The 244,282-nt window shown below is 45.7% G+C and overlaps 1 protein-coding gene across 2 annotated transcripts; it reads left to right on the top strand.

Moving 5' to 3' along the window:
• Nucleotides 1-716: 716 nt before the first annotated feature.
• On the top strand, nucleotides 717-161,871 carry TRPM4 (transient receptor potential cation channel subfamily M member 4). Of its 2 annotated transcripts, none has more exons than XM_068241123.1 (25): nucleotides 717-868; nucleotides 67,371-67,429; nucleotides 74,074-74,251; nucleotides 82,134-82,314; nucleotides 90,140-90,306; nucleotides 92,088-92,265; nucleotides 93,345-93,409; nucleotides 95,151-95,333; nucleotides 97,831-97,930; nucleotides 105,892-106,010; nucleotides 112,835-113,209; nucleotides 117,182-117,310; nucleotides 120,004-120,133; nucleotides 123,495-123,640; nucleotides 127,500-127,612; nucleotides 128,934-129,032; nucleotides 130,194-130,625; nucleotides 136,297-136,429; nucleotides 137,391-137,565; nucleotides 138,362-138,530; nucleotides 141,244-141,425; nucleotides 142,861-142,993; nucleotides 147,771-147,843; nucleotides 155,982-156,078; nucleotides 159,115-161,871. In XM_068241123.1, exons 1-24 carry the CDS (start codon nucleotides 770-772, stop codon nucleotides 156,075-156,077), a joined length of 3,714 nt encoding a protein of 1,237 aa, XP_068097224.1. In that variant the 5' UTR covers nucleotides 717-769; the 3' UTR covers nucleotide 156,078; nucleotides 159,115-161,871. The 2 variants fall into 2 exon arrangements, with proteins under 2 accessions (XP_068097224.1, XP_068097225.1); XM_068241124.1 differs by lacking the exon at nucleotides 717-868 and adding an exon at nucleotides 24,192-24,288.
• Nucleotides 161,872-244,282: the final 82,411 nt, after the last annotated feature.

Here is a 244,282-nt window from a genome sequence, read left to right as displayed (position 1 = left end):
CTTGGCATTCTACTGATGAGATCTGCCTTCAGTCAGGTGCACCCAATACTGGGGAGAACCTTTGGCTACCTAATACTAACGAGCACCTGTAGTTACTTATGATGGGCAAGGGAAGTAAGCTAGGAGCGACAGCTGTGCCAGGCAGCACACTTGCTTAGCGGTTCGGCAGGGTTTGTGTGTGTGTGTGGAGGGTGCAGTCTAGGGTGCCAGGACATCTGTGCCTATAGGCTCCTGTTAGGTAAATCCGGGCCTGGTTGTATGGTTTGCACGTTGTACAGTGCTATGGAATATGTTTTCTCTCTATAAATAAAAATAATAATATTAAGTGACATATGCAATTTTTTAATGAAAGCTGAATTACACTGTCAAAAAATAAGATTTTAAATCACAGTTATGCATCAACATGTGTATATTCTATCTCACTGTAAGACATGGTGTAATCTTATTATTGCCTCAAAATTATCATCATATTACATGTCAGCAATGTAATACTCCTCATAATACTCTGCCAATTATGTGAACAATTTTTCTCGTCAATTAATCTCATGTGAAGAAAGTGATTTACTACCTTACATGAGTCTTTACGCAAGAATAAATACAGGGTTCTGCCTATTGACTGAAAGGGCAAGCCCAATCCCTGATTGGCTCAAAGTTATTAGCACCTGACTTCCTTGTGGGAGCAGCTAAGATAACTAGAACAATAGTCTCCAGAATTCCTACACTGGCATGTTTAGTGCACTAATGCACGTTGGCTGGTGACAGCATAACAATGCAGCCAGAGCTCAGATGGAAGCAAAGCAAGAACCTGCTGTTATTACAGAAGAATGTGGCCACAGAATGGATGGGGAGAAGTAACTCAGTGACTCCGGTAAGAAGTGACAGAAAGTCTGCTAAACTTCGTAAGACTTGTATCTGATGTTTGACACCTGTGTGTTGTATGTAGAGGTATTTACTCTCCCACGGTTCTGTGTAATCTTACCACTTGTTATAAATGATAGTTGCAGATTGTGAGCCCCGACTGTCTTCTTATGTGTTGCCAACTTGCCAAGCATCAACAAAAAGGCTGATTTATTCTTATGGATGATTAATATAGCATCATCCTATTCTGTGGCGCTGTACTGAGTAGGAATTTATTGAGACTTGGTGCAGGTGCTCAGCACAACTAATCAGGATTCAGCTGCTAAAGAGGAACTGTAACCAAGGATTGAACTCCATTCCAATCAGCAGCTGATACCCTCTTTCCCAAGAGAAGTCTTTACCTTTTCTCGAATAGATCATCAGGAGGTGTCTGTATGGCTTATATTATGGTGAAACTCCTCCCACATTGTGATGTCAGGACCATGGTCTTCACCGATTGCTGTCTGTGAACCTCACTGCATTGTGCGAAATAATGTCTGTTTCCAACTGCCAAGCAAGCAGCATCTCCCTCTGTGCATAGACCTCTCAGTAAAGAACATTCCGTACAGATCACCTGGCAGAACTAAAGATGTCACCACCAGCGATACATTTCACAATGTAAATCAGGGAGAGGAAAGATTTTACAATGGGCAAACACTGACTAAATAATCTATAAAATAATATTGTAAAATATAAGCTATTTTATTCATTATGTTATATTCACTACAGTTCAAACAAGTATTCTCGCTGTCACATGGAGAGGGGAAAGGGGAAGAGAGGAAAGAGCAGCACCCTGGGATAAAGCAATCATCCAAATAATTCCACTATGGTTGAGTGTTTGTCCCTTGTGTTTTCATGAGTGCAGAAGACATGGGGTGCCTGTATACTACCAGTATCAAAGTGATAACCAAAACAATCAAGATAGATCATGTCTGTTGTTAACTGCTCCACACTGAAGGTGACAGTTGGTCTGAGTCTTAAAGGGAACCTGAAGCGAGTAAAATTATTTAAAATAAACACATGACGTAGCTGCAAATGAATATTACATACTAAGCTCTCCGTCAGTTCCTCGCAGAATCTGACAATTTTCTTCTTACAGCGATCCCTTCCAGTTCTGACAATATTTTGTCAGAACTGAAATATACCAGTTGCTGTCAGTTATTTATCAGCAACTGTCAGTTAAAACTGAATGTGCATGTGCTATGGCTCAAGTGGGAGATATCACAGTTTAACAGTGTGCTGACCAGGAAGCTGTTATGGGGTAAAGGCCGTTTTTAAAATGGAGGACAGAGAATTCCATTGATCACAGTGGACAAATGGGACGCAGGAGAGGAGAAAGAGATTGAGGAGTAGACTACACAGGAGGTAAGTATGACCTGTGTATGGTTATTTTGACTTTTTATTTTCAGTTCAGGTTCTCTTTAAGGCTCTTTCACACCAGAGGCTAGTTTCGGCGTTTTACAGCCAAGACCATAGTTGGCGTTTTCCAAGGTAAAATAAAAGTACATAGACTTTTACCTTTCACACCTAAAGCAGCTTTTTTGGGCGTTGCGCTTTGAAGCTCCCCGGAGCTTTTTCAAAGCTGTTTACAGCCGAAGTTGGCTTTTCACGTTTCAATGATAGTCAATGGAAACCGCCAACTTTCAAAGCGTTTTACAGCTGACTTGTTGACTTATTTTTAAAGGGAAAAAAAGGACGTTTTCATATGAGCTGTAAAACGCTTTGAAAACGCTATGTATTGGCGTTAAGCAAAAGGCAGAGTTTCAGCCTTTTCTACTGCAGCCTCTAGTGTGAAAGAGCCCCAATTATAGACTCTCTTGTAGTGATACATAATGCTGCATTTTATGACAATGCAGTGCTCATGACAAGAAGCAGTATTGATTCAGCATCAGTGTTTTCTCTACTCAGAAGTATGCACCGCCTCTGACTAGCCGTTGTCAATGTAAACAGAAATAGCGATTGGCCAGAGGTTCCATAGTGTCCAATCGGATGCATTGCTTGGCTCTGATTTGCGAAAGGTAGTAGAGCAGTGGAGAACCTGTGTGATCCACCAAATCTGGGTTGGAAATCTTTAAAACAAATTCTATTAGGTTGTAAACTTTGCAACCCTCACCTGTCTCATATCAGATCACATAGAGCAGGGTTCTCAAACTCTGTGTACCTCGAGCACCTCCCAGGGGTGCCTTGACATGCATACCCATTCTTTGTGATGTGCCATCAGGTAATGCAACTGCAAATTGATAAACAATTCAGCGGTGTTACCTACCAGTTAACATTTATTCCCGGCAGCCATGGTTGAAGTTGGACATCAGAGAAATCAGGGTGGAGTGACGGATCAATGCGGCTTGGCCTGGATAGGTTAGGAATTGTTTGTCCAGCTAATGGGGGTCACTTACAATCTGGAGTGGGTGTTGAGGTGATGTTGCATAATTAGTTGGGCTGTTACTAACTGTAGTACTCATGTGGTGAAATGTCTATGTGAGAGCTACAAGACTGACTCTTTATCCTTGTCATTTTCCTTATTTGGGGGGGCTGCACAATGGAGGGAATGTTGCCTCACTGACTAAAGGCTGCCATACACTGGTCTGATCAGAGAGGGATCTATTGGCTGCCCATACACTGCACACATACAGTATTTTGAACCGATTTCAGCATGAAATCAATTCACAACCTGTGGAACTGCCGCTGCCACCCTGCTCTCCCGGCCAGCCGCAATACATCACCTGACCACCGGCGCGAGTCCCCGGGTCCATGCTGTCCCTTCTTCTAGCGTCCTCCTCCGTCTCCTCTTCACTTCCTGACCCGTTCTGTGACAAGCGGAAGTTTTTCTACTGTTTGAACTTCGGGACCCAGGGACTCGCGCCGGCGGAAAGTTAATGTATTGCTGCATCGGTCGTCGCTGTGTCAAACTCCGCTAATGACATGCTCCAGACCCACCAGCAATTTTTTCCGCCTGGACAGATTAACTGAATTGATCGATTTCGGGTGGAAATCGGTCAACATTTGCGTTAAAGTTTTCACAGCAGATACGATCACAGTGATCGAACCTGCTGTATTTCAACGGAAAATCATCGTAGTGTATGGGTAACCTAACTGGAGAGGAGTACCTAATGGGGGAAGTCACTGATTATTTGGAGGGGGATGCTGCCTTAGGCTCCCTGACAAAATATGTAATGGGGAGCGCAGTGACCAATAATGTGTCTGTAACACCCCACAATATACTGTATGGGGGAGCCACCTTGGGAAGGCTACGCACTGTCTACAAAAGGATTGAACCCCAAAGTGTCTTCTTAGAAACAGACAAGGCTTTATTGAAATTCTATAAATACAACCATGATGATCAACCCTTGTCCCCCCCAAAAAAGGGAAAAACGGCCGTATAAAAATAACATCAGCTGATGTGGCACTCAGATACACTGACACAACCAACACACACAGGTGGCCACCACTAAGGATGCACTACTATTAAACACTGGCTATAATCCAGACTATCCAGTTCTTAGATGTTTCATCCCCAGTGTAGCAGTGTCCATCAATTGCAGGATTGGTCATCAAACTGCACGTACAGTGGAGGAAATAATTATTTGACCCCTCACTGATTTTGTAAGTTTGTCCAATGACAAAGAAATGAAAAGTCTCAGAACAGTATCATTTCAATGGTAGGTTTATTTTAACAGTGGCAGATAGCACATCAAAAGGAAAATCGAAAAAAATAACCTTAAATAAAAGATAGCAACTGATTTGCATTTCATTGAGTGAAATAAGTTTTTGAACCCTCTAACAATAAAAGACTTAATACTTAGTGGAAAAACCCTTGTTTGCAAGCACAGAGGTCAAACATTTCTTGTAATTGATGACCAAGTTTGCACACATTTTAGGAGGAATGTTGGTCCACTCCTCTTTGCAGATCATCTCTAAATCCCTAAGGTTTCGAGGCTGTCTCTGTGCAACTCTGAGCTTGAGCTCCCTCCATAGGTTTTCTATTGGATTAAGGTCCGAAGACTGACTAGGCCACTCCATGACCTTAATGTGCTTCTTCTTGAGCCACTCCTTTGTTGCCTTTGCTGTATGTTTTGGGTCATTGTCGTGCTGGAACACCCATCCACGACCCATTTTCAGTTTCCTGGCAGAGGGAAGGAGGTTGTCGTTCAGGATTTCACGATACATGGCTCTATTTTCCCGTTAATGCGATTAAGTTGTCCTGTGCCCTTAGCAGAAAAACACCCCCAAAGCAAAATGTTTCCACCCCCATGCTTGACGGTGGGGACGGTGTTTTGGGGGTCATAGGCAGCATTTTTCTTCCTCCAAACACAGCGAGTTGAGTTAATGCCAAAGAGCTCTATTTTGGTCTCATCAGACCACAGCACCTTCTCCCAGTCACTCACAGAATCATTCAGGAGTTCATTGGCAAACTTCAGACGGGCCTGCACATGTGCCTTCTTGAGCAGGGGGACCTTGCGAGCCCTGCAGGATTTTAATCCATTGCGGTGTAATGTGTTTCCAATGGTTTTCTTGGTGACTGTGGTCCCTGCTAATTTGAGGTCATTCACTAACTCCTCCCGTGTAGTTCTAGGATGCTTTTTCACCTTTCTCAGAACCATTGACACATCACGAGGTGAGATCTTGCGTGGAGCCCCAGAGCAAGGTCGATTGATGGTCATTTTGTGGTCCTTCCATTTTCGAACAATCGCACCAACAGTTGTCACCTTCTCTCCCAGCTTCTTGCTAATGGTTTTGTAGCCCATTCCAGCCTTGTGCAGGTCTACAATTTTGTCTCTGACATCCTTGGACAGCTCTTTGGTCTTTCCCATGTTGGAGAGTTTGGAGTCTGCTTGATTGATTGATTCTGTGGACAGGTGTCTTTTATACAGGTGACTAGTTAAGACAGGTGTCCTTAATGAGGGTGACTAATTGAGTAGAAGTGTCTAACCACTCTGTGGGAGCCAGAACTCTTAATGGTTGGTAGGAGTTCAAAAACTTATTTCACTCAATGAAATGCAAATCAGTTGCTATCTTTTATTTAAGGTTATTTTTTCGATTTTCCTTTTGATGTGCTATCTGCCACTGTTAAAATAAACCTACCATTGAAATGATACTGTTCTGAGACTTTTCATTTCTTTGTCATTGGACAAACTTACAAAATCAGTGAGGGGTCAAATAATTATTTCCTCCACTGTAAGGCTGTTATGTGTGAGGATCAAGGTGGCTACAAGTAACTCTCCACAGAGCAGTGCCGGGCCGAGGCAGAGGAGAGAGAGGCTCCAGCCTCAGGGCGCAGTGTAGGAGGGGGCGCACAGCTCACTCAGCTATCATTACTCTATTGTGTTTGAAGCAGAGAGAAATAAGAAAAGGCATACATGGATACATGGCAGTGACTGCAAGCCAGATAACGAGAGATTAAGGTGTTGGGGGCCCTGGGGCACCTCTTAGTCTAGTAGCAATCAGTGTGTGGCGGCTGGGGGGAGGGATGAGGGGCACACTTTGGTGTCTCAGCCTTGGGTGCTGGAGGACCTTGTCCCGGCTCTGCCACAGAGAAAACACTATTTTCAGGCAGCTTTCTATTTGGGCTGTGTGCATATAACCATATGCTGATGCAGATCATAGAGTCCTATCTTATAGCTGTGCAATGCTGCAACAATCAAACAACTTCAAGATGCCCCACCGGGGGTCTCACCACCTTCTGGCTTGCATCCACCGAGTCTTGCAGAATACAGGGTTCTTTCCACGATAGTATCACCCATAGATACACTCCATAATCCATCTCCCGTCCGGTTGTGAGATGTCTCAATTACTATGTGTCGCCGACAGCACACGCCAAGACGCTGACATCGCGTGTAGCCACCTCGATGCCGATCTCCTCAGCCTACGTCATAGGCCGTGAGCCTTAGGCTCCCTGCACACTGCAAATCCGATTTGCGATTCCGATTTTCCCTGAATGCTATCAACAGAAAAATGCAGAAAATACGCAGCATGCAGTAACGATTAAAAATCGGAATCGCATGTAGTGTGCAGGGGGCCTAATAAGCATTACTAGATACTTGAAAGGGTGGGTGGTACCTAATAAGGGTCATAACAGCATTTCAGTAGAAGTTTTTGCCGAGTCGTACCTTGAAAAAAATTCAAAACCATCAAGGACGCCTTCACTCAAAAAAGTTTGAGAACCACTGACAGTGGCGTAGCTAAGAAGCCGTGGGCCCCAGTGCAAGTTCAGCATTGGGGCCCCCCAAGAATGCTATAGATAATAATTGATACAACACACAAAAACAATCAAGGACAACCACAGTATCCGAGGTGCAAGAAGGGGTTGGGGACAGTTTGTTAATGATTACTACTAATCAAATCAACTATAGAAGTGAATATTATCAGCACAGGACCAATAAAGAGCTAATTCTGTGTTTGAGTGGTGGGCCACTTTAGCCCAAGGGCCCCGATGTGGTCGCTACCTCTGCACCCCTTATTGCTAAGCCACTGACCACTGACATAGAGGATTAGTGCCGAAAGGTTAGCGAAAGACAGGATACGGTCAAGCTAATGGCCCTGACATCACACTGAATGAGGGGTTTCACCACAATATCAACCATACAGATGTCCCTGATGGTCTTTTTGAGAAAAGGTAAACATTTCTCATGGGAAAGGGGTATCGGATACTGATTGGGAAGTTCAATCTTTGTTAAAGTTCCACTTTAAAGTACTAAGATTATGGATGTAAAACTCCATTCTCACCGGAAGATGGATCGAGGAACCCACGGTGACGCGACCCCACGAACAAGCGTTCCCTGATCCATCTTCCTACCACAGGAACACGCGACAGCACACGACGGGTGCGAACAAGGGTTTAAACGATCGTGGCACTTTGATGGGAGACGTTCGTAATCGCTGTGTGTCGCAACACATTGTTTGTTTAATCTTACTCACATACCATGTCATGAAATCACATAAACGATCGTTCGTCACGCAAAGAATCGAGTTTGCGGGAAAAATCTCGCTAAAAGTTGCGTCGTGGGTATGTGCTTTAAAGGAAGTCGTTGAAAACAAAATTGGAACTCACCTGGGGCTTTCTACAGCACATGATTTAGGTTGGGAAGTCCCCTGAGGTCCTTTTGGCTCCTCTCCTGTTCCCTCCGCAGAAATCACGACTGGCGACACCAGGGCCGAGTGTCGGGCTGACACTTCCTGCACGATGACGCTCGTTGTCATCACGGCGGCCTCTATGCGTCATCACGGTGGCCGGCGTGACAGTACTGCGCAAGCGCGGTTTACAGTTAGAAGACCGCGCATGTTCAGTACTGTCGCAGAAGGTGGCAGTGATGTGATTTTTTTCCCTTTTGTATATAAAAAAAAATGTGTAAACCATTTTATGGGCAGTTGCTCCCAGGGTCACACTTTGCTTGGTAATTAGGTAGAGGTTAGGATCCCTTCCAGGGGATGGCTTCATTGCAGTGGAAAGGTCCAGTACGGAACACTGTACATGCAAACTGTTGTGGAAGCTAACATCTTCCAATATTGTTAATTTGGTGCACCTGCTTTGAATGCAAGATATCTATTCTGCCTATAAGTAGGCTCTACACATCTATGCTGTTAGGCCACATACAGACATCAGACCATAGTCTTTGGAAAATGAAAGATCACAGGCCAATCTTACCACCCTTCCTGTAGTATAAGAGCCATACTCTACACAGTCTTTTCTATGGAGCTGAACTCCACATCAGAAAAAAATCTTTGCAAGATGCTGCACACACAGATGCTGTACAGACACAAAAGATCAGTATCTGCAAAAGATCTGTTCCTGCCAAAAATCAATTCCTGCAAATTGCAATGATAGTCTATGAGATCTGCAGATCATCATACTACACACATGATTTAACTGACATTCATCTGCAGATCTGCAGATCTGAAAATCCATCCTGGTGGATCTGATCTGCAGATGAATGTCAGTTAAATCATGTGTGTATGATGATCTGCAGATCTCATAGACTATCATTGCAATTTGCAGGAATGGATTTTTGGCAGGAACAGATCTTTTGCAGATACTGATCTTTTGTGTCTGTACAGCATCTGTGTGTACAGCATCTTGCAAAGATTTTTTTCTGATGTGGAGTTCAGCTCCATAGAAAAGACTGTGTAGAGTATGGCTCTTATACTACAGGAAGGGTGGTAAGATTGGTCTGTGATCTTTCATTTTCCAAAGACTATGGTCTGATGTCTGTATGTGGCCTTAGTCATTCAGATGCAGCCTGTCTTGGGAAGCGCCGACACTTTTTCCTGCTGTCCCAAAAAAATGCAATGTGGGGGCAGAGCCAGAAGAAAGGAATGGCCACAGGAGCTTAGTCACCGGTTAACTACTGCAATATGAACTGAGCTATTTGGTTAAATGTATTCTTTTTTTTATAGGGTCACTTGGTGAGCAGCAGTAACACTGACTGAATGCCCCTTTTAATTGTGCCCACACATGGGTCCTAACTATATTTTTCTTTTCTATCTCTATGACTAAAGCTTCATGTTACAAAGTAAAATTCCTTATGGGTGTGATCACTCTATATAATTACTTGCTTTTCTTGGGAACAAAAGCCTACTGACAGAATTGCAAGAGCATTAAACTCAACATTAAACCCTCCTCCTTTGCAGTTTATGGTAGAAAGTCCCAAGCAGGACCTCTGTTGATATTGTTTTCTTTACCATAAAACATGGGACTGCACAGCCGCCCCCCCCCCATACATCTAAAGGCCTGTACCAACGAGGCGATTTTTATGGTGATTTTTCATGACATTGTTGAACAAAGCCTAGTTAAACGGTTGCACAATGCAGCCATCCATGGCGATTGCTCGATTTTAAATGACCATCACAGTAGATCTGATTGCGAACGATCGTTCAAATCGCCATAGACTTCTGCGCAAAATAATCGCAATTGCTTTGCACCCGTTGTGTGCTGCCGTCTGTACCCACTGCAGAAAATAGATCAGCGAACAAGTGTTCGTCGGATCGCGGAATGATGGAAGTTCTCTGATCCATCCTCTGCAGTCTTCACGTGGGTACCTAGCTTAAAGAGAACCCGAGGTGGGTTTGAGGAATGCCATTAAGACACAGAGGCTGGTTCTGCATACTATCACCAGCCTCTGTATCTGTACTGTGCCCCCCCCCCCCCTGCGCTCTGCTGTCCGCCAGAAAAAAACAACGCTGTGCTAGTGACATGCACCTTGTCGCTAGCTGGCTGTTTACCTTAATGCTGCCTGTCACCGCCGCTACCCCGCCTCCTCTATATCGCCGCTCCCCGCCTGCATCCCTTCCCGCCTCCGTAAGCTGATTGGAGGAAAGGGACGCAGGCGGGGAGTGGCGCTATAGAGGAGGCGGGGAGCTGTGGTGACTGGCAGCATTACAGTAAACAGCCAGCTAGCGACAAGGTGCATGTTGCTAACCTGCCGGTTTTTATTATGAGGGACAGCAGAGCGCAGGGGGGCCCTGGGGGGGGGGGGGGGCACAGTACAGACACAGAGGCTGGTGATAGTATGCAGAACCAGCCTCTGTGTCCTAATAGCATTCTTCAAACCCACCTCGGGTTCTCTTTAAAGGGAAGGTCCAAGCAAAAAAAAAAAAATGAGTTTAACTTACCTGGGGCTTCTACCAGCCCCATGTAGCCATCCTGTGCCCTCATAGTCACTCACTGCTGCTCCAGTCCCCCGCTGGCAGCTTTCTGACCTCGGAGGTCAGGGCCGCATTGTGTACATTTTTACGCATTCCCGCTAGTGCAGGAACATTAACATATACATTTTTACGCGTTAGTGGTGCAACGCATACATTTTTGTTCCTGCACTAGCTGGAATGCGTAAAAATGTATGCAATGCGGCCCTGACCTCCGAGGTCAGAAAGCTGCCAGCGGGGGACCGGAGCAGCAGTGAGTGACTACGAGGGCACAGGATGGCTACATGGGGCTGGTAGAAGCCCCAGGTAAGTGAAACTCATTTTTTTTTTTTGCTTGGACCTTCCCTTTAACATACTTAGGTCTTGATTCACTAAGACAAATAGCATGCCTTATCAGAGTTAAAGGAATTGTCAGGCAAAAAAAAAAAAGATTTGTTTCACTTACCTGGAGCTTCTACCAGCCCCATGCAGCCATCCTGTGCCCTCGTAGTCACTCACTGCTGCTCCAGTCCCCTGCAGCCAGCTATTTTAGTTTTTGCCGATCTCAGGGTCCGCGGGCTGCATCGCGTCCATTTTTACGCATTCCTGCGTAAAAAATTACGCGTTGCACCACTAACGCGTAAAAATGTATGTGTTAATGTTCCTGCACCAGCAGGAGTGCGTAAAAATGGACGCAATGCGGTCAGCCGACCCCAAGGTCGGCAAAAACAAAACTAGCTGTCGGCAGGGGACTGGAGCAGCAGTGAGTGACTACAAGGGCACAGGATGGCTGCATGGGGCTGGTAGAAGCCCCAGGTAAGTGAAACCTTATTTTTTGCCTGACAATTCCTTTAAGGTGCCTTATCAGAGTTAAGGTGCCTTATCAGAGTAGCATAGCGAGTGCTACGAACTTATGCCTGCTAATTGGCAATGACAAGCAGGGATGAGTTCACGAGTGCTCACGAGTAGTGAGCTACTCTAATTCGTCATTAAAATGAGGCTCGATTGCCTCAGGTGTGTGGCTGGGAGATGAGGGGCTACTTTCCTACAATGCTGCCGGCTTCTATGCATATCGCGTCTTGCACGTGGCCTATTGGACGCGTTGCAAGACTCAATAGCTCGCACTTCCTCCTTCCGGCTTGAAGGAGGTAGTGCGCGCTAGTGAGTAGCTAGCATAGAAGCCGACGGCATTGTGGGAAAGTAGCCCCTTGTCTCCCAGCCGCACACCTGAGGCCATCAAGCCTCATTTTAATGATGAATTCGAGTAGCTCACTACTCGTGAGCACTCGTGAGCTCATCCCTGATGACGAGAGCTCCATTAGTCCTGCCCTGAGCCCCTGCGGATCCAATCACTTTAAAGGACATTATCCCTGCATTTTGATTGGCCCAATAGGCTGCCTGTCACTTGACATGCACAAACAACCTCAAGAATCAGAGTTCCCACTCTGAAGTCATAATTGACGAAACATTTGCATTAGGCTGAGATTAAAGGGGAAGCATTTTTGTACTGTATTTACTCTAACAGCATGCAGTCAGAGTAGGAGGGGAAGCACTACTGTGTTGAGATGCAGCATGTCATGTAAGAAAATTAAAAGAAGCCAGCAAATTGTTGGGTGCCGTGCGATCTTTCCAAATTTCAGGGGGGGGGGGGGGTGCATCCTCTCAAGTTTGCCTCAGGCAGCAAAAAGTCTAGAACTGGCCCTGTGGGTAATAGAGAACAGCCTGTCTAATTCTCCCTTCTCAGCAAGTAGTCAGCTAGTGTAATTTGAGCTGTCAGCTCTCTGCCGACAGAGCTAATATTCAAACACAGGAGGTTAACACTTTCTGTGCTCCCAGCAAATCAGGAAGTAATCGCACTTCAGCATCTCTGTAGCAGCTCTATAAGCTGTAACAAGGAAATATTTTTCTTTAAAAGTTAGTATGCTGTTGCTTATCTTCTAGAGCAAAGAGGAATGCCTGAGTTCAGGTCTGCTTTAACTGGGTGCCATGTGTAGCATTCTGATCCAAAATTCATTCTCCTTTGAAGACTCCATATTCTCTGATGACTGCATCTGGGATTAGTTGTGGGCACTTATGACAAGGGAGGTAACTGTTTTTGTGAAAAAGCAGAAGAGTGCAGGATTAATGACACAATGCAAAACACCTTGCAGCCCGAGGCACTGTAGGCAAATGTAGAGAGCTTGTAGAAGCAGGCTAGGTGGGTATCATAAAGCCACCTGAGTGAGTCATCATGGGAACTGGTGGGCTTGGGTGTGTCTCACTGAAGGCCAGCTTCTAAATGTGAAGGGAAGGAAAGACAGCCCATACTCACTACTAAACTTCACAGCATTTTCTCTGAAACTGAATATTTTGAGGGAAAGTATGTTGTTGTTGTTTTTTTAAGATAAACTTTTATTTTTCCAGGAATTTATCTAAATCCTCACACAAACTTTTTGTTGTTGGCTGTAGTGACTGTACATGATACTGTCAGGTAGCAGTTTCATGTCAATACAGGTGTCCACCCTCCCCCTTACCTTTGTTCTGTGTTACTGGCCACATTGTATATTTTTAGGATTGCTATTGTATTCACTATTAGTAAGACTCCTGCTCCTCCCCTTCCCATAGACCAATACATACATACACTGTATGAATAGCAAATGATCTGGTAAATGATCCACATCTACTGAATTCTCAGTCTGTTTAGCTAGCCATACATCTAGTGATGATGGGCAGATTCGACCAAGAGACAAATCTCTCACTGATTGAATCTGATGGTTCCCGTTGCGTTGCGCACCCGATCGAGCAAGTCGGCCCAACATCTTGCAGCATGCGCTATCGACTTATGAGACCAATTTTGTTCTGAAATAGGTCGCATTGTGGGTTGGGTATGCACTTGGTGGCACAGATTTTCATCCAATTTGATTATAGTAATGGAATTGGATGGTCGATCAGCTTCTAACTCGACTATGTATGGCCACCTTTACTTTGCACCAGTAATATTACGTAAGATTCAGCAGAAGTCATGTCTAAGGCCTCATACACACGGTACAATTTTCCATCAGATCGACCAATGATCTGATAAGACGTTGCAAAATTGTTCCCAATCGATAAAGCGATTGATTTTGCATTGATAATAAACCAAAATTGATTGCAAAATTGATTGGGATCCGCTTGGACTGGTCGGAAATTATCTGGACGACTTGCGGACGATCGACCATCCGATTCGAATATTATAATTGAATCAGATGAAAATCGATGCCGCCAAGTGCATGCCTGACCGACCATGCAACCAATTTCAGGACAAAATTGGTCACATAAGATGATAGCGCATGCTGCAAGATTTTGCCGCTGTACCCCCTAATGCTTAGAATCTGCATCACCATCAGTACAGGAAATGACCTAGTTTTTAATAGATATTTATTTTAGTTGATGTCTATTAAAACTAGCAGACCCAAGCCCGTTTAAAATTGGGCTCTAGGGTCTGTGTTTTTCACCGCCGCCCACCGCATGTACTGCGCACGCACGTGCACCCGCCGCACACCCGGCCGCCCGCTCACACACCCGCCTGGCTCCTTGGCCCCGTCCCTGTCCTTCTGTCTGTGTGAGGCTGGGTCCGTGCTGCGCACATGCGCAGTAGCAAAAAGCACGGACCCACAGAGACAACTGTCCCTGCTGTATGCAGGGACAGTTGCCTATTATTATATAGAGTAACCAAGCAGCTCAGGGTGACCCAAACTACTAGGAATGTATAGGGGGATAAAAGGAACCAAAAAGCCCTCCTACTAAAAAAGCAAAGCTTGGTGTAATTTGCCTTAGGGATAATTTGCATATTCAGTAGAGCATTGTGGGTAACCACATATGTTCACTTATAACTGAATTATTGCAAATTTCCTTCTGTTTTAAGAAGGCAAATTACACCAAGCTATTATTATATAGGATTCCTGATCTATTGGCCACCTAATTTTTTTGATAAAGAAAGAAGCTTTATTGAATATAACGCCAGCCACACACGGTATTTATTAACAAGTGGTGAGCCAAAAGGCAGATCTATGATACCGTTTTATTATATAACATGACTTTACAGTAGAGGCTTAGGAACAATAGAGCACAAATGCTAGAAACATAATTATAGCCATATGATCAGGGAGGGAGCATTAACCAGGGAAATGGCATTCATTCTCCTACAAGAGCTAGTGAATGCTGGGATTCAAGGTTCAACTAGTGATGATGGGCAGATCGACCAAGAAACAGATCTCTCTCTGATCGAATCTGTTCAGAGAGAGATCTGTCAGCTGCCCATACACCGCAGACCCATTCCAGATTGATTTCAGCATGACATCTTGCCGGATTCAGCCTAGTGAGGCCGCCTCGTCACCTCCAGCGCTATCCCCCCAGTGTAAAATGTGCCGCCCGGTGTCCGTGCATAAATAGTTGCCCGGGCATGAATACTTTACCTGTTGGTGTCCGCCACTGGCTCCGTATTCTTCCTCACATACACGCGCCACACGCCGGCATAACATGGGTACGTGTGTGACATCACACATGGCAACCACATTGGGCGCATGGTGCAGAGACAAAGCCAGCGGCAGACACCAACAGGTAAAGTATTCATGCCCGGGCACTGGACGGGCACATTTTACACACTAGCGGGTAGTGCCGGGGGGTTCCGTTGCGTTTGTCCACTCCATTACTGCCATGCACCCAGCCGAGCATGTGGGCCTGACATCTTGCAGCATGTCTGATTGATACAAGTGACCAATTTTGGCTTGAAATTGGTCACGTCGTGGATTGGGCATACTTTTGGCAGCACCGATTTTCATTGATTATAATCAGCAGATCCAATAGTTTATCGGACACCTAATGTATGGCCCCCTTCAAGGTCCCGTCACTGGGAATTCATTGCCTTTATGGCAAAGGGCACTAACAATGGTCAACTGAGACAGGAATGGGATTCATGGACTCTGGGGCTGTTATGCCTGGTTCACCCCATGCAATTTTCCAATCACTTGTATACAAAATTAAACGGAAGATGGATTGGAAATGAGATCGGACCTGTTGGAAATGATCGATTCGGTGTGTACCAGGCATAAGGGCTGGAACCCACAGGAGCGCTTTTGGCAGCGTTTTGGCAGCGCTGCGATACGCTAGCACTTTGCCAAAACGCTGGGCTAATGTTAATGTTAATGTTAATGGATGGGGCAACTTCCACAGGAGCGTTTGCGTTTCCCAGAAACGCAAACGCAGGACCTGCAGCATTTTGGGAGCGTTAGCGCTTCAATGTAAAGTATTGAAACGCTAGCGGAAACGCTCAGCAAAACCTAAACTGAACTGTTTTGCTAGCGTTTTGCGGTTCAGCACACTGTAACAAAATGAAAAATAATTCACAGGACCAATCAGGATAAAAACGCGAAACGCGAAACGCAAAACGCTACGCAACCGCTGAGCAAAAAAATACAATGTTGCAAAACGAGACCGAAAACGCGCATTAATCCGCTTGCAAACTGCTCAGACAAAACGCTAGCGGTAGCGTTTCGGGTTTGCTGATTTCAGTGGGTTCCAGGCCTAACAGTGCAGGGAAAGGACAGTGGTTAATATATGCACACTGGTAGTAGAAGTAGGTCAGGGGCTGAAACAGAGAATGCTTAACCTGATAGTAATCTGAGCTCCCCTGAATTCTGGAAGTCAGACCAGGCTGTGCAGGTGATCTGGGCTCTTTGTGTTGTTATTTTCAGAGCCCATAAATAGTTACCTTTAACTTTATTATCTTACTTATAGTTTGAATGCACTTCTTTGCTTTTTGTATTATATTAAATTCAGGTATATGGTACCATTTCACAAATGTAATGCTACAGAGGTGTGAAAACAATACTTGCCCCTTCATGATTTCCTCTACTTTTTTCTAAATAATATTCAGAACACGTACCAGTATCTTTTTTTTTTTTGATCTTGAAACAAATGTGTTTGTATACAAAAGTCAAGCTAAGTAAATCCAAAACACAATTTGGAATGCTAAAACCCATAACACCTGTGCGGAAAAGTAATTACCTCTTTGCTGCTCCATTAACCGATAATCAAACTTAAAATAAAATGGCTAGAATTAGACTTGACACTGCTCTAGATTGATTGCTGCTAGGACTGCTGATTCTAAGGGCTCATTTCCACTATCGCAAATTCGCATAGCAATACAAGTGAATGGGACTATTTCCACTTGTCAGGATTCCTTTGCGTTTTTCTGTGCAGAAAAAAATTCGCATACCGCAGACCGCTATGCGAATCGCATACAATGTATTTAATAGGAAATTCGCATGAGGTTTGGTTATGCGAATTCTCATGCGAATTTTCATGCAAATTCGCATAGAAACAATGGAAAAGCACACCAGCACTGCCATGGTTAAATTTGCATGCATCGTCATCCATGCGAATTCGCGTGCGAATTTTCATGAAAATTCGCATGAACCCGCATACGAATTTTGCATCCGCATGCGAATTTTTACCGCGGCGATTCGCACCGCACAAGTGGAAATGCAGCCTGAGGCTGGATAACAATGTATGCGAATTTAACCATGGGCAGTGCTGGTGTGCTTTTCCATTGTTTCTATGAGAATTCGCATGAGAATTCGCATGAAAATTCGCATACCCAAACCTCATGCGAATTTCCTATTAAATACATTGTATGCGATTCGCATAGCGGTATGCGATATGCGAATTCTGATGGCTCTGCCATGCAAATTTTTTCTGCACAGAAAAACGCAAAGGAATCCTGACAAGTGAAAACAGTCCCATTCACTTGTATTGCTATGCGAATTTGCAATAGTGGAAATGGGCCCTGAACCTCATTTAAATGTGACTTTTTCAAAAATGGGAAATTGCTTAAAAATCTTGGCAGCAAACAGTACCCCAAGCCTTAATTTAAAAAGAAATCCCGGAAGATCCAAGAACGTTGCTGAAATGGATCAGTCAGGATTGAGTTAGGCCCTGTTTACACTGGACGGATCAAAAGTTGATTTGTGTAAAAACTTATCTGTGAAACAGATCCATTTTTAATAGGCATCAGTTTTTGATCTTCGGAACTCCATTAGCGCACAGTCAATGTGACGTTCACACAGTGCAGCTGGAGGAGTGGGATGTGTAGCCACAAAATGCACGCGTTAACACTGACAGTGAAGCATAGTTTTCATTGAGGCCCCTTTTACACTAGCAGGGTAATCCTGCTTAGCGTTACCCTATTTAACTGTAAGGGGCCACAAAAGCAATGAATGGAGACTTTCACACTTATTGCAGTCCTTTGTGGTGCACTGGACATTTCCAACCCGACACAAGTGCAAAAGCACATTACTGCAAGCACCAGAAGACATTGACAGCGCATCCAAACAGAGGCTGCACCCGAATTAACTACCTGCAATAGATGTGCAAAGCTCCTCAATATGGACAAAATTACACAACTTGCATTCAAAACAGGTAAATAACAATAAATACATAATTTTTTCCCAGTGCTGCTAATCATAAAATGGTATACACATTTCTTCAAACAGACATCAAACAAATGACAGCGCTCATAGGCTGCAACTGAAATGAAGACCAACAGAAGCATGCAGAGCCCCATTATGTTTTTATCGTTAGACTACCGGTAGGTCTTCCCCGTGAGGGCCTGTCATCGCCGTGGGGAAGTCTAGTAGGGAATAATTTGTGCACATATTATTTATACTGAAGCTAACGCCCTCCTTTGCTGTACCTGTTTTGAATGTAAGTTGTGTCATTTTGTCCATATTGTGGAGCTCTGCACATCTATTGCAGGTAGTTAATTTGGGTGCAGCCTCTGTTTTGAAGCGCTGCCAATGTCTCCTGCTGTACAAAACTCATGCAAGTATACTTATGGCTAGCTGCATTCTTGTGCTTCTATTTGCATTCAAATTTTAGATTAGGGACTAGTACATACAATAATTTGCATTCAAGGCGTGTATTTAGCCCCTGTGGGACTCTGCTTGCCTCTGTTGGTCTTCATTTCAGTTGCAGCCTATTAGCGCTGTCATTTGTTTGATGACAGAAGACAGAATGATTGGTCCCAAGAAACAAACAATCACATAAAAGTGTAAATTCACACAAATAATAATCCTGTGATGTCACAGGTATCTCACTGTGCAAATAACGGTTGCATATCAGAAACAATCTTGCAGACCAAAAAGAGGACATCGATCCAGCAAATCCATATGTGATGATTGGAGTGCCACTTTACGATAGGAGTCTGGACAATATGGAAGCAATAGCCACATGACAAAGGCCAGGCTGTAGCACAGCAATTACAGTCTCTGGATTAAGACAAAGCAAGTACAGATGCTTCACTGGTTTTTCAGACATCAGCAAAATTGTTCTAATAGTGGATTGTTTGCATCAGCAGCCTGAGATTTGTGTGCGCAATTTCATGCACATGGCTATTCTCCCAGGCTATAGATATACAGTAGCTGGCTGCACTGAGTTACTTCAATACTTGTGATAGCTATGACGCTGTGGGATTGTTAGCGTGATGTTACACTGTTTTTACGTATGTGTCGGTTTGCACCTTGGGACCAACCATTAAGTGTTCTGAAATTTTGACTTGATAAACAAGCAACATCTTGATATACTTTGATATACTGTATAAGCAGCTGTGATGATGTGACGCGCGTATATGTTCTGTATACACGTATCAAGTCATCACAACTGAGCCAATAGTTCTTTACCTTTTGAGGCTGCCGGCAGGGCCAGCACTACCTGTTAGGCAAAGGATGCAATTCCCCCAGGGCCCCCGAGCAATGCCAGGCCCTCCATTTCTTTCTGAGCTCCCTGCTTTTCTACCCCACCCATAAGTCACCTTTTTCTGGGCCCCTTGTGGCATTCCATATGCCCAGATTGTTTTCTCCTCCTGCCCCGTCATATAATTCTCCAGTACCCTGAATTGGCCACCACTGCTGCTGCATAGGACAACTGATGTATTTAAATAACTTATGTCAGGGTACTCATACAATGCGTGATTTTCAGCATTAACCCTCCTGGCGGTTTGCAAAAAATCCGCCAGGGGGCAGCAAACTCTTTTTTTTTAAAAAAAAAATTTTTCTTTTCATGTAGCGAGACAAAGTCTCGCTACATGATAGCCGCAGCTCAGCGGCATCCCCCCAGCCCCTCCGATCGCCGCCAGCGATCGGAGATCAGGAGATCCCGTTCAGAGAACGGGATCTCCTGGAGGGCTTCCCCCGTCGCCATGGCGACGGGCGGCATGACGTCACCGACGTCATCGACGTCGTGACGTCATTGGGAGTCCCGGCCTACCTCTTAGCGCTGCCTGGCACTGATTGGCCAGGCAGCGCACGGGGTCTGGGGGGGGGGGGCCGGCGCGGCGAGCGGAGGCACCTAATCGGTGCGGAGCGGCGGCGATCAGACTGCACACGCAGCTAGCAAAGTGCTAGCTGCGTGTTGCAAAACAAAAAGTGTACAAATCGGCCCAGCAGGGCCTGAGAAATCCCCCTGCGCGGCATAGCCCGTGCTCAGCACGGGCTTACCGCCAGGGAGGTTAATATCTGGCCAATACAATCATAATGATCGAATCTGGCAGATATCGATGCCGCAACATGACCACCCAATCATTTGTTGCAATCGATTTCCATCTTTACTTGGTCAAAAAGATCAATCTCAGTATGCTGGAACAGTGCAGAGGGGTAAAGACGTTTGATTTCCCAGTGCCCAACGCTCTCTCCCCAAGTGTAGGTGTACCCCCGTGGGTCCATGAGCATGTTAATATCTCAGCATCCTAAGGGCTCTTTCACATCAGAGCTTGCGTTGGAGAACGCTCAAAGCATACGTTTTGTTGTATGCGTTTTAATGGGTTTTGATATGCGTTGCACTGCAGTGAGTGTGCGTTTTTAATCCGTTTTCAATGCGTTACTGCACATAGAAAACGCAGGTGATTTTTTTCTTTTAGTTTTCAACTTTCTACATTGTTCCTCTGTTGCATTCTGGGACTGATTGCCTGCGTTAACGGATTAAAAACGTATTAGTGTGCGTTTTACATTGACTAACATTGTAACGCATAAAGCTAGCGTCGGCCGAAAAACTGCGCCTGGGTGCAGTGTAACGCAACGCACAAAAAGGCTGCGTTATATGTGAAAGCTAAAATGAAAGTCTATGGACTTTCATTTCACCTTGGGTAACGCAAACTTTACCCTTTGCGTTGAAACGCAGAAAATCTGCCCTAATGTGAAAGAATGAATCATTTTATCCAAACACACTTACTACACTGGAGTATCTGCAGTGTCCTGCCAGGAGCTTGCAATCCGGGTATATAAATATTACATATACCAATATGGTTGAAATCATTATAAACGCTGGATCAATCCACTTTAGAAAATTGCTTTAGTAGCCTCTAAATATCATCACAGTCAACACAGTCCATTTGTCTATATGTCTCTATGCAGCTACAAAGGGATTGCAGGTCAACACACAATGTTAAATGCAAAATGACTGAGATAAGAAAACTATTTCAACAATGTACTGTATATCATGTTTTCTTCATTGTATTCCTAATCCTAAAGGTGTCATTCCATGTGCCACTCCATCACCTCTGTTCACCCATGATGGGCAACACCTTTATAAATACAATGAAGACTCACCATATCCATTGTTGAAATAGTACTTTTTATCTCTGTCTTTCTGCTTCAAAGCTGACCTGAACTCAGAACGTCCTCTCTGCTCTGATACACAACAGCATAATAACCTATAAACAAAAAACATGTTTTTGTTACAGCTGAAAAAAATCCGGCAATAAATCTGCACAGTTTCTACTTCCTGATTCTTGGAAGCAGACATATTGTTAACTTCCTGTGCTTTCAAATGGGCTTATCTGCCATAGGCAGTCATGTGACACAGGGAGAGATCAAATTACAACTTGTGATTATGCACAGATGACGGGGAATAATGCTGGGTACACACGGTGCGTTCCCGCACTCGATTCCCGTCGATTCGTGTATTTCCGACATGTCCGATTCGCGTTTTGATGGATCGTTAGGTCGATTTGCCATACTTTACATGCCATTCGACCTAAAAATCATCAAAATGCGCTCGGAAATGCTCGGAAATAATCAAATCGTCGGGAATCGAGTGCCGCATTTGATGCGGGAACGCACCGTGTGTACCCAGCATTAGACAGACTAAACCAGGCATGGGCAAACTTGGCCCTCCAGCTGTCACGGAACTACAAGTCCCACAATGCATTTGCCTTTATGAGTTATGACTGTGGCTGTCAGACTCCTGCAATGCATTGTGGGACAGCTGGAGGGCCAAGTTTGCCCATGCCTGCGTAATATGTTGGCGCTTTATAAATACAATAAATAATAATAATAATAATGCCTGAGCTAAACCCTCTAAAAACATGCACGGTGCATTTCTCTATTTTTCCTTCTGTCCTGTGCAAGTGTTCAGGTCCACTTTAACAAATGCTTGTGACCTATCCTGTCCAACTTAACCGATTAATCACCTTGAAGCCTCATACACGCGCCTGACTTAAGTTGGCTGAGGTGGCCGATAACGACTGCGTCAGACAATAATCAGGGTGTGCGGCACCCGACGATCCCCGGCCGACAAATATCCGCCGGACGGATTTACCCAAACCCCGGTGAAGCCAATCCCCCCGCTGATTCCATTGGTCGTGCCGCTCCCCGTGTAACGTCGCCCATAGACCGCTTGTAGCCCCCGCGTAGCAACACAGCGTGCCGTCAGCTACACAGCTGACACACGTGCATGCAGGCTGGCCCAGCGGTGTCGCACAGACTCCTGATTCCTGACGGGCGACATCAGCAGGATCCCTTAGATTGAGTTTAAGCTACATACATGCGCTGAGTCAAACAGCGTGTATACAGCAACCGCAACGTGTCGCATCACGTGAACTGTGCAGTTCTCAATAGACTTGCATGGCCCTTGTGGCAGGGAAGCGGCAGAGAAGAGTACCGCGGTGTGACGCAGTACACAAGGGGTCTCAAGTAAACCTGAAGCCTGAAAACACTCCTGACACTGACCTCCCCCCTCTGTAGGGACTCGCTGAACCCCTTTCCTCACACACCTGCCACTATGTGAGTAGCCAAACTCATTACTGATGCTTGTGCCTTTCCCTGCCGATGTAGCCAAACTCCAAACCAATCAGTGCGCACAGCTGTATATGCCTGCACTTTGCCATGCCCAGAGATATCCATGGGTAAGACAGATGGCAAGTTACTGTTTATGTGTATATACCATAATGCACCCTAATTTGCTGCTATACCCGTCTCTCCACACTTTGAGAAAACAAAGAGGGACACTTTAAAGGGCTTCTCTTCCCCCTGTAGCTGTCATGTCCCGCGCCATCCTCCTCCGATCACCTGTTTCCCGCCGCTGGCACCAGGCAATTATTCGTCTAACAAGACAAATAATGCGCGCTCCCGTTCTCGTCATCGGGAGCTTACTGCACAGAGGCAGTACGAAGTTTTCTTGTACTGCGTCTGCGCAGTAAGCTTCCGATGACGCGCGCGGGAGCAAGCAAGCCGCAGTCGGCTGAGATGCCGCGTTAGACCAGGGCCGGCAGCGGGGAACGGTGGATGACGGCGTGGGACATTACTGCTACAGGGGGCCCAGGTAAGTGTTTGTTTTTATTTTCAACCCCCCCCCCCCAGAGAACCACTTTAACCATGCCCCTGCCACAAGTCACGCCCCCACTACACCCCTAGTAAGGCAGTCATACCTCCCCCCTGACACACCTCTGGCCACAACCTAGCCACAGAAAAATAGAATTCAAACCACACTGGCTCTTTCTAACATCATTACTTTTTCTTCACATTAACATTTGAAATTAAGGAATAGATCAATTTAAAGGATGGGGATAACGTTTGGAGCCAATTAAACACATTTTTCAGTAGAAAAATACATACATTTCTGTATCTGTACATCAGTCCTGAAAGAGGGACACATGAGGAAAAAGGAGGGACAGAGGGATTTGGTTCCCAAAGAGGGACTGTCCCTCCGAAAAAGGGACCGTTGGGACTTGGGAGCTATGGGCATACCATAAAGAATCCATAAACAAAAGATGTAATTTTATAATTCAACCCACACTGGTCCTCTTTATCATCCCTACTTTCCTTCATGTTAACATTTGAAAATAATAATTATATCAATTTAAACAACAAGAATAATGTCAATTAGATACATTTTTCAGCAGAAAAATACAGTGCATATATTTATATTGATCCAGTCCTTGTGGAGGGCCAAATGAGGAAGAAAGAGGGACTGGGTTCCAAAAGCGGGACAGTTGGCAGCTCTGCCTATACCTCTAAAATAAATTACAAACTTTTTACAGAAGTTAAATTACAAACTTTCTAGCAGAGTTTTACAGAGATAAAAGAGAGACAACATACTGGTTAAAAATGTTCTGAACCACTGGCATTTTTTATGACCTCACTATAAAGCACTGCCCTTCCTCCTCTCAGTAACGTCCCCAAACTTTGTAGCTGTGCGGAGGGGCAGGATGACGTCACCGCCCCGTTCTCTCGCATCCGATCACCCCTTGTATAATAATCCGGACAGACAGGTTTTGTTTTGTACAGGTGTGCGTTTTACACCCGGGGAAGAGGGTGGAGGAGGCTGTTCTGCCGCTGCTGTAGGTGTGGCATAGTGTAAGGGAACACCATCCCTCACAGTCTGGGACTTCCAGCCGGTGTAGCAGCAGTCTATGCACCGCCACAGCAGCAGCAGAGGAGCGGAGAGGCACGCACAGCCATGGCGAGCCCCATTGCCAAAGATCAGGTATGGGGAACAGGGGGAACTGACCTGTGCGGAGGGTGCAGAGTCTATACCGGGTCACGTGTGGACTTGTTTGGAGATGAGCACATATTATAATCCAACTTGCTGGCACTAGCAGCACTCAGTGGGAAGAGGCTGCCTTACATGACACTTTTTTAAACTTTATAGCAGCCTTAGGCGATGTGTGATGCTGTATTCTGTCTCCACTTTATAGTTATTTTATTTATAACTCTCCCACGTTTTCAATTCCTTAGCAAATTTTTGGGGAAAATGGAAATCTCTTTTATGGGTTTCTGCTATTCCCCTGAATGCCCTCATTTCCCTCTACTTATTTCTTTTTGTTTTTTTTTCTTAATTGTATACAAATACTGTATCCCTCCCTATTGCTAACCTTGACGTTTTTATTAAAGCACCTATTAGGGCTCGTTTCCACTAGTGCGGCGTGCGTCTCGTAGACGCACGCCGGCACTGAGCGGGTGGGCGGGATCGCAGGCGATTCCCATCAGCCGTGCCATGCACGGCTATGGGAATCGCAGCCTCCGCCGCGAATTCTGTGGGGGTTTCCGGCCGAATCGCTACTGCAAGCGATTCGGCCGGCGGCGCCGTTGTCCCCTATGGCAGAGTTTCCCCGCGCGATTTGCCTGCGGGGAAACTCTGCGGATTCGCGGCCGTTTCCGCGAGAGTGGAAACGGGCCCTTACAGTCTCGGTTATCTGGAACTCAACTAACCGATGGACGTATGTCTTTTTTCAACCAAAATAACTATGTAACTAACCAGCAGTTCAAACCAACCGGCACAAATCGCCGGCAGTAAGATGGCCATGCATCTAGCGATTTGGTGGCAGATCGAGCATCTCATTCGATAATTATTATTAAATCGGATTCAAATTGGTGATGACACAAGCACAATTTCATCCCGAAAATGGTCGAATTTATCGATCCGACATGTTGTGAAATTTTGGGAAATCCAAGTGCACAGCGATAACAGTGTGCAATTTAGGGGAAAGGAACGAATGCAACAGAAGCCCCCGGCAGTGTTTCCCATAAATGTGCCCTCCTGCTCGTGCATTTATACGTTACCTGTCCGCTGTTGTCTGCCGCTGTGCCTATCCATCTTCCACTTTTGCACTCCACACACTGCCGGCGTATAGCACGTCAAGTCACACACAGGCCCACATTCTATATGCCGATAGCCACGTGGGGCGGCAGTACGGAATATGGATGGACACTGCTGCAGGCAACAGCAGATAGGCAATGACCGAAATAGCGAATGCGGCGTCACAAGGCAGATTTCCTGCTGCAAGTGATTGGGAATAGGCCTGTGGTGTATGGGTAGCCAACAATCAGATTCAATCAGAAAGACATCCGTCTCTTGGTCGATCTGCCCATACACTAGATATATGGCAGCCGGTGCTCACAGTGGTGAAGGCCGACTTTATAGGGCTGGAACCCACTATAGCGCTTTTTTGAGCATTACATCGCTAGCGATTTCCCTAAACGATCTGCCAGTGTAAATAAATGTAGCAAATTCTACAGTAGCGATTAGCAAAATCGCAATTGCAGGACATGCAGCAGTTTGGGAGCGTTTGTGCTTCAATGTGAAGTATTGAAGCGCCGGCAAATCACTCTTGAATCGCTACACATAGCGATTTGTGTGTGTGATTTTAAATTATTGCAAACTGTAAAGCAAATTATAATAGTTTGAAAGGACCAATCAGAATTAAAATCGCAAATTGCTATCCCAATCTCTGGCAAAAAGCTTACATTTTTTTAAATCGCCGGAAAACGCTCATGAAATCGCTTCCATAATGCTACGTAAAAACGCTAGCGATTGCCATAGCACTTTGAGATTTGTAGTGGGTTCCAGGCCCTAGGCTGTTTGTGGGCTCTGCTATGCTTAATGCCAGGGTCACACTTAGCAGAATCGCATGAGTTTTCCAATGTGTTCTATGGGGAAAACTCATGTGAGTCTGCTAAGTGTGACCCTGGCCTAAAGGCTGGGTTTCACGACTCCCTCGGGGCTAATATACTCTCAATTTCTGTATTTTAACATTTCATTTACAGTTCATGGTATGTATATAGAGTGGGGTATAGTACTGTATTAGCTAGGCCTAGAATACAGAGTTTATGGCATGTATATAGAGTGGGGTATAGTACTGTATTAGCTAGGCCTAGAATACAGAGTTTATGGCATGTATATAGAGTGGGGTATAGTACTGTATTAGCTAGGCCTATTTTTACATTGAGTCTCAGGCAACCAGAAAATGCACTTATCCGGGAACTGCCGATCCCCATTGGTGCTGTATAAATAAGACTGTATTGTGGTTTGTATTCCCACCTACAGAAACCTTTGGAGAGGTGTCTGCTTCCACCTGAGTGCCTCGGTCCAGTATCTCTTCTCCTGAAGCTGGTCCAGAGGTTTCCTCATTGGTGTATAGTAAGCTGAACTGGGCATGTGCGGTTCTGTTTCACACATGCTCACTGAAAACAAGTGCTTGTGCATTAGTCATTGCTATGTTTGGCCATGCGCAGTAAAGAGCTCACACATGCCCAAATGAGATGCACTCGTTCCTGTGCACTGGATATATACGGCTCATGAGTTTGCATATGCCCAGTTTACAGCATGCTTTAAACGTCAGTGTACATGTGACCATTGTGGGAGATCATCAACAAGCCGCCACATGCATATTATTGCAGCTTACATGTAAATTTTATGCAAAGTGTATGCAGCCTGGACAGAAAGTTCATTATTTCCTAGTTCTTGCTCCATCCAATTTGAATAAGATTTGAATGCAAGCTGGAATTGACCACTGTATGGGCCCTTTTACACTATCAGAGTTTTGCGTTTCGATTCCGATCATGTGCGCATTGCAAAACGCTACGTACAGTCAAACAATGGGAATCCACAGTGAATCCACACTGAAAGAGCGCATGGAAATGGCATAACAAGTGCAGTTTTATCACGATTTGACTATTATTATTTTAGGGCAGCACGGTGCTGTAGTGGTTAGCACTCTTGCCTTGCAGCGCTGGTTTGAATCCCAGCTAGGGCACTATTTGCATGGAGTTTGTATGTTCTCCCTGTCTCTGTGTGGGTTTCCTCTGGGGCCTTTTGTTTCCTCCCTCACCCCAAAAAACATACAGAAAAGTTAATTCAATTCAAATTAGTTTCCCGCCTTTTTTTTAAAGGGTAGCTGCACACATAACATAACATGAAAGGCTGCATTTAAATCCTGTGAAAAAATTTTTGTATATGCATTTTTGCTGTGTTTTTTGTGCGTTAGCGTTTTTTTACCGCAGATGCATTTTTCAAGCGTTTTGCATGTGTTTGCGGTTTGCATATACAAAACACATGCGTTTTGTATGCGTTTTCCAAGCTTTTTTATATTGCGTTTTATGCAAATCACTAGGAAGACAACAGGAAGTGGAAATACATCACAAGACAATTTTTTTTTTCAAAAAGCATATAAAAATGCATGGAAAACCGCATACCATTGCATTTCCATTGACTTTCTGTATGTGCGTTTTTGCATATTATGCAACAAAACCATGTTTTTTTTTTAAAACGCATGCATAGAAAACGCATATGCGTTTTTTTATATGCGTTTTTCCTGCGGCCCATAGACTTTCATTAGCGGCAAAAATGCAGCGTTTTCCACAAAGCTAGCGTTTCTGCTAAGTGCGCACCCAACCTTAATCTCTCCCGGAAGAATCACCGTTGTGGAAATAGAAAGAAACACAATGGCGTCAGTGGAGGAGGGCCCTATAAGGCTGCATTTCCACTTGTGCGGTGGGAATCGTCGCCGGAAAAATTGGCATGCGGATGCGAATTTCGCATGCGGGTCTATGCGAATTTTCATGCGAATTCGCATTGGATGGCGATGTATGCGAATTTAACCATGGCAATGCTGGTGTGATATTCCATTGTTTCTATGCAAATTCGCATGGAAATTCGCATACCCAAACCGCATGCGAATTTCCTATTAAATACATTGTATGCGATTCGCATAGCGGTATGCGGTATGTGAATTCCGATGGTTCTGCCATGCGAATTTTTTTGCACAGAAAAACGCAAAGGAATCCTGACAAGTGGAAACAGTCCCATTCACTTGTATTGCTATGCGAATTCGCAGGCGAAAAACGCATGTGAATTCGCGATAGTGGAAATGGGCCCTGAGTTGAGCTGCCTTTTGGGGAGGTGTGGCTGAGCTTACACAAGCACCTTCCTATAAAAGTTTGGACAGATGATTCCTTCTTGGAGTTTTCCAAGGAGAGCTTTTACATCATCTGGATGCAACAAGTTGCTGTGGCAATCATGTGACCGTATCTGTTTACAGGGAAATGCAGGGATGTAGGATTTTTTTATATTTATTATTTTTGTTAGTGTAAAGCTAGACGTACACTGTGCAACATTCAGCTCGGCTAAAACATTGACATGAGAAAATATCTATCCAAACCAGGGCTGTGGATTTGGCAGCAATTATTGGGTACCTGGAAGGGGATTCCTTAAGATGCCATATATCAGACTTTGTTTGCAATTCACCACTGTGAGAGGATAGAGAGAGGAGTGTTCGATAGCAGGCGATAATGGAGCGATATGGATGTGAAAACCGTGCGATAAACGGTCGGTAGTTATGCGGTGTTAATGATTTGCATGTGATACTTTGCCGCTCTGGATGCTGGAAGTAAAGGATTGTGGGTAGGAGGAGGAGGTTATTACCAGCACGTGACCGCAGAGGGTTTCCCTCCCTGTTTTTGACCCTCTCCTTCCATTGCAAATCCCTCCCTTTGTTCTGCATATTAAGTATATTAAGCAATATTAAGCATTTACAATATTAAGTGGATGGGTGAAACGGAGGAGGTATTTGGATACATTTTCACACTCACTCCCGATGAAAAATGTATCCAGATTCCTCCTTCATTTCGCCCATCCACTTAATATTGTAAATACTTAATATTGCTTAATATGCTTAATATTGTAAATGAGCTGCTCTCTGGTGCCTGAAATATATACAGTATAGGCTGTTACTGTGTGCTGCTAGTAAACTAGCTGCAGAGTGAGCTGCAGCAGCTGTGAGAAAAACCACATATCTCCAGGTACATTCAGGGGATAAATAGATGAAAAAATAACGAATGGCCACACCCCCTTTTTTCCCTGGTGAATTGTGATTTTGAGAAAAAATAACGACTTACTATCGCCTATTTATCGCACATTTATCACACATTTATCGCATGGATTTCTCTCTGTCGATATTTCACCCTATACTACTGGAGAATTGCTATTTGGAGATATCACAGGAGGTAAATTACCTCCCATGAGATAAATAGGTCGGTAACCACTGGTGAATTGAGGCCAATGTATGGGCAGACCGACCAAGAGACAGATCTCTCTCTGATCGGAGAGAAATCTGTTACCTGCCCATAAACCAGCAGACCGATTCCCAAGAGATTTCAGCCTCTGTCGCTGCCCCTCTATTGTGAATGTGCCCCCTGCTTGTGCATTTAATACTTTACCTGTCTACTACCTCGCTCTGAGGTGCCCATGCATCTTCTGAATTGTGGGCGGGCTTCCGTGTGTGATGTCACGGAACCCCAGCAGCAATCCAGGAATATGGCAACACCTGCGCAGTAGCATGGAACCGTTGTGCAGGCGCGCTTGTACTTGTACTACAGCCGCGCTTGTGCATAAAGTAGAACGTGGTCGCGATCAGAAATCCAACATGCTTTTTGTTGGTTTTCTTTTGTTTGTCCACTTGCAGCAATAGTGGGGGCCAGGAGGACGTGGAAAGCCTCTGCAGGATCCCAGAGGTTTCCCTCTCCTTAGGTAAGTATCTCATTTTTAGCCTTAGGTTCATCTCAGGTAGACTTTAGTTGCTCAGCTCAGCTGTTCTCTGAAAACCCATGAGGCTTTGCAAACCATTTACCATGGCTGTCACAGTTATTACTTTTTTTTTATTTTTAAATGAAGATTAAGAACCACAAAATGCAGTAAAATTAGAAGGTATCTAATTTTAAAATATTTAAGGTGTACCCAAGCCAAAGCTCGGATACAAAATAACATATCTAAGAAGAGGGAAGCTTCTGGATCCTGTGGAGTCATCCCTCAGCATCCTCCGGTCCCGTATTGCAGAGCGCAAACTCTCCAAAGATTACCGACAAAGGCTTATGGAAAATCTGATCAGGGGCCGCACTCTTCAAGCAGGATATTGGCTGTACTGGGCCTGTGCAAGTCCGGCCGTGCTCACATAGCTGCAGAAGAAGAGCACGGCCCTGATATTGAGGAAGGTTCTGGGCAGCGGCAGAGGACAGAGCGGGAGAATCCAGAAGCTTCCCTCTATTTACTTTTTTGGGGCTTTGGGTTCTCTTTATGCCTGGTACACACACCATGCAATGTCCCGTCAGATAGATGGGTCCTATTATTATTATTATTATTATTATTGATTTAAAAAGACCTAACAAATTCTGTGGCACTGTACAAAGTAAAAAACAAACATGGGTTATACAGACAATGGTGTACACCAAAGTACAAAATACAGAAATGGTACAAAAGACAGAATTTGTAACTGTACTGACAAAAACAACATGATGAATAAAATGTATAACAAATTCCAAGACACAAAAGGGTGAGAGCCCTGTCCTTCCGAGCGTACAATCTAAAGGAATAGGTGGGGTGGGTAGTATACAATATTTCCGACAGGTCTGATCTGATTTGTGATCAGTGTTTTATAGAAGTGATCGGAAAATCGATCGGAAATCAGATCAGACCTGTCTGAAATAATCGATTCAACCTGTCTATCTGACGGGAAATTGCATGGTGTGTACCAGGCATAAAAGTCAAGTATTCAGTGTAATAGCATGACCTTCAAAGGATGTGCAGACTTAAGGTAGCCATACATCTAGCGATTTATGGGCAGATTCGACCAAGAGTCAAATCTCTAATTGAATCTGAATGTTAGAGACATCTGTCAGCTGAGCATACACTAGAGGTCAATTTCATGCTAAAATGTATCTGGAATCGGCCTTGTGCGCCACATCTGACGCCCCAACGCTGTTTCTAATGAAAAATGTCCCCCCGTGTCCAGTATAAAGTATACATTACCTGTCCGCGGCCTGCGTTTGTCCCTACGCTGCTCCGGGCGCACTCCTTCCTCCATATATGTACGCCCCACGTGGTTTCCTAGTAAGGGCGCGCGTGTGTGATGTCACACGCGTGCCCTTACTAAGAAACCATGTGGCGCGCATGTATGAGGAAGGAGTGCGCCCGAAGCAGCGGAAGGACAAGCGCAGGCCGTGGACAGGTAATGTATACCTTGCATGGGGCAGCGGGAGGGACATTTTTCATTGGGGGGGGGGAGCACTGGGCATTTTGTCACGTTTGTCGATCGTTGCGCGCCGTTTCTGCCGCGCCCCCAATTGAGCAAGTCGGCCCAACATTTTGCAGCATGCGCAGTCCACAATGCGACCAATTTTCGTCCCAAAATTGGTCGCATTGTCGGTCGGGCATGCACTTGGCTGCACCGATTTTCATCCAATTCGATTATAATAATCGGCCACCTTTAGCTGTTCAGCGCAGCCCATTCCTTAGATTTTTTGGCACAGAAGATATGTTTCTCATACTACAATCGGGGTGTGATTTAAAGGAACTTATACACTGTCTATTAATGAAATTCCATTTAATGTGCTTTTTTTAGCCATTTACGTTCCGTACAGAAGTCACCAGCTGTGTCATTCCTCTTGGCACCTCTCATGCAGTGAATAAGAGTAGAACTTTGGACAGTCCTGTGGTTTCTTATCAGTTGTCATTGAACTAATGTATTTGCTTTGATAACTTTCTGCCACTGACTACTTGCTGCTTGTGTTTGGTTTGTTTTTATAGCCATGTGGCGACAGTAGCAAAGTGAATGGCTTAGGTAACCTGATGCTATGTATAGATATGTGTCCTCCTAGCTCATTTGCATGGCAGATAGATGACGTGGCTGGAAATATAGACAATGCAAATCATGAAGAGATGACTACTGATATTGCGTGCAGTGGGTTTAGGATGAGGTGTAATATAGGATATGGAGAAAGAATGAGTTAAAGGAAACCTAAACTGAAAAAAAAAAGAGTAACTTATCTGGGGCTTCTACTAGCCCCATCAGCCACCCTGTGCCTGCGCTGTCACTAAGTGTTCCTCCAGTTCACCGCAGCAACCCTCTTCTGGCCGGCTGACTGGTGAGTCGACGGGGCACTGGCTATGACCGCGCGCGTCCCTGATCACGCTCCCCTCGCTGGGAGCGTTCTGTGCATGCGCAGTAGAGATTTTTTTGCACTGCCCATGTACGGGCACGGAAGCCCGATCAGGGGCCGCGCATTAAAATAAAACTAGAGAGCTGAGGGGGACCAGAGGATTGTTAAGTGACGGTGTGGGCACAGTGTGGCTGCAGGGGGCTAGTAGAAGCCCTAGGTGAAACAAAACCTACAATAAATCTACAGTGTGTCTACTTCCTGTTTTCATGAAAGCAGATATCGGGTTAACATCCTGTGTTTACCAATTAGCTGCTCTGCCATTGCAGTGGAGATTCCTGTTCTGACACATCTTAGAGATCAAATTACAGTGGTGATTAGACACATATGAGGGGGAATTATGTCTGGTATACACAATCGGAATCGATCCGAAACCAGATCAGACCTGTCGGAGACAATCGATTTGACCATCAATCTGATGGAAAATTGCATTAGACAGGCTAAACTCTCAAAATACTTATAGGGTGTATTTCTCTCTGTTGAGAGGATCCCAGGCAATTGTTTTGGGTGGTACAAATCGTAATGTGTCCCCCCTGCTAATGCTGCTCCCTAGGGCCCTATGCAGAGTATTAGTGCAGCGAAGCGCTCTGACACTCTCCAGCCGCCGCAGTCTCTCTGTGCTGCTGTATGTACACTGCCGCAGGGTCACTATGGGTAGCAGAGATGACAGCACAGAGGGAGCACCACAGCGGCTGGAGAGGTGAGTGTGAGGCAGGGGACACACTTGTCTTTCAGTTTTCTGCGAGCATTTCTCAGCATGCGTTTTCTGCACACCAAGTGTGTTTGCATGCAGAAAAACATGGGCGTTTTTTTTCACAGCAGCTCAAAAAATTGATAAAGATAACTGACATAGGCCTCAATTCACTAAGCTTAACGCCTGTCTTTAATAACTCTTCTGAGCTGTTTTACAGTTATCACAATTATATCACCATGGTGTTAACTGTAAAACACCTCAGAAGAGTTATTAAAGACAGGAGTTAAGCTTAGTGAATTGAGGCCAAAATGTGCAGAATTATCCTGCAGAATGTCAGTTTTTTTTTCTGTGTGTGAAAAACACATTGGGCTTGATTCGCAAAGCCGTGATAACTGTTATAACGGCTGTGAAAAAGTGCTTTGCGCGCGTTAGTGCGTTTTTGCTCGAAAACCGGTTATCGCGCGCAAAAATTCACATTTGTGCGCTAACATGAATTTTTGCACATTACTGTTTGCGCAAATCTATAACGCGGAATGTTAACGTGCAAAAATTTGCGTTATCGTGCTAACACTTTTCACAGCGGGATAAGTTATCACTGCCTTGTGAATCAAGCCCATTGAGTGTGAACTAGCCCATTGATTATCAGGAGTTCTTAGTTTTTCTGTGCAGAAAACGTGCACTAAAACAGTCAGATGTGTCCCCTGCCTGAGAGCGCTGCGCTAATAGTTTTCATGAGACCCCAGGCGGAGTAACGGTTTTGTTGATTTCACGCACTGCAGTGCAATCTGGACAGCAAGTAACTATATAGATCGGCAGCATTTTCCTGCCCCACTCACATGCAGGGAAACTGCAGATTGGGGCTTAGGGCCCGTTTCCACTAGCCGCCGTGCGTCCTGCGAGACACACGGCGGTACTTCCTCCCTGTGCGAGTACGCAGCTGAATCCCGGAAGCCGCGCCATGCATGGCTATGGGATTCGCTGCCTCCTGCACGTAAAAATGCTGCAATGTTGGCCGAATGGCTAAGGCAAGCGATTCGGACTGCGGCAGCGTTATCCGCTATGGCAGAGTTTCCTTACCCGATTTGCTTGCGGGTAAGCTTTGCGGATTTGGCCCGATTTCCGTAGCAGTGGAAATGGGCCCTTAGTTGAAATAGGCCCTAATTGTTTGGGACTGGCTGTGTGTTTTCTCCACCTTCACTCAGTGCTCCTTTCTAGCGGAGTTGCACACGTTTTCCTGAGACATTATTTTCCTTTATGTGCTGATTATGGCTATAGTTAATGATAAGTTATCGCATATCCTTTGTATGAAGCTTCCAACATTCTGATAGGCTGCCACACTCCACATATAAAACACTGATAAGCTTTCCTGCTTTCTATTGTCTGAGTTGTCTGAGTTTTACTTTGTCTTTCTTCTCTTTTCAAGGCTCAGTCCTCTCTGCTGTCTCTTGTCCTCTCCTCCAGTCCATCTCCTCTGTCTCTGCAACTTGTGGAAGAAATTTTCACCTCCCTGCCTGTGACTCTCTGGATATTTATCTCTGCTATTTCCCATGAAACACTCCAACGGCCTGCTTCTTGCCCCAGGCAAGCGTTCGGCCCCAACCCTTCATAAGAATTGTACATTTTATCTTTTAAACAAGATCTGCCTGACATCTGACATTTAGAACGTCACCGAAGGAGTCCTGAAAGTGAATAATCATTTTCCCTAAGAGGAAAAAAACAAAAATCCTTATCAAATCACCTCTGTATATTTCATATGTTCTAACAAGCTGCATCATGACCCTACAGTGAAAGGAATTCAAAAATGGCGTAGACTAAATTGGGCGCAAGGTGAAGTCGAAAGACGGCTCACCCTACTGTAGCCAAACTCCTGCCTGCGCTAACTACTATTCCTACTCACAGGGCTGGTGCTACCATAGAGGCCTGTGGGGGCCCTAAGGTGTCTCCCAACCAACTTAGCGGTTGCTCCGCGGGGCCTCTGCAGAGTCTTTAGCAGAGTAGAGTCTCGCCTGTGCTGGTGAGTGCTCTCCTCTTTGAGGCCTGGAACCCACTACAAAGCGCAATCGCTAGCGTTTTCACTGATGCAGTTGTGTCCGCTTTTCAGTTAAACATCAATGTATGAGATGCTGAAAAGCAGACAGAAGCGGATACATCTGCGCTAGTGGGCTCAGGCCTTTAATGAGCATTTTGTAAGCGGTTTCAAGAGCGGTTTCTGTCGCTTCTGGTAGCGATTTTAAAAAGTGTTAGCGTTTTGCCAGCGATTGTGTAGCAATTTGTGATTAGCGTTTTTAATTCTGATTGGTCCTTTCAATTAATTTAAATTTTTTTACAGTGTGCAGTAATTTAAAAACGTTAGCAAAATCGCTCTGTATAGTGAGTCATGAGCGATTACACCAGCGTTTATATACTTTACATTGCAGAAACGCTAACGCTCAAAAATGCTACATGTCCTGCGTTTGCGATTTTGCTAATCGCAATCGCTGAAGTGGAATTTGGCCCATCCATTAACATTAGCTGAGAGTTTGGAGAAATTGCTAGCGTTTTTTGAATCGCTCCCTAAACGCTCAAAAAAATCGCTCTAGTGGGTTCCAGCCCTCAGATGCTGACTCTGTGCTGTCTTCATCCACTGCTGGCTGCATCTTCTCTGTGACCCACAGCATGTTATTATGTAATAGAGGGGTCACAGAGGTCAGGGAATACATGGAACTACAGACTGATAGCAGCAAACTCTGGGGGAAAATTTGGATGCAACAAAGGACCCTTATTGTAATTTTTTGCTTGGGGGGATGTCTGGGGGTTAATTTTAGGTTAAATCTGTTGACCCTCATACTACATGGAGCTGGTAAAATTAGTCGGTGATTGGTCAATCATAATGGAAAGTGTGTACCAGCCTTTACGGTTTCCAGCATTCTTATCAGCCAGCAAGAATACCTGTCATTCATGTCTTTAACTATAATTAACCACTTCCCCTCCCCCGGGACAAGTAACTACACCCCGGCAAATTGCCATAACTCCATGCAGGGGCGTAGCTACTGCGTACCTCCCTGCTGCGCGTTCCCGTGCCCCCCCACCCTCCGTGCGCTTGTTAATGCCGTTGATTGTTAGCCGCTAGATCAATGAATGGGAACACAGTTCTCATTCATTGATCTAAGTCCCCGCCATTCACAAAGACCGTCCACGCATTGCTTCCTGTTTGCATAGTAATACTACGCATAAGGAAGTCAGCCGTGCTTGTGGCCAAGTAGTAAAATAACATCTACTTTTTTTTTTTTTTTTTAATAAAGGCCTATTTTGCCCTTATTTTACATTCTAAATTAACCCAGACCTCCCACACACCCTAAAAATTACCCCCAATTTTTTTTTTAAAATTACAAATTAAAAAAAAAATAAAAATAGATAAATAGTTACCTTAGGGACTGAACTTTTTTTAATATGCATTTCAAAAGGGTATATTACTTTATATATTATGGGCTTATAATTAGGGATGGACGCAAAAATGCACCTTTATTTCCAAATAAAATATTGGCGCCATACATTGTACTAGGGAAAAATTGTAAATATTGCAATAACAAATGGGCAAACAAAATGTGTGGGTTTTAATTACGGTAGGTTTACATTAAGTAAAATTGTTTTACTTCGAGCAGAGTTCTTCTTTAACCACTGTGTGCATCCACTGATCTGTTTTTAACCATTCTTTGATGAATCGTCCTTTGGTGGAACTGCACTGCATGAAATGGTGGTAATTCTGTCATGTGGTTTGGAGTGGCAGTCATCAATCTAAGGATGTCTTTCATTGCACAGAAACAATACCACATCTATCCCTCTGCATCCTTTAATGTTAGCTTTGCTGTATGAAAGAGCTCAGATCCATCTGTCAGTTTATCCAAGTACTTGTCAGCCTGTGTTCATACGTTCTCTGGCTGCACAAGAGGATGTCCTCTCCGTCCGCAGCTCCAGGGCCATTCACTTGGCATTCGGACCACTCGGCACTTGGGGGGACCCCAAAGGGGCACAAAATGAAGCCATTGAACAACCCAGTCCGCTTGATTTCTATCAAACGTTTGGACCATTATCATTATTCCAAGAGTGGGACTCGCCATGTAAGTAGAAATGATCTTCTGTGAGCTAAGGTCCTCCATAAGCAGACCCCAGGGGCGTAACTAGAGGGGCCCAGAGCTGGGGGGGCTCTAACTACTAACTTTTCCTTCCTCTGATGCAGGCGAATATACTTCAGATCAGGTGTTTTTGTGGCTACACTTGTTATGGGTGTGAAGATCATGATAGCTACACTTGTTTTATGACCCTCATGAGTTGGGCCCAAAGGGGAGGCAAGAAAAGAGGGGCTATCAACGTTTTTCTGGGGGGCACCATGCATTGTAGTTACGCCACTGGCGACCCCTGCCATGCAAGCCTGCCTGTGCTACCACATCCTTGCTTCGGCCTTTTTTACCCCACTAAATAAAGAGACCCATTTAGATCAGGATTGTCAAACCAGTCCTTCGAGGGCCGAGTTCCTCACATATTTTTGACACAGCTCAAATTAATTGATGGGTCTGAATCAGGAAAGGTGTGGTCCATCAGGAAGAACACATTCCTCTTTCTCAGTCCATCCTAAACACTGGCATGGATCTGGCCCTCCAGGCCTGGAGTTCGACACCTGTGACTCTCTGTATTTTGGCCATATGATTCTAGTGTGGTGGGACAAGGCAGGGAGGATCAGAGGGGATCTTTTCTCTATTTCCAGACGTAATGCTCGTTTGTCGAGCAGTTTACCCTCCCACCTACAAGCCACAATCGCCATTCGGCTACATGCAGCTGAATGGCAACGTTGGGTTACACTGCATGTGTCACAACTGACACATTTTGGTATTACCCGGCGGTAAAAAAAAAAGTCTCATGTCACGTCTGCGAATGGCAAGTGCCATGCTCACATGCAACTACATAGGAGGCGCGCCTGTTCACAGATTGTGCCGAATGCTAGCAAGCTCACCGCCTGGTGACAGGCGGTGAATTCACTGCCTTCAGCTGCTGGTTGAAAAGAGACTTTACGGTTTAATTGCTGTGCGAGTATGCAGTGAGTGTACAGCATGGTTACCACAAGCCAAAGGATATGGCTGTACAAACTAGGGGATGGGGGGGGCTGGACATTGAGCATGGCTCTACCAGGAGGAGAAGAACAGCAGACACCTGAAATATCTGTAGATGGGAGGGCGGTTCCGTACATGCACTGTGACTTCATGTAGAGAAACAAAGAGTGAAAATGGTGGGCTAGATTGAGGGGGGCTGTTATGAGCATCAGCAGAGGGGTCTGAGGGGTGTTCCCTGGAGAGACAGGAGTAAAGAGGTCATGGCCATGATAGAGGTCATTCCTTCTAAAGGCCATGAACTTGATTGACTAAAAATGTTTCTGAGTTGAAGAACACTGCAGAATTTAAACATATCTTATTGTGATAAAAGAAAGTTTCCTTTAAAACACACCCTGGCCACACTTGCAGTCACGCCCAAGCCACACTTTATTACACATACCCCTGTGATCTCCTTTCTTCCTCGCCACTTTTCTGTCCCGTAAGTATGTAAAACTGAACAAAGTTGCAAGAAAGATTAGTCATCTACACACATTTTTATGAGAGAAATGCATATGACGACATGCCCCTCCCCGAGTTGCTACGACTTGAAGGGGGAATAGTATTGTACACTGAGGGGAAATTCAGCCGCAGCAGGGCTTCGGAGGAATCACATGTGCTGGGCATCCTGCTTCTGTATAGCGTTTTTTTTTTTTAACGCTATACAGAATCGCTGATGGCTCCTGAAACCTTAGACGCCCCATAGAAAAGCATTGCATGCAATTTGGCATTGCAAAAAAAAAATCTAACATTTTAAAGCATATTTTCATTGACTATAACGCATTGGGCATAACGTTCGGCGCTGCTGTCCTGATCCGTTGTGTTGACAAGGAATGCAATGCAATGGCCACTGGGAACGTGGACGAAACAAGTGTGATCCCTGCCTCAAAAAGAGGAAATGCCCTAGTTCACCCACCAGGATTTTTCACTGTAAGGCCCAGTGCACACCAAAACCGCTAGCAGATCCTCATAACGCTAGAGGTTTGTGGAGCAGATTTCAGAGCAATTCTAGGCATGTTCAGAGACGTTTTCTAATCATGCCGAGCGTTTTTTGGAGCGTTTTTGTGTAGCAGATTACAAATATTGTTACAGTAAAAGCTGTTACTGAACAGCTTCTGTAACAAAAACGCCTGGAAAACAGCTCAGATGTAGCGTTTTCCAGAGCGGTTTGAGCTTTTCCTATACTTTACATTGAGGCAGAAACGCTTCTGCAAACCGCAAAAGTGCTGCAGGACCCACGTTTGTGGTTTCCTAAAAACCTCAAACCGCTGGTGTGCACCATCCTATTGAAAGAAGCGGTTTGGAAAATGCTACAAAAACCGCTCGGTGAGCACCAGGCCTTAGTAAAGATGATTAGGAGACGGTAGCATTCCTCGCATCATTTTCATATTTGATGCTGCTGGTCCATAAAAAGACCTTTTGGAAGGGTCAGTCACGTGAACAATCTTCTTCCTGACTTTCTCTTGTGGGTGATGATGGGTCATGGATGGGGGAGGAGTTTAGACTAAAGCTGGTCAATGCGATAAAAATTCTGTCTTGCATGCAAATTTATTGCAAATTGTATACAACTTAAAGTTGGGCAGGTAGCATATTTAATGATCCCAATTCCAGGCTTTGCATTACATTTGCATGCAAGCCAGAATTATTTGCATCTTATTGACCAGCACTAGTATTTCCCACAGGATCTTTACAGCCGCTAATAAATGGGTCAGTCCGGAATGTGTTACATGCTAATGGGAACTGGTAAAGAAAAATATATTTTAGCACATTTTTTATTTGTTACCCTTCCCTGCTTATAATTAGTACTTCTGTAATAGGTATTTATGGCCGCTTGTCACTAGGGGGCAGTGTGAGAAAATAAGGACTTCTGCTTTCAGTTTCTATATTTTCTTCTAGCAGAGAGACATCAAAGCACTCCAAGAATTTACAGCACAATGAGTTCTGCCGACTGTAGTCAAAAGCAGAGCACTTATCTCAAACGAGATAACTCTATTGAAGCTGCTAATGGGTTAATTTGCATGAATAATTTAGCTTTTCTGTGCTTTTTCCTCAGAGCTGATACGTCACATACTCTGCACTTGTCCATCACAGCAATATCCTGTAATTAAGAAATGGATTATTTGCCAGTTGTAGGCCCGTTTCGCACATACTGCTTTATACCGGGTCACGGTACACTTTTCCACCGCTCCCTCATTGCAGTGGCCATTAGTCTCTATTAGACTGGCCAAACTACCCGCAGTGCAACACTGTGAGGCAGAAGTGGTTAGGATGACGCAGAGGCCACACAGATTCTGCAGCGCGTTGCTGAGCAGTACTGAGCAGAAGGCATTTGCATTGGGGTCTGCGGACCAGTGGCACGCAAGCGCAGATTGGGCTAAAGACTGATGTATTTCCTGTTCAGAAGGTAGCACATCAATGTTTGGGAGGGCGGAGCTATGCATATTGGCCTGTGGGCGCACTCTGCCGTGGGGTAATATGCATGGGGGAATACCTGTAGCGCTGTGCAATTGTCCTGCCTGCACCATTTGTGAAACCAGACTTGGATGTTTGACTTAGTTAACAAAGCTGTTAAAGTCTTTTGGGTGACTGAAGGGACACAGAGAAAAATACACTTAAAAGGGAACTGAAGAGAGAGGTATATGGAGGCTGCCATGTTTATTTCCTTTTAAGCAATACCAGTTGCCTAGCAGCCCTGCTGATCCTCTGCCTCTAATACTATTAACCTTAGCCCCTGAACAAGCATGCAGCAGATCAGGTGTTTCAGATTTTAAAGGATACCACAACTGACATGTGGCATAATGAGATAGACATGGGTATGTACAGTGCCTAGCACACACATAACTAGGCTGTGTTCCTTTTTTTCTTTCTCTGCCTGAAATAGGTAAATATCAGGTATGTAAGTGGCTGACTCAGTCCTGATTTAGACAGGAAGTGACTACAGTGTGACCCTCACTGATAAGAAATTCCCCCTTTTTTATCTCTTTCTTGCTCTCATAAGCCATTTTCTGCTAGGAAAGTGTTTTATAGTTGGAATTTCTTATCAGTGAAGGTCACACTGTAGTCACTTCCTGTCTGAGTCAGGACTGAGTCAGCCACTTACATACCTGATATTTACCTATTTCAGGCAGAGAAAGAAAAAAAGGAACACAGCCTAGTTATTTGTGTGCTAGGCACTGTACATACCCATGTCTATCTCATCAGGTCACATTTCAGTTGTGGTATCCTTTAAAGTCAGATCTGACAAGACTAGCTGCATGCTTGTTTCTGGTGTTATTCAGATACTACTGCAGAGAAATAGACCAGCAGGGCTGCCAGGCAACTGGTATTGATTAAAAGGAAATAAATATGGCAGCCTCCGTATACCTCTTACTTCAGTTCCCCTTTAACAGACCTGGGCCTTCATTTAATTCCTTTTTTCTCCTAGGAGAGAATGTTTCATCTTCTATTTAAAATATCTTTTCAGCAAGCACCAAAAAGTTGGTGTAAGGGCTCGTTTCCACTATTGCGGTGCAGAATCACCTGGATTCCACCGCTGTTGAAATTGCATGAAATAGCATGCGGATGCGAATTTTTGCGCGTTTTGTCGCGAATTCGCATAGGTGAGGGTATATGCGAATTTAACCATGTCACTGCCTGTTTGAAGTTGCATTGGTACCTATGCGAATTCGCCTGAAAATTCGCATACCATAGCCGCATGCGAATTTCCTATTAAATACATTAGCGGCGATTCGCATGCATTCCACTCGCAGGCGAATTCGTTGGCTCTTTTGTGCGTTTTTTTTACCGCTGAAAAAAACGCACCTCAACAACGCTACAGTGGAAACAGGCCCATCCACTTGCATTACATGTGCGAATCCGCATGCGTTGGACGCATGCGGATTCGCGATAGTGGAAACGAGCCCTAAAAGTACTGTCAAAATTTTGAATATCTTCATGGTTGCTGGTGGCTTAAAAGACTCCAGAGGCGAACTAGTATAATCTATCTTTACCCACCTGGGGCTTCTTCCAGCCCCCATCAGCTGTTCCAGTCCTTTGCTGCAGCTCCAGTCCTCCTCGGTGTCCTGCTGGCCACCAGCATAGAACAGTGACCCACCAGTGGGGCTGGCTCTTTGCACCTGTGCAGGCACTCGTGCTGTCCACGTCATCTGGCGCGTACTGTGCCTGCGCAAAGTTGACCACGCCGGTGGGTCGCTGATCTGTTCGGTCCATCAGCAGGACCCCGAGAAGGACTGGGGCTGCGGTGAGGGACTGAAGCGGCTGATAGGGGCTGGAAGAAGCCCCAGGTCAGTAAAGATAGATTATAATAGTTCGCCTCAGGAATCCTTTAAGCCACCAGCAAGCATACACTGGTTCGCCTCTGGAGTCCTTTAAAGGACAACTGTACCCACCTCCCAAAAAGTTAGATGCACGCCAGAGAGAGATACCTAGATACGTTAGCAGCCGCTGGAGAGATACATAGAGGGCGCACTCTTGTGCAGACTGGCCGCGATTGGAGGAAGGTACGGGACCCAGTACCAAAGAGGAAGAAGACTGAGGACAGCGGTGTGCAAGCGATCCATGTGCATGGGGCTGGAGGAAGGCCCAGGTATGTATAAAACTTTTAAATTAATTTAGCTCTGGTACACTTTAAAGGGTAAGCGAGGCAAAAAGTAAATCTAGCTTTACTTACCTGGGGCTTCTTCCAGCCCCTAGAAGTCACTTGTGTCCCTCGCCACAGCTGCGGTCTTCTCCCGGTTCCCGCTGGCAGACTGTAAGGATTGCCAACCCCGATGGGTAGATTTAATTTCTCGCCACGCTTGTCCTTTAAGAACAAAGGGATTTATTTCTGTAAATGGGCAAGGTGACTTTCCAAGAGTCTCATTAGCACAATGTGTCTCCAGAGGACAGAATAACCAGTACAGTGCAAGAGTGATCTGCAGTGTCACTGCTGGCTGCTCAGTGATCCAGCAATCAGTGTTTCAGTCTCTCGAGGAAGATTCCTGAAGCGTGTTCAGTGAAATTCTTTCTCTTTAGTTGTCTGGCCAGGTTTGCATGTTTGGCCTCTCTGTTAGCCGTTGCTTCTTTGTGATCTTACACAGGCACATTCATAGCCCTATGGGTGTTGTTTATCCATCTGGAAGTCTGTGTGACCCTTATACCACATGGAGGTGGTAAAATCAGTCAGTGATTGGGCAATCTCCTTTTTTATTTATTCATAAAGCCTGGTACACACATCCAATTTTGATTGTCCAATGACTGGCCAATTTTACTACATCTGTGAAGTATGAGAGTCAACAGAATTTGAATACTATGGCCAGTAGAAAGCTCTCATATTAAATGAAGGTAGTAAAATTGGCCAATCACACCCAGAATTGGGTGTGTGTACCAGGCATTCGTTTTTCCCAACATCCAGATCTTCTCATTGAATCTTGTCTTCACATTATGCAGTTTTGCCTTTTAAGAATTCTTCCAGTGAGCAATCTGGACGTATTTCTTTAAAAAACACCAAGTGCTAGGGGTGTGTGCTTACAGTCCAGGGGATTCTCCATTTTTTCTAATATCACATTTCAAAAGTATTAATTTTTCAATGTATGTCTTGATACTATGTAAACTCAAGTATAAAACTCAACTTCTTATTTTTGGCCTCTGAACTTAACATGCTTTGTTATACAACACTGGAACTCTGAGGTTGGCCAGCCAGTAAGTCCTGCTTCTGACCAGTGGCCTAATTACAATTCATGGGGTCCTCAGCAAAACTTGTATGGGCCCTCCAAGGTTCACACACCTTCCCTTTCCTCTCCTTACTACCCGTCACAGCCTTGGGTTCCATCTCACAAGGGTCATAAAACAAGTGTGGCCATCATGATTTTCACACCCATAACAAGTGTAGCCACACAAACACCTGACCTAAAGTAAGTCCCCTGTATTGGAGGAAGGGAAGGTGTGTGCCCCCCCCCCCCCCCCCCCCCCCCCCACACACACACACACACACACCCTGCGATCACTGGTACTGCTCCCCTCTGGCTCCTATTTTTCAGTGACTTCATGCCTGAATAGCTGGTCTTGTGACTTGCCCAAGCAACCCCCCCAGGCACATTGTTTTCCAACTCACCCTACTAACCAAACTCTTCTTCCTCGTGCGTTGTGCATCTTCCCCACTCCATAGTTACAGATTCATGACAAACACTAGGCTAGGGACGCATCTATACAGAACTTGGCCTGAACTGCTATCTAAGGACTTGTGTCCCAATCCCAGAAGGCAACAGTAATTTGAGGTGTAGGGCTGAAGTACAGTCACAGGCCTGTGCACAGTTGCTGTGGGTCTGTGCCATTGTATTGTCCCAGGAGAGATCTCTCGCAAGTTGCTTTCGAAGGATGCAGTAATTGTGTGAAACTTGGAAGCAGATATTTTCCTTGGAGGATTAACAGTGAACAGTGAGTCCCTCTGAACAGTGATTAAGCTGGCAGAATGAGCCAACAAACAAGTCTGACAGGTAGTCGAGACCTCTATTCATCTGCGTCTAAAGTCACTTCCCTTGCTTTTCCGGTTCCAGCACTGTAGGTGCCAGACGGCTGGTCATCTCACCTGCAGGTGCCAGGGTGTATTCTGACATGGGTACTGTTTATGGTTGTCACCTCTAATAGAACATGCATGCCAGCATCATGTGACATGGTTTCATATGCCCTGACCTTGTTCAGACTTGACATTAAAGAGGAACTGCAGTGTAATGAAAATAACATAATAAAAAAAGTGTTTCATTTTGTTCAATAATTATTTATAAATGATTTAGTCAGTGTTTGCCCATTGTACAATCTTTCCTCTACCTGATTTACATTCTGAAAAGTATCACATGGCGACATCTTTACTGCTGGCAGGTGATCTCTGTGGAAGGAGATGCTGCTTTTTTGGCAGTTACAGCTGTTATTTCACACAATGCAACAAGGCTCCCCCAGTGTGATGTCAGTACTTAGGTGCTGACATCACACTGCGGGAGGGGTTTCACCACAATATCAGCCACACTGATGATCTATTTGAGAAAAAGTAAAGATTGCTCATGGGAAAGGAGATATTGGCTACTGATTGGGATGCAGTGCAATCCTTGGTTACAGTTATTCCCTAGTGTCTGAGTAAAGGATTTGCTCTCCTGCTCTAATGGGTCCCTGTGAGAGAATGGTGTTGAGGGTTAGATAATTGTTGCCCATGTGACGAGGATCTGCTTTTAATGAAGAGGCTAAAAATAGGACATCGGAGGTGTTGTGCCTGCTCTGCCACTGTCCAGAAATGTGGGCAGTATGGATATGGTGAGATGCCAGGAAGTGCAGAGTAGGGTTTAGCGAGCATGGCTGTGTTTTCATTTCACTGCAGAACAACCGAACGCCTTTCAAGTTAGCAAGAAAAAAATTCTATAGGTCTACCTAAAGGCATTTTGTTTAACAAGTTGTTGTTTTTTTTAAATTAATATCTAAATAAATACTGGTAGTTTTTAATTGTGGTAACATACATCTAAAGGGTCGTACACACGTCCAATAAAGTGTGCGACCAACTCCACAGCATGACCCACCGATTGCATGACTTATATTTTCCACACACCAACCAAGTGAACGACCAGCTCATTTGCATACTGCGTGTACAAGCGGAACTACGGACTGCGTGATATGGCCACATTCAAAACCAGTACAAGTCTTCCTGGCTTGTTACCACGTGGCCAACTGCACGATATCATAATGAGTTGATCCGCTGGATGGATCGAGCAAAACCGCCTGCTCGTCTAGTCATTTGCCTCTCATACACACACTTAACTATCGTCAAACAAAACAAAATCAGATGCCTAGCAGGTGGTTTGGTTAAGCGGGTGTGCAAAACTTGAAGGCTCACACTAATAATACAATCTTAATTGTACAATCTTACTACTTCTATGTAATACGAGGGACTACGTAAAGTATTTATGCAGAGTATATTCACTTAGTTTACCCTTCTACTACATATATTTGATAAAATTGTACAATCAAGATGGTTGTATAATTAGTGGACACCATAAAGGGGCTCGTACACTGGTCGATTTCAACGATCGATCGATTCTATAGAATCAATTCTTTTGATTCTGATCTATCTGACAGGATGGGAAAGCTAGGTATATCTGCTGCTGGCAGCAGATCGGTGGCCCATAGAGTTGCATTGGATCCAATGGTGCAATAATGCATTTAGATAGATTTTCAACAAATTTCCAATAGATTTCATTCTGAAATCTTTTGGAAATCTGTTCCTAGTGTGTGGCACGGATAGAGCCGATAACTCTGGATCTCTCGCTGATTGGTGCTGCCATACACATTCAAGATTCTCGGCAGAGGTGGTGCTGATGGCCCCTCCCTCTGATACATTCAGTGTGTGTACAAAGCTTTAGTCTCTTCAGAGGAGAATTCCACAAAGCTTCTTTGGGTTGGGCTTTGAAAAGACTATCGCATGTAATGTATATATTTCGGAACTGGTTTCCCTTCAAAAGCTGGCAAGATTTCTTTTAACGTCTGTCTCCAGCCTGCCTTCTCTTGACAGATACAAAGATAATACAGGCAGCTAGCAGAAAAATAGAATGGGTATGTTCTGTAGGGGAGAAAATTCTTATCAATGTTAACACAACAGAATCTGTAGCAAGGTCTTGTGGAACTCAGACCAAGACGTACAGCCCTTTACAAGAACAGACCGTTATGCTAGGTACACACAATGTGTTGTTTCAGTCTATTTTCCGTCCGATCGATTCTCCGCTTGATTTTTAGCTTGATTCTCTTATCAATTTCCATTCACTTCTATGAGAAATAACCAGAAAAACGTTCGGAAATAATATCGGACGTGACGGAATTTATCTATCGAGCCATCTATCTGCCGAAAAATGTATAGTTGTACCTAGCATTACAGGTAAAAGTAAATAGATTAAAGTGGACCTGAACTCTTGCACAGGGCAGAAGGAAAACAGAGAAATGCACTCTGTATGTATTTAGAGGGGTTCAGCCTGTCTAATTACCCCTCATCTGTGACTTAGCACAGGTGTAATTTGATCTCTTTCCTGTGTCACCTGACTGCCACGGCAGATAAGCTCATTTGAAAGCACAGACTGTTAACCTTATGTCTGCTTCAATAAAAGCCAGAAGTAGATACACTGCAGATTTATTGCAGGGTTTGTTTCAGCTGTAACAAATAATTTTTTTTCTTTAAAGGTTGTTATGCTGTTGCTTATCTTTTAAAAGCAGAGAGGGAGTTCTGAGTTCAGGTCCACTTTAAGATTGACTTCTTCTAAATGATGCTGCTTGGGGGGCATTGTAAAGTTATTTTTGAGTCTAGGTTATGTCCTGTACTCCTTCTGTGTAGAGAGAAACCAGGACTACTATTATTTAGTATTTATATAGCGCCAACATCTTCCTCAGTGCTGTACAGAGTATATTGTTTTGTCACTGAACTGTCCCTCAGAGGGGCTGACAATCTAATCCCTACCATAGTCATATGTCCATTGTAGTCTAGGGCCAATTTTTGTCGGAAGCTGAATAACTCATCTGTATGTTTTTGGGATGTGGGAGGGAACTGGAGTGCCCGGAGGAAACCTACGCAGAGACAGAGAACATACAAACTCCATGCAGATAGTGCCCTTGTTGCTAGTTTTATTAAAATGTTGATGAAACACATTGGAGGCATGTTTTGATTCCGTTGGGTAATTTTTGACGGTCTATCACCCATTTTCCTGCCACTGGCTGTCCTCTGAGGAATCCACCTCGCTTCCTGGAACCTCTGTGACTTTCTGTGGGTGCCACTATGCTTCTACATCAAACTCACCCAACATGTTTCATCACCAGTGATTCATCAGGGGTGTGGTCTAGACACTTTAGCTTACACCCAAAAAGGGCTGATTACGCTTCTTTCCCTCCACTGCCCATCACTGCCCACCCCTAATGGAATCAGCCAGCTACACGGATCGGTATCCAGCCCTATCACAGTATTCATATTCAAGCTTCCTATTTTATATTTTATATTCAGATTACATATACGCAGACTGAACAACTTTACAAATCATAGACATAGTCCTTTGTACTTTTATATTTTTGTATTGATAGATATGTATCTATCAATACAAAAATATAAAAGTACAAAGGACAACATTGGATTAAGAATTCCTAATCTTATCTGCTGTTATGTTTATTAAAAAGGCCAAAGCTTTTCCACAGGGAGAAATTCCTACATTATACATGTATTAAGGTGCTCATACACTCATCAATTTTCTCATTCAATTTCTTGCAGATTAGATTCCTCTGATGGGAATCGATTCCCCAAAATGTCAGATCGATCGATTTTTGAACGATTTAGACTAAAAATCAATTAAAAAGTGTTGATTAGACAGCATGGAATATTTACAAACAATGCTAGAGTCTGTTGGAAATTGATGTGCAGTGTATGGTAGGAATCGATTTCTTCTAAATCCATTATTTTCGGAATAAATTGTTTTTTAACATTGGGTGGAAATCTATAAAGGGTTGTTCACGCTACAAGAGCTTTTTAAAGGGACTCTGAGCAGTGCAGAAACTATGGAAAGATGCATGTCATTTTAAAGCTCTCTTTCTCCTCTTTCCAATGATATATAAACTGCTGCCCTACGCCTTTTAGTTTTCGCTATTTTCGCGATTGAAATTGCCGCGGCCGCGATTTCAATCGCGGAAATAAAGAAAACTAAAAGGCGTAGGGTGACGATTTAGGTGTCGCAAGAAAGAGGAGAAAGAGAGCTTTAAAATGATATCCATCTTTCCGTAGTTACATTGTATTACACAGGCCGACTTTTTCTGCTGAATGGAGCTGCTGACACTGGGGAAAGTGTCGTCCTGTGTAATACAAGTAACTATGGAAAGATGGATATCATTTTAAAGCTCTCTTTCTCCTCTTTCTGGCGACACCTAAATCGTCGCTCTACGCCTTTTAGTTTTCTTTATTTTCGCGATTGAAATCGCGGCCGCTGCAATTTCAATCGCGAAAATACCGAAAACTAAAAAGCGTAGGGCGGCGGTTTATATATCATTGGAAAGAGGAGAAAGAGAGCTTTAAAATGATATGCATCTTTCCATAGTTTCTGCACTGCTCGGAGTCCCTTTAAGCACCAGTGATTTGAAAAGCTCTTGGTAATGCAATGCTATGGGGGATTTTTACAAAATCACTTTGCTCCAGTGAGAACGCTCACATAGGCTAACATTAGCAAGAGTTTTTTAAAATCACAAAGCGCTTAGAAAAGCCCTTGTAGTGTGAACCAGCCCTTAGTGTATGGCCAGCTTTATGCTAGGTAACACGTTGCAAGAGATTCTCTCACCCGCCAGCCGGAGCCAGGGCCTGGGTTGCTAGATGCTGGTTTCTGTTTTGCTGATGCTGACGTAGGTGGGAAAGTCCCCATATGTATATTGTGTATGTAAAGAATGAGGATTCTTGCATTCACAGCTGTCAGTGGCCGAGGATGGTGAAAACATACAGCAAATCACCTCACAGCTTATCATAACCACAGCCCCACAAGGGGATCCATATCTCCACTCTGAAATGGGTCAAATATCCGAGTCTACCTGTGTGGGATAAATGGTTGTCCTTTTAGTCAATTCCCTTCTCTTTACAGGTGACCCCAGTACCTCAAGCCAGGCACCTAGAAGCCACACTTGTATCTAAAGAAAAAACATAAAGAGCACCATGGCATCTCATTATTTTATAGCAATGAGATTTTTGCAGCGTTTCTCTGCAGGCCTTGTGAGGAAACACATAAAAAAAAGTTACTTTAACTACAGGTCCTATTTAGTTTTATTGCTCTGCAGTCCTTGAGAAACGGTGAGCAGTCTTTTACAGGACTTGTAAATAAAAGACCAGTATTTAAAACGTGGCTATGAATCTACCTATGCTGTCTGTGGGTTTTCCAATGTCTGCTGAGTGCCTTCGACTCTTTGTTTCATTTCATTCTCATGGATATGTAATTGAATACTTGGATTGGTAATTGGATGCTTGGAAAAACCAGCGCTGTGCGTTTATCACCAAACAAGGCATGCAATCCTCCATTTCATTTCATTGTCGGGGATCACAATGCCGGATCCATCTCGCTGAGGTGGCGCTGCGGCCGCTGTGAACAGCACCGTGCTGTGTAAATAGTGTGGGGAGAAGCCCAGGAGTGGCTCTGGGAGGCTCTGTGGTGCACTGAGAAAAGCATTTCTTCTTTTAACATAATAACATAGAAATCTAGTTTTTCTCACAACCTGAAGGTCTGTTTGTCTAGAGGGTGAGGTGCCTGAATATAATGCTCTGACCTGTCACACCTTTTACTCTTTTCAACATATAATGAAGGGCAGGTGGGTTGACCTTTTGAACCAGGATCCGAATAAGCTTCATTTTTGTCATTCTTGTGTCCTTCAGATACTGTAGGTTGAGGCACCTGCCTACAGTAAGTTGATATTTACCAGCAAGGCAGCTGATATGGCTAGAGAATAATAAGGATAAGGGACCTTAGGTCTTTGCAAAGATTAAAGGGTAAGTGTGATATGGAGACTGCCATATTAATTTTCTTTTAAACAATGCACATTGCCTGGCAGTCCTGCAGGATCATCTGTTTGGAATATTTTTAGCCATAGACCCTGAACAAGCATGCAGATCAGGTGCTCCGACTCAAGTCCAACTGGATTAGCCACATGCTTGTTTCAGGGTTGTGACTCAGACACTATTGATGCCAGAAGATCTACAGGACTACCAGGCAAATGGTAGTGTTTAAAAAGAAATAGACAACCGCACATAGTGCATTACTGCATCACAGATTTCAAATCCCCCAAAAGTGCATGCGTGCTCAAAAGTGCTTCACTCGTGATCTCTGCACCCCTTCACATTAGCAGCTCACCAGATTGACACCACCTCACATTCCAGGTGGGTCTAACGCTTAGCCTTAGAGCGGCCAACTCCAATAACAGTTTCCACAATGCTTTTTTCCACAGTCGGATATTCCGCGTTTAATAGTTAGTTCCACATGTAAAAAATAGTATAAAAAGATACATAGCGTAAAACAGTTTTGATAAAAAGTTATGGCCTGCGCAGTTTCACTGCACTCACGTATGTAGGAGGATATCAGGCATCACGGGCATCACAGCCCAACAGTAAGTCTCCTCTGCTAGCGGTACCGGCGTCCCGATTTCCGCTCCTCGTGGCAGCCTCTCTCCTCACCATCCGCGTCTCACCTAAAGCCCAGTGACGTCAGCGCTCCTGGTCACTGTGATAGCGAATACTCGATCCAAGTATCTGCTACTGACTATACCGAATTTGTACTGTGACATTTTCATCTATTGAAGTGCAGCTTTTCCGGGCAGGCGCAGTTTGTATTTATTATAATTATTATAGTGTTTAAAAGGAAATAAATATGGCAACCTCCATATCCCTCTCACCTCAGGTTCACTTTACAGCAAACCTGAACCAGTTTTTCCTCTAGAAAAACAAAAATAAAACCGAGAGCCCAATCTGGTGTAGTATTTTCTAACAATCTGGAAATATAATGGAATTAAGATTATACTCACAAGTCAGGGTCACCACAAAGGCAACCACTGAAACAGCAGGTGCAGAGAATTATCACCTGACCCCACTCAGGTTTAAAAAGTCGCTCTCTATAGACAGGAAGATATGGGGATAAAACCCTCCACCCAGGGTGGACTAAGTAAGGGGATAAACAAAGATAATAGAGGCGCCAAACAAGTATAAAATCAGTTAAAATCCGTCTAAAAGGAGGGAAATGGGTGGATTCACCTCCCCCAAACACACAAATGACCAGGCTAAATTCAGCCGTTAGATATACAACTGTATTTATTCAACACAAATCTCCGATTATCGGAGAATTGTGTTGAATAAATGCAGTCCTTGCGTTTTTGAGTACAAATGGCGCGCACCAGTGGGAAAGGAGGGCCGTGATTGACATGCAAATTGCGCTGCTCTAGGGATTGGCAAAATGGCTGCGATCTGCTTTTTGAAGCAGATCGCCATTAAAGGAAAAGGGCCCTAAGGGCAAATAGCAGAAATAGTCTTACCTAGCTGCAAAACAAGGTGAGCTCCTGGCATTTTATTTATAACTTTGCACTATTGGAGCGCTTCTCTTCTGTTTTGATTGAATGATAGGAATGTAATGAGAGTTTTAAATAACAGATTTGCATAATAATTAGTGTTTGACTGCTCCATTTGTAGTAGCTTGTAGTGGTAGCGTGTAGTTTCTACCTGTGAGATGGGTGTGTTCATATGTAATCTTTCTGGACACACTTTCTCAGGTACTCATTACTCTTCAAGTTCTCTATGCTAGCTTACCACATGTAAGGCTGGACAGGTTATGTCCTCACTCAGTGTCTATGCCCCAATATATTACCATGGCTCTGAGCCCGGCCCACGTCTTCACCTATAGACAAGACCCCGTGTGAACAGGACTTGTTACTTGTCTCCTGACTACGGTTACTCCCAGGTCTTAACATGCAAGGCATACAGACTGATGTAGAGAGGAATAACGTGTTAGAGCCCTAATGAGGCTAGTAACACAGTTCAGCAGTATCACACAGGGGGATAGCAAGTGCAGATTCTCAAGTATCAGGAGAGGGATCAAGCAATCCACAAGCAAGGTTCAGGCAATGAGTAAACCAGGTATGAGACAGTTCAGGCAAGTCTGCATGCAAAGTTATTCAACAGGTAACGGATGTTCCAGGCAATATGTGGTATAGCTTATATGGAACTGCATGCAAGGTGTTCAACTGACTGGCAGGGATAGTTGTAGTATATTTATCGTCCAGTTCAGGTAGCATGCAAGAAGTATCCAGTAACAGGCAATGGTCGGTCCAGGCGTCAGACAAGTATATCCAGTAACTAGCAGAGGTCAGTCCAGTTGGCAAGGCAAGAGTGTCCAGTAAGGGCTGGTGCACACCAAAACCCGCTTGCAGATCCGCAAAATGCTAGCAGATTTTTAAACGCTTTTTTTTATTTTTATGAGGCGTTTTGCTAGCGTTTTGCGGATTGCTGCTGCGGTTTTCAGTATAGTAGATTTCATATATTGTTACAGTAAAGCTGTTACTGAACAGCTTCTGTAACAAAAACGCCTGCAAAACCGCTCTGAAGTGCCGTTTTTCAGAGCGGTTTGCGTTTTTCCTATACTTAACATTGAGGCAGAAACGCATCCGAAATCCAAAAAATGCCTCACCCAGGCATTTTTTGTTTCTGCAAAACGCCTGCCGCTCTGGTGTGCACCACCCCATTGAGATACATTGACCAAGCAGATCCGCAGCCGCAAGCGGATCTGAAAACGCCCAAAAAGCCGCTCGGTGTGCACCAGCCCAAACAGGCAAGGTCGGTCCAGGCAGCAGACAAGGATTTCCAGGAATCAAGCAGAGGTTAATTACAACAGACAAGGATAGTCAAATACACACCAAGGTCAATACCCATTGTATCTTTAAAGGACATCTGAGGTGAAAATAAACTGATGAGAAAAACTATTGTATCTATCCTCCTTCTCCTAAAAGTGACGTTTTAAGATATGTCACAGTTTTATTTTATATTTAAATCTATTTTTGCAGTTTTTACTGTTTCATTGTCACTGCTGCATGACACCTTCATTGAAGTATGCCAGAGCTCAAATCTATGAATTATTGACCCTTTTTTTAGCTGTTTCCAGAAGCCATTTACTAACAGGAAAGTGTTTTATGGCTGTAACTACTTATCAGTGAGGGTTATGCTATAGTCTGACCCAGTCCGACCCGGTCCCAACCCAGGCAGAAACTATCACTTGCATACGTGAGGTTTAATTTTTTTAAGCAGAGAAAGAAAAAAAAGGAACACAGCCTAGTTATTTGTGTGCTTTGCACTGTACATACGCTTGTTTATCTCATCATGTCACGTCAACTCGGTTCTCCTTCAACAAGAGAGTGCGCACCCAGCAACTAGCCAAAGTTATGCTTATCACGGGCGATGACTGGAAGCACTCTGCAGATTTAAATACAATTCATCATCCAATCAGGGGCCAGCCACACTCCGCGCATCCAGTCACAAAGCAAGGCCCTGCCTAGGTGTCAGCTGACTATTGTTTACCTTTGAGGAGGGCGTACTGGGAACGCACCCTCCGTCTATCAGAATGGAAGCCAGTGACAACGTCCTCAGCGGGGAACAAGCGCCGAGACCCGAAAGCTGCGGATTCCACCCGGATCTCGGTGGTATTTTCAACAGACAAAGGCAGGTTCCATAGACCCCACAGGGCTTTGTTTTTGAACCCTTTCACTTCATCATAGGCAACCATGGTTTTGAACAGCTAATAAGCTCAGTTGGATTTAACTTCTGTATAGATATAAACTTGCCTTCTTAAAGCAGAAAGTATTTGCAATTATGCAGCTTTATGTACACAAGAAAGATTTCCCATGATGCACCACTGCTGAATATGCAAATATTTCCTTTATCTTCTTTAAAGGGAAGATCTGAGGTAATAAAAAGTTCTACTTACCCGGGGCTTCGTCCAGCCCCTGACAGCCGATGTTTCCCTCCCGGCAGCTCCGCTCCCAGGCGGTTGCCCGGGGACCTCTCTCCGTTGGAGATGCTGATCTTGCCAGGTCGGCAAATTCTGCGTCTGTTCGAGCGCACATCTGAACCCCTTTAGAACTTTTTTTTTTTTACCTTGGATTTTCCCTTTAAAGCAAAAGGACTCATCCAGATCCACTGGTGTACAGGTATACCTATTGCTAAAGATAGCCATACATCTAGTGATGATGGGCAGATTCGACCAAGAGACAGATCTCTCTCTGATCAAACCTGATTAGAGAGAGATCTGTCCGATGTCCATACACCGCAGGCCAGTTAGTAAACTATTTCAACAAGAATTATCTCGGAAATCGGCTCCGCCGCATCTGCCACCACCCCTCTATAAATGTGCCTCCACTAACAAAAGAGTCGGGGATTCCGAAGATGGATGGGCACCGTGTGGTGGGCGCCACAGGACAGATAATGTATAAATGCGCACACAGGGGGTACATTTATACACTTGGGCGGCAGCATCGGGGCTTTTGTCGTGCTCGTCGCTCGTCCAGATTTCGTTTGGCGTTACCGTAGCACAAACGATCGCCATGACGGCCTGACATCTTGCAGCATGTCCAAGCTGATTTTGCGCCTGATTTTGGTCTGAAATTGTGGCATCTTCGATCGGGCATGTTCTTTGCAGCACCAATTTTCATCTGATTCCATAATTAGCTAATCGATTGGTCAATCAACCTCCAAGTGGATAGATGTATGGGCACCTTAAGTCATCACTTATAGTGCCATATTAGGTCAAGCAGCCATTGCCTAATTACCTGCGGCCCATAAACTCCTGAACACATTTCTCTAAAGAACATTATGTCTCTGCTTCCTGGTTATACAACTGAAGCTGCACGGTCTGTTGATTAGTAACCTTGTACACAAAAGAAAAAAAGCCATTGTTTTACTGATAGGGAGTCATGGCCATTCTAGTGTAAATAGATGGCTTCAAATCCTGCTCATTTCTGATTGTTCAAAGTCATAACTGCAAGCAAATCTGCACACTGGAAATGTGTAAAGGCCAATGACCTGTAGCAGCCAGTTACATCACAGGAAACCAGAAGTGAGAGGTATATGGAGGCTGCCATGCCTGGCAGTCCAGATAATCTATTTGGCTGCAGTAGTATCTGAATCTCACTCCTGAAACAAGCATGTACCCAATCTTGTCAAATTTCTGTCATAAACATCTGATCTGCATGCTTGTTCAGGGTCTATGGCTAAAATTATTAAAGGCAGGACAGCCAGGCAATGTGTCTTGTTTAAAAAGGAAATAAGTATGGCAGCCTCCATATCCCTCTCACTTCATGTGTGCTTTAACCTCCTTAGCGGTAATCCCGAGTCAGACTCAGGGCGGAAATCCGCAGCTCAGAGCGGTAATCCCGTGCCTGGAGTGAGTTATATATGTAGGAGCTGCTACAGATCTCTCTTTGGTATGTTTTTTTTTTCTTCTTGTTTTATAGGGCATAAAAGCTTGTGAAAAAATGCACAGCTTTTAGATCCTAATGCTGGGTACACACGTTGAGATTTCCCGCTTTATTCACGGATCGATTTGATTATTTCAAACATGCTCGATTGGATTTCAATCGTTCCTGCCGTCGATTGTGCATACTTTACAAAAAAAACGATCAAAATTCAATCGAGCATGTTTGAAATAATCGAATCGATCCGTTCAATCCCACGGATCGAGCGGGAAATCTCATTGTGTGTACCCAGCATTAGTCTGGAAATAATCATAACTCCATCGAGGTTAAAGAGGAACTCCAGTGAAAATAATGTAATAAAAAAAGTGCTTCATTTTTACAATAATTATGTATTTAGTCAGTGTTTGCCCATTGTAAAATCTTTGCTCTCCCTGATTTACATTGTGACATTTTATCACATGGTGAAATTTTTTACTGCTGTCAGGTGATGTCAACTGCTTGTTTTTTTGGCAGTTGGAAACAGCTGTAAACAGCTGTTATTTCCCACAATGCAACAAGGCTCACAGACAGGAAACTGTCAGGATCATGGACATCACACTGTGGGAGGGGTTTCACCACAATATCAGCCATATAGAGCCCCCTGATGATCCATTTGTGAAAAGGAATAGATTTCTCCTGGGAAAGGGGGTATCGGCTACTGATTAGGATGAAGTTCAGTTCTTGGTTACAGTTTCTCTTTAAAGAGAACCTGAACTGAAAATAAAAAGTCAAAATAACCATACACAGGTCATACTTGCCTCTCGTGTAGTCTACTTCTCAATCTCTTTCTTCTCTCCCGCGTCCTGTTTGTCCACTGTGATCAATGGAATTCTCCATCCTCCATTTTAAAAATGGCCATTACCCCATAACAGCTTCCTGGTCAGCACACTGTTAAACTGTAATATCACCCAGCTATAGGGAAACATGGACGTTACATTGCACATTTAGTTGTAACTGACAGATGCAGATATATAACTGACAGCAACTGGTATATTTCAGTTCTGACAAAATATTGTCAGAACTGCAAGGGATCACTGTGAGAAGAAAATGGTGAGCTTCTGAGAGGAACTGACGGTGAGGTTAGCAAGTAATATTCATTTGCAGCTACATCATGTGTTTATTTTATATAATTTTACTCACTTCTGGTTTCCTTTAAAGCAAAACTGAACTGAGAGGAAACTTGTGAGATAAATCATTGTATGTGTTGTAGTAATTATGTAAAATCGAATTTATACAGCTCTGGCACAAAGAGATGATGAACTTTTGGAACTCTTCAGCATTAACCTGTTATTAGGAGTGTTTCCTCAACCAGAAACAAGTGTTTTGTCTTCCATTTACTTTCAAGGGAAGCCGCTGCAAATCATCTTCTCTGGCTACATTGATAAATCACTGGTTTATTAAAGCGGACCTGAACTCATAATGTCCTCTCTGCTCAAAGGCTTTGCTTACATCTAAAATAGTAATCGCTGAGGCCTGCGTTTTGCGATTTTTGTGAGTGATTTTTTTCCCCCCTCCCGGCGCTTACCTGCGTGCTTTTATGTTGTATAAAGCGCTTTTCTAAGCCCTTTTGCAGAGCGATTTGTTTGTTCACTTCCTGACACAAGTGTATGTTTTCTTTCTGTCCTCCTGTGCAAGAGTTCAAGTGCATTTTAAAGAGTTCCTAAGCTTAAAATGACAGAGCCTAATGTCTTAATGTGGCCAGATGAGGATGGGGGGGGGGTAATTACGGGTCTAAATACTCGCCTCTTCTGACATCTTCGGGTCATAGGTGACACTTCGCCTTCCTCCTCAGCTGTGCAGTCACGGCCAAATTTCGGACGACTGCCGAAGTTCTTTCAAAACCACAGACTGCGCAGCTGTGGCCCGCCCACAGCTATGCAGCAGCTACCAAGTTGGGGTGGGCTGCGGCAATGCAGGTGGGCATGGATAGAGCCCTAGTGGAATTTTTGAAAAAAAACATTACCCATAGCACATTCTGTGAAAGAGGTTCTGTCAGTTTTAGCTTAGGTACTCCTTAACCTCCTTAGCGGTAACCCCGTGTGTGACACGGGGTAAGCCGCCGGAGGGTGCCGCTCAGGCCCTGCTGGGCCGATTTACTTAATTTTTTTTTTTGCTGGACGCAGCTAGCACTTTGCTAGCTGCGCCAGCACCCCGATCGCCGCTATCTGGTGCGGCGCGCGCCCCCCCCCCCAGACCCCGAGCGCTGCCTGGCCAATCAGTGCCAGGCAGCGCCGAGGGGTGGATCGGGTCTCCCAATGACGTCCTGACGTCGGTGACGTCATCCCGCCCCGTCGCCATGGCGACGGGGGAAGCCCTCCAGGAAATCCCGTTCTTTGAACGGGATTTCCTGATCGGTGATCGCTGAGCAGCGGCTATCATGTAGCGAGCCCTCGGCTCGCTACATGATAAAAAAAAAAAAAAAAAATTTTTTTAAAAACTGCTGCGCTTCCCCCTGGCGGTATTTTTCATACCGCCAAGGGGGTTAAGCCTTGCAGTGGTAAAAAAAATAAAAAGGGGACCCAGACAAGTACTACATGTACCTTCATCACATCACTCACACTCTCAGGCTATTTTGCATTTTTTGCTGCAATGTGGAACTGCATTACATGACTGACAGCCCTTATAATTCGGTGAGCCCATGGACATCTGTTGCATTTTACCATTTGTATTAATATGCCATATTAACAGTTGAAGCTGCATGTAGAAGGATGTGCATCATAGAACGTGTATGTGAATGCAGTCTATAGTGTGAATGAAGCCTATTATATGCAGCAGATCCTTGAAAGGCTTTTGATGACTGATTGGTATTGATATGCTGCACTCTGTACCATGTGGGCTTATTAAATGTACAGAACTGCTTTTTTATTTTAACAGTCATTAAGTGTTAATGGGGTGATAAAAATCGGACACAATAGCCTACAATGCAGTAACTCTCTCTTTTCTGAATACTAAGGCCCTGATCACACTTTGCAATGCAAAAAACGATCGCAATCGCCTAGCGATTATGATTGCAATTTTTCATTGCGGTGTGCCATGATTTTTCAGTGATTACGTTTTTGTACATCGCAATTATTATTCTTATTTATTGGATTTATATAGCGCCGAACATTCAGATATACATGACACGTCCCGTATGATAGAAAAGAGGGGCTCAGTAACAATCTGATGATGCTGCAGGCACAATGAGGGGCTCAGTAACAATCTGCTGATACTGCAGGCACAATGAGGGGCTCAGTAACAATGTGCTGATGCTGCAGGCACAATGAGGGGCTCAGTAACAATGTGCTGATGCTGTAGGCACAATGAGGGGCTCAGTAACAATCTGCTGATGCTGCAGGCACAATGAGGGGCTCAGTAACAATCTGCGGATGCTGCAGGCACAACGAGGGGCTCAGTAACAATGTGCTGATGCTGTAGGCACAATGAGGGGCTCAGTAACAATCTGCTGATGCTGCAGGCACAATGAGGGGCTCAGTAACAATCTGCGGATGCTGCAGGCACAATGAGGGGCTCAGTAACAATCTGCTGGTGCTGCAGGCACAATAAGGGGCTCAGTGACAATATGCTGGTGCTGCAGGCACAATGAGGGGCTCAGTGACAATCTGCTGGTGCTGCAGGCACAATGAGGGGCTCAGTGACAATCTGCTGGTGCTGCAGGCACAATGAGGGGCTCAGTAACAATCTGCTGGTGCTGCAGGCACAATAAGGGGCTCAGTGACAATATGCTGGTGCTGCAGGCACAATGAGGGGCTCAGTGACAATCTGCTGGTGCTGCAGGCACAATGAGGGGCTCAGTGACAATATGCTGGTGCTGCAGGCACAATGAGGGGCTTAGTGACAATCTGCTGGTGCTGCAGGCACAATGAGGGGCTCAGTGACAATCTGCTGGTGCTGCAGGCACAATGAGGGGCTCAGTGACAATATGCTGGTGCTGCAGGCACAATGAGGGGCTTAGTGACAATCTGCTGGTGCTGCAGGCACAATGAGGGGCTCAGTGACAATCTGCTGGTGCTGCAGGCACAATGAGGGGCTCAGTAACAATCTGCTGGTGCTGCAGGTACAATGAGGGGCTCAGTGACAATCTACTGATGCTGCAGGCACAATGAGGGGCTCAGAGACAATCTGCTGATGCTGCAGGCACAACGAGGGGCTCAGTGACAATCTGCTGGTGCTGCAGGCACAACGAGGGGCTCAGTGACAATCTGCTGGTGCTGCAGGCACAACGAGGGGCTCAGTGACAATCTGCTGGTGCTGCAGGCACAACGAGGGGCTCAGTGACAATCTGCTGGTGCTACAGGCACAACGAGGGGCTCAGTGACAATCTGCTGGTGCTGCAGGTACAATGAGGGGCTCAGTAACAATCTGCTGATGCTGCAGGCACAATGAGGGGCTCAGAAACAATCTGCTGATGCTGCAGTGCCCCAGTATAGCTAGTATAGTGCCCCAGTATAGCCAGAATAGTGCCCCAGTATAGCCAGTATAGTGCCCCAGTATAGCCAGTATAGTGCTCCAGTATAGCCAGTATAGTGCTCCAGTATAGCCAGTATAGTGCCCCAGGATAGCCAGTATAGTGCCCCAGGACAGCTAGTATAGTGCCCCAGTATATTGCCCCAGGATAGCTAGTATAGTGCCCCAGGATAGCCAGTATAGTGCCCCAGGATAGCCAGTATAGTGCCCCAGGATAGCCAGTATAGTGCCCCAGTATAGCCAGTATAGTGCTCCAGTATAGCCAGTATAGTGCCCCAGGATAGCCAGTATAGTGCCCCAGGATAGCCAGTATAGTGCCCCAGGATAGCCAGTATAGTGCCCCAGGACAGCTAGTATAGTGCCCCAGTATAGCCAGTATATTGCCCCAGGATAGCTAGTATAGTGCCCCAGTATAGCCAGTATAGTGCCCCAGGATAGCTAGTATAATGCCCCAGTATAGTGCCCCAGGATAGCTAATATAGTGCCCCAGTATAGCGCCCCAGGAAGGGAAGAGGACAATCCTGCGGCCGTCCTGCGGACCACAGGCAGGTTGGGGATCCCCGCCCTAACTCACCCCTCTATAGCCACCACTCCGCCCCTTCTTCTCCTCCCTGAGCCACTCATTCGCACCGTGGCTCCGTCCTCGATGCGCTGCCTCCGCCCTCTGCCTGTAGTTAGTGTACATCTACAAGAAAATGGCCGCCGCATGTCTGCAAATGTGAACGGCGGCGGCCATTTTCTTGTAGCCCTGAGAAGGGCGATCTGCGGGGGAGATGAGCAGGGGGAGCAGAGAACGGCGACACATAGCTGGTGCTGCCGTGACACATGAATGTCGCGGCACACCGGTTGGGAACCTCTGTAATAAGCAATAAAATACACAACACAATACAGGTGATAAGCAATAAGATACAACAACACAATACAGGTAATAAGCCATAAAATACACAATACAGGTGATAAGCAATAAGATACAACAACACAATACAGGTAATAAGCAATAAGATACAACAACACAATACAGGTAATAAGCCATAAAATACACAACACAATACAGGTAATAAGCCATAAAATACACAACACAATACAGGTAATAAGCCATAAAATACATAACCCAATACAGGTAATAAGCAATAAGATACACAAAACAATACAGGTAATAAGCAATAAGATACAACAACACAATACAGGTAATAAGCCATAAAATACACAACACAATACAGGTAATAAGCCATAAAATACACAACACAATACAGGTAATAAGCCATAAAATACACAACACAATACAAGTAATAAGCCATAAGATACAAGAACACAATACAGGTAATAAGCCATAAAATACACAACACAATACAGGTAATAAGCAATAAGATACACAATACAGGTAATAAGCCATAAAATACACAATACAGGTAATAAGCAATAAGATACAAGAACACAATACAGGTAATAAGCAATAAGATACAAGTACACAATACAGGTAATAAGCAATATAATACAACAACACAATACAGGTAATAAGCAAAAATATACAAGTACACAATACAGGTAATAAGCAATAAGATACAACAACACAATACAGGTAATAAGCCATAAAATACACAACACAATACAGGTGATAAGCAATAAGATACAACAACACAATACAGGTAATAAGCAATATAATACAACAACACAATACAGGTAATAAGCAATAAGAAACAACACAGTACAGGTAATAAGCAATAATATACACAACACAGTACAGGTAATAAGCAATAAGATACAAGAACACAATACAGGTAATAAGCAATAAGATACCAGAACACAATACAGGTAGTAATACAATGCCAGATCATACACTGGTGTGGTTGTCCCAATAATACAAGTTCACATATTCTAGGTAGGATGTACAATCAAGTATGATACACAACCTATAATAACTTCCTTAATTCATGGTGATCAATCTGGCTTTATGCCCTATAAAGGCACGGATATCAATATACGCAGGCTCTTCACTAACCTTTCCCTGTCCTCCTCGGTGTCCAGCCGCAGGATAGTTGCCTCGCTGAACACCGAGAAGGCATTTGATTCCGTAGAATGGCCATATCTATGGGAGATCCTAAATCGATATGGCTTCGGCATTACATTTTTCAAGTGGATCCAAGCTCTATACCAAACTCCCAAATCCAGAATCCGCACTGGAAATACTATTTCGGAACCCTTGTACTTGTACCATGGAACTCGTCAGGGCTGCCCACTTTCCCCGTACCTTTTTGCTCTTGCAATTGAGCCCATGGATTTTCTTATCCGTGATTCTAACCAAATTCAAGGAATCCCAGTGGGTTGCATTGAAAAAGAATATCGCTACATGCAGATGATACCTTGCACTATCTAACGACCAAGAGAACTCCTTAATTTCAGCACTAGATATCATCACAACCATTGGTTCATTCTCTGGTCTTAAGATTAACCAGGATAAGTCTGTCATCATGCCACTGGACAATTCCCAGCTTAATGCATCATCCAGCCTTCTAAAATGGGTCTCCGAATTTAAATACTTGGGTATTTTGGTAACGAGTTCTGTGCATGGTTGTTTTAGACTTAATATTAAGCTGGTTGTAGACGCCTTTCGGGGGAAATCCCAGACGTGGAAACATTTACCACTTATAATTCCTAATTTTTTTTTTTTTAAATCTTCACTCCTTAATCTCACCTTTCATCTGGACAGGCCAAGTTCCTAAAATTGCTCTCAATACTCTACAATTATCTATTGATCAAGGGGGTTTGGCCCTTCCTAATATGCAACTATATTACTATGCAGCAGTCCTAGTCACAGCTAGATGGTGGCTTGCCCAAGATAGCTACAACTCCACAGTGGTGACTGAAGCGGCACAATTGGGCTCCTACGAAAGGCTTAAGGTGGCCATACACTGGTCGATGTGCCATTAGATCGACCAGCTGACAGATCCCTATCTGATCGAATCTGATCAGATAGGGATCGTATGGCTGCCTTTACTGCAAACAGATTGTGAATCGATTTCAGCCTGAAACCGATCACAATCTGTTCAGCTGCTCCTGCCGCCTGTCCCCCCCCCCCCGTATACATTACCTGAGGCTGGCTCCCGGGCGTCTTCTCCGCACTGCACCGCACCGCTGTTCTTGCTCCATCCCGGCGCTTCCTGTGTTACTCCGTGACCAGGAAGTTCAAATAGAGCGCCCTCTATTTCAACTTCCTGGTCACCGGAGTGACACAGGAAGTATAAGCGTACACTGGGACATGCGGAAATGCGGTGCAGCGAGGAGAAGAGGACCCCGGAGCCAGCTTCAGGTAATGTATACATGCTCGGATCGGGCCCGAATCGTACGCCGCAAGCGACGCGCTCCTACCGCCGGGCGATCGAGGGTAATTTCCCGCACGGCGCGATCGACGGTCCGATCCGATTTCGGGAGGGAATCGGATCGGCGGGTGCGTTTAGCGCAAGCGATTGGCAGCAGATCCGATCCCAGGATCGGATCTGCTGTCGAAACGGCCGTGAATCGAGCCAGTGTATGGCCTGCTTTACTCTCTTATTATATAGAGGCACCTCCAATGATGAAGAATGTACTGTTCCGATGCCAACAGTCTGTAAGATATGGTCTGAAGCGGTCAAATGCTTAGGTGTAGAACAACAAATTTCCCCATATACTCCTATATGGGACAATCCTAATTTGCCACACTTTACCCAGATTCCGGACCCTAACATCTGGGCTAAAGCAGGAATTAAAAATGTGCAACATATTATAAAAGCTGGTTTATTATTAACATTCAATGATCTGAAACAAACATACTCCATTGCAAATAAGATATTTTTCCGTTATTTACAGCTCTGACATGCCTTCTCGGCACAGTTTCCTGGTGGGGCACCTGTATTGGTAGTACACGATCTTGAAAATAACCTTTTGACACAACATTTGGACAAATCTTTATCAGTGATCTACTCAGTCCTAATGTCCATAAATAACGGAAAAAACCCTCCGATGCCAAGAAAAATGGAATTTAGATATACCAGGTTTAGACAATACTGACTGGGAGGACATTCTAGAGGACTTTGTGAAAAGTCCCATCTTAGCTAGAGATAGGTTAATTCAAGTTAAGTTCCTTCACAGAACATCCCTAATCCCTGTAAGAATGCATAATATTTGCAATACCAATAGTGCAACCTGCCAGAGGTGCTCTGCCGAGACTGGCACATCCTACCATATGTTCTGGATCTGTGTTAAAATTAAGACATTTTGGATAGATCTATTTACTATTATAAACAAAATTAGAATCGCATTTTGAGTGCACACCCAAACTAGCATTACAGGGTCTATTTGAGGAGCCGACATGTAGTAAATATACACAATACCTAATTTGTATACTGCGTTTTTATGCATGAAAGGAAATACTAAGGGTCTGGAAGGGAGCTGCTTTACCTTCTACTAATCTTTGGAAACGTACCAATAATTGGGCCCTCCCACTATACTAAATGGCATACAAAAACCGCAACTGCTCACAAAGATTTCACAAAATATGTGCACCATGGTATGACAATATTTTAACAACTGGCTCTAATTCGGAGTCCCGATAAAGTCATTTTTTTCATGGTACTGTAAGATAATAATAATAATAATATAATAATCTGAACATTTGTATAGCGCTTTTCTCCTGTCGGACTCAAAGCGCTCAAGAACTGCAGCCACTGGGACGCGCTCAAGAGGCCACCCTGCAGTGTTAGGGAGTCTTGCCTTGAACTCCTTACTGAATAAGTACTTGACCTAGCCAGGATTCGAACCCTGGTCTCCCATGTCAAAGGCAGAGCCCTTAACCAGTACACTATCCAGCCACAAGATAAGACCATGAATACTAGTGCTGATGGGGTGTGGCCGGAGGACGGACTCGGAGTCTTCTTTTTCTCTTTTCTCCTTCTTCTCTTCCTCTATATCTTCCCTTTTCTCTATCCTTTCTTTCTCTTCTCTCTCATTGGTGGTACTGTGCCTCCCACATACAATTCACTCTGCTAAATAGTACTACACCGTTTGGTTATATAAACCCGTCAGTTGCTATTAGACTATATATTATGTGTAAAAGAAGTAGCAATACTTATGATCTCTGTGGAAAACGTATCTCCTTTTATTTTTGCTAAACGCTCATACTGTACTCTACTTGTTGCTGTATGATTAATACCGCTGTTATAACAATTTTTGGTGTAACCTCCCGCATGTGGGAGCTCAGTGCTGTCCATTGTATTGTACGTTGTTCCTTTTTGATGTTTTAAAAAATAAAAATTGATTTGTCAAAAAAAAGTATGATACACAAGGGGAGATGGCCCTGCCAAAGGCTTGCAATCTAGAAGGAGGGGGTGGTGAAACGAAAGGAGGGGGGCTGCATCGAGAAGTTTTCATCAGAGAGAATTAGGGCAGCTTTGAGGTGGGGTAGGCCTCCTTGAAGAGGTGAGTTTTAAGTGCTTTTTTGAAGGTGTTGAAGGAGGGGGCAAACCTGAGGGGCAGTGGGAGAGGGTTCCACAGTATGGGGCTGCTCTAGTGAAGTCCTGTAGTCGTGCATGGAAGTGGCAGATGCGTGGGGTGGTTAGGAGGAGGTTGTTGGAGGAGCGAAGTGGGCGGCCAGGTGCAATGCAATCACTGGGAAAATGCTGCATGCAGCATGTTTGAGATCGTCAGAAATCACAAACGCATCCCATAGGATTACTTGTGCAGCAGTGCTTTGCTGATCGATGGTGATCAGCAAAGCATGAATCGCGGGCAAAAGGTGCCCGAGTGTGAATGAGGCCCTACTCTGTATCCCTACCTTGTGTGTCTATCACTCCCCCCTCTTAGATTGTAAGCCTTTGGCAGGTTCCCCCCTTCCCTAGTGTAGTCTACCGGATCTTGTGCCCCTATCATTGTGCTCCTTTCCTATGACCACCTTGTACTTGAATTACTGGACCAACCTATAACCAGGCCACAAATCTCCTGATCATGTATCTTGTACATGATTGCCTGTTTGCCTTGGCTGTTTCTGGATAGTGTATACCTATATAACCAGGCCACAAATACCTATAACCAGGCCACAAATCGCCTGATCATGTATCTTGTACATGATTGCCTGTTTGCCTTGGCTATTTCTGGATAGTGTAATGGATAAGGGCTCTGCCTCTGACACAGGAGACCTGGGTTCAGATCTCGGCTCTTCCTGTTCAGTAAGCCAGCACCTATTCAGTAAGGAGATTTTGGGCAAGACTCCCTAACATTGCTACTGCTTATAGAGTGTGTCTTAGTGGCTGCAGCTCTGGAGCTTTTAATTATGCCAAGAGAAAATCACTATATAAATGTTATTTGTCTTGCCTTGTATAACTTTGTCCTATGTTGTATAGCCTTACTACATTACATCTGCCATCCTTTGTGCCATTGTGTGTATTTATGGTGTTAGGGGTCAGGCTGGCCCCTATGTTAGAAAGACTCTAGAGATCTGTTTTGTGCTGTTTTCTGTCCTGCTTCTAACTGGTTTCTTTCTTCCTATAGAGCTGGATTCCCAAGCTATTTAAGAAGAAAACATGCACCACTTACATAGAAGACCCCAGGTATGTAGTTGGTTCTATAGCTGTGTTTGATTGTGTCTCGTGTAAAGCTATCCATTGTCTGGAAGACTCATCAGTGATAGCAATGTTAAAGATGCACCGTAGTTACATATAGTGGAATGCAGTGAATCATTCAGGATACCCACTTTTACAGTGCTTTTCTTGGTTTCAGCATCAGAAACGCATCCTTTATCTATTATATTTCTGTATACTGGTATGTAGCCCTGCCCTCCCAGTGACTATTAAGGTCCGTACACACGCCGGACTGAAGGGAACGACGGGTACGTCGTCACCTCCCGCTGGGTGGGCGTTCCAACGACAGTCCGGCGTGTGTACGCACTGTCGGCGGACTGATACGGCTGCTTCTGAGCGATCCGCCCGGCGGATCGCTCAGAGACAGCCGGATCAGTCCGCCGACAATGTGTACACACGCCGGACTGTCATTGGAACGCCCACCCAGCGGGAGGTGATGACGAACCCGTCGTTGCCCCCAGTCCGGCGTGTGTACGGACCTTTAGCCTAGGCTGTTAAGCTATGCGGAATTCTCCTCCCAGAGCCTCCTGTAGACAAGTATGTGTTCTACTGGCTTTGGAACACAGAGTAAACAAACATTCCACAGAGCTGCACCTGACAGGACTAAAAATATTGCCACCTGTGATAAGTTTCAGAATGTAAATCATGGTGAGATGTACGAATGTAAATCATGATGTTGTTTTGCTCTCCAGCGGTGCCATGTGATCAGTGATGTCGATTTGCTCTCCAGCGGGGTCATTTGATCAGTGATGCCGCTTTGCTTTCCAGCATGGTCATGTGATCGGTGATGTCACTTTCTCTGGAGAGTAATTCCACTTTGACGGTGAGCATGAATTTCAACTTCAGAGCAATTGTTTTCCTCCACGGGAAAAAATATTGCCTGGGCTGCACCAAAACTTTGTATGGGATGAATCCGATTCGGAAGGCTGATGACTGAATACCAAACAACTTCACTAATTACTGAATTGTCTTTAAAGTGTGTCACCCAACGAGACGTGAGACGCAACTCTGACAAAGACATGGCAGTGGCATTGAGTTTGGGGGGTGATCTGGAAGGGGCAGCAGCTGACTCAGGGCCACTGAGTGGGAATTTGGCTGCAACAAATGGCCCCTAATGCTGCTTCTTGGTTGGGGAGGGGTTGGGGGGGTTGTTACTAGGACCGGCCCTGTATATTATCTAGTGCCTCATTTTTCTCTGTCTCTTCACAGTAATAAGCTGGTGGTGTTTCCATGCAGAAGATATGAGACAAATAAGCGCAAAGGTCTGAATCCAAGTGAATCAGCTTTTCCTAAAAGTGAATGCTACATTGAAAAGCTGTCAGCTACTGCAGTTTATATAACTATACAAATGCCTTGTAAAGAATTAATTAGGAAGGTGTGGCTGTTTGTAGAGGCTTCTATGGCAGCAGCTTGTCAACTTATCGTAAGGGTGAAGTTAATCGAATGCTGCCGTTGTTCATGTACTTTACACTTGGCACAAGTAACTTTGCCAAGTATCATTTCTTTGTCGTAATAATTGATAGTTAATCCTACGGATACCATCTGCTGCAGATACTTTAAGATTGAGAGCTCCTCCAAAGGACAGCTTGTAAAGTACTGCAGAAGATGTCAGTACTACGTACATAAATAAACATAATATTAATCATTGCCTGTGGATTGTAAATTGAACAGCAAAGAAATGAGGGTTTCAAATGCGTACAAATATAGCCAATAAAGCATAAATTTTGATTTATCACATAAATATCCTATGAGGACAAACATATATAAACGGTAGTATCATTGAAAGCAGACTGCCGCGTTTCGCTACTATGAGCGGCTACTTCCTCAGAGGCATGTAGTACAGGTACAAATCTCTGTGAATATAAATAAAAGCATAAACCGATCTCTTCACGTAGGGGATCAGGAAAGTCTACTTCATTCGGTTGATTTGAAAAGGACCATTTCATAGGGTAAGTACCCCAAAAAAGGGCTTCCTGTGCAACGTTCCTACACAGGAAGGATGTTAACGCTTAAGCCTGGCTCACACTTTCAACTATGATTGGCCAACCATTGACCAACTTTACCAACTCTATGTAGCATCAAAGCCAACAGATTTTGAATACTATTAGCAGATTGTGTAGGTAAGCTGTCGTACTACATGGAAGTGGTAAAATTGGCCAATCGTAATTGGATATGCGTACAAGACTAGCAGTTAGGGTATGGTCTGGTGTTAAGCCTGATACACTCATCCAATTTTAATTGGCTACTGATAGGCCAATTTTACAACTTCCATTTAGTATGAGAGCTTACCGACACAATCTGGTCATAGCACTCAACATCTTTTGGAACTCATTCCACATTGAAGAGATAAATTGGCCAATCATTGGGCAATTAGATGTATGTACAAACCCTTAAGCCTGGTATATGCTTTCAATAATGATTGGCCAACCACTGACCAATTTTACCACTTCCATGTAGTAAAGGGGTTTATCTACACAATCTGCTACTAGTATGTTGACCTTCATACTATATGGAGGTAGTAAAATTGATCAGTGATTGGCCAATCATAATTGAAAGTGTGTACCAGGCTTCAGGTCCAACAGATGTAAAATCCTTTGAACAGATTGTGGTAGGTAAGCTCTCATACTACATGTAGGGGTCAGAAGTTGTCAACCAAGGTTGGATGTGAGGCCATTACTTTAGGCATGGAGCAGATCTGCTGAACTGGAGTGAAGATAACATAATGAATAATTGCTCATTTTGTACGATATTAATTTATAAATCATTTAGTCAGTGTTTGTCCGTTGTAAAATCTTTCCTCTCCCCGATTTATATTTTGAAACTTATCACAGGTGGTGATGTCTTTAGTCCTGTCAGGTGCTGTTCTGTGGAATGTTTGTTTACTGAGAATTCCAAAGCCCAATGTAAATATACCCATTCTGCATGACTGGCAGGGCGGGCTACACACACACACACACACACACACACGCACGGCGGGGCTACACACAGCAGGGCGGGGCTACACACACACAGCAGGGCGGGGCTACACACACACGCAGGGCAGGGCTACACACACAGCAGGGCGGGGCTACACAATTACACACACAGCAGGGCGGGGCTACACACACACACACGGCTGGGCTACACACACACACGCACGCAGGGCGGGGCTACACACAGCAGGGCGGGGCTACACACACACACAGCAGGGCGGGGCTACACACACATACACACGCAGGGTGGGGCTACACACACAGCAGTGCGGGGCTACACACACACACACAGCAGGGCGGGGCTACACACACACACACACACACACACACACACACACACACACACACACACACACACACACACACACACTCTATGGCACTGCAAGGCCTCTTTAATGATGAACTGTACAAGAAAACTATGTATGTTATTACATGTTTACCTGAATGCACACTTGTGGTTGTGTGAAAATGTTTTATAAAATATCAGAAATAAAAGGAAAGGGTGTTTTATTTCAGTCTCACATGATCAAGAAATAACATCCATAATGCCTCACTTCAGAGTGAGCGGTTTCAATATGAAAATCATTTGTTGTAGTCTGTGAGTTGGTTCCCTGTAACACCTCTCACACGCCTTTACATAGACAAAGTGCACTGGTGATGGACACACAGCTTAAAATAAGTTGTGTTCCTGTAAAATGAAACAGCCTAGTTGTGCCGCACACCAGAGCTTCCCGGATATATGCCTGGCTTACAAGGCCAAGAAAGAATGGATTTGCATATGCAAAACACCTGTCCGGAATTGATGACTTATGGATGCCACTTCTCACTCATCTTATTCTTTTTTTTATAAAGGCAAAGTTGTATCTAGCGGTATTTCTACAGCAGGTTTGCTGTATACTTCCTCTTTATATCATATTTATGCAGCTCTCTGAGGATAATAATAGCTGGATCTAATGGAAGCGGTTTCAGGTATTAGAGATACAGGGCACGGTTATTGATGGAGAAACTAAACACAAGGCTTTTGAGAAATGAAGTCACCATTAGTGAGCAGTCTGCATTGCTAGTCCCTCCTCAAGCACTACACAGTCTTGTGAGGTCATGTGAGGTGTGTGAACAAGAAAGAGGGATACCTTTTTTTTAAAATGTTATTTTGTTAAAGAGAACACGAGAGGGTGCGGGAGAGGGGTACGCATATGGGACACAGAGGCATGTTCTCTTCCTCATGACTTGGCGTTCCCCAAGTTTGTTAGCAATCTATTGTTTCCATATCTTTTCAAATTTAGACACACAACCCCTTGCTATATATGCAGTGTTATAGAAATGTACAGCGTTATTAGTCAACTATTTCCAATATTACTTTGATGGAGGATCACATTGCTTCCAATTAAGAATAATGGCTTTCCGATAGTAAAATAATAGGAGTCCAACAAGAAAGCGTTGTGCTCTAGTGCGAGCCAGTGTGGTTGTGAGTCCCAGAAGACACCACGTAGGGTGTCGAGAAATTGTAATTTGGTCATGCACCTGCTGCCAATACAGGGGAAAGAGGGATACTTACCTTGGGAGAGGGAAGCCTCTAGTTCCTCCACGTCTCCCACCACCGCCGTTACAGCGCCTGCGCAGTAGCACTGGCCTAATCAGGTCGTGGCGGAAAAAAGTTAAGGCCAATTGGGTTTGTGCTACTGCACATGTGTGAGCTGTCCATAAGGGCTTGAATGGGCTGGTGATGGAGGATGGGATAAGCCTCTGGATTATCCTGAAATGAGAGGGTTATGGAGGCTGCCATATTTATTTCCAATTACACAATACCAGTTGCCTGGCTGTCCTGCTGATCCTCTGACTCTAAAGCTAAGTACACAGTTCTGACTGGCAATTTGCTTGCCAGCCAGAACTGTTAGCCTCTCAAGCCCTGTCCTTACCTTAGATTGTTCTGTGCCGAGAATCTATCATGTGCAGAGGACCACGACCCTCCCTGATGCACTGATGAGAGATCCAGCCTGCCAGTCATCTTGTTTGAGCTCAGGCCGACACGTATGCTGCAGGTTGCCTTTAATACATCCCTATAGTAACAGAATTTAGTTACAGTATGCTAGCCTGTACAGGACTTCACCCCAAACTGTCTTTCAGCCACACACAGTAGAAAGCAGTACTGTGAAAGCACTGAACTTTCTTTTCTTTTAGGGTGCATTCACAGTGCATTAGCAAGGCTGGATTTATAAGTTTTCTGCCCCTAGGCTAGGCCAAATTTGTTACTGCTTTCATTAAATATGCACTAGCACCCCTCCCATGTATAGTTCTGAGCAGCAGCTTCCCTGATCCACTCCCCATTCGCAGCCTTCCTTTTTCATCTGTAGCCTACTCTTCTACATGCAGGAACCCCTGTTCCATGGTCAGCCCGCCCCCTTGGGCAGTAGTCACTCAAGACCTGGGCCTTTTTGACCTTTCCAGAAATCCGTCCCTGTGCATCGGTTCCACTGCAGAATCATTCTGCATGTAAACTCACCGCCAATACAATTCAATGGGCCTGTTCACAGTACTGTGTTGTGATGGAGGATGTTATTCTTACTCACAGCATGCAGACTTTGAATTAACACACGTCCAGTCTCCATTACAGTTCACACCCGTTGTAATGCATGAGTTATACAATGCGCATAGTGTGAATCCAGCCTCAATCGTCATCTCCTTTCTTGGACGTCTCAAGTTACATTGCTGAGAACACTAGAGTCACTTTGAGAGTCTTATTCCCGACCACTGTTTCAGCAACAGATGTAACATTCTTGAATTCTCATTGCTCTTTGCACCAGTGACCACTAGAGCAATGAGATGCTAGGATCCTCTGTTCCTCACAGGAGGAGACCCTTTTGTCCTCCAGCCTAGCCACCTCCTCTCACTCTCACATCTAGCACTTCTCACGGGCTGCCCCTTTCCTTTGGAACTCTCTCCCTCAGCCGGTTCGTCATGCCCCGATTCTGGAAACCTTCAAACGTACTCTGAAAACACACCTGTTCCGACCAGCCTATAATTTGCTATAGGCAGCACTGAAGGCACACTGCCTCACGCACTATCCCCTGTGTTTCCTTCCCTGTTGTTTCCTCCCCCACTACCCTCTAGATTGTAAGCTTGAAAGAGCAGCGACTTCCTCCTAGTGTTTCTCATACTGCTGTAATTGTAACGTATGCACATGTACCAATTACACATCAACTATGTATGTATCTGTATTTATTCTATTCAATGTCATGACGGTACAGTGTCTTGTATTTCTTATTTATATATTTTTCCCCATTATTTGTTTTGTACTATGTACAGCGCTAGGGAAGATGTTGGCGCCATATAGATAAAAATAATAATAACATGGCAGTTCCAGCTTGTTTGTAAATTGATGTCACGTTGTATGCAGTTTGGAATCAGGCCAATTCTTGTCAATTTTGGATCCCAAGTGCAGTTTAATGTGCATCTTATTGACCGCCTCTAGTGACCTCCTTTTACAGGGACAGGAAGTGAAGGAGGGGGACATGAGATGAGCTCACCTGTTTGGGGACACTGACAGCAACCCCCATTCTTTTTACAGTAGGTATGGCAATGACATTTGTTATGATTGATCTAATGTGATTAATTGCTTGTCTATGTTTCTTTATTGTGTTTCAGAAAGAGAGAGGTGTGCCAGTGCGGCATTTTCAGGCTGAATCACGCGTCCGTGGCTGTGGAGGACAATTTTGGGGCGGCTATTGTGAGCACCTGGGACTCATCAGAACACACAACAGAGGAGCCCACAGATGCTTACGGCGATGTAGAATTTGTGGGAGCTGGGAAGAAACACAGCAAGGTGAGAAGTCATGGGACTTAGGACTGCCATTTTCCTACCAAAAATGTGTGTGTGTGTGGTGTGTGGTGTGTGATGTGTGTGTATATTTGTGTGTGTGTGTACTTATATACTGTGTATGTGTACATATATATTTGTGTGTGTGTGTGTGTGTGCAGGAATGTGGGAGGGGAGATAACAAGCTTCCCTCTTCCCTGCAATGTACCAGAATAGAGCCAGGCTGATTAAAATAAGATTCATTACAGCTGCCTGTTAATTGATTAGCAGGTCCTGGCTTGGCTGTGCTTAGTACAAAATTCTACTTCCTGTCAAACCAGAACTAGCATATTGAATTTTGTGGTTATCACTAATATTAAGCCTTTCCATGAGATATTTTAGAGAGAGGCCAGGGATTGCCTCTGAGTTCCTTGAGTGCATCCAGGGACCGTCTCTAAGCACCAAAAGTGGGGCCAGGACCGCCTCTGAGCACCGAGAGTGGGGCCAGGGACCGTCTCTAAGCACCAAAAGTGGGGTCAGGAACCGTCTCTGAACACCAAGAGTGGGGCCAGGGACTGCCTCTGAGGACCGAGAGTGGGGCCAGGGACTGCCTCTGAGCACCGAGAGTCGGGCCAGGGACTGCCTCTGAGCACCGAGAGTGGGGCCAGGGACTGCCTCTGAGCACCGAGAGTGGGGCCAGGGACTGCCTCTGAGCACCGAGAGTGGGGCCAGGGACTGCCTCTGAGGACCGACAGTGGGGCCAGGGACTGCCTCTGAGGACCGACAGTGGGGCCAGGGACTGCCTCTGAGGACCGAGAGTGGGGCCAGGGACTGCCTCTGAGCACCGAGAGTGGGGCCAGAGTCCACCTCTGAGCACCGAGAGTGGGGCCAGGGACCATCTCTAAGCACCAAAAGTGGAGTCAGGAACCGCCTCTGAACATCAAGAGTGGGGCCAGGGACTGCCTCTGAGCACCGAGAGTGGGGCCAGGGACTGCCTCTGAGCACCGAGAGTGGGGCCAGGGACTGCCTCTGAGCACCGAGAGTGGGGCCAGGGACTGCCTCTGAGGACCGAGAGTGGGGCCAGGGACTGCCTCTGAGGACCGAGAGTGGGGCCAGGGACTGCCTCTGAGGACCGAGAGTGGGGCCAGGGACTGCCTCTGAGGACCGAGAGTGGGGCCAGGGACTGCCTCTGAGCACAGAGAGTGGGGCCAGGGACTGCCTTTGAGCACCGAGAGTGGGACCAGGGACTGCCTCTGAAGACCGAGAGTGGGGCCAGAGTCCACCTCTGAGCACCGAGAGTGGGGCCAGGGACTGCCTCTGAGGACCGAGAGTGGGGCCAGAGTCCACCTCTGAGCACCGAGAGTGGGGCCAGGGACCCCTCTGTTTTACTCAGTCCTGTGGCTAAGCATCTCACACTGTCTGTAAAATCCTCCTTTTAAGTTAGTGCATCTATTTTCCGTATCATTGCTGAAAGTAATGAAATGAGCCCAGCCCAGTGATTAGTGACTAAGAAGAAGCTAATTTTAGAAGTACCACTATAAGAACACATTTCTTCAATTCTGGTTGCCATGTGGATTCAGTACTTAATTGTAAAAGATGTATTTAACTTCTATAAGAGACACACACGTTATCTGTCATGTATGCCTTTGTCCGCTAATTTTAGACCTAACACAGGGTTGTTATGTAGCATTCTCTGAAACAAGTCACATGTCAGAAATTCAAAGCAGGACTGTGCTCGAACCTGAAGTCCTGGCGCCGATTACAGACACTTCTTCACAGTTATGGCTTTCGTGAAAGGAGAGCATGCAAATGCCTGTATATTAAAATCACATGGCTAGTATATTTCCACTGACACGGGACTCTGTTCTGCTTCCATTCAAGACTAGGGTAAAAAAACATTTTCTGGATGCCAATATAAGGCCGTCCTGTGTAATATTTCTGCCTTCATATGCAGGCAATAGAGACAAGTCACTTTTTTATTCTTCTATTCTGCTTAAAAAGTAAGCTGTACACAGGCTTATTCTTGCCTAATTGATATAATTAATGCTGATGAAACCCAAATCTATCCCCAAACCTCCCAACTTTCTGAGATACAAAAGAGGGACACCTTTAGGCACGCCCCTTACACACTTTCAGCCACGCCTCCAAAACACCCCTAGAGACACATACCATGAATACATAAAATAAGCTATACATCAATTTAGAGGATCAGGTTAAAGAGAGTCACATAGACACATTTTAGCAGAGAAATACATAAGATCTGTACATCAGTCCTGAAAGAGGGACACATGGATTTGGTTCCAAGATAAGGCTTGTCCTTCCTAAAAAGGGGCAGGAACTTTGTCAGCATGATATAGGCACATTACATCAGCCCTACTGAACAATTATAAATCAACCAGTTTTTAGAGATCGTAGGTAATGATTGGTAGATTTTAGTAGCAGGTGGGTAGATTCTGAAGTTGCCGCCTGGAAGTGATAGTCAGGATTGAGTGGTGGGTAAATAGAGCTTTGCAATGAGTTATATTCTGACAGGCAGTGTGCATTGGTAGTTTCTAGATGAGTAGTGATAGTCAAATTTAAGTGGCAGGCAGATGGTGATGATTTTAGTGGCAGGCAGATAGTGATGACTTTAGTGGCAGGAAGATAATGATGATTTTAGCGGCAGGCAGATGGTGATGAGTTTAGCGGCATGCAGATGGTGATGATTTTAGCGGCAGGCAGATGGTGATGATTTTAGCGGCAGGCAGATGGTGATGATTTTAGCGGCAGGCAGATGGTGATGATTTTAGCGGCAGGCAGATGGTGATGATTTTAGCGGCAGGCAGATGGTGATGATTTTAGCGGCAGGCAGATAGTCATGATTTTAGCGGCAGGCAGATAGTCATGATTTTAGCGGCAGGCAGATGGTGATGACTTTAGCGGCAGGCAGATAGTGATGATTTTAGCGGCAGGCAGATAGTGATGACTTTAGCGGCAGGCAGATGGTGATGATTTTAGCGGCAGGCAGATGGTGATGATTTTAGCGGCAGGCAGATAGTGATGATTTTAGCGGCAGGCAGATAGTCATGATTTTAGCGGCAGGCAGATAGTCATGATTTTAGCGGCAGGCAGATGGTGATGACTTTAGCGGCAGGCAGATAGTGATGATTTTAGCGGCAGGCAGATAGTGATGACTTTAGCGGCAGGCAGATGGTGATGATTTTAGCGGCAGGCAGATGGTGATGATTTTAGCGGCAGGCAGATAGTGATGATTTTAGCAGCAGGCAGATGGTGATGATTTTAGCGGCAGGCAGATGGTGATGATTTTAGCGGCAGGCAGATGGTGATGATTTTAGCGGCAAGCAGATGGTGATGATTTTAGCGGCAGGCAGATGGTGATGATTTTAGCGGCAGGCAGATGGTGATGATTTTAGCGGCAGGCAGATAGTGATGATTTTAGCAGCAGGCAGATGGTGATGATTTGAGCGGCAGGCAGATGGTGATGATTTTAGCGGCAGGAAGATAGTGATGATTTTAGCGGCAGGCAAATAGTGATGATTTTAGCGGCAGGCAGATGGTGATGATTTTAGCGGCAGGCAGATGGTGATGATTTTAGCGGCAGGCAGATGGTGATGATTTTAGCGGCAGGCAGATAGTGATGATTTTAGTGGCAGGCAGATAGTGATGATTTTAGCGGCAGGCAAATAGTGATGATTTTAGCGGCAGGCAGATGGTGATGATTTTAGCGGCAGGCAGATAGGCCTAGTGCACACCGGAGCGTTTCCGCTGCGGTTTGCGATCTGCTTGCGGATCTGCTAGGGTAATGTATTTCAATGGGCTGGTGCACACCAGAGCGGGAGGCGTTTTGCAGAAACGCATATTTCCGGGCTGCTGCAGATTTTGGATTGCGGATGCGTTTCTGCCTCAATGTTAAGTATAGGAAAACCGCAAACCACTCTGAAAAACGGCACTTCAGAGCGGTTTGCCAGGCGTTTTTTGTTACAGTAGCTGTTCAGTAACAGCTTTACTGTAACAATACATGAAATCTACTATACCAAAACCGCTACACAAAACCGCAAAACGCTAGCTGAAACGCTGCAGAGAAATAAGAAACAGCGTTTCAAAATCTGCTAGCATTTTGCGGATCTGCTAGCGGTTTTTGGTGTGCACTAGGCCATAGTGATGATTTTAGCAGCAGGCAGATGGTGATGATTTTAGCGGCAGGCAGATAGTGATGATTTTAGCGGCAGGCAGATGGTGATGATTTTAGCGGCAGGCAGATGGTGATGATTTTAGGGGCAGGCAGATAGTGATGAATTTAGCGGCAGGCAGATAGTGCTGATTTTAACGGCAGGCAGATAGTGATGATTTTAGCGGCAGGCAGATAGTGATGATTTTAGCGGCAGGCAGATAGTGATGATTTTAGTGGCAGGCAGATAGTGATGATTTTAGCGGCAGGCAGATAGTGATGATATTAGTTGCAGGCAGGAAGTGATGACTTTAGCGGCAGGCAGATGGTGATGATTTTAGCGGCAGGCAGATAGTGATGATATTAGCGGCAGGCAGATGGTGATGATTTTAGCGGCAGGCAGATGGTGATGATTTTAGCGGCAGGCAGATGGTGATGAATTTAGCGGCAGGCAGATAGTGATGATTTTTAGCGACAGGCAGATAGTGATGATTTAGCGGTAGGCAGGTAGTGATGATTTTAGCGGCAGGCAGATGGTGATGATTTTAGCGGCAGGCAGATAGTGATGATATTAGCGGCAGGCAGATGGTGATGATTTTAGCGGCCGGCAGATGGTGATGATTTTAGCGGCAGGCAGATAGTGATGAATTTAGCGGCAGGCAGATAGTGATGATTTTTAGCGACAGGTAGATAGTGATGATTTTTAGCGACAGGCAGGTAGTGATGATTTTAGCGGCAGGCAGGTAGTGATGATTTTAGCGGCAGGCAGATAGTGATGATTTTAGCGGCAGGCAGATTGTGATGATTTTAGCGGCAGGCAGATAGTGATGATTTTTAGCGTGGTGATTTTAGCGGCAGGCAAATAGTGATGATTTTAGCGGCAGGCAGATAGTGATGATATTAGTGGCAGGCAGATAGTGATGAATTTAGCGACAGGCAGGTAGTGATGATTTTAGCGGCAGGCAGATAGGCCTAGTGCACACCAAAAACCGCTAGCAGATCCGCAAAATGCTAGCAGATTTTGAAACGCTTTTTCTTATTTTTCTGCAGCGTTTCAGCTAGTATTTTGCGGTTTTGTGTAGCGGTTTTGGTATAGTAGATTTCATGTATTGTTACAGTAAAGCTGTTACTGAACAGCTACTGTAACAATAAACGCCTGGCAAACCGCTCTGAAGTGCCGTTTTTCAGAGCGGTTTGCGGTTTTCCTATACTTAACATTGAGGCAGAAACGCATCCGCAATCCAAAATCTGCAGCAGCCCGGGAGTATGCGTTTCTGCAAAACGCCTCCCGCTCTGGTGTGCACCAGCCCATTGAAATACATTACCCTAGCGGATCCGCACCCGCAAGCAGATCGCAAACCGCAGCGGAAACGCTCCGGTGTGCACTAGGCCATAGTGAGGATTTTAGCAGCAGGAAGATAGTGATGATTTTAGCGGCAGGCAGATGGTGATGATTTTAGCGGCAGGCAGATAGTGATGATTTTAGCGGCAGGCAGATGGTGATGATTTTAGCAGCAGGCAGATGGTGATGATATTAGTGGCAGGCAGATAGTGATGATTTTAGCGGCAGGCAGATAGTGATGATATTAGTTGCAGGCAGGAAGTGATGACTTTAGCGGCAGGCAGGTAGTGATGATTTTAGCGGCAGGCAGATAGTGAGGATTTTAGCAGCAGGAAGATAGTGATGATTTTAGTGGCAGGCAGATGGTGATGATTTTAGCGGCAGGCAGATGGTGATGATTTTAGCGGCAGGCAGATGGTGATGATTTTAGCGGCAGGCAGATGGTGATGATTTTAGCGGCAGGCAGATGGTGATGATTTTAGCAGCAGGCAGATGGTGATGATTTTAGCGGCAGGCAGATGGTGATGATATTAGCGGCAGGCAGATGGTGATGATTTTAGCGGCAGGCATATGGTGATGATTTTAGCGGCAGGCAGATGGTGATGATTTTAGCGGCAGGCAGATGGTGATGATTTTAGCGGCAGGCAGATAGCAATCAGCAGGACCTAGTGGCAGGTTGTTAGTAAAAGGCATGCAGAAGGTGACAAGTAGTGAGCACAAATACTGAGGGTGGAGCCACAGTGATTACACAGCTGTACAGTAATGGGTGGTAATGTATGGTGAGTGCTGGTTCCACCTACTCCATACCCAAATTCTTCTTGTCCCACAGATCTTATGTTTGGGTCTTTTTTATAATATTGACTATTTCACTACTGTCTGACTTTTAAATTATTGAATGGCTTATTTTAAAACATAGTGTGCATTTCTGCTGTCCTATTGTGGAGGCATATGTAGATGTATAAGGTAAATACGGAACCTGACTTCTGAAAGCTGTTATGACCCTGGTCATTGATTTTCTGCAAAAAAAATAAAATTAAATTAACAAATGGTAGCGGGATTTGTATTGACACCTTGGTGATTCAGTGATACTTGCCCATCACTACAGCTGCAGTGACTGACTGCAAATACCGGCTGATGCCTCTTTCTTAAACAGGGACACTGTACTGTCTGTGAAAATGCTTTAAACAAACCTGCAATCTCAATCATTGTATTAGTAATAATAATTACATTTTATCCATAGTAAAAAAAAAAAAAAATATGCATAACATGACTGACCCCCCTGAGGACTGAGGGACTTTTTCTCAACCTAATGTCTGCTAAAAAGGAAGTGGAAACAATGTAATGGGGGAAGGGGGGGGGGGGGGGGGCTGGCTGCCCTTTATGGTGTTATTTGTTCAACGCAGGGACAAATTTTCCCATACACACATATTGATAGCTCAAATGGGTCCTTTCGAAACTGCCTAACCTGTTCACACAAAGGAATTCAAGTTTAAAATAAATACAATATAACAAATATAAAACAAATTGAGTGAATGGTATGATATTTCACCCAAATCCAGTGATATATTGGAATTAAACTCAGAATTTCCTCTCTGCTCCAAAAGATTAGACGCAGCATGATGAACTTTAGGGACAAAAATTACACTTTATGGAAATCTTAACAAACTTGAAGTATAGAACCTGGTTTCACTTTGCAGGGAGTACTGAAGGGGTTAAACCTCTGTGTTTACTGTATGGAGAGAGAGCCTGCTTCTGCAGTCTATTCACAGTTGCTGATAAGAACTAGGGCAGTTAGACACTTTGATCTCCACAAATGAACACAGAAACACAAAGCAGTGAATTTCTTCAGTAACTTGAGTGCTGTGCAAGAGTTCAATTCCGATTTAATATATCTTTTTGTTACTGCCACACATCAATGCTCACTGGTTCCCGAGGCTCAAACTGAATTTGGAGCCCTGGCATTGTAATTTTTTGAACTTCCTACTGAGGTTTGACACTGGTCCAGATAAATGAACCAATGGGAATTCAGATTTTAAATGTCAATTTCCTGCTGGTATTTATTTAAAGAGGAACTATCGAAAAATAATTGCTATTTGCTAGTAATTACTGGAAATATACTGTATGTGGCATTTAAAATATTAGTTAACGTTGATAGTTGTCCTTTAAGTTGGCCACTGAAGATTCTCATTGGTCCATTTAGCTGGTCCAATGGGAGGCTTCAGTAAGAATTCCACTATAATTCCACTATCCCAATGGGCAGAGAGACATGAAGCAAGGCATACAGAAGAACACAATTAAAGAATAGCAGAACCAAAACAGTGCTGAGCACTTATCTATCGTACTGCTCCTTTGTCTTTAGAATCTATGCTTATAACGGCTTAATTTCTTGATCATTCCAGTTTATTCGTCTATCAAATGAGACTGATCCCTCCATTGTGTATAACTTGATCACCCATCACTGGAAGATTCCTCCGCCTAACCTTGTGGTGTCCGTAGTTGGAGGTGATGGCGACTTCAAGATGAAAACATGGCTGAAAGACATCCTGAGGAAAGGACTGGTCAAGGCTGCACAGAGCACAGGTTAGAGGTCAAAGAGCTCTTGTTATAAGTGTGTGTGAATATTGAAGCTATGGGCCTCAATTCACTAAGCAGTTTAGACTAGTCTACAGATGGTTTTTAGTCTACTGATGGTTTGGTCAGTTGCATCAAAGGGGACTTCACTATTACCAAATGTTTTAGACCTGTTCTTAGACCTGGTCTAAACCATTTAGCCATGTATGGCCGCATACAGTCAAAAATGGCGCAGAGTAAAAAATGGCGCACCGTTCTGCCGATCATAAAACGCTATTTACCGTTTTAATGTAAATACATTAAAACGGTAAATAGCGTTTTATAAAACAGAACAGTGTGCCATTGAAAAATTCAGGGAGCTAGTCAGAGGAGGTCGGGCTGGAGGAGAGGCAGCGGGCAGTGGGCTGGCAGCGGGGGTCGGGCTGGAGGAGAGGCAGCGGGCAGTGGGCTGGCAGCGGGGGTCAGGCTGGAGGAGAGGTAGCGGGCAGTGGGCTGGCAGCGGGGGTCGGGCTGGAGGAGAGGTAGCGGGCAGTGGGCTGGCAGCGGGGGTCGGGCTGGAGTAGAAGCAGTGGGCTGGCAGCGGGGGTCGGGCTGGAGAGGCAGCGGGGTGGAGGGAGTAGGATTAGGTAGCATGTGTATACATTACATTGGCCCGGCGTTCGCTCCTCACTTCACAGCTTGCACGAGTCCTGCATCCAGCCAATCACCATGCGGCTTCACTTTCCGCATGGTGATTGGCTGGATGCAGGACTCCTGCAAGCTATGAAGTGAAGGAGCGATCGCCGGCCGGGACAATGTAATGTAAACACATGCTACCTAATCCTAATCCCTCCACCCCGCTGCCTCTCCTCCAGCCCGACCCCCGCTGCCAGCCCACTGCTTCTACTCCAGCCCGACCCCCGCTGCCAGCCCACTGCCCGCTGCCTCTCCTCCAGCCCGACCCCCGCTGCCAGTCCACTGCCCGCTGCCTCTCCTCCAGCCCGACCCCCGCTGCCAGCCTACTGCCCGCTGCCTCTCCTCCAGCCCGATCCCTGCAAAAAAAAAACAACACATATAAAACCATAAATATCGTTTTAAGTGCAGCGCCATTCTGACACTATTGGCGCTGTGCGCCATTTTTGCCTGTCCCCGTATGGCCACCATCAGGGTCACAAAATCTGCATTGTGATGGGGGGCATACGATCTGCACATGCTGTGTTGGGGGCATAACATCTTCTCTGGTTAAAGGTGTCTGAGACACCCATGTGATGTGAAACAAGCATGCAGCTAATCCAGTCAGACTTCAGTCAGAAACATCTTATCAGCATGCTTGTTTAGGAGATGACATATAAACTCCATAGAGATAGTGTCCTGGCCCAGCTTTCAACCTGGTAGGAGTGCTATCTGTGGGCTGGTGCACACCAAAACCCGCTAGCAGATCCGCAAAATGCTAGCAGATTTTTAAACGCTTTTTTTTATTTTTCTGCAGCGTTTCAGCTAGCGTTTTGCGGTTTTGTGTAGCGTTTTTGGTGTAGTAGATTTCATGTATTGTTACAGTAAAGCTGTTACTGAACAGCTACTGTAACAAAAAACGCCTGGCAAACCGCTCTGAAGTGCCGTTTTTCAGAGCGGTTTGCGTTTTTCCTATACTTAACATTGAGGCAGAAACGCATCCGCAATCCAAAATCTGCTGCAGCCCGGGAGTATGCGTTTCTGCAAAACGCCACCCGCTCTGGTGTGCACCACCCCATTGAAATGCATTACCCTAGCAGATCCGCACCCGCAAGCAGATCGCAAACCGCAGCGGAAACGCTCCGGTGTGCACTAGGCCTTAGTGTGCATGTATTTTTTTTTTTGCATTTCTAGAAGTGTTAACTTCACTGTATGTGCTATATATATTTGTTTCATTAGCCTAAAGGTGCGTACACACACACTACGGCTGCCAACGACGGGTCCGTCAGACCCTCCCACTGGGCGGACTTTCAGGCGACAGTAGCGCGTGTGTACGCTCTGTCGGCGGACTGATAAGGCTGTTTCTGAGCGATCCGCTCGCCGGATCGTTCAGAAACAGTCTTATCAGTCTGCCGAGATGACCTGACTATGAAAAGTTAGTAAAATCTTTCTATTGTAGTTACACATATAAAAAGTATTTCTATGAGTGACTTTCACTATTATCGTAAGAAATGAAGTTCTTGGACTGTATCTCCCGCCACTTTGATCAAATAACACTTTAAAAATGTCTGCAATTTTTTAAAACTCAAAACAGTTTTGAGCTGCTGCAGGAGTTGTTATAAAAGTAAATACCTCATATTCTTTTTGAATGCAACAGAATTTAAGCCCGACAAAGCCTGCAAAGCCGAAAGCTTGCTTGTTCTTATTCTTTTTAGTTAGCCAATAAATGGTATCATCCTGATTTAAAACTTCTTTCTTTTTAAATGTGTATCTGAAGATTAACGCACTCACACACCAGTACTAGATATGGTCTGTACTCTATAGAGTAGCTTTATTGTTTTATGATGTCACAGGTTTACTTTAAGGTAAAATGAAGTGTACCAGGCATAATTAATTTGTGCATATTTCCTCATACACACCTTCAGTATGTTGAAATGTGCAAATACCCCAAGCTAGCCTCTCCCATTACTGTCCTTTGTCCATAGTCAAAGCGTGTGCGTATGGGTGTAGTGCTGCAATGATGAATACTGACATGTGTAGCATTAACCATGTTGCTGGTTCTTATGCAGTAATCTTAGGCGTTAGGTCATAGGTGGCAGTGGCACATTGCCCCCTTTTGGCAAATGTGCAAATCACCAGCTGAGACAGTATAATGGGGCTATAAAGCAAAGTTGGACAAAAAGCTATCATGATGTTATTTGCCTAAATATATTTTTTGATACAATGTTTTGAAAAACTCAAAGGGTAATGGGATAGTGAGGGAAAGATCCAGTGTTCTTGTAGAAAATATTAATCTTTTACAAAGCTGTTTTCCCTGCTCAAGAGCTTCCATGTTTACAATCATTTTGCCAAATTTGTTTGTATAGTTGCTAATCAGCTTGCTGTACTTTAATGGCAGACCACTCTCTTCCATAGGCTGCAACATTTGCTCCCCTATATACAAATCGTGTTACGTTTGTAGAAAATAAAGTACCAAATATGTTACCTGAATTGTAATAGTCAGATATGTGATCATGTGACTTGGGTAGTTTTGCTAACAGACAGGCTTCCTAGCACACGCCTTGGCAACTTGTTTATTTATCACATGCACTCTACACAAACTACATCATTTGGCTACACCACTTCCTTTGTTGATTGCAGTAGGAGGAAGTGTGGATGACAGCACAGCCACACCCCCTCCTGGAGGGCAATGGGATAGCAAGAAAGTGTGGCATTTCACGAGGGAAGGGAAGTTCAGTTAGGGCTCGTTCACTCCTAGGACGTTTTGCATTTTTTTTTTTAGCGCCAGCGATTTTAAATATCTGAGCGTTTCCTCTGCTTTCTGCTCAGCAAAGCGCTGCATGTACCATTTTTAGGGCGATTTTGCTACAACGGAAGGTATAGGAAAAGCGCAAAACGCTCACAAAATCGCTTTGTGCAGCAATTGCGTTCGCACTTTTAAGAATAAATACATTATATTTATTCTTTTCTGGGTCAAATAGTTCACTTCCAGACTTGCGTCTGGAAGTAAAAACAAAAACAAATCGCTCCGCAAAAGTGCTTTACACAAAATTGTAGCGCGAAAGCAAGTTCTAGGAGGGGGAAAAATAACTCACAAAATGCTGGCGTTTGCAATTCGATTTTAGATGTGAACAAAGAGGGAAAATATTTGCCATGAGGAACTGGAAGTGAACCATATGGGACTTGGTGGGTAGCACTCTCTCCTTGTAGCCCTGGGTCCCTGGTTTGAATTTGGGCCAGGAAGCTATATGCATTGAGTTTCCATGTTCTCACACTTCCCCAAACACACAGATAAAGTTAAAGTGTACCCGAGGTGATAGTGTTATGGAGGCTGCCATATCTGTTTCCTTTTAAACAATACCAGTTGCCTGACAGCCCTGCTGATTTATTTGGCTGTAGAAGTGTCTGAATAACACAAGAAACAAGGATGAAGCTAATCTTGTCAGATCTGAGAGTAATGTCAGAAACATCTGATCTGCTGTATGCTTGTTCAGGGTCTATGGCCGAAAGTATAGAGGCAGAGGATCAGCAGGCCAGCCAGGCAACTGGTATTGCTTAAAAGGAAGTAAATATGGCAGCCTCCATATAACTCTCACCTCTAAGCCCCCCCCCCCCCCAAAAAAAAGTCAATTGGGATATAAATGTAAAGTCCTGTGAACCGAGTCGGGACAAGGTCCTTCAGCGCCCAAGGCTGAGGCACCAAAGTGCGCCCCTCCATCCCTCCCACCCCAGCCATCACACATCGATTGCTATTAGACTAAGAGGTGCTCCAGGGCCCCCAGCACCTTAATCTCTAGTTATCTGGCTTGCAGTCGCTGCCACGTATCCCCTTTTCTTATTTCTCTCTGTTTCAAACATAATGGGGGGGGGGGGGGGGATGATAGCTGAGTGAGTCAGGCCCCATTCACACTTGCGGTTCGAGTCCGCAAGTGTCCGGGGGCCGCAAAGAGACCGTACTGGTCTCTGCGGTGGCCACAAGTTGCCACCAGTTGCGGATCCGGAATGTATCAGTTCCGGCTCCAATAAAGTAGCCGGAACTAGATACATTGCAGTGTCAGAAAGGCACCGCAAGCATGGGGGATACCGGCGTGTAGTCCGGGCCCCCCAAGTGGCATAGGACTGGTGCTGGAAGCATCCGGTCCTATTGCCAGTGTGATGAGAAACATCCGTTTCTCATTGCACAGCATGGCCGCATGTAAAGGGTCAGGATCCGGCCCGGGTGCGTGGGCCGGATGACCGGACCCGAAAAATAGCGCATGTTGGAAAACTGTCCGGATCCGATCTGGCTCCGTTCTGTACGGAACGTACGCATGTGAACGTCCGCATAGACTTTGCATTGCTATGCGGAACGTACGTTCCGTTTGCACAGTATACGGTCCGGATCCGATCAGGCGGATCCGGACAGCGAACGCTAATGTGAACCAGGCCTTATGCGCCGCCTCCTACTCAGCGCCCTGAGGCTGGAACCTCTCTCGCCTCTGCCTCGGCCCAGCCCTGCCTGCGAAAGATAAAATATTGCAGTAGTCTTTTTGTTGTAGAGACTTGACCTTGAATTGTGCACACGTTTACCATCTGCCTTGTTTCAAGGGTTCAAGTTTATGTGTGCTTCCGAAATGCTTAACATAAAATAAAGCATGTTGCCGGTGGCTTTGTGCCTGATTCACTGAAATTCCTGTGTGAAGGCGGAGCTGTCTCTGTGGAGATCAGCATCAGGTCACTCACAAAGTGCTTCAAGCAAACCTGCCAGTTTACAGCCACCTCTGACAGGTAATTCTAGTGAGCAAATGTGCTGCAGAAATATGACCTACGTCAGTAATCCTGTGCGTTCTTACACCTTTGAAATCGCCCGACTACCCTCATAAACCACCAAAACACACAGAATGGGTTCACACAGGTTTTATTGACGAATACTCAGTGAAATTGTGCGTCAAATTATCTTGGTAGGACTTTGTGAAATGATATAGCTGTTTAAACGATAGCTGTTTTCTTTTTCTTTTAAAAAGGAACTGTAGTGAAAATAACGTAATAATTTTTTTTACATTATTCACTTATAGATTATTTAGTCAGTGGTTGCACATTGTAAAATCTTTCCTCTCCCTGATTCACATTCTGAAATTTTTCACTGGTGGTGACATCTTTAGTCCTGTCAGATGATCTCTGCGGAATGCTAAGAGTTCCGAAGCCAGTACAAAATATACCTGGTCTCCCAGAATGCTCTGAGGCAGGAGAATTTTGTATAGCTTATCAGCCTAGGCTAAGAAACACTCGGAGGGCAGGGCTACATTCAATATACAATCACAAACATTGGTCCGCATGATAGCCGGGGGCCCCAGGTCTCTTTCACTAGCTGGGGCCCCCAAACAACCATGCGATACCCAGAGGGAAGTGTGGACAAGCCCTGGACCTCTCACCTCCAGGGAACTCACCCCACCACCTCTAAACTGAATGCTAACTGCAACAAACACAATTGCTAACTCCCAGCTAGAGCAATCTCCTGCCTTTATCTGGTCAGCAGATGCCAATCAGCCAATCAGGTGTACTGTTATACACCCTTTGCCTGCTGTACCAAATCTAGCAGGAATTGTATAAATTAGCATTCAGGTGGGAGGCTTCGGTTAGATGCAATCGTAGATTGCATAGTTTTACAGGGACGCCCCGTGTAGGCACATCTCCCACACGGTCCCCTCCCTAACCACTCACCTGTCAACCGCATCCTGGAAGCTTCTACAGACAGCCACTGTGTCAGAGAGCTTGTGAGAATAGTTTGGTGAAGGACCACTATCGTGAAAAAAAAGTAGGCAGTTAAAATCAGACAGAACCGACAGGTTTTGGGCCAGTCCATCTCCTCATGGGGGATTCTCAGGTTTTTTTTTTGTTTGTTTTCAACAGCTTTTCCTGAACAGCAGTTGCAAAGTCTAACTGACAAAATAATGTGTAAGGGCTGGTTTCCACTGCAAAGTGATGCGAATGCGGCTACCTAGCCTCATCGCATCACTTCCGCTGCTGCCCGCGTCACTTCTGCATCTCCTAGTGGAAACGGGCCCTAAGTGAGTAGGGGGGCTGGCTGGTATCTTACTATTTTGGCAGTTAAACTGCCGTTCAGGAAATGCTGTTGAAAACAAAGAAAACCCTGATAATCCCCCATGAGGAGATGGACTGGCCCAAAACCAGTTATGTCAGATTTTAACTGCCTATTTTTTTGCGATAGTTGTCCTTTAATGACACTATGCAAAGCACATGTACAGGCGATCATTATCATTATAAACTACAGTACCAAAAAAAAAAACAACAGTTAAAGCGGTCCTCAACTCAACTTTTTTCTGCTTTAAAAGATACACAACAGCATAACAACCTTTTAAAGAAAAAAACATTTCTTTGTTACAGGGGACACAAATCCTGCAATAAATCTGCAGTGTGTCTACTTCTTGCTTTCATGGAAGCAGACCTATTGTTAACATCCTGTGTTTACAAATTAGGTGCTCTGCAGTGGCAGTGGCAGAGGAGATTCCTGAGCTGACACAGCTGACGAGATCAAATTACAGTTGTGATTAGTCACAGATGATGACAGGCTAAACTCTCTAAATACATACAGGGTGCATTTCTCTTTGTTTTCCTTCTGTCCTGTGCAAGAATTCAGGTCCAGTTTAATGCCTATGTGGCTGGGGGGCCCTGGTGTAGTCGCAACCTCCGCATCCCCTGATGCTACATCACTGGAATGGGCAATCGGCTTATTCTTCTGTGCACTGGCAGCTACTCTAATGAACCCAGACCTAAACCTCAGCATGTTTCATTTACTGGTCAAGTATGTAAATGGGGGGGGGGGGGGGTTCCTACTAATTACATAGAAATAAATATTACTCTGAATGTTACGGTAAGTAGGGAGAATGCGCCAACACTCCTCTCACGCTGTTTACATATACAATAACTGGATTATCTGGAATCACTCCATTAATTGCGTAATATGCAACTACAATCAGCAGAGAGAGGCATAAATGTTATGCAACTAACCGTGTAGAAGGATAACGTTTATGCTTCTGTGGTACATTAATGAATAAATGGAATGACTCCGGTCTGTCTGGTTGAGCTGCGATCTTCTGATATGGAGCATAAGGTCACAGGTGTAAAGCACTGTACAAATGTTTCTTCATACCGGGGTTCTCATTGAATGCCTTCCTCCCCACAGGAGCCTGGATAATGACCGGCGGAATGCAAGTAGGCATCGGGAAATATGTAGGTGAGGCAGTGCGAGATCATGCCACGGCCAGCTCCAACTCCAGAACCAAAGTGGTGGCCATGGGCATCGCGCCGTGGGGGATCGTCAATAACCGTGACAGCCTGGTGAACCCTAAGGTAAGAGATGCATCTTGACAACAGCTCAGTGGTTCATGGACATACCAATGAATATTGTACAGAAGATGGTAGCAGGGGCATAAAGAGACTTAATAGGGCCCCTCTGCAAAAAGAATAGCCTGGGGCTCCCTTGGTCCACAAGATTCCCCCCCCCCCCCCGGGTCACGTTATTGGGAGCCAGCAAATGGCAGCAGAGAGTGTTCTGCTGTGAGGCAGCATCTGGAAGCAGGAAAAAAATTACACACACTCCCGCTACTCGCTACTCTGCATGGCGGGGGGAGGTGGCGGGGATGGTATTTGTGAGCAAACAAGGAGGTTTTTTGCTAATTGGCTGCACTTGCAGCTGGGGAGAAGGAGGAGAAGGGTCCCCCAAAGTCTCTGGGCCCCCCTGCGATGGCAGGGAGGATTGTTACACCATGGACGGTAGCATAAAGCTTTACTGGCATGCTAATTCTAATGCATTACTTTGGATAAATGCCGTTTCTGGTTTCCTCTGGACATTTCTAGGCAATTAACCACTTAAGTCTATCTGGACGGATATATCCGCTGGCGCGCTCCTCCCGCTGCCTGCCGTTAACACCCCCCCCCCCCCCCCCGGACAGTGAATGGGAATATAATTCCCATTCACAGATCTAAGTCCCCCGCAGAAAAGCCAACGCTTTCTAATCGTAGAGCGCGGTATATCTGGCCAAAAATTTTTTTACAGCATCCTTATAGTTTCTGGCAGCGTGATTGTACGCTCCAGGACTTTTTTGACTGTGGCCATTTTGTGGCCAAATAGTAAACTGCACCCACATACATTTTTTAAATAAAGAATTACATTTTATTACATCTAAAATTAGCTGTTTACCTACCAAACTAAAATTATCCAAATATATTTTTTAATAAAAAAATAAATAAAAAAATTACAATAAAAAAAAAACTACATAAATAGTTACCTAAGGGTCTGAACGTTTTAAATATACATGTCAAGAGAGTATCTTATTACTTTTTTAAAAAAATGTTAAGCTTGTAAATAGGGATGAACGCAAATTGAAAAAATGCACCTTTATTTCTAAATAAAATATTGGCGCCATAAATTGTGATAGGGACATAATTTAAAAGGTGGAATAAGCGGGACAAATGGGCAAATAAAATACATGGGTTTTAATTATGGTAGCATGTGTTAATTTTAAAATATAATGGCCAAAAACTGAGAAATAATGATTTTTTTCCAATTCTTTCTTAATCTCCCTGTTAAAATGGATTTTAGGAGCGATAAAGTTATTGGCGAATAAATGGGAGGTTAACGTTGCTCGGATGCATATGATTTTCGACACTGTAGGCTGAAGTTTAATAACTTTTTTTACCATATTATTAATTACTAATATTAACACAGTGCAGAAGTTTCCTTGAAGCAAATACAGATCGAGAATCTCCTGGAACTCCCAGGTTTCCTGAAAAAAAAAAACCACAATCCCTTCAGATAAGCTCTGTCTCCACAGAATACTGTATGATGGAGCTTTATAAATCATTAATAATCGTTAACTCGCTTAAAGCTGAATTATCACAAATACCTTCTGTTTTAAGAAGGCAAATTTAAACTGCACAAAATAACTGTGAGAGAAACAACAGATGGAAGCTGCCATGTTGTGACTCTGGGCTGCCCACTTTTTTCAGGGTTTCTGAAGTCTTAAACTACGAGTTCTGCTTTATTTCACCTCTGTGCAACTTCATTTTTCCCTCTTACATTCAAAAAGTTTAGCATCCATTAATTTATGGCTGTCACCATTGTTTCTCAGGGATCTTCTCCGGCAAAATACTACATGATGAACGTGGATGGACCAACATACTCCTTGGATAACAACTACTCCATCTTCCTCCTGGCTGATGATGGAACCAATGAGAAAATGGGGGGTGAAACTGGCTTTCGATTCAAACTTGAGGAGCACATATCACGGCAGAAGACTGGAGTCGGGGGTAAGTGTGGACATCAGCGGGATTACTCCGTGTGGCAGGGCGCAATTGGTAGAGTGTCTTATATCTGAGCAGCCAATCACATTTCACCTCATGACCTCACTGAGCACCCCTTTGATGCAGCTAAACTTTGTTGTTAAGTTCAGAAATGCCCAAATGTCTTTAGGTGGACCTTCAAAATTAACTAATTTAATAAGGCCATTAAATAACACCAGGAAGCATCATAACATTGGGCATGGCATAAGAATAACATTTGCAAAGTTTTACAGTAGAAATCCATGTACCTTTCCCCCACATGAGTAAAGCTGAGGGGGAGAGCAGGTCATACTTACCTGTCTATGAAACCTCCTCCTTTCTATCTGTTCTGCTCCTCTTCTTTCTTCACTGGTTCCTTGGTATTCACGCACTGCTGTCACGACAGGGATGGTGTCTCTGTACTGCCCCTTCTGGTAATCAGCATTATGGTAAGGTATGGGCAGCATAGACTGGCAGGCTGTTCATCCACTTATTAGTGCTGTGACCGGAAGGTGATTGGACAGAAGGGCTGACATCACCATGGGACAAGGAACATGTAAAGAGGAGCATAGTGGACCCTCCTCGGTGTGTGCTACCTTTTCTCCCCAATGGTTGGTTTTGTTCTGAGAGAGACTTCATTGATTTTTTGATTGCTGCAGAAGGTGGGCAACCCTTCCACAGTGTTCTTAACAGGGACTAAGAGAGTAGAATGCCAAGTCCATCATTGAAATAGTGCAGAGTAATAAAGAAGATACAAAGGTTCCTGTTCTGTGCAGATTAGAAAAGAATCAATAGAGCTCTTGCTCTGTGCAGATAAGTATCTATGTAAGAAGGGGGACTTTCTTAGCAGTCTATGCTCCAAGCATAATACAGAGTCTGTGCTCGTAAAAAGCATATAGTTGGTTCTACACATTTACCGTGATATTTAAATTGAAATGGTGATACAGTTAATAATATTAAATTGCAGAAAGACTTGTGCATGGTTATTTGTTTAGCTGTTTTGATGGATTTTTTCAAATTTTTTGGCACTTTGTACTCAACTGTTGTATATACATGTTGTCTTCTAGGTAAAGGAAGCATTGAGATCCCTGTCCTTTGCATGCTTATCGCTGGCGAGTCCAAGATGCTGGAGGTACGGTCTGAGTCTCGCGGCTGCTACACAATGAATGGAACTGACTTCAGGCAGATTAGATTTCATCACATGTGATATTAGTGGGGGACTTTTGATAAGACCAAACAGTAGCAAAGAGGCGCCTAAGTGTGACAAAATATATTAAAAACAAAGGTATTTTTTGAACCTATAATCTCTCAGGCTGATCTGCTTGTAGTGTTTTGGTTCCATGGAAATTAGTCACACTTTAAAGGACAACTGACCTGAAAAGGATATGAAGGCTGTCCTATGTATTTCCTTTTAAAGCGGACCCAAACTCTTGCACAGCACACAATGAAAAGTCTTTATTCCACATAAAGTTGCTGAAGAAATTCACTTCCCTGTGTTTGTTTCAATAGATCAAAGTGAATAGACTGCAAGAGCTCTGCCAAGGCAGCTGTCCCCATACAGTAAATACTGAGGCTTAAAGAGACACTGAAGTGAAAAAAAAATATGATGTAAAGAATTGTTTGTATAGTACAGATAATTACTAGAACATTAGTAGCAAATAAAAAATTCTCCTATTTTTATTTTCAGTTATATAGTGTTTTTTTTATAAAGTTGCATCATTCTCTAATATTTGCAGTTTACACACGACTAAGCATTCTAAATGATTTTATAGAGCAGGCCAGTGAACTTTTGAACTGTCCTCCAGAGAGAAAAAGAAAATACAGTGACTGACAGTTGAGATAACCAGCTTCAGGAGACAGAGCTCTCTGCTACTTTTGAAAGTCGTGGAGCTCAATGGCTCTTTTGCATAGATAACAACTGGAGTTTCTTAACTCTTCCTGTACTGGAAACAATATTAGACTTATGTCTCTGCTCCTAATGTTTTATTTCTTAGCTATACTACACATACATATCATGTCATATTTTTTTTCGCTTCAATGTCTCTTTAACCCTTTTAGTGCTCCCTTAGTGCTCCCTTAAAAAATGAAACCAAATTATAACTTCAGGTTTTTTAGGATTTCCACAAATTATATTGAAGAATTTTTTTCACATAACAGGTTATTATGCTGTGGCTAATCTTTTAGAGCAATGAGGAAATTCTGAGTTTAGTTCCACTTTAAACAATACTAGTTGCCTGGCATCCTGGTGATCTTCCATGATGCATCAGTAGTGTCTGTATCCCATACCTGAAACAAGCATGCAGGTTGCAAATCTGTTCTGCATGCTTGTTCGGGGTACATGCCTAAAAGTATTAGAGGAGAGGATCAGCAAGACAGCCAGGCAATGTGCATTGTTTAAACGAAATAAATATGGCCGCCACCATATCCCTCTCACTTCAAGTGCCTAACGGGCTGCCTTAGCATACTCAGTTTTTGCCTGCCTCTGTAATCACACTACCTGTTAGATGCCATATTTCTTTCAACCCACATTATGATATCTACAATATAAACTATTTTTTATCTATATTGTATTTATATAGCGCCTACATCTCCCACACAGAATATTGTCATGTGACTAACTGTCCCTCAGAGGTGCTCAAAATCTAATACCTGCCATAGACATATGTCCATCATAGTCAGTCTAAGCCAGGCCAATTTTGCGGGAAGAAACCAGAGTGCCTGGAGAAAAGCCATGCAAACATAAGGAAAACATACAACCTCCATGCTGACATTCATCGCAACAATGCTATCCACTATGTCTCTGTGACGCCCATATAAACTACTTTATCATTAATCCTCCTCATGTGTTGCTGTATTCTGGTCTTCCTTTTCAGAGAGTCTACAATGCCACAATGAGCCCCATCCCATGCCTGCTGGTTGCTGGCTCGGGCGGAGTCGCTGACTGCCTGGCTGAGATCTTAGAGGAATCGCTGACGATGGAGTCAGTCAGAATAGTCATAGAAGAGAAACTGAAATCACATTTCCCCAATGAGAACTTGACTAAAATGATCAAAAAGGTCAGTAAAGCCATGTATGCCTTCTAGTGTATTGTCACCTGAAAGCATGGTTTGTGTTTCATTTGATTAGTTGTTGTACAGACGTGCTGCATAGGTATCTACCAGGCAGCCTGACCTGCTCTGTGGAGAGGGGAGGGAGACAATTAGGAGATACAGGAACTGCAGTAGTGGTAGCCTGATGTAGGTGGTTCGCTAAAGGGGCAGACCAATGATATTTGGAGATGCCCCTGCCTGTGACAGATTTTACCTGAGATGATCACATATGATTGTCAAAGGTGAAGAAAATCTCTTTATCTGTGGTTAGATATGCTCACAAACTAAAAAACATACTTACGTTTGTTGTATTTTGATGAACTCTTGCACAGGGCAGAAGGGAAACATAGAGAAATGCACCCTGTATGTATTTAGAAGTTATTTTTGCAACATGTGCTAAGCTGTATCTGTCCTGGTGGGATGAAATAAAGTGGGTGCTTGCATAGCAGCTCATCTGGTGCCCGGATTCCTTTTCTCCTTTGATTGATGTCTAATCGCAACTGTAATTTGATCTTTCAGCTGTGTCACCTAGGAATCTCCTCTGCCACAGCAGAGCAGCTAATTTATAAACACAGGATGTTAACCCTATGTCTGCTTCCATGAAAGCAGGAAGTAGACACACTGCAGATTTGTTGCAGGATTTGTTACATAGTTACATAGTTATTTTGGCTGAAAAAAGACATACGTCCATCGAGTTCAACCAGTGTCAGCTGTAACAAAGCAATGTTTTTTCTTTAAAGGTTATTATTAATAATAATAATAATAATAATAATGCTGCTTATCTTTTAGAGCAGAGAGGAAGTTCTGAGTTTAGGTTCGCTTTATGGTAACAAAAGTGTTAGGAATAGGAGTGGTGAGCGGCCTCTGAGTAACACCTTATTTTGCCAATCCTTTGCATTATTACAAGCTTTGATGCTCCCATTACATCTTCTAAAGATCAATGGAGTTGTTTTTCAGATACACAGAGGCAGGGGTCAAACTTATTGAAATCGCAGGCGGTTTCCTGCAATGTGAATCGCATTACAAAACAATTCTTTCCTGCCGGCCTGCTGTGGTTTCAGGAAGCATTGGTGATTGTGCATAACATTTAAAAAGATACAACCTTCACTACTTTATCACGCAAGGCATCCGTTTATTCAGTGACATTCACTGGCTACACAAAACGCCTGTTCAATCGCAGACAAATGCGCATATCATGTAGAAAAACACTTGTGAAGAATGGTCTGCATTTCGCACGAACACAAGTATGATCTCTATCTGAAGGAAAGAACAGGTGGTATTCCTGTGTGTTTTCTGACCAATGAAGGACAGCACAGAGGCCTCCCGCCAACTCTCCTGCTTAGGGCTCTTTCACACCAGAGCTGATTTCTGGCGTTTTGACGCAAGGTCAATACTTTGCATTCATCTTTCACATCCAACTCTGCATTTTGGGGCTTTGCGGTATGATGCAGCCGGGAGCTTTTAATCATCCGGCACTGGCGGTTTCCCGTCGGATGAAGAACTACCGCCGCTAATCAACGTCGCACTGCAACATCCCAACATCCACCCGCAGATCATAACGCTTGCAGGAAATTGGCTCCTGCAAGTGTCATGTAATGTGAAAGAGCCCTAAGAGAAGGCAAATAACCTGGGCTTCTTTTGTAGGAGGCCTCAGTCTCACCACTTACCTGACAGAAGCCAGAATGTGGGAGGGGAAGAAGCAGCAGTTGATGAATGTGGCGGCAGCTAACAAACAAGAAACTGGTTACTAACTACCATGTAAAATACCAAGCAGCACTCTGTTGTGTAAACAGACTGTATAATAACTCCCTGCACTCCCCTCTCATGTTCTGTTCAGTGAAGTAGGTTTATAGGACAGTGACTGACAACATTTGCATCCTTGCAAATCCTCATTCTCTGATTTCACATCATGTTATGGAGCAGAGAAACACTGTTATCGAGCAGAGAAACACTCAAATGGGCCTAAAGTAAAACTCCTGCTTCACTCAGAGAAATAAGAAACATTTTCTTTGTTATGCACATTGCATAGTTTGTACTGCTGATATTGAGCTAGGCCAAGCCTTCAGAAGAAGCACTAGAAGGCCTTTATTTACTGTGATCTGTGCCAGCGTTGTCATAGGAAACACACTGCATCCTTGGCAGATGTTAAAATACAGATGAAATGATTTTACTGTAGGGGAATTGGTCAGGAAAAACGAGGGATTCTATGTGAATGTTGTCTTGACATGAAGCGTGGGTATTCAGCCCTAGATGGGCTCATTCTCCTGTATTATATCAGACGAAATGAAAACTGTACTATAAAGAGCTGTAATGGCACAAACTTCAGAATTGCTACTGAGCAGAATTCAAAGCTTTTAGCACCGGATGATACATACGCCAGTTTAATAGGAAATGTTTTTGCCTTCTACATTTCCTTTACATGGTCTTGTTTTAACAGAGTTGGTATTTGTTTTGTCTATTTTAGGTTGAAAAGATTGTAGAGAATCGGGAACTGGTCACAGTGTATTCCAACGCTGATGGGACGGAGGATTTTGAGACTGTTATCTTGAAAGCTCTGGTTAAAGGTAATCACACTTTGCAGGTCCTTGCTTTGCATGTGTTCTTCTATTAGATTACTTATTAATGTATTCTTCAAGTGTTGTTTAAGTCTAAAGAAAACACCATGCTGCGGCTTCTTGCAGCCCCCCACAGTCACCCTGTGCCCGCGCCGTCCTTCCACGGCCCTCCCTCAAGCCGCGGCGCCCCCCTGAAAGCTGGCCGGTATTAGCTAGTGGCTACTGTGTATATGCGGTCCTGTCCTGTGCAAGCACAGTAGAGATTTTCCCATACTGGACATGCGCAGAACACTGCCGTGCACGGGGACGCAACAAGGAGCCACTTGGCCGACCAGCTTTCAGGGGGTCACCGCTGCTGGCCAGAGGGTCTCTGAAGGATGGCGTGGGCACAGGATGAACAGGATGATTGGGGGGGGGGGGGGGGGGGGGTTAGGGTAAGCTAAACTTTTTTTTTTTCTTCTAACTTTAGATTTCCATTTAAGCCGAACTACAATAATGAAGCCAACCACTAAATTCAAGCTTCAAGGGATCTATAAAGGATAAGCACATAAACAGCGGTTGGTCTGAGTAAAGCCCGGGACCCACTGGAAGCAATTTTGCAGGGCTCGCATTTTGTTGGCGATCTGTAAAGCGCTACCCCAGTGGATCCCTATGAGGGTGGTCCCACTAGCAGCGTTACAATCACGGAACGATTGCAAATCGCGCTTACATCTGAAAATGGCGCCTGAGAATAATGGCGCACGGTGTTGCCGCTAATCCGTTTGCCGCTTATCGCTATTTAACGTTAAAGCCTTATCGTTATTTAGCATTAACACACAGAACCCTCTCTGTACCTAACCCTAACCCATAAACCCCCCCTGGTGGTGCCTAACCCTAACCACCCCCCTGGTGGTGCCTAACCCTAACCACCCCCCTTGGTGGTGCCTAACCCTAACCACCCCCCTGGTGGTGCCTAACCCTAACCACCCCCCTTGGTGGTGCCTTACCCTAAGACCCCCCTTGGTGGTGCCTAACCCTAAGACCCCCCTGTCACGGACGATTGCGGGGACGCAGGCGCGTCCTGGAACCGCCCGTGAAGAAAAGAACGATCGCACTCGATTCCTGCGTCGATTGCGCTTCAAATCGGTACAATCTGGATTTATTGTGTAGGAGGTCTGCAGTCCCTTCTTAGCAGAGGAATAGCATCACCTTAACTGCAGGATGGCTCTTTTGATATGCTAATGAGCCTAATCTGCCCTGGAGGGCCCTGGCTTCAAGCTGTGCTGATGGCCATCCATCAGGTACAAGGTGACAAGCATCCTGGCAGAAGCAATCTAGCTGGGGGGAAAGCCAGACCCACTGGCTCCCTCACTGCAGGGGAGATGACACCTAGCTGGCTGCCCCAAACTTCAAAGAAGCCTTTGCCTGGGAATAACCTCTGTCTCATAGCCATATCTATAACTTCCCAGATCTGTCATATTTCTGGGGTTCCTAAGGTGGCAGCAGTGCCAAACGTGGGGGAAGGGTAGCATGAGCCCCGGTGCTGGTTCTGAGGAAGTTTCAGAACATTCTGAGGTAAGGACTACCAGTTAGGCAGTCTCAAAATGCCCTGATGATACCGCAGGGGTCCCACCCCTCATGTCTGGTATCAGGGCGCTGGGTAAATCGAGACAGACCTGAAAATGTTAATAAATCTGCCCTGACCTGTACGGTTCTGTGAGATAGAGCCCATATATGGGTAGATATGATTTCTAGCCCCAGTACAAGGGGAGGGCTCATCTCATCTTTGAAGGGGGTGTATGGCTCCCCGCCCTCACTCCCTCCTACTGAAGCAGGGGCATAAGAATGGCTGAGGACCCAAACTCAGTGGCCTCCATTCTGAAACATCTTGAACTCATTTATGCCAGCTTGAGGATATGCTGGCATCTGCCTGGTCTGAACTCTGGACTTTGATTGAAACCAAGGACTTTATAAGTTTTCCCACTAAAGGACCTCTTTCCACCTACTAAGTATTTTTCTCCCTTCTTTTATTTTCTTACTGGTTATTACTGTCTTAACGATTGTTGATTTTAATAATTGTCTGTATATATTAATTATTTATATTGCGTGAATAAACGACTTTCTCCAAGTCATTCACTTTCCGCTACCCTACTTATCAGCACACACACAGAATTGATCCCGGGTCTCTGAAGATACGCTACTGTTTGTTTGTTGTTGGCTAGACAGAATATCGTGTGTTTAACCGTTTTATTCGCAGGACCAGTCAGTTAGTGGGCCCCACGGTCCCATAGTAACCGCGGTGGTGGCAGTTTACTCTGAACCAGTGTGTGAGTTGTAATCACCCGTGTCTCACAGGCTCCCTTCTGAGTTGTCTGCGGCTAATTCTTAACGGTTCCTGCGCATTGACTGCGACCAGAGTTCGCACGATCTGTGCGCTGGCACCGTTTAGAAGGCTAAGTGCGGTCAGCCACTGAGGGCTCCTGTGACAGTGTTAGGCAGCGGTTGGGACCTGTGTTGTGCTGAAAGTATCTACGATAGCGCTAGCGCTATCGAGAAACGAACTAATTCGTTGGTGTAGCTGGAAGGCAATATATTTTTTATATATACAGAGAGACTGTGTAGCCAGTACCCCTCCCCCTAAGTTTTCTTTTATTTGGCATGGAAATGTCCGGGAATTACAAGGTCATGGTCCTATCCGACCTGCAGAGTCTGTGCGAGGCGAGAGGCATGGACATCCGCGGCAAGAAACAGCAGGACCTGATAACGGACTTGTACCGATGGGATAGCCAGAATCTGCGGACGCTGGAGGTGTCCACTGTGGAGGACACCGGCTCATCTAACGCAAGTCGAGGGGAACCAGAGACTGAAGATCCTGTGCGTACCGAGGTTGAGCAACCCGCGGGCAATGCGGCAACAGATACGCAGGAGGCTGTCAGTGTGATCCCCGACCCCAGAACCCCTGAAAGTACTCGCCTGGAACCGGCCAGTACTGGACTGTCCAGTTATGTTGATCCAGTAATGCAGCAGGCATTGCAAAAGCTGATGGAAACTGATGTGGACAAGTACCTGCAGTACATGGCGGAGCAAAAGCGAGAGGAACGCCAATCTGCAGAGGCGCGGGAGAGACGACAGCATGAGCTGAACATGGCGAAAGTGCAGCAAGCCAGCCGGAGTTCAACGCCCAGCCTCCCTGCTGAAGGGACTGCCGCTCCAGTAAGTGCAAAATTTAAATTTGCTATTATTGAAAAAGACACTGACATTGACTTGTTTTTGAGGTCTTTTGAAAAGGCCTGCCGTCAGTATCGTCTGTCCCAAGACCAGTGGGCCAGACATCTGACACCTTTGCTGCGCTACAAAGCGCTTGATGCCTTCGCAGAATTGCCTGCGGAGAAGGATAATGATTATGCCGCTATAAAAGACGCTATCATTACTAAGTACCAGCTGACGCCAGAAGCCTATCGGAAAAAGTTCAGGGCCTGGCAGAAAAAGCCTTCTGATTCGTACCGAGATGTGGCCAGCAGCTTGCTCACCACACTCCGGCAGTGGACTCTAGGCCTCACCAAAGGGGCTTATGATGTCCTGGAGGACTTGATAGTCCTGGAACAATTTCTGAACATTTGCCCTGCTGATGTACGACAATTTGTGCTAGAACGCAAGCCGGCTTCAGCAACTGTCGCTGCAGACCTTGCTGAGACTTTTGCAACTACCCGGGTGGCTGATACCCGCAGAACTGTTCCATCCAGCTGGAGAGGAGGTCAGCCCAATACCTCGGCAGACCCTCCTGCCCCTGTGAGCCGTCCGCCACAGAGGCCACCCAGCGCAGCTGCTGCACCCAGGCCTGCAGCGCCTGGAGAGGTCATCTGTCACTACTGCCGCCAGCCCGGACACATGAAGTTCGACTGCCCGGAGCGGAGACAGACACCACCAGCATCTGGATCATCTGCATCACCTGCACCTCACCCACAGCAGAGGCAACCCGCCAGTGAACCACAGCCTGCCTCATCAGATTTTGTCCTGTTTGCCCGCGGAAAGGAAATCCGCGACCGAACCGACCAGCAGCAACTGGTTAGAGTGAACGGCAAAGTTGTCACCGGATTCCGAGACACCGGAGCTGACATCACGTTAGTTCACTCACACCTTGTGCCAAAGGAGAGCATCAGCTCCAGCCGATCCCTTGCCCTTACTGGAGTAGAGGGCACCCTTTTTCACATAGCCCACGCCAGAGTGAAGCTGGATTGGGGAGTGGGGGGAGTCCAAGAAAGGGTTGTTGGGGTTATGAAGGATCTCCCCGTCCCTGTGTTGCTAGGGACTGATTTGGGCAAGCTTGTGTCCTACTATGAACCTGCCACGACCGCCTTGTCACTCACGGAAGGAGACGGACTCTCCACCCACCACCAGGTACTTTATACACTTGGGGGAGCACCAGGGGGAGGTGGGTTGAATGTGCCCAGTTCAAGGGTACCAGGTTCAATAGTGCCTGCTTCAAAGGCACCTGAGTTTGAGGTACAGACTGTCTATTGTGATGATGCTGTAACTGTACCTGAGTTTACTGTACAACCTGTCTGTAATGAAAAAATGTCTATACCTGTCAACGTCATTACTGCATGCAATGATGATTTGAGTAATGCCAATATGTGCCATTCTGACAGTGTACCTGTGCTAGCCATACCGCACAGCTGCACTGCTCGGAACCCGAGCTCAGAACAGGTGGAGGGGGTTCCGGCCTCCTCCCCCTCCTCTGACCACAGGGATGAGACCTTTCAGCCGCTGGCCTCGTGTGACATGAGCCAGTTGGCTGAAACTGACAGCGCCATATTCTCAGCCGCACTACAAAGTGACCCAAGCCTGGAGGTGCTCAGGCAGCGAGCCGCTGAGCCCCTCGCAGACGGGGCCGCTTTCAAGGTGTACTGGGAAGGTGGGAGACTGTACAGTGAGTCTGCACAGCCCCCTACAGGTAGATCCCACGCGAATACCAAATGGCTTGTGGTCCCGAGTGCGTTCAGGGGACATGTGCTGAAATCCGCACATGGTAATCCTCTGACCGGGCACTCGGGTGTCCGCAAGACACTCGCCGGTATTCGGAAACAGTTTTATTGGCCCCGGATGAACAGGGATGTAGCCAACTACTGCAGGGCATGTGCCGTCTGTCAGGAGCTGGGAAGGTCCAGGGATTCCCGCGGGGTTCCCTTAGGTCCACAGCCACTCAGCAGGGGAACCCTGCGTGGGCTGGCTGTTGACCTAACCAACCCACTGCCCGTTGTCCGCAGTCCCGGCAGACACCACGTCCGACTGCAGTGGCGCAAACGCCCTGTCCAGAACGGTCCATGTTGGGTCAACCCTGAGGGTAGCCGACCGCGACCGGTCCAGGGGAACCGAGCCACAGGCTCCAATAGGTTTTCCCGCCGTACCGGCAACTCGAGACCCGTCAGCCAGGCTAGCGGCGCCGCCACACATCTTGCGGATGAGTGGCTAAGCCACGGACAAGGGGGGGGGGCTGTCACGGACGATTGCGGGGACGCAGGCGCGTCCTGGAACCGCCCGTGAAGAAAAGAACGATCGCACTCGATTCCTGCGTCGATTGCGCTTCAAATCGGTACAATCTGGATTTATTGTGTAGGAGGTCTGCAGTCCCTTCTTAGCAGAGGAATAGCATCACCTTAACTGCAGGATGGCTCTTTTGATATGCTAATGAGCCTAATCTGCCCTGGAGGGCCCTGGCTTCAAGCTGTGCTGATGGCCATCCATCAGGTACAAGGTGACAAGCATCCTGGCAGAAGCAATCTAGCTGGGGGGAAAGCCAGACCCACTGGCTCCCTCACTGCAGGGGAGATGACACCTAGCTGGCTGCCCCAAACTTCAAAGAAGCCTTTGCCTGGGAATAACCTCTGTCTCATAGCCATATCTATAACTTCCCAGATCTGTCATATTTCTGGGGTTCCTAAGGTGGCAGCAGTGCCAAACGTGGGGGAAGGGTAGCATGAGCCCCGGTGCTGGTTCTGAGGAAGTTTCAGAACATTCTGAGGTAAGGACTACCAGTTAGGCAGTCTCAAAATGCCCTGATGATACCGCAGGGGTCCCACCCCTCATGTCTGGTATCAGGGCGCTGGGTAAATCGAGACAGACCTGAAAATGTTAATAAATCTGCCCTGACCTGTACGGTTCTGTGAGATAGAGCCCATATATGGGTAGATATGATTTCTAGCCCCAGTACAAGGGGAGGGCTCATCTCATCTTTGAAGGGGGTGTATGGCTCCCCGCCCTCACTCCCTCCTACTGAAGCAGGGGCATAAGAATGGCTGAGGACCCAAACTCAGTGGCCTCCATTCTGAAACATCTTGAACTCATTTATGCCAGCTTGAGGATATGCTGGCATCTGCCTGGTCTGAACTCTGGACTTTGATTGAAACCAAGGACTTTACAAGTTTTCCCACTAAAGGACCTCTTTCCACCTACTAAGTATTTTTCTCCCTTCTTTTATTTTCTTACTGGTTATTACTGTCTTAACGATTGTTGATTTTAATAATTGTCTGTATATATTAATTATTTATATTGCGTGAATAAACGACTTTCTCCAAGTCATTCACTTTCCGCTACCCTACTTATCAGCACACACACAGAATTGATCCCGGGTCTCTGAAGATACGCTACTGTTTGTTTGTTGTTGGCTAGACAGAATATCGTGTGTTTAACCGTTTTATTCGCAGGACCAGTCAGTTAGTGGGCCCCACGGTCCCATAGTAACCGCGGTGGTGGCAGTTTACTCTGAACCAGTGTGTGAGTTGTAATCACCCGTGTCTCACAGGCTCCCTTCTGAGTTGTCTGCGGCTAATTCTTAACGGTTCCTGCGCATTGACTGCGACCAGAGTTCGCACGATCTGTGCGCTGGCACCGTTTAGAAGGCTAAGTGCGGTCAGCCACTGAGGGCTCCTGTGACACCCCCCTGGTGGTGTCTAACCCTAACTACCCCCCTGGTGGTGCCTAACCCTAAGATTCCCCCCCCCCCCCCCGGTGGTGCCTAATCCTAACCTTGACAGTGGTACATTAAATCCATTCACTGTTTTGCAGTTAAATAATGTCTGCAGTTTGGCTTATGTAGGGCGCTATTGATAAATAACGTTAGTGTGTGCCACTATTGATAAACAACGTTAGTGTGTGCCGTTTTTCTTCTTTTTTTCCCTGTGCGCCATTATTATGCAGTACTAACGATAAATAGCGATAAGCGTATCTTTTTAATGTGGCGCCATTTTTATGCATAGGCGCTGTGCGCCATTATTCACTGATCCGGCAAATCGCGGCTTGTAACATTTTAGGAGCGATTGCGTCAGTGGCTGCAGTAGCCAAACATCGATCACTCCGGGAATTGCGGCACTTCTGTTGTACGGCAAATCAAAGGAGTTTTCCCGCAGAGCTCTTATAGTCCCAGGCCTTATGGATTGTACACACAATACAACATCTTGGCATATTGACTTGTGGGAAAACGTTTATTTCCAACATGTCCAATCTACACCTGATCGATAACAGAACAGATTTTCAGATCATTACTGCTCAGTATGGTTATCGATCGGGAGCAGAGTGGACATTTTGGAAATAATCCTTTGGACCTGTCAATCTGCCGGGAAGTTGTATCATGTATACCAGAGATTAGTGCGACCCCCCCCCCCTCATTCCACCTCTATCATCGCCCCCCTCCCCAATCCCCAGCTTCCCAACCTCTCTGTAGTCAAAGTAGTCACTGTTCTCTTTCTGAAGTATTATTTCAAGAATGATTCCATTCCTGCCTCACATTGCTGCACCACGGGTATTGATTTGCTACCTCACACAAATGATACATTCTGTAACTGTTACTGCAATACTTATAATATAAATGCAAGTATCTAATAATGCTCTCTTTCCAAATCAGTTATTGTAAAAGTTATTGTAATTTGCAAACTATGTGACTGAGATATTGCCTTTGTCTGGTATTTACCCTGACCTGCTTTACTATTCTACAGCTTGCAAGAAGCATTCCAGTGATGCCACTGAATACATAGATGAACTGAAGTTAGCGGTAGCCTGGAATAGAGAGGACATTGCCAAAACCGAGCTGTTCCATGGGGAAATCCAGTGGCGGGTAAGGTGACCTGATAACAGTGGTGGCTGGATGGATTGAAGTGTGTTTCGTGTATACTTGTACTCATACTTGTGTGTATAAGTGGGGAATACCTATGAAAACTCTGCATGCTCATTTGGGCCTGGGCGTAGGCCCGGATCTACCTCAGAGGAGCCTATAGGCACAGATGTCTTAGCACCTTAGATTTCGCTCTCCATGAACCTACGAACCTCCGCCACACTGCACAACTAGTGTGCAAGCTGGCTCAGCTGTCACTTCTCCCTTACCTCCCTTGAGTATCATAGGTAGCTACAGGTGACCCTTAGTATTAAGCAGCCAGACGTACCCTTAATATTAAGTAGCTAGAGGTGCCCAGTATTAGGTAGCTACAAGAAGCTCAGTATTAAGAATGAACTTTTAACCCTCCCCCACAGCAACTAGTAACCCTCTCCCTGGGCAATTAATAACCACCCCCCCGGCAACTCCTAATCCTCCCCCTGGGCAACTAATAACTCCCCCACCCCCGGGGCAACTAATAACTCCCCCACCCCACACCTGGGCAACTAATAACACCCCCCCCCCCCTCGCGACAATAAATAGTCACTCGCTTAAGGTAATTTTGTTGTTGCTTATCCTTTAGGGCCGGTTCACACTTGGCGCTTTGCCCGCGATCGCGTTCGGTTCCGTGATCGCGATTTGCGGGCAAAATCTCATGATTCAGCACGATTTGCGCTTATGATTCCTGTTCAATAGAACGGGAATCACAGAGCAATTGCCCCCAAAACGCTGCATGCAGCGCGTTTGCGATTGACTGAAATCGCAACCGCTGTAGTGGGAATGCACCCATAGGGATACATTGTAGCAGCGCTTTGCTGATCACCAGCGATCAGCAAAGCGCTGAAGAATCGCTCAAGTGTGAACCAGCCCTTAGAGCAGAGGAGAAGTTCTGAGTTCAGGTCTGCAAAATGTAAAGAACAGCAATGCTCTTCACGCTGATTAGGCGTCCTATTTACATGACACTCCTCACTGGAAGACTATTGGCTGTAATAGATGAAAGCACTGCGCACACCGCAGTCCGTATTACACACTGGAAGACTATTGGCTGTAATAGATGAAAGCACTGCGCACACCGCAGGCCGTATTACACACTGGAAGACTATTGGCTGTAATAGATGAAAGCACTGCGCACACCGCAGTCCGTATTACACACTGGAAGACGATTGGCTGTAATAGATGAAGCACTGCGCACACCGCAGTCCGTATTACACACTGGAAGATGATTGGCTGTAATAGATGAAAGCACTGCGCACATTGCAGTCCGTATTACACACTGGAAGACGATTGGCTGTAATAAATGAAAGCACTGCGCACATTGCAGTCCGTATTACACACTGGAAGACGATTGGCTGTAATAGATGAAAGCTCTGCGCACATTGCAGGCCGTATTACACACTGGAAGACGATTGGCTGTAATAGATGAAAGCTCTGCGCACATTGCAGGCCGTATTACACACTGGAAGACGATTGGCTGTAATAGATGAAAGCACTGCGCACACCGCAGGCCGTATTACACACTGGAAGACTATTGGCTGTAATAGATGAAAGCTCTGCGCACATTGCAGGCCGTATTACACACTGGAAGACGATTGGCTGTAATAGATGAAAGCTCTGCGCACATTGCAGGCCGTATTACACACTGGAAGACGATTGGCTGTAATAGATGAAAGCACACTGCGCACACTGAAGTCCTTACTACTATATCACAGAGTAACTCTTCTCTGAAGTTTTCCATGAAGTTATTTTTGCAGCATGTGCTAAATTCCATGCAAGTACATCAGTGATCACACAGCTGAGCTGAGCTGCGACAGCGAGCTGATCCCCAACATTTTCCTGTTTAAATTACTTAGACAGATGTGATTCATCTCAGGACAATGGAATGGAATCGGATTCCCAGGCCTCATTCCATGTCATGGCAGGGACACTCCCTTTCCTGTTGGCTGTCTCGCTTCCTTTCTTTAAAGTGATAGCATACTTATAATGGAGTGTGCTTAAAGGGAACCTTAAGTGACATGTGACACGATGGGATAGACCTGTATGTACACTGGAAAACATGCAAATGCCTATGCTACGCTATTTGTCTTCTTTCTCTGCCTGAAAGCGTATAGGTGGCCATACATCTAGCTGTATGATTGCCCTTTCAATTAGATCATTTTATCAAATTGAGAGAGAATTGAGTGTGTTCCAGTATGCCTGATCAATAAAAGTGGCCGATATCGTGTCGAATAGACCAATTTTGTCGATCAAGCAGAATGGAAACTGGCAATTTGTATTGCTTAAAAGGAAATAAATATGGCAGCCTCCATATACCTTTCACTTCAGTTGTCCTTTAAAGCGGACCTGAACTCAGAACATCCTCTCTGCTCTAAAAGATACGCAACAGCATAACCTTGAGGACCCTTTCATACTGGCGCGATGCGTCAAATTGCCGCACTGCTACTGCAGCATAATGTAGCCCCACAGGGAAGTTCATACTTCCCATGTTGCAGTACGCTGCACCGGAAGTGCCTAATCTAATGCTAGCGCAGAACTGCGTTACCATGCGGGATCCGCTGCGACCTGCGATAATCTTCTTCGGCCCGGAAGTCACGTTAGTCTATGGCGACATGGGGTTTTTAAAAGAGTTGATGTCGTGGAAGCGTATTTTTACAATACGCTTCTGTATACCCGAAGCACTAAGCGACTGCAAACCCGTGTCACTTCCTGCTGGGCTGGTGGCCAGACAGGGAACACCGTGTACTAACGTAGTTTTACCTGAAGACCTGGTTTTGGCGGTGCAGCGGCCAGGACACACCACATCGCTACCGCCAGTTTGCAGTGTGAAACCGGCCTAAAAGAAAAACATTTCTTTGTCACAGCTGATACAAATCCTGCAATAAGTCTGCACTGTTTCTACTTCCTGATTCCTGGAAGCAGACATATTGTTAACATCCTGTGCTTTCAAATGGGCTTATCTGCCATCTCTGACGCGCCAGTCATCTGAAACAAGGGTGAGTTCAAATTACAACTTGTGCTTAGACACAGATGAGGGGGAATTAACAGGCTAAACTCTCTAAATACTTACAGGGTGCATTTCTCTATGTTTTCTCTCTGTCCTGTGTAAGAGTTCAGGTCCATTTTAAGATGATAGCGGCAGAAACATCAGTCATGTGCTGTGTGACTACTGACCTCCATGCCAGTTGTGCGCACTTTACCATAGAGGTTTTCATGAGTGTACCATCCCCTAGGACTTTTTTAATTCAAATCACCTGTCCATAATTTTGCTTTGGCCAACCTGGACACACTTTTGTAGGCTGCTATCACTTAAATACAGGGTTACAGTGATTGAAGGTGTGTTGGAGCCCTCCGGCTTGCCATACCACGGCAAGTACTCATCTCATAGCTATTTCTTTAAGTCACTGTGTTATCTTCATTTGTATGAAGGTTACTTCTTTCTGTGTATTGACACCTGATAATAAAATGGTGCTGATCCAGTTATTCTTGTCAGGAGCAGGGGGCCTTGAGAGCAGTTGCAGGAGGCCACACCCTAGTAAAGCTATTTTTTGTTGTTGTTTGAATATATTTAGTAGAAAAATGTTCAACTTGATAAGAAACGAGACCCGCATCTTACTAAAAACAGTTAAACAAACTGCTTGTTAAACAAGGCAAGAAATGCACATACAGTAATAGTGTATGGTTCATCAGCTTCATTATTCCAAAAATTATGTTGTTAAAGGTTGATGCTGGAATGTCTTCCCATGGGTCAAATGGTCTGGCACAGCTGTATTTTGGGTAGTGAAGTGCCATGCTGAGGATTGGGCAACAGGACTTTAAATTCGGTGCTATGTTTGATGGTGTCAGAATAGCATGTGCTGGGTAGTGGCATGTTTCTCTTTTAACCTCTTCAGGCCACTGAGGGCTTTTGGCAGGGTTTGTAACCCAGCATTTGTCAGTTGGAGTACAGCCACAGCCACGCGTCGGATGGGGCTCTACGTGGTAGTCGCCTCTCAACTCGCGCCCAGTGGTAGCAAGCGCCTGGCCAGTGCACAGGAGTAGATGGCAGGATTTAGGGCTGATTTCCTCTTGCAGTAATGCAAGTTTGCATCCAAATCCCTGTAGTCATGCGCAGGACTGGGGAGTCGGAGTCGGGGCAATTTTGGGCACCAGAAGTCGGAGTTGGAGTCTGAGTCGTGGTTTCATAAACTGAGGAGTCAGGAGTCAGTCGGATGATTTTTGTACAAAATCTACAGCCCTGTTAAGTATTAGACTAAGGAGTCGAGGAGTCGGAGACGGAGGCATTTTGGGTACCCAGAGTCGGAGTCGTGGTTTCATAAACTGAGGAGTCGGAGTTGGAGTCGGAAGATTTTTGTACCGACTCCACAGCCCTCGTGCGGCTGTAGGGATTCAGATGCATGCTGTGGTAAACTGCAGCATGCCATCCAAAATCGCACCAGCGTGCAATTTGGATGGGAAGCCTATTGATGGAATAATGTCAAATTGCGTACGGGAAAAAGCTGTGGATTCCGCGAAAGCGGAAACTGGCCTTACTGCCTTCAGCCTCCCGTGTGAAAGAGACCTAAATGCAGTATATTTTTCTGGTGGACTCCAATAGAAAAGGCTAGAGGGGGGAGGGGGAGAAGTGAGTGTATTCATTTCATATGAGTGTGCAGGTATACGTTGAGATCATGCTAGCGCATAGTTACATTGAGATCACGCTATTGCATAGTTACGTTGAGATAACGCAAGCGCAGTGACATTGAGATTATGCGCTAGCATATAGTTATATTGAGATCGCATTAGCGCATAGTTACGGTGGCATAATGATTAGCTCTCTCGCCTTGCGACGGTGGGTCCCTGGTTCGAATCCCAGCCAGGTCAACATCTGCACGGAGTTTGTATTTTCCCCCTTATCTGCTTGGATTTCCTCCGGGCACTCCAGTTTCCTCCCACATTCCGAAAACATACAGATAAGTTAGTTGGCTTCCCCCAGAATTGGCCTTAGACTATGATACTTACACTACATTACACTACACGATACATTCATAGACATAAGACTATTGTAGAGAGTGTTCGATTGTAAGCCCCTCTGAGGGACAGTTAAGTGACAAGACAATATATACTCTGTACAACAGTGCCCAAATGTATGCACCTGCCTAATTTTATTTAAACAATTATTGTGCACTTTCTGTAAATCCAATAAACTTCATTTCACTTCTCAAATATCACTGTGTGTGTCTCCTATATGATGTATTTAACTGACATTTTTTATTGTAACAACCAACAATTTATACAGGAAAATCATGACAACTAACGAGGTTGCCCAAACTTTTGCATCCCACAGTATATGAATAAAAGCAGTCAGTTTTACTGTTTCTGCATAAAATTGGCAGCTACAGCTGTGGTTATTGTTACTTTGCAGAAATATCACAGGACTGCCAGTATTGTGGCTGGAAACATTCCTGCCTAGTCTGGAATCTGCATTTTTACTTCTGACCTAGATATTTCTGTAAATTTACATTTGACTATCGTGATGTCCTGTGTCATAAATCTAAGAACAACCAGGAAAAATGTACACTGTCCTGTCCCCGTCCTCTAATGACACAGAGGAGTCCCCATCGCAGGTTTCAGGTGTTGCCTGGATTCTGTGCTGTAATTTCAGATGCCCTTGCAGTACCGTATATTCCGGCGTATAAGACGACTGGGTGTATAAGACGACCCCCCAACTTTTTCAGTTAAAATATAGAGTTTGTGATATACTCACCGTACAAGACTACCCCTCTTCCAACGTACACCAAATTTAAAAAAAAATCATATACTGGTGCTGTACTGCATGTGGTACCCAGTATATAACAGTATATAGACAATTGACTGGTTGGATTGGTGAACTCTCCCTCTTCCTAAGTGGATTGGTCAGCTCTCCCTGTCTCCCTGTTTATCAGAGCAGCATGGAAGAATAGTTCGCGCTGTGCCCATAAAATACGCCTCTTTAACCCCTCTGGCCCACCCTTGTATCCTATTTACCTCCCTCTCTGAACTCACACATATGCGCCTGCACCGCTTCACTACAGTCCTCAGCAGCAAGATCTGAGAGATGGTAAAAGGATAGGGGGTATCACCCAGCATCAATCATACCCGGCGTATAAGACGACCCCCAACTTTTCAGAAGATTTTCAAGGGTTAAAAAGTAGTCTTATACGCAGGAATATACAGTACTTCCTATTAAAGAAATCTAGCATAGAATGTGTCCATTCAGTACCAGGGTTCAGAATACCAAGCACTGTAGAGACATTGGGAGCTTCCTGTTAATACCAAGGAGGTCTGGAAACAAAGGACTCAGTGGCAGACAGTCAAGGTTGCCCCATTGTGTTCATTATACCCACATGAGGTCCTCCTGTCAGTTGTCTCCAGTTGACCGGTCTCAGCTTATGTTTTTGAAGAGAGTGACAAGTGGTGATCCTTGTACACGTGGGGAGTCGTTTATTCTCCCAAACGCTATATTGATTGGTTTACAGCAACCCGATTCTGTGAGTACGCTCTTTATTATACCTCTTCTGCAACTGACAGAAAATCCTACACTATCTGTGTACACTCCCGTTGTCTCTGTGTTTGATTTTTAAGGTTTATTCCTATCTCTCGTTGGTGTTAATTTTCCAAGTTAATGCAAATTTTGTTGCAATTTTTGTTTTTTAACTCCAGGCTAGGCTTGCTAGGTCACTTATGTTGGGAGAGATACATGGTAGATATATTACTATATAGGTGTATGTATGACTAGAGAACGTATTATCATTCTTCTGGTCTTCTCTTGTTAGGCATGTGACCTTGAGGACACCATGACAGATGCCCTGGTCAATGATAAACCCAGCTTTGTAAAGCTCTTTGTGGACAATGGAATGAACATTATGGACTATCTTACCTATGGCCAGTTAGAGGAGCTGTATAGCTCAGTGCTTGACAACACAATGCTCTACCATTTGCTTCAGCGAAAACATGAGGAACGCCGAGATTCCAACAAGGGCAATCACCACCATGAGTATCTTCCTGTGGACACTGTTGGGAAAGGACATGACTTCAAGCTGTATGAGGTGGCCAAGGTTCTCAAAGAGCTGATGGGTGATGTTTGTGCTCCTTTCTACACAAATGTCCTTGGAAACACCAAAGGTTCTGTCAACAGGAGAAGCTCTAATGTAAGTAGATAATTCTTCATTATTTTTACCAATGACAGAGTGATGTTTCGAACTGGTAGGGGTTTTGCAGAAGAATAACCATGTTTGTAGATCTAATCTTATTCACTTACTAGCTGATTACTAGCTGATTGCCCGGCGTTGCCCGGTTATGTATTTGGCTGGTGTTGGCTCCACCCACATTTTCTAACCCTAAGGGCCCTTTTCCACCTGCAGTCGCTAGCGTTCACGCTGAACGCTAGCGATTGCTGAATCGCAAAACCGGCGATTCCCCGACGTTTTGCGGCCGCGATTTTGCTATGCTATGCACTGCATAGCAAAATCGCGGCAAATATTGCTCCGCCACGCGTTCGGGTAAAAAACGAATCGCGGTAGTGGAAATGACCTACCGCGATTCCTATGTTAAAAAGCAAACCGTAGCGATTGTAAAATCGCTAGCGGTTTGCGACTTTGCGATTCAGCCAGCGCACACGCGCTGGTGGAAAAGGGCCCTAACACACAATTACTCAATGACCAAGAGCTTTGCCGTCTTTGGCATCAATAATTTGCATTTAAATGAAGAAATCTGATTGGCTGTTTGTGGCTCCACGCCCTTTTCTGAATTTGAACCCCAGTCACCCAATGACCCAATGTCCAACTGTACCAGGTTTGAGGCCTGTGCCATTAACAGTGCAAGAATGGTAGCAATTAAATTTTCACCTTCAAAATCAATAGGTGACGTTAAATTCACTTTTGTAGGCTCCACCCACTTTTCAGAATATTAATCCCAGTCACCCAGTGACCAACTGTGCAAAGTTTAACCACTTCACAACTGAGGGGTTTTACCCCTGGAGCACCAGAGCAATTTTCACCTTTCAGCGCTCCTTCCATTCATTCGTCTATAACTTTATCATTACTTATCGCAATGAAATGAACTATATCTTGTTTTTTCAACACCAATTAGGCTTTCTTTAGGTGGGACATTATGCCAAGAATTATTAACAGTGCAAGAATGGCAGCAATTTTAATATTCCCCTTGAAAATCAACAGGTGAATTTTGATTCACTTTTTTAGGCTCCACCCACTGTTCTGAATATTCATCCCAGTCACCCAGTAACCAACTGTGAAAAGTTTGAGAACCCTGCCATTAACAGTGAAAAAGGGCTGCAATTTACAATTTCCCAGAAAAATCTGTTTTTGACTCCACCCACTTTTTGTAACCTTGACACACAGTCACTACGCAATGACCAAGTTTATGAGCTTTTGGGTTCCTGGCATCAAAATTGTGCTAATGGAAGCAGTTTATCCAGCAAGGAAATCTGGCTGTTTGTGGCTCTGCCCCTTTACTGAAATTTGAACCCCAGTCACTTAACGACCAACTGTAGCAGGTTTGAGGCCTCTGAAATTAACCGTGTAAGAATGGCAGCAGAGCAGTTTCAATATTCCCCTTGAAAATCAATAGGTGAATTTTTTTTGGCTCTTGTAAGCTTCACCTACTTTTCTGAATATTAATCCCAGTCACCCAGTGACCAACTGTGTCAAGTTTGAGAACCCTGCCATTAACAGTGTAAGAATAGCTGCAGTTTATATTTTCCCATGTAAAACCTTGACATACAATCACTCAATGACCAAGTTTATGAGCTGTGGGGTCTTTGGCATCAATAAGTTACATTTTACCATTGAAATTAAACAAATCTGATTGTCTGTTTTTGGCCCGCTCACTCCCTTTTCAGAATGTAAACCCCAGTCTGCCAGTGACTGACTGTACCAGGTTTGAGGCCTCTGCCATTAACAGTGTAAGAATGGTAGCAATGTAAATATTCCCCTTTAAAATGAATAGGTGAATTTTGATTGGCTGTTGTAGGCTCCACCTACATTTCTGAATATTAATTCCAGTCACCAAGTGGCCAATTGTGTCAAGTTTGGGAACCCTGCCATGTAAAAAATTAAGTTGTTGGCACCCCCACTTTTTCTAACCTTGACATACAGTCACTCAGTTATCAAGTTTATCAGCTGTCGGGTCTTTGGTATCAATACTTTGTATATTCCTATTGAAAAATAAACAAATCTGATTGGCTGTTTGCGGCTCTGCCTCTTCTGAATTTGAACCCTATTCACCCAGTGACCAACTGGACCAACTGTACCAGGTTTGAGGCATCTGCTATTAACAGTATAAGAATGGTAGCAGCTTAAATATTCCCTTTGAAAATTAAACAGTGAATTTTTATTGGCTGTTATAGGCTCCACCCACCTTCCAAAATCATAATCTCATTCACCCAGTGACCAACTGTGCAAAGTTTGAGAACCCTGCCATTAACGGTGTAAGAATGACTGCAGTTTATATTTTCCCAGTAAAATTTGTTTTTGGCTCCGCCCACTTTTTGTAAACTGAACACACAGTCACTCAATGACCAAGTTTGTGAGCTTTCAGGTTCCTGGCATCAAAAATGTGTGAATGGAAGCAATTTATCCACCAAGGAAATCTGATTGGCTGTTTGTGGCCCCGCCCCTTGAATTTGGACCCCAGTCTCCCAATGACCGACTGTAGCAAGTTTGAAGCCTCTGCCATTAACAGTGTAAGAATAGCAGCAGTTTAAAGAGAAACTCCAACCAAGAATTGAACTTTAGCCCAATCAGTAGCTGATACCCCCTTTTAAATGAGAAATCTATTCCTTTTCACAAACAGACCATCAGGGGGCACTGTATGGCTAATATTGTGGTGAAACCCCTCCCACAAAGAAATTCTGAGTACGTACTCTTGGGAGTTTCCTGTCTGTGAACCCTGTTGCATTATGGGAAATAGCTGTTTACAGCTGTTTACAACTGCCAAAACAGCAAACAGCAGCTACATCACTTGCCAGCAGTAAAAATGTCACCATGTGATAAATGTCAGAATGTAAATCAAGGATTTAAAATTGTTTACAATGGGCAAACACTGACTAAATCATTTATACATAATTATTGTAAAAATTAAGCACTTTTTTTATTACATTATTTTCACTGGAGTTCCTCTTTAAAGGGACACTTAAGTCAAACAAAAAAAATGAGTTTTACTCACCTAGGGCTTCCAATAGCCCCCTGAAGCTGCCCGGTGCCCTCACCGTCTCCATCCGATCCTCCTGGCCCCGCCGGCAGCCACTTCCGGTTTCGGCGACAAGAGCCGACAGGCTGGGAACGCGAGTGATTCTTTGCGTTCCCAGACACATCAGCACCCTCTATGCTGCTATATGGTATATGATATATGCTATAGCAGCATAGAGGGCGCTATTGTGGCCGGGAACGCGAAGAATCACTCGCGTCCCCAGCCTGTCAGCTCCTGTCACCGAAACAGGAAGTGGCTGCCGGCGGGGCCAGGAGGATCGGAGGGAGACGGAGAGGGCACCGGACAGCTTCAGGGGGCTATTGGAAGCCCCAGGTGAGTAAAACTCATTTTTTTGGTTTGACTTAAGTGTCCCTTTAAATATTTCCCTAGAAAATCAATAGGTGAATTTTGATTGGCTTTTGTAGGCTCCACCCACTTTCTTGAATCTTAATCTCATTCATCCAATGACCAAGTGTGCCGAGTTTGAGAACCCTGCGATTAACAGTATAAGAATGGCTGCAATTTAAATTTTCCATTTAAAATGAATGGCTGAAATTTGATTGGCTCTTTTATGCTCTGCCCACTTTTCCTGAATTTGTAACTTCGGTCACCAAGTGACCAACTGTGTCAAGTGTGGGGACTCTGGCTTGATTACTGTGAGAATGGCAGCCTTTTAAATTTTTTCCATTGCCATGAATGGGTGAAATCTGATTGGGTGTTTGTAGCTCTGCCCAGGTGTGCAGGGGGGGGGGGCGCAAGACCCCCAGAACATATCATCCCAGGTAGTAAGGGATCTGTATACCAAGTTTCATTCAAATCGGTCAAGGCGTTTGAGTGACACACACACACGCACGCACGATTTTATATATATATAGATTCTACTCTAACTGCTTTTGGCTCTGCATTTTTCACAGAATAAGAACTATCAGACTTGCGAGCAAGATAAGTATGAAAGTAAGAAGTCGGCATCTCCGTGGACTGACTTGTTCATTTGGTCAATACTGCAAAACCGAAATGCCATGGCCACTTACTTCTGGGAAATGGTGAGCATTCTGACTTCAGTCTGTAGATGCTTGTAGAAAATGGTATGGTGTGGCCAGTATGTTTGCTTGTGTAAGGACCTACTAAGGACTGTTTCTGGCCACTTTGACGCCCCTGACAAGGCATCTTTTATCTTCCTACCCCAATCTAGTGAATAGGAAGAGCATAAACTACAATTAGTTTTGCACCAATAAAAAATTCATAGTTTACATAGGAATAATGTTGTTTCTCAAAAGGAAACACAAATTATTACCGGGCCAATTACATCTCATTGGCCCAAACTCACTGAACCTATACAACAAACCCTTCTTATAAAGTTTTTGACAAGTATGTATCACCTTTATAAACCTTTTATTGTGTATGTACAGCCTGGGTCTATACAGGGTAGAATATTGTCCCAGAAATCCAACCAATTGCCATAATTGACACAGCAGTTTCCATTTAGGTGTTAAATTAACCATCCATCCCTTTCTTAACTACTACAAGACCGCCCCACGCCAATTGGCGTCAAGTCCTGGGACTGCAGTTTGCAGGAGATCGCGTGCAGCCTGCGCGCGCATCTTCTGCTCGGGGGCCGGTCTCCGAGCGGCGATCGCCGCTCGAAAGACTGTTAGACGGCGTAACCGACGTCTATTTACATGTACAGTGCTGCGAACAGCAGCAGCGCTGTACTGGGGTACTTGAGAGTGATCGGCTCTCATAGGCAGAAGCTTATGAAAGCCGATCGCCAGGATTGGCTGGCTGGGGGGTGGGAGGGGTTTTAAAAAAAAAACCGAAGCAAGCACAATTTATTCATAAAATAGTAATGTAAATATTTATTTAAAAAAATAAACACTGTGCGGGGGGGATCAGAGCCCAACAACAGGAAGCTCTGTTGGTAGGGGGAAAAGGGGGGGCGGGAATCACTGGTGTGCTGAGTTGTGCGACCCTGCAGCTTGGCCTTAAAGCTGCAGTGGTCAATTAGGGGAAAATGGCCTGGTCTTTAGGGAGGTTTAGCACTGCAGTTCTCAAGTGGTTAATGAAACTAGCAGTTGCCTACAGGAATTGCATAAAGTACAGTGTGTTAAGACTAGCTCTGTGGTGCCCCCTCTCACAGTTACACCCCAGGCATATGCCTGGTTTGCCTATGCCTAAGAAAAACCCTGGAGTTGTTAACATATTACCCAGTGCATAAAAGGTGCATGTATGTCATGACTTCATATGATCTACTTCTTGCTTCAGATTCATTAAAGCTGTTGAGAGCCATTAAGGTTTGCTGGCACCAGAAGCATTTGTGCAAATCGGGGCATTACCAGAGGGGAGCAGCCCCTGTGATTGCAGGGAGCCCAAGAGCTGTGGGAGGCCCAACTACTAACCTTCCCTTCCTACTATACAGGGGACTACACTCCAGAGTTTTTGTGGCTACACTTGTTATGGGTGTGAAAATCATGATGGTCACACTTGTTTTATGACCCGTGTGATATTGCTGTAAAGAGCACCAAGGGGATGGGGGGGGACATCAGAGTTTCACTGGGGGCCTTGAGTTGTTACGCATCTGTGTTCAAATTTGCACTGTCGGGCCTAGAGACGGATTTACTTCTAGTGTTCAAAGAGAAGCAGAGGACTTTCGTTATAGAAGACATCACCTTCCTTTGAACACACCATCTAGCTCAGTTTCGTGACAAATGGGATGTTTACGAACCCACAAGAAAAGTGCTTGGTTTACAATGTTAGACGCAGGCTACAGAGCTATGAGCTCCAGTGTCATTTTTCTCACTGCAAGACTTTTTTTTTTTTTTTTTAATGTAGTAGGTTACCCCACTTACCCATGTGTGTGGCGTCGCCACAGCCGGTTTAAGCAACAATGGGGCCCCAGGGCAAAATAAACCCGGGGTCCCCCCCCCCCCCCCAACAGATACCCCGGAACAAAAATCGGCATTAAGGGACCTTTTTTGCAGCTGGTATAGTCAGGGTGTGAAGCCCCAATCGGTCGGAGCTCCACATTCTGGCTACCCCAGCCTACATGGGGAACTAGGGGTTAAAAAGTTTCAGGGGGGGGGATCTCACATAATTTTTAAAATTACCACACTCTAAACATAAAAAATTTGGGGGAAAATAGGAAAAAATGCCAGGGATCTTCATACAGCCATATTGCGGCTGTATAGCGATCCCTGGCCAAATCGCTGCGGCTGCGTATGGACCCCCTGGAAACCCCGCCAGGAAATGTATTGCTCTTTCTTTTGATGCATGTAAAATTACACTACCGGTGGGTTTGCTACTAAAAGTGACATTTACAGCATTTAAAAGTATACTTTTTTCCTTCGAAATTTTAAAATCGATTTTCTCAAAAACTATAAGGTCTTTTTGAAAAATTGTTTTTTCCTCTTATTCCCAATGATCTCCTTAACATATCCTGCGAATTTAGGGTTTCTAGCATTTAAGGTGGATTTACTATTAACCATTAAAGTCGGCAGGTTTTTAAATGTGTATTTTTTTTCCTTTGAAACTTTAAAATCGATTTTCTCAAAAACTATAAGGTCGATTTGAAAAAAATGTTTTCCCTCTTGTAGCCACTGGGGGCCCCTACAAGCTCTGGGGCCCTGGGGCAATTGCCCCCTTTGCCTCTATGGTAGCGGCGGCCCTGGGCGTCGCAGTACTGTGTCTCTGTAAAGTGACAGTTCAGGTATAATTCCATGTCTCTGCCATCATTGCACAGGGAACAGAAGCTGTCACCTCAGCACTTGCTGCTTCCAAATTGCTGATAGAACTTTCCCGCCTGGAGTCAGAAGCAGAAGAGTCATTGGCTATGAAGGATCTAGCAGCCAAGTTTGAGCAGCTGGCCATAGGCAAGTCCCACCATCTACCTGTATTACTGTTTTCCTGTGTTATCTATTTTCCTATTCTGTTTTTATCCTTTTTAAAGCCATGATGTTTATTTTGTGCACGTATGTATTAGCCTATTGTTCGGGAATCATGAGCTCTAAGATGACAAATACAGCCATCAATGTCTCTATAGAAAAGTGTCTACTACATGCCTCCCCCAGTAGAGTAACTAATAAGAGTAGTGTCCTTTTTCCCCTATTATGCAAACCAGTGCAGCCCCCTGCGCCCTCTTTTTTGCTTCCCCATAAACACTGGGGTTCAGTGGTATGTGCACCTGTAAGGCTCGGTTTCCACTTGAGCGGATGCAAAACGGGCACGGTAAGCACATGCGCTAAGTGGATGCACTCCGTTCATTTTGCATCCTCTCTGCATCCGCCCATTCGACCCCCACATCCCACTGCCCCTCGATCCCTGTACTCAGCCCAGAGGACGGCAGAAGCATTGGGCTCTTCATAGGCTGCATTAGACCAATTCTCCATAGCAACAGGGAGAATTTTTATTGGTTCACCATGAACCAATGAGAATTCTACCCTGTTGCTGAGGAGGATTCCCATTGGTCCTTTGCAGCCCAATGGAGACCCCCATGCTTCTGCCAGCTGCCAAGCTGTATACATGGACCGAGCAGCGCCGGGACACATAGCCCGGATCAGATGCGTTACGCCCATAGTCTATATGGGGGAATGCATCCGCCTGCCCGGGATTATCACTGACTATACAAGAGGATCAGTTTAGTGCCATGAGCCACTATCCTTACCCCTTGCTTCAGACTGACTCCACAAACCACTATCCTAACCCCTTCCTTCAGTCTGACCCTACGCGCCACTTTCCTTACTCCTTCCTTCAATCTAACGCAGATAGTCACTTACCTTACCCCTTCCTTCAGTCTTATGCTACTCGCCACTTTCCTTACTCCTTCCTTCAATCTAACGCAGATAGTCACTTACCTTACCCCTTCCTTCAGTCTTATGCTACTCGCCACTTTCCTTACTCCTTCCTTCAATCTAACGCAGATAGTCACTTACCTTACCCCTTCCTTCAGTCTTACCCTACGCGCCACTTTCCTTACTCATTCCTTCAATCTAACACCGATAGCCACTTACCTCGCACCTTCCCTCAGTTTGATGCCGTGAGCCATAATCCTTACCCCTTCCTTTATTCTGACGGCACTAGCCGCCATCTTTACCTCTTCCTTCAATCCCATGCCATGAGCCACTATCCTTACACCCTCATTTAGTCTGACACCATATGCCACTTTCCTTACCCCTTCCTTCAGTTTGATGCCACGAGCCGCCTTCCTTACCCCTTCCTTCAGGCTGATGGCGCATGCCACTTTCCTTACCACTTCCTTCGGTCTGACGCTGAAAGCCATCATCCTTACCTCTCTCTTCAGTCTGATGCCGTGCGCCACTTTTCTTACCTCTTCCTTCAATCTAACACCACTAGTCACCATCCTCACCCCTTCCTTCTGTATGACATCACGAGCCACTATCCTTACCCCTTACTTCAGTCTAACACCACTAGTCACCATCCTCACCCCTTCCTTCTGTATGACGTCACGAGCCACTATCCTTACCCCTTACTTCAGTCTAACATCACCAGTCACCATCCTTACCCCTTCCTTCTGTATGACGTCGCGAGCCACTATCCTTACCCCTTACTTCAGTCTAACACCACTAGTCACCATCCTTACCCCTTCCTTCTGTATGACGTCGCGAGCCACTAGCCTTACCCCTTACTTCAGTCTAACATCACTAGTCACCATCCTTACCCCTTCCTTCTGTATGACGTCGCGAGCCACTATCCTTACCCCTTACTTCAGTCTAACACCACTAGTCACCATCCTTACCCCTTCCTTCTGTATGACGTCGCGAGCCACTATCCTTACCCCTTACTTCAGTCTAACACCACTAGTCACCATCCTTACCCCTTCCTTCTGTATGACACTGCGAGCCACTATCCTTACCCCTTACTTCAGTCTAACATCACTAGTCACCATCCTTACCCCTTCCTTCTGTATGACACTGCGAGCCACTATCCTTACCCCTTACTTCAGTCTAACATCACTAGTCACCATCCTTACCCCTTCCTTCTGTATGACGTCGCGAGCCACTATCCTTACCCCTTACTTCAGTCTAACACCACTAGTCACCATCCTTACCCCTTCCTTCTGTATGACACTGCGAGCCACTATCCTTACCCCTTACTTCAGTCTAACATCACTAGTCGCCATCCTTACCCCTTCCTTCTGTATGACGTCACGAGCCACTATCCTTACCCCTTACTTCAGTCTAACATCACTAGTCGCCATCCTTACCCCTTCCTTCTGTATGACACAGAAGTGAGAGGGATTTGGTGGAGGCCATATATATTTCCTTTAAAACAATATCAGTTGACTCTGTTAATATTTTTCCACTGTGCTCACCAGTAGCAATGTTCCTAAAAGACAAATAGACAGACTGAAATCGTAACTCCGTTTAAAAATAATGCTTAATATATATGCAGAGAATCCACCGCGAGGGGTTTCTCGAGTACAGGTACACCTTTCCACATGTGCATACAAACAGGAGAGCCCCCATCAACAGTGATGGGGCTCACCAAATAGTGGCCACCTCACAGACCAGGTGGATCTAGCGTGTTTGCAACTGTATAAGCAGCCTCCAGGGTAAAGCATCCACTCGACCACTTCTCTTCACATAAAACAGACTTTTTAATCCACTCACATATGTAAAAAATAGCAATATAATTGCACTTATACCTCCAAGAAACACAGCGCACATATCAGGCAGAAGATCGGCCTTCCAATCGGGCACTCGGGGGGGTCAGGAACGTGGCGTCCCGCTTTGGTAATTCCCCTTTCCCTCCGGCGGCTCCCGCTACACGATTCCTCCTCATCGGCCGGCCTTTCTCACAACACTCTGGCCACGCCCTACACATTTCATCCAATAGGACTCATCAGTTGCCTGGCAGTGCTGATGATCATTCTGGCATGAGTAATTTTTGAATCACCCACCTGAACCAAGCATGCAGCTAATCTAATCTGCATGCTTGTTCAAGGTTTATGGCTAAAAGAATCAGCAATTGCTTTCCATTTTTTATTATTTTTCCCCTTACCACTTATCAAACCACATGACGTTGGTGGTAGTGGGAGTGTTCCCTTTAGTATTCTCTGTTCCATGAATAAAGGGAGGATTCTAAACCATATATTGCACATATGATATTACTGAAGATCCCGTTTCCACCTGTAAGTCTGCACCAAACTATTACACTTCACAATCAATACCGGTATGTAATGCTGATTTATATAAGCCCCATCTGTTGTTGCAGGTGTGTTTAACGAATGTTACAGAAACAGTGAAAATCGAGCGTTCAAGCTACTGGTGCGGCGCTCCAATGTCTGGGGAGGGGCCACGTGTCTGCAGCTGGCTTATGAGGCAGACGCCCGCAACTTCTTTGCGCAGGACGGCGTTCAGGTAAGGAATCATGGTGGGCATGATCTTCTCGACACTGCTTAGCGTTAGTCTACCTTCTAACAAGTATGGTACAAGTGATATGAAACACCTGAAAGGACATATAACAAAGCTGAAGTATGATTTTTGGCCCCCAGAAAAACAAGATGAACATTTGCAAAGGCCAACTAAATGACTGAGCGTAATGGCAGGTATTGCTTCTAACTGAAGGTTGTCCACCTGTATAGCTTGGGAAGGCTGGTACATACTTTACTGGGCCCCAACCATACAAGCCACAGTCAAATAAATCTCACATCACTGTCCATGTGCAGAAATGCTTTTGTTTGAACTGTTAATGCAGTGTGATACCAGGTCCTGAATCTAGAAAGAGTACAAGAAAGCTACTCTAGAAATATTTGCTGAAGTATTTGGAATGTATACAGTTGTTAAAGGAGGAAACCTGCTTGGCTGGGTTCAGACTATGCCGGATGCACAACAGTCCCAAGTGGATAGGCCGTGCCCCGTCAGTGTCTAGGGATATATACACTACTCACCATTGTGCATCCAGTCTGGCGCTGCCACCATTGCCAGCACCACCATTCAGGTCCACCATTGCTGCCATGTAAGTCCTCCACCACTGGGCTCGGGGGACAAATGTCGGTATATATATCAGAGCCCTGGCAGAAGCAGTCTCCCATTGGATTGCAAAAGACCAATGGGACTCCTGCCTAGCAACAGGGAGGATTCTCAATGGTCCACCACTCAGTGAACCAATAACAATTCTCCCTGGTGATAGGGAGGATTTCCATCGGTCTTTTGAAATTCAATGGGAGCCCTATGCTTCTGCCGGGACTCCGATAGATATATACCAGTGCTTGTCCCCCGAGCTCAGTGGTGTTGCCAGGAGCGGAGAAGGACCCGCATGGCGGGGAAAGACACAGAAGACAGGTGAGTGAGCAGGAAGGGTTGGGCAAAACAGCCTAGTTCCCATAGGCTTGCATTGACTTCGTGGGCCTTCAGAAGAATTCTTCCGGTCCCACTCACATCCTAACATCCATCCTATGCTTAACACAGAATCCACATGTGCTTCCTTACCATTAAATCGTACAGTGTAGTGTGAACCGGACCTAAGTGCTTAATATTTGAAAGGTGTAACCCGGGAACAAGTGACTGATTTGGATTTCCAGTGGTGTCATGCTAGATTTTAGGGATGGTTAATGTGATGCAGATAATGCCGAGTTGAAGTAGGCTTATGCAAATTTTGTGTGTAATTTATGCAAGCTCTTATGCTCTTGGGGGGCCTCAAGGTTTGTAGGGCTTTGATTCACTAAGACAAATAGCACGCCTTATCAGAGTAGCATAGCGAGCGCTACAAACTTATGCCTGCTAATTGGCAATGACGAGAGCTCCACTCGTCCTGCCCTGAGACCCTGCGGGTCCAATCACTTTAAAGGACATTATCTCCACACTTTGATTGGCCCAATAGGCTGCCTGTCACTGGACAGGAAACTTGACAGGCAGCCTGTTGGGCCAATCAAAGTGCGGGGATAATGTCCTTTAAAGTGATTGGACCTGCAGGGGCTCAGGGCAGGACGAGTTGAGCTCTTGTCATTGCCAATTAGCAGGCATAAGTTGGTAGCGCTCGCTATGCTACTCTGATAAGGCATGTTTACTCTGATAAGGCGTGATAGCTTTTATAAGGTGTGTTAACTCTGATAAGGTGTATTAACTCTGATAAGGCATGCTATTTGTCTTAGTGAATCAAACCTGTAGTGTGCTAATGAGATGCTAAAAATTTCGGCTTGCATGCAAATTGAGTCCAGACTAAAGGTGCGTACACACGTCAGATAAAAGTCTTTGGAAAATGAAAGATCACAGACCAATTTTACCCCCTTTCATGTAGTATGATAGCCATACTCTACACAGTCTATTCTATGGAACTGAACTCCACATCAGAAAAAAATCTTTGCAAGATGCTGCACACAAAGATGCTGTACACATGCAACAGATCAGTGTCTGCAAAAGATCAATCCCTGCAAAAGATCCATTCTTGCAAAGTGCAGGAACAGATCTTTTGCAGATACTGATCTGTTGCATGTGTACAGCATCTTTGTGTGCAGCATTTTGCAAAGATTTTTATCTGATGTGGAGTTCAGTTCCATAGAATAGACTGTGTAGGTATGGCTCTCATACTACATGAAAGGGGGTAAAATTGGTCTGTGATCTTTCATTTTCCAAAGACTTTTATCTGACGTGTGTACGCACCTTTAGCCAGTCAAATGCATTTCCTGTGGATTTTGATTGGCCCAATTCCAAGTGGCATTCAAATTGCATGAAAGATGGAATTATTAGCATCTTGTTGACCACATATAGGTGTGACACTCATCACACTTAGATGCCACATACGGTATCTCCTTATGGTCATGAAGATGGATCTTCTCTGCTTCTTTTGTGCCAGTGGTAGGCAGGCAGTTATTTACTTTTGTTTATCATTAAAGAGAAACTGAACTAAGGGACATATGAAGGCTGAAAAAAGCATGCAGATCAGATGTTTGACTTAACCATTTAAGGACCAGCGGTCTCTGGGCACTTAAAGACCAGAGACCGCTGGTCCAATCCCGACGGAATCCTGACGAATCGCCGCACATACCCGCCGCAACCGCCGTCATCGCCGCTCGCCGAGACCCTCAGGACATAGACTCTACCGTCTCTATGACGGCAGAGTCATGTGAGCCAGTCAGGAGCCGCTTTCATTGGCTCCTGACCCTGTTTTTCAATGTAAGCCAATGAAATCGGCTCCTAACCGGCTCACATGACTCTGCCGTCATAAAGACAAGCAGAGCCTGTGAGATGCGGCGAGAATCGTCGGTTTTGAGCGGCACGATCGGCGGGTAGCGGCGGAAACGGCAGATGCGCGCTGCGGACAGTGATTGAGATCTACGCCCTGCCAGCCAGGAGCCCACCAAAACAGGGCGTAGATCTCAATCACTGCCGTCCTTATCTAGTTAAAAGGGAACTTTAACCAAGGCTTCAACTTTATTCCAATCAGTAGCCAATATCTGTTTTCCCAGGAGAAATATTTTCATGTTCTCAAATAGATCATCAGGGGGATCTGTATGGCTGATATTGTGGTGCAACCCTTCCCACAGTGTGATGTCAGGACCATGGTCATGACAGTTTGCTTGTTGCATTGTGGGAAATAACAGCTGTTTCCATCTGCCAAGTAAGCAATATCTCCCTCTGTGCATAGAACCCTCAGTAACAAACATTCAGATAACCTGTCAGAACTAAAGATGTCGCCACCATTGATAAATCTAAGAATGTAAATCAGGGAGGGAAATATTTTACAATGGGCAAACACTGACTAAATGATCTATTATATTATACTAGTAGACCTAAGCCCGTTTAAAAACGGGCTCTAGGTCTGTGTTTCTGGGCGCCCGTCGCCGCACACCCGGCCGCCCGCTCACACTCCGCCCGCTCGGCTCCTTGGCCCCGTCCTCCTGTCTCTGAGGCTGCGCACATGTGCGCAGTAGCAAAAAGCACGGACAACGCTACACAGAGACAGGTGTATGCAGGGACATAGGTGTTTTATTATATAGGATTGTATAAAAATAAGCAATTTTATTTGTTATTTTTACTACAGTTTCTCTTTAAGTTTGACTGCATTTGCTGAATGCTTGTTTCAGGTGTGTGATTCAGACACTCCTGCAGCCAAAGACATCAGCAGGAAAGCCAGGCAACTAGTATTATATAAAAATAAATAAATATGGCAGCCACCACGTCCCTCTCAGTTCAGGTTTCCTTTAAGCAGACATGGCCAATATTACTGCAGACCGCTGAGGATTACTGAATAGAATTGTAATATATGTTTATGTTCCAGTCCATGCTGACAGAGAACTGGTGGGGACAGATGGCTCAGAACACGCCGGTGTGGGCCCTGGTGCTGACCTTCTTCTGCCCACCTCTGATTTACACGGATCTCATTGAATTCAAGTAAGTGACTAGAGTTTCCTAGTAATCTCATTAGCTGTGGCAGCAGCACGATTATTCAACTGGAAAAGCGTTAGCCCTGAGCAATCCCATTACTTTTATTTTTTTTATTGCACACATCATGCAGTCTGCACTAAGCGATGGCAATAATACAGAGTAGAGGTTCCCAATGTGCTGCATACAAGTCATACAGTTTAAGAGGCAATAAAAAGACGGAAAGGACTTTTGATAGTGTTCTCACTCTTTTCTATGATAGGGCCTATCATAGAAAAGAGTGAGAACACTATCAAAAGTCCTTTCCGGTGGGCCAGTGCACACCAAAACCGCTAGCAGATCCGCAAAACACTAGAGGTTTTAGGAGCAGATTTTCAGAGCGATTCTAGGCATGTTTAGAGACGTTTTCTATACATGCCTAGCGTTTTTGAGAGCGTTTTTGTGTAGCACATTGCAAATATTGTTACAGTAAAGCTGTTATACCGTGATCACTTTGGAAAATCGATCCTGTTATCAAGCGTTGGATAGATCCCTCCCTGATCAAATCTAATCAGAGAGGGACCTATAGCCTGACCCTACACTGAACAGTGATTTCAAGTAGATTTCAGCATGAAATTGTCACGCTGCAGCCCCTCAAGTGTATGTGTGACCCCATAAAGATGCAGCTTTGCTAGGCGGGGAGGTGGGGGGGGCGCGGTACACACTATGCAATTTCCCATCAGATAGACAGGTAAAATCGATTATTCGATCTGATTTCCGATTGCTTTTCTGATCGATTTTGTATAGAAGGGATCACAGAAATGATCGAAACTCAGATTAGACCTATCAGAAATAATCAGTTTGACCCGTCTAAGTGAAATTGCATGGTGTGTACCAGGCATTGTATTAAGTCCTCGTCTATTTATTCAGGCTACTTTTACACACAGTGCGGTGCGATCTTCCTGCAGCATGAGAGCTCGTCGCAAGAAAATCGCACTGTTTTATTTACACCCTGAGGCAGACAGCACTGGCAAGGTAATTTCCCTAGCTCCGCCCCTGCTCAGTGACATGCTCCCCGTTGGACAGGAAGTACGTCACCAGATTTTTGACTAACCTTTCAGCAGTCCTCATTCTTGTGCAGTGTGACCCTGGAGAGTTCACGCATGTTGTACCATCTAATACATAACAGTTTAAAAAAAAATACATTTTGATAAATGTATGCCGGGTTTGCAGGATCACTTGGCTTTTCAAGTGTTCTATTCTCTGGAGAATTTTATTCAGGCTCTCTGAGTGTATTGAGAGTTACACAATATGAGCAGCCCTTTCACCTGTCTCCTGTTTACTTTCCTAGATCCATTGATGGTGACAATGGACCAGACGGAGGCCAGCGAGTGGAGATGGACAGCCTGGACATAGACATTAAAACCACAGTGGCAGAAATCATGGAGGGGTATGAGACTGTAGAGTAATAAAGGATAACTGTCCCAATGGGATGCCTCTGAGGACCTCACTGTGAAAATGCCGAGTGCCTGGCTGTAATATTGAACTTTCTCATTTACTAACAATTGAGTCCCTAATCTAATTTTGGAAATTTGCATGCTTGTTTTTATCAGTGTATCATCGCTGCGACCAAATAGGTAGCTTTATTAGAGAAGGCCATCAACAATGGTATCTTCCAATTTTGCGTCATGTTCCTCCTTGGGGGCATTATGAGGTGCACATGTGATCTAAGTGCTGAAAGATACTTTTGTATAGAGTTGTAAACATAAATCTTTGCATAAGTGGGGCATGAGTGTTTTTTTTCAGTGAAGGAGGGAGGGCTTTAAGGAGGTGACTTGGGAAACTACCTACTGTTTTGGAGAAAATGACTTGTTTGGCTAAAACGATGGCTAGGCAATGAAATTCCTTTCCCTTTGAGCTTTGTTGGCCAAGAGACTTGGGCAGTGTCTGTACACATGTGCCGTCACTAGTCAAGTTATCAGATGATTGCATGATTACCTGATGACTATCATAAACATCCTCCATTCAGTTACCATGATATGTGCTGGGGTCTACTTTAACGGTCGACAAACATCAGGCGACTTGGGGGCCGATCAAAATCGGTGTCGCCAAGAGCATGCTGATCGACGATGCAACCAATTTTGGGCCTAAAATGGTTGCATGTATCGGCTAAACATGCTGCAAGATGTAGGGCTGACATGCTCAATCAAGTACGCGGCGGTAGCGGCTTTTTGAGATTAGTGTTGGACCCATAATAAGATTTATTCAGAGCATGTTCAAGGTCTTATTTTCCAGACCTTCTCTGATTGTTTAGCCTTCCCATATGAACAGCTGATTGCTGCACATTGATTGACACATTTGTACTGCTCCACCTCCTCTTTCCTGGACTCCGCTCCACGGTGATGCCATTTATTGGCTTAATAGAATGAAAAAGTAAGCTTGAGAAATATTATAGATCGCTTATTCAAGATTGATAAAGAACTGGATCTTAAAAACAGAATTGATATAACATACATTTGTCTGTTCGGTGGTTGATGAGCAGTCTAAAGGCAAACCAAAAATGCCAGGAAAGGGTTTTAAGGGATTTGCTAACCTCTGTATATCATTTCAGAGAGGATATGCTGAAGGAGAAAAGTGAGCTTGTGGAGCTGAAACCTGGAACGGCAACTGATGGAGAACCAGTAATGCCTGAAGCTGATGTCAGTAAAGAAAAGCCCCGACCAAAATGGATGAGGCGCTGGAAACAGTTCTGGAGTGCCCCTGTGACCGCATTCTTTGGCAATGTGGTCATGTACTTCACTTTCCTCTTCCTGTTCTCTTATGTGCTGCTCATGGACTTCAAGGATCCTCCACCAATTGGCCCAGCCACTTCAGAGGTCATATTGTATTTCTGGGTGTTCACCATGGTGTGTGAAGAGATACGGCAAAGCTTCTTTGTGGGGTCCATGCCGGTGGCGCAGAAGGTGAAACAGTATTTGCAAGACTCCTGGAATCATGTGGACATCTCAGCCCTGTTACTCTTTATTGTTGGTGTCATCTGCAGGTACATATTGCATAAAGGCCCGGAAATGTGACATGTTAAAGGAGAGTATGTGATCTAAATCTACCACTAGTTAAAGTTACTGCTTTCCCAGATTTTGCCATTCTAAACTGCGCAGTTCAGTAAATACAAGGAACCAGATTTTTAAAAGAATTGTGCACATGAAGTGCACACACGACATCCACCACACTAGGCCGCCACAGCTGCGACCCTAACTGGTGGTGGTTCTGGGTGCATGCATATTTACAGCCTAGGATACACTATAGAGTGAACCAGTCCAGACACAGTACCATCCTGATTCTCCTATGCATCACTCATATGTATGAAAAATATAAAAATTTGAATTTCACTGTGAATGTATTTTTAGGATTCGTTTTACGTTTTAGTTTTGGGTAACATGGAAAGATAAACTGTAGAGTGTTTTTAAAGATGTCGTCTCGTATGTAGATGGATATTACAGGTATCTTGTGATTAGTGGTGAGATGATTTACATCTATAGGTCCAACAGCCAGCCAGAAACTCTGCAGCCTCCTCCAAGTGCCCGGTGCTTTTATATAGCAGTTGAAAAGCACTGGCCTCGCTGCTTCCCAGGAGACTGTGTGAAGCATCCCATAATCACAAATGTATTTGCCTCACAAATAAGAAGCTACTTATGTAGAAACTGATTTGCAATGTGTTTGCCCTGGCTCTGCAATGTAGGTGGTTGCTTGTAGTGGCTACAGGGTCCTGGTGATCTGCCACAGATTTGAGATCAGGCACAGCAGCAGTAGCGTAGCTACAATTCATGGGGCCCTCCCAATGTTCACTTTTCTTCCCTTATCCGTACTTAAATTATAAAAAAAAGTCAGATACTCACCTAAGGAGAGGGAAAGCTCTGAGTCCTAATGAGCCTTCCCTCTCCTCTCCTGGTGCCCTCGGCGCTGGCTCCCCCGTTCACATCCCCTGCCGCGGGAACGTCGGGAGCCGAGTCCTCCCAAAGACAGGCGGCTCCATACTGCGCACGTGCGAGTGCGTTAGAGGGCACGTGCGCAGTGTAGAGCGGCCCGTCTTCGGGAGCACTCAGGCTCCCGAAGACGGGAAACAGCGGTATTTGACCGAAACGGTCGAATACCGCTACGGGAGAGCCAGCGCAACAGCGGGGACCAGGAGAGGAGAGGGAATGCTCTATGGGACCCAGAGCCTCCCTCTCCTTAGGTGAGTATCTGACATTTTTTATTTCAGTATGGGTTCCTATTCACTTTAATGCCCGTCACGGCCTTGGGGTCCATCTCACAACGGTCATAAAACAAGTGTGGCCATCATGATCTTCACACCCATAAGTGTAGCCACAAAAACACCTGATCGAGAGTATAGTCCCTGTATCGGAGGAAGGGAAGTTTTTGAGTCCTGGGGACTCAAAGCGCTGTGACCCCACGTTCTGCAGTCTCAAAGGCTTAGGAGAAGAGGTGGGCTTTTAGCTTTTTCTTAAAGCTGTCCAGAGAAGGAGCCTCTCGTACTGATTGTGGAAGTGAGTTCCATAGAGTAGGGGCTGCATAGGAAAAGGCACGAGCACCAAATGTTAAGTGTATCCTGGGAATAACCAGATTCATCTTATTGGCAGAGCGGAGGGTGCATGGAGGGGCATAAAGTTCCAATAGATCCGCTATGTACTTGGGTCCCATGTGGTGTAGAGCCTTGAATGTCAGCAGGCTGATCTTAAAATGGATTCTCCATTTTACTGGCAACCAGTAAAACCAGTAGTAGTAGGTTGGTAGCAGGTGCTGCTCCCCTCTAGATACACCCCTGCACAGTTACCGTATATATGAGGCACTTTTGCGTACGTGCAAGAGGGGTACCTGGAAAGGAGACTCATTAAATCTCCCCATAGTGCTTTGCTGCATTATGAAACATTGGGTGAGACTTGGCACCCTACTGAGATTCCCCGAAGGTCCTGTACATTTCAGGGGTATGACGTATGGTTGTGACTTGTGCTGGCAGCACATTACAGGGCTTGTCAATACAATCTCATCCTCCTATGACCTGTTCTTGCAGACAGCACTTACAGTATATGATGTGATATCCTACACTAAAGGCTACCATACACTATTTTATTTATAGTAATTCAGTAGAACAATAAATATTCCCCTCTAGTGATGGCCATCATGTCTAGGAGAACTCATGGAGAAGCATGTGATTTGTTTGATCAGCTGATAGATTTGCAAAGCTCTGGTTTCCTGTGATCACATCTTGCTTTAGCACATGATCATGACTAGCAAATCAGAGACTTACAAATCTATCACCTGACCAAACATCACCTGCTTCTCCTGACCAAACTGATCACCTGCTTCTCCATGACCATCAAACTTGGGATTAGGCATTCGCCTGTCAACTATGTTGCACCACTCAGCATTAGATCAGTTCCCATCGGGATCTTGTATTGTCTGTTCCATTAGTAGCTTTGTACTGCGTGATGCTGCACAAAGCCATGCTGGGATCAGTTATGCACTGCTTACGCCTGCTTAATCACTAAAAGGGCCCTATTCCTATAATTTGTGATTGATAAAACAACCAAAAATATTTTGTATATAGTGTGGGATAGCTTTAAGTGGATAAATCACTCTCTAGTATAAAGGTGTGTACACACCTATGATGGATGTCGCCCGTCGGGGATCGGTACCCGATGCCTTGGGCGACATCGCTGGGCTAGTGCTGACGATGCACTCTGTTGCTATGTGAAGGGAGTGTTAGGCGTCGGCCGGGAGAATGATGTGCACAATAGGAACGTCACTCGCTTGTGGGTCAGGGGCTGCTGTACACACACCTGACTATTGGCAGTCATTATCAGCCTCCTCAGCTGAATTTAGTCATGTGTGTGTATGTAGCTTAATATAGTAAACCTGCTCTGCAGGATATCTAAGGTGCCTGGGTTGCCCTGGGGTTGAACACCTCTTCTACCTGCATCACTCTTACAATAACAGAATCTCCACAGGAAATGCTGCGTGATGTCATTACACCACAGCACCTGGAACAATATCTAAGCACTAACGCATAAATCCAGTCACTTGAAGTGGTTGACTAACATTGCTCCACCCACAAAGCTGCTGGAAGAGAGATGTGGGTGGATGAGTACTTGGCCTCAGGGCAGGCCGGACACCTTATGGTGCAGTCACGCATGCAATAATGGTCGCCCTTAATGATTGTGCGTCATTCATTAGGATAACAGACCAAAGCACAAGTGCTATACAGACAATCCTGCAAGGCTAATACTGAGCAGGGTGCATTATTCATTGGGGAACAGAGGAACGATGAGGAGTGACACTGAAGGCTTCCGGTGGGTGTAGTAAATACAAAACTGTGTGTATTTTGGGGCTTGTTCATTACTAGATCGCCAAGCTAGATTGTAAGACACCAGTGCACATGTAGCATTTTCAGGCAGGTTTCACACTGCGGATTGGCGGTAGCGGTGCGGTGGCCCAGGGTCCGCACCGCCAAAAATAGGCCTTCTGCGATTACTGTGTTAGTACGTGGTAATCCCCATCTGGCAGCCAGCCAAGCAGGAAGTGACGCTCACTTCCTGTGGCCAAAGCAATTATGTGTGCGGAAGTGTATTGCTAAGATACGTTTCCGCGCAACATGGAAAACTTGCAGTGAGCATTTTCACAAACATGCGTCGCCATTGACTTATGTGACTTCTGGTCTGCCGCACGTCACAGCAGAGATGCACAGTAATGTAGGTTTGCCCTCACGTTGGGGATGTAGCGAAAACGTCACTTCCATCGTACCGCACCACACTGGTATAAAAGACCCCATAGACTAACACTGGCCTGCGGTGGGGTGAGGTAAAAGTGCTGCACTGCATCAGTGTGAAAGGGCCCTCAGTCAAGACTTCATAGAATGATCATTTTGGCAGAGTTTTCTCTAGCATGAGTGTGATCCCTGAGACCGCTTGAAGGACAGCCGGGTAGGTACATTTGTATGACCACACTATGGAAAATGGGGTCCAACTTTCACTTCTGCAGGTAGAAATAAGGTGAAAATTCTGCATAGGGGGACGCAACACAGATGAGCCATTACTTAAGGTGCCCCTCGCGATCTTGATTGAATTACCACCCTCCTCCTACATAGATTTGGGAAGATTGTACAATCAAGGTTATTTTGTTGACCCCTTTAAAGCGGATCAGAGATGAAAAACTAACTATAACAAGTAACTTGTCTATATATCTTATCTAAAGTTTAGTTTACACAGCAAATCTAGCTGCAAACAGCTTCAATAGAATATGATTATTTCTTCCTGTGATACAATGAGGGCAGCCATGCTGTTTGTAAACATTACACACAGGCAAGCTGATCTGCATCTTCAGCACTCAGACTGTGAAAAAAAACCTAATCCCCCTCCTCCTCCTCCCCTCTGCATCTGAAATCTCTGGCTAGTAATACCTCCCCCTCCTCCTGCCCAGACTGAGCTCCCATGAGCCATTGCGACTGTCTGAAAATGCCTTGGCGCTCTGAAAAGCTGTGGATGAGGCTTGTTTAGTTTATAGGGAATTAGAGTATTAAAACAAAAACAAAAAAGTATTTTGCTTGGGGAATGCCCTATAAACAATAGGAAAGGAACACAATTATGCAATGAGTAAAAGTTCATCTCGGATCCAATTAAGCCAACCATATACTATGTTTTCTTGATTGTACAGTCTTGTCTAACCTTTACCAAATGTATGCAGTGTAAGAATAAACAGTCTAAATATACTTAGAATACCTTTAGCTAGGCCCTCCAACTAAAAAAGATGTGGACAAACTAAGGATAATTAACATTGTTTTAGGCTTCTTGCACACCAAGACGTTGCATTAGGTGCCACGTTAAGGTCGCATAACGTGCACCTAACACAATGTATGGTGCTGCAAGAGCCGACGGTAGAGTGAGCCGCGTTAGGCGGCTCGATTCCTATAATGTCTCCCAGAGTGGCGCTGATTGGCCAGCGGGACCACGTGATGCGGAGCGAGACACTCCGCATCACGTGGTCCCGCCGGCCAATCAGCGCCCGCCAGTGCAGTGAATATTAAATAGCCATGTGCGCGGCTACTGTAGCTGGCTCTCCCCGCCTCCTCTCCGCCCCCCACTGCGCATGTGCAAACAGTCTAACGCGGCTATAGCCGCTCCAACGCCGTAGCATGCTGCACTTTGCGCAGAACGTGCAGCGTTACATGTAACGCAACGTGGGCTGTGTGAACAGCCCACTTGTGTTACATTGCTGTGCGTTGGGGGAGCGTTACAGGCGCACTAACGTGCGCCTGTAACGTCTTGGTGTGTAAGCAGCCTTAGTGTATGGCCAGCTGAAGTGTTTGGTTGGAATCGTGTATGATTTCGACTTCCTCCTACAGCTTACAGTGGTGGAAGTGATGCATAAATGTGCCATAGGTTAGGAATATAAAACTCTTTTTATAATTTTAGTTTAGCTTTACAGGTATTCAGGCAAAACGCATGACGTAGAAATGTAAGTCATGCAGGTGGTGTAAGTGATTAGGCAAATGTAAAGGCATTTTACTCATGATGTGTACCAGTATTACATGTAACCGGTTTCTCAGTACTTGGACAGCCCAGTGGCTGCTGGGAAGTGAGTGTCCTGGCAAAATTCAGGACAGAGGCATCTTGTTTAGTTCTGTTTCTGAGCCTCTTCTGTACTTTGTGTCTCTGCAGGATGTTTCCAGTGTCCTATGAGTCTGGAAGGACCATCCTCTGCTTCGATTTCATGGTGTTCACCCTCCGCCTCATTCACATATTCGCTGTGAACAAACAGCTGGGGCCCAAAATCATCATTGTCAGAAAAATGGTGAGTAGATGTAAAATTGCACAACCAAAAGAAGGTGGAGCTGATGCTGATAACATTAAAGCAGATGAATACTCCTGGCTTTCTACGACAGACATGCTAGACATTCCAGTCTCGTATGAAAATTGTGCATCTTAATACTTAGAAGGGGAACCTACTTTCCTGAGGGTTTTGCTTTTCAAGGTAGTATTGCTTGTGGCACAGTCACCTGACTGTCTGTGATAGGGAGCTACAAACTCCACCCACTAGTGTACAATATTTCTATACCCCTTATCTTCTACCAGTGTAATCTACCAAACCCCGACAGGATGTATTAATATTAGGTATTAATATGATGTAGGTATCTGATGGAATATCTATCAGTATGTCGCTACCATGGGAGTGGTGTGTGATCAAGTTTACATAGACTGTATTGTGTTTACTAAACCTACATCTATATGATTCTGCCTTTTAATTTAATTTATTAGGATACAAGTAGTATAAGTTATATACTGTACTACGCATAGGCCCCCTGGCTCTTAATCTTGCCATTGCCAGCAACAGAGGAAGAGGCTGAGAGCTGCTGGTGTGAGGTGGCTGCAAGATAAGCACTCTGCTAAAACTCAATCTGTAGAGCTCAGACCGTTCCTGTGTCCAAACACAGTTTGTCTGTTCAGGGATCTCAGTGAGAGTGCCTGTAAACTCCGGGAGGAGGGCGGGCACATTAACACAATGTAGTGAAGAAGAAAGTAAGGGAGGACATTACATCACGATTGGCTTTAATCAGAGGCACTAAAGATTGGGGAAAGTCAGGAACAGTTTTCTCTTTTTTTATTTAAAAAATATTTAAAAACCAAGCTGTGGACAGTACAAAACATAGGTTATGTAAGTTAATCTAGTATTTATTTTCTGATTATGTGTTTTCGTTTTTCACTTATCTATGGTTTATAATTTTTGCTTTAATTTATTTTACCCCCGTGTGCAGATGAAGGATGTCTTCTTCTTTCTTTTCTTTTTGGGCGTTTGGCTCATTGCATATGGAGTTGCCACAGAGGGTCTGCTACACCCCAACGACATGCGCTTGGGCTGGATCTTCCGTCGTGTTTTCTACCGCCCCTACTTGCAGATCTTTGGCCAGATTGAGTTGGACAAGATGGATGGTAAGGGGAGGAAAACATAAAATTCCAAGTACCTCCGCAATACCCTTACATCTTCTTAGTAGACTCTTTAACACGCAACCATTAGCCTGCTCTAATAGGCAGAATCCTGTATAGATGAGGTCCTAATAATCATGTAGCCAAGCATATAGGTCCCAGCAGCCATAGTGAGACTGGGGCTCTTGCACACTACATGCGATTCCGATTTGCGATTTTGACGTGATTTTACATGCAATTCCAATTTGCGATTTTTAATTCGACACTGCATGCTGTGTTTTTTCTGCATTTTTCTTCTTATTTTAATAGCATCCAGGGAAAATGAGAATCGCAAATCAGATTTGCAGTGTGCAGGGGATCTTAGACAGGTGTAAATGACGGGGAAGCAAAAGATAAACCAAGAAGGCTTTGTGTTGCAGGAATGCCAATGGTAAAGAGGAGTAGTGGGATTGGTCTGCAGGCACAAAGGAGGGGGTGTGGGTTGTTGGACACAGTGACATTTTTAGAGCTAGTTAGCGGAAGGCTACTAATTCTTGTTGACATGCAAATTTAATGCAGCTCCAAGCTGCAAACAATTTTTATTAAATATATATGCCAGCTCAGAATAATTATCATCTCTAGAGTCAAGAGGGTGGAGTAGGGAGCTTTAGTCGGTTCTGAAATTGGCAGAGTCGGAATTGGAACAGATCACAGTTGCTGGAGCTGTAGGTGGAGTTATATGGCTTGGGCATGAAAAGCATGATGTGTATTAAACCTAGAGACTTATCTGACATCCCATGACTTCATCAATATTTCTTCTCAGCTGGGAAACTCGCCATGGAAAACTGCACGGATGACCCTGTGGCCATCATGAATGAACTATTACCACCGTGTCCCAACACATTCGCCAACTGGCTTGTGATTCTCCTCCTAGTTGTGTTCCTGCTTGTTGCCAACATCCTTCTGCTCAATCTGCTGATTGCCATGTTCAGGTAGGTGTATGTTTGTGTATGAGGAAGACGATTTATACATCCCCCTAAAGTTATGTACACACTGAACCACTCATGAGGAATAGAGAATTCTCTTATCATGCAGAACAGTTCCTCTGCTGGTTAGAACCGCTTAAGAAGAAAAAACTGTCGGTAATCTCACTAATATTATAAATGTGAAAGTTTGGATGTTTTGGTTGGACCTTAACCCATTCAGGTTCCGTGGTTTTCACATGAGAAATGTTCACCTCCCATTCATTAGCCTATAACTTTACCACTACTTTTTACAATGAACTGATCTATATCTTGTTTTTTCCGCCACCAATTAAGCTTTCTTTGGGGGGTACATTTTACTAAGAGCCACTTTACTGTAAACGCATTTTAACAGGAAGAATAAGAAAAAAATGGAAAAATTCATTATTTCTCAGTTTTCAGCCATTATAGTTTTAAAATAATACATGCCTCCATAATTAAAACTCACGTATTGTATTTGCCCATATGTCCCGGTTATTACACCGTTAAAAATTATGTCCCTATCACAATGTATGGGCAGCACGGTGGCGTAGTGGTTAGCTCTCTCTCGCCTTGCAGCACTGGGTCCCTGGTTCGAATCCCAGCCAGGGCACTATCTGCAAAGAGTTTGTATGTTCTCTCCGTGTCTGCGTGGGTTTCCTCCGGGCACTCCGGTTTCCTCCTACATTCCAAAAACATACGGATAAGTTAATTGGCTCCCCCTAAAAAATTGGCCCTAGACTACAGTACTTACACTACATAATATAGACATATGGCAATGGTAGGGATTAGATTGTGAGCTCCTTTGAGGGACAGTTAGTGACAAGATATATATATACACTGTACAGCGCTGCGTAATATGTCGGCGCTATATAAATACTAAATAATAATAATAATGTATGGCGACAATATTTTATTTGGAAATAAAGGTGCATTTTTTCCATTTTGCATCTATCACTATTAACAAGTTTAAAATAAAAAAAATATAGAAATATTTCATCTTTACATTGATATTTAAAAAGTTTAGACCCCTAGGTAAATATTTACATGTTTTTTTTTTTTTATTGTAATGGTTTTTTTTTTTTTTTTTATAGTAAACATTTTATTTGGGTAGTTTTGGGAGGGTGGGGGGTAAACAATACATTTATAATGTAAATGTGTGTTCATTTTAATTTATTTTTATTTTCAGTTGTAGTATTACTTTTTGGCCACAAGATGGCGGCCATGAGTTTGTTTACATGACGTCACTCTAAGCGTAACACACGCTTAGAGCGGCGCATCGGGGAGGGAACGGCCAGAAAAGGCGCAGCTTCCGAGAGAAGCTATCGCTTTTTCAGCGGGGGAGAGGAATCAGTGATCGGGCACCATAGCCCGATACATTGATTCCCTGGCTACTGAATCCGCGGTCGGGAGTGCGCGTGCACGCGCGCGATCGGCCGCGGGGGCGCGCGGTAGCGCACATGGTTCCTGGACGTAGTTTCTACGTCCAGGAACCAAAATGGGTTAAACCTGGTATAGTTGGTCATTGAGTGACTGGGGTTCAAATTCAGAAAAGGGGGTGGAGCCACAAACAGCCATTTAGATTTGTTTCATTTCAATGCAAATTATTGATGCCAAAGACCGCAAAGCTCACAAACTTGGTCACTGAGTAATTGTGTAATAGAGTTAGGAAAAGTGGACGCAGCCAACACCAGCCAAATACATACCCAGGCAACGTCGGGGCATCAGCTAGTGCTTTGATAAATCTGGACCAAATGTGAACCCTGCCTACATTTCAGAATCATGAACCACATATTCCCTTTAGCTGCATCTGCTGCTGTTACTCACAATGAGGAACTGTAGTGATTTGTAGTCAATGAGTTTTACAACTCCATTCATGCATTAGAATTGTATGGCAGAACCTTTGGCCACGGCACAGGGCGGGGCCCAACTTCTATCCCTCCCCATTCTACTCTCGGGGAAAGGGGGGGTCATAATGGCGTAAACATTGGGAGGGGACCCATCAAGGTTTGGCTTGGGGCACCATTATTTGTACATATGTTTCTGATAAGGTTACTGTATATCATAGAAAAACTATAAGATGCACATGTTTATTGCTAAGAACAGAAACATTGTGCTTAAAAACCACTTAACGACCGCCTAACGCCGATAGCGGCGCAAGTGGATTTCTATGGAAACGGCCGTTCGAGCGGCCGTTTCCAGTCAGTACACGGAGGATGTCTCCGTGAACAGCCTGCGAGCCTCCGATCACGGCTCGCAGTCTAAATGTAAACACCCGGGGAAGTAATCCCCGGTGTTTAGACAGCAGCGCCGTAAAGGAGATCGGCGATCCCCGGCTTATGATTGGCCGGGGATCGCCAGCATCTGATAGAGCGCCCTGCCTGTTATCTGATCTGTGCTGCGGGCTGAAGAGCCCACGCAGCACAGATCATCCAAAACAAGCCGGGTCCTTAAGTGGTTAAACAAAAATCCTTTTGAAAATCGGACGTTTCAGGTTTTTTTTTTCAAATCGGAATTTGTGGATTTAGCAGTTTTGTTTGCAAGTCTAGTCTGTGGAAGCAGCATTGGCTTGTGAGCCCAACTGAGAGATGTTCAGCGTTCTTTATAATGCACCACGTTTCCTGCGGTGCTTTACAAATGTTTACAACAACAATCATATTGTTATCTTTTCTATTTTCATAGTTCTGTGTTTCTTTTTCTGCAGCTACACCTTCTCCAAAGTGCAAGGCAACAGTGACATCTACTGGAAGTTCCAGAGATACAACCTTATTGTGGAGTACCACAATCGGCCAGCCCTGGCCCCACCCTTCATTATTATCAGCCACATTCACACCTTCATCAAGCGAAAGATCCGGAAGGTGGAGTCACAGAAGATCAGACATTTCAGTGAGTGGCCTCTATTATGCTTAAGCTGTAGAGCTAAATATGTTTCGACCTCCAAAGTGTGTCTTTGCCTTAGTTTAAAGACTCTTCCAGACTGAAATATAAATATAATCTTCAATAAATTGCAAAATACTGTATGTGTGCAGCACCCATGTATATTAACCACTTCCTTACCACTGGTTATTTTTCCTTTTTTTGATTTTTATGTATCATGCTGCTCCCATTAAAATCCGCCAATAACGTTATCACTACTTATCACACCAAATCTTATCAAACTGACATTATACTAAACTATGACCATACAGTATTAGAATCAGATTGTGAGCATCACTTAGGGACAGTTAGTGATGGCGCCAAAATTGTTGAGTTGTTTAATTTACTCTGTAAATGTCAGTTCTTTATAAATGTATAAAAATTAGATGAGGAAAGAACTGTGGTGTAGCATTGATCCTCACTTCATGGCAAGTGACCAGACAATAAAGGAGGGAGGAGGAGCATTGACTTACACTTGCTGGGAACCCCTTCTAGGAGGGTCAGCAATTGAATAGTGAATGAGGGAGACGTAGCATGGACTTGCGCTTGCTCAGAAACTCGTCTAGTGGAGATGACGCGGGATTGTGCCCACAAAACGCGTTACAAAGTGGAGCTTTTAATAAATGTTATTTTTGATAAAAAATAACTACGGTAATCCCTGTCTGTATTTCCTTGAGGGAACGGCTTTTAGACATTTTTATCCTACTTTGGCGCCACTGTTCAAAATTTCAAACATTGTCTAGTCCACCCTTGGTGGAGGGATGTTACCCCCTCTTTCTCCATATCAAGAGAGCAACTTCTAAAACCTGAGTGGGGTCAGGTAACCATTCTACCCACCTGTGATTACAGTGGTTGCCTGTGTGGTAACCGGTGTTTGTGAGTATATTTTCACATTCTACGTTCAATATATTGTGAATCTTGAAGGTACTATACAATATTGGGCTCTCTGTTTTCCCCCTTTTTTTTCTTACTAGTGATTGGAGATGGAGAGAGGTGTAGCATGGACTTGCACTTGCTGGGAAACTCCTCTAGTGTGGCCAGTGATTGGATATTGAAGGAGGGAGAAGTAGCATGAATTTACATTAGCTGGGAAACTCCTCTAGTGTGGCCAGTGATTGGAGACTGAAGGGGAAGAGCTTGGACTTGCGCTTGCTGAAAAGCCCCTCTAGTAGAACCAGTAATTGGACACTGAAGGAGGGAGGAGGAGCATGGACTTGCAGTTGCTGGGAGGCCCCCTCTATTGTGATCAGTGATTGGATAGTTAAGGAGAGAGGAGCAATGATTTTTCAATAGATATTGGATCATTAGTGGCCACCTTAACAGAAATGACGGTGGTTGGACAAGTAAAGGCAGGAGGCATAAACGTACACCTGCATGTGTTGACCATTGTTATGCTGTCTTGTAGTGTTGGAGTTGAAGGAGCCTCTAGACAGCCGGATGCTGACCTGGGAGGCTGTTCAGAAGGAGAACTACCTTGTGAATATCGCCAAGCATCAGAGGGACAGCGACTCTGAACGTCTCCGGCGAACATCGCAGAAGTAAGAATCTTGTCATCTTTATTAATTTTGTCTTTCCCAGAAAATAAAACAATGTTCTGAATTTAAATTAAAAAAAATAAGCGGTGGGAACAGAATTGGCACAACAATTCCTGGCAGCATGCATTAGAGTGTACCTGAAGTGGAGACAAAATGACATACTCACCTCAGTGATGGAAAGCCTGTGGACAGTTCAGAGGCTTTCCTGATCATCCTGTTGCCTGCCGTTTTAGCGCAGGATCCCTCTGAACATATCTGACAGGAGCTTGTCGAATATGCTGTGCTCCTGCCATGTTGCTGGACTCTCTGCAATTTGCCTACATGCCTAATAGATCCGCAGATGATGCCGTGAACATGTGTATGCATTATGTACTACAGCATCTAGACACCCCAGGGACCTACACCAGGATTTTATTTATAGATTACAGCTCTGAATTTAATACCATAATGCCATCTCTGCTACACAGCAAGCTCTCCCAGCTACACATACCTGAATCCATCTGCAAATGGATAACCGATTTCCTAACCGATAGGAGACAGCGTGTTAGACTTGGTAAACACACATCAAGCTCTCTGACCGTCAGTACTGGTGCACCCCAGGGCTGTGTGCTTTCCCCACTGCTCTACTCACTGTACACCAATGACTGCATCTCCACAGATCCATCTGTTAAGGTTCTGAAGTTTGCAGATGACACAACAGTAGTTGGTCTCATACAAAACGGGGATGAATCTGCATACAGGCAGGTGGTGGGACAGCTTTCCTCCTGGTGCAGCAGCAACAACTTGGAACTAAACGCTCTCAAAACCATGGAGATGATAATAGACTTTAGGAGATCTCCCCCCCCCCCAGCACCTCCCCTTAACCATAAATGGATCCACAATAACCCAGGTAGAGTCATTCAAGTTTCTTGAGTCCACGATCTCACACAACCTAAAATGGGATAACAATACGGCCACTATTGTCAAGAAAGCGCAACAGAGGATGTACCATCTACGGCAGCTGAAAAAGTTTGGCCTACCTCAAAATTTAATGGTGCAGTTCTACACTGCAATTATTGAATCCACTATAACATCATCTATGACTAGATGGTTCAGCTCCTGCTCAGCATTAGAAAAGGGGAGGTTGCAGCGCATCATCCGAACAGCGGAAAGGATGATTGGCTGTAGCTTACCTTCCCTGCAGGATCTTTACGCTAGCAGGTGCAGAAAAAGAGCGACCAAAATTGCCTCTGACCCCTCTCACCCAGCTCACTCCATCTTCCAGCGCATGCCTTCTGGAGTAAGATTGCGGTAAATCGCTACCAAAACCTCCAGACACAGGAACAGCTTTTTTCCTCAAGCGGTAGCCATACTTAATGCTGAACCACGTTAGAGCTGCTAGGACTTGATAGTAATCAGCACAGAACTGTAAATGAACAATTCTCACATTGCTTACTGCCACTATACTTATAATGTCCTTGACTTGTAATATACACACTGTCTGCCCTTGTATTGTTTGTGTGTGTGTTTGTTAAGCAACTGCCAAGACAAATTCCTTGTAGGTGCAAACTTACTTGGCGAAATAAAATTGAGTAGCCGACCCGCGGCGTAGCATACGCCGCATAAGAGGGTAGAGGGCAGGAAGGGGGAATTGGGCACAGTGGCGGGGAGGCGGGTTGGACCCCCCCTCAACTGGGTCCCCCATGTGTGCTCTACCTCCAGCTTAAGCTCAGCAGGAACCCCCCCCTCACCTGGGTCCCCCATGTGTGCTCTTCCTCCAGCTTAAGCTCAGCAGGAACCCGCCCCTTACCTGGGTCCCCCATGTGCACTCCCCCTCCAGCTTAAGCTCAGCAGGAACCCCCCCTCACCTGGGTCCCCCATGTGTGCTCTACCTCCGGCTTAAGCTCAGCAGGAACCTCCCCCTCACCTGGGTCCCCCATGTGCACTCCCCCTGCAGCTTAAGCTGAGCAGGAACCCCCCTCACCTGGGTCCCCATGTGCACTCCCCCTCCTGCTTAAGCACAGTAGCAGCCGCCACTATTAGTAAGAGGCAGCGGGCGGGGATGACTCACCTCTTCCGTGTTCCATCGTGCGTTCCACTGTCGTCACTTCCTGCAATGCCGCACACTGTATTGGTGTAATTTGCCTTTTTAAAACAGAAGGAAATCTGCAAAAATTCAGCCATAAGTGAACATTTGTGGTTACCCACAATGCACTGCTACTAAATATGCAAATTACCCCTTTTCCCCCTTGGTAAGCCAAGCAAGCATCCAGAGCCACTGGTGTATAGCAAGCATATACTGTAGCTTTAAATTTTACACAGTCATATCAAACCCACATGTAGACAGCCTGTTTCAGACTTTTGATCCTCATCAGTACATGGCAGGAATTGATACAGCTGTATGAGATAGGGCTTGGACCAGTACAACAGAGTAACCAAGCAGCTCAGGGTGACCCAAACCACTCGGAATGTATAGGGGGATAAAAGGGGCCAAAAAGACCTGCTACTAAAAAAAGCAAAACTTGGTGTAATTTGCCTTCCTAAAACAGAAGGAAATATGCAATAATTCAGCTATAAGTGAACATTTGTGGTTACCCACAATGCACTGCTACTAAATATGCAAATAATTCCTTTTCATCCTTAGTAAGCCAAGCAAGCATTCAGAACCACTGGTGTATAGCAAGCCTATAGTTTTAAATTTTACACAGCCAGATCAAACCCACATGTGACAGCCTGTTTCAGATTTTTGGTCCTCATCTGTACATGGCAAGGATTGATATGGCTGTATGAGTTGGGGCTTGGACCAGTACAACAGAGTAACCTAGCAGCTCAGGGTGACCCAAACTACTAAGAATGTATAGGAGGATAAAAGAGACCAGAAAGCCCTCCTACTAAAAAAAATCAACGCTTGGTGTAATTTTCCTTCTTAAAACAGAAGCAAATCTGCAATAATTCAGCTATAAGTGAACATTTGTGGTTACCCACAATGCACTGCTACTGAATATGCAAATTATCCCTCTTTGCCCTTGGTTTGATATGACACTACCTCTTCTTCTTGCTTGGACCAGCCCCTTCTTCTTGCTTGGACCGGCCCTGGGGGCAGGGCGCTACTTCTTCTTCTTGCTTGAAGGTTGAGGCACTTACTCTATTATATATATAGAAGATTCTGATTCTGATGTACAAGCTCATCCATACTGGATATATGTGAGTTCGGTCTACAGGTGCTCAGAAGAACAAAGCCGCTCATGCGCAGCTCTTTACATGCACGAGCAGATTCAGTCTACTGGGCATACGCAGACTGCACTTGCACATGCCCAGTACGGATGCGATCGGAACAGAAGCCAAGCCAAAAGAAGAAGAGAGCATGGCAGAAGTGGTGGGCTGCTCCATTGTGCACCGCACAATCGTCCCTACTTCATAGAAACAGTACATGCCACTTGGGCTGTACCCAAGTCATGTGTCTATATAGCCTGTTGGCACCACAAGGATTAAGCAGGTTATGCTGATGGCAAGCTCTCATTGTGATAAATGAATTATCCTTTTCTATAACAGGATATTTTTTTAGTCTCTTTACCCCATCTAGTGGCTAAAGTTAGTACTGCACCAAATGAAAAAACGCTTAGACAATAGCTTATAGCAGTTAATCAGGAAAAAAAATGTCTTCAACGCAGTTTCCACCTTTGTACTAGAAAACAACATTTGTTTAAAATTGGTTATCTTCAGCCCCATAAGCCCCAGGCAGAGGCAAGAGAGGCTTCAGCCTCGGCGCAGTGTAGGAGGGGGCGCAGAATTCGCTCCGCTATCATTCCCCTATTGCATTTGAAGCAGAGAGAAATACGAAAAGGGGATACATGGTAGTGACTGCAAGCTAAATAACTGGAGATGAAGGTGTTGGGGGCCCTGGGGCGCTTCTTAGTCTAATAGCAATCAGTGTGATGTTCGGGGTGAGAGAGATGGAGGGGTGCACTTTGGTTTCTCAGCCTTGGGTGCTGAAGGGCCTTGTCCTGGCTATGGTCATTATCTTGCACATCAGTTGTCCCTTCAGTTATAACTGATAGCAATGGATAATAGTGGCTATCCGCTTCTGGAGAGAAATATAACTAGATCTAGTCGGAACTGGAAGGAATTATTGTTTGAAGAAAATGATGAACTTTTGAGAGTTAAGTATGTAATATTCATTTGAAGGCACAGCATGTGCTAAGTTTAAATAATTTTAATGGGTTCAGGTTTCATTTTAAAGAGAACCTGAACTGAAAATAAAAAGTCAAAATAGCCATACACAGGTCATACTTGCCTCCGGTATAGTCTACTCCTCAACCTCTTTCTCCTCTCCTGTGTCCTGTTTCTCCACTGTGATCAATGGAATTCTCCGTCCTCCATTTTAAAAATGGCCATTACCCCATTACAGCTACTGGGTCAGCACACTGTTAAACTGTAATATCGCCCACTTGAGCCATAGGGAAACATGGACATTACCTTGCATATTCAGTTGTAACTGACAGCTGCTGATATATAACTGACAGCAACTGGTATATTTCAGTTCCGCCAAAATCTTGTCAGAACTGGATGGGATCACTGTAAGAAGAAAATGGTGAGCTTCTGAGAGGAAATGACGGCAAGGTAAGTATGTAGTAGTATTCATTTGCAGCTGCGTCATGTGTATATTTTTTAAATAATTTTAGTTACTTCAGGTTCCCTTTAATGCTGCAGTAGAAAACTTTCATAACTGCTGTGTAACCGTCCGCTTCTTAGCTCTTTGTACAGCCTCCTCAGCCACTCTCTACCTGTGTTTACTCCGCAGGGTTGACACCGCATTGAAGCAGCTGAGCGAGATCAAGGAACACGATAGAAGGTTGAAAACACTGGAGACAGAGGTAAAAGCAGCAAATTCTGCAGTGCTATACACAGAACATGTTCTACTTTACTTTTAAAATGGCCCACAAATCTTTTCCTTTACATTTTTGATTGATGAAAGATTGTTTAAAGTGTCTGATGGGTTTCATCGCTGGTTTATTGCTGTCTATGATATTTCTGCACTTTCTAGTAATAGTTGCTAGTGTTCATGCATTCAGTGCCGCACCGCCGTCACACGGTAATGCGCTGTTAACTTTACGGCAGGCTGGGAACTTCCGACACAACTCGACACGACGGGGTAAGTGTACTAGGCCCCATAGACTTTCACTGTTGTTGCCTTACCCTGCGTGCAGAAAGGGTGACAGAACGCAAAGAAAGTGGCCTAGTGTAAAAGGGGCCTCATGAGGTGAGGAAGGAGGAACAAATGGAAGGGCGATAGAAGGAAACCTCACAGAAAGCCTGCCGAGTACGGCCTGAACATTTTTAATTAAAGAGGAACTCCAATGAAAATAATGAAAATAATGTAATAAAAAAGTGCTTAATTTTTACAATAATTATGTATAAATGATTTAGTCAGTTTTTGCCCATTGTAAAATCTTTCCTCTCCCTGATTTACATTCTAACATTTATCACATGGTGACATTTTTACTGCTGGAAGGAGATGCTGCTTGTTTTTTTGGCAGTTGGAAACAGTTTTTATTTCCCACAATGCAACAAGGCTCCCACAGTGTGATGTCAGGACCTCAGAGCTGCGAGGCGCTGACATCACACTGTGGGAGGGGTTTCACTACAAAATCAGCCATACAGAGCCCCCTGATGATCCGTTTGTGAAAAGGAATAGACTTCTCATGGGAAAGGGGGTATCAGCTACTGATTTGGATGAAGTTCAATTCTTGGTTACGGTTTCTTCCTTAATCTCCTGAGCAGTATGCCCGACACTGTTGGGCATGCCGCTGTAGAGGTTTTAATAGCCTCAGGAGTCTCCCAGTTGTAACCTATTGGATGAAATGTGATCAGAGCATATTAGCTAGCACTAGGCTAGCTAGAATAGTTGGATGCCCCCACCACCACCACCGATTGCCCAGAATCCCCCCCGATCCAGCCGCTTATACATTACCCAGCCAGGCTCCAGCAATCGCCACAGCCTACCCGCACAGCTCCGCTCTTCTCTATGGGGAGGATCGGGACTGTGCATGACGTTGATAACGTCATGTACGATCGTCCCCATAGAGAAGAGCGGAGCTGTTTGGGGAGGCTGCGGCAATTGCTGGAGCCTGGCCGGGTAATGTATAAGCGGCTGGATCGGGGGGGATTCTGGGCAATCGGGCGTGGGGGGGGGGGGCACATATTCTAGCTAGCCTAGTGCTAGCTAATATGCTCTGATCGCATGTAATTGAATACATTTCACCTGGGGGACTACGAGGCTACAAAATCTCCTCAGCGGTGTAACGCTCAGCAGGTTAAGCCAGTAGTATGTGGATCCAGAATAAACATAGGTCTGTGCTGACCTTTGGTAGCTTTGTCTCCGATCCGGTGTGGTTTTAATCTCTTTTACGAAGTAATGCAGAGGAAAGTATTACTGGCTATTAAAGGAATTACTGGCAAGTACAGGGGAAGCGGGAAATGTGACCGCCCGTGCTGCCTGATATATAGTGGGCGCCTGCTATTTATCAGGGGGCACAGGTGGCCAAATTTTACATTATAGCTGCTATTTATAATGGTGCCTATGGAAGTGCCCTAACATAATCGTAATTGCGGCAGGAGGTTGGGGAAAGGTTAAGGTTAGGCATGGAAGGGGTTTTTTTAAGGGTTAGGCTTGGGGGTGGCTATGGTTAGGCATGGCGGGGGGTGTTTTTAAGGCTTAGGCGTGGGGGGGGGGGGGGGGAGGGTGGCTATGGTTAGGCATGGCGGGGGGTGTTTTTAAGGGATAGGCGTGGGGGGGGGGGGAGGGTGGCTATGGTTAGGCATGGCGGGGGGTGTTTTTAAGGCTTAGGCGTGGGGGGGGAGGGTGGCTATGGTTAGGCATGGCGGGGGGTGTTTTTAAGGCTTAGGCATGGGGTGGATATGGTTAGGCATCGGGTTCTGTTTAAAAATAGTGTTAGGTTAAGTTGTAGTAAAATATTGTTATTATTTACTGATATTTTATTTCGGTAATTTACACTTTTAAAACTGGTGAAAAAGGTACCAATATTCTACTAGCCAAAATCAGGTGCACAAATATCCTTGCGCCTCTTTGTCATGCACGCAGTACAGGTACCAAAGCATCTGTAATGTTAGCTACTCACAATGCCATTTTCTGACAGATTTACTGTGAGATTGATTATTTCCAACATGTCCAGTCTGATTTCCGATTGATTTCTTAAACGATTTTTCATAGAAATGAACAGAAAATCGATCGGAAACCAGATCAAACATGTTGGAAATAATCAATCTGACAGTAAATCTGTCAGAAAATTGCATCGTGTGTACCTTGCACAGTATATAAGCAATAATAATACAGCTGGAACATAAGCACACATGTTATGATAATTGCCATATGCCCCAAAACAGAGCAGTGCACTCCAACACAGATATGCATCATCCTTCACTGAGTAATGAATGAGTCAATGTAGTGACAGTATAACGGTCAGGCCAGTTTCACACTGCAAACTGGCAGTGCGGTGTGGCAGCCGCACCGCCAAAAACAGGCCTTCGGGGAATACTGCGTTACTTACTATGCGGCATTCCCCATCTGGCCACCAGCCAAGCAGGAAGTGACACAATCATGCTCGATTGACGAATTGTCCGATTTCGGGCCAAAATAGGTTGAATGTATCGATCAAGCAAGCTGGGAAATCTAAGGTCGATGTGGTGGATCAGGTGAACGCTGCATGTGATATCCGGATAAGTGTCAAATGCAACAGAGCGCCTGGCCGCTCTGAAACCCAAGCCTATCCCCCCCCCACCCCCCCCCCCCCCCTTCTCCCCAGCTGCTCCTTCTACCTTATATCTGGGTACCGCACAAGTGCTATGTGCGGCAGCCTCATGGGACTCGAATATGTAAATAAGTATATGGACTTGGGGCTGATGAAGCATCCTGAGGCGTATGGACAGCCTGTGGTGTATGGGCAGCCAACAGATCTCTCTCTCTGATCTGATTTGTTTGTTGGTTGATCTGCTCATCGCCGCCAGATGTATGGGCACCTTTAGACTACAATAATGACATGTCAGTGGTAGGGATTAGCATGTAAGCTCTTCTAAAGTGACATTTAGTGACATGACTATTTAAACGGTGCAGTGCAGAAGCGCATAGCGGGAAATGTCCCCACCATATAATTTCATAGTAAAGCAAATTTATTGCAGTGCTGATTGAAGACTTTATATCCTTCCCAGGATAAGCAGGAGCACGCACTGTAGCAAAACTTGGCTGCAGAGTGATTTGTGTAGCGGGGACCTGTATACATCTTTACACTAACGTGAAATAAAGTCTGGTGCTTCATTTAGCGGCAGATTTGCAGTTGGACAGCGGCCACGATGGGGGTTATACAGCCCGAGAACACTAGTTTCCCCCGCCTGCTCCGGCCCTGGCTGCAATAATGTTCCAGGGAAGGTGACCCGCAGCATAAGAGAGGAGAAAATCTTTGGCAAGGTGCAGTATATATTACAGGGCGCCAGGCAGGGCTATCCGATTACACAGCACGCCATCGCTGCAACTTTCCAGCCAAAGCCCAGAGTTCATTCAAGGAAAGTGCAAAGATAAGGAGAAGTGAGGACATGTGTCAGTATTATTTACGTGTATCGCATGCAAGAAATAATAACCGCTTTAACCCCTCCCCCGCACAGCTCTCCCAGAAACGACTGTTAAAGGGGAAGTCCATGAAATGTCTTTGTTGTGGGCATTCCTTTTAAAACTATATTTATTTTGTCCTTAAAAAGCTGCAAATGTTTAACATACTCTCTCTCTAGTCATCTGGAAAACTCACCTTAAAGCAGACGTAAACTCAGCACTTTCTCTCTGCTCTAAAAGATAACCAACAGCACAATAACCTTTAAAGAAAAACATTTTTGTTACAGCTGATAAAAATCCTGCAATAAATCTGCAGTGTGTCTGCTTCCTGCTTTCATGGAAGCAAACGTAGGGTTGACATCCTGTGTTTACAAATTAGCTGCTCTGCCGAGGATTGACAAGATTCCTGAGCTGACATGGTTGGGAGATCATATTACACTTGATTATATATATATATATATATATATATATATATATATATATATATATATATATATATATATATATATATATATATATATAGGAATTACACACGTTAAATGCTTTAAATGCATACAAGGTGCATTTTTCTATGTTTCCCTTCTGTCCTGTGCAACAATTCACATCCACTTTAACTGTTGGAGTCAGAAGAGAACTCCAGGATGGATATTCCCCAGCTTCAAGGACAATAGTTGTGTGTAAATACTTTCACCATAGTGATATGAGTTGCACCCCAAGAACTAGTAGGTACATCAGGAAGAGGAGAGGACTCCTGAGCTCAGGGGCTGTGGGGGCCTGCTCCCCCTTCCTTTCCTGGCCTGCATGGGTCACAGCCGCACACTCTACTGCCATTCACCGACTCCTGATCACATGACTGATGTGAGTCACATGTTCGAGAGCCAGCAAATGGCAAAATGCCAGCGTGTGTGGCTGTGATGCATGGAAGTGACCCGCATTGCTGGATGCAGGTAAATATTACTGATGATGGGGCAAAGTGTGTGCATGGGAGGGGGGTTGGGTGTGGCTGAGAGGAGTGTGGAGCCCAGGTGGGCCCCATGACAATTTCACAGGGTTGTTGTGTGGTCCTGCCTGAGCTAAATGTTTGAGCCTGGTCAGTGATACTGAATGTTCTACCTAGACTGAGGATCGGCATTAGAGCTGGGAAGCTAGCGTTTGTTTAACCATTTCACCCCAAAGGCATTTTTCCCCTAATGGACAAGAGCGATTTTCACCTTTCAGTGCTCATCCCTTTCATTTGCCAATAGCTTAATCACTGTTAATCACAATGAAATGATCTATATCTTGTTTTTTAACCACCAATTGGGCTTTTTGGGGTTGATATTTGTTTTCAGTAATTACTTTATTTTGTATGCATTTTAAAGGGGAAAAACAAGGAAAAAAAGAAAAAATACACTAGTTCTCCAATTTCATCCCCTATAGTTTAAATATAAACACTGCTACTGTACATAAAACCCACACAATTTATCTGCCTATTTGTCCTGGTTATTACAAGATTTTAATGATGTCCCTAGTATAAAGTATGGTGACAATATAGTATTTGGAAATAAAGGTGTATTTTTTATTTGGTGTTTTTTTCCCCCACTATTTTCACGTGCAGGTGCACAGGGATACACGGGAGCGCGCGCGTGCACGCGCATAGCGGCAGCAGCACTGTCTGACTTATAAAAACATCCTGGAGCTATTAAGAGGCTCTAGCAGGACGTTTTTATAAGTCAGCTTGTCATTAAGTGGTTAAAAGTAGATCAAGATGGTGGTCTCCACAATCCATTGATATGTCTGCTTTAAAATAATTTTGGGGGGGAATGGGCATTAGTTAAAAAATGTCGTATTTTATGCAGTGAGGGGAGGTGCCCAAGATGTGATAAAGTGATTAAAACTGGTTAAAAAGGAAGCTAAGTTTTGGCTCAACTTCTGAGGAATTACCAACCAATAAGCTGTAGAGGTAGTTTTCATTCAGCACTTAAACAAAGACGGCACCTCATTGCTGAGGAGGGACGCACTCAGTGTGGAGTGCCATCGGTGGTAGCATCATAGATACGTGAGAAGCTTTTAGAAACTGACTGCTTATGTTATTTCGTGTGCCTCTATGGGCCCCTTTTACACGTAATGCGTTGGTGTGCGTTAGTGTGCATTGGTATTAGTTTTCTCCATAGCACTGCATTGTGAAAAAGCTTTCAGTTAAAACGCGTATAGTGGGAACTGTCCCATAGGGAAACATGGAGATTACTTTGAAAATACGTTATTCTTTCAGTTATAACTGAGAGCAACTGATTAAGCTTAAGGGCCCGTTTCCACTATAGCGTTACGAAATCGCCGGCGAATCACCGCAGGCAAATCGCATGCGGGTGCGATTCCGCATGCGTTTTTTGCCGCGATTTCGCATGCGATTTCGCATAGGTAAGGCTGTATGCGATTTTAACCATGTCACTGCCTGTGTGAATTAACATGGGTACCTATGCGAAATCGCATGCGAAATCGCGGCAAAAAACGCATGGGGAAAACGCATGCGATTTCCCTATTAAATACATTGCGTGCGATTCGCCTGCATTCCACACGCAGGCGAATTCTGAGGCCCCTACCCTGCAGATTTTTTCTGCACAGGAAAACGTGCGGGGAAACGCACAAGTGGAAACAGTCCCATCCACTTGTACTGACTGTGCGAATCCGCATGCGTTGCCCGCATGCGGATTCGCGATAGTGGAAACGGGCCCTAAAAGGGTCCTAAGAAAGCGTTGGTTTACCATGAAACGCGTCAGGCCATTGTTTTATATATCTGCATGTGAAATTGCATGTGAATCCATGATTTGCATGATCCTGAAGAATTTTGCACAAGAATAAATGTGATGCTTTTTGACTAGCAATGTACTGTTCTGGCTCCATTTAAAACCCCGATTTCAAAACTTTTTGTGTAACTAGTACTTTAAAAAAGACAACACGTATCGCCGCTTCCTCACATGAATGTAGTGCCTTTATTGGCTGTATATAATAGCGATAAGTGCCTCATAGTCTGCTGCAAACATTTTAGCATCGCTAAACCCACCTGTTGAGGCAGCTGTGCTATTCATGCTGTTTGAATGAGCCTGGGCAATAAGAGAGATATAGTGTAGCATCCCCAATTGCAAGTTCTGTGCATGTTTGACCACCAACTTAGTTGCATGTAGGGTGAACAGGATGCAGCGGCTGACTCCGCCTTTCTCCGCCCACATTTCAGATTGAGCCCCTCCTCACCAGCACAGAAAGTACATGGGTGGTCAGTGACGTAGCAATAGGGGATGCAGAGGTTGCGACTGCACCAGGGCCCCGGGAGCAGAGGGACCCACTAGGGGCCCTCCATCATTCATCTTATTAGCCTTTTGTGGTAATGGTAATGAACACCATGGTAATGAACACCTCTATATGTGCATTGCATAGTGGTAATCCTGTTTCCTCAGTTTAATTACTCCTCTCTGATCCTACAGAGGTCCTTAGTGGGTGTTGGGGCTCCATATCAATAGAGTGCTTGGGGCGCCATGTAAAACTTGCATTGGGGCTCCAAGCTCTATAATTACGCTGCTGTGTGTGGTCAGTTCTCTGGTCAGAGAGACTAGCTGCTGACCCCTCCCACCTTCTCCTTGGCTGCCTCATGTAGGAGCTGATGAGATGGGGAAACATAGGGGGACATTTATCAAGAGTGTCTGAGTCTCAGACATCCTAAGAAATCACTAAATAGGGCAGATTCCTTCTTAAACTGTTAGAAATATGAGGCGTTAGGAAGGTCTCTCAGGCAGTGCAGTGTGTGAGGGAAATTACTGTTGCTGAGGTAACCAACACATCTGCTGTCAGCAGGCTCTGAGTGAGGGGGGAGGAGCCCTTCACAATTCACATCTAGCCTGCACTGCTACACTATCTGAAGAACTGCTATTAAGCACTTCTTAATCTGTAGCAGCTTAGGGATGGATTTGCACTTTTCTTAACTGTATTGCAGCTCTAGAAATCCACACTAAACTTCCACTATTACATAGGATTTGAGAAGTTATCAAGCAGAAAAGTTCCTCTGCTGGTTAGAACAGTTTTCGAATAAAAAAACTGTCGGTAATGCTTTGATAAATCTGGCCCATAGAGTGCTGTGAAGTCAAGTTAAGCAGCGCCTTATACTGGCACAGAAAGCTAGCACTGCAAACCCAGCTAGGGATGTAATAAAATTACATGCAAAAAATGTTGGTGTGCGATACAGAAGACTTTGTGTATTGCAAATATTCATCTGTTCCACATTATGTGCATTAAAGAAACAGAAGTCTGAACTATGCCCTGTAAGATATGTGCATGATGCACCATTATACTGTAATTGTTTGAAAAAAATGATTTTGATAGGAAACTTGCCATAGAGTAATTACAGCATTTTATTCCCTGCAGCTTGAATACTGTGGCAGGGCGTTGACCTGGATAGTCGAGGCTCTTCAAGAAAGTGACTTGATAAAAACAACCAAACCTGCTCCAGTCCCTAAATAAGGTAAGTAGTAAAAGCAGATGTATACGGTAATACTTAAATAACATGAATCCAGATTCCCGCTAATCGCTGAAGTGCTTATGCTTTTTAAAGCGATAGCGCAATTAGAACTATATGGCAGTAATCTCACTGCCGTGATTACTACCGATCGCGGGTGTTCCGCTATTAACAGCAATCGCAAAACGTGTTGCCTGCAGCATTTTGCCGCGATTTTGGAGCAATTGTGGTACAGTTCTTAACCACTTAAGGACCAGGGGATTTTCCTGATATTGGTGCTGCGTGGGCTCTCCAGCCAGCAGCACCGATCAGGATAGAGCCAGGGCGATCAGACTTCCCCCCCCTTTTTTCCCCACTAGGGGGATGTCCTGCTGGGGGGGTCTGATCGCCGCCGGCTATCTGCGCTTTGCGGGGGGCTCTTCAAAGCCCCCCTCCGCAGCGATTTCTGCCCTCTCTGCCTATACCTGCTTCCCCGCAGGCTATGGGCTGTGCAGGACGGATAGGCTTTAGCCTATCAGATGCCGGCGATCCCCGGCCAATCAGAGGCCGGGGATCGCCGATCTCCTTTACGGCAGCGCTGTATTGATGTAAACAGCGGGGATTTCTTCCCCGCGTGTTTACATTATGCGTGCGAGCCGCAATCGGCGGCTCGCACACTGTTCACGGAGACACCCTCCGTGAACTGGCATGCTATACCACTAACGACCTGCCGACGCCTATCGGCGTTAGGCGGTCGTTAAGTGGTTAAACAAGCGCTGATCGCGATTGAAGGGAATCGCGAGAGTGTCCAGTGATCTTAGTGCGGTAATCGCGGTAAAATCACCCACACAAAACGGTACCGTTAAGTGCTATCGTTTTGCTATTTTCTAGTGTGAATGGGCCCTAAGGCCTCATTCACACTGGAGCAGTTTACTAGTGATTTCAGCTTGACTGTAAATCGCTAAAGCTTGAAAAAGCACTGTGGCAATGCAAATCAATGGTAGTGTTCACACTGTAGCAATCACCAGTGATTAGTGATTTGCTGAAATCTCAAACATGGTGCATGCAGCATCTTTGGAGCGACTGCATTTCAATGTTAAAGTGAACCTCCAGACTATAAACCTACTCAGCAGAACTGAAAAGGCTTGGTGTTTTTCTTTAACAGTTTCACAGCATCAGAACTTTATTTTTCTTATCTCAACCTCATTTTTGGCTGTACAACAGCTAAGCTCCGCCCCATCAAAGAAAACTGCCCGGGCATTTTTCCCCTGATACTGTGCAAAGCATGATGGGATTTCTGATGATGTTGTTCTCGTTGCCTAGCAACTGGGAGGGGTGATCAGGACACAGGACAGTTGGAACTGTGTCTCATGTTCCCCATCACCTCCTTTCAACCAAAAAGATGGCTGCCTTCATGAAATCACAAACATTTTCCTGTTCTTTTAAAACAGGGTGGGTAAGAGATTGTATTACCTATCTATTTTAATTAACATAACTAATGTAACTTAATGACAGTATGTTTGCTTAGGCTGAAATTCCTCTTTAAAGAATCACAAAATGCAATCACTCTAAAATCACTTTCCTGTACAGTGAAAAATCACTGGAAAATCGCTTTGCAAAGTGCTACTGATTTTTTTTCCTAGCGTTTTGCGATTGCCAGTGTGAATGGGGCCTGTTTGTTACCTGATATTGTCTCACTCCGTATAGAACTGCAGAAGAATTAAAAATAACAGTACAAACACCATAACCTGAGTTTTAAAAATAATGGTGTTTTTTCTACAGGGAGTGGAGGATTTAGAGTAAGAGCTATTGTACTGTACATATTATGAATAACTTATTAGTATCTTAAAACAGGGCTAAAGCCTCATACACATATATAAGGACTGTCGCCCGGGCAACAGGTGTGCTGTACAAATGCATTGCTAGCCTGCAGGCTAGCGACTGGTTCTGATTTATGGTTGTGTGCAGAAGGAATATGGTATGGCGCACAATGGAGGAGGTGGAGTTAAGTAGGAGAACTATAGCCTTGGTCCAGGCTCGGAGGATTATTACTATTTAGTATTACTAAAGTGCTGACCTCTTCCGCAGTGCTGTACAGAGTATATGGTCATGTCGCTTAACTGCTCCTCAGATGGGCTCACAATCTAATCCCGACCATAGTCATATGTCTATGTATGTATCGTGTAGTTTATGTATTGTACTCGTGGGCCTATTTTAGGGGTAAGCCATTTACCTTTTCAGTATGTTTTTGGGGTGTGGGAGGAAACAGGAGTACCCGGAGGAAATCCATGCAGACACGAGGAGAACATACAAACTCCGTGCAGATAGTGTCCTGGCTGGGTTCCATCTGGCGCTGCAAGGCGAGAGCGCTAACCACTATGCTGCTCAAAAGTCTGAAACTCACACAGACTCATTGGGGGCTTAATACACTGGCTAGAATCTCTGCAGAGCAAGCCTCGATTGGGCATCTCAGCCTAGAACCATCTAGCGCAGTGTTTCTCCTGTCCTTGTGACTCCCCAGCTGTGCATGTATTGCAGGAAACCTCACCTATGCACAGGTGGGGTAATTAGTGCCTCAGCCAGGTGGATTCCATGTAGTTGAGACACCAATTACCCCACATGTGCATAGGTGAGGTTGTCTGCAATACATGCACTGTTGGGAAGTCTTTCATGTATATGCTCCCTGAGGGCCAGTTCACAGCAGCACAGTTACGAGCAGAAAGTCGTTCAGCATCGTTTACTGAGGTTCGGTGTCTCATATTGACCCACCCAGAAGGACACAGAAGTCTTAACCAACAACGGGATCCAGTGTGGCATTTACACGAAGGAAGTTAAAAACGTAATAGTAATTTAAAAAGCACTTCCATTCATTTGAATGGACAGCGCTTTATTACGTTTGAACGACGAACGCCGCAACTGCCTCGTGTGACCTGGACCTTACACCAAGAATACAAATGTGTTTCATTATTAACCAGTTAAACATCATTATAGTAGAAATACACTAAACACTGAAACATCCAGAAGCTGAATACTTAATTTAAAAAAACGTGTTTTTCATTCTAGGTTTCCAGAACCTTCATCCTGTGGAACACTTTTTTTTATTGTTTACTGCCATTAGAAGGACAACACCACTCCATAGACGCTATAAGGTCCTGTGCTAGGTCTGAAGATTGCTTCAGCTGAATGATGAATGACTGGACTGTGTAAAACTGCGTTTTTGTTTTTTTCTGATGATTTCCCTCTAGAACCTCATTACCTGCATTCCGCGCTCAGTCGCCTCCTTTGTAGCCACTTGTTGCTCTCTGGACTCATAAACTGGTGCTCTGGGCTTCTCTGACAAGTGAAGTGTGAATATAAGGAGAGCAAATCTACAAGGAACACAAGATGTGATTGTATACTTCAGCAAATCTACAAGCAACACAAGATGTGATTGTATACTTCAGTCTGATCTGTAACTGTAGCAGCGGCGGCCATTTTGTGCACAGAAGCCATGTTCAGCAAACTTGTCATGTGGAAAACTTTGAGCAGCCATTGCTTCTGCTGTTACCTCTGTGACTGCAATCCCTAATCTGCATAAATGTATGCAAAATGTGACTTATATTAGCTTGTGTAACATTCCAGATCCTGATAGGAATAGAAGCCTGTCAATACAATAACAGGCGCTAGAACCACAGCTGTTGACCTCTTGGAAGGCCTTTCCTGCTGCCCTCACATTCTCTGCCCAATCACTGCAGACCCGAACCTAGCGCTGCTCCCTCCCACCCCATCACTCCTGCCTGGCGGCATCTCGCTTCGGAGACACCTCGGCCACCATTTGCCTGACGCTGCCAGACACAGGCTTCAGTACCGCCCCCTGGCGGTAGATCTGCTGGCTGCTCAGAGGGCGCAGCTACCCTACCATTTAATTTTATATAGGATATATATATGTATATTCATGAGAACGTGACCCGTGCACAGGTATAACTATTGGGAAGTAGGCCCTGCATCACAGTGCCGACAACTGCGGAGGCCTCTGACTACCTTTCCTCAGATGGCCCTCAATGCAGCTGTTGTGGTCACACTTATGAACAGAAAGCATTATGGTGGCCATTCTGCTATACGAGGGGAATCATGTGACCACACTTATGTGACTCTTGGCAGATGGGCCCCCAGGCCATTGGTGGAGGGTGAAGCAGATGTAAACATTGGGGGGGGCATTTATGTTTCACTGGGGCCTGAAAATCTGTGCTGTGCTATTGATGAATACTGCTGGCCCCAGCTTTTTAGCAGTACGCATGCCCAGTATAATTTTATGTGCTGAACACACAGTAGATTAACCTTTGCCAAGAAGCCTCATAAACACTGCACCTGGCGAGAATTGTGTGTGCATCTAGTGTGTGTACAGCAGAGGCCTGAAGTACAGTACCTATTGTTAGGTACAAGAGTTTTTTTGTTTTTTTTTACATACATTTTATATAATTACTTGGTTGATCCTGCAGTGCTGTGCCAGTGGAAGATGCTGTGCAGAAGGAAGCCTTGCCTAGCATACTCTCACTCCTCCCCGCCTCCTCCCTTGTAGTGATGTATCACCATGGCAGCGGCTGACACATCACACATAACTGGAATCAAACTGCGCTGCTTTCCACTGGTCTGAGCACGCTGTCACGCACTGTTATTTCTAAGTGTTAGGCCAGTGGAAGCTGCGCAGTACAACTTGTTTTTTGGGAGGTAGACTGCTCACAATTTTCATTAAACTACATTGTACTTCTGCTGCAGACACATGCATTTTAACACATATCCGTGCAGAAATAAAGGTGATGTACTTGTGATCTGAGTCAATGGAAATTGGTTGCCAATGGCTGGTAAAAGTGCCTGTCAATGCTTGACTGTTAAAGTGAACCAGAGACGAAGCACGCTCATGTATTTTACCATATATATCAGTGGGAACATTAGAGAAAACACCTACCCTGCTCTCCGTTTCATCCTCACTGCTAAAAGTGTCTGTTATCAGCTGTGATAAGAATCCCTGACTGAGCATTCAGTCTGGCTTTGCTGTGAATAATTATAGCTGAGTCATTATAGCAGAGCCACAAGGGGGCAGGCTTGGGCTTGAAAAGACACCAGAGGAGACAGACTCAGCTATAATTATTCCTTAACAAAGCCAGACTGAATGCTCAGTCGGGGATTCTTATCAGAGGTGATAACAGTCAGATTAAACAGAGAACAATGAAACAAAGAGCAGAGTAGGCGTTTACTGTCATGTTCCCACTGATTTATAAGGTAAAATACATGAGGGTGCTTCGTCTCTGGTTCTCTTTAAGTGCCAGTCCGCACCCAGCAGTAATTGCTAAAACTTCCGTGCTTCCAGTGTGAATGTACCCTAAGCAAAACTATAGTTGTTTACACGTTGCAGTTACCTCCTTGCCCCTCCCTCCTACAGTCGCCATAGAGAGTTGGACATGTCCTTAAAGTGACTTCAAAAATACTAGTTATTCCTGGGGTGTTACACAACGGCTGCAATTTCTGAATGTAAAGATTGACACTTTCTGAAACTCTAGTCTCCTTGTATAGATAAATATAGGCCAACGACAACTTGTACGGAGTCCTCTGACTTTGACATTCATTGACTGTAGTACGATGCCTGGGGTCAGTGGTACTAAGTATCACTACCTTTTTTATATTTATAACTCAATAGATTAGTTTTTATTTTGTGTTTGTATAGTATATTTTCCAGTAAAACCATGTGCATTTAACTGATTATGAAATCAGATTTTGTTGGGTACTTTGAAATCTTTTTGAAACATTTTCTTAACTTCATTAAAATGAAACTATATTTTACAACATGCGTTGTTTTTCTTTTACCATACTAGTGCAAGTGTTTTCTAAGAGGATGTTGGGAACCCAATTAAATCGAGATCCATTCACTGAAAGGGTGAACAACTAATGTAGATCATGCCATTCTAACAAAGGGGGGACTTTAAACAAGGATTGAACTTCATTCCAATCAATAGCTGATACCCCTTTCCCATGAGAAATCTTTACCTTTTCTCAAATGGATCTGGGGGAGTCTGTGTGGCCAATATTATGGTGAAACCCCTCCCACAGTGTGATGTCATGGCCTTGGTCCTGACAGTTTGCTGTCTGTGAACCTCGTTGCATTGTGGGAAATAACAGCTTTTCCAGCTGCTAAGCAAGCAGCATCTCCCTCTGTGCATAGAACTCTCAGTAACAAACATTCCGTACAGATCACCTGGCAGACCTAGAGATGTCACCACCAGTGATAAATTTCACAATGTAAATCAGGGTGAGGAAAGATTTTACAATGGGCAAACACTGACTAAATAATCTATAAATGAATATTGTTAACCGTAAGCAATTTTATTCATTATGTCATTTGCACTACAGTTCCCCTTTAATGGGTTCCAGGATTTTTATACAGGATCAGCAGAACCATTACCGCCTATTTCCACTACACACAGATTGGATGCAGAATTAATGCAGAATGGATGCAGAAAAACTGACTCCAATGAATGTCTATGGGCCTGTTTCCACTAAATGCGATTTTTCTGGTGCAGATTTTCCCATAGACATTCATTGGAGTCAGTTTTTCTGCATCCATTCTGCATTAATTCTGCATTCAATCAAGTGTAGTGGAAATAGGCTCTTAGGGGAGCAGAACTTGAAAAAAATAAATTAAAAAAATGAATACAAAAGTGACTCCAACTTGGGGTGACCCAAATGACCTCCTCAGAACTGAGGACTCATTAGATGTATGTCTGGGGATTGGGATGATAGTCTGGAGAAAAGCTATTAATTCCAGAACTCCTAGTGAGGCGACATATACATAGCTTCCAACTGTCCCTTTTTTGGGAACCCAATTCCTCTGTCCCTCTTTCTTCCGCATGCGTCCCTCTTTCAGAACTGATGTACAGATGTATGTAAATACAGTATATGTATTTTTCTACTGAAAAATGTGTTTAATTTACTCCAATCTTTAGTCCCGTCCTTTAAATTGATATATTTTTTATTTTCGAATGTTAATATGAAGAAAAATGAACCAGGATAGGACAGATCGGTGTGGCTTGAATTATAAAACAATATGGCCCAGTGCACACCGAAAACCTGTAGCAGATCTGCAAAACGCTAGAGGTTTTTGGAGCAGATTTCAGAGCGATTCTAGGCATGTTTAGAGAGGTTTCCTAAACATGCCTAGTGTTTTTGCCAATTACAAATATTGTTACAATGAAGCTGTTACTGAACAGCTAATGTAACAAAAACGCCTGGAAAACAGCTCTGGTCTAGCATTTTTCAGAGCAGTTTGAGCTTTTCCTATACTTTACATTGAGGCAGAACTGCTTCTGCAAACCGCAAACATGCAGCAGGAGTCACGTTTGCTAAAAACCTCAAACCGCTGGTGTGCACCATCTCATTGAAATACATTAGCCAAGTGTTTTTACAGGCAGATGCGGTTGGCGGTTAGCTGCTAAAACCGCTCGGTGTGCACTGGGCCTATATTTTTCTTATGAACACTTAATGGTATGCGTGACTAGGGGTGTGCAAGAGGTGTGATTAGGGGTGTGCAAGGGGCATGATTAGGGGTGTGGCAGGGGTGTGATAAGGGATGTGGCAGGGACATTGCTTGTGGACCTCTATGCTATTATGTATCCTCCATCTGGCATGGACTGGATGTACATAAGGTGGAATTGAAATGCCATTATTCAGATTGCTTAACACCACCGAAATGCTGACAAGATGTGTAAAAATAAACCTATTCTACTTCCTAATACCGAATTTATAAAAAAAATGCACTACAGGTTTACTAGATTGCATTGGAAATGCTTGGTCATTTAGGCTGATTGTCACTACTCTACTAGCTGCACTGTATTAAAGGACAACTGAAGTGAGAGGTATGTGGAGGCTGCCATATTTATTTCCTTTTAAGCAATACCAGTTGCCTGGCTATCCTGCTGACCTACTTTCCTTCTGGGCACTGCTCTCTAGCCCCTATCTGTATGCACTCTGCCATCTTCTCAAACCAGAGCTGCAGCTATAGCAGTCTGAAGTGTCTGTGGCGGCAGTGGGTCCAGCCGCTGCGTTGTATTCAAGGAGATGTAGTCCTTCAATGTGAATACATTTACATTTTCAATTCTACTTGGTAGCGCACCCAGGCTATGCATATGCATAGGTTAGGATTTAGTTAGTGTTAGGTCCCCTCCCATAGGGGGATGACTTCTCCGCAGTGGGAGGGACGAGTACTTAACAAGTTGCATGCAAGCTGTTACAGGAAACCAACATCCTCCAGTGGTAGACAGGTTATGTGTATGCTAGGTGTGTATTTTATCCCACAAGTGGGGCTTGCACTCTCTTGCAGGTAGGCACTTATCTGTTTTTAAGTAGCGCTGTTCATTTCTTTGCTATGTACTAATTTCATTCATTTTTGGTCAGCTGCTCCCACTTAGCAGCCTTGCTTTTGGTGTATATGCAGAGCTTCTGTTTGGGTTCAAGGTGCGTTTGCAGTTTCTGGGGGGCTCAGCGCACTGATTGTAGGCCATTCGGAGGCGGCCTGGTGATGCACTGATCCACCTTTTGCGCCTGCGAGGTCCTATGTTATGTTAGTGGGGGTAGGTTGTACCGGGTCCTGCGAGGTCCTATGTTATGTTGGTGGGAGTAGGTTGTATCGGGCCCTGCGAGGTCCTGAGTATGTTATGTTGGGTGGGGTAGGTTGTAACGGTTCTTGCAAGGTCCTGAGTATGTTATATTGGTGGGGGTAGGTCATACCGGTTCTTGCGAGGTCCTGAGTATGTTATATTGGTGGGGGTAGGTTGTACTGGTTCTTGCGAGGTCCTGAGTATGTTATATTGGTGGGTGTAGATTGTACCGGGTCCTGCGAGGTCCTGAGTATGTTATATTGGTGGGGTAGGTTGTACTGGTTCTTGCGAGGTCCTGAGTATGTTATATTGGTGGGGGTAGATTGTACCGGGTCCTGCGAGGTCCTGAGTATGTTATATTAGTGGGGTAGGTTGTACCGGGTCCTGCGAGGTCCTGAGTATGTTATGTTGGTGGGGGTAGATTGTACCGGGTCCTGCAAGGTCCTGAGTATGTTATGTTAGTGGGGGTAGGTTGTACCGGGTCCTGCGAGGTCCTATGTTATGTTGGTGGGAGTAGGTTGTATCGGGCCCTGCGAGGTCCTGAGTATGTTATGTTGGGTGGGGTAGGTTGTAACGGTTCTTGCGAGGTCCTGAGTATGTTATATTGGTGGGGGTAGATTGTACCGGGTCCTGCGAGGTCCTGAGTATGTTATATTAGTGGGGTAGGTTGTACCGGGTCCTGCGAGGTCCTGAGTATGTTATGTTGGTGGGGGTAGATTGTACCGGGTCCTGCGAGGTCCTGAGTATGTTATGTTAGTGGGGGTAGGTTGTACCGGGTCCTGCGAGGTCCTATGTTATGTTGGTGGGAGTAGGTTGTATCGGGCCCTGCGAGGTCCTGAGTATGTTATGTTGGGTGGGGTAGGTTGTAACGGTTCTTGCAAGGTCCTGAGTATGTTATATTGGTGGGGGTAGGTCATACCGGTTCTTGCGAGGTCCTGAGTATGTTATATTGGTGGGGGTAGGTTGTACCGGGTCCTGCGAGGTCCTGAGTATTTATATCGGTGGGGGTAGAGCGTACCGGGTCCTGCGAGGTCCTGAGTATTTATATCGGTGGGGGTAGAGCGTACCGGGATCTGCCAGTTTTTTAGGATTTTGGGACTACCGCATGTATATATGATACTTTGCAAAAACAAAGCTGAAATTCGAAGCAATGTTTGTACCAGAGAGGGGAGAGCCATAGATTCTGGCGGTGTTGGGAATGCCCTAGTGCTTTTTTATTCGAGGCACCTCGCTTTCACAGCTCATAAATGACATTGAGCTTGCCATCATCAATAAATGTAATGAGAAATCATCTCAGTCAGTGAGTGCTACAGATCAGTGTGTATAATTCACAGCTGCACATTACAAATATTGACTCATACGTTGTACTCTGAAATGCGATAATGAATAATAAACAGTTATTTCATAGACTTGGCAAGCAGAGTGTCATCTACATTTCACAGCTAATTTATTTACTTTACTCCAGTGCTCGAGAGATAGCTGGCTGAGCTGACGGCAAGATAGGAATGGCTCGTGGCCTTGTGCTGCTTACACATCACCCCTTATATTCATACAGCTAAAGTGTAATCATTAATATACTTCAGCAAAATTATAGATAAGAGGCAAAAATGCACTTATGCAGGAAACCATCTGAAATACATAAATATTGTATTACTAAAATCCTAATATACAAAAGTTAAAGTGGGATTGTCAGCCATAAAATCAAATTCCATTTGCTCACTGCACTGTGTTTCTTACAGTGGTTTGCTAAGGTATTCGGCCCCCTTGAAGTTTTCCACATTTTGTCACATTACTGCCACACACAAACATGAATCAATGTTATTGGAATTGCTTGTGAAAGACCAACACAAAGTGCTGTACACGTGAGAAGTGGAACGAAAAACATGATTCCAAACATTTTTTTACAAATAACTGCAAAGTGGGGTGTGCGTAATTATTCAGCCCCCTTTGGTCTGAGTGCAGTCAGTTGCCCATAGACATTGCCTGATGAGTGCTAATGACTACCCTATTTTTCGGACTATAAGATGCACCTAGGTTTAGAGGACAAGACCAGGGGGGAAAAAATACAAAACCTGGTGCGTCTTTAGTGCAGGGGCGTCTTATAGTCCTTCCACCCAAGCTCTCTCTATCAAAACTACACTGCCCAGGTAAACTAAGCCCTGCTGCCTCACAACTTACACTACACTAACCCCTGCTGCCCCCATAACCTACACTATACTAACCCCTGCTGCCCCCATAACCTACACTAAGCTGCAGTGACCCCATAATCTACACTAAGCTGTACTGTGTCCCCATTACCTACACTAAGCTGCAGTGTCCCCCCCCCCCCCATAACCTACACTAATCTGCAGTGTCCCCCCATAACCTACACTAAGCTGCACTGTGTCCCCATAGCCTACACTACGATGCACTTTGCCCCCATAGCCTACACTAAGCTGCACTGTGCCCCCATAGCCTACAGTAAACTGCACTGTGTCCCCATAGCCTACATTAAGCTGCATTGTGTCCCCATAGCCTACACTAAGCTGCACTGTGTCCCCATAACCTACACTAAGATGCACTGTGTCCCCATAACCTACACTAAGCTGCACTGTGTCCCCATAGCCTACACGAAGCTGCACTGCGTCCCCATAGCCTACACGAAGCTGCACTGTGCCCCCATAACCTACACTAAGCTGCACTGTGCCCCCATAGCCTACACTAAGCTGCACTGTGTCCCCATAGCCTACACTAAGCTGCACTGTGTCCCCATAGCCTACACTAAGCTGCACTGTGCCCCCATAGCCTACACTAAGCTGCACTGTGCCCCCATAGCCTACACTAAGCTGCACTGTGTCCCCATAACCTACACTAAGCTGCACTGTGTCCCCATAGCCTACACTAAGCTGCACTGTGTCCCCATAGCCTACACTAAGCTGCACTGTGTCCCCATAACCTACACTAAGCTGCACTGTGTCTCCATAGCCTACACTAAGCTGCACTGTGTCCCCATAGCCTACACTAAGCTGCACTGTGTCTCCATAGCCTACACTAAGCTGCACTGTGTCCCCATAGCCTACACTAAGCTGCACTGTGTCCCCATAGCCTACACTAAGCTGCACTGTGTCTCCATAGCCTACACTAAGCTGCACTGTGTCCCCATAGCCTACACTAAGCTGCACTGTGTCCCCATAGCCTACACTAAGCTGCACTGTGTCCCCATAGCCTACACTAAGCTGCACTGTGTCCCCATAGCCTACACTAAGCTGCACTGTGTCCCCATAGCCTACACTAAGCTGCACTGTGTCCCCATAGCCTACACTAAGCTGCACTGTGTCCCCATAGCCTACACTAAGCTGCACTGTGTCCCCATAGCCTACACTAAGCTGCACTGTGCCCCCATAACCTACACTAAGCTGCACTGTGTCCCCATAGCCTACACTAAGCTGCACTGTGTCCCCATAGCCTACACTAAGCTGCACTGTGTCCCCATAGCCTACATTAAGCTGCACTGTGTCCCCATAACCTACACTAAGCTGCACTGTGTTCCCATAACCTACACTAAGATGCACTGTGTCCCCATAGCCTACACTAAGCTGCACTGTGTCCCCATAACCTACACTAAGCTGCCCTGTGTCCCCATAACCTACACTAAGCTGCACTGTGTCCCCATACCCTACACTAAGCTGCACTGTGTCCCCATAGCCTACACTAAGCTGCACTGTGCCCCATAACCTGCACTAAGCTGCACTGTGCCCCATAACCTGCACTAAGCTGCACTGTGCCCCATAACCTGCACTAAGCTGCACTGTGCCCCCGTAACCTACACTAAGCTGTACTTTGCCCCCATAGCCTACACTAAGATGCACTGTGTCCCCATAGCCTACACTAAGCTGCACTGTGCCCCCATAACCTACACTAAGCTGCACTGTGTCCCCATAGCCTACACTAAGCTGCACTGTGTCCCCATAACCTACACTAAGCTGCACTGTGCCCCCATAGCCTACACTAAGCTGCACTGTGCCCCCATAGCCTACACTAAAATGCCTACACGAAGCTGCACTGTGCCCCCATAGCCTACACGAAGCTGCACTGTGCCCCCATAACCTACACTAAGCTGCACTGTGTCCCCATAGCCTACACTAAGCTGCACTGTGCCCCCATAGCCTACACTAAGCTGCACTGTGTCCCCATAGCCTACACTAAGCTGCACTGTGTCCCCATAGCCTACACTAAGCTGCACTGTGTCCCCATAGCCTACATTAAGATGCACTGTGTCCCCATAGCCTACACTAAGCTGCACTGTGTCCCCATAGCCTACACTAAGCTGCACTGTGTCCCCATAGCCTACACTAAGCTGCACTGTGCCCCCATAGCCTACACTAAGCTGCACTGTGCCCCCATAGCCTACACGAAGCTGCACTGTGCCCCCATAGCCTACACGAAGCTGCACTGTGCCCCCATAACCTACACTAAGCTGCACTGTGCCCCCATAACCTACACTAAGCTGCACTGTGCCCCCATAGCCTACACTAAGCTGCACTGTGTCCCCATAGCCTACATTAAGATGCACTGTGTCCCCATAGCCTACACTAAGATGCACAGTGTCCCCATAGCCTACACTAAGCTGCACTGTGCCCCCATAACCTACACTAAGATGCACTGTGTCCCCATAGCCTACACTAAGCTGTACTGTGCCCCCATAGCCTACACTAAGATGCACTGTGTCCCCATAGCCTACACTAAGATGCACTGTGTCCCCATAGCCTACACTAAGCTGCACTGTGCCCCCATAGCCTACACTAAGCTGCACTGTGTCCCCATAACCTACACTAAGCTGCACTGTGCCCCCATAGCCTACACTAAGCTGCACTGTGTCCCCATAGCCTACACTAAGCTGCACTGTGTCCCCATAACCTACACTAAGCTGCACTGCGTCCCCATAGCCTACACTAAGCTGCACTGCGTCCCCATAGCCTACACTAAGCTGCACTGTGCCCCCATAGCCTACACTAAGCTGCACTGTGTCCCCATAGCCTACACTAAGCTGCACTGTGTCCCCATAGCCTACACTAAGCTGCACTGTGTCCCCATAGCCTACATTAAGATGCACTGTGTCCCCATAGCCTACACTAAGCTGCATTGTGTCCCCATAACCTACACTAAGCTGCACTGTGTCCCCATAGCCTACACGAAGCTGCACTGTGCCCCCATAGCCTACACGAAGCTGCACTGTGCCCCCATAGCCTACACGAAGCTGCACTGTGCCCCCATAGCCTACACGAAGCTGCACTGTGCCCCCATAACCTACACTAAGCTGCACTGTGTCTCCATAGCGTACACTAAGCTGCACTGTGCCACCATAGCCTACACGAAGCTGCACTGTGCCCCCATAACCTACACTAAGCTGCACTGTGTCTCCATAGCGTACACTAAGCTGCACTGTGCCCACACCTATGCTGACTTCCAAGGATGACAATACTTGCTGTGCAGGCAGAGATTGAAGCTGTCCTGAGGGACATGGAACTGGGTCTCTCACTCTCATCAGTCCAGGTCTCTCTCATCGGTCCAGGTCTCTTCCCCCCCCCCAAACAGATGGTGCAGGTTTTAGCAGCATGATCGGTGCCTGAAAGGCAGTGACATCGCTAGTGGAGCTGCTGCAGGAGCCACGTGGCCACCCCCCTCCAACTGAGCAAGTGGGTGAGAGGCAAACTAGCGGCAAGATTGGTGCGCAGATGTGACAGCGCTGGGGAAACCGCTGCAGGAGCCCACGTGTGCACCCTCCCCGATCAGAGTGAGGGGTGCACAGCTGTGAAGCAGGTTGGTTGAGCTGCTGCAGGAACCACGTGGGTGTCCCTCCTCCTTCCCAAACAGAGCAAGCGGAAGAAAACCAGAGCCCCCTACATGTTACTCTGCACGCAGGATGGAGCCGCTGCAGGAGCCACGTGGGTGCCCTCCGCCCCCTGAACAGAGCCAGCGGGTGAGGCGGGAAGAAACCTGGAGGCCGATCAGCCCCATTCATTCATGCTGAAGGCAGGATGCAGGACTCGGAGTCCGGGGCTGGATAGGTAAGGGCATTCGTGAAGTCCTGCACCTGCTTGTGGGGGACACTTGGCTGCACATTCGGACTATAAGACGCAGGGACTTTTCCCCCCCACCTTTGGGGGAGGAAAAGTGCGTCTTATAGTCCGAAAAATATGGTAAATAGAGTGCACCTGTGTGTAATCTAATGTCAGTACAAATACAGCTGCTCTGTGACGGCCTCAGAGGTTGTCTAAGAGAATATTGGGAGCAACAACACCGTGAAGTCCAAAGAACACACCAGACAGGTCAGGTAAAAGTTATTGAGAAATTTAAAGCAGGCTTAGGCTACAAAAAGATTTCCAAAGCCTTGAACATCCCATGGAGCACTGTTCAAGTGATCATTTAGAAATGGAAGGAGTATGGCACAACTGTAAACCTACCAAGACAAGGCCGTCCACCTAAACTCATAGGCCGAACAAGGAGAGCACTGATCAGAAATGCAGCCAAGAGGCCCATGTTGACTCTGGACGAGCTGCAGAGATCTACAGCTTGGTGGAATCTGTCCATAGGACAACTATTAGTCGTGCACTGCACAAAGTTGGCCTTTATGGAAGAGTGGCAAGAAGAAAGCCATTGTTAACAGAAAAGCATAAGAAGTCCCGTTTGCAGTTTGCCACAAGCCATGTGAGGGACACAGCAAACATGTGGAAGAATGTGCTCTGGTCAGATGAGACCAATATGGAACTTTTTGGCCAAAACGCAAACTGCTATGTGTGGCGGAAAACTAACACTGCACATCACTCTGAACACACCACCCCCACTGTCAAATATGGTGGTGGCATCATGCTCTGGGGGTGCCTCTATTCATCAGGGACAGGGAAGCTAGTCAGAGTTGATGTGAAGCTGGATGGAGCCAAATACAGGGCAATCTTGGAAGAAAACCTCTTGGAGACTGCAAAAGACTTGAGACTGGGGCGGAGGTTCACCTTCCAGCAGGACAACGACCCTAAACATAAAGCCAGGGCAACAATGGAATGGTTTAAAACAAAACGTATCCATGTGTTAGAATGGCTCAGTCAAAGTCCAGATCTAAATCCAATCAAGAATCTGTGGCAAGATCTAAAAACTGCTGCTCACAAACGCTGTCCATCTAATCTGACTGAGCTGGAGCTGTTTTGCAAAGAAGAATGGGCAAGGATTTAAGTCTCTAGATGTGCAAAGCTGGTAGAGACATACCCTAAAAGACTGGCAACTGTAATTGCAGCAAAAGGTGGTTCTACAAAGTATTGACTCAGGGGGCCGAATAATTACGCACACCCCACTTTGCAATTATTATTTTTTTATCTTTGGAATCTTGTACGGTATGATTTTTGTTCCACTTCTCATGTGTACACCACTTTGTATTGGTCTTTCACGTGGAATTCCAATAAAATTGATTCATGTTTGTGGCAGTAATATGACAAAATGTGGAAAACTTCAAGGGGGCTGAATACCACTGTATGTAGTCTACATCCTGACCCTGCAGTGCAAGCATTCCAGTATAATCATAAATGTTTCTGCTGTAATGAATCTTATATCAGTCAGCCTGGCTCTTTTCTGGTACGTTGCCTGGAGAGGGAAGCTTGTTATCTCCCCTCCCACATTCCTGCTCCTCAATGATTGGCTGAGGGAAGTTCAGTGTGACACACTGAGGCTGAGAAGGGAAATACACCTCATGCCTCTGCAAAAGCTGCTGAAATCTGATCTATGCTGTGCTCACATCATGTGTTTACAAAGCAAGCTAGATATGACCGTGGAGTTTCTAGGAGAAAAAAAGAGTAACGGAGGTAAATGTATGCTGTGCTCACATCATATGTTTACAAAGCAAGCTAGATATGACAGTGGAGTTTCTAGGGAAAAAAAAGAGTAAGGGAGGAAATGACATGAGGATTGGCTTCAGTCAGAGGCAGCAAAGATGGAAAATGACAGAAACAGTTTTCTTTTTATTTACTTTATAAAATTCACTGAAATCAAAATGTGGACAGTACAATACATATGTTATGTAAGTATACCAAGTTTTTATCTTCTTATATATGTGTTTTTTTCCTGGGATAGTATGGTTGTCCCTGCTGCTTTAAAAAAGGATGGACCTAGTGCATATATGATAGTTCAGCTCAATGTATAGGAGCAATCATGCATATAAACTAGCAGGACAAATAGTGGATAATTTCTTGCAAAGACAGGCGCTCCCGGCTTACGAATTTTTTATTATTATTGAGGAAGTGAACTGTGAGCAGCGAAATGCGTCGTCAATTTAGTGACTGATAAAATAAACTTTTTTTTACTTCATATAGATGCTGTCCTAATTCAGAGGTAAGATCCTTTTTTTCATTATTTATTATTTAACCTCTTGACCACTGAGGGGTTTTTCCCCTTTAGAACTAGAGCAATTTTCACCTGTCAGCGCTCCTCCCTTACATTCACCAATAACTTGATTACTACTTATCACAACAAAATGATCTATATCTTGTTTTTGCAGATCATACACAAGTAAGGTCTGTCCATGCCCAGTAGAACAAAGCCGCTCATAGATGGAGGAAAAAAGACCATGCACAAATAGGTTTGTTGTATTGGGCATGCGTGAATCTTACTTGGGTATGCTCTGTCCAGACGTCCATCCACGTCCATCCACAGCCAGGAGCATGGCCAGAAGATTAAAGGAAAAGGAAAAGTAGAGAATCCTATTCTAGACATTTTCCATATTTACTGTGGCTATTTTGAAGCCAGTCGTGATGTAATATCCGCCCTCAGTCTCCTCTGCCTGATTTGCCCGCCCTTCACTATAGAAAGTGCATTGTTTCAGCCTGAGAAATTTTGGCCAATCAGAGAGGAACAGAGGTGTGGGAGGGGAAAACAGGAGGGAAAGAGGCTTCAGCCAGGCTGCATTAGTGAAGTCTGAGAGGAAGTAGAGAAGCAAAGAAAGACATCCCAGCATGCCCTGCAACTTCTCTTTTGGGTACCAAATTTTCTGTGTACCAAATAAGAGTCATGTAAACTGGGGAATGATAATTTATCAACAAGAAAAGTAATAGTGATTTTAACTTTTGGATTGCCAGATTAGCATCCTTATTACTTGTTTACGAGATAAAAATAAAGAATTGATTTTTGATTTTATGCCCTTTATTCTTTAAAGGACTTCCGAGGCAACGACAACAACCTATGATTACTTACCTGGGGCTTCTTTCACCCCCTAGCAGCCGTTTCAGCCCCTACCGCAGCCCAGGTCCTCCTCAGTGTTATGATGGCCGCCCATAATGATCGGCGACCTGCCAGTGGGTCGGCTCTTCTGCGTCCACGTCATGTGGCGCATACTGTGCCTGTGCAGCCTGCCAACAAGCTTTTTTTCAGAAGCTGCCAGCCCCTGAGGCTGAAGAGGACGGGGAAGCCTCATTAGAATCCAGAGGCTTCCTCCTCCCGAGGTAAGTACATCATGGGGGCACTTTTTTTTATTCCTTACAGTTTCTCTTTAAGAGGGGCCAGCACCCAGGGGAGGACTGGCCCAGGGGGACGGGGGGCAATTGCCCCCCGGGCCGCCCGAATCTTAAGTAATTAGGGCCAGCCACTGCTATATGCAGCGGCCGCAGACACACCACAGGTGACAGGTTCGCAGTGGGGATCGCAACCTCGCGCGATATTTCCCGGCAAGTTGAAGTATCCAATCAGAGAAGTGGCTGGCCGGCCGTGGTGTGCCCTTGTGCGTGGCTGCGCCTGCGGTGGATGTGAGCGGCACAAGGACACAAATAGCTTAGGTCCTCTCCGGCCTGGTGGGTTGACCCTGCTTGACTCCGCCCCCCCGCCTGGAGCCATTGCCGCCCGCAACGTGCTGCTGTGCCTGCGGTGTCATCGGAGTGAGCTGTCTCACTCTTCAGCTTTCTGTGCTGGGGGGGCTGGGGGCCTGGAGCTGTGGCTACGAGTGGCTGGCTGGCCTGGCTGGAGGAGTCGGACACAGTCCTCCCCTGTGCTGCTGTGCCTGAGGTGTCATCGGAGTGAGCTGTCTCACTCTTCAGCTTTCTGTGCTGGGGGCCTGGAGCTGCGGCTACAAGTGGCTGGCTGTCCTGGCTGGAGGAGTCAGACACTCGGGGGGCTGGGAGTCGGAGATGCCACCTATAGCTGCTTGCTGCTGTGGAGGAGGAGGAGGTGTAGGACTAAGGAGACAGGAGGATAGAGGAGGTTGGGTCCAGGTCGCCAGAGGAGAAGGTGGTTTTTATAAATTTTGTTTCTGTACTTCTTCTCCCTTCTTGTCACTGAGTTACTCACACTTTGCTGCCTGCCTGATACTGCTGTCAAATTCAATTCTCTGCCCAGGCCAGTGCCCTCTGAGTTTTTTTTTTGTGTGATAATCATTCCCATTCTGACCCTGGCCTGAGGGGGAACGTTTTTTCCTCTCGTGGTGTGATTGGCGGCAGGGGAGGGGGGAGGCAGGCAGTTAGGCACTGTCAAACAGGTAGTTGGAGGGGGGGGGGGGGGTAGGTGTCAGACAAGTAGTTTGTATGGTGGGTGGGCAGGAGTGGGGTTAGGCATCACCAGGTAGGTAGGTTTGTGTGTGTGCGTGTGTGTGGGGGGGGGGGAAGGGGGTTGTTTAATGGAGTTGTCAGGCATTTTTAATGAAGTAAGTGCTACTTACCCGGGGCTTCCTCCAGCCCCACGTCCCCAGCATGTCCCTCGCCGCAGCTCTGCAGTCAGCCATTCACTGCCGTTGCCTCCCAGTCCCCGGCGATGGCACCAGTCCGACCTGGATGTCGGCCTGTACTGCGCCTGTGCGAGCAGCACTGTCAATCACCGCCACGTGGACCGGAGTGTACTGCGCATGTGCAGTAATTCTGCGTCTGCACAGTGCGCTCTGGTCCATGTGGCGGTGATTGACAGCGCCACTCGCACAGGCGCAGTCGGCCTGACGTCATCGCCGGGGGCTGGGAGGCAGCGGCAGTGAACAGCTGACTGCAGAGCTGCAGCGAGGGACATGCTGGGAGCTTGGGGCATGGACAAGCCCTGGGTAAGTAGCACTTATTTTCATAAAAAAAAAAAGCCTGATAACTCCTTTAAGGTTAGGCATCAGACAGGTAGATTGTGCAGAGAAATGGTGTGTGTGTGTGTGTGTGTGTGTGTGTGTTATCACAATTTGAAGATTTGCACACAAGAAAGATATGGCTTTGGGCTGGGGATGCCGTGAAATGGGCCTCTAGTTTGTGTTGTCCCCCCAGGCCAAAAGGTCCCAGTCCTCCCCTGCCAGCACCTGACCATCTAAAGCAGGGGTGCCCAATAGGACCGCCTCTTTGGTAGATCTCGGCGCTTCGCCGTGTCCCATTACATTTTGTGGCCGGCAGCTGTCCCATCAAATTCTGCTGCCGGCCGCTGGCCAATAGGAAGCAGGGGAGGAGAGAGGAGGGGCGGTTCTGCCATGACACAACATCATGGCTGGGTGCGGCGCCGGGCACAACACATACACGCACGCACGACTCACTCAATCACGCTGGAGCGCTCCTTCAGCCACCGACATGCGATGCCCTGCAGCTGCTGCTGGGGAGACCAGACACCGCCGCTGAAGCTGGAGGGAGGTAAGTGATTAAGCACCTGAGCACCTATCCCTACCTACCTATGCTAAATGGACCTGTACCCAGCTACCTTTGCTAAAGGGACCTGCACCCAGCTACCTATGCTAAAGAGACCTGCACCCAGCTACCTATGCTAAAGGGACCTGCACCCAGTTACCTATGCTAAAGGGACCTGTACCCAGCTATTTATGCTAAATGGACCTGTACCCATCTACCTATACTGAAGGGACCTCTACGCAGCTACCTATACTGGAGGCACCTATACTTGGCTACCTATACTGGAGGCACTTGTACCTGGGGCTGTTCATGATGGGGGGGGGGGGGGTTGAGGGGGAATGTTGGTAGATCTCCTGGACTCAGCAAATTTTAAAGTAGCTCGCGAGCCGAAAAAGTGTGGGCACCCCTGATCTAAAGGGTTTCCAGCTATTGAGGTAAGTATCTAACTTTTGTTTTTTAACTCAATTCAGGCCTACTTTAAAGGACATCCAAGCTGAAGAGGGGGGTCATCACTACTGAGGTAATTATCTGGGTGTTTTTTGTAACCACTTCATTGTACTTTGAACTCTTCTTTTTCACAGTACAACCGTGGATTCCCTGCATGCTATAATTTTAAATTAATTTTAAATCATAATCAATGTCCTCATTTTGTGAAACACCTATTTGTGGATATATATTGGAAATATAAGCTGTACATCTAATGATTTTTATATTTTTACTAGAAGCAGTAGAGTGTTGTACCGCATTAGCCATGAGTAAAAGCAAGGAGTTTTGAATCAGGATGATACCATTTATTGGCTAACTTAGAGATGGATAAACAGTGAGCTTTTGGCTTATAAAAAGCCTTCGTCGGAATGGTTCCTGACAAACACTGAAAAACATAGCTTATATACTCTGACATACAGAGGAGAAAAATTCTTTAGCAAACATAAATGTAATTAGATGCCTAAACTGTTACTGAGGAGGCTTTCCCAGGCATCCTGGCTAAATTGATAAGATCAACAGTTCCCTCAACATGACATGAAGCAGATTCTGGATATGGGGAGACATCGTAAATTCCGAGTTCAAATTGTAACTGGGCTGGTTACATGCACCATTAATTCTAAGCGTAATGGCCCATACTCACGGGCTGCAAAAGTGGCCTGTTGCCAGCACACGTGAGCGTGTGCGTGACAGGCCGGCGACAGCTCGTCGCCAGGTCCCTCCGCGTACACACGCGGAAGAGGGACCAGCTCTGCGACGGAAGCTGTCGCCGACGTTCCTCCCCCGCCGCCGGAAGCGCCGTATTGTTGTAAGAGGTTGCTATCTCTAGTCCGCATACTCATGCGGACTAGCAACAGCTGCGGCGGAGTTGCGGTGGCAACTGTCGCCAGGCGATTGACCGCGCCAATCGCCCGGCGACAGCAGCGACGAGCGACAGTTCGGGGTGCGTGCCCGTGCAATGGCCCATACTCACAGGCGACCTGTCGCCGCAACACGCGCGCGCCGCGTGTTGCGGCGACAATTGTAGCCCGTGAGTATGGGCCATAAGAGAATTGTGGCATTTAAAACCAGCACATGGAAGCAAATAAAATGAATACTGACAGTAAACACCATCTTACACAGCATATGGCACACAGATTAAATGAAAAGATAGAAAAATTAAAAGAATTGTGGCATTTAAAACCCATCGTACCAGCACAAGAAGTTAGAGTCCTTGTTTAAACCATCTACAGTTTTGAACCAATGTATAAACTTTGTTTCTTGTGTTAGTCTCATGTTTCCCGATTTGAAGCCACCCATTAATACAGTGACACGAACATCGCTTAAAGGGGAACTTCAGCCTAAACAAACATACTGTCATTAAGTTACATTAGTTATGTTAATTAGAAAAGATAGGTAATATAATTTTTACCCACCCTGTTTTAAAAGAACAGGCAAATGTTTGTGATTCATGGGGGCTGCCATCTTTGTCATGGGGGCTGCCATCTTTTTGGTTGAAAGGAGGTGACAAGGAGCAGGAGACACAGTTCCAACTGTCCTGTGTCCTGATTACCCCTCCCAGCTGCACGCGCTAGGCTTTAAATGTCAAATTCAAAATGTACAAAAAAAATAAAATGCACCAAAACAGCAGAACGAGAACAACAACATCAGAAATCCCATCATGCTTTGCACAGCATCAGGGGAAAAAAGCCCGGGCAGTTTTCTTCTGTGCAGCTAAAAATGAGGCTTGTATAAGAGAAACAAAGTTCTGATGCTGTGAAACTGTTAAAGAAACACCAAGCCTTTTCAGTGCTGCTGAGTCGATTTTTAGTCCGGAGGTTCACTTTAAACTGTGTCCAGGTAAACAAAAGTGTGTTGGTATTGGTAGATCAGAATATTTTGTAATATCCTTTTTTTTGCTGTTAATAGTGGATCTGTGGTGTGTCATGCGATCACGCAGTGGTTGACTTGTTTCTCCCACATAAATTCCTTTGGGGCTGTCGCCGAAGGTTCCTCCCCCCCGCCAGAAGCTCCGTCCATGCTCTATGGGTTGCTATCACTAGTCCGCATACACACGCAGTACGCGTGGCGGACTAGCGACAGTTGCGGTGAAGTTGCGGCGACAGCTGTTGTCAGCGATTGCCTGGCAACAGCTCTGACTAGCGACGGTTCGTGGCGCGCGCGCTATACGCACGGGGGACCTCTCGCCGCAACACGTGTGTGCCACGTGGTTGCAGGGACAGTTGTAACCCGTGTGTATGAGCCATTAAGCTTAGAATTAATGGTGCATGTGATGTAACCAGCCCAGTTACAATTTGAACTCGGACTTTACAATGTCTCCCCATCACCAGAATCTGCTTCATGTCATGTTGAGGGAACTGTTGATCTTATCAATTTAGCCAGGATGCCTGGGAAAGCCATCTAATTACATTTATTAGAGGCATCTAATTACATTTATGTTTGCTAAAGAATGTTTCTCCTCTGTATGTCAGTGTATATAAGCTGTGTTTTTCAGTGTTTGCCAGGAACCAGTCTGACGAAGGCTTTTTATAAGCCGAAAGCTCACTGTTTATCCATCTCTAAGTTAGCTAATAAATGGTATCATCCTGATTCAAAACTCCTATATTTTTACTAGAAATGGAAGATGAACAAAGTAAGCAATACACAAATAAACCACAAGGTGTCGCTGCTGTCCTCTTTTGGAAAGTGACCTCAGTAAAAATGAGTAGATCTCGAAGACAAATAATGAGTTGATTTGCTGAGCTTGCAGAAAAGAATGGGAACAGTGAGAACACAAAACTGATCTGAAAACAGGACCCGATACACTACACTGCTCTGTAACTTCGGACAACAGTAGTGATCATATCACTAGACTTCTAAGCAACAACTATGCTGGTAGAGGCCTGGAACCCACTACAAACCACTATCGCTAATCGCAATTGCTAGCATTTTGTATAAGCGTTTTGTAAGCGATTTCATGAGCAATTTTGGTAGCGATTTTAAAAATTGTAAGGTATTTGCCAGCGGTTGTGTAGCGATTAGCGGTTTTAATTCTGATCGGTCCTTTAAATTAATTTTAATTTATTTACAGTGTGCAGTAACTTCAAAACGCTAGCAAAATCGCTCTGTGTAGGTTTTGATGAGCAATTAGGCCAGCGTTTATATACTTTACATTGCAGAAACGCTAAACGCTAAAAATGCTGCATGTCCTGCATTTTGCGATTTGGTAATCACAATCGCTCCAGTGGAATTTGGCCCATCCATTAACAGCTGAGCGTTTAGGGAAATCGCTAGCGGTTTGAATTGCTCCCTAAATGGTAAGAAAATTTTTCTAGTGGTTCCAGCCCATAAAGTGATCTATAGTCTATTTTTAAATGTCTAAAACTATCCCTCATGTTCACATTGAATTACTCATATCAGGGTTTCCACCTAATTTTCCCTCTATAGCTGGAGTTAAAGGGCACCTTAACGGAAACCAGAGATGAACACTTAGGCACAAAATAAACAATAAATAATCCCCCAACCCTCCTACAACCCCCCAATCCCCCCCCCCCCCCATTAGATTTTACAAAATAAATACCATACCTGGTATTTTTGCCTCTCTGGTGTGCCGTTTTTTGTGTTGTTTTTTTACTAAAACTCCATGCAAAACACAGTTCCTCAGAAAAGCATATTATTTAGTGGTCGGTGTGCAAAATGAAAACACCATTTCTAAAAACCCCTTATGACTAACACATATAGATTAAAAATAATGACCGTTTTTCAATATACCCTTACATTAGCAGCTCCTCTCATCTCATCACAGCTCTCTGTGATGCTGCAGTATACAGAACAGGAAATCAGAGCCAGAAGGGGGCAGGCTTGGACTTGAAAAAACAGACTCAGCTATAATGATTCCTGAGCAAAGCCACACTGAATGCTCAGTTGGGGATTTTATCAGGGCTGATAACAAGCAAGCTGAGCAGTGAAGGATGAAACAGAGAGCAGAGTAGGTGTTTTCTCTAATGTTCCCACTGATATATATGGTAAAGTACATGAGGGTGCTTCGTCTTTGGTAAAAGGAATCATCAAGCAATTTATCTTACCCCGATCTACTTACCCGGGGTTTCCTCCAGCCCCTTGCAGCTAACATGTCCGCTCTCAGCCGACAGCCCGGGGTCCCCACTCGGTGTCTCGCCAGGCTGTCCTCCACTGCACCTGCGCGAGTGCCACTGTCAATCAAGTCCACGTTGTCCAGACTGTACTATGCAGGTGCAGTATTTCTGTGCCTGCGCAGTACAGCCCGGGCAACGTAGATTCGATTGACAGCAGCGCTCACGCAGGCGCAGTAGAAGACGACTTCAAAGGTCGGCCTCTGCACCGGCGTGGACCCTGGGCTGGCGGCTGAGAGCGGAACTGCGGCATGGGACATGTCAACTGCAAGGGTCTGAAGGATGCCCCGGGTAAGTAGATCAGGGGTAGGATAAAATGCATGATGATTCCTTTAATTGAGAGGGATATGGAAGCTAAAATACTTTCTTTTAAGTTGCCTGGCTGCCCTCTTAAACCTTATGCCTCTAATACTTTAAGCCACAGACCCTGAGCAAGCTTGCAGTTCAGATGTTTCTGACTGGATTAGCTGCATGCTTGTTCCAAGTGTGTGATTCAGAAACTACTGAAGCCAGAAAAATCTGCATGATGCCAGGCAACTGGAATTGTTGAAAAGGAAACAAATATGGCAGCCTCCATGTCCCTCTCACTTCTGGTGTACTTTAAACACTCGCTAGGAAGAAGCCTTTGTGCTTTACATTATGTCCCTGCATGCATTGCAGTAACTGGTGGCGCAAAACTACTGCGAGCGCTACTGCAACACCTGTGGGTCTCCCTGGTATGGATGGGGGGGGGGGGGTTAGTGAGCTGCCCCTCGAGCGTAAGTAATCCAGGTCTGGCTTCACCAACTGCATACTTGTTCCAGATCAATGCAGGATCATCCACCAGGCAACCTTGGGAGGTGCCTGGGGCCTAGTAGGTGTGAAGGAGCCTATCTGCCACCTTCTTTGACCTCTCTCCACTTCAGCTTACCAAAATGACCACATGAGGGGCCCAAATCTACTACCTTGCCTAGGGCCCCTATACATCTTAATCCATCTTTGTTCCAGGTGACTGATTCAGACACTACTGAAGCCAGAGATCAACTGGACAGCCATGAGAATGGCACTGGTAAAAGGAAATAAATATGACAGTGATTTTACCCCACTCACTACAGGATCACTTTAAAAGGACACTATGGCGGAAAATTGTGAAATTTAAAATATGTGCAAACATATACAAATAAGAAGTGACAGGTTTTGGACTAGTCCATCTCTTCATAGGGGATTCTCAGGGATTTATTTATTTTCAAAAGCACTTAGTGAATGACAGTTGCTCTGTCCAACTGCCAAAAAACAGTGTAGGGAGCAGGGAAGCTGGCCAGCATTATTGTTTAAATCCTTTTTAGGGAATATATTTATAAAGAATAAAAGCCTTGCTGAGAATCCCCTATGAAAAGATGAACTAGTCCAAAAACCTATCACTTCTGTCAGATTTCTACTACCTACTGTAAGTGACAGCAACATAGGAGAAAAGTAATTTATGGCTCATGTTACTCTGGAAAAAACTTACTTCTTATTTGTATATGTTTGCACATATTTTAAATTTTGCAATTTTTCGCCATAGTGCCCCTTTAAGTATCGTTTCTATGGCTAAGTTTATGTTGGATAGCAAAAAAAAATAGTAAACAGTACTGCTTAATGCTACCACCAGAGGGAGCCATTTCACTCCAGATCTTCCACGCTCCCCATTGGATGCCTGTGCTCACACACCTGCCCTGCAGCGTACCATTTAGGAGCGTGTAGCCTGCCAAGTGTCGCTAGTCCAGGAAGGGAAACGCTGCCAACTGACCCAGTTTTCATAACTGAAACATTCCTTGTGCTCCAGATTCCGCCCCGATGCATGCTGGTAGCTGTTTCCCTTCCAGTTTCCTTCCTCGCGATCCAGAAGCCTAAAGAAAGTGTAACCATTAAACGCTGTTTGGAAACATGATGAAAAACCAACAGACCACTTGAGAGTCCAGCTCCGTCCAAGACCAAAGGGAAACATAGGTTATTTATAATAAGGATTTACTGTCCTTTCATTTCTCTAGTAATGTTCCCTAGGAGGGTATAGGCTTATTGGTTCTCACATTGGTGGAAAACTGCACCTTATTAAAGAGAACCAGTGAGGATATCAGTATAGGAGCTGCCATCTGTATTCAAATGTAAATCAGTTGGCTGGACAGGAGATCAGGCTTTTCAGACCTTAGCAGAGCCGGGTCATCCACGAAGGCAACCTAGGCAAGTGCTTGGGGCCTAGTGGGTGTCAAGGGGCCACCAGCCACCTTCTCTGACCTCTCTCCACTTCCGTTTAACAAAGAGACCACAAGGGAGCACCAAATGTACTAGGGCCCCATTACACCTTCATCTATCTCTGGACCTTAGTGGCTGCATGCAGCTTGCCTCCTAGTTTACCAATTGTGTTTGTGACCACCAGGTGGCGTGCTATCACAGGCGATGTGGCCACAACGCGCCAAGCCCTGGTAGTTAGGCACACATGTGGCAGAATGCACGCATGCCTATTCATGGAAGAAGGAGGGGAATACTAGACCTCTCAACTGTAGTTGCTGCTGAATATAGCCCCCAACAGAATAGCGAGGGGTATTTTTTAGGTATAGGCAACCTAGGCAGTTAAATGCATACAGATTAGCATGTGACGCTTTGGTGTAATGGAGCGCACACGCAGCCCAGACTAGACGGAGGAGCCAGCGTGCTTCTGAGCCGCGCGCTATGCTCCAGCCAGAAGTGAAGAGGGGAAGACATACTGCGCACACAGGGCGCAGTATGTCCGGGTGGGGGGTCAATCAAGTCACAGGACACCGGGACCTATACGAGACTAACGGCGGCAGACGGAGTGGGGCAGGACCGGCTAATGGTATGTACTTTTAACCCCCCACACACTGCAGTAAACTTGTTTCTCAGCTGTGGTATCCTTTAAGGAACTACAAGTCCCACAATGCATTGCCGGAGTCTGACAGCCACAGTCATGATTCATAAAGACAAATGCATTGTGGGACTTGTAGTTCCTTAAAGAGTAACTGTTAGGCATGAAAAACAAAATCAATTCTCTATTTTGATTATAGGGCGGAGCCTAAGGAGCGAGGGACGCCAGACGAGCTTCAGCTGGAGGGAGTAAAGATGGCCCCTGCCAGCGAACAGAATTCTCTGCATTTACCTTTTTTTTTTATTTTATAAAGTTCACTAAAATCAACACTTGGACCGTGCAATACACATGTTATGTAAGTAGAGCTAGTATTTATCTACTTATATATGTTGTTTTTTTTATCTGGCATAGTATGGCTGACAGCTCCTCTGTAACAGCTGGAGAGCCAAGTTTGCAGATCACTGGCCTAAGAGCTCAAACCCACTAGCAGCCTTTTCTAAGCACAAGTGATTTGAAAAAGCTCTTGCTAATGCAATGCTATGGGGGATTTTTATGAAATGACATCGCTCAAGTGGGACCACGCCCACAGCATTACATTAGCAAGAGCTTTTCAAATCACAAAGCGCTCAGAAAAGCACTCCTAGAGTTTCAGGCCTAACACTTAACCCCACCAAGTTTAACCTCTTGAGGACTGCAGGGCTAAACCCCCCTAGTGACCAGGCCATTTTTAGTAAAATTGGCCACTGCAGCTTTAAGGCCAAGCTGCAGGGCCGCACAACATAGCACACAAGTTATTCCCCCCCCTTTTCTCCCCACCAACAGAGCTCTCTGTTGGTGGGGTCTGATCGCTCCCCCCATGTTTGTTTTTTTAATAATAAATATTATTGTTTGCTTTTTTTTAATAAAAAATCCCTGTTTCTTTAAAACCCTTCCCTCCCTCCCTTCCTCCCTCCCCACAGCCGGCCAATTACGGCGATCAGCTGTCATAGGCTTCTGCCTATGAGAGCCGATCGCTCTCTTGTCCCCCAGGGGGACAGCCGTGTCACACGGCTGTCCCCAGTGCAGCGCTGCTGCTCATCGCAGCGCTGCACAGTGTAAATAATAATAATAATTCCCTTTTTTGTATAGCGCCTTTCTCCTGTCGGACTCAAAGCGCTTGCGAGGCAGCCACTAGAGCGCACTCAGTAGGCAGTAGCAGTGTTAGGGAGACTTGCCCAATGAACTCCTTACTGAATAGGTGCAGGCTTACTGAGTAGGAAGAGCCAGGATTTGAACCCAGGACTCCTACATCAGAGGCAGAGCCCTTAACCATTACACTATCCAGCCACAAATAGACGCGTGATCGCCGTCTAACAGTCTCCCGAGCGGCAATAGCCATTCGGAGACTGAAGAGGGGGCGGAGCTCCGCCCTCTGAGCATGAGATGCGCGCGCAGCGTGCGCGCGATCTCATGCAAATTACAGCCCCAGGACTTTACATCAAGCGGCGTTAGGTGAATAGCTCCGCACCCACTATGCAATGCTACATCTCCGCATGTTTCGGTACCCTCGACTTGCTGCTAATTGCCCCATTATAAAAGCTGCAATTTGTGGCAAAAAAGGCAAATTTTGGCGCCGCCATGCGCCCAAATTTCCCATGTTTGAAGCAAATCACGGCATTTATAATAGGCGCCTATGGCAGTGCCCTTTTTTCCTAATTCCAGTTAAACACCACAATGGGCAACACCAAGTAGCATAGTAGTGGCTGAATGACCAGTTAAGAGTGGAAGACACAGTGGTATTGATGTGCTAGTTAACCTCATGCTTGTTTAAGGGCCCATTTCCACTATCGCCAATTCACATGCGAATTCGCATAGCAATACAAGTGAATGGGACTGTTTCCACTTGTCGGGATTCCTTTGCGTTTTTCTGTGCAGAAAAAATTGGCACGGCAGAGTCATCAGAATTCACATACAGCATACTGCTATGCGAATCGCATACAATGTATTTAATAGGAGATTCGCATGCGGTTTGGGTATGTGAATTTGCATGCGAATTCGCATAGAAACAATGGAAAAATCACACCAGAACTGCCATGGTTAAATTCGCATACATTGTCATCCATGCGAATTCGCATGAAAATTTGCATAGACCCGCATGCGAAATTCGCATCTGCATGCGGATTTTTCCCGCGACAATTCCCACCGCACAAGTGGAAATGCAGCCTTAAGGTAGCCATACATCTAGTGATGTATGGGCAGATTCGACCAAGAGACAAATCTCTGTCTTATCGAATCTCATAAGAGAGAGAGAGAGAGCGATCTGTCAGCTGCCCATATACCATAGGTCAATTCCCGATCAATTTCATGCTGAAATCGATCCAGAATCGGCCCTGTGCGCTGCCTCGCCGCTGTGCCCCCCTAAGCCAAAGTGTATACATTATCTGTCTGCGGCCTTTGCTTGTCCCCCGCTGCTCTTGGCGCATTGTCCTCTTCCGCATACACACGCACCCCACGTGGTTTCCAAGTAAGGACCAGGAAACCACGTGGGACATGCGTGTATGAAGAGGAGAATGCGCCCGGAGCAGCGGGGGACAAGCGGAGGCCACGGACAGGTAGTGTATACACTTTGGCACAGCGGGCACTGGGAGGACATAGCAGCGAGGCGGCGGATGGTTTTGTCGAGCGTCAGGAAATTGCATGCCGGTCCCGCCGCGCACCCGACCAAGAAACTTTGGCCCGACATCTTGCAGCATGCGCTATCGACAATGTGACCAATTTCCATCCCGAAATTGGTCGATTTGCCGGTCAGGCATGCACTTGGCGGTACCGACTTCCATCCAATTCGATTATAATAATCAAATTGGATGGTCGATTGGCCGCCAAGTCGCCTGATGTATGGCCACCTTTAGATCGGTTCTTTGTTGATTGTTTCATCACTTTTGAGTTGCAATAATCAGCAAGGTAGAAGTCTGTAATGTTCTGTAAACATGCACAATGTGCAGCACAATATGCCAGTCGTTTGTGTATAAAGTCCAAAAAAAGCTGGTGCCAGTCTTTGTTCCTGGCAGCCATTAGTTTATTGACAAATTTGTAATTCAACATGTAGCAATGCATTTTAGTTTCATTCATTTTTATTTAGTAAAAGTAAAAATGTTAACAGAACAGCTGTTCAATAATCCCTAATAAGGGACAAATTATCATGATAACAGAGTAAAACAAAAAAGAAATAATATAAACTGGTAACACAGTATACAGTTATGAAAGGATTATACAGTAAATAGCATGTCAGAATACTTGCAGTAGGAAGGGCAATACATTCGATCAGTATTGAGTTACCAAAAGGACAATACATAGGTCACACTGAGAAGGCATAGAAGCAAACAGGGATGCTCGGATGTGCCTCATCCACGAATTCGGCAATCCGCGTGGTTGCAAAAAAAAATCCGCATTCGGCCCCGCCGCATGGGGATTTTCGTCCGCGTCCATGCAACCACGCAGATTTTCTGCCGTGAATGGCGTAATCACGCGTGGATTCCCGCCCGGAGGCGGATTTTCTTTTAACGTTAATAACAAAGCCCCCATACATGCTACAATCCCCCAAATTGCATGGATTATCGAGGTGATAAGGGGCAACATAACTTCAACATAAAAAATTCCAAAATATTTTTTTTTCTAGAGAAAATGGATTTTAAAGTGAAATCAACACTTTAAATGGGGATATTAATTGGTAATAAGTGGTTTTAAAAAGGGATATACGCCTTAAGCAATCAAAGAGGTGAAGGCGAGTTCCAATGGCACTTGGCGGCGAAGGTACCGCTGGAGGAGGATGAGTGGCTGACGCCAAAAAGGCCCCAGAGAGGTTTTTGTAATTTTTTGTTTTTTGCAGCAATTAGCAATGACATCGCAGCAGAGTTGTCAGTGGACACGGGCAGTGTGAACGCAGAGTGCAGTGGTGGTAGCGAGTGAGTCAGGAGAAGGACTATGCGGGTGGTCAGTTCAGCAGCACAGAAGGACCACGGCAACATACTGGTAGTAGTAGTAGCAGCACAGCGTCATAGTGCTGGCCAAAAAATTAAATGCACCCAGTGACCCGGGCAGTGATAACGCAGACAGAGTGCATTGGTGGTACCGTGGTAGCGACTGAGTCAGGAGGAGGAGGAGGACAAAGCGGGCGTTCAGTTCAGCAGCAGCAGCAGCAGCACAAAAGGACCATGGCAACATACTGGTGGTAGTAGTAGCAGCACAGCGTCATAGTGCTGGCCAAAAAATTAAATGCACCCGGTGACCCGGGCAGTGATAACGCAGACAAAGTGCATTGGTGGTACCGTGGTAGCGACTGAGTCAGGAGGAGGAGGAGGACAAAGCGGGCGTTCAGTTCAGCAGCAGCAGCACAAAAGGACCATGGCAACATACTGGTGGTAGTAGTAGCAGCACAGCGTCATAGTGCTGGCCAAAAAAATAAATGCACTCAGTGACCCGTGCAGTGTGAACGCAGAGTGCAGCAGCGGGAAGCGACTGAGTCAGGAGGAGGAGGACAATGCGGGCGGTCAGTTCAGCAGCAGCAGCACAGAAGCACCATGCCAACATACTGGTGGTAGTAGTAGTAGCACAGTGTCATAGTGCTGGCCACAAAATTAAATGCACCCGGTGACCCGGGCAGTGATAACGCAGACAGAGTGCATTGGTGGTACCGTGGTAGCGACTGAGTCAGGAGGAGGAGGAGGACAAAGCGGGCGTTCAGTTCAGCAGCAGCAGCAGCACAGAAGGACCATGGCAACATACTGGTGGTAGTAGTAGTAGCACAGTGTCATAGTGCTGGCCAAAAAATTAAATGCACCCGGTGACCCGGGCAGTGTGAACGCAGACAGAGCACATTGGTGGAAGCGACTGAGTCAGGAGGAGGAGGACAATGCGGGCGGTCAGTTCAGCAGCACAGAAGGACCATGGCAACATACTGGTGGTAGTAGTAGCAGCACAGCGTCATAGTGCTGGCCAAAAAATTAAATGCACCCGGTGACCCGGGCAGTGATAACGCAGACAAAGTGCATTGGTGGTACCGTGGTAGCGACTGAGTCAGGAGGAGGAGGAGGACAAAGCGGGCGTTCAGTTCAGCAGCAGCACAGAAGGACCATGGCAACATACTGGTGGTAGTAGAAGCAGCACAGCTTCATAGTGCTGGCCAAAAAATTAAATGCACCCAGTGACCCGGGCAGTGTGAACGCAGACAGAGTACATTGGTGGAAGCGACTGAGTCAGGAGGAGGAGGACAATGCGGGCGGTCAGTTCAGCAGCACAGAAGGACCATGGCAACATACTGGTGGTAGTAGTAGTAGCACAGCGTCATAGTGCTGGCCAAAAAATTAAATGCTCCCAGTGACCCGGGCAGTGTGAACGCAGAGTGTAGTAGCGACTGAGTTAGGAGGACAAAGCGGGCGGTCAGTTCAGCAGCTCAGAAGGAGGACCATGGCAACTTACTGGTAGTAGTACCATAACACCAAAAAATTAACCAAGGCACTAGGCAGGTAGTAACTGTCTTTATAAAGGCAGGCATAGTTAACAACAGCACATGCAGCAGCCACTTCATGTCCCCCTGTGTCCGACAATAGGGGCCAGGAACTCACCTTCCACCCAAGCCTGGTTGATTTTCAGGAAGGTGAGTTTGTCCACAGAGGCGTGGGAGAGCCGAGAGCGCTTCTCTGTGGCCACGCCACCGGCCGCACTAAAGCATCTCTCTGAGAGGACACTGGAAGGAGGGCAGGATAGGAGTTCCAGGGCGTACTGGGAAAGCTCGCTCCAGATGTCCAGTCTCTTGACCCAGTACTCCAAGGGGTCCACGGGGCTGTCGGTGTCATTGAGCCCGCTGGATGACCCCATATAGTCAGACACCATGGTGGTCAGTCGTTGCTTGTGCTGGTTGGTGGTGGATGCTGTGGCGGGCACCTCTGTTCTGGGCTGCTGCACTGAATACAGGCTCTTGCTTAGGCTCTTCAGGTCTCCGGGGCGCCAGTTGCTGCTGCTGCTGCTGCTGCTGGTGGTTGTTGTTGTGCTGCTAGTGGCAATGGCAGGCACCTCTTGCTGGCTTGGCAGAGCAGTTACAGTGGGGGTGGAAGGCTGGGGGAATGCTTTCAGTAGTCTGCGCACAAGGGCCTCCTTCAACTCCCTTGTGCGTTGCTCGGTGGTGGATGGCGTCATTAAGTCTCCCAGCTTCCCCTTCAGACGGGGATCAAGCATCAAGGTAATCCAGATGTCCTCCCTTGAACGCATGTGGATCACCCGGGGGTCCCTGCGAAGGCAGCGCAACATGTGCACAGCCATGGGAAACAAGTGGGCCCTGCCAGCAAGATCTTCCTCGTCCTCGCCATTGTCCCATAACGCATGCCTGTCCTCTTCCTGTGCCATGTCGTTGTCCTCCTCAAACCGCCATCCACGTACAACGCCTGCTGCACTCTGCTCCTCCTCCTCATTCAGGTTAGGGACCTCCAACTCTTCCACTACCTGCTGTGAGCCCTCCTCTGAGCTGGACTGTGCTGCCATCTGCTCCTGTTCTTCCAACTGCCTCAGGGCTTCATCCCCACGCTCAATTAAATTGTCCATTGCCTGCTCCAGTAGACAAACCAAGGGCACCCACTGGCACACAGAGGCACGCTCCTCACTGACCATCTTGGTTGCCTCCAGGAAGGGACTCAGCACCAGGCATACTTGCTGCATCAGTGTCCACTGAGTGGCAGTAATCATGGGGACTTGCTGGTTGCTGGGGACACTTGGGTCTAGCATGTAGGCCCTAAGAGCCAGCCTGTGCTGACACAGCCGCTCCAACATGGCCAGAGTCGAATTCCAGCGAACTGGCATGTCGATGATCATCCGGTGTTGTGGCCTTCCATACTGCTGCTGTAAGGTGGACAAGAGTGCAGAGGCAGTGGCTGACAGGCGGAAAAAGCGTACCACCGCCCGGGCATCCTGCAGCAGCTCGCTCATCCCCTGGTAGGTGCGCAAGAAGCGCTGCACCACAAGATTGAGCACGTGGGCCAAGCAGGGGATGTGCTGGAGGTTTCCCTGCTGCACTGCTGCCACCAGGTTGGCCCCGTTATCGGCTGCCACATACCCCACTTCCAGGCCTCTGGGGGTCAGCCACCTCCGCTCCTGCTTCCTGAGGGCGGCCAGGACGTTGGTGGCCGTAAGCCTCTCCTTCCCCAGGGTCACCAATTTTAAAAGGGCTTGGCAGTGCCGAGGCTTGGCGCTGCTGCTGCCGAGGCGGGCTTGCTTTCTGGGTGCAGAGGGAGTGTCGTGACAGGACCCTTCTGCATCCCCCCTGATCCCGCGTGGTGGCACCACTAGCTGGGCTGATGCGCTCTTGTCCTCCCTCCCTTCCATCAGTGTCACCCAGTGGGCCGTAAAGGACAGGTAGCGACCTGTCCCAAATCTGCTACTCCACGAGTCCATGGTCACGTGGACCCTCTTGCCCACAGAGTAGTCCAGGGAACGGGCCACGTTTTCCACCGCAAACTTGTGGAGTGCTGGGATCGCGCTCCTGCTGAAATAGTGGCGACTGGGGACTTGCCACTCGGGGATGCCAAATTGGAGCAGCGTCCGCATGGCGCTCCCCTCCTGCACCAGGGAGTAGGGAAGCAGCTGTTATGCCATGGCCCGGGCCAGCAAGCCATTTAGTTTGCGGATCCGCCTGTGGCTTGGAGGCAGAGGCTTGGTCAGACCCTGAAAGGTGTCGCTCAGCAGGGTCTGACGACGCTGGGATGCAGGGGAGACAGAGGAGAGAGACGAACACTGGCTGCCAGCCTCAATGTCTGTGTCCTGAGTAGCCGAGGTGGAAGAGCGCTTGCGTGCTACTACTGCTGCTGCTGTGGGGGATTCACAACCCTGAGGGAGGGATGATGCTGCTGCGCTGGTGGGCCTTCTGCTCTCAGGAACCCCTGCCAGCAGTGCCTGCTTCCTCTTAAACTCCGCATACTCGCGGCAGTGGCGGCTTCTCAGGTGGCCCTGGAGGGATGAGGTACCCATTTTGCTCTGACTTTTCCCACGGCTCAATCTTTTGCTGCATAACCTGCACACCGCATACCCTTTGTCATCAGTACATTCCTCAAAGCAATCCCACACTGGTGACTTTAATTTACTGCGGCCCCCACTAGCAGAGGGTGCAGCGGAACAATGTGTGGTAGTAGTTGCCGGGGGTTGCATGGTGGTGGTGCCGGCTGAAGCAGTGTCCTGTCTACTTCCTCCACGCCCACTGCTGCCGATGCCCCTGCCCCTGCCTGACATATGGCGATATCCTTGCCTAGGCCGAGGTGACTCGTCATCCTGCTCTGCCTCTGACCATTCTTCCACGGACTCAGCAGGCTGCACATAGTTAGGGTCCACAACGTCGTCATCATCAGCAGCATCTTCATAATCCAGCTCTTCCTCTGACTCCCCCGCCTCCTCTTCTGTCCCTACATCCCCAGACACAGACCCCTCTTCTTCATCACCAGAACTCATCAACGCTTGTGATTGTGGCCCGATCTCAATCCCTGCCACATCAGTCCCCAGTAAGTCCTGAGCTTCTTGCATCAGCAGGTTCCCAGATGCCGGACTGAGGGACAGAACGCTGTCATCCTGGGAGGGCTGCTGACCAGTGGGTGCTGGGGTGGATGTCACAACAAGCGTGGGACGTTGACTGCTGCTGCTGCTGCTGCTTGGAGTGGTGCTCACAGTAGAGGTCTGGGAGGAAGTCATGATGTCCATGAGTACGTCAGGTTCCATTTGCTCAACCACCACACGGGGACCAGAAACTTTAAAATATTTGGACAATGGCGTCCGCTGACTCGGCCCAGGCTTTGCTGCCCCCCTTTCTGCTGCATCACGACCACGTACAGCTGGGCGTCCTCTCCCTGGACGTGGAGCAGTCCCAGAAGTGGCTGAGGCAATTGAACTCCCTTTCCTCTCACCCCGCGAAACCCTGCCAGACATGTTGCTAGTAATGAATCACTGGATGCAGTGGGCACAATACAAGGTCACTGAAGGATGCACCAGGCACAGTACAACGGCACTGAAGGATGCAGTGGGCACAGTACAAGGTCACTGAAGGATGCAGTGGGCACTGGATATACAACTAGGTCACTGAAGGATGCAGTGGGCACAGTACAAGGTCACTGAAGGATGCAGTGGGCACAGCAGTGGGCACTGGATATACAACTAGGTCACTGAAGGATGCAGTGGGCACAGTACAAGGTCACTGAAGGATGCAGTGGGCACAGCAGTGGGCACTGGATATACAACTAGGTCACTGAAGGATGCAGTGGGCACAGTACAAGGTCACTGAAGGATGCAGTGGGCACAGCAGTGGGCACTGGATATACAACTAGGTCACTGAAGGATGCAGTGGGCACAGTACAAGGTTACTGAAGGATGCAGTGGGCACAGCAGTGGGCACTGGATATACAACTAGGTCACTGAAGGATGCAGTGGGCACAGTACAAGGTCACTGAAGGATGCAGTGGGCACAGCAGTGGGCACTGGATATACAACTAGGTCACTGAAGGATGCAGTGGGCACACAAGGATGTCACACTGTGTAATGAGATGCTTATATGCCAGCGAGCGAGCAGTGGGCACTGGGCACGGCACAAGGTCACTGACAGAATGAATGAACAGCGCTGGCAGAGAGTGGCGGCGCCGGCAGTGTGACTGGCTGCCTGCAAATAGTACAAGTGTATAACTGTCACTGGTATATACAAGTGAACACTGCAGCTGCACTAACCTGCCTGCCTGCACTACACACAGATAATCCCCACTCCCACTACACTGACTACACTGCAGCACTGAACCTGCCTGCACTACACAGTTAAATAATCACTAGACTCCCACACTCCCACTACACTACACTGACTACAACTAACTACAGCAATCACTCACTGACTAGCTAACTGTGTACAGTATAAGAGCAGTGTTAGCAAAAAAAACGCTTTGTTTTTAACACAATAAATGCACTTGCTCAAACAACAATGGCCTGGAGATAATCCTCTCAGCACCACAGTCTAGCAAGGACAGAGCTTTTCCATCATGGCCGCCGCTTTATATTCAGGAGGGGAGGGCATAGCTCCCCTCCTGTGATTGGTTGCTAGGGCCTGGCTGGGGCCCTCTGATTGGCCTGCAATGTGTCACTTCCGCATAGTTTGACGCATTTCCGCTAACCACGACTTCAGCGCCGGGTTTCACGAGCGTGAATGCGGATTTCTGTCCGCATTCACGCGAAGCCGAAGCAGATTTTCGTGGTTGAAAATCTATTCACGGCTTAGCGTGTCCGAGGCGGAATGCGTCAAAATGGTCGTGAATCCATGCGTAAGCGTGATCACGACCTGGCGGTGAGCACCACTGGAAGCAAAGTCCCAAAAGGTTTGCTGCAGAAAGCCAAGGCTGCCAGGTTTTATTAAATGCCTCAATATGGTGGGGGGAGAAGAACTCACAGATAGGAGGGCCCTGGCAAATAGGATTGCAACCTAGGCCTATTGCAGAAGCAAATTTCGACACACACACACGCACGCACGCACACACATGTCAGTGTCCTATTCTTACATGAAAGAGCAACCTTAAACCAATGCATGTTTCAAAATGCATTTCTAACTGTTGGGCGGCAAACCTCGAAGGACCCGTTAAACCTTGTTATATCACTATTTTGTTTACCATTGTTGAACGCTTTTGTCCATGTGTAATATGGTTTAATGTTATAATGTCTCCCCTATCTATTGTACAGCACTGCTTCATATGTTAGCGCTTTATAGAGAAAGTTTAATAATAATAATTTTAGCAGAGACCAGTATGTAAAATCTATGGGGACATCTGTAGCTCGTACGGCGACCTGCCGATAGTTTTTTTTACATTCTACCGCCTACTGATAAAAGTCCCATGTCTATGAATACCTTAAAGGGAACCTGAGGTGAGAGGTATATGGAGGTTGACATGTTTCTTTCTTTTTAAATAATGCACATTGCCTGGCTGTCCTGCTGAGCCTCTGCCTAATACTTTGAGGGCCCGTTTCCTCTACACGCAGTGCAATGTGGCTACATAGACGCATCGCACTGCGGCGGTGCTGAAACCATTGCATGCTGGTAATGCAGAGCGGTGCGGAGAGATCAGAGAATCTGCAGCATGCTGCACATTATAGCACGGCTGCATCTGCGCGCCATCTCCTCCTATACACTTCCGCATTAGGAGATGCGGAACTGACGCAACGGAAGCGGAAGTAATGCGATGCGACGCGATAGTTGCATTGCATCCCTTCTGCCAGTGGAAAAGGGCCCTAAGCCAAAGCCCCTGAACAAGCATGCAGATCAGCTGTCTATGAAAAATCTGACAAGATTAGCTGCATGCTTGTTTCAAGTGTGTGATTCAGACCCTACTGAGCAGAAAGATCAGCTGGACTGCCAGACAACTGATATTTCTTAACCATTTAATTACAATGGCACGTATTAAAACGTCATGCTTTAGCCTGTTAACGGCAACATGACTTTTTAATGGTCGGGGTTGTTCAAATCCGAATTCGGGAGACATCCGGATTGTCCTATCCGGATATCTCCCAGTAAACCTGTGCGGGCTTTGGGGTCAATCTTACCTGTATGACGTCTTCTTCGGTCCGTCCCTGGCGCCTCCCACGATGCGTTCCATGCGCCAGTCACGTGACTACAAACACTTCTTCCTTCAACCCGGAAGTAGTTACGTGACAGCCGCTTGGACCGCATCATGGGAGGCGCCAGGGATGGACCGAAAAAGACGTCATACAGGTAAGATTGACCCTCCCCGCACAGGTTTACTGGGAGATATCTGGATAGAACTATCCGGGTATCTCCCAAATTCGGATTTGAGCAGCCCTGATACTATGTACATACACAATATCAGGGCCGGGCCGAGGCATAGGCTGGAGAGGCTCCAGCCTCAGGGTGCAGTGTAGGAGGGGGTGCACAATTCATTCAGCTGTCATTCCTAATTGTGTATGAAGCAGAAAGAAATAAGAAAAAGGGATACATAGCAGTGACTGCAAGCCAGATAACTAGATATTAAGGTGTTGGTGAGGTTGTGGGCCCTGTGGCCCTCTTAGTCTAATAGCAATCAGTGTGTGACAGCTGAGGTGGGAGGGATGGAGGGGCGCACTTTGGTGTCTCAGCCTTGGGTGCTGGAGGACCTTGTCCCTGCTCTGCACAATATTAATAAATTACACTTCCACCCCCCCCCCCCCCCAATTTTTAATCTATATTTTTTAATCTATATTTCATGAGGGAAAATTAATTTTACTTTATTACATAGGGGCTTGTAATTATGGCCAGAACAAAAAAACACACTTATATTTCAAAATAATATATTGTCGCCATACATTGTGATAGGGACATAATTTAAACGGTTTAATAATTGGGAAAACTGGACAAATAAAATGTGTTGGTTTTATCCACAGGAGAATGTTTAATTTTAAAACTATAATGGCTGAAAACTGAGAAATAATGTTTTTTCCATTATTTTTGTATTTTTCCCATTAATACGCATTTAGAATAAAAAAAATTCTTAGCAAAACATACTACCCACAAAAAGCCTAATTAGTGGTGAAAAAAACGAGGTATAGATCATTTTCTTGTGATAAGTAGTAATAAAGTTATTAGGGAATAAAAGGGAGGAGCACTGACAGGTAAAAATTGCTCTGGTCCGTTAAAAACCCTTGGGGGTGGACTGGTTAAAGAGGCACTGAAGCTGAAAAAAAATTATGATATAATGATTTGTATGTGTACAACTAAGAAATGAAACATTAGGACCAGAGACATAAGTCTAATGTTGTTTCCAGTACAGAAGAATTAAGAAACTCTAGTTGTTATCTATGCAAAAAAGCCATTGAGCTCCACGACTTTCAAAGTCTCAGAGAGCTCTGCGTTTTGAAGCTTGTTATCTCAACTGTCAGGGCTGGTGCACACCAAAACGGTTCTAAAGCATTTTTTAAAATGCCTGCAGGGGGAAAACCGCTTGGCTAATGAAAGTGAATGGGATGGTGCACACCAGAGAGGTTCGTTTTTTTCCACAAACGCAAACTCAGCGGCTGCAGCATTTTTTAGATTTCTGAGGCGTTTCTGCCTCAATGTTAAAGTATAGGAAAGTGGAAAACTGCTCTGAAAAACGCTAGATCAGAGCGGTTTTGCAGGCGTTTTTGTTACAGAAGCTGTTCTGTAACAGCTTTACTGTAACAATATTTGTTATCTGCTACACAAAAATGCTCCAAAAAACAGTAGGCATGTTAATAAAACGTCTCTAAACATGCGTAGAATCACTTTTTGCAGATCTGCTAGAGGTTTTTGGTGTGTACTGGTTCTTTGTGATTGTATCTTTTCTTTGTTGAGAAGGGGCTCAAAAGTTCACTGCAGCTCATTTAGAATGCTGCGTAGTGTGTAAACTGCAAATATTAGAGAATGATGCAATGTATAGAAAAAAACACTATATAACTGAAAATAAAAATATAAGGATATTTTCTTTGCTACTAATATTCTAGTAATCCGTACTACACATACAATTCATTATATCATAATTTTTTTTTTCCGCTTCAGTGTCTCTATAAAAGGAAATGAATATGGCAGCTTCCATAGGTCTCACACCTCAGGTTGCTTTTAAGACTGCTGGCCCTGGCTTAACAACCATTACATTTAAAACAACTAATGTTTTCAAATGATGAAAGGGGTTCTTTAGCCTTAAACAAAAAAAACAAAAAACTTCACTTACCTGGGACTTCTACCGGCCCCCTTGCAGACGTCCTGTCCCGCGCTGGTTGTACCGGCCCCCTTGCAGACGTCCTATCCCACGCTGGTTGTACCGGCCCCCTGCAGACGTCCTGTCCTGCGCTGGTTGTACCGGCCCCCTGCAGACTTCCTTTCCCACGCCAGTTCTACTGGCCACCTGCAGACATCCTGTCCGTTCTGGTTCTACCGGCCCCCTGCAGACGTCCTGTCCCGCGCTTGTTGTACCGGCCCCCTGCAGACGTCCTGTCCTGTGCTGGTTCTACCGGCCCCCTGCAGACATCCTGTCCTGCGCTGATTGTACCGGCCCCCTGCAGACGTCCTGTCCCGTGCTGGTTCTACCGGCCCCCTGCAGACGTCCTGTCCCGTGCTGGTTCTACCTGCCCCCTGCAGACGTCCTGTCCCACGCCAGTTCTACCGGCCCCCGTGCAGATGTCCTGTCCCGCGCTGGTTCTACCGGCCCCCTTGCAGACGTCCTGTCCCGCCCTGGTTGTACCGGCCCCCTGCAGGCGTACAAGAGAGAACGGCGCCGGAGACTTGGGCGCAGGACACAGCCAGTATATGGCTGATCCTGCTGCCGCACAAGTCCGGGCCGTGTTAATTACTATTCCCCCTCCAGGCCGACATGGATGGTGGGGAATGAAATAATTCGGCTTCCAGCAATTGCTGGAAGCAGAATTATTGTTTTAAAAGCAACTTCAGCTCCGTCTTCTGACGGCGCTGAAGTTACTCCCTGTGCCTGCGATAGCCGTAGTTCCTATTACAGCCTATGGTGGCGCCGGCTGCGCCCAAGTCTCCTGCGCTGCTGCGCCCAAGTCTCCAGCGCTGGATTTACCGTGTTCGCCCTGCAGACGTCCTGTCCCGCGCTGGTTCTACCGGCCCCCTGCAGACGTCCTGTCCCACGCCAGTTCTACTGGCCCCCTGCAGACATCTTGTTCCACCCCTGCAGACGTCTTGTCCCACGCCAGTCCTCAAGGATCCTTATGTCCCCATTGCGGGTCACTTTCCCTTTTTTCATCTAACTAGATGAACGCCACTGCGCCTGCACGACTGTGGCTGCGCGTGGCCTCACTCTCGCTCGCATAACCGGGAGCGTCCTGCGCAGGACACACCTGTTTTCTCTGTGTATCCAGGAGTGAGAACTGGCAGCCATTTTCTTGGAGCTTTATAGTGGGGAGTCAGTGACTTCACAAGAGTTTATTGCAGATATGAAGGCAGTTGCTGCTCCTGTGGATAGTGCTGGAGTGTCAACTGGTCAGGGTTAAAAGGAACCCTTACTAGTTCACTGACTGTGGAAACAAGGTGACAGTTCACCAGTGGATTGAACCTCACATGTCAAGATACCCTAAGGACTTTGTCATTTTAGACGCAGAAGGCTTAAAGAGAAACGGTGACCAAGAATTGAACTTCAACCTAATCAGTAGTTGATACCCGATTTCCCATGAGAAATCTTTACCTTTTCACAAACGGATCATCATGGAGCTTTGTATGGCTGATATTGTGGTGAAACCCCTCACACAGTGGGATGTCCGGACCATGGTCCTGGCAGTTTCCTGTCTGTGAACCTTATTGCATTGTGGGAAATAACAGCTGTTTACAGTTGGGTCCAACTGCCAAAAAAAAAAACAAGCAGCATCTCCTTCCACTGACATCACCTGCCAGCAGTAACAATTTTCACCATGTATAAATGTCAGAATGTGAATCAGGGAGAGGAAAGATTTTACAATGGAAAAACACTAACTAAATCATTTATACATAATTATTGTAAAAATTAAGCACTTTTTTATTACATTATTTTCACTGGAGTTCCTCTTTAATTGATATTTTCTATCCTTTCATCTCCTGGCTGCGACTGCTTAGAAACAATGTTGCAACTTGACAGATTCTCCGAGGCCTTGGGGTGATACAGTGTTTGATTGCTTAATTCACAGGCTGATGATGACTTTTTACCTACCCCATGTTATGCTACCACTTCACTGCCACTAACAGCAGTCGCATGTGAGGATAACGCTGCCTTAGGCATTTTGATGACGCCCTTTCTTACATTACAGGCCCCACGCCCTCCGTCACCAGAATGTTATCTGATTAATCATCACAATATGTTACTGGAGGCAGCATGCCGTCTGCTTTCTATGCAACGCTGCCATTGGCTTGTACAGCCTATTATTTGGGAACCTACAGAATTCAAATCTGAGGCTGTTAGTTGAGCTGCACAGAGTCTCTTGACTTTTTTCCAGTACCCTCTCTTTCTATCAGTCTGCAGGTGTGCAACTGGACTTGCCCACAAGTGCAATAGGGATAAAGAGGCGCCCAGATGTGACTAAAACTGAGTTAAAAACAATAATAACAACCAAAAAAAGGTGAGATGGCTGGCCTGAATGACAAAAGTATCATAATAAGACAACAATCAGGGGCATTGGTAGCCCTAAAGATCAGTTGCACGTGACCGGATCTATTCTAGGGTGCACCGGATGTCCCCACAGGCAGCTGTGGAGCCTCAAAGGCAGGTAGTGTATCAATTGGAGTGATGCTGGGTGCTGTGGTGCCATGCTGGGCGCTGTGATGCCTTTATAGGGGCATGCAGGGAGATGTGGTTCTTTTATTCTTCTATGGGGCATGCTGGGAGTTGTGGTGTCTCAATGGGAGACCCATGGGAGCACGGGAGGGTATCCGCTAGAAGGTCAAAATATGCTATGGGGGGGGGGGGGCACTGCCAGAAAGCCTGCCCAGCAGAAAGCAAGACCAGCCAGCACAGAAGCCAGGTAACTATTTATGTGACTAGCTCTGAGGGCCCCATGAAAATGTTGCTATGGGGCCCCGTAATTCCTAGCTACGCAACTGGATAACGGAAGTGTTTCTGATGCTGGAACCAGGATAATTACTGAAAAAGTGGGTGAACTGAATAATTTACTGCATTCTACTATATGTCACTACAGTTCCTCTTTAAAGTGAACCAGAGCACCCTCATGTATTTTACCATATATATCAGTGGGAACATTAGAGAAAACACCTACCCTGCTCTCTGTTTCATTCTTCACTTCTTAGTCTGGTTCTAATCAGCCCTGATAAAATCCCTGACTGAGCATTCAGTCTGGCTTTGCTCATGGAATCTTTATAGCTGAGTCATTATAGCAGAGCCACAAGGGGGCAGGCTTGGGCTTGAAAAGACATCAGAGAAGACAGACTCGGCTATAATGATTCCTGAGCAAAGCCAGACTGAATGCTCAGTCAGGGATTTTATAAGGGCTGATAAGAAGCAAGCTGAATAGTGAAGAATGAAACAGAGAGGATGGTAGGTGTTTTCTCTAATGTTCCCACTAATATATATGGTAAAATACATGAGGGTGCTTCGTCTCTGGTTCACTTTAAGATCTCTGAGATGGCTACCATTACATATAAATAACACCATAAAAGTCAGTTTCCCAGCAGTGTACAGTTTGTTGTTGTTGTAGCAGCAAGAGATTGATTGACTTAGGGCTATGTTTATGTATCTGCCCCCTCCCAGTACAATGGGTGTGTAATTAGTCAATATTATCTGCTTCCCAAATATGTTCTATGTGCGTTCCAGAGATGTTTTCCCTGTGGGTGGGGCTGTTTATGGTCTCTGCTTTGGACAAGCTGTTCCCATTCGAGGTGGCTCGAAATAATACATCTCATATAAAAGCCTGTGAGCTGTATTCCAGAGCCGGCCTGTCACGCTGTCCCGCGGCACTTGCTCGCTCATGCGCACTACACAGATGGAAAAATCTTCAGAAGTCCTTCCCGTAACAATGTCAGAACTCTAGTTGTTGAAAATGCTGACCCCAGCCCTGTGCCAGGAACCCTGAGAGCCCCGGCCGTGTTTGTTCCGTTGCCCCTTCCAGAAGCTGAAGGAATGACTTCAAAGCAGAGAATATGGAACACTCGCAGTCAGAGCGCGGAGTGTGTGCTGAACGCAGTCTCATACTATGTGGGCTTTGAAAGTTTAACCGCTGCCCTGCTGACCGATTTTCACTGTTTTCTAGAAGATTGAGGTAGAAGTCCAATGTTTTTGTATGATAGTTCTGGTTAGCGAGGGAAAAAAGACTTTGTTTATAAGTTTTAGGCCCCTAGGCCAACTTTTTTGAGTCTTCCTTTATATGTGCAGCAGCCCCCTTCCCTTGCCATGTGCAGCCCCCTCTCCCATGTGTAACATCCGTGTACAGCAGCCCCTATCTTTCATGTACGGCTTACCCGGGCACCAGCTCCTCTCTTCCATGAGTCGTTCTCTATTTCCAGTGTCCTCTTCCATATGCAGCAACCCATCTTCCATGTCCAGCCATCCCCATGGGCAGCACCAGCCACAGACCCGGGGGAGAAACCCCTGTAGTTGGGAGGACCCTGGGTTGTAGGGGGCCCAACGTCTTACCCTTCCTTGCGATACAGAGCAGGTGTTGCAGACATGTTGTGGTGGGGGAGTCACAATGGCTACACCTATTATTAGGATTAGGCACTAGGAAGGGGTTAATGCTAAGGGGGAGGTCAGGGTTAGGCTTTCAGAAGGTGTTAACAGCTCCCTGCACACTGCATGTGATTCCGATTTTTAATCGGTTTTTACATATGATTCCGATTTTTAATCGTAACTGCATGCTGCATTTTTTCCTCCGTTTTTCTGTAAAGTGCATTCAGGGAAAGTCGCAATTGCAAATCGGAAATGGAATCGGAATCGCAAAACGGATTTGCAGTGTGCAGGGAGCCTAAGGGGGAGTTTGGGAATACGTATTGTGATCATGCCGCATCAGTTGGGGCTTAAAGTCCCCCAGCGGTATAGCTAAGGTGCTTTAAGTCCCAGTGCAAGCCTTACATTGCACAGAGTTTGAATGTTCTCCCCATGTCTGCATAGTTTTCCTCTGGGCACTCTAGTTTCCTCCAACATCCCAAAAACATACAGATAAGTTAATTGGTTTCCCCCTAAATTGGCCCTGGACTTGAATACATACACTACACGATACATACATAGACATGTGACTATGGTAGGGATTAGATTGTGAGCCCCTCTGAGGGACAGTTAAAGGGGCACTACAGCGAAAAACTGTAAAATTTAAAATATGTGCAAACATAAACAAATAATAAGTACATTTTTGACAGAGTAAAATGAGCCATAAATTACTTTTATCCTATGTTGCTATCACTTACTGTAAGTCAGGGGTCTCAAACTTGCGGCCCGCGGGCCATTTGCGGCCCTCGATACAATATTTTGTGGCCCTCGCCAGCAAAAGCTTCCTTATAGTTTGCTTCAGTGCTCCCAAGTAATCCGCCGCATCCCCGCCACTAAACGAGGGCTGCTGTGCCCCCAAATCGCCCAGGGAGCAATTCGCCAGCATTTCCTGGAAGGGGCAGAGCTTTCAGCTTCAGCTCTGCCCTTCCTGATGTCAATCGCAGCGCATCGCCGCCTCTGCCCGCCCCTCTCACTCTTCCTTCACAGAGAGGGGCGGGGAGAGGCGGCAATGCGCCGCGATTGACGTCAGGAGGTGCAGAGCTGAAGCTGAAAGCTCTGCCCCTTCCAGGAAATGCCGGCGGATTGCCCCCGGGCGATTTGGGTGCTCTGCAGCCCTCGTTTTGCGGCAGGGACACGGCGGATTACTTGTAATGGGAGCACTGAAGCGAACTATAAGGTAAAATAGGCAAAATAGTTCACTTCAGTGTGAATTAGATTTTGGGGGGGAGGGGGGGGGGAGATGGGGGGGGGGGGGTCGATAGCTGCTGATTGACTTTTTTTGTGAAATCCCTTATGCGGCCCAGCCTCATCCTGACTTTGCCTCCTGCGGCCCCCAGGTAAATTGAGTTTGAGACCCCTGCTGTAGGTAGTAGAAATCTGACAGAAGTGACAGGTTTTAGACTAGTCCATCTCTTCATAGGGGATTCTCAGCAAGGGTTTTATTATTTATAAAGATATTCCCAAAAAAGGATTTAAACAATAATGCTGGCCAGCTTCCCTGCTCCCTACACTGTTTTTTGGCAGTTGGACAGAGCAACTGCCATTCACTAAGTGCTTTTGAAAATAAATATATCCCTAAGAATCCCCTATAAAGAGATGGACTAGTCCAAAGCCTGTTACTTCTGTCAGATTTCTACAACCTACTGTAAGTGACAGCAACATGGGAGAAAAGTAATTTATGGCTCATTTTACTCTGGAAAAAATTTACTTCTTATTTGTATATGTTTGCACATATTTTAAATTTGTTTTTTTGCTGTAGTGCCCCTTTAAGTGACAAGATAATATACTCTCTACCGCGCTGCGGAAGATGTCGGCGCTAAATCTATATATATATAAAATCGTGTGTGTGTGTGTGTGTGTGTGTGTGTGTCCGATTTGAACGAAACTTGGTACACAGATCCCTTACTACCTGGGATGATATGTTCTGGGGGTCTTGCGGCCCCCCTGCACACCTGGGCGGAGCTACAAACAGCAAATCAGATTTCACCCATTCAAGTCAATGGAAAAAATGTAAAAGGCTGCCATTCTCACAGTAATCAAGCCAGAGTCCCCACACTTGGCACAGTTGGTCACTTAATGACCGAGGTTACGAATCCAGGAAAAGTGGGAGGGGCATAAAACAGCCAATCAAATTTCAGCCGTTCATCTTAAATGGGAAAATGTAAACTGCAGCCATTCTTAGACTGTTAATCGCAGGGTTCTCAAACTTGCCACACTTGGTCACTGGGTGAATGTGATTAAGATTCAAGAAAATGGGTGGAGCCTACAACAGCCAATCAAAATTCACATATTGATTTTCAAGGGGAATATTTAAACTGCTTACACTTTTAATGGCAGAGGCTTCAAACTTGCTACAGTCGGTCATTGGGTGACTGGGGTCCAAATTCACTAAAGGGGCGGGGCCACATACAGCCAATCAGATTTCCTTGGTGGATAAACTGCTTCCATTCACACATTTTTGATGCCAGGAACCTGAAAGCTCACAAACTTGGTCATTGAGTGACTGTGTGTCAAGGTTACAAAAAGTGGGCGGAGCCAAAACAACTTTTACTGGGAAAATATAAACTGCAGCCATTCTTACACCGTTAATGGCAGGGTTCTCAAACTTTGCACAGTTGGTCATTGGGTGACAGATTAAGATTTTGGAAGGTGGGTGGAGCCTACAACAGCTAATAAAAATTCACCTGTTGATTTTCAAAGGAAATATTTCATCTGCTACCATTCTCTTATACTGGTAAAAGCAGATGCCTCAAACCTGGTACAGTTGGTCACTGGGTGACTAGGGTCCAAATTCAGGAAGGGGGCGGAGCCACAAACAGCCAGATTTGTTTATTTTTCAATGGGAATATACAAAGTATTGATACCAAGGACCCCAAAGCTGATAAACTTGATAATTGAGTGACAGTATGTCAAGGTTAGAAAAAGTGGGCGGTGGCAACAACTTCATTTTTACATTGCAGGGTTCCCAAACTTTACACAATTGGCCACTGGGTGACTGGGATGAATATTCAGAAATGTAGGTGGAGCCTACAACAGCCAATCAAAATGTACTTATTGATTTTCAAGGGGAATATTCACATTGCTACCATTCTTACACTGTTAGTGGCAGAGGCCTCAAACCTGATACAGTCAGTCATTGGGTGACTGGGGTCCAAAATCACTAAAGGGGTGGAGCCACAAACAGCCAATCAGATTTGTTAGATTGATTTCAGCCAGTCTGTTATTGGCAGGGTTCTCAAACGTGACACAGTTGGCCACTGGGTGACTGGGACTAATATTCAGAAAAGTGGGTGGAGCCTACAGCAGCCAATCAAAATTCACCTTTTTTACATTGCAGGGTTTTTTACATTGCAGGGTTCCCAAACTTTACACAATTGGCCACTGGGTGACTGGGATGAATATTCAGAAATGTGGGTGGAGCCTACAACAGCCAATCAAAATGTACTTATTGATTTTCAAGGGGAATATTTACATTGCTGCCATTCATTCACTCTTAATGGCAGAGGCCTAACATCTGCTACAGTCAGTCACTGGGAGACTGGGGTTTAAATTCTAAAGGGAGCGGGCCAAAAACAGCCAATCAGATTTGTTTGATTTCAATGGTAAAATGCAACTTATTGATGCCAAAGACACCAAAGCTCATAAATTTGGTCATTAAGTGACTGTATGTCAACATTAGAAATAGTGGGCAGAGCCAAAAACAACTAACTTTTTACATGGGGAAATGTAAACTGCAGCTTTTCTTACACTGTTAATGGCAGGGTTCTCAAACTTCACACAGTTGGTCACTGGGTGACTAGGATTAATATTAGGAAAAGCAGGTGGAGCCTACGAGAGCCAATCAACATTCACCTATTGATTTTCAAGGGGAATATTGAAACTGCAGCCATTCTCACACTGTTAATAGCAGAGGCCTCAAACCTGCAACAGTCGGTCGTTAAGTGTTTGGGGTTCAAATTCAGCAAAGGGCGGAGCCAGATTTCTTTGCTGCATAAACTGCTTCCATTAGCACAATTTTGATGCCAGGAACCCAAAAGCTCACAAACTTGATCATTGTGTAGTGACTGTGTGTCCAGGTTACAAAAAGTGGGTGGAGTTAAAAACAGATTTTTCTGGGAAATTGTAAACTGCAGCCCTTCTTCACTGTTAATTCTCAAACTTAGCATAGCTGGTTACTGGGTGACTGGGATTAATATTCAGAAAAGTGGGTGGAGCCTAAAAATGCCAATCAAAAATCACATGTCACTTTGCAAGGAGAATATTAAAATTGCTTCCATTCTTGCACTGTTAATGGCACAAGCCTCATACCTGGTACAGTTGGTCATTGGGTCACTGAGGTTCAAATTCAGAAAAGGGGACAGAGCCACAAACAGTGAATCAGATTTGTTTCATTTCATGGGAAAATACAAATTATTGATGCCATGGACCCCAAAACTCACAAACTTGGGCATTGAGTAGTGACTTTGTGTCCAGGTTACAAAAAGTGGGCGGAGCCAAAAACAACATTCACTGGTAAAAGTGTAAACTGCAGCCCTTCTTACACTGTTTATTTCAGGGTTCCCAATCTTTGCCCAGATGGTCACTGAGTGACTGAGATTAATATTCAGGGAAGTGGGTGGAGCCTATAATAGCCAATCAAAATTCCCCTGTTGATTTTCAAGTGGAATATTTAAATTGCTGCCATTTTTACACTGTTAATAGCAGATGCCTCAAACCTGCTACAGTTGGTCATTGGGTGACTGGGGTTCAAATGCTGGAGAGGGGTGGAGCCACAAACAGCCTATCTGATTTGTTTAATTTCTATGGGAATATACAAATTATTGATGCCAAGGACCCCAAAGCTCACAAACTTGGTCATTGACTGTTTGGGTGTTAGGGTTAGAAAGTGGGCGGAGCCAACACCAGTCAAATACATACCCGGGCAACGCCGGGTCATCAGTGGGTGGAGACAAATACAAATTTCACTGGGGAAATGTAAACTGCAGCCATTCTGTTAATGGCAGGGTTTTTAAACTTTGCACAGTTGGTCACTGAGTGACTGGGATTAATATTCAGAAAAGTGGGTGGAGCCTACAAAATTAGGCTCCACCTATTGCTTTTCAAGGGGAATATTTAATTGCTACCATTCTTGAACTGTTAATGGCACAGGCCTCAAACCTGGTACAGTTGGTTATTGGGTGACTGGGGCTCAAATTCAGAAAAGGGTGTGGAGCCACAAACAGCCAATCTGATTTTTTCATTTCAATGCAAATTATTGATACCAAAGACCGCAAAGCTCACAAACTTGGTCAGTGAGTAATTGTGTGTTAGGGTTAGAAAAAGTGGGTGGAGCCGACACCAGCCAAATACATACCCGGCAGGGGAGGACTGGCCCAGGGGGACGGGGGGCAATTACCCCCCGGGCCGCCCGAATCTTAAGTAATTAGGGCCAGCCGCAGACATACCACAGGTGACAGGTTCGCAGTGGGGATCGCAACCTCGCGCGATATTTCCCGGCAAGTTGAAGTATCCAATCAGAGAAGGGGCTGAGGCGGCCGGCCGTGGTGTGCCCTTGTGCGTGGCTGCGCCTGCGGTGGATGTGAGCGGCACAAGGACACAAATAGCTTAGGTCCTCTCCGGCCCAGTGGGTTGACCATGCTTGACTCCGCCCCCCGCCTTAAGCCATTGCCGCCCGCAACGTGCTGCTGTGCCTGCGGTGTCATCGGAGTGAGCTGTCTCACTCTTCAGCTTTCTGGGCTGGGGGCCTGGAGCTTTGGCTACAAGTGGCTGGCTGGAGGAGTCGGGCACAGTCCTCCCCTGTGCTGCTGTGCCTGAGGTGTCGTCGGAGTGAGCTGTCTCACTCTTCAGCTTTCTGTGCTGGGGGGGCTGGGGGCCTGGAGCTGCGGCTACGAGTGGCTGGCTGGCTGTCCTGGCTGGAGGAGTCGGACACTCTGGGGGCTGGGAGTCGGAGATGCCACCAATAGCTGCTTGCTGCTGTGGAGGAGGAGGTGTAGGACTGAGGAGACAGGAGGATAGAGGAGGTCGGGTCCAGGTCGCCAGAGGAGAAGGTGGTTTTTATAAATTTTGTTTCTGTACTTCTTCTCCCTTCTTGTCACTGAGTTACTCACACTTTGCTGCCTGCCTGCTACTGCTGTCAAATTCAATTCTCTGCCCAGGCCAGTGCCCTCTGAGTTTTTTTTTGGTGTGATAATCATCCCCATTCTGACCCTGGCCTGAGGGGGAACGTTTTTTTCTTGTGATTGGCGGCAGGGGAGGGGGGAGGCAGGCAGTTAGGCACTGTCAAACAGGTAGTTGGAGGGGGGGGGGGGTAGGTGTCAGACAAGTAGTTTGTATGGTGGGTGGGCAGGAGTGGGGTTAGGCATCACCAGGTAGGTAGGTTTGTGTGTGTGTGTGTGGGGGGGGGGTTGTTTAAAGGAGTTATCAGGCATTTTTAATGAAATAAGTGCTACTTACCCGGGGCTTCCTCCAGCCCCATGCTCCCAGCATGTCCCTCGCCGCAGCTCTGCAGTCAGCCATTCGCTGCCGCTGCCTCCCAGTCCTCGGCGATGGCACCAGTCCGACCTGGATGTCGGCCTGTACTGCGCCTGTGCAAGCAGCACTGTCAATCACCGCCACGTGGACCGGAGTGTACTGCGCAGGCGCAGTAGTTCTGCGTCTGCACAGTACGCTCTGGTCCATGTGGCGGTGATTGACAGCGCCGCTCGCACAGGCGCAGTCGGCCTGACGTCATCGCCGGGGGCTGGGAGGCAGCGGCAGCGAACAGCTGACTGCAGAGCTGCGGCAAGGGACATGCTGGGAGCTTGGGGCTGGACGAGCCCTGGGTAAGTAGCACTTATTTTCATAAAAAAAAAAAGCCTGATAACTCCTTTAAGGTTAGGTATCAGACACAGACAGGTAGATTGTGCGGAGAAATGGGGTTAGGCATCAGGTACTGTGTGTGTGTGTGTGTGTGTGTGTGTGTGTGTGTGTGTGTGTGTGTGTGTGTGTGTGTGTGTGTGTGTGTGTGTGTGTGTGTGTGTGTGTGTGTGTGTGTGTGTGTGTGTGTGTGTGTGTGTGTTAGTCATCACAATTTGAAGATTTGCACACAAGAAAGATATGGCTTTGGGCTGGTGATGCCGTGACACGGGCCTCTAGTTTGTGTTGTCCCCCCAGGCCAAAAGGTCCCAGTCCTCCCCTGATACCCGGGCAACGCCGGGCAATCAGCTAGTAATAATAATAAAATAATAACCCTCCACCTAATACTTAACCTTAACCTCAGGCACCCATACGGCCGATAGTTGTAGCCATTAGTCAATCAGCTACTACTGATCGGCGAAGGCTACTACTTGCATCTGTTGCCCAAATGACCGTCTGGGCCCCAAATACCAAACGGATTTGTGGCGCCGAATTGACCTGATCCGGAGTTTGGGGTAAGATATTTAAAGGGGGTTTTGGTTAAGGTGATCAATTAGGGTTAAGGGATTGATGGGGGGAGATGTGCGGAAAAAAAACAACAAAAACACAAAAAGCATTGCATAGCCAAAATATTTCACTGGTTCACACAGTCGTTCAAATTTAACAGCACAAAATTGCATACAGGGCTACGTTTAGCAAACACAATACATGCAAAGAAATACATCAGTGGGAATGCTAAAACTCCTTGTTGGAAAATGAACACGCGACAACACAAAGAGAAACGCATAGAGGAAAGTGTAAAAAAAAAACACCAAAACCTCATGCATTTTTGTGTTTCTTTGTTGTTGTTGTGTGCAAGCCCTCATTGGGCTCTATCCATAAAACTTCTGAGTCGGAAAAAATCCTGGAGGTAAAATACCGCAGCGGTATTTTAGACTTCTGGGTGGTCATTCATAGAAAACTTGCCAGCTGCGATAGCAGAGCGGAGATCTCCCGCTGAAAGCTGGCGGTAAGCTGTCGGAAGAAATGCGGAAACACTTCAGCCGGCAGAGTCCCTCCGTGCACTGCTCTCTCTGGGAGGTCTGTCCCATTCACTTGTATGTAATCCGCAAAATCAGAGGAAGCGGTATTTCCCGTCCACATACCGCTTCCTCTAAACTTTATGAATGGCCATTTTGTTACTTTTTTCTAGATAAATCTAGAAAAACACTAGAGAAGGCGGAAATTTCTCGCTCTGCTGGGGGATTGTAGATTTTCATGCGGGAACAGCTTTTATGAATGCCCACTTTGCTAAATGGTCGGGAAAGTCCGCTGTTTTGAGCGGAAAACTTGCGGTAACCTTTTATGAATAGAGCCCATTGTATTGTGAATAGGAGTAGGCTGTAGGCTGAATTCCTATCTACCTCTCATAGCTTGGCTTGATTTTAAAGTGGACCTGAACTCAGAACTTCCTCTCTACTTTAAAAGATAAGCAACAGCATAATAACACATCCTTTGTTTACAAATCAACTACTCTGCCATGGCAGAAGAGATTCCTGAGGTGACACAGCTAAGAGATCAAATTAAGGTTGTGTTTAGTAACAGATGAGGGGGTAACACAGGCTAAATACATACAGGGTACACTTCTCTCTGTTTTCCTTCTGTCCTGTGCAAGAGTTCAGGTTCACTTTAAAGCCTTTTTGTGCGTATTTTTTTGTTTTTTTCTTCCCTAGTAATAATTAGGACCAGAGAGCTACCTTATTACATTTCTCTACATGCCTCTGGTCTTTATTGTTTGTTACTCTTTAATGTATTTATTTAGACAGGAAAAACATGGACCGCATCAGTTCTCGGTTTCCCTGCCATGTAGAAGTCATTTCCATTTTGTAAAACAAATATTTTTCCTCTTTTCGGCGTGTGTAATAGCAGCTCTTGCCCGGCTTTCCAGCGGACGACATTGTGTTATGATTACTCACATGTGGTGCACAAACTCCATTTATTTTGCATGCCATGTGCAGCCTTCCTCTGTTTTTCCCCTCAGCGGATGATCTTAGCCGTGCAGGTGCTGCGGGTTGGCTGCCAGTGAGCAGGTAACACAAGCCTCTCAGTGTCCTGCTCCACACAACTGTGAGCAGGGCCTGACCACAGACACACATGCTAATCTCTCCACGCTCACTCCATGCCAAATCCCTGGAGCTCTTAGCAAACTTCTGGCAGGCAAACCGTAATGGAGAACAAGCCGAGGCACTGTATGGAAAATATACCCCACTAGCGCTCCTAGGCAGCTTCATTTATTTATTTTGCAGGCCTTATTTAAAGAGGGCGAAGCCCCGGCAGCCTGTGACAGGTTCAACGTTTGTAGCAACTGTGAAGTATTTTGGTCATTTGATGTGGCGGGCGGGGCCATCTGGGTCTGAGGCTGGCACGGCGGGGAGACGGTCGGTGTCCTAAAAGATTTCGGACGCTGCTTTTGAAGTCGGTGGGGTCAAGTTTAAAATACTTTGCCTGGGTGTGAGCGTGACAGAAAGCGCATTGTGCTCTGAAGGCCGCATGTGTGTGTGATGGAGGCAGCTGGCCGGCTTCAGCTGTCTCGCCCTAAATAGACACTTAAAGGGGAACGCCAGAAAAAATTGAAGGCCTTACTTTCCTCAGGGGGAATTCACATTTGTCCCAGAGTTTTCTGCATGTATTTTTCTGCATGCTAATAGTAGTAGTAGCGTACTATACCATGTTCGCCATCAGTAAATAACAGAGATGGTGTAATGGGGCCCTAGGCACGGTAGTAGATTTGGGGTCCATTTGTGGTTCTTTTGGTAAGCTGAAGTGAAGGGAGGTCAGTGAGCCCCCTGACAGCCACTAGGCCTCAAGCACCTGCCTAGGTTGCCTGGTGGATGAGACTACTCTGGTAAAAGCAGTAATGTTTTTTTTTTTGAGTCAGTATGATACTATTTATATAAGGGTTGAGTAAGCAAAGGGTTTCATCTATTTGTCATAAATTAGCAAACATCCTTTGAAGACCCCCTTTGGATTTTCTTGCATTGCGATTCTTCCGTGAATATCAGGGAAGATAGTTTACATGAAGATCCATCGAATCAACTTAAAAATCGGTAGATTTAGAGCCACTCTAAAGAAAACATCAACACCAGCATGTGCTGCCCAGGTCATCGGATGCTACGAAGGGGACCCCGTGAGACCTGCTGAGAGCTGTGGCAAGGTACACATAGGCTTTCAGGGGCTGGAGGAAGCCCCAGGTCAGTAAATCTGATTTTTTAAATATTTGCCTGATGTTTCCTTTAAAAAAGTTTAACATTTTCAATAGAATTTGCTGAAGGATGTGTATGACAGTAAACAGTTTGCACTTGCAATTGAAGTTAAACAAATATAATTAGAATGAAAACGCTCTAGAGTTTTTTATTTTCCGTCATCTGACTGTCATTTGTATGAGTAATTTCTCTCTTCCTGCTGGTAATAGTAGCAGTGGTGAGTATCAGGCTGAGATAAGGAGGGGCGGGAGCTGGGCTGAGCCTGCAGTTGGACGCAGGCCCAGCTGTACACGTGTACTGTTTATTTAGTCTGGGCTCATGTGTTTGTGAAGCTTGCGGGCCAGTCCAGAGACGCTCTCCCCAGCTTTTTCCACTTCCGTGCCAGATCATTATTGAATCTGCAATTACAAGTTGCATAAATAGCCGGGGAAAGTATTGCTGAAACCTGTCTTCCAACAGTACCGACTCTGTGCTGCCGGGGGAGATGAGACAGGGTGCGGGGGCTCGCCAGTAAAGACAGGGACTCTTGCAAAGCAATTATGGACAGACTTTGAAGTCCATGGCACTCAGCACTTACTAAAACTGCAGCAAATATGTATACTGTGTGGCTAAACGTATTTGAACACTTGCTAACACCAAGGGTTCAAATAAGGTCACTGCGGCATCGCAAAGATTTCTCCTATTGGGAAGTGGCGTACCTACCATAAGGCTGTAGCTGTAACCATGGCTAGGGGTGCCACTATGGTGACTGCACTGTGTTCTTCCACCTGGGAACTTTTTTCATAGTTTGGGCAACATTCAGGAAAATAGCAGCAGACAATGCATGGGGCTGTACTACTTCCTGTGCAAATGTAGCACCCCTCCCCCTTCCTGTCCTGTGGGCAATATGTTTCCTTGCTCTCTACACACAGCCTGCAGTGAGGGAATGTGCAGAGCAGCAGGGTGAGTAGAGAGGATAATTGCTGTGCTGCAGCTGGGACATTAGCAGGGAGAGCTGGCAGGATGTGTTTAGTGCTTCAGAAATGGCCTGTCATTAGTAGCCATATGCACTGGCTGTTGTAATATCAGAGTTACCTAGACTATTGATTATGTATCCTGATCAGAGTAATTGATCAATAATGCAGAGCAGTCTGCTGTTGCAGAAGCCAGTGATACAGGCGCTGACCGACTTCTGTAGTGAGCAGAGAAGCAAACTCCAGGCAATTAGGATTAGCTTGATTGCACATAATCTGATCTCTTTTCCCAGCTCCCCCTCCCACCCTGCTGTCTTCCCCATAACCGTTTCCTATTTTCAGATTTTAGAGGCTTCTTTTAACAGCATGTCCCTGCCAAACAGCACTGGTGATGTCTGCAGTCCTGATGAGAGTCCTGCATGCTGTGAACAGGGCCTTAAGTTCCCTCAGATCCCTCTCCCATCTGCGTTCTCCCATCTGTGTGCCTAGTGGTGGCAAAGAGCCTTGAAATTAAAGGAAACCTGAGACAGAGTATAATGAAAGTTTTATACCTTACTGGTGCTTCCTCCAGCCTCTCTGCACTGATCGCTCCCCCACTGTCTTCCTCTGCCTCCTCGCTTGCTCCGCAGAAGCCCTGTTAGTTTTGCAGAGTTGGGGCATACTGCGCCAGCGCAGAGCAAGACGGGGATGTGTGCGCTGGGCGAACTGCGCCTGTGCTGACTGGCCCATCTTGCCAAGCCAATGGGACTTCTAATGAGCAAGCGAGGAGGGTGAGGAAGAGAGGGCTAGAGGAAGCCCCAGGTATGTATAAACAGTTTATTATACTTTGTCTCTGGTACACGTTAAAGCAGCTTTTCCCCTCCCCATTTTTTATTATTTATTTATTGGATTTGATTTTTGGATTTGTGTGTTTGGATATGTACAGATGCAAACTTAATGCTTAGGCCCCTTTTACACTTGCATTGCAAGTGTGCATTGTGTTACCATGTTTCAATGCAGGGTGACGCTGCGACGGCAATGCACACACATTATCGGCATTGCGCCACAATGCGCCGGAAGTATCCAAACCCCTACATTTCCAACCAGAGCTGGTTCTAGAGTTTTTGCCACCTGAAGTAATACGTTGTGAGGACGATCCTGCCTCCCACTCACGATGTGTGTGTGTGCAAAGCCGGCCCGGAGAGGAGAGACACATTGAGCTATGCATTGCAGGCATTGGCACTACCTTACCTCCATTGCTTACCTCCCTCTGTTTCCTCCAAAACAGCATCTCCTCCCTGCTGGCCTGCAGCATCTAATCCCCAGGCAGGGCCGGATTTGTACTCTTTACCACCCAAGGCCACTGTCACCAGCCGCCCCCCTCCAGTATAGGTAGCCAGATGACCCCTCCCCCCTTCCCTCTTGTATAGGTAGCCAGATGACCCCTCCCTCTAGTACAGTGGTTTGCAAACTTGGCTCTCCAGCTGTTAAGGAACTACAAGTCCCACAATGCATTTGCCTTTATGAATCATGACTGTGTCTGTCAGACTCCTGCAATGCATTGTGGGACTTGTATTTCCTTTACAGCTGGAGAGCCAGATCACTGCGTCTATAATAGGTAGCCTAATGACCCCCCAGTATAGGTAGCCAGATGATCCCTACCCCCTTTCCCTCCAATATAGCTAGTCAGATGACTCACTTAATCCCTCCTTTTCCCACCCCCCTTTTCAGTATAGGCAGCCATCAGTGTCACTCAATTCTCCACTCAACTCCAATGCAGAAGCTTTCTTGTCCTTTTAGTCTCCAAAGCTGCCAAAGTCCATAGCCGTTGGCCATAATGCAAATGTGCACAGAGACAAGATGGCTGCTGCACAGGCGGCTAGCAGCCGAGTACCACGGTCAGGCGCTTGCCTGATCTCCCTGCCTTGCAGCATTTGCAAGTTTGCAAATGCTGCACCAGTTTAGCCTGCTGCTTTGGTGCCCTTGCTCCTTTGGTGCCCTAGGCCATGGCCTAGGCGGCCTAGGCTTAAATCCGGCCCTGTCCGCAGGATGCCGGGTATATGCTGCACCGGCGCTGCATCACTCACCCACTCTCAGCAGAATAGTGATGGGATCACCAGCCACACGTGAAGTTCTGCTTCCTCTCACTACAGCGGCACCTCATGTTACCCGGTAGCACATAGCAGGTCACAAGAGGAACCACTGTAGTCATGGATACAGGACACTGGATGGGTAGAGGGAGATCCCATCGTTGGAAAGCTGTGAGCAGGTGAGCAGTGGCGTAGCTAAGAAGCTGTGGGCCCCAGTGCAAGTGTTACATTGGGGCCCCCCAAGTACTCTATACATAACAATTGATATGGCGCACCAAAACCTGCCAAGAACAACCACAGTGTCACAGGTGCAAGAAGGGGATGGGAAACAGAGTGCTAATGATTACTACTTTTCAAAGCATCTATAGAAGTGATCATTACCAGCACAGGACCAATAAAGAACTAATAATGCAGTGGAGGGTGGGCCGCTGGGGGCCCCGATGCGGTTGCAACCTCTGCATCCCCTATTGTTACGCCCCTGCAGGTGAATGAAACAGCAGACAGAGACATTTGGGAAGGGGAGCCCTGAAGCACGTGATTTATGTTGCTTCATGGAAGCCCCTTCCGGGTAATGGAAGTCTATGGGGGATGCAGGTAGTGTCATTTGAAAGCACAGGTAGTGCGTTGTGGCACGCGCAAACCGACCGGACTCCCAGTGATGTACTTCCTCCCCAGCCGGGGAGCGAGCGGTGGCAGTATGCATATGACTCTGTCAGCACATTCTGCTGCAGGGTCATATAATTGTCGTTTTTTGCGTTGCAGTGGGATATGGGAGGGGCATCTCACTGCAACACAAAAAAAAAGTGTACAACTGCCCTTATACTGTAGTTTACACCATTAAAAGTGGATGATTGGAAAATTGCCTTGTCCAATTCCATATTCAGTTAGGCATTAACTAACTGTCTGAGGAAGAGCTTGCCTCAGTGGCGTAGCAATAGGGGATGCAGAGGTTGCGATTGCACTAGGGCCCCTACATCAGGAGGGGGGCTTCCTTCATCATTGCTGTATTAGCTCCTCATTGGTGCTATACTGGTATAGTCTCTGTATATGTGTTTTGTATGGTGGTAATCATTAATTAACAAACCGTTCCCCTTCCTACTTACACACTGCAGCTGTCCTTTGCAGGTTTTGGTTCTCCATATCAATTGTCATGCATGAGGGGGGCCCAATATAAAATATAAAACTCACACTGGGGCCCATAGCTCCTTAGCTCCGCTACTGGCTGGCCTTGCGTTAATATCCATCCACCTGCATGTGGTTTTCTGTCACATTCTCTGTGTTTACTGGATAGTCACAGCAGCGTGGAACACAAACACGCATATGGAAGACCTCAGGGTATATGGAGGTTAATTCCGGGACGTCGGGATCTGCAGCGCTGGGACTGCATAAATTAAACCTCTGGGTGTTTTCATTCTGCTTTATGAAATATTAGTCAGTGTTACTTAACACGTCCCCTCTGGCCATGTGCTCTGTGCTGGAAATGAGAGGTCGCCATTCACACGAAGGTTCGTCAGTGCGATGAGTATCGATCCTGTTTAAGTGTTCTGGGCGGGCTGTATGGAAAGTTTACATTAGGAGGGAGGGATGTGGCTGCAGGAATAAATAATGCCACTTTCTGTGATTTAATTTGCAGATGTATATTGCTGAGCCAGTATATTTAACTAGAAACTTTGTTCTCACATATGTATTACAAGACCTTCAGTGCTACCATATTGTAATGTATTCCTTGCAGAAATAGCACTAAACTGTTCTGCATAGGGGAGGGTTTAGAACGGGGTTATCAATCCTTGTTCCAATGGACAATACAGCATCCTGAGTGACCACAAACGTTACAACAGCCTGAGTGACCATAGATGTATCAGTAGCCTGAGTGTCGATAAACATGTTACAGCAGCCTGAGTGGCCACAAACATGTTACAGCAGCCTTGGAGACCATAGATGTATCAGTAGCCTGAGTGGCCACAAACATGTTACAGCAGCCTGAGTGGCCACAAACATGTTACAGTAGCCTGAGTGACCACAAACATGTTACAGCACCCTTGGAGACCATAGATGTATCAGTAGCCTGAGTGTCCATAAACATGTTACAGTAGCCTGAGTGACCACAAACATGTTACAGTAGCCTGAGTGACCACAAACATGTTACAGCAGCCTGAGTGACCATAGATGTATCAGTAGCCTGAGTGGCCACAAACAGGTTACAGCAGCCTTGGAGACCATAGATGTATCAGCAGCCTGAGTGGCCACAAACATGTTACAGTAGCCTGAGTGACCACAAACAGGTTACAGCAGCCTTGGAGACCATAGATGTATCAGTAGCCTGAGTGGCCACAAACATGTTACAGCAGCCTGAGTGGCCACAAACATGTTACAGTAGCCTGAGTGACCACAAACATGTTACAGCAGCCTGAGTGACCATAGATGTATCAGTAGCCTGAGTGTCCATAAACATGTTACAGCAGCCTTGGAGACCACAGATGTATCAGTAGCCTGAGTGGCCACAAACATGTTACAGTAGCCTGAGTGACCTCAAACAGGTTACAGCAGCCTTGGAGACCATAGATGTATCAGTGGCCTGAGTGGCCACAAACATGTTACAGTAGCCTGAGTGACCACAAACATGTTACAGCAGCCTGAGTGACCATAGATGTATCAGTAGCCTGAGTGTCCATAAACATGTTACAGCAGCCTTGGAGACCACAGATGTATCAGTAGCCTGAGTGGCCACAAACATGTTACAGTAGCCTGAGTAACCTCAAACAGGTTACAGCAGCCTTGGAGACCATAGATGTATCAGTGGCCTGAGTGGCCACAAACATGTTACAGCAGCCTGAGTGGCCACAAACATGTTACAGCAGCCTGAGTGGCCACAAACATGTTACAGCAGCCTGAGTGGCCACAAACATGTTACAGCAGCCTGAGTGACCACAGACTTATCAGCATCCTGAGTGAAAACAAAGATGTTACAGCAGCCTGAGTGGCCACAGACACATCACAGCAGCTTAAGGGGCCACAGACATGTCACAGCAGCCTGAGTGGTCACAGACATGTCTTAGCAGCCTGAGTGACCACAGACACGTCACAGCAGTCTGAGTGACCACAAACATGTTACAGCAGCCTAGGTCACCACAGCAATGCATCAGCAGCCTTAGTGACCACGGATATGTATTAGTAGCCTCAGTGGCCACAGACACGTCACAGCAGCCTTAGTGACCACCGATATGTTACAGTAGCCTGAGTGGCCACAGATATGTACTGTTGTACTATGGAAAAGGAAATGACCACTGCTATGCCCATGGTAGCTGGGTGACCACTGCCAAGATACAAGAGACTAGTGACTGGAACTTTAGGACATTTTGTAGAGCAAACAAATCAGTCCGCATTCCAGACAAGATTGCCGACACTTTGTAATTTCAGTTCAGCCCGAGACGTCTGGAAAGACAAGCGACAGCCCCTGTGGAATCTCTGTTCTGATGTCACTCTCTGTCCCAATGTCACACGGGTCCAAAAGCTTCACTGCACTGGCAAAGGTGGGCTTCCTCTCCTTTTCAGGTAGCTTCCCTCTAACTCTGTATTGTTGTTGTTTTTGTGTGTGAAACAGACAGCAATAAAACCTGACAGTGATGTTCACCCTTCCTCCCCAATCTACAAAAGAAAAAAGCAGTTTTGGACAGGGTTCCACTTTTCATTCCATTGTATTTCGCCTCTTATTTTCACCACTCATTGTGATTATAATCTCTTTATTGTCCATAATTACCTCCAGGCAGCCTCTGGCAATGCTAGTGCAGTTCTGTGCAACTGTGGCATTATGACCTGCTGCCAGGAACATCAAGTAGGCGGAGACTCATCAGGAGATGGCTGGCAAATGTCAGCATAGGAAGCCAGCAGTAATCAGATGCATGTGGTACAGTAGCTCCAGCCCATATGTTCACAGTGACTTGTGAGAGAGCAGATTCTGAAGATGAGCAGCTGCTGTCCTCCTAGGCTCATGTCTGGTCTAGGCTGAGCCTAAAGCCTTGTATACTGAAGGAATAATTCATGATGGTTGGGTGACATGTAGCCAGGGATCGCTATACACGCATGCTTGCTGGCCTCTCTGGCAAGCACCCTGTACCGCCAGTGGCTGTGTGTCTCAAGCAGATCAGTTGTGCCTTTTTTCAATTTATTGGCAATGGATCTGCTGCGTGCTGAAAACACATGCGGCAGTGCGTTGTGCGCTGCAAGGAATGTGTTGCCATTATGTTGTAATATCAATACATCAGGCTGGGAACTAATCCAGCTCATTCAATGTAAACCTAGTCTTATGAAAGCCACTGCAAGGCTGTTAATTAGAATACAGAATACAGAATACAGAATCTTTATTTCGCCAAGTGCGACCGAAGTCGTACCCGGAATTGGTTGTGGTTCACATGGCATTGGCAGTTGAACAAAGACAGAATTGACGCTAAGAAGTTCACATTTTAAAAAACAATCAAAAAGACAGGCAGGCAGTACACAGAAAATAATCGATGCTGTACAACATGCAGTTCATTCTGAATAGTCCGCACTAGTGGGTCGATACGTCTAGCCCCGGGGATAAGTGGATTCGTCTAACCCCAGGGATAAGTAACATTAGCCAACCCCGCCATTGCCATATAACACTGATCCTTTGCTCACTCCACTGGCTACCAATAAAATGGAAAATTCTGTTTAAGATTAGCTTATTGACAATCAAATCCTTGCACAGTGTGGGCCCTGGATACCTGAAGCACTGGTTGCAACTGCATCACACGCCCCACAATCTTAGATCAAAAGTATCTAATAACTTAGTTACCCCTAGAGTCCACCTCAAAACCTTCTGTCATGCTGCCCCTACACTTTGGAACTTCCTGCCACACCCAATCAGGACATCTCCATCCCTGGAAGCATTTAAGTCCAAACTGAAAAGCCACCTGTTTAGTCTGGCATTTATGAACACCTGACTATTTCCTCTGTAACACAGTCCAGCCTGCAACCCTGTACTGATCTGAGACATATCAATGCGCTTTGTGTCCTACAGGAGAAAAGCACCATACAAATGTTATTGTATTGTATTATTAAGATGCATAAACATATCCAATTTTGATTGATCAATGATTGGACAATTTTCCCAGTTCCATGTAGTATGAGGGCCAATACCATGAACAGATTGGGCTTGATTCACAAAGCCGTGCTAACTGTTTAGCACGGGCATGCTAAACAGTTAGCGCGTGAAGTGCCGTTTGCGGACTTTGGCGCGCGCAAAGTGCAGCGATTTGCGCGATCGCAGACTTTTGCACGCGCAATGTACTGTGAACGGCACTTCACGTGCTAACTGTTTAGCACGGCTTTGTGAATCAAGCCCAATGTGTAGGTAAGCTCTCTTAATACATGAAGGTGGTAAAATTGGTCAATGATTGGTCAATGAAAGCGATAACAGGATTGTGATAATAGGATTTTAGCCAGGACAGAATGCTGTTCCGTCTGATCTCTGGGACCAGGCACTGGAGAGATACTGTCACCACTGTCACCAGGGCATCTATGCCAGGCAACGTGCTTTGAACGCCAGCTAAACTGTTGTGAAATTAGTTGAAAGTTGGCAAAAGTGCACATGTGGCTTTCACATAAGGAAAAGTTCAAAGGTTTCCCTCTGAATCTTTTATATTCAGTTTCGTATCCAACAGTGTCCTCAAATGTACTTCTGCATGGTGTCAAAGAGGAACTGTAACTAAGGATTGAACTTCATCCCAATCAGAAGCTGATTCCCCTTTTCCCATGAGAAATCTTTACCTTTTCTCGACTAGATCATCATCTCTATGGCTGATATTGGGGTGAAACCCCTCCCACAGTGTGATGTCAGGACCTAGGCCCTGACATCCCACTGTGGGAGCCTTGTCGCATTGTGGGAAATAACTGCTGTTTCCAACTGCCAAGCATCCAGTATCTCCCCTGTGCATATCTATATCTATAAAAAAGCAACCTTTCAGCCTATCACATTGTTAGGGGGTGTGGTTATAGATAATGGCAGTTGGTGCTGTCTGTTTTTTCATGTCTGCCAGTAGTAAAGATGATTATGTGCAGGCTGATTGTGGATCAAACAATATGAACAAATTACATGGCGAATATCAATAATTTCTTGATCTCTCTTCTATTTTTTTACTTCTCACTTTGCAATGTATTGATTTATTTTTCCCCCTTTTCGCCAAAGGTCCCTTTTTAAAGGACTTCCGAGGCCAAAAATCCCAAAAATCAATCAGTACCTTAATCTATTCAGAATCCATGGAGGTCCATGGAGGATGCCATCCGCGCCCTCCGCTCTGTTCCGCCGGCAATCAGTTCTTTTTATTCACCCCAGGACGGATCCGACCCCACCGCACGGGTCGCTCCTTGATTCCCCACTAAAGATGGCCACCGACACCGAGCTGAGCCGCAGCTGTGCAGTACGCATGGCTGCAAGTGCGACTGCGCAGCCCTTATCCCGTTTAGGAGGATGCCGGGACCCAGTATGCGGCTGGAGGAGGGATAAGGGCTGCGCAGTCGCACCTGCGGCCATGCGTACTGTGCAGCCGCGGCTCAGCTCGGCGCCCATCTTTAGTGGGTAATCAAGGAGCGACCCGTGCGGTGGGGTCGGATCCGTCCTGGGGTGAATAAAAAGAACTGATTGCCGGCGGAACAGAGCAGAGGGCATCCTCCATGGACCTCCATGGATTCTGAAAAGATTAAGGTACTGATTGATTTTTGGGATTTTTGGCCTCGGAAATTCTTTAAACTGAGATTTCTCTATTGGTCTACTAGCAACGAGAATGATGGGGAAACATAGGCATCCAACGTTGGCATAAACCCAACCAGAAGATGAATATGTATCTTCTCAGACTATACTCAGCCTATACATTTACCACACCGATAAGTAAGCATATTATAATGAGTAAAGACTGAAGGGGAAGTGAGACAGGCCTCCTCCTCCTCACCTCTGGATGTTTGGATTTAAGTCTGTGTGTGTTTGTGGGAGGTAATTAGATGATTAGAGGGATGGTAGCATTTGTGGAAGAAGCTGTTACCATTAATGGGGTGTCAACTTGGGGGAACTTCCTGTCAGTAAACACCAAGTTACAGATCGGCTGCCTCCCAGCAAGGCAGCCACAGGTCTGTGTTGTTCCCTCATGATGTGCCATCATCATCACAATAGAGTGAGGTGTGAAGTACCTCCTTTGCTTTGCACACAGTTAAGCCCAGAGGGTGCTGTTTTGTTGACTTTTGTGTATTTCATGCCATAGTAGATTAAATGTTCTCCTTGCCAGGGAGGGGTGGGCTCTCTGCTTAACAAGGTCACCTGCCACAACTGGGGAAAAAAAACACTGGGGACACAATGAGTGATGGACAGGGACAGAATTATAGGCCTGATGTCCTCTAAGTGCACTCAGGCACCCACCATCTCCTCCCCAACCTCAGCTGTCTTCCCTGTGTGTTCTGGGTGGCCTTAGGGTAATCATTGGGGGTCTTCTAGTGACATCTGTCCCTCAAATAAACCCCTCCCCTAGCACTGTCCATGTGTTACCAGAGGGAATGGGGTGTTTCTAGGGAAATATGGACAGCCAGGGGCCTGTACATTATTAATGCACTCCAGAAGTGGTCTCCTCTCGATTTATTGCTTAAGTCACAGGCCTGACATTGTAAAACTGTCCTCTTATTATCCTTTAACAGAGGCTGAAGATGAATTTACATTGAAAGCTAAAATGCCTCCTGTCAGGCTTGGTGTAGCAGAGGAAACGCAGAATTGCAGCTGCCCAATAAGGGTCAATCATTACCACATCCCTCTTCAGGCGCTTAGTCCTCTGGATACAGCATAGACACAGACTCACTTAGCAACATATGCTGGACTTAGTGACTGTAGGGTGGCTACACACGATGGAATCTGACAGTGGAAAATGAAATCAGATCTTTGGATGGTCTTCCTTGAAAACAATTATAGATACCAGTAGCTTGTCTCATATACGAGGAGGGCATGGTTTCGTTTTCCTTTACCTCACAATTCTCACTTCCATTCAGTTAGGAGCAATTTTCCATTTCTGTTCATTCAAATTATTATTAGTTGGTTCTAAAGCAACGCTGAGTATAATTTGCCTTATTAAAAACAGAAAGTATTGGTGAAAATTCACCTTTAAGTGAGCAACTGTGGTTTCCCATGATGCATCACTCCCAAGCATACAAATGATCTCTTTATGCCCCTGAAGCCAGGCTTACAAGCAGAACCGCTGGTTTATAGTGAGCCTATAGCGTATACATTTGACAGAACCATGTGAACCCAACATACCGACAGCCTGTTTCAAGCTTTGTGTTCCTCATCAGTGCATGGCAGGGATTGCTGTGGCTCTATGGTGTAGGCTTTGGGGACCAGTACTCGGGATGCAATCCCCCAAAGACAGCCTGAATTCAGAATGCAGTGCCTGTAAAGCCTGGCTATGCACAGGGGCGTAACTACAAGGGAGCAGCAACTGCAGAGGGGCCCAGAGGTGTAGGGGGCTCACAACTACTAACCTTTCCTCCCTCCATTACTGCAGATCAGGTGTGCATGTGGCTACACGTTACGGGTGTGAAGATCCGGATGTCCACACTTGTTTTATGACCCGTGTGAGATGGGCTCCCAGGCTGCGAGGGTCACCAAGGGGAGGCAAGCAAAGAATTGTGAAGGGGCCCCCTTCAATGTTTTTCTGGGGGGGGGGGCATGATTTGTAGTTAGGCTCCTGGTTACACACGTCCAATTTTGATTGGCCAATGACTGATGTTACCTTCTCCATATAGTATGAGAGCTTTTCTACACAATCTGTTCATAGTATTCAACATCTGTTGACCCTCATACTACACGGCGGTGGTAAAATTGAGCAATCAAAATTGAAGGTATGCAACATGCTTAAGAGTAGGTTCACACTTGTTTTAAAAACGTATCCGTGGCTCAGTTTTTTGGCCCGGATCAAAAACGAAGCCACGGATACCAATGTTAAAAATAGCATCCGTCTTTACTCAGTTTAAAAACGCATCCTTCTGCGTTCAGGGGGATCCGTGTTGAAAACCCGAACAAACGGTCTGGATTTGCAGGATGTTCACAGACCCCGCCCGGATACACGGAGGGGTAGTGAAAAATCAATAGAAAAACAGATCCCCCTCTACACAGGAAGCTTTGGACAAAGAAACGGATCCATTTTCTGTGTCCCAGCCTGTGGGTGGGGAGGAGGCCGCCATGCTGGAGGGCGTAGCAGGCAGGAAGGGGGGCAGCGTGCACAGCGGTGGGGAGGGGGGGTCGGCCCTCCCTCCTTCACCTGGGTCCCCCTCCACCTAGTTTTTTAAAAAAAATTGTTTTTAAACCAATGTAATAATGTTTAGTCAATGTAAATCAATGTAATGTAGCAAGCAGCGAGCTGGGAACTTACATCCTTGCGTTCCACCGCTCGCCGTGTCACTTCCTGCAATGCCGCCCAATCAGAAGCTGATACCCCCTTTCCCATGAGAAATCTTTACGTTTTCTTGAATAGATCATCTGGGACATCTCCATTGCTGATATTGTGGTGAATCTCCTCCCAATTAAATTGCTTCATGTTAGGAGGCCTGTTATATGCTAGCTTCCAGAATGGGTATGTTTTGACTTATACATGATTGTACATTGTGTGTTTTTAACAGATTTTATGCAAATTGTATCATAGCTCCCAACTGTCTTTTTTTTTGGAGGGACAGTCCCTCTTTGGGGAGCCAGTCCCTCTGTCCCTCTTTCTTCATCATTTGTCCTACTGTAAGGACTAAGGTACAGATTTATGTAAATATATATATATTTCTACTGAAAAATGTGTTTAATTGACTCTAAACTTTATTCCCATCCTTTAAATTGATATTTTTCTTATTTTCAAATATTATTTTTGAAGTAAAATTAACAAGGATAGAGAGGACCAGTGTGGTTTGCATTATAAAATAACATATTCCTCTTATGAAATTTCTATGAATTGCATGACTAGGGGTGTGTCGGGGGCGTGATTAGGGGTGTAACATGGCCATGGCTTAAGTGTCCCTCTTTCTCATCTCAAAAAGTTGGGAGGTGTGATTGTATGCCTCTGAGGAAGCGGCTTCTAACTGTGAAACACATGTCAGGCTGTTTTGTTTATGAATTGGAAATCTGCTCTGTGCACCTGATCTTGAACCTACATTTTACATCTAAGCAAAGAAGAATCAAGAAAAACCAAAGTTGGTCTTCTTAAAACAAAAGGAATTTGCGATAATTCAGGTTGGAGTGAGCATATGATGCCTCCCACAATGCATCACTGCTGAATATACAAATTATCCCTTGTTGTCCCTGTAAGCTACCATAAAGAGTGATACTGGTATATGTAACATTGTTTGTTTGGCTCCATAGAAGCCCCCAATTAACGGACTCTGCTTGAATATATGTAGAGGGTGCTGCCTAGACTATTCATTTTATTTTTAGGTTATATATATATATTATATATATATATCCTCCATATACTTCTCGCTTCTGGTTCCTTTTAACAGCATAGTGATCAGAAATAGCAATTGGGGATGACATTGGACTGTTCTTGACCCATGGCCAGATGTGACCCCTCAGGGAGGGAGGAGGGGGGAATGGGCTTTGCAAACTTGCACACAGTATCTTTGCAGGCATTACAAATAGCTCACTTTGCTACCTTAAACTGTGTCCTCACATGTTCTCAGTCCAGTGACTTTACTAGACCTGCTCGATTTCAAATATCCTCATAAAACTCATGTATCTTTCCCTTTATGCTTCTGATCTCACATATGTTTCTTTGTGTAGACAACAGCCCTCATTTCTACCTTATTCTCCGCACCATCAATCCAATGAGGAGGACAATATACAAAGGCCGTTAAGAGCGGGAGGAGGCCCGTTTTATGGCCTGGACTCTCCTATCTCATGAAAACATGTTGGGATGTTTCTGCTATCTGCAGCTAATGTGTTTTATTTGAAGGCTGGCAGGTTAAAGAGACCATGCCCTTGGCCCATTCATACTGAATTCAGAGATAAGAATCCAGGGGGCCTATATATCAGAATCCACAATGTCCCTGGCAAGTGCAAAAGGGCATGCAGCATAATATGTGGTAGGGGAGGCATTTAGCCTGCTGGTTTGTGGGTGGCGGTCAACGGAACATAATTAATGTGGTCGCTAGTGACTACTGGGTAATTACTTTTTCCCCCATTACTATACAACAATGCACTGGTTATATAAACAACATAAGCAGGAAGGTAATGCCAAGGTCAGATAAGCAGGAGAGACCTGGAGAGCTGCAAAGCATGCTGGGAGCAATTTATCAAGCAAAACGCTACCTATCTACAGTGATTTAAACTTGTGAATATGAACGTACAGTGGGATGCGAAAGTTTAGGCAACCTTGTTAATCGTCAAGATTTTCCTGTATAAATCGTTAGTTGTTACGATAAAAAATGTCAGTTAAATTTATCATATAGGAGACACACACAGTGATATTTGAGAAGTGAAATTAAGTTTATTGGATTTACAGAAAGTGCACAATAATAGTTTAAATACAATTAGGAAGGTGCATACATTTGGGCACTGTTGTCATTTTATTGATTCCAAAACCTTTAGAATTAATTATTGGAACTCAAATTGGCTTGGTAAGGTCAGTGACCCCTGACCTACATAAACAGGTGAATCCAATTATGAGAAAGAGTATTTAAGGGGGTCAATTGTAAGAAGTTTCCCTCCTCTTTTAATTTTCTCTGAAGAGTAGCAACATGGGGGTCTCAAAACAACTCTCAAATGACCTGAAGACAAAGATTGTTCACTATCATGGTTTAGCGGAAGGATCCAGAAAGCTAACTCTACAGTTAGGAACATAATGAGGAAATGGAAGACCACAGGCTCAGTTCAAGTTAATTCTTGAAGAAGTGGCAGACCAAGAAAAATCTTGGATAAAAAAAAGCGACGTATGGTGAGAACAGTCAGAGTCAACCCACAGACTAGCACCAAAGACCTACAACATCATGGAGTCACTGTGCATCGTTCAACCATTCGGCGCACTTTATACAAGGAGATGCTGTATGCGAGAGTGATGCAGAGGAAGCCTTTTCTCCGCCCACAGCACAAACAGAGCAGCTTGAGGTATGCTAAAGCACATTTGGACAAGCCAGCTTCATTTTGGAATAAGGTGGTGTGGACTAATGAAATTAAAATTGAGTTATTTGGGCATAACAAGGGGCGTTATGCATGGAGGAAAAAGAACACAGCATTACTAGAAAAAACACCTGCTACCTACAGTAAAATATGGTGGTGGTTTCATCAGGCTGTGGGCCTGTGTGGCCAATGGCCAGTGCAGGGACTGGGAATCTTGACAAAGTTGAGGGACGCTTGGATTCCACTCAGTATCAGCAGATTCTGGAGACCAATGTCCTGGAATCAGTGACAAAGCTGAAGCTGCGCTGGGGCTGGCTCTTTCAACAAGACAACGACCCAAAACACTGCTCAAAATCCACTAAGGCATTCATGCAGAGGAACAAGTACAACGTTCTGGAATGGCCATCTCAGTCCCCAGACCTGAATATAATTGAAAATCTGAGGTGTGAGTTAAAGAGAGCTGTCTTTTGCTTGGAAGCCATTAAACCTGAATGAATTAGAGATGTTTTGTAAAGAGTAATGGTCCAAAATACCATCAACCAGAATCCAGACTCTCATTGGAACCTACAGGAAGCATTCAGAGGCTGTAATTTCTGCAAAAGGAGGATCTACTAAATATTGATTTCATTTCTTTTTTTGTGGTGCCCAAATGTATGCACCTGCCTAATTTTGTTTAAACAATTATTGCACACTTTCTGTAAATCCAATAAACGTCATTTCACTTGTCAAATATCCCTGTGTGTGTCTCCTATATGATATATTTAACTGACATTTTTTATTGTAACAACCAACGATTTACACAAGAAAATCATGACGATTAACAAGGTTGCCCAAACTTTTAAAACCCACTGTACATATATATATATATGCTAACTTGAACAATAATTATGAAAAGTTAAGTAAAAGGTGGAAACTTTGGATCATTTGATAAGAATTATGTTGCTTGAAGAGGAACATATCTGAAAGTAGAATATACTGTATCTTTCACAGGGAAAAATTAGACACAATTCAGTCAGTCAGTGTACCTGTCAAATTTAAGTGACAAGAACTGTAACCCACTGAAACAAGAGATCGGTGGTGTAGCTAAGGAGCTATGGGCCACAGTGCGAGTTCTACATTGGGGCCCCCCAAGCACCCCAAACACATAACAATTGATATGAAGCACCAAAACCTGTCAAGGACAACCACAGTGTCAGCAGTGCAAGTAGGGGATGGGGAACAGCTTGTTAATCATTATCATTCAAAGCAATTATAGAAGTGACCATACAAACACAGGACCAAGGCCTCTCGGGCCCAAGGGCGGACCTCTGCAACTCCTATTGCTGCACTGCAAGAGACATATGGAGGCTGCCATATTTATTTCTTTTTAAGCAATACCAGTTGCCTGGCTGTCCTGCTGATCCTCTGATTCTAATGCTTTTGCCATAGACTCTAATCAAGCATGCAGCATATCATATATTTTTTACATTATTGTCAGATCTGACAGGATTAGCCACATGCTATGTTCACCTATCAACTAGCTCACTTTGGTTTTTCAACTTGATATCAGTATTTTTGGTGTAAGAATACATTACTAAGCCATGTGGAGTTCTCATTAGCTTTATTTGTACCACAATAAAAATGTTTTGAAAACAAATCGGTAGGTTTCTATTTTCTGTGATTCTGAGACTTTACACAATGCTGCACAGCTGACGACAGATTGTAAACAGAACTCACAACATTTGTATTTTTGGACATCCAGATTTCACAACTGTATTTTGACTTTTTTTTTTTCTTTTTATCTGTTGTTCAAACTTTCTTTACACAGAACTCAATAACAACTTCTGGAGGAACAAATACAAAGAGAACATTCATATAGAAGCAGTCTGCAGTGCTTCTGGTATGAAGTTACCAGTGACACAGCTGACTGATAAGCCACAAGCCCCCTGCCTGTCTGTGTGGCATGCCCAAACAACATGTGTCCAGTCTATTTCATTCCCAGCTGACACCATGGAGGGACAGCTGCTTCTAGGTGCCCCACCACCTCCAGACAGGTGAGGGTGTGAGACTCGGAACTGGACACCCCAGGACACCCACTGCCCCATTGGTATGGCTGGCTTACTGCTGCCATATAAGGAGGTAATGACCAAGGTGACAAGTATGTTTCTAAACGTTGTTAAATAAGAGCTACTGTCCAAGAATGCCTCTCGATGCAGCCCCCTCCTGTCACCACCCCTCTCTCTAAATTGTAAAACTCCCGACCCAGGAAGATGGATTCCAGCAACGTCCCATGACAATGAGCGCCTCCCAATCCATCTTCCTGGCGGCGGGTATGCGCGACGTCATGTGACCGCACAGGACCAGCACACACGAAAGTTCAAGTGATCACAGGACTTTGCGCTGGAGTCGGGGATCTTAAAGATCTGATCCACCATGACGGTCATTATCGCCACGTGCCGTTAAAGTGGACCTGAACTCAGAACTTCCTGTCTGCTCTAAAAGATACGCAGCAGCATAATAAGCTTTAAACAAAAACATTTCTTTGTCCAGCTGATACAAATCCTGCAATAAATCTGCACTGCTTCTACTTCCTGCTTTCATGGAAGGAGACATATTGTTAACATCCTGTGCTTTCAAATGAGCTTATCTGCCTTATCTGCCATGGAAGTCAGGTGACACAGGGGAGAGATCAAATTACAACTTGTGATTAGACAAAAATGAGGGGGAATTAGACAGACTAAACTCTGTAAATACATACAGGGTGCATTTCTCTATGGTTTCCTTGTGTCCTGTGCAAGAGTTCCAGTCGGCTTTAAGCACCCTTTACATAATCGCGCACCTGTACCTACTTGCGAGATTGCAAAAACAATCGCTTGACCCTCAAAAAATCACCAGTCAGCAGAAAAATCCTGTAGAGGGTATGGGTCTTTAGTCTTTGGCAGGGCCCACCCTCCTTGTGTACCCTACTTGATCATGCCTTAGTCCGACAATGGCAATTGCAATGGCAAATCGAATAGAATCGAATAGAATCCTGATCGGACATGTCGGATTTAATCGGATCGTAAATAGAATCGTAATCGAATCGTATAAAGAATCGTATCGTGTAGATGGGGCTTAAGGCCACTTGTTAACCAATCAGTGTGTTTTTCCGGGATGTGGAAACAAAACCCACACAAAATAGGGAGAACGTACCAACTCCATGCAGATAGTTTCCTGTACCAGATTTGAACCTGGGACTCATGTCACTGACACAAGATCAAATAATCTGGGAAGTCATTAACCGATACCTAGTAAAATGGTAGCCATGGTAATTTGGGAAGTGTGGCTGCTGGGCGCATTGTCCTGAAACAGCAGAAAGCCTTTTTGTAAATGTACCTCTTTTCCTCCATAGCCTGTCACAGCTGGCTGACTAATTTGATGTGGTATGCCCTAGAGACATTATGAACCTTCTCTAAACTGCTCACCATGACAACACCCTCCACATTCCAAAAATAGTCACCAGCAGCTTCTCTGCTCAGTAGCCACAGTTCTTTTTGAAGAAAAGAAGTAGTGGGTTTCCACGCAAGGACTTCTTTTTTTATGGACCCATATTTCAACCAGCAGCAATCCGGGAGCAGAAAGTGTGGAGAATTGTCATAATAAAGGTAGTCTGAAAATAAAAATCAACTTCACAAATGTCATACATTTGAATACTCTTCAAGGTTGGACTGCTGACATTCAAATCCCTGCACAATCTGGGCCCTGGATACATGAAGGACCTGCTGAAGCTGCACCACACCTCTCACAACCTCAGATCAGCTAGTTCTATAAACTTGGTCACTCCCAGAGTGCACCTCAAAAAATCTGGAGATAGAGCCTTCTGTCATGCTGCCCCTACTCTTTGGAACTCCCTACCATACCCAGTAAAGACAGCACCATCCCTGGAGCTATTCAAATCCAGACTGAAAAGCCACCTGTTTAGCCTGGCATTTCCGGACTTATAACATTCTTCCTGTGTACCACGATGGTCGGAGCCATGCTTATGCGCTTTGAGTCCTACGGGAGAAAAGTGCTTTACAAATGTTATTTGTTGTTGTTGTTGTACATACCTACAATATCTTACACAAGTGAGTACACAACTCGCATTTTTGTAAATATTTTATTATATCTTTTGATGGGACAACACTGAAGATATGACACTTTGGGCCATATGCAATTCATTTTTTCACCAGAGTTATCTCCTAGGAGATCATTTTCATATTCTCTTTACATTTACTTTTCAGCAATTTGGAATTGGAAAAGTATCCAAATGTTGGTGAAAAAACACTATTAAAAATTAATGAAAACTAATTAAAAACGAATAAAAAAATTATTCTGAGTATTTTCTTGCTTGCTGATGGTTTAAAATGTATTTTTATAACAAGGTGTGAAAATATTACTTTGGTGAAAAGTCAGGAGAAAAAGTGAATTGCATACGGCCCTTTGACACAATGTGAAGTAGTCAGTGCACAGCTTGTATAACAGTGTAAATTTGCTGTTAATTTGCCATAAAAATAACTGAACACACCACTGGCATCAAAAGTGAGCACTCCCCTAAGTGAAGAATGCCAAAATTATGCCAAAAGTGTCAATATGTTGTGTGCTCACCATTATGTTACAGCACCGCCTTAAAGGACCACTATCGCAAAAATAGTAGACAGTTAAAATCAGAGAGAACCGACAGGTTTTGGGCCAGTCCATTTCCTCATGGGGGATTCTCAATGTTTTCTTTGTTTTTAACAGCATTTTCAGAACAGCAGTTTAACTGAAAAAATAGTAAGATACCAGCCAGCCTCCCTAATCACTTGCACACTATTCTGTCAGTTAGACTTTGCAACTGCTGTTCAGGAAATGCGGTTGAAAACAAAGAAATTACTGAGAATCCCCCATGAGGAGATGAACTGGCCCAAAACCTGACGGTTCTGTCAGATTTTAACTGCCTACTTTTTTCGCGATAGTGGTTCTTTATCTCTTTTGGTCATGGATTTTACTAGAGGGTCACAGGTTGCCACTGGAATCCTCTTCTACTCCTCCATGATGGTGGATGTGAGGCCTTGCACTCCTCCACCTTCTGTTTCAGGATGCCCCTCAATGCTCAATAGGGTTTGGATCTGGAGACATGCTTGGCCGGTCCTGCACCTTTACCCTAAGTTTCGTTTTCGGCCGACTGATAGTCATCCTCCGGGAAAGCGTCCTCTTCTTGCGCATTCCCTGACGTAAAGCGCCGTAAAGCGTGTCATTCGGACTCGCTTTACGGCTGGGTATGCGTTCCATGGACGCGCTTTACGTCAGGGAATGCGGAAGAAGAGGACGCTTTGCCGGAGGACGACTGGCAGTCGGCCGAAAATGAAACTTAGCCGCGGAGGGAGACCGGAGGGCACCGAAGGACCGGCGCGGGCACAGGACGGCTGCAGGAGGCTTGGCAAAGCCCCAGGTAAGTGAGTTTCTTTTTTCCCCCACAGTTAAGGTTCCCTTTAACAAAGCAGTGGTCATCTTGGAGGTGTCATCATCATGTTGGAATACTGCTCTGTGGTCCAGTTTCTGAAAGGAGGGGACCATGTCAGTTTCTGCCCAATCTGCCCATACATTTAGTGATGTATGGGGAGATTCAACCAAGAGAATCTGATTAGAGAGAGATCTGTCAGCTGCCCATACACCACAGGCAGATTCCCGATCAATTTCATGCTGAAATCGATTCGGAATCGGCCTTGTGCACCGCATTCCCCGCCTCGCCGCCCCGATGATGTCCCCTTATGAAAAATGTTCCCCTGGTGCCCAGTGTAAAGTATACATCACTTGTCCGTGGCCTGCCCTTGTCCCCCGTTGGCTTCTGGGATTCCGCCTTTCTGCATACACGTGCAGCACACGCACGCCCTTACTAGACAACCATGTGGGGCGTGTGTGTATAGACAGCAGAATGCGCCCGGAGCAGCGGAGGGGCAAGCGCAGGGTGCAGACATGTAATGTATACCTTGCACGGTGCACCATGGGGACATTTTTCATTAAGGGGAACAGCGCCAGGGGTTTCATTGCGTTCATCGAACGTCTGCCGTTCCCGCCGCGCACCTGATCTAGCAAGTTGGCCCAACATCTTGGAGCATGCGCATTTAACAATGCAACCAAATTTCATCTAGAAATTGGTTGCATTGTCGGTCGGACATGCACTTGGCGGCACCGATTTTCATCCAATTAGATTATAATAATCGAATAGGATGGTCGATCGGCCGCCAAGTCGCCTGATGTACAGCGACCTTTACAGATGGGTGTCAATCTGCCCATTATCAAACCAAGAATCAATTGCACACATTACAACCAAACTTTGGCCGAGGTGGGTGAGGTTGATTGTCTGTTTCAAATGTATTTTCTCACTAAGATCATTGCATTATTTCCTATGTGGGTTTATAAGACAGGAAGTTTGCTTGTAATGTGTGCACTTGATTTTTAGCTTGATAATGGGCTGATGGACGTCCAAAACAGCATGAGGCCTATGTCTGTCGCCTATCCTATGGACATCCTGATCTATGCCGACATGATAGCATCAATGCTGCATTATTACCTCTTGCTATGCTGTACCTGGTCTTGGAAAGGACTTTATTCTCATGCAGTGATTGATTCATGGGAGCTTTTAGCTGATCTGGTACTACTGGCTGTCACTAGGGCCGGTTCTAGTCTTTTTGCTGCCCGAGGCAAACTTTAAAGGATGCGCTCTGATTTGGAATGATCTCACAACACCCGAAAATTTGCGGCGCACGTTATAGCTGCAGTGAGCCCCCAAAAACACCTTTAGAATAGGTAGGTAGCCAGGTAGAGGTGCCCCTAGTATTGGTAGCTACATACAGTTGCCCCCAGTATTGGTTGGCCAGGCACTCTCTTCACTTCCAGTTTCTGCTTGGTGCTGTCCCCAAGTTCTGCTGCCTGAGGAAGTCACGTCACTTGGCATCATGGGCAGACCGGGCCTGGCTTTCACTGTCATCTCATTGAGTACTCCTGAATAATATTTATCATTTTCAGGCATATATAACTCAAAGTGCAGGTCATTCCTGGAATTAAGAACCACACATAGGCAGACAGAACCAGGCATGATTCTTCCCTTCCTCCAGCTGTCCCCCACTGGGAATTTTCAAATTCCTTTAAACTCCTAATTAAGAAGAACACCATTAATTTTCTCTCGGTTCATCTTTATAAAGAAGCCTTTTTTGGATGGTAAATCTTGACAGTAATCGTCTGAGATGATGACATTAGCAGAATCACAGTCACTGTCCCTCATCTGCAAAATTCCTGAGAATGTCACTAGCTTAAAATAGCCAGAAGCCTAATCCTTGCAATGTCCATCCTGAACTGCATACTGCAAGGATTCCAACTAAAGAAAACAACATCATCTCACTTGTCTCAGTGTCCTCCTGAGTGAGTAGTAATGTATGTCTTTAATTATGCTAACTGAACACTAAGCAAAAATGGTACATTGAATTAAAAAAAAAAAAAAAACAGACTCCCAGGATGCTGGTTTGGCTGCAGTGTAGTGATGTTCAGCGAGAAAGCACTCTTTTTTTCAAGACAAGACAGCAAGACAAATAACAATTCTACTGCAGCCGTTAGGGCTCGCTCTTTAGGCAGTAGCAATGTTAGGGAATCTAGCCCAAGGAATGCTTACTAAATGAGTGCTGGCTTACTGAACAGGAAGGGCTGAGATCAAGGCTGTTAAAGGAAATCTGAAATGGAATAAACATGGTACATGGCAGCTACCAACACCAGTCCTACCATCAAGTCACCTGAAATATATATAATTCAGGTGGCAAAATATAAGAGAATGGACCAGGTAATTGTGACACTGCAACCGCTCTGTACTTTCAGATGGGGAGGGGTGTGACATGCATCTAGCCTCAGTCAATGGGCAGGATTCACAAAGATTCTTCACCTGTTTTCACCTTATCTATGTTACATTTTTTTTAACTCCCAAAGAGAAAAAATATAATATACAGTAATTAGGGTAAGAAAAGTAATATTGAAATGAATATTACAAAGGGCTCTATTCACAAAACTTCTCACAAATGACTTATTTATCGCCCATTTGATAAAAATAAATAAGGGCTGGTGCACACCAGAGCGGATCTGGAGCGTTTTTTAAAACGCTTGCAGGGGGAAAACCGCTTGGCTAATGAATGTGAATGGGATGGTGCACACCAGAGCGACTTGTTTTTTCCACAAACGCAAACTCGGGGGCTGCAGCATTTTTTAGATTTTGGAGGAGTTTCTGCCTCAATGGTAAAGTATAGGGTTGCAGACACTGGTCACACTTCTTATCTGGTGGGCAGGGGGCATCAGGCATCAAAAAGTTATATGAATCTTTGCCTTACACAGAGTTAAACACAGGTTCTCTTTGAGGAGCTGCAGTGAAGTCTTCCTCACCCTACGTATGGTGAAAAGGCATGTTAGTGTGGAATAGCTGCATCATGGGTGGAATAGCTCCATTAGGGTTTTTCTAGAGTAAAGCCGGCCCTCCCGTGAAGCCATCTGAATCATTTGACTCAGGCAGCAAAATCTAGGGCTGGTGCCAGCGGCAATCTAAATAGCAGAGTGGCGCAGCAGAGCACAATTCCCTTACTTAGTCCAGCGCAAAGTCCTCTCCTTTTGATCACTGCAGCCTATCACCATTCAGAAGCATCTTTCTGTATGCTCATAATGCATATCCTATGACATCAGGAGCCTATGGAGGGACGCTTCTGAATGGTGATAGAAGGAGAGGACCCAGTGATGGATCACATAGGATAATTGTGCTTCTGCAGAAACCACTCTGCTATTTAGTTTGGGAAGGGTGTGGGGGGGGGGGGGGGGGCAGGTTCCTTTAGCCCTTGGCACCTCTTATTATTGGGGATTATTATTGGGAAATGGGGTGGGACATTGGTGGCACGCAATCTATCCACACTTGTGGGAGAGGGGTCTGGTATTGGAGATACTAGCCATTTTTCTTGAGGGGGTTGGCGGGAGTTTGGCTTAGGTTCAGGCAGTTTAGAACCGGCCCTGGAAGCATTAGGTTCCTTGGGAAGAGGGCAGTAGAGTAAGGCTGTGTCCACACTAGGCACGGTTGCAGGACGGAGCCTGCGGTCCGTGATACTGGCGGTCCATGATCCTGGCGGTCTGTCACCCTGGCAAACCTGAACACATCCAACGGATCCATGCAGCATACGTTTTTGATCCGTTTGCATTTCTTGGAGGGGGCCAAAAAATGGATGGAGGGGGCAGCAGGCAGGACGAGGGTGGCAGCGGGGAGGGGGGGCGTTTCCCCCCTTCCCTCACCTAGGTCCCCCGTCTCCGCTCCCCCTCCAGCTAGTTTCAATAACTTAAATAATTTAAAATCAATCTAATCTATCACTGTAGCAAGCGGCAAGCTAATGTAGCAAGCGGCAGCAAGCAGGGAACTTACTTCCTTGCGTCCTACCGCTGCCGCGTCACTTCCTGTAATGCTGACCTCTGTTGTTCATTGGACGGCATTACAGGAAGTGACGCGGCAGTGGTGGGACACAAGGAAGTAAGTTCCCCGCTCGCTGCCGCTTGATAAATTAGCTCGCCACTTGCTACATTGATAGATTAGATTAATTTTAAATTATTTAAATTATTGAAACTAGCTGGAGGGGGAGTGGGGACGGGGGACCCAGGTGAGGGGGGCACCTCCCCCTCCCCGCCGACCGCTGTCACCCCCGTCCTTGTTGCTATCACCCTCCAGCATTGTGGCCCCCTCTCTCTCCACAGGCTGGGACACAGAAAATTGATCCGTTTCTGTGTCTAAAACTGCTTGTGTAGAGGGGGATCCGTTTTCCTATTGCCTGCCACTACCCCTGCATGTATCAGGATTCAGATCCATTACAGGAAAATGCAGCAAATCCGGACCTTCTGTTCAGGTTTTGAAAACTGGTCCCCCTAAACGCAGACAGATACGTTTTTTGTTTGGGTGAAGATGGCTGCTATTTTTAACATTGCTATCCGTGGCTCCGGTTTTCATCAGGTTTTAAAAACGGAGCCACGAATACGTTTCTGGACCTAGTGTGAACTAGCCCTTAGACAGAAACAATTCCTGAAATTAGGCTTTTTTGGAACTACAGTACTTGGTCAAATTAATTGCTAAATTAATGACTTTCTTTCCAGTTTACTAGTTCACTTAGGGCCAGCCTAATAATAGACATACTCTGCCATGAACACACCCAATCCATAACAAAGCCAACTGTACATTTGCTCGCCCCCCCCCCCCCCCCCCGCAAACTCAGCACCACACCAAAACATGCCGACGTCCAAAGCATGGGCTGCCAGTTGTCACTTGTAATCTCATACACAACATTTTATCATTCCACTCCCCCTCATGTCATCAGACACAAAAAAGCCTTTTAGACAGTGTCATTTCACTGCCACAGAGGAGAGGAGAAAGAGTTAAACCGAACACAGAAAAAGAGTCTTGTGTTACCAGGCGCATTAACCAGCTAATTCTGTAGTCGTGCGACCACTCTGTATCATCAGCTGTGCATCTGACAGCACCAGCTGCTGCACAGCACCATGGCATTTGTTGTCCAGGCTCCCGTGGCAGGGGGCTTTTAATCATCTGTAAAACGATACGTATCTGTTTTATGTACAGCGTTTTATGGTGCTTCGTTCCATTGTTTCTGAGTCTAAATTAAATGTACAAATGGTATATAAACAGTGAGGAAATGCATTCGTAACAGAACATTTTGATGTTTCTGGAGAGTAATGTCTTTTGCATATTTCTAATCTCATTCTGGCCACTTATAACTGGATTCTCCGCACCACCCTCAGATAAACGTTACTGTGAAATCTAAGGAAACCAAAACAAAGACACGACGTCACTCCAGGAGAACCACCAAGCACATCACCACTAATATGATTGCGACCAACGCCGGTTCTAGTCTGTTTGCCGACCCGAAGCAAACATTTTGAGGATGCTGTCTCCACACAGCATGACACACAACACACAGTATAAATGCTGTGCCTGGCAGTGTTGTGTGGGAGTTTAACATCGGTTAGGAGGTTATTTAATGCTGAACATTTTTTGGGCAGACTTACTTTTTAATCGATTTTCTGATTGATTTTCCCATTCTTTTTTCTGATCGATTTCCATTCACTTCTATGAGAAAATCGTTCAGAAAAACAAAAATCAAAATCAGATCGGACCTGTCGGAAATGATCTATTGAGCCATCTATCTGTCGACAAAACTCATGGTGTATTCCCAGCATTAAAATTCCATTAGGAGTGCAACCAATCCGGTTCCTGAGCTCCAGGTCCTAGGCCGAAGTGGGGGTGAGTGTTCCCCCACAAGCCTTGAATAGTGGTTCCAACCAGCCTTTGTGAGTACCATTCTTTTTTACAATCAATCGACTATAAGACACTGTGGACTACAAGACGCACCTAGGTTTAGTGGGCAAAAATCTGAGAAAAAATAAAAATACTAAACCTGGGGCGTCTATGTTACTAGAGAGTCTATGGATCTTTTTTTCTCCAAACTGTCTCTATCCTAGCTACACTGCCCAGCTGTAGAGTTGGGCCGAACCTCCGATTTTAGGTTCGCGAACCGGGTTCGCGAACTTCCGCGGAAGGTTCGGTTCGCGTTAAAGTTCGCGAACCGCAATAGACTTCAATGGGGATGCGAACTTTGAAAAAAAAAACAATTTATGCTGGCCACAAAAGTGATGGAAAAGATGTTTCAAGGAGTCTAACACCTGGAGGGGGGCATGGCGGAGTGGGATACACGCCAAAAGTCCCCGGGAAAAATCTGGATTTGACGCAAAGCAGCGTTTTAAGGGCAGAAATCATATTGAATGCTAAATGACAGGCCTAAAGTGCTTTAAAACATCTTGCATGTGTATACATCAATCAGGTAGTGTAATTAAGGTACTGCTTCACACTGACACACCAAACTGTTCACTGAACAGAACAGGTATGCAGTGGCGGGTTCACTGAACAGAACAGGTATACAGTGGCGGGTTCACTGAACAGAACAGGTATGCAGTGCCGGGTTCACTGAACAGAACAGGTATGCAGTGGCAGGTTCACTGAACAGAACAGGTATGCAGTGGCGGGTTCACTGAACAGAACAGGTATACAGTGGCGGGTTCACTGAACAGAACAGGTATGCAGTGGCGGGTTCACTGAACAGAACAGGTATGCAGTGGCGGGTTCACTGAACAGAACAGGTATGCAGTGGCGGGTTCACTGAACAGAACAGGTATACAGTGGCGGGTTCACTGAACAGAACAGGTATGCAGTGGCGGGTTCACTGAACAGAACAGGTATACAGTGGCGGGTTCACTGAACAGTACAGGTATGCAGTGGCAGGTTCACTGAACAGGTATGCAGTGGTGGGTTCACAGTACAGGTATGCAGTGGTGGGTTCACAGAACAGGTATGCAGTGTTGGGTTCACAGTACAGGTATCCAGTGGTGGGTTCACAGAACAGGTATGCAGTGGTGGGTTCACTGAACAGGTATGCAGTGGCGGGTTCACTGAACAGGTATGCAGTGGTGGGTTCACAGAACAGGTATGCAGTGGTGGGTTCACTGAACAGGTATGCAGTGGTGGGTTCACTGAACAGGTATGCAGTGGTGGGTTCACTGAACAGGTATGCAGTGGCGGGTCCACTGAACAGAAAAGGTATGCAGTGGCAGGTTCACTGAACAGGTATGCAGTGGTGGGTTCACAGAACAGGTATGCAGTGGTGGGTTCACAGAACAGGTATGCAGTGGTGGGTTCACAGAACAGGTATGCAGTGGTGGGTTCACAGAACAGGTATGCAGCCAGGGACAAGCTAAGCCTAACTAATCTTTCCCTATTAGAGAGAGTGTGCAGCAGCTCGCCCTACTCTCACTAATGCAGGCACACGAGTGACCGTAATGGTCGCCGCTGCCTGCCTTTTAGTAGGGAGGGAGTGGCTCCAGGGGCTAGTGTAGCCTAATTGGCTACACTGGGCCTGCTGACTGTGATGTAGAGGGTCAAAGTTGACCCTCCATGGTGCATTATGGGGCGAACCGAACTTCCGCAAAGGTTCGCCTGCGGGACGCGAACGCGAACCACGGAAGTTCGCATGGAACCGTTCGCAGGCGAACCGTTCGGCCCAACTCTACCCAGCTGCACTAACTACATTGCCAACTACACTGACTACACTCCCAGCTACTCTCACTACACTGCCTGCTACACTGACCACACTTCCAGCAACTTTCACTACACTAACAGCTAAACTGACAACACAGCCATCCACACTGACTACACTCACAGCTAACTGCATGCTCTTACCTATCCACCGACGCGCTCAGAGTCCTCTGTCCATTTCCTCCGTCCTTCTCAGCACGGTGTACAGAAGATGCCGCCACTGTATTCACTCGTCCTCCATGGCCTCCGTACTTCTGGGTTTACTGGTGCCCTCTAGCTGCACACATCATGTATGATCTGATGGCGCAAGTGCGCCGTGCACAGGTAGAGGGCACCAGTGAACATGTAAGGACGGAAGCCACAGACAAGTGTATACAGTGGCGAATGGTCTGTATATAGCGGCTGAGACAGAGTGTGTCACTGGATCGGTAAGAGCTGGTGGGGGGAACCTTAGCCACAAATTTTGAATATAAGATGTGCTTACTTTTTCCCCCCAATTTTTGTGGAGAAAAAGTGCGCCTTATATTCTGAAAAATACAGTAAGTGTATTGAAATACTACATGAGCTGGCTCCTGGTCTTCTCTTGTGTTTTGCCTTTCTAGTTCCTAGAGGTTTCTACATCCAACCGATAACCACCTATCTCCAAGTTATGATAGAAACGAAACCGCAGGTACAATCCCGCTTCTTCAGGCCATAAACAGGAGTAACACACAGCAAGGAGTCAAATCTACGCTTGGCACAGATGTGCCAAGCGTAGATTTGACTTCTTGCTGTGTGTTACTCCTGTTGTTTATAGCCTGAAGAAGTGGGATTGTACCTGCGAAACGCGTTGCCACTTGTCTTACGAGTATGTGAATAAATTATTTACAACTTTAATCGACAGCTTTTTTATCTGTTTTGGGTAGTCTGGTCCACCACCGCCTCCCAAACGTTTTAAACATCTTTAGTGATTTTTATCCTTCTGGCGCCTCTGTACCAGGGCTGTGGAGTCGGTACAAAAATCTTCCAACTCCGACTCCTCAGTTTCTGAAACCACGTCCAACTCCAACTTCGGGTACTCAAAATTGCTCAGACTTTGACTCCTCGACTCCAACTCCTTAGTCTAATACTTAACAGGGCTGTGGATTTTGTACAAAAATCATGCGACTCTGACTCCCGACTCCTCAGTTTCTGAAACCACGACTCCGACTCCAACTCCGACTCCGGGGTGCCCAAAATTGCCCCGACTCCTCGACTCCGACTCCACAGCCCTGCTCTGTACATCTCTTCATATCAAGATATCCACCCTTGGTGGAGGGGTGTTACACCCTCTTTTTCTCCTATCCACAGAGAGCGACGTCTTAATCCTGAGTGGGGACAGGTTTGTTCTCCCCACCTGCCTTTGCAGTAGTTGCCTTGGAGGTAACCCTGGTTTGTAAGTATATTACTTACGTTTCACTTATTCTCACCTAATTTCCAATACATACCACACTATTTTGGGCTCTCGGTTTTCTACTTTTTATATCCGCTAGATTAATCAATGTTGATACACCTGGAAAGGATAAGTGATAGATTAATCTAAATGAACCTGGGTTGTTTTTATGGACAACTCCTAAAGGCAATAACCTAAAATCAGAAAAGGGGAGGATGGAAGGGACCCGCAGCACTGCCGTCCGTAAATGCCTAGGCATTCTTTTCACAAACTATCTGAGCAGGGCCGCTTCTAGCTGCAAAGGGGCCCCAGATATTAGCCGTTCACACTCTCAGAATATTAACTACTCCCAGGGACCCCAAAGTGTCTGCCCCCATCTTGTGCTTCCCCTCTGGTCTCTCCACCCACTTGTACTTCCTTCCCCCAGGTCTCCCCTGGGTGGAGGGGAATATGCATCACTTACCAAAGATGCTACTGTGCAGTTCCAGCCCGCCGAGGACTCTTCTTCACTCACCACATTCCATCTGACTCCTCCCCCCCCCCCCCCCCCCTGGAGACATCATATTGCTTCTTCCTTCCTTGCAGACATGTATGCACTGAAGTGACGTAACATGCCTATGTCACATCAGGGTGGGCACTGCTGCGGCTGTGACAGTGCAGGGAAGAAGGGAAGCATGCCAATGGGTGACTTGCACTGGATCAGAATAGGAGACAGGACTGAGCGGTGGCCATGTCAGAATCCAGGTAATCAGGGGTGTAGCAATAGCCATAGCAGGTTCTATGGGGCCCTGGAGCATAAAGGGTCCATGTGGTACTTAATGTTTTCACCATTAACTCTCTGGATTTTCTCTACCCTCTGACTTTGTCTCCAGCCCATGAAGTATGCACAGTGTGAGAATGTAAATTGCCCAATTAACTCATATCCATAGGGTGGGGCAGGTGGCAGGGGCGTATCTGGGTAATATAGTGCCTATGGCAAACACTGAAATTGCACCCCATATCCATACTGGAGGTTTCCCTCCAGTATGGATATCAAGACTTGTGTTCACCCCAGTATAGGTAGCCAGAAGAGCCCCCCTCCCAGCATAGGTATATAGATGAGTTCCCCCCCCCCCCCCCCCATATAAGTAGCCCAGTCCCCCAGTAAAGGTTGCTAGAGTTAGCCCCCCAACTATAAGTAACACGCAGATTACCTCAGTGTGGTAGTGGAGCATGAGAGAGGAGGGGGCAAAGGGAGGAGGGGCAGCCATGGCGCCCATGGTACTGTGGCACCCATGGCATGAGATATGCCTGCACTCCTCTAGATACACCTCTCTGACATTGCTTAACCTCCTTGCCGGTTTTCCCGACCTGAGCTCGGGGTAGAAAAAATAAGCTATTAGCGGTGATCCCGAGCTCAGGTCGGGGTAGGCATTGCAGAGCTTTACTTGTAGTTGCGGAGTCCCGCGCGCGATCTCGCTGCGCAGCGGGACTCCAGCCTCTCTCCCTGGCAGTGTGGGGTCTTTCCCTGGCCACCGGGATCCCCCATGTCCCCGCTATTCTTCCGGGGACCCGGCAGCCAGTTGGAGCAGCGGAGCCGTGGTGGTGGCAGCAGAGCGGTGGTGGCAGCGTGACGTCATCGGGGGCAGGACTAATATTGAAAACGAACTTCTCTATATTAGAGAAGTTCGTTTATATGTATATTAGCGCCATCTTGTGGGCAAAGAGAAAACTGCAGCACAGGAGCCCAGGAAAGTACATTTTTTTTTATTTTGCTGCAGATCTCCCTGCCAGAATTATTTTTTTCAGGTTTTAGGGTCTGAAAGAGTGGAAAAAAATTGCACCGCTTTTAGACCCTAAAATCTGGAAAGAATCAGACTGCCAAGGAGGTTAAAGGGAAGGTCCAAGCAAAAAAAAAAATGAATATAAAAACTGTAATGATGTTGCGCCCAATCAGACAGCGGCAAAACTGTAAAGGGATCCCAATTCCTAAAACTTTAAATGCAAAAAACTTACAGATGCGCTTGTCGAATGGAAATACAAAATTTTAATAAAATTTTAATAAAATATTGGGCAAGATAACCCGAACAGCTGTATAAAAGGGCATTAGCCCAATAATGGCATAAAATACAAGTAAAATCATGAAACAGTAGATCTAATGCTGTGTTGTAATGCTTAATAGCACTTGAATGAGTTAGAGCAACAGCCCTGCTCTAGGAGGTCAGTGTCTCCTGCGAGGAAACAGTAATGGATCAGATGCAGCAGCGAACTTTTTAGAAATAATTCGTGTGTTAGTAAGGAGATGGTGTTCCCAACGAACCTCAATATCTGCTCATTGAGCTAGCATGAATGATTTCCAAGCGTATTAGCAATAGTAGCTTTGGTGCAAGCAGAGATTATGCAAAGTGTTAGTTGGCGTTTTAAGCCTGGTAAGATGCTGGCAAGCAAAACAGGCTAGGTGGTGAGTCATCAAAGTAATGTGGATCAATGCTTGATACGATTAAAGTGGAGCGGTCTCACCCTCCTGAGGTGTTGA

The sequence above is a fragment of the Hyperolius riggenbachi genome, chromosome 6, assembly GCF_040937935.1.
Source record: "Hyperolius riggenbachi isolate aHypRig1 chromosome 6, aHypRig1.pri, whole genome shotgun sequence".
NCBI classification, from domain to species: domain Eukaryota; kingdom Metazoa; phylum Chordata; class Amphibia; order Anura; family Hyperoliidae; genus Hyperolius; species Hyperolius riggenbachi.
The sequence above is the reverse complement of the archived record's forward strand: the minus strand, read 5'-3'. Positions and strand labels throughout refer to the sequence as shown.

Excerpts from the sequence above, each read along its gene's own strand:
- TRPM4 (XM_068241123.1), top strand. The coding sequence starts at position 770 with ATGCAGCCAGAGCTCAGATGGAAGCAAAGCAAGAACCTGCTGTTATTA. Across the intron at positions 97,931-105,891 it reads CTTGAAAGCTCTGGTTAAAG|CTTGCAAGAAGCATTCCAGT; the intron begins GTAATCACACTT and ends ACTATTCTACAG. Across the intron at positions 137,566-138,361 it reads TGAGTTGGACAAGATGGATG|CTGGGAAACTCGCCATGGAA; the intron begins GTAAGGGGAGGA and ends ATTTCTTCTCAG.